Source organism: Chelmon rostratus, chromosome 9, assembly GCF_017976325.1.
Source record: "Chelmon rostratus isolate fCheRos1 chromosome 9, fCheRos1.pri, whole genome shotgun sequence".
In the NCBI taxonomy this organism is placed as follows: Eukaryota; Metazoa; Chordata; class Actinopteri; order Chaetodontiformes; family Chaetodontidae; genus Chelmon; species Chelmon rostratus.
In genome coordinates, this window is record NC_055666.1 from 14,104,696 (window position 1) to 14,348,488 (window position 243,793).

The 243,793-nt window shown below is 42.4% G+C and overlaps 37 protein-coding genes and 3 pseudogenes across 38 annotated transcripts; all 40 read left to right on the forward strand.

Moving 5' to 3' along the window:
- The first annotated feature begins 33,563 nt into the window (after window positions 1-33,563).
- Window positions 33,564-39,698, forward strand: si:ch73-233f7.1 (uncharacterized protein LOC100537710 homolog). The gene is made up of 4 exons (XM_041943717.1): window positions 33,564-36,086; window positions 38,628-38,686; window positions 38,849-38,976; window positions 39,382-39,698. Exons 1-4 carry the CDS (start codon window positions 33,564-33,566, stop codon window positions 39,696-39,698), a joined length of 3,027 nt encoding a protein of 1,008 aa, XP_041799651.1.
- Window positions 39,699-47,749: 8,051 nt separating this feature from the next.
- On the forward strand, window positions 47,750-50,321 carry pcdhb (protocadherin b). The gene is made up of 2 exons (XM_041944777.1): window positions 47,750-50,128; window positions 50,316-50,321. Exons 1-2 carry the CDS (start codon window positions 47,750-47,752, stop codon window positions 50,319-50,321), a joined length of 2,385 nt encoding a protein of 794 aa, XP_041800711.1.
- Window positions 50,322-50,638: 317 nt separating this feature from the next.
- On the forward strand, window positions 50,639-53,236 carry LOC121612032 (protocadherin alpha-C2-like). Its single transcript, XM_041944778.1, has 2 exons — window positions 50,639-53,047; window positions 53,231-53,236. The coding sequence occupies exons 1-2, from the start codon at window positions 50,639-50,641 to the stop codon at window positions 53,234-53,236; spliced, it is 2,415 nt and encodes an 804-aa protein (XP_041800712.1).
- Window positions 53,237-53,555: 319 nt separating this feature from the next.
- On the forward strand, window positions 53,556-56,070 carry LOC121612033 (protocadherin alpha-C2-like). The gene is made up of 2 exons (XM_041944779.1): window positions 53,556-55,964; window positions 56,053-56,070. Exons 1-2 carry the CDS (start codon window positions 53,556-53,558, stop codon window positions 56,068-56,070), a joined length of 2,427 nt encoding a protein of 808 aa, XP_041800713.1.
- A 516-nt stretch (window positions 56,071-56,586) lies between these two features.
- LOC121611932 (protocadherin alpha-C2-like) lies at window positions 56,587-58,977 on the forward strand. Its single transcript, XM_041944666.1, has one exon. The coding sequence runs from the start codon at window positions 56,587-56,589 to the stop codon at window positions 58,975-58,977; it is 2,391 nt and encodes a 796-aa protein (XP_041800600.1).
- A 497-nt stretch (window positions 58,978-59,474) lies between these two features.
- LOC121612034 (protocadherin alpha-C2-like) lies at window positions 59,475-62,148 on the forward strand. Its single transcript, XM_041944780.1, has 2 exons — window positions 59,475-61,862; window positions 62,125-62,148. The coding sequence occupies exons 1-2, from the start codon at window positions 59,475-59,477 to the stop codon at window positions 62,146-62,148; spliced, it is 2,412 nt and encodes an 803-aa protein (XP_041800714.1).
- Window positions 62,149-63,177: 1,029 nt separating this feature from the next.
- Window positions 63,178-71,434, forward strand: LOC121612035 (protocadherin beta-16-like). The gene is made up of 4 exons (XM_041944781.1): window positions 63,178-65,583; window positions 67,263-67,493; window positions 67,731-69,116; window positions 71,369-71,434. Exons 1-4 carry the CDS (start codon window positions 63,178-63,180, stop codon window positions 71,432-71,434), a joined length of 4,089 nt encoding a protein of 1,362 aa, XP_041800715.1.
- A 1,357-nt stretch (window positions 71,435-72,791) lies between these two features.
- Window positions 72,792-79,996, forward strand: LOC121611859 (protocadherin alpha-C2-like). 2 transcript variants are annotated; one of them, XM_041944571.1, is made up of 3 exons: window positions 72,792-75,290; window positions 76,864-76,899; window positions 78,195-79,996. In XM_041944571.1, exons 1-2 carry the CDS (start codon window positions 72,882-72,884, stop codon window positions 76,873-76,875), a joined length of 2,421 nt encoding a protein of 806 aa, XP_041800505.1. In that variant the 5' UTR covers window positions 72,792-72,881; the 3' UTR covers window positions 76,876-76,899; window positions 78,195-79,996. The 2 variants fall into 2 exon arrangements, with proteins under 2 accessions (XP_041800505.1, XP_041800504.1); XM_041944570.1 differs by lacking the exon at window positions 76,864-76,899.
- A 4,785-nt stretch (window positions 79,997-84,781) lies between these two features.
- LOC121611797 (protocadherin alpha-3-like) lies at window positions 84,782-87,169 on the forward strand. Its single transcript, XM_041944491.1, has one exon. The coding sequence runs from the start codon at window positions 84,782-84,784 to the stop codon at window positions 87,167-87,169; it is 2,388 nt and encodes a 795-aa protein (XP_041800425.1).
- A 1,629-nt stretch (window positions 87,170-88,798) lies between these two features.
- Window positions 88,799-91,423, forward strand: LOC121612036 (protocadherin gamma-C3-like). The gene is made up of 2 exons (XM_041944782.1): window positions 88,799-91,150; window positions 91,406-91,423. Exons 1-2 carry the CDS (start codon window positions 88,799-88,801, stop codon window positions 91,421-91,423), a joined length of 2,370 nt encoding a protein of 789 aa, XP_041800716.1.
- A 938-nt stretch (window positions 91,424-92,361) lies between these two features.
- On the forward strand, window positions 92,362-94,731 carry LOC121612037 (protocadherin alpha-8-like). The gene has a single exon (XM_041944783.1). The coding sequence runs from the start codon at window positions 92,362-92,364 to the stop codon at window positions 94,729-94,731; it is 2,370 nt and encodes a 789-aa protein (XP_041800717.1).
- Window positions 94,732-95,440: 709 nt separating this feature from the next.
- LOC121612039 (protocadherin alpha-3-like) lies at window positions 95,441-97,798 on the forward strand. The gene has a single exon (XM_041944784.1). The coding sequence runs from the start codon at window positions 95,441-95,443 to the stop codon at window positions 97,796-97,798; it is 2,358 nt and encodes a 785-aa protein (XP_041800718.1).
- Window positions 97,799-99,297: 1,499 nt separating this feature from the next.
- LOC121612040 (protocadherin alpha-8-like) lies at window positions 99,298-101,664 on the forward strand. Its single transcript, XM_041944785.1, has one exon. It carries the CDS (start codon window positions 99,298-99,300, stop codon window positions 101,662-101,664), a length of 2,367 nt encoding a protein of 788 aa, XP_041800719.1.
- A 1,237-nt stretch (window positions 101,665-102,901) lies between these two features.
- Window positions 102,902-108,579, forward strand: LOC121612041 (annotated as a pseudogene).
- A 925-nt stretch (window positions 108,580-109,504) lies between these two features.
- On the forward strand, window positions 109,505-111,883 carry LOC121611791 (protocadherin alpha-8-like). Its single transcript, XM_041944486.1, has one exon. It carries the CDS (start codon window positions 109,514-109,516, stop codon window positions 111,881-111,883), a length of 2,370 nt encoding a protein of 789 aa, XP_041800420.1. The 5' UTR covers window positions 109,505-109,513.
- Window positions 111,884-112,802: 919 nt separating this feature from the next.
- Window positions 112,803-115,169, forward strand: LOC121611792 (protocadherin alpha-8-like). The gene has a single exon (XM_041944487.1). The coding sequence runs from the start codon at window positions 112,803-112,805 to the stop codon at window positions 115,167-115,169; it is 2,367 nt and encodes a 788-aa protein (XP_041800421.1).
- A 909-nt stretch (window positions 115,170-116,078) lies between these two features.
- LOC121612042 (protocadherin gamma-A11-like) lies at window positions 116,079-118,685 on the forward strand. The gene is made up of 2 exons (XM_041944787.1): window positions 116,079-118,436; window positions 118,677-118,685. The coding sequence occupies exons 1-2, from the start codon at window positions 116,079-116,081 to the stop codon at window positions 118,683-118,685; spliced, it is 2,367 nt and encodes a 788-aa protein (XP_041800721.1).
- Window positions 118,686-119,515: 830 nt separating this feature from the next.
- On the forward strand, window positions 119,516-122,110 carry LOC121612043 (protocadherin alpha-3-like). The gene is made up of 2 exons (XM_041944788.1): window positions 119,516-121,861; window positions 122,102-122,110. The coding sequence occupies exons 1-2, from the start codon at window positions 119,516-119,518 to the stop codon at window positions 122,108-122,110; spliced, it is 2,355 nt and encodes a 784-aa protein (XP_041800722.1).
- Window positions 122,111-122,940: 830 nt separating this feature from the next.
- On the forward strand, window positions 122,941-125,340 carry LOC121612044 (protocadherin alpha-8-like). The gene has a single exon (XM_041944789.1). The coding sequence runs from the start codon at window positions 122,941-122,943 to the stop codon at window positions 125,338-125,340; it is 2,400 nt and encodes a 799-aa protein (XP_041800723.1).
- Window positions 125,341-126,579: 1,239 nt separating this feature from the next.
- On the forward strand, window positions 126,580-129,410 carry LOC121612045 (protocadherin alpha-7-like). The gene is made up of 3 exons (XM_041944790.1): window positions 126,580-128,949; window positions 129,089-129,114; window positions 129,404-129,410. The coding sequence occupies exons 1-3, from the start codon at window positions 126,580-126,582 to the stop codon at window positions 129,408-129,410; spliced, it is 2,403 nt and encodes an 800-aa protein (XP_041800724.1).
- Window positions 129,411-129,732: 322 nt separating this feature from the next.
- On the forward strand, window positions 129,733-132,150 carry LOC121612046 (protocadherin alpha-8-like). The gene has a single exon (XM_041944791.1). It carries the CDS (start codon window positions 129,733-129,735, stop codon window positions 132,148-132,150), a length of 2,418 nt encoding a protein of 805 aa, XP_041800725.1.
- Window positions 132,151-133,316: 1,166 nt separating this feature from the next.
- On the forward strand, window positions 133,317-135,794 carry LOC121612047 (protocadherin alpha-8-like). Its single transcript, XM_041944792.1, has one exon. It carries the CDS (start codon window positions 133,317-133,319, stop codon window positions 135,792-135,794), a length of 2,478 nt encoding a protein of 825 aa, XP_041800726.1.
- A 1,118-nt stretch (window positions 135,795-136,912) lies between these two features.
- On the forward strand, window positions 136,913-139,327 carry LOC121612055 (annotated as a pseudogene).
- Window positions 139,328-140,539: 1,212 nt separating this feature from the next.
- LOC121612048 (protocadherin alpha-3-like) lies at window positions 140,540-142,903 on the forward strand. Its single transcript, XM_041944793.1, has one exon. It carries the CDS (start codon window positions 140,540-140,542, stop codon window positions 142,901-142,903), a length of 2,364 nt encoding a protein of 787 aa, XP_041800727.1.
- Window positions 142,904-144,021: 1,118 nt separating this feature from the next.
- On the forward strand, window positions 144,022-146,418 carry LOC121612050 (protocadherin alpha-3-like). The gene has a single exon (XM_041944794.1). It carries the CDS (start codon window positions 144,022-144,024, stop codon window positions 146,416-146,418), a length of 2,397 nt encoding a protein of 798 aa, XP_041800728.1.
- A 2,293-nt stretch (window positions 146,419-148,711) lies between these two features.
- On the forward strand, window positions 148,712-151,111 carry LOC121612051 (protocadherin alpha-8-like). Its single transcript, XM_041944795.1, has one exon. It carries the CDS (start codon window positions 148,712-148,714, stop codon window positions 151,109-151,111), a length of 2,400 nt encoding a protein of 799 aa, XP_041800729.1.
- Window positions 151,112-152,152: 1,041 nt separating this feature from the next.
- On the forward strand, window positions 152,153-154,519 carry LOC121611764 (protocadherin alpha-8-like). Its single transcript, XM_041944450.1, has one exon. It carries the CDS (start codon window positions 152,153-152,155, stop codon window positions 154,517-154,519), a length of 2,367 nt encoding a protein of 788 aa, XP_041800384.1.
- Window positions 154,520-155,616: 1,097 nt separating this feature from the next.
- On the forward strand, window positions 155,617-158,445 carry LOC121612052 (protocadherin alpha-3-like). The gene is made up of 2 exons (XM_041944796.1): window positions 155,617-157,988; window positions 158,400-158,445. The coding sequence occupies exons 1-2, from the start codon at window positions 155,617-155,619 to the stop codon at window positions 158,443-158,445; spliced, it is 2,418 nt and encodes an 805-aa protein (XP_041800730.1).
- A 206-nt stretch (window positions 158,446-158,651) lies between these two features.
- LOC121612053 (protocadherin gamma-A11-like) lies at window positions 158,652-161,054 on the forward strand. Its single transcript, XM_041944798.1, has one exon. It carries the CDS (start codon window positions 158,652-158,654, stop codon window positions 161,052-161,054), a length of 2,403 nt encoding a protein of 800 aa, XP_041800732.1.
- A 17,294-nt stretch (window positions 161,055-178,348) lies between these two features.
- Window positions 178,349-180,748, forward strand: LOC121612054 (protocadherin alpha-3-like). Its single transcript, XM_041944799.1, has one exon. It carries the CDS (start codon window positions 178,349-178,351, stop codon window positions 180,746-180,748), a length of 2,400 nt encoding a protein of 799 aa, XP_041800733.1.
- A 1,222-nt stretch (window positions 180,749-181,970) lies between these two features.
- On the forward strand, window positions 181,971-184,367 carry LOC121612056 (protocadherin alpha-3-like). The gene has a single exon (XM_041944800.1). The coding sequence runs from the start codon at window positions 181,971-181,973 to the stop codon at window positions 184,365-184,367; it is 2,397 nt and encodes a 798-aa protein (XP_041800734.1).
- A 1,002-nt stretch (window positions 184,368-185,369) lies between these two features.
- LOC121612057 (protocadherin alpha-8-like) lies at window positions 185,370-188,372 on the forward strand. Its single transcript, XM_041944801.1, has 2 exons — window positions 185,370-187,748; window positions 188,322-188,372. The coding sequence occupies exons 1-2, from the start codon at window positions 185,370-185,372 to the stop codon at window positions 188,370-188,372; spliced, it is 2,430 nt and encodes an 809-aa protein (XP_041800735.1).
- A 375-nt stretch (window positions 188,373-188,747) lies between these two features.
- LOC121612058 lies at window positions 188,748-201,516 on the forward strand. The gene is made up of 5 exons (XM_041944802.1): window positions 188,748-191,129; window positions 192,499-194,877; window positions 195,493-195,499; window positions 195,730-198,161; window positions 199,102-201,516. Exons 1-5 carry the CDS (start codon window positions 188,748-188,750, stop codon window positions 201,514-201,516), a joined length of 9,615 nt encoding a protein of 3,204 aa, XP_041800736.1.
- A 1,123-nt stretch (window positions 201,517-202,639) lies between these two features.
- On the forward strand, window positions 202,640-205,296 carry LOC121612059 (protocadherin alpha-5-like). Its single transcript, XM_041944803.1, has 2 exons — window positions 202,640-205,018; window positions 205,222-205,296. Exons 1-2 carry the CDS (start codon window positions 202,640-202,642, stop codon window positions 205,294-205,296), a joined length of 2,454 nt encoding a protein of 817 aa, XP_041800737.1.
- A 1,013-nt stretch (window positions 205,297-206,309) lies between these two features.
- LOC121612060 (protocadherin alpha-3-like) lies at window positions 206,310-208,706 on the forward strand. Its single transcript, XM_041944804.1, has one exon. It carries the CDS (start codon window positions 206,310-206,312, stop codon window positions 208,704-208,706), a length of 2,397 nt encoding a protein of 798 aa, XP_041800738.1.
- Window positions 208,707-209,859: 1,153 nt separating this feature from the next.
- LOC121612061 (protocadherin alpha-6-like) lies at window positions 209,860-212,283 on the forward strand. Its single transcript, XM_041944805.1, has one exon. The coding sequence runs from the start codon at window positions 209,860-209,862 to the stop codon at window positions 212,281-212,283; it is 2,424 nt and encodes an 807-aa protein (XP_041800739.1).
- A 633-nt stretch (window positions 212,284-212,916) lies between these two features.
- On the forward strand, window positions 212,917-215,859 carry LOC121612062 (protocadherin alpha-8-like). The gene is made up of 2 exons (XM_041944806.1): window positions 212,917-215,327; window positions 215,823-215,859. The coding sequence occupies exons 1-2, from the start codon at window positions 212,917-212,919 to the stop codon at window positions 215,857-215,859; spliced, it is 2,448 nt and encodes an 815-aa protein (XP_041800740.1).
- Window positions 215,860-216,660: 801 nt separating this feature from the next.
- On the forward strand, window positions 216,661-219,044 carry LOC121612063 (annotated as a pseudogene).
- Window positions 219,045-220,412: 1,368 nt separating this feature from the next.
- LOC121612064 (protocadherin alpha-2-like) lies at window positions 220,413-230,414 on the forward strand. The gene is made up of 5 exons (XM_041944808.1): window positions 220,413-222,791; window positions 224,094-224,196; window positions 225,607-226,391; window positions 228,940-229,719; window positions 230,304-230,414. Exons 1-5 carry the CDS (start codon window positions 220,413-220,415, stop codon window positions 230,412-230,414), a joined length of 4,158 nt encoding a protein of 1,385 aa, XP_041800742.1.
- A 41-nt stretch (window positions 230,415-230,455) lies between these two features.
- Window positions 230,456-236,004, forward strand: LOC121612065 (protocadherin alpha-2-like). The gene is made up of 4 exons (XM_041944809.1): window positions 230,456-232,879; window positions 233,900-234,143; window positions 235,053-235,927; window positions 235,996-236,004. Exons 1-4 carry the CDS (start codon window positions 230,456-230,458, stop codon window positions 236,002-236,004), a joined length of 3,552 nt encoding a protein of 1,183 aa, XP_041800743.1.
- Window positions 236,005-243,793: the final 7,789 nt, after the last annotated feature.

Genomic DNA, 243,793 nt, shown 5'->3' on the forward strand with positions numbered 1-243,793 from the left:
GTCACATCACTCTTTCTCGTTCATTTTCAGTCCTCCCTATCTGCCTCTTTAATCTCCCCGGCTGTTTTTTATCTGCTCACCCTGTCCCTCCCTCTGTTTGCAGCCGGCATATTGATTGCCCATGTCTTTGCCTCTGCAGCTCCTGCCTATTGATCCTTAGCTAAGACACACACACACACACAAACTTGTGTCCACACAAATCCTCGGAAACACGGATGCCCCTTTCCCGTCCCCTCCACACTCAAAAACCATCTCACTTCCATGCAAACCAACTCTGCCACACACGTTATTCATAAATGCACATGTGCATGCACTCATATGTGCACAAACACACACAAAAAGACACACACCAGGACACCTATTTTTTGCATATACCCTCTGTTGTGTTGAATAGACTTGGCATTGATGGACGTTATGCCTTTGTGCTCCTCTCTCGACTCATTAAAGTGAATGAGACCCGTGTGTGTTTGTGTGTGTGCGTCTGGGGCCCTGTAGCTGCTGTAGGTCTGGGCCCAGTTGCTTTCTTTCTGTGCATCTCTCTCCCTCTCTTTGACTGGGCCTGCAGGCTTCTTCATCCAGGGAGCCTGGTCAATATGGCCATTCTGTCTAGCAATTAACATCGATCAGCGCTCGTCAATACCGTCAGCACCCAGACAAAGACCCAGGGTGCATTGCGTGTGCTTGCCCTTTCTCTATCACAGTCCAACAAATCCCCAAACAGCACTCTCATTATATGAGGGCATTTTGCCCTGACCCCAAGGTCATCGTGGAGGAGAGGCATGGTGTGCTGGACTCTGTGTTATGGGTGACTGGAGTGGAACCTTCAGAGCCTGAAGCGTTTTGAGCCGCGGGCCAGTTGTTGACTCATTATGACAGTGTGTGCGCGTGTATGTGTTAGTGTGTGTAAGTCGAGTTTAGATATTCCTCGGTGTGAATGCAGTCAAAGACAAGTTGGCAGACAGGCGATATCATCCCCCCGCTGTGTACTCTAAAGTGTTAGACACTGTGAAAACTTTGAACAGTATAAATGCAATCCATCATTCTAGTGACACACGGCACAGATTTGGAGTTCTTAGATGTGTCAAGTGCACTGGATTGCGTCCGATTAGCTTTATCTATAAGGTATGGGCTGTATATGTTTGGATGGGAGGAGGGATCGGGGAAGCAGGCCTGTGTATATGTGGGATCTCTGGAGAGAGAAAGGCTTGTGGCTTTGATTAATACCTGCAGACATGGACCTTAAACTTCACATCAGATGTTGAGATGTCAGCCTAACATTGGTTTCTGGGATAGATATCCCGACTCTGTTAATCATGGGCCAAGTTTAAACTGTTCCCCAATGTGTAAATGTATGAGACACTTAATAAAGGCCCTTTGATGACAGGGGGGCCCATGTGAAGTCAAGGAATGTGTACAGTGTGCCGGGCTTTGAAATGAGAACCTGTTCGCCACTTGTCCGCGTCTGCGAGATGAGAGAATCGACAGCTGCAACTAAGTAAGAGCAGGAATTAATTAGCGGAGAGCCGCTTGTGTGATAGTGAGCTGTGGTTGAGATGAAGAGAAAAGCAAAATATTGTTTTTATTAGCCGCGATGTTGGTGGTGCACAGCCTGCTCCTTTCTCTCGCTCAAGATTAATTCTGTGAATATGAACGTTCTCTCTCCTCCCTCCCAGAATCCATTGCAGCTGTTGTCTCTATACATAGCCCAGCTGAAGCACTGGAATAACTTTACTTTGACACTTTCAAGTTGGAGGGTTTGATGCTACTTTGGACTCGTGTCAGGGTAATTATTCATGCAATCTAGCTTGTCACTGTTATGCCAAAGCCTAACTTCTGCAGACTGAATCATGCCCAGGTAGTCATGTTCTTTGGGCTACACTTCTTACCAGGATAAAGGGTACAATTTTCATTATGGATGTTATTCAGTGGCTTCAGTAGTTTATTGTCATTGTTGTGGATGAGGTTTGCCAAAATATCTAATAATACAAAACACCTGCGCCTTTCAGATTAATATTATATAATACTGACCTTAGATCCAACAACATATGCAACCCAGCAGCAAGACTATATCATCTTAACCTCTGTGCCATCTGGCAACGCTGCTTGTTCACGTTTGGACACTTTGCATTGATGAAGTGGTATGTAAGAAACATAAAGACGTCAACTGTGGAAGGCATCATCTTCATGCACCTGGATCATATATCCACATCATCAGGAACTCATGACTGAACCTCATGCAGGGGCCAAGAGCTTCTGACCATCCCAATAAAATGAATCCAAACACTGAATATTTGATTTGATATCTGCATGCTACAACACTATGCAGTAAACAGTCCTGCGCGATGCAGATTTACCGCAGGACTGGCACCACATGCTGTCTGACACTGATTGGCAGTGAAGAAGAAGTTAATTGCTTTTGACCAATGAGGTTGTACATAAATATGCAACGCTCAGCGACTGGGGTAGATGTTTGTTTAATTATGGTCCCTGTGGTTGTGTGTGTTTGGTTGAGTGGGAGTGTCATGACCCTCAGCGACAGAGCGTGCACTGAGCTGAGTGTGTGGGGCTTGTGGCTATAGTGTGAATGGTTACGAGTACATGCAAAGATTGTGTCAACAAGGGTGTGCACAAAGTTGTGTAGGTGTGTGCTTCATTGCTGTAGTGTGCATATGTTTTTGTGTGTGTGTGCGAGAGAACGTTATCCTGTGCTGTCTATGCATAATGATGTGAATTGCAGCTGTGGCTTGTGTTGGACGCTGATCTGGGATGTTGCTGGGGTTTTTTTTCTCTTCCTATTTCATGTTCAGGCACTCAGAGATGGAATCCATGATCATGGTAACCTTCACTCCTGTCATCATTTCTGTTAATCTCTTCCACTCCCTTCCTTCCCCCTCCTCTCTAGTAAGTGCCCTTTACTCTTCCATCCTCTCTTACTCTCCTTTGTGCTGCTTCGGCTCCCTCTCACCGTGTCCTTTTCTTTCATTCTGTTTTTTCCTTCTCCCTGCCCCTTTAGCCTTGCCACCGGGCAGAGGAGGAACTGTAATGTTTATAAAACCCTTTAATGTGCTATGTAATTACCCTGGCAACACCTCCCATCATTACTCATGCCAATAAAGCACCTTCGAATTGACATGTCAGAGTGGTAGAGCAAGAGACAGAGAAAGAGAGAGGGGGCCATGGCGCGCACACACACTTTCCATCATTCACCCCCCATCTCCATTAATCTCTCCTCCTTTCTTTTCTTTCCTCAGACTCCATTTGTTCATCTCTGTTTTGTCGTTTCTTTCATTCTTTCCGTCCACAGCTCCTTCCTCTCCCTCTGCATCCCCTTCTCTCTGGCTCACTGTGACTTCTGCCAGATGCCCAGGTGGTGGTCAATTACAGTACAACTCCTTTTGGAATAACAAAAGCATTCTTAAACTTGCTCCACTGAGCCTATTTTAGGAAGACTTCTCTGTATGTTGGGAACTGGGTGAATGGGCTTAAAGGAGGGAGGGTGGGAGGGAAAGAGAGAGAGGAAGAAGGAGAGAGAGAGAATTAGAAAAAACAACACTTACTGAAAGAGTGAAAATGAGGAGGAGTAGCCTGAATGATGCATTCCTTAAACAAATTGTTGTGAGTAATGCAGAAATGTTTGTTTATGCTAAAAACTTCCATATGCAATTAACACATACTCCTCTTACAGCCTCTTACAGCAGTCCCTCCCTTTCCAGCACACCCACCCATGCTAGTCCTCAGGTCACTATACCTCCCACTTAGACAGCTGAGGCCCTGGCTCTTCTTGTGTTAGCACTTATGCTAAGTCCCCTAGCTTTCCTCTACCCTTACAGCGAATGCTCAAACACTGTTTGCTGCCTTAACATCAGGCTCTTACTCTAATACCCTTTGCCCACCTCTGTTCATCTGGCAGCTGTGGCCTCTCATTCTTCCTCTGTCCTGGCAAAATCCTCATTTGTAAGACAAATATTATAACAAATTAAGCAGCAAAACAATGGGTGGGTGTCTGCCTGACGTCAGCCTGCATTTCATTAGCAATCGCTAGGCTAACGCGTTCCATATGGAGGAGCCTGCAGGGTAGCCCCCTGCTGCCCAGCCCCAGCCTAGCCCAGCCCAGCATGGCCCAGCTCGACTTGGTTGCCATGGTCTGCCCCCACCCTCAGTCTCAGTCAGCCCCCAGTTTGGACCCCATCCGGGCCCCCGCCATTATGTCATCTTTAATTTGGACTTGTCACACATCACCTGACACCTACCCCCGTCATGCTGTAACCTTTTGTCCCGTTGGAGCGAAAAAGCACTCCGGAGGCTTTCTCCCTCTCCTTTTCTCTCCCACTTTGCCTGTTGTTTTATTCTCCCTTTTCTGCTTATTCGTTCTCTTTCTCTCACGCTCTTTCCCCTTCACTCGCACTCTCTCTGTTGGCTTCTATCACTTTCACCCTTCCTCTCTTCAGCCTTTCACTCCATGTAAACCCACCTGCCTTTCCCCTGTGCCCTTTGTCACTCAGGTTTAGATATGTGTGTGTGTGTGTGTGTGTGTGTGTGTGTGTGTGCGCGTGTGTGTGTGTGTGTGTGTGTGTTATAAGCAGAGGAAACAACCAAGAAAAACTCAGACAGGAATCTGATGACACCTCTGCTTAGTCACCCGTAGCCCTTTTCCCAGACCCCCGACAGATGAGCTGAGTGACAGTGATATATAGGAGGTGACAGTCAGAGGAAAAGTAAAGCATTCTGCAAAGAGCTAAATTATAGCACATGACAGGATTCTGGAGTCAGACCGGTGTGTTGGACAGGGCTTTGGACTTCTGGAGAGAGGCAGGACCGTGGGGCTGTCTCCTGTGATGGAAATATGGAATGTGACGGATCCCTGGAATTTGATAGAAGAAGTAGAAGGACAGAGATGGAAGCATGGAGAAAAAGATGAGAGGAAACATGCAGATAAGAAAGGATTTCTGATAACAAGCACAAGTTTATGTGTTCAGTGTGTTCTGAAACAAAGAGGTGCATGCATGTGCACAGCAGGTGTGTTGTTTGTGGGATGGGTGCAGGTACTCATGAGCGTGGCCTGGCATGTGTTTGTACGCCTGCTCTTTCCTGGCCTGTGTATCTATGTGTATAATCATGTGTGTTTTTTATGGCGTGTGCTCTGGTGTGTGTGGGTTGCTGTGCACACCCATGTGAGTTGCTGGGTGTCTCTGGTAGCCGTCCCTCATCACTGCTGTGTTCCCCCAGGTCTCTGCTGTTGGCTTCACTCTCCTCTCCTGTTCTGCCGTATGCTTTGTGTTCAGCTCTCTTTTACCCTATTCTATTCTACACTATTGCTCAAAGTATGACTAACTGCAGCGCTTATAAAGAGTTTTGCCATTGTACATTTTATCATACAGATAGCAATTTTTGGCTTTAGTTTGTTTGAGACTCAAAGTTGGATTAAATTCACGAGTTTTGAAAGTTCTATTTTTATATCTTGCAATTCGTAACTCCCTTTTGCTTCTGCAAGAAAAAAATGAATGAATCAAGTAATGACAGCTGGTAGACAACCATTTGGTTAAACTATTCTCTTCAGCTTAATAGCCTGTATTCAGCTTGGTTGGAGGAAAATGATTTTTATTATGAGGGACTATTTTGGACCCAAACGATCTTGCGAGAACTGTGCTGACCGAAGTGAAAGGAAACTTCAGAGGCTATAAATACCCAAACAACTCCATACTGGATAAAATGATCTTCATCTAAATTCTTTGTATTGAGCACAGCCAAAAAAATATTCCCACACATTTTCAAATGCTACACAGTAATTAAGAAGCCACTGCTTTACTCAAGCCTCATATTTCTATGAACATTCCTATAAAGCTGATAATTGACATTTTCCATACACAGATGCTGACAAGTTAAAGAAACCTGAATGGAGAAACATAACGGATGCAGATGCTTCCACAGAGGGCACGAGGGGTCACTGAATGGTTCGATGAGCATGAAAATGATGTGAGTCATATGATATGGCCATAGACGCCAGAGCAATGGAGCAAGTGGGCAAATGCATCCCTATTATTCAGTTGGGAGGGCAAATGGTTTTGCTTCCCTAATTTTTGTTGTATCGATTATTTAAAAAAATCTCACATTTTTGGGCCGCTATTTGTGTTGGTTCAGTTTAACCAGTCGTCGGCTGTTGGTGCTTTGGCTGTCAGTCACAATCTGTCAGTCCACACAGGAATCTGACTGTTTACAAAGGTCAGAAACATGACATTTAACATTGACTGCGATCACGGACTGAAAATAGAACATTGGAAAAGCCAGACTTTGAATTAGCTAAAAGCAGGATTATACTGTGGCTGAAATGGCAAACTGCTTTGTGAGTCAATGTTAGCTAACTTTGCCAGTCCGCCCACCTAACGTGAGATCGCTGATTGGACAGAATTCGGCTGAGAAGATGGGAAATTTACAAAATTTGTGAGGGTGCTGACTCAAAAAATCGGCTCGTTTAAGTGTAACATGGCTATTAATATTTTGCATTAGCCTGTTGATTTTATTACTTGGGATATTGTGGAGGGTAAACGAATAAACACAGTTCACCCATCTTTTTCAAATGCATTATAGGGTTTAGAGGATATTTACAGTTTAATTTACAGATTACCCACCTCTTACTTTAGAATAACCGGCAACCACCACCATTACCGGCTACATAGTGTGTTTATAAATGTAATCTCTAACAATCATTTCCTGTCCTGATCGACCCAATTTTGTTTGGTTCTTGATGCCTTCCTTTTTTTTTTTTTTGTTTTCTTGTTTGTCACCCATCTGTTTATTTAACATTTACCTGCCTTTGTCTTTCAGTTTCATTACAATGTTTTTTGGTCTTACTTCTGTCGATTCATGTGTCCAAATGTTCAAGACACTATTTCATTAATTTAAAGCACTGAACAAAATATTCAAACCCAAGATTACATTTTTTGATTAGAACAAGTGGAATGCTTAAAATATCTCATGCATCACTTTATACACAGTCTTGTGTCATTGGCATGACAGATCAGATGATATTATCAAGTCAGGAAGAAAGTTCTTGAGTTTGAAAAAAAAACTTAACTCAAGATCTACTTACTAGCTTTTTCCAGAGCTCTCAATCATATCTCACTGTCTTCCTCAGCAGGAGTTTGGAGTTTGAACCATACTGTATACAACAACTGAAGTTCCTGACTCAGGTTAGAACTGAGCCATCTCCATCTGTTGTGAAAGACCATGAACTGTGATTGAAACGTCAAGGAAAAAGCTAGTAAGTGGACCTTAAGTTAAGATTTTTTTTGGTAAAACCATATTTATCTGGACTGCAGCAGAATCATTTGAATTTTTAGATTATATGAGGCTGAAAAAAGGGGTTGCAGGGAGATGTTTTAACAATATATGTGTGGCACTGACTTTGGGGCTATGTAGAAACAACATTGAACAGACAGTGCAGAGCAGGCATGTGCACAGATATTTTGAGGGGGCTGCAGTTCATCCTGAAAAGTGACAGCAACTACTGCCCATACTGTATGTTAGCCAGCTACCCACCTAGCTAAGATTGGTTCATGTGATAGCATAATATAAGGCAATATTTCATGCCATGATGGAAACATGTCAAGCCTTGCACTGTTCGGAAGCTAATGTGGATGTTTTTATTCACAGGACATCCCATTGGTTAAACCATTCATCCTTAATTATTTCCACAAAAAGACTCACCTGGAGGCCTCACACAATGGCAACAACATCAGGTTTGGTGCTACAGTGTAATGTGATCTCTGTGTACCACGGAGGCATGATTATCAAAACTTAATGATGATAAAGCGATTTAATTTGGAAACTTTAACAATTATGGGCTACTCGTATTTATACGGACTCCATTGGGACAGCTCAGCCAAAGAGTGCAAATGGGCTGTTGCTCAGGCAACTTTAGCCTAGCCTTGAGCATGTCCTTGGTGCAGAGTGTCTTCTGTGATGAAGACCAGAATGTCGACATCTGCACTTCGGGTGTTCAGGTACATCACTAATACATTCATTTTTTTCACCTTTTATGTTTTCATTCTGCAATGAAACTGAGACGTAAACCATGCCGACGTAGTGGAATTGTGGCACTTGAGTTCTGCTTTCAACCAATAACTGTCACATTATGTGAGCTGTACTTTCAGCACGCAGCTAAACTCACAATGCTTGCACATTCAAAGTAGTGAGACTAGCTTATAAAATGACAGTGGTGGAGTGGTAAATACCAGAGTGACAACATCAGACATTTGTTTAGTGAGTTTGGAGTGTCTGGTTGCGCGGTATGCTCAGTAGCACTGTGTTTTCAGTGGCTGTGTCGTATGTGTGTGTGTGTTTGAAAGCATGGTTTGTTCATATGAGTGCAGTTTACAATGCGTGTGTGAGTACATGTGTAAACTAGTCAGTAGCTTGTGCGTCTAGTGGCATGGTGCGTGTGTGTATTTGTGTGCGCGTGTGTGTGTTGGCTCTCTGTGGGGTTGTTGGTTGCTCATGCTGGTTGGAAGTTTATGATCAGTATTTTCCGGCTTGCATGACTTAGCGTGTGAAAATCCATTCACACCCAACACAAATACACACGCACACACACGCACGCACGCACGCACGCACGCACACACACACACACACACACACACACACACAGAGAGAGAGAGTAATGGTGTGGATCTTGATGATATTCCATGGTGTGTCCGTTACTGTATGGTAGTCTTGGTAGCAGTGCAGTGTGGGGGGAGTCAGGGTGTGTGTGTGTGTGTGTGTGCGCACGTAACTTTGTGTGTTTGTGAGTGCAGCTGCATGTCGGTGTGTGTGGAATGAGTGTAAAAGACATCAGACACCATCGTTAATGGGCTTAATCAATGACAGATGAAATTCCTGTTGTTTTTCTCACCGCAGCACTGTCTGCTCCAATAGAAACAAGGCACAGAATGTGCAGAGAGACTGATGGGGACGACTGAGGTTGGAAATCTCACTTACGCTCTCAGCCACCATATACACACACACACACAAACACACACACACACACACACTCATGAGCACTGCAGGGAAAGGTTCTACATTGGCACAGACCTGCTTGCATTTTGCTCCGCCACAGTTTACGAATAGCATGAAATATGCATATTACAAATAAACTATGCGTATACTGGTCTTTGACTCTGTTACACACATACGTCCACAAACACACACACACACACACGCACGCACGCACGCACGCACGCGCACACACACACACACACACACACACACACACACACGCACGCACACACACACACACACACTTGCCAAAGTCCTTTCTGTGCTCCAGCTGGGGACCCAGCTGCACTGATGTCATTGCTTGCTGCCACTTTGCTGATTGTGACTCTTATTGAAAGCAGAGCACTTTGATTCAGCTTCAAGAGCGGTCACCGTGCACAGGCGAGTGCACGTGCACACACAACACACGAACACTAAAATAGATTGTGCGCATTATGCACATACGAACACATATGGTTCATACCATCAGCATATTTTTTTAACGCACACACACACGCAGACACACACATACAGTGCTTTAAGGTTGGATCATAGTGGCCACATCACGCTAACAGCACTTTTCCAAAGTAGACAAACAGCTTGAATACTCAGGAGATGAGATGGAAAGCAGGATGAGTAGGGAGGAAAGCAAAAAGGTTGTGCCCCTGACGACTTGATCCAGAAGAAGATTGAGAGAGAGAGAGAGTGAAAGAGAGAGAGAGAGAGAGAGAGAGAGAGAGATATGGGAATGCAACATTGACGGTTTGCTTTGAGAGCGGAGATAAGAGAGAAGAGAGATGAAGTTACGCAATGGGGAATGTCTCCTTTGCCTCTCCAAACTATCCCCAAATACATGCATCTCCCTCACACACGTAAGTTTATGCACACAAACACCTACCACACAGCATGCTAACAAACACACACTCATAACTGCGTACAGATTTAGGTACAGACACACAGAGACACACATACAAACAAACTAATCTTTGCCAGAACTTTTTTCAAAGTATCAAGATCTGATATAAAACATCATTCTCCTCTTAACCTCCCCAACAGACACACATGCACACGCACTGACAAAATCGGTTACAAGACTGTGAAAGTCCTGCCAGTGTAAAAAGCTGCAAACATATGAGAACAGTTCTGAACAGTTTCCCCATATTATGGTCCATCTGGAATAGTCCCAGCACCCCCCTTTTCCTTCTGCGCTGGCCTTCGCTGTGTGTCCTCACTGCCAGTGGCACGATCTCAAGTTCTCAACCCTCCATCACCTCCTCCACTGCCGACCCCCCCACCACCCCCTGAGACCTTTCTACCCATTCATGTCCCCAGACTTTATTCGTTTGCCTCTTTCTAAACCTTTTTGCCCTGTCCCTTTCAACGTCCCCCCTTTCTCTCCCATCTCCCACTCTCCCCTCCTCTCTCCTCTGTCTTGTATACACTCGTCTGTTGGCATGTCCTCTGTCTTTCCAGCCTTTGAAGGCTTTTCAGGCTGCTAATAAAAGACAGGTCCCCACCACAACAAAAGGGCTCAGCGCTGCCTTTGAATAAACAGTTTATTTCGCGTTTTTTTTTTCTCCCCATCATACACCCCCAACTCCCCCCACACCCCATCCCACCCCGTGTGTGTTTTTTTCACTCTTGGCTAAGGGGGAAATATGTGCACTTGCTATGTTTTTTTCCATGTGATCACAATGCTCTGGAACAGATTAACAGAAGACGAGGGAGGGAGAGAGAGGGATGAAAAAGAGCGGAAGAGGGAAGAGAAACAGAGAGAGCAGGTAACTGTGGCAACCTTGGCCTTCAGGGTAGACAGGCAGCCTGAGTGTGTGTGTGTGTGTGTGTGTGTGTGTGTGTGTGTGTGTGTGTGTGTGTGTGTGTGTGTGAATCTGTCATTCAGTCATTCAATCTGGTTGGCTGTATGTCTGTGCTGACTCGGACCACATTGCTCACGGGCCGTGGGACACATGCTCTTCTCCCATCTCAGCATCTTATCTTCTGAGCAGTGCAGCACACACTCCTACAAGCACCTGTAGTCTGCACTCGAAGGTAAACTCCCCAAACCACATTAGGCCTGTGTACACTGGCAACACCTGGCTTTTCCCAAGGGGATTCAAGTAAACATCTAGTTGAAGAGAGACCTGTTTTGTTGGATAAACTGGAACAACCTGGCTTTGAATCTGAGCGTAATCCACCACATCCAGGGGAATCACGTCAAAGTTAAGTTGACAATTTTTCCTGTTTACATGTGTAGAAATATTTCTCTGGCTAGAAATGACTTGTAAGGCATATTTGAAAAGGCATATTTTTCCCCCCTGAATGTAAATAAGTTCTCAGTTTGTTGGAACTGGACCCAGTGCGGCCCTGCTAGCTGGAAAGACACTCTGCTACTGAATGGAGCCCCAACGGTGATGCCAGGAGCATGCTGGGCAGGGCAGAGCGCTCCCTCCAGCAGACCTGGACAAACATAAATACAACTCAAAATATTTGAAATGTATGAGGTGAACCTGAATTCGTATCATCAGACACTTCAACAACCTCAATGTGGATGATATTCACTTGGAAGATACGCTTATTAAGCACTTACAGTGTCCTCAGAGTGAATTCAGCTACTTTCTTACCCGAGTTTGTTTCCCTGCTCCTTTCAGCCCAACCCACACAAGCCACAGCCAGACTGTAACACAACCAAACGCTGCACCGGACCAAACCACAGCTCGCTACTCCTCATCCACCAGCAAACTCTCTCCCTCTCTCTCAACCTGTGGCTCCTTCTGGCTCATTCTTTTCTTGTTCATCCACCGCTCCTCCCTCTGTCCTCTTCTGTTGTTCGCCTACCTTTTGCCTTCCTACTCCCTCCTCTGTTTCGCTCTTTGACTCTTTATTTCTTTTTTCTGGTACTGGCAGGCTGTGTTGCCGTAGACCCAGAGCTCAAAGTAAATATATGGTCATTTTTCGGCCTCTTTCTCTTGGAAGAAGAATAACAGCGAGAGGAGCATGTGTGTAAAGGTTTGTGTTAACTGTGTAAGTATGTGTGTGTGTATTCATGCGCCAGTGTGTACATATCTGTGTATACATGTGTGTTTATGTGCGCATGTGTGTATGAGGCAGCAAACCACAGGCTTATTGGAGCTATTAGAGAGCTGGCTGAGCAGCAGCGCATAGCAGCACCAGATGGGCAACTAGAAGTCGACACACTGCATGTAGACACACGCACACAAAACACACAGATACACACTTCGTACATAAAACACATACTTTGTACACAGACACATGGTGCACATTAATGTTGACAGATTGACAGAAGGAGTATTAATACATAAAATACACATGTGCATAAACAGACTTTGAAATGTATGCAAACAAATTGATTACACACACATACACTTGCACACAGCTGGCATGCACAGCTGCCACACACTCTGGAGTTCCATGATGTTCTCCATGAATGATGGACAGAGTGAGAGTGAGGATGGGTGACACCAGAGAGCATCCCTTCATCTCTGTCACTCAGCTAATCCCGCTCGCCTCTCATCCATTACGTCACTCTGCCTCTCGCCAGACACCCCCTCCAAACCCTCATCCCGCTCTGTGCGTCAGTCGCCTACTCTTTCCCCTCTCCGTTTGCCTACTTTTCTCCATGAGATCCATCTCTTTGACTCTCCATCCCCCATTCTGACTCTGCTTTGTTTGGTTCTAATAATAAAAAAAAGGATATTTGCTTTATGTTTTCAATTTTTGCTATGATATACTGTAGATCGTCTATGCTCTGTGCTACAGTGGTGTAAGAAGTACTTACATCCCACAATGTTAAGATACTCCAGTACAAGTTAAAGGCCTGCATTCAAAGTCGTACCTCAGTAAAAGCACATGAGCATTATGAGCAAACTGAACTTAAGGTATCCAAAGTAAAAGGCCTGATTATGCAGAACATGCTCTCTTCAGTTCTATTATATTTAATTTTAATTTAAATATATGCCTCTATCGGATTATTATTTCTAATTCACTATTGTGTAACCAGCATTTTAATGCTATGAGGTGGAGCTAATTTGATCTCCTTAATAAACTTTTGAGCTATCAAATCTATAACAATGCATCATGTTTTATAAGCTGGTGGTATGTTTTGAATATAAAAACTTAACATGCAATATAAAAAGTACAATATTCTCCTCCGAGGACAAATATAAAGTAACATAAAATGTCAATACCCAAGCAACTTGAGTAAATAGATACTAGTTCTTTTCCACCAGTCACATGCACCTACACTGATGAACCTGCACTTACATATCCATGGACACCTGCGGTATGTGTGCATGGAGCTCATGGTATAAAGCCTAAACTGTAACTTTAACTCCTTTCTAAATTGTCTTTAACATTCCTATGCCTTCTTCTCATTCCCTCATTTGCATCTCTCATGGCTGTATGCTTTATTGCAACCTGTTTTGTCAAATTTCTTGCCTCCAGCATTGCTGTCAAAACCACACAGAATATATTACTTATTCCCTCTACATCTGTGCTTTACTCCTAGCTTAGTATTAGGGATAACCTGTCCAAAAAATTCTCTTCATTCAATCCCAGTGTTTTGAGCCCCACAAAACATTACAGCTCACACTTATCTGCTTCCCTGAAGTCAAAGCAGCTCGTCTAGAATTTCTTATTTTCCCTGCAATGTTCTCTTTGCATCTCCCTCTTGGCCAGCAGGAATTTACTACAAGCTCCAGCGTTACCCCTAAGGTTCTTCCATTTGTCATCCATCAGGCTCGGCAAAGTTATTGGAACGTTGCAGTCGTGCTTCCCGTGGCGTGGATGCGGCCGGCGGGCACGTTCTTGGGGTTGCAGTAAAACAAGCGTCTAATGACACCCCCTGTAACCACAGCAAAGGGGGGGCACGCGTCACCAGCGCTAACCCAGGAAATGCTTTGGTTGGCCACAGGGTAATTGGGACTGTCCCATGTAATTTGGGCGGAGAGGCAGGCAAGTTTGGCCGGCACTCCTGCACTTGTCTCTCGCTGGCTGTTGGTCAACCACACAGCACCACATAAACGACAAAGGGATGGAGGGAGGGAGGAGGAGAGATGGAGGAGATAGGGTACCCAAAAGAGATAAGGCTGGAGTTGAGGAAATTGGAAGAAGGAGTGAAGCAGAATACTGAAAGGCTGCATGGAAAGACATCAGTGAATAGAAAGCAGAGGGAAACCGTAGAGATTGGCAGAGTGGATTAGCAGTGTGTGTGTGTAAAGGAGTGTCACAGCGAAAGCAGAGAAAGTGAAGCGTGGCGTGTGTATGGTGGGCATTATTTTTCCCCACACAGGTTCTCCTACGCTGAGGCAGATGGAAAATAGGAAAGGGGAGCAGGGGGAAATTCAGCTTAGTCAGGTCTTCTGCTCCAGCAGTGTACTCATCGCAGTGTGTGTGCGCGTGTGTACGTGTGTGTTTTCCCTGTCTGTCAGGTCCTCTTCAAAAGCAGCGCTCACTTTAAGTGGGACAGACAGCTCAAAGACTAAAGAGTTCTGTGTGTGCTGGCCTGAAACCACAGGTGTGTGTTCGTGTGCACACACTTGTACGTACTGTATATGAGTGTGTTTCTGTGTGTGCGTACTGTATTTCTGTTTTGGTGTGAGCAGGTTCAAATGTGGTGGTCATGCATCTGTGTGTTTATACATTTGTGTGTGTATGCGGGACTGTGTAGCATACATGTGACTGGTTATCAGGTGTTTGAGTGTGTGTGTGTTTGAGTTAAATCTTCATAAACACAAAACTGTGCACTACAGTGTGTGTAATGTCTCTCTTTGTGTTTGTAGTGGCTGCTGTGTCATACCTGTCTGTCTCTGCAGATTTTTTTCGTATTAGTGGAATTAGACGGCTTGTTCCGCATGTTGTCTGCGTGTGTGTGTTCTGTCTGCCTATCTGTCTGTGTTTTCTTGGCCCGCTCGTGTGTGTTTGTGTGCACGAACAGAAATATGTCGGCTTTCCACTTTGGTTTATATGTGTGTGAGCGTGCATATAGAATTGCGAAAGAATGTGAGTGTGTGTGTTGCAGGCTATGGGGTCACCGGCAGGTCCTCATCTCCTCAGTCCAGACCAGACGATGAGGAGGGGAGCGGCCCGGTGCAGAGTGCAGCGGTGTGCTGTGTAGCGGTCTCCAATCTGGGACATGGCCTTGGGCTGCGACTAAATGAAAAATGAAACAGCACAGCAGCGAGGCCTTAAATGTTTGTAAATCTGAGACTGACTAAACCGCGCTAAACACAAAAACACACACAGAGCAGACTCCAAACAGATCTCCTGCAGAACAGCACCCCCTGACCTGCTTTCCTGGCCTGGTTCTGGCTCGAGTCCAAACCAAGTCAGGTACACACCGAAGGTGGTTTCTCCACCAGTGGCCTGCCTTGGGTTTATTTTCCTTTAAAAGGCTGCTTTGTTTTCATGATTAATCAGAGTGAAGGGTTCTCAAGCAGGATTCATGACCGCAATTGAATGCATTTTTAACTTCAATAAACAAAATATTTAGCAAGTGTTGTTGTTCTTTGCCCCAGATTCTTGCGTAACAGTAATATGTTTAACAAAGCACAGATGCTGTATCAGCCTGGAGACACACTGTAGGTCTGCGTTAGAGGGGGAGAAAGACAGAGAGAGAGACTTTTTAAGAATGTCCTTACCTTTGGTTTAGCTACAACACACACATCCTCATCCAGCCAGGGCCAAGGGCTGGCTGAGTCCAAGGAACACTCTGACCTTTCTACGGACAATGCTGACGTATTAAGTAGGTATCATGTTTTCTTTGTGACATTTGGGCTCAGCTCTCCACACGTGGCTCGTTGGGGGGATTTGGGGTAATGTAGGAACAAGCTTAAGCAAAAACACACGGGAGGCAGGGTGGAGGAGGTGTAAAATGTGATGGAACAGGAGATGAGAGACAGAATTGGAGAGATATACAGAGTGAGAGACAAAATGGGGTGAGGTGAGGGGGAGAGGGTCCTGCCATAAACAGAGGGAGTACGAGGTACACTTTGCGCTAGGGACCAATAGAATTTTAAGCCTTTTTGTGCAGCAGTTGAGCTTATGAGTTGTTTCAATTCAGGAAGGACTCGCCAAGTCAAAACAGTTCCAGTATCCCTGCATCAGTACGGCAGACAACGCCAAACCTCTGCACAGCTGGGAAAGTCCAATCTGACTCATTTGTGGATTCCATTCAAAGTCTATGCATCTACAGATGGAGAAATACTGCTGCAGTGTAAATAAGACTGGAATAGTGAAATACAACACCATGCTGCTTGTCCTCTCCTCTCATCCATTCCAACGGTTAGCCCAATGAACAGTAGCTTCTGACCAAATGTCAGTCACGTGTGACCCCATCGCGTGACCGACATTTGAATTGGGTGTCCTCTTTTTAAAAAGTCAATTCAACGAGTGTGTAATGCACTGAGAGGGATAACACAGTGCAACAAGAAATTACTTAAAGAACAGCAGTGAATTAAGCAGAGAGATGGCGGCAATTAACTCAATTATGCTGTGAGATGTATTCAGATTTTTCCTGACAGGCTGTAGCTGTAGCATCTTCATTCCCAACAACAAGTCTCAACACATAATGTTATCCTATTGCTATTTATGTGAATGAAAAGGCATTACCATCTTTAAGCCTTACTTTCATTCATTCAGTTGTTTTTTGGGAAAGAAAAACGCAGGCTTGAGTAACAGTTACAGGAGAGAAAAAAAAGAAAGAAAGCAGCAGTAATGGCTGGGACACATTATGGCATATACACAACAGATGAAACTCGTTCACCCATGTGTGTTCCCATCCATCCATCCATCCATCTTTGAGTCTGTATATCCACACTCTTCCTTCTTCACTCCTCTCTTTGCACTCTCATCCCTCCCTCCTGCTCCCTCATTCTCTGTCCTCTTCCTCTTTCATCTCAAGCCAGACGTGCCCAACTGTAGCCAATTAGCATTTTTCTCCCTCTCCTTTTCTCTTTCACTCCCCCCCTTCTCTTCCCCTCCGTTTTTTGCCCTCTCTTCTCTCCTCTCTCTGTTTGTTGTGTAAATTAGATTTGGGGGCTCTAGACAGATTTTGTACTGTTTAAGCTCTCTCTTTTTTCTTCTCTCTTTCTCTTAACATGAATAAACCTGCTGGCAATTAAACATTTATGGAACTGGCATGCCCCCATTTATCCCATCTCACTCTGTCTTTCTCTCTCTACCACCCGCTCTTCCTATCCATTCACCTCTAACCTGCTTTTATCCCGCTCTGTCACTCCCTCTTTCTTGTCGCGCTTTCACTCTGACGCTCACATTGTCTCCTGCCTCCTCACTTTTCAACACCTGCTACACAGGTCGTCCAGTCCCTGCACTCATCCTCATCATTTAGTTGTCCACATCTCTCTCTCTCTCTCTCTCTCTCTCTCTCTCTCTCTCTCTCTCTCTGGGTGGAATAGGGGAATGATTAGTGAGAACACATTCAGATTTTCCTTCCATGTGTCATGCCAGTGAAACGCCCGTGTGCCCGCAGCATTTGGGACAGCTGTGCCAGGGAAGAAGTGGTGTTTGAGTGTGTGTGTGTGTGTATCTGTGTGTGTGCATGCATGAGAGTCTGTGCGTTAAGGATAAGAAAGGCCAGCATTAAAAAGCAACAGAGCGTGATACAATAAGCAACACTTGCATAACATAAAGAAGGAACTGCGTAGCTGGTTGTACAATGTGTGTGGTAGGTAGGTAAGTGGATGTGCACATGCTCGCCGCTTACACATCACAGATGTTGTGTACCGATCGTGGTTTATCAAGGTGTGTGCCGACACATGCGAGTGTGTCTAGGCTATGTGTTTTCAGTCGTGGGAAATCTAATTCTGCTCTCGCAGCCCAGATGTGCTGCATGGTGCTATGAAACCTGACCCCCCCTCACCAACTATAGCAGCCCCCTCTACTTCGTTGTCCTCCAAACCCGCCCAGAACTCTGCGTTAAGACACATGTGGAAACAATTCAGTCAATGCCCTGAGCAGGGTAGCCCTCACACACACAAACAGACATATACACACTTCACTCATTCACACACACACACACACACACACACACACACACAAGATACACACTCATTTCACACTCACCCCTCTCATATACTATGCGCAGACATACACACGCCCAGCATACGCTCACATGTTACTCCCATCTGTCCCCTGTTGAGGTGCTCATTGCATGGCATTTGACAGTGTGTTAACTCTACTGTGATCCTAAACTGCTATCAGGTTGTCTACACTCAATCAGTAAGTCATGTGTATCCCCGGGATAGCTCAGGGTTTATGGAGGAGGTGAGTAGGGGGCTACACTTTCAGAACAATATGTGCAGAGGGGAGAGTGTAGATTTTTGGGGAAGTTACAATGTTATAATACTAGCTAGTAATGCTATATTAGCCTGTGATGTCAGTGTGTTGTCTGCTGTGTAATCAGGATATGAAGCAGAAAGAAAAGTTACGTCTTGGATGCCCACACTGTTATTGACACGCACATAGCTCGCTGTCATTATTTAAAATACAGAAAATGTGAAAAATTCAATTCTTAACTCACTTTTAAAGAAAGATCATTCATTTTACATTTAGTTGGATAAAAATATATTCCTATATGCTGCTGTAGTTCCCTGAGTTTTAAACAATTTAGAAAGTGTTGCTTAATAATCAGTTTCATGTTTGTGTTTATTTGTTCTGTTCTTCATTTGTATGTTCTTGGCCTGTCTTGCTTGACTTGAAGATCTGTTATCTTTCTCTTTCTCAAATAAAGAGCACAACTGAAATGATCTTTTGGCTTTAGCGTAAGGACTAGGTATTTGAAATCTTACATCTGCCTTTATCTTTTAATTAGCCTCTAGCAGACATTATAAAAATCTGGCACTGCTGCTTACCTTTCAAACTGCTCTTGATCCTTCATGTTTTTGTATTGATAGTGATGTGCAGATTGATTTTGTTAAGCACACTGAGAAGTGTCAAGAATAATAAAAAAAAACAACTCCCGTAGTATAGTTTTTGTGGCTGTACTGACTGACACTGACTTGAATATATCCCTCATATAAACCATTCTCTCTGTGTGTATTTATCATAACATATCACCCTTGTGATGTCACAATGCATTCTGGGATGCCACTATGACATTTAGACCATTCTGTTCCATGCAGTCGTTCCAGTTCATAACAGTAAGTTATAAAAACAGCTATTCTCGAGCTGTGTTTCAACTTACTGTTGTGATTGTTTTTGCTACTTTTATCAGTGACATCCATCTTAGTTTCTAATTTCAGTAAGGTGGAGAAAATTAATATCTCCTACATTCTTGCTTTGATAATATTGTTTCAATTCAACTGACCTGATATCACTGGTTTTCATCCATTTTCAACAACCAAACTGTTCAACTGTGGGTGTCTCTCTGTCTGATTTTTTTTGTGAATTATGTGAGAGCATGCTAAAATGTCAGAAATGTCATTAATTCAATCTGAAATGATGTCATTATTTTTCTTATTTGCATCTCCCAATGCTGTTTGCACCCCCCACCCCTTATCTATCTATATCTATCTATAACATTTCATTGTAAACAAAACAAAATAGTTTGTGGTAATATTTTCTTACAGTGCTATATTATGTTCACAGTAACAGGATTTCTTAGGATTTTGCTAACCAGCTTACATTCACATGTTTCTTGTTCTGGGTTTACCATTGCTGCCACGTTTTTCTTCACATTATGGCAATGGTGTGGAGCCAGGTGAAGCTGAGGTAAGTGGAGCAAATGACAAAGACCACAGCTGAGTGTGGAAATCAGAGAGAATCACACAAATCAGTCAAGAAAACATGACCTCCAAAACATATGTCCCTTTAAGACCTCATATCCCCTTAATGGAAGAATAAGTTTTCTGTGACATGTCACAGTTGGAAAAGCACAGGTGTCAAATAATAAAATAAATGATGGCTGGGTTCCATTTTGATGTTTCAGTTCAGGGTTGTTCATGCTCACTGGAAGACTTCCATCATTGATGTTATTAGTGACACCTGTGCTTTTCCTACTATGACAAATGGCCGCTGTGAAATAGTCCTAAATTGACCAAGAAAAACCATAAAGACAATTTTTATACCATTTAATTGGAATTGGTGTTTGGGCACAGTTTATTTCCTATCAGCTACTGACATTAGTACGTCCTGCAACATGAAATAAACATGAAGTCTTTAACCATGTTTTTAGGCATAACTAAATGATGTGTTGACTTCAGTGGTGTAAGGGTTTTCTTGGAGCCAGCATCTAGTGGTGCTTACAGGGACTGCATCTCAGAGCACTTCTGCAAGAGCTTCAAGATCCATCTGTGGTGGTTGCTACTTGATTCTTGACGTAATGTGTATGGAGACTGTGTACTCTAAATTGATAACAAACAATAACTAAGTCTGGACACACAATCCGACCAATGAAAAGAGTACCAGTACAAAGTTCAAAGTGTGAGAAAGTGTGTGTCATGAAAGAGCAGAGGCTGGGTTGTTTTTGATATAGCCGAAGTGCAGAAACAAGACCATTTCTGTAATTTAATATTTCACTGCCTTCACATCTGGAGCTGCATGTAAAAATGGAAAATAGAGGGGTGGGATATAAGACTGACATGGAGAAAGGGAGGAAGAAAGAGGAGAGAAAAAATACACCCTCCTCTCTTCTCCACAGCACACACATTCACAGCCTTCACTCACTCACACTATGACCACATGCTTGTCTGTGCACACACACTTTTTGTGGTAACACAGGATGCATACTTGCTGCATGCACATATACTTCTTCTCTTTCGTTTTCTTTCTCCCTCTCAATCAGTCTCCTTTTTTTTTTAAGACAAACACACACATTGACTCTGGGGTGACTGGTGTTGTAAGCTGGCGTGAGTGTGTAGGTGATCTGGGTGTGATTACTGCTTGGCTCTCCGACAGCTCTGATGATGACATTCAGTGCTTTGAGCTCCTCTGGCCTGGGCCCGCTCCAAACACAACCAGGGAGTATACTCTCTCTACCTCACAACCATGCATACATGTGGCCTAGATACAATTGCAACGCACACTCTGTGTGCTGTACCTAACGTTCAGCTGCACATTCAGATTCTGGTATGAGAGTATGAAGTTCAGAGACGACAAGCTGTGTACTTTATGCAAATTGAGGTCAAATGATGTGCATCTCGTTGTGCTTAAAGATGAGATATGATTTCCAAGGTCATATCACCGTTAATATCTTATGCACAGTATATATGTTCATAGCTGTTATGTTGTTTACAAGAAGTGCAACCTGCTCTGAGTCTGCTGCTGCTCCTCAAATCACTTCTATCTGTCTGTGTTGTCACCGCCTCTGTCTGTATTCCATTTGACTCCAAGTGTCTGTTTGCCTCATTTAAATGCCAAGCTTAGGGAGCAGCTGCGTGTTGGATCGTTGCTATCAAGACAGAGTCAACATATGTACACACAAACACACACACACACACACACACACACACACACACACACACACACACACACACACACACACACACACACACTTCTCTCTGTTGTGGGGCTTCATGCCCAGATTGTGTTAATCCTCTCTGTCCTCCACATATTTCTCTACACCCATCAACGTCAACGCCGCTTTGATGAAGACACACACACACGCACACACACAAACACACACACACACACACACACACACACACACACACATACACACACATACTACTCTCCATCATTATCATTGTTTCAGCTGGAGAAGAGTCAGAGCTTTTGTTTGTAATTACAGGGGTTTGAAATGAAAGGGAAGAATTTTCAAGAAGAGAGAAGAGGATGGATGGAAAAGGGAAAAAAAGAAAGAGCAGGTCAGAAAAAAACACACCAGCATGTCTGTGACATATTAGTCACATTTTACCGTAATTGTTGTTCGACCCCATCCCACACTTGTAAAAAGAAGAAAAAAAGAAATACTTTGGGAATGCGCTTTGCAATGGATGGCTTCCAAGGTTTTGTCTGGTGTGTTCTGTACAAAGGGCAAAAGGAGCTTTGTGGCTGGCTGGTATGGCTTTAAAAACATCACAGCTATGGGTAAAGGCCTGTTCCGCTTCCTAAACCTGAGGCTTCAGTTAGGATTGACCCCATCAAAGCAGAATAGATTGTGCCATTTGTAGAGGTACTAAAGAGTCTTCAGCTGTAGTCTTTCAGGTTCCCTAAAATCAAAATGAATCCCTCAGTGCAAAACCAAAGATAAAGGAAACATGAAACTTACTTGGCTCACTTCCATCTGGACATGTGGTGATAAGACAACCTGAGGATCTGTAAGACAGAAAAACCAATTGATTTATGGACTGATTGATTTACTTTTCAACAAACCTATTGATTTAACATCAAAAACAGTAAGCCTGTCTGTCAGAAGCATAAGCCTGTTTGACTGAGGCACAGAAATGTGCAAAAACAACCCTGCTGAATGATGACAGGCACGTGGCACACAGCAACATCCACACAGCTTGCAGCGATCCCTCAGGGTTCATAAAACACAAGCCTCGTTAAAGCCTGCGCCCCCACTGTGACGAGCAAGTGAAGGTTACAGTTCAGGGATAAGGGTCGTCATGAGTAAAATCAGAGGGTGAGGGAGACTTGCTGTAGTAAACTACACTAAACTATACACATTTCAGCCTTCCAGTTTGACTTTTTGTTCCTGTGGATATTTTATCATCTCAGTTTTTGCATCTGTTGAGCTTGTTTCCCCTCTTCGATCCCTTCTTTCTTGAATTATACTCCTATGCCACCTTCTTCACACATATTTCACGCGACATCTTGGGACATGAGCACTGCTTTCACTTATTTATTTGTGCACACACACATTTCTACATTGGGGAGAGACTGGTTATGCAAAAACACTGCATCTCATGGCTGAAACATATGCACCAAAACGCAAAAACACAGTCGCACACAACCTCACATACAACTGCTTTCGAACTCGTAGCGCTTGGGGAGGTGTGTGACCCATGTACGTCCTCTCCTGACTCCCAGTGTTGCCCAACAGGGAGTGTTTGTGTGGTATCCAAGGGAAACGGCTAGAGAGGGTGGGGGAGGCTGATGCAGAGAGGCAGGGCTGCAGCCACACTTTCTACTCTGGTTTGTTTGCATGTCTGATTGCTGTATGTGTGTGTGTGCCTGCAGCGCATGCAGGTGGGCTTATGCACGATGTCATTGTGTAGCTATGTTTGTGTATGGCTGTGTGTGCGTGTGTATATGTGCATGCATGTGTTTGCCTAAGCAGTGTGTGGAAAGTGTTGTTGTCTACAGGCTAACTGTTACTGACAAGCACACACTGACTACTGGAGTCAAAAAGTTAAACGCACTCTATGCTCTTTTCTCTCCCCGGAGGCTCCCTCTTTCTGCCTCTCTAGCTTTCTCTCCTCCCATTTTTATTTTCTATATTTTTCTCTCTGTCATACTCTCCTGCTTTTTCTCTCTCCCTGACGATTTCTTTCTTTTGCTCCCTCCTCCCTCTCTCCCTCCATCTCTGATGATTTTAGCAGAGGTGTGACTCATTGGGCATCGAGCCACAATGTCAGGTAGTGAGGGGAGGGCAGGAATGAGGTGGAGAGAGAGAAAGAGGAAAAAGAGAGAATGAGAGGGGGAATGAGAGTTGTTTTAAAAATGGTGAGGTAAAGTGCAAGGGGGGGTAAGAGATATGCAAAACGGAGAGGAATGTGCAAGAGAGAAAGAGTGAGAATGAAAGAGGGAGACTAGGGAGAGGGAGGGGTGTACAGTCAGCACAAGGAAAACATAAAAAAGGAGGGAAATGAATAATTTCTGCAAACGGTTTCCGTCACGATTGAGTTTTTTCCTCCTTGCATGTTTTCTCGATTGCTGCTCATGTTTTGGCCATGCAGCACACTCTGAAAGCTGACCAATGTGTTTATGTGCAAACCTGTTCATGAGCAGGCCTCCATTCATGACTTTTTTATGCTTCAAAGTAGCTAATTACCGAGGGGGTCATTAATATACGCCTGTCTCCCAGTAAAAAGACCTGGAGGAAATAGAGAAGTGGAGGAAGGAGGGATGGTTGGGAGAAGGGTGAAGAGGGGAAGTGGAGGTTGGAATGGGTGGAGAGGAGGGATATAAGAGGAGAAGAGGTGTGATTATGAGGATTTGTTATGGAGAGGGTTACACAGGCACATTCATGTTCATGTGACATGTCAATCAACTGTCTTTGTGGCCCCTAAGGCAGGGGTTCTCCACTCTCATCTCAGCCTTGGCACTCGCCCACACAGACACACACACGCACACACAGTAAAGTTTCTATTACTTTAGAGGACATTAAATTGACTTTCATTCATTTCCTGGAGATTTAACATAACCCTAACCACAACCATACTTGCCCAACCCCAACCCTTACACTACACTTAACCTACACCTAACCTTAACCCCACTCTTCACCCTTCAGTTTAATGGTTTACGTTAAAGTGTGTCCCCACAATGTGGCTGTGTAAACAGATTCATGTCCCCACAACATGAGTAATATACGTCCTCACACACGTATGTGCACGCGTGCACACACACACACGCACACACACAGGCTTCAATGATAACATGGACATTTGGGTATTTTCTTCCTTGTGATGAGACTTACTGAATGACTTTGCTTAATATGCCCTAAGGTTCAAGTCACCCTGAGGACGCACACACACACACACACATGCGCACACACACACTTGAGCTTTGACTTCTGTCCTCAGTAGACACTGTATTTGTGCCAAAGCAATGTCTCTGTCTCCTCTCTGTCTCCCTCTTCTCTTCCTTCCTCATGTTTTTCTTTCCTCCCCCAAATCTCAGATCATCTTGTTGACAAATCAGGAAAAAATGATAAACTTTAAGTGATTAAATGTGACTGTGTTCACAACAGTGGCTGTTTTATTTCACCTATAGAGACCAAACATGATGTTATTTGTAATGTTTCAGGTGTAGCTCAAACTCAAGTCCCTGGAGCTTCTTTCAACACTGCCCCCTTCAGGTCACTTCCTCTCACTGACCTCAGCATACTAAGTAGGAGATGCCACTGTTCTTCTGTCTCTGCTTTACTTTGGACAGAACACAAGGAAGCGTGGATACACAACAAGAAAGTCAGGACCGCGTAACGTCTGATAGAGTTCAACTTATTTCCAGTGTGCACAAACAACCTGATGTGTACTCACTGCTTCAAAACTAAAATTTTATTTTGCAAGTATTTTGGCATGGTGCTGTTATTACATCTTGGCATGCGTGTGCACATCATAATTAATTGAAGACCAGCCTGATCCATGCAGGGTATTTCAGCAGTGGTGACAGAGGCATGGGGAAGATCAAAGTCATCCTGATAGATCGCTATCGCCACTCCCACCTGTTCCCTCTGGAATTTCCTCTCTTCCATGTGTGCATGCGCGTGCACGTCTGTTATGTCTATCAGACTGTTTGTGTTTCTGCATGTGTGCCTGAGTTTGCATCTGTTACCAGGTGGATGTGGACCTATGTGAGTGCGTGTGCATGTGTGTGTGAGTGTGTAGTCTGTTTCAACACGTCTGCAACTTGCGGGAATCTTATAATCTGGCGCTCATGTCTGTGTCTGTCTAGCCCTGCTCCACCTCTCTTTCTTTCCTTCCCTTTTTCTCTCACTCTTTGACAGCTCTAATAAGTTCAGTAGATCAGGTTACACCCCTTGTTACATGCCAGCTTCTCCCTGTTTTTCTGCTCTCTCTCTAATTCTGTCTTCTTGCTTCTTTCTTTTGCCCATTTCATATAAATGCTACGTCTCACCAGCAGACAGTTTCTCACGAACATGAGGATACACACACACACACACACACACACACACACACACACACACACTAAGAGGGAGTGAGACACAGTACATGCACGCACTGTCTCTGCAGGCCTCTCAGGTTGCTGACATTTTCCATTTTTGCGCATATAAAGTAATAATAATAATATTAGTGGGTGTGACAGAGCAAGGGTCCATTCACTGCAACTGCCAGCCTCCTATAAATATCCCCCTTCTTCGGGGGAATCCGAGAAGCAGCAGAGACCTTCAGTTTACACAGCTGAGGAGCATGTGGACGAAACCCTCGATTCTCTCTCTTTCCCTCTTTTTCCTCCCTTTGCTTTCCCCTATCCCTGCTCTTCATTTTCCTATCACATCACCACTTGGTCTGCTACTGTGTCTCTCTGTGTGTGTGTCTCTGACATGTTTCTGTTTTCTTTCTAAGTTGCCTCTTATCTCCTCTCACCTGCCTTCCTCCCCCATGAATTCTTGCACCTTTCTCTCTATCTTGTGTGACCTCCCACCTTTCCTCTCACCCGTAGGCCTATATCTCTATTTCTCTCCTTTTATCTCCTCTAAAAGATATTGTGGTAACACACTGGGGAGAGTTCAGCGGGTTATTATGGAAACTGCAGAGAGTGATGGGGTGAGGCTAATTGCAGGTGGAAGTCACCTCACCCTCCCTTTCATCACGTCTATGTGTCCTACTCCAACCCCACCTCACCCCACCACAAACACACACAAACACACACCTGCTGAAGTAATCAAAATAATCTCAAGGGCATGCACATGCACACACACATATGTACATAGACACACACACACACACACACACACTATATATATATATGTATATATATATACATATATACATATACATATATATATGTATATATATATATACATATATATGTATATATGTATATATATATACATATATATATATATATATATACATACACACACACACAGACGGGCCTTTCTTTATATATCCTTTATATATGTTTAACAGTATCTGAAACAGGGAAATGTACTTTGGCCTGTCGTTTATTGGTCTTTAGCGCCTCCTAGTGCATTTTCTGTGTCAACGTGACAAAACACCTATTACTTTCCTAAAATGACGTAATTCTAAATTCAATCCGGGTATGCCATGAACAGGTCTCACCTTTAGGATTGCAGAATATGTGGAGAGATATAAATAATAGATAAATTGATCAGTAGACAGTGTAAAAAAAATCATTATAAAATAAAAGGAAAGAGTGCACGGAGGCCTTAATTGTGGTTTGTTTATTATTGTGGTGGAATACATAAGATGATCCTCTACTGAACGTCACTGCTCACTCGTATTAATTTTATGTATCACCAGCCAGTAAATACAACATACCAAAGTTGTCCGTCATCAGGGCTGAGTTATCTTAAACCACGTGACCTGCGGTGTCAAGTCAAGAAGCGACGCACTTGTCCGCCCCCCTACAGCCCTACTTTTTAATATTTAACCATGAACTCGTTTCGCTCGTCTGTTTCTTCAGAAATTGCTGTGTTTATTCAGCACGTGATTCAGAAACACCTTTCTTACTTTTACGGAATTGAAACCCGGAAACAGACTACACAAACCTGTCAACAACATTCATATTGACAGCTCTGTATTTATTAATCTTATACTGATGATCTTGCATCGGCTTAGCTCAGTGGTTACTTCTAACCTCAAAGTTTCTATCCTACGGACCGCGGGCTACTGGGTGCAACTACGGGCGCTGTCCGATGTTTTCCCTCCTCATTGTCTTCATGATTCTGTAAGGTATTTTATCTCAGACCTACAAGTTAAAAAGCTTAGTATCACAACAAAAACTTATGTTAGTAGAGAAATAACCAATGGTCTTGTAATCATACTGTAACAGTGCAGTTTAAACCCACAGCATGAACATCACATGGCGTTTGTAAGGATGTGCTTCGGCCAGCATTTTAACCTCCGAATCTGACTAAGTATAAATAAACACCTTACCACTGTTCTGATTGCGATTCATCCTTCTGAGAAATGACATGTCACTCCAGTTCTCGTTATGGACGTGTTGCTTAAGGGTGAGAGCAGCTCAGACATACAGGTTTGCCACCAGTAGAAGTCGCTGTTAGATGGCTCAGAATTTTCCAATGCCTTTAACTCGGTGTCCCTTTGGTTTCAGCTGCTCTCCACCACTGGAATAAACCTCCTTTAACGTGCGGCAGCTCAGTCTGCAGTTTTTTTTATTTGTCAGAGACAATGCTAGAAAATCATCATAATGATTTAATCAAAAAATCCTCCTAAATCCTAAAAAAACTGAATAAAATCACATATCTAATAAAGTTAAAATCTACAAAGGAGGGTAATTATAAACACCATTCAAAAGTCTCTACAAAAGAAAATAGTATTTACAGTGTAAACGCTGTTGGCCACAGCAGCTGCTTTGCGGATCAATATCTGACAGATGGCGCGCTAAGATCACAGATCAAAAAGATGAACAACACTACAGACAATACATAATAGCCTCTAATGAAGACTAAGTGACACCTACAGAAATATAACTGACAAATCCTGATTGGTGTTTCTGGTATCCCAATTAATGAGCTTTCACTGCATTTTTTTTTTTTTTTTTTTTGCTGTTTTTCTACATTTTTAATATACTGTGCTTGTGACAGGCAGACTCTGGGAGGACACGCCTTCAGTGATTGTGATATAATGTTATTAATGTAGCCTACACTGTAGACTAATTGTCACATCTAGCAGCAGTAACACACCTCATCCCCACTCTCTCACTTTGTTTAAACTCGAGGAAAGGCAGCATTTAGTTGCATTGTGCAGGAGTGTTTTATGTGTTTATGACAGGTGGCATAGGAACCAGTTGGTAAAATATCTGAAACTGTGACATGAACACTGAGAAATCTTTTTTGTCTAGGGCTATTATGATATATATGTTGTGTTATGCATAGTGCATAGTGCATAGTGTATGTATATTGAGAACTATTGAGAATTATTTATGTGTCAACATATTTGGCCAATAAATTATCATTTGCCGAATATGTTATAAAGGCATTTTGTAGCCAGATAAGTGTCTTTCAGTTCTTGTTTGGGGGATTTTAAAAATAGACAACACAAGCCAGGCATCACCATTTACAGTGATTTGCTCATGTGTATAAGTTGTGCTGATTAGTGTCTTGCATTAGTCTAGCTGAATGGTTACCTCCTACCTGGAAGTTTCTATCCTAAGGACCAGGGGTCAGCTGAAGTGTTCTTATGCTTTCAGCTGCTCTCCACCACAGAAATAAAACTCCTTTAAAGTGAGGTGGCTCAGCCTGTAAAGTGGGAAAAGTCAAAATACACTGATGTAAAATCAATCAAAACTTAAGAAAATAGGCTGACTTATTTTGAGCTCATAAACCGCTAATTTGTACTGATATATTAATATCTGACAGAACTGTGTTATATTATTATGTTTATTGTAAGTATTGTAGCAACGTTTATTGTAGGCATTTCTGACCTATTGAATAAGCTGTCTGATGAATTTTCCAGTTGTTATTATTTGTTTCTTTTAGTTTTTTTTTAAATTCCATCTTGTAGGACATTCAATAAAAGGGTTCTATGTAGCCTACAATACTAGGTCTACCACTGTGTTATTACTAATGAAAATGCAAAAAACACAGCAGCATTGTTAGAGGCCAGCTACTAAGACCGCTATACCCTGACCCACACTAATAACTAATCTTTATAGAGGGTGAGATTACTAACTTTAAAATTGAATGTAGTTTAGTAGTTGTTTTTTGTGAGGACAATACTCAATACGTGATAGAAAAGAGAAAATCATCATATTGATTTCTTTAGTTGGCCACCTTGATGTTTATCCCTAAAAAAAAAAATAAAACCACATGTCTTATAAAGTTAACGTCTAGAAATGAGGATAATAATAAACGCCATTTACAAGACTCTACAATCCATATGCACGATAAATAATGCAACACAGAGCACTGACAGTACAAACATGTTAATGTAATAATAATGTTCTCACTATTTGGCCAGAGCAGCTGCTATGCCGATCAATGTCCGATAGATGGCGCACAAAGATCACAGATAAAAAAAAGACCAAAAACCCTACCCTGCTCTATTAACTTTGAGTATGTATTCCCAAATGAGCCTGATGAAGACTGCAGGCTCCACAATACACTTATTCTCTGGAAGGTCCAGATTAATGAAGTGGTGGTTGATGAGTGGGTTATTATTATGGCATGTCTTCATTTAAAAGGTCGTATATGTCTAAGACTCTTCGATGACTCGGATGACCCAAGCTATAATGGTTAAATAGGTAGGTTATTTAATTAGAAATCCTCAGTGCTTTCTGTCAGTGGACCAGGGACATCCATTGGGTCAAAACTCCAGTTTAAGAAGGGCAGCATTTTGTTCTGTATGGAATGGCAGCATGCAATTGCCATATGCAACACTTTAAAAGAATGTCACATACAATATAGCTATCTTTTCTTTAGTGGCCGAGCACAACTGGTATACAGTGATTACAATAGTTTTATTTTAAAATGTTCAAAATTATGACATCAGTATTGAAAAACGACAACATATTTTGTGTTGGGCATACGACTTGCTTGTAAAATATATTGAATGCATTAAAATGTATATTAATAATTTGCTATGTTTACTTATGTTTGCATCTTCCTGTTAATTTGTTCTCTGCATGGTGTACAAGTATAATGAGAACAACCTAGAATCTCCCTTAAATCCTATATTCATATTGTAAAAAAAATATATAGATTTTTTTATATACCCCTCAATCGCTCAACAACACCCTGTTGCTGATAGATGTAACTCGCACCTAATTTCATTTCATTTTACACTAGCGGATATCATCCAGTAGATGGCGCCACAGGATCACAAATGAAACGCTCAGCTTGCCTCGCTTGTGCATATTGTGGGTCAAATGAAACATAGCCTATACCTGCTCCACTGAATCCCCCCCGGGAGAAAAGTGAAACATGCTTCTTTATAATTAAGGGAATAAATGAAAAGTTCTCAGCCATCACTCCTCTGCCACCCTTGATCCACCCACCAACACCTTTTCATCGCGTGACACTCACTTCAGAGTGGAGTAACGGGTCACGGTCAGGTGGTTGTTGAGCGGTAGTTCAGAGAAAGTAATGGCAGTCTTTCTGTCGGACAATGGGGTGAGCGAGGCGATAGGGGCGGATGAGACCGGCTTAATGCTCCGTGTAATGCATGTTAATGTTACAGGCACCGAGGGACCGCCGGCCGGAGTGCTTTGGGATTATTTATCACAAAACATTTGTATTCTTCCGTCGGAGAACGGTTGATCCCGGATAGCTGCACACTAATCCTTCACTCCGTTAATTAAAAAGAAGGGGAAAGCAATGGAACTGGTGGTGGTGATTTTTTTTCTTTCCTTTTCCAGAAATGTAATCATTTCTGGAGAAGCTTAACCATCTGCTTGAGGTTAAGTCTGCAAGCAGATTGTGTTTTCTGCTTATTTAAACCTGGGGATTTTATTTATTTATTTATTTATTTTCCTGAAAAGGAGAGGGTGTTGTAGCCTATTTTTGGTGCCTGCTTTTTGAGAGATAGGTCGGGGACAATTTTTGTGCCCGGGAAAAAGCATAAGTGACATAATTCATATTATCTTATTTCACTATATGAGCATTTCAGCATTGCAGTTTTTATCCACACATAAGTCGTGACCTTTGTTATCCACTCCCAAGACCAGACTGGACTTGAATCATACAGACACTACATCCAACCATCCTTCCCTGATTCCTAAAGTTATTATTCTCTAAGTAAGTTTGAAACAGAAATGTCACAAACAACCGCTATCTCCAAGTTGAAGTATTCCCACCAGCCCCGTTTGATTTTCCTCAAGTGAAAAGATCACAACAACAACAACAGACATCAACGTCGCTTGGTTTCCCTGCTCATTCTCACAGAGGACCAACCATCAAACACAATTTTCGACAGCGAATGCAGTCCTCAGGTTTCGGGGGCAGTTTAACAGAAAACGCGGCGTCTTGTGTAAAAGAAAATGCTGCCCCAGGGAAATAGAAATATTTGTTTCTTGCTTCCTTCTCTCATCGCCTTCTCGCTTTTTTTCACCATTCTTAGTAGCTAACAAGCCCAGCGCTGCCTGGGGGCCAAGGCTGTGTCGTCAGTCCCAAGAAGAGACTTTCAGATTTCAAGCCACCGTTTTACATTAGGATGCCACTCGTGTCTGTCTGGAGACGAACCCGAATTCACAAAGGCATCCTTCAGTTTCCCTCTAACCCCCCCTCTCTCTGTCTGCGGTTCAGTGGTTGTCTAGCTGACCAGGATTAACAGGAAAAAGATTAGATCTGAACAAACATGTGCCGCACTCCAAAGAGGCCCGAGTTGTCCTCTTATAACAACCACAGTGCTCACTTTCATCTACTGAAGTCAAAGATTTCAGTCCTTCAAAACATCGCTCATCGTAGACGCTGGCCTTTTCCTGTCCTCTCTAAACTGTAAAAACATCACCTATGGGATATTTATCTAATCCCAAATAATACCTGATTAGAGACAAGTATGATTAAGGCTTTATGACATTGCTTTTATGTTGATTATGTTGATACATGTTCAGGCCAACTTAAGTGAATTAAAGTCGTGTAATGCGCATTTGTATGAGTGTATCACCCGCACGCGACTGTCAGTGTAATCATTTTAAGCCCCAAAATGTAGCTCTCACTCTTAAATATTGATTAAAATTGAATATCCTGACCCATCAAAGATTCTTTTTTGTAAAACCCAATTTCGTGTGTGATGATTAATGAATGGGACTGTTTTTGCAATGTGGGCATTCATCTTCAAAGGGCTCTCATTAAAAAGCATTTTAAAATCCCAGGAGCCTGCTGGCAATGGTCACTGGCCCATTTGAGGCAAAGCAAATGAGTGCTCAGGCCTTCTTTTTTTAATAGTGGAACCCCGGAAGAGTAGTTTATTCTTTTCTGAAGCTATAATGGGGGTTATAATAAATCAAACTAAAATAATGTTAGCTACCAATGCCATCATGGGCCTGTAGGGCATTGTGGTCATCATGATAAATCCTTGTCCGTCCTCATATGTTAAATGCAGCCAAGAAAACGACACCCACAACACAATTTGTTCCTTAATCCACATCTGGCTCTGATGTCTGGTGTCAAACTTGCGCCCTCTCGTCTCTTTAATGGGTCAGAGGAACAGACATGAGGATGTGAAAGGGTTAAACGTCTACAGTAATTAGAGTCGCACTTTGCGTCGGCGTCCTCCAATACGGAGCTGCGTACGTCCACCCCCACTCTTTCCCACCCCTCTCTCCCTCTCTCTCTCTCTGACACACACACACACACACACACACACACACACACACACACACACACACACACACACACACACACACACACACACACACACACACACACCCGCCTCCCCACCAGTTTCTCCGAGTGTCTAATACACTGCAAAATCAAAGCGCGAGCTTCCCCCGTTCACACACCACCGGTGTTGCTTGTGGAGCACAACAGAGAGGGAGAGAGGTGCTTTCACTCTCGTCCCCCGTCCCTCAGCTTAACTATCCAGTAAAGTTGTCTTTGCATATAGATGTCACAAACTTAGATCTGAAGATTTTTTTTTCATTGGGACTGACTCTGCTTTTGTATGTTCTTTTTAGCTGTACGGCTGAAAAGCTTTGTGAGGCGAAAGATGTCTGGGTGAGGTGACTTTACGCGCGCCGCTGAAATGGATCACAGACTCTCCAGAGGCAGTTGGGTACCAGTGACCGGGCTGGTTATATGTCTGCTTCTGTGTGCGTGCGTAGTGGACCTGGTTCTTGCGCAAATCCGGTACTCCATTCCCGAAGAGCTGGAGCATGGAGCTTTTGTGGGCAACATCGCTGAAGACCTGGGCTTGGATGTGGCCAAGCTGTCAGCCCGTCGGTTTCGTATAGTCTCCGGCGCAAAGAAGCAGTATTTAGAAGTGAACTTGGAGAATGGCATTCTCTTCGTCAACGAAAAGATCGACAGAGAGGAGCTATGTGAACGAAGCCCGAGCTGCTTTTTACACTTACAAGTGGTCATTGAAAACCCATTAGAACTGTACAGAGTGGAAGTGGAGATTCTAGATGTGAATGACAACTCCCCCAGTTTCCCATGGAGCGAGTTTAATATTGACATCACAGAGTCGGCTGCGCCCGGCTCCTGTTTCCCGTTAGAGAGCGCGCAGGACCAGGACGTGGGTACCAACTCTCTGCGCTCCTACCAGCTGAGCGCAAACGAGCACTTCGTACTGAATATCCAGACGCGCAACGATGGAAGCAAGTTTGCTGAGCTCGTGCTGGACACCCCATTGGACCGAGAACAACAGAAAAAGCACGAAATGGTTCTGACTGCGTTTGACGGGGGGTCACCAGAACGATCTGGCACGGCTCTGATAACTATTACCGTGTTAGATGCAAACGATAACGTGCCCGTGTTTGACCGCTCAGTTTACCGGGCGAGTCTGGTGGAGAACGCGCCGAGGGGAACGCTGGTGCTGAAGCTGAACGCCACAGACCTGGACGAGGGCTCGAACGGGGAGGTGACCTACGCTTTTAGCGGGCACGCACCTCTCAAGGTGCGCGAACTGTTCAACGTGGACCCGTACACGGGTGAAATCCGAGTGAAGGGCGTTGTGGACTACGAGAAAGCCAGTGTATATGAGCTGTATGTGCAGGCAAAAGACAGGGGACCCTCGGCTGTGGCAGTACACAGCAAAGTGCTGGTAGACATCCTGGATGTGAATGACAACGCGCCCGAAGTCATCCTAACATCTGTGTCCACTCCTGTACAGGAAGACGCGCCGCCGGGCACGGTGATAGCTGTTATCAGTGTGATGGACCGGGACTCGGGAGAGAACGGGAACGTTGACTGCCAAATTCCGAGCAACGTCCCCTTTCAGCTCCATTCATCATTTAAAAACTATTATACTCTGGTGACAAGCGAGTTTCTGGACAGGGAAGCGGTGTCCGAGTACAACATCACCCTCACAGCTAGAGACTTGGGCTCTCCTTCGCTCTCCACCAGGAAAACCATCCTCGTTCAAGTGTCCGACATTAATGACAACCCCCCGCGGTTCTCTCAACCTTCATACACAGTTTATGTGACCGAGAATAATGCCCCCGGCGCTTCCATTTGCTCTGTATCTGCATTCGACCCCGATTCTAACCAGAACGCCTATCTGTCTTATTCTATTCTCGAGGGTCAGATTCAGGGCATGCCCGTGTCCACTTATGTCTCAATCAACTCTGACAACGGCAATATCTACGCACTGCGTTCTTTTGATTACGAGCAACTTAGAAACTTTCAGATTCTGGTACAGGCGCAAGACGCCGGCTTCCCCCCTCTCGCCAGTAATATTACAGTCAATGTCTTTGTCTTGGACCAGAACGACAATGCACCTGTTATTGTTTCCCCGCTGCCCAAAAACGGCACCGTGGCCACAGAGGTGGTTCCGCGGTCAGTAGACGCTGGGTATCTGGTTACCAAAATAACAGCGTTAGACGCGGATGCAGGACAGAACTCCCGGCTGTCCTATCAGGTGTTGCAGGCTACAGACCCGGGGCTGTTCAGCGTGGCTCTGTACACGGGCGAAATCAGGACTATTCGCCGGCTGGTGGAAAAAGACGCGACAAGGCAAAGACTGGTGATATTAGTCAAGGACAACGGGCAGCCGCCGCTCTCTGCCACCGTCTCTATTGTCCTCACAGTGGTAGACAGCGTGCCCGAGTCGCTGTCAGATTTCGGAGACCTCACTCTCAGCCCACAGCCCCCCTCAAACCTCGCCCTCTACTTGATCGTGTCACTGAGCACAATATCTTTAATATTCCTGGTGGCAATTATCGTGCTGGCTGCGGTCAAGTGCTACAAGGACAGAGAGACCCTCAGTGGGTATAACCTCCCCCCTTTCGCCTGCTGCTGTTGCGGGGGCTTTCAGCCCGAGCCGCCCCCGGAGGTGTTCAAAAAATCTAACCTCAACCTGCAGATTTCATCCGCGGCCAAAGTGCCCACGAACTGCATGGAGGTGAATGGAAACAGCAGTCTCTCACAGTCATATTGTTATAAAGTGTGCCTGACTCCCGAATCTGCCAAAAGTGACTTTATGTTTCTGAAGCCATGCAGCCCCGGCAGCACACCGAGGAACAACGAGGCGAAGAGCGCAGAAAACTCGTGGAACGCGCAAAGCCGGAGCGCATCCGTGAACAACGGAGCAACTACTCCGAACGAGGTACAGACGCCAGAGCTTATGCTGTCCATGTAAATCCGCCTGTTTCACTCACTGCCACAACAAAACCCATCGCAGTTTCATATCTGATAAAGAATCTAGACTGTGACATTCTCCCATGAAGGTCAAATCACGCATGCCAGACAGATTTAAACTCAACTTGAGCAAAAAAATGAGCAAAGCCATGAATTTCTCCTCCTCCTCCTCCTCTCTCTCTTGTCAGTAAGTGTGTTACACCGTATGTTGCCTCGACTGCTTTTCTAATTATGGCAATAATTTATCCTAACTGCGCAGCCTATGGTAATGCTTGGCACCCGGGAAATGAAATGGGACGATGCGAGATTAGATTTTAATTGACATGTTAATGAAAGTGTAGAACCCTATCTTGCGAGGAGCATATTCTGTGCGCATAGCGTATCTTATCATCTGTATAGAATGAAGTGAGATATCAATTACTGTGTGAGAGGAAGAGGAGATGTAGTTCAACTTGACTCCTCTATTCAGTCTTGATAACATTTCCAGGTGTCTTCACGTCACGTTGTTGGGGGAAAAAAACACGCTGACAAAAAGCTTTAATAAATAATTCATGAATCTAATTGTAGTTTGTGACCTATGAGACGAATGGCTACATCATCCACTGCCGTTGCCAAATACTTTTCATGCAACGAGAGGACACACGCTTGCTTCCAGCATAGCTACCTGAGTTTGAACAAAAAGTCAAGGTTCTGTACGTGACGGACAAGGTGAATGGCAGTTGTTTGACTTCATCTGCCTCAGGTTCAGACAATTCTTCTTCGACCAGTCGGGTCGTTTGCGACACGCCTTCTTGTTCTCAAACTAACAATATAGGACAGATAACCTCACTAACTATGCCTCAAGGGCACAAGCGCGGCCGAACCATTATACTACACACAATGTGGCGTATTCGCAAGGGAGGGGGCTGCCCATTATTGATGAAAAATGGCAAATGGCCGGTTTTGGGGAGACAGGAGAGGACATCGGGAGGGGAGGGGGCAAGGAGAAGGAGGGGGTGCAAGGACATGGCTGGACTGAGACGTGGGCCGCCTGTAGATCGGCCCCAGCGCTGTCCTCTGAATGCGAGGAGAGAGAGAGACCGAGGGAGGGAGGGAGGGAGAGGGAGATGTGGCTTCATATTCGTCGAGCAAGGGTGGGGGAGAGGGGGGTTGTAATAGAAGGAGGGGGGATGAAGGAGACAAGGAGAAAGGAAATGTTCGGAGGCAGGATGTCTACACCAGTGTTTTCTAATTCTAATGGACGGCGCTGCAGACCATAAACATGTGCTTATTGGTCATTGTCGCCTTCCTGTGACTATCATCAAAACGCAGAGAGACAAAGACTCAGCCATGACACCAGACTCCACCAGGCAGACTGACAAATGGCAGTTCGGTCACCGGCACACACACCTCTGGCCACAAGAGGGATTTCGAGGTCACGGTGATTGTTCTGCCTGCAGCTACGCCCCTTCAGGAGAAAGTGTCCTTCCTGCCATTAATTGGTTCCCCCAATTCACCCGGTGGTGTCCCTCAGCGCGCCCACGTGAGTCGTCGTGAGGTCGTCGGCGACACATTAAATCTCAAAGGCAAATCACAGTGAAACTGCGCGAGCGGATACACGGGCCTGCTTAAGTTGATGAATTGAAGGTGAAGGCAGAGATTAAACACACATCCAAGCGCACAAGACACGCAGGACAGGTGCGTGCACGTGTTCCCGTGCTGCGCGTGTTGAGCTGTCTCGGGTTATATACAGCTGCAAGGACCGCAAACTTTTCAAGGCTCTCCGTGAGACTTTTAATTAAAAACCTTGCTCGAGGAGCATCAGGCAAATATTAATGTAAAATGATGCATAAAATCCACAAAACAATGACGTGTGTAATTTTCTTAATTTCCTCCCTGGCACGGTTTCCTTTGAAGATTAAAATCATGTTTCGTTTCATCCCGGTGGGGTTCTAATTGGTTTTGTGCGTTGTTGGCGAGGAGTGTATTTTGAATGCCGATTCTAATAATACGCTTACGTCGCATTCTCCTTGTTTAACAACTTTAAGTGAATTAACAGAGCGTGGAATCCATACTATGAGACTCAGATCCGGAATAAACATCACTCGGGTGCTCTCCTTCACCCCTCCCGCTGCGCCACAGAGGATAAAAGAAAAACTAAGTGACAGGCGAGCCGTGGCTGAAGGCAACAGCACCTCTGCTCTGAAAAAATTCTGTTCTGCCAAACATCCACAGGGCGGCAGCCGCGATCCACGTGAAACCAGTCATGTCTCCATTTCAGGACGAACACAAAGATAGACTGCTCATCATGTCAGCTGTCACTGACCTCTGCTGATTCCAGAGGATCGAATGCACAGACGTCGTTTGATTGGAACTTATTCTGAAAAGAGACGTTTCTCAGAATAGATCTGCACAGCGGCATTGCACAGCTGCATTGCACAGCCATGTGTCCTTACAAGAATTTTTATTTTTATGAAGTTGTAATTAAATCCTGTTTTTTCTCTGTCTTTTTTCCTGTTTTTTCCTGCAGCTGAAGCAGCCAAACACGGACTGGACTCTCACAAAGAATCAGAACTCTTCCATTAAAAGGTGCCATTTTTGACCAAATATAAAGCAACCTTAATTTCTTCTCAGTATTACATCGTGCCCATAATAAGCTGAAGTATACAGCCTGTATTATAATGAGTCTAAAATGGATATAGATATACCTACGAGTAATGTTGTCATTACAGACTGGTATCTTGTTTGCAGTTATAACTCCATCAACATGGATGGCACCCTCATGCGTAAGGCCATGCATGCAGACCCAGAAAACTATGTGACATCCATGGCACCTGGACAGTACTGGACCTGGGGCACTCACATGAGAGGCATGAAAGGTAAAATACAGTGGGTCGCAAAGAGCATTCATTATAACAACACATTTAAGTTGTTTGTCTTTACAGTGTGAAATGTACACACAAACACAAGTATTCTACACAATACAGCACACCTCTGTTTTCCTTTGTTGTACCATCAACTGGTTTGTTGTTTAGTCTTACCTCAGCTCCACTACCACTAATATAACCAGGGTTATATTCATATCCCACCATCACAGCTCTGTATTTGTATTTGTATTGTGGTGCTGACTTCTTCCTTTGTTGTATGCCAGTTTACTGTACACATTACACCAAAGTAAACAAGTGCTCTATACAAACAAAGAGAACACTACAGCAGTAAATTAATATTGTATAATTAAGTAGTTGCTTCTCCTCTCATTTCTCTGCATCTATATTACACCACAGACTATAAGATGTCTCCTACAACCAGTGGGGTCCCCTCTCGCCCCTGGACTCCTCGGTGCACACCTCCTCCCCAACAACAGCAGCCATCAATTCCCTCCCACCCTCACCCTCACCCTCACCCACACCCACCACCTGATTACCACCACAATGTGTACATCCCCGGGACGCCGTCGGGCTTTTGCACCCTGAGGCCTGCAGCACAGCGGAGCGAGCTTGACGTCCACAATTCCTTCTCCACCTTTGGCAAGAAGCGGCGTCTGCAGATGTCCCCCCAGGGAGAGGCTGCGATTATAAATAATGACCTGTACAATGACTGAGTTATCCATGACTGTCTGAACGGATGGTCAAGATGACAGATATTCTCATGAGAAAACAGAGGGAGAGATCATTCAGTGCATATATTGATGAATATATGATTTACTAGTGGTATGAAAAATACAGAGGATGTGCAGTTCACTGAGCAAGAAAAATAATGAACAATCCATTTTGTCTAAAGTGCTGAAGGAAAATGAAGTCTGATGGCTATTTATGTGACATGCCACTGTAACATGGCCAATGTATGCGTCTGCCTATTATTATTATCATTATTACTGTTATTATTATTTAGACAATCAAACTGGAGCAGCAATTACATCCAAAATGTTTTGAAAAAGCATTAGTGGACAATAATTTTGCACATCCTTATGAATTTATATTTTTGATTTAATGAAAATGTTTGTTTGCAAACAGAGCTTGTGTGAATATGACCAATAGTATGATAATGTATATGCAAGCTGCAACATGATGCAGACAACTGTAAAGACGGGGGATTTCCCCACACATGTACTGTATACATTTATGAAAATAAAGTATTTTTTTCATATGGTGTTTCTTGTGTCTCTTAAACATGCACGTGTGGCCTGCTGTAATTCAGAAAAACCCTAACCCAGGTGCACTGACAAACACACACACTTCAACACAGATTCAGTCAATCTACATGCATAAAGCATTTAGATATAAGCCTCCCAGATCTTTGTTTAATTGGCTTGAGTCAATTATTTTGGGGTGAAAAAGTTCCACAGCTACTCTTACAAGGGTGGAAAGCTTTTCGCCTTGGTAAGCTGTTTTCCACGGTGAGGAATAAACATAGTAAAATGCTAACATATGCTAATTGGAGTGCTTGCATTTCCATTTGCCCGCAGAGAATAGTGGGGTTCATTAACTGAACAAACAGAACCTTCTCTCGAAATATCACTTTAATTAAGACCACGAACACGAAAACAAGCGTCAGGGGAAGGATGGGACCTCAGCTCCAAATGCCACACCTGGATGTGAGCTAGGGGGGCTGTGACTTCTCTCTCTGTGCCCTTTTACATCTCACTTCTCAGGGAATTAGTTCCTACCATCAACAGATGAGAGCTGGCCACTGGCCAGAAATGAACAGGGTAATTAGGTCGTCGTATGGCTCAGATTGAAAATAATTCCGTTAATAAGGATACGGGTGTCCGTAGAGAGCATGGAGGGGAGCAGGCTAACCTTCTCTGCTGTAAGGCGATCCATAGGGACGGCTGAAGGGGCAGCCGTTTTTAGGTCAGCTTGGCTTACTTTCAGATGAGTGAGGAATGGAGCTCTATTCCTGCTATGGAGGTGCAGGATTGTTCTTACTCTCTGCTTCAAGAATGACTTCAAAGTTAAATATTGTAATAATAGTTCATTTGATGATGATGATGATGAAGCAGAACATATTCAGAAATATCAAATTCATGTAGCATCTACACCTTGAGATCAAACCAAATAGACTCACACAAGTTTCAGTTTCTATTAAGATCGGCCGTTGGTGAAACTGCAATTACAGTGTTGTGGTTAGTAAAATTATAATCATAGAAGCTAAAAACTCTCCAAAATCTGTTCTGTGACAGCAACATTATATTCAACACCAGGCAGATCGTGTTACTTCACATCCTTAAACAATGCTGGTCATTTGCACTGGGAGCTGTCCATGGCCGCCGTGCTGAAATTGTTTTTGACAAGTGGGTCTTATTCAGCCAGCTGCAATTTCAACAGTCGTCCACCAGAGGGCACGTCTGACACATCCTTACTGGTGCTGCATGTTGGATTTACTGTTTTAGAGGCACCGCTATTCCTCTTCACGGCACGGTGTGTGTTTGTGTGTGTGAGTGTGTTCCTCTTCACGGCATGGGGACATTACACAGATTATATTTCCTCGAGATTTACTTTAACCACTACTCACCTAATCCTAACTCTCACCTCAAACAATGACCTAAAACAGCTGTTTTCCAATTCGGGGCATGTTTGTTGTCCCCAGTTGCACCAGCTGCCCCCAGTTAACTGGGGAGTTAACTGGTCTTGAGTCTGAAACATGCGCCCGAAAGTAGCCCCCTGTGAGTGTTATACAATAATACATATTACTGGATTACTGATGCACTGATGAGCATTTGAATGTTGCAGCACGCCATGGTAAAACTCATTTTAACTACTAAAGAACAGAATAAAAACTTTTGTCATGTGGAATGCAACAAGCAACATGCTCGTGACCCATTTGCATCCCAGCAGAGGAAATTGCAGATAATTATTATAAAAAAAATTATTACATTTATTACTATTATTAATTTATCTTATATGGATAAAACATATAACACACACACACACACACAGAGCACATATATATATATATATATATATATATATATATATATATATATATATATATATATATATATATATATATATATATATACATACAGTATACTGTATATGCACCATCTTTTAACACTAGTTTGGCAACAGATTCTCCCAGCAGAGGGCATCATTGAGTAGTAACCATTGCACGTCACACAAACTGTCTTGGTCTTAAGTTAGAAGAGTTCATTCATTTTTCTTTGCAAACTCAGGGAGTGTGGGGCTGGAAGGTTATGATGTAACCCAAAACAATATCACACAAAAACAATGGAGCTTTGCTGAATGCATTTAGGGGAGAAAACAAAATTGGAGAAAGGAGGGGCAGAGGAGTCATTTTCTTTTTTTCTTTGTTGGGACATACAATTAACATCAGTGGCATTGGCTGTTAATCATCAAATCGAAGCTTTGTGTCTGATCTTACTTTTATTAATGAAAATACAATAAGACATATGTTGTGAAATATTTTGCTATAATAAACTATTTAGATAATTTAACTCTCCATGCCCATGAATATCGAGATTCTCCTGTCAATCTAATTTATTGCACATCATTTTTTTTTTCATGGTTTGAAATGTCATAGTTTCTGTAGTTTTATTAAGTAAATATCAATGTCTGGTCTCAATTTCATGTGAACGGCTGCAACGGAAATAATGTGTGTGTGTGTATGCAGAAAATGACTGTAGAGAAAATTCATTAAAAAATAAAGCTGAGTAAGAAACATGCACATTTTTGCACTAATGAGCCATTAAAAATGAAGGGTGAAGAGCAGCATATTAAAGATACATCAGGATACAAAGGATGGTCCTCGCCCTGGAGTGTAAATTCAAACAAAGGAAGTCAGGATGGATAACTTTCTTTCATGTGTAACTGCAGTACTGTACAGAATAGCAAGGAGGAGGTAAATATGAAAAAACACACATTAACAATGCAGTGAAAACTGCTTACTGTAAAAAGGTGAGCTGCTAATGCCTGTGAGGTAAATGATTTACATACAGAAGGCCCTTTGGGTTGGCAAGGCAAATACAACATTGTCCACAATAGACCAAAACTTTCAGAGTCAGGGTCTATGACCTCCAACTCCATCAGCAAATAATCACTATGTGACAAATTACAGCAATATTAACAGGACTGAGAACAATGTGTTATTATGGTGAGGCACTAGGATGTGTGTTAAACTGGTAGTATAACTGAACAACAAGGACAGTAAAATAGCAGCGTTGCAGTGCCTATCAATTAGATATATGGTATACCATAACTATATTTTTCCTGGCGCACTTCTTTTTTGACTTGAGGATTTACTTAAGTCATTTACTTTACTTTAAGTGCTGCCTTGATAACAAATAACAAATTAAGGTTGACGAGAGATGTTCAGGTGTATTGTCCAAACAGGAAAATTACAAATGTATCCTCTGTTCGACCCAGTTTGGTTGTTATTAGTTCTTGATAGTCTTTGTTTTTCCCTCTTGAACATTTCCTTTAAGGTTATTCATTTAAAACTAAATGAGTCTTCAGTTTTTTGTCTTTGAATGTTCCTCTCAAGTTGTCAGTGTCCTTGGGCCTCTTGAAGATATGAGTTTTAGTAAGTCTTGGACCCAACAAAAAAGACAAACTGAGAGAAAATAAAATTTAATCCTCATTAATTAAGTTTCCCTTGATTTGGTTCTTACCGCCTCTTGGAATGATGCCACATCCAGTGTCTGGACAAGACGAAGGCATCCACAATCAGCGATGACGATCCTGGTCAGCAGCCGAAGGAGCTTCATGTTATCAACAGGATAATCCATAAAAAACAAATAAACAAAACCTTTTTTCCAGTTTCACTGTCCAGAATTTATTTATGTCAGAATTTAATTAAAAAAGCCTTTACAATAACTATAATAAACATTTAACTAAGTTGTGTATTTTCCCCCTTTTATTATATAAATTTGAAAATAACACTGTAGTGTCTCTTAGTACGGAAGCTACTAGATGTTAGCTAGCTTCACTGCTTTTCATTTGCCAACCAAACAGAAACTACTGTGGGCCGTGGCTAACAGCATTAAAAAAAAAAAAAAAAAAAAAAAAAAAAAAACAATGTGACCTACACATTAACATTTAGCCTCAGCTTGTTCTCTTGCAGACGAACACATGCTCTTTATACTAGCAGGAACAACAACAACTGTTTTCCTAAACTTGGCCAATCACAAATCACGGTCATAAGCATATAACAAATTCACTGACCAGCATCAAACAAGTTCAGTGACACCTTGCAGGGTCTGAGGTTTCTCCAAGGCCTTGTCCTTGGCCTTGGGGCAGGAGGAAAAAGGGCTTGAGTGTGGGGTGGGACAGGGATAGGGGGCCACAAAGGGCTCTCAGCAGTGAAGTTGTTTCTGTGCAGTTTCAATCCTGCTTCCACCACCTTCTCCAGCACACGCCTCAGGGTCCTGAGAATTCACTCGAAGGACTTACACACAAGACACTCCTGGAGGGGATGTCAGCAAGTACCTCAACCGCCAGTCTCTCACATGTGGTAGGGTCATTGCAGAGGCCGAATGCCCACTGCCACAAGCCCCGCCTGGATATGAAAGTAGTTTGGGTCTGTCCTCTGAAGGGAGGGGGATGTGCCAGTATCCACAGTGCAGATCCAGAGAGGAGAACCCAGAAGACCCTGCCACCCACCACCCTGTCTCATCAGTGCGTGGGAGGGCACTTGGACACTTGATAGAGCTGATATCCATGCAGAACCGGGGAAGCACAGGAGCTGGTTGAGGGTTGTTATATCTCTCGCAGGACATTATCCACCACCTTCTGCCAATGGGTTGTGCATGTCCAGATCCAGATGTTAAGCTCGATGACAGCTGTCCAGTGCAAATCCTCCTTTTACATTTAAAAGTAGTTGTTCGACTTCAGCTTGAGCTGCCACAGCAGTCAAACAAGCAGCAAGTTCACTGGGAATCAGTCCATCACAGTCATGGTCAGGACTCCCTCCCCCCGTTGTCAGGCAGTGTAGCGGGGGCTGGTTGTGGGTGTAGACCAGCAGCAGGTGGGGAGGATAGTGGTGCAGGTGTCTTGTTGGGGAAGGTGTAGCTGGCCTGAGAACAGCGAGCTCACTCTGGAAGGCAGGGGACGTGTGAGCATAGGTGCAGTAAACTAGTCCCTCAAAGTTATTGCAGAGATCCCTCAGCAGCCTCCAGGCTGATGCTGCACAGTTCACAGCAGCAGTTACTGACCAAACTGCCTCTTGAGAGCTCCAACTAAAAGCATCAAAGTCACTCTTATCATCAGCATCACCAATCAGACACAGTGCAAGCTGGAGGGCTGTCTCTTCAGTAGACCACAAACTGGCCTAGTCTAAGAATTCAAATTTTGAACAGAAAGCTTTCCAGTTAGGGGGTTTTCACCATGGGCGGGAGGACTCTGCTGCCCTCAAGCTGCGTCTGCGCCGTAATGCCCTTGCTCATTGACATCCCCCTCCTGCTTAAACTTGTGAAAAGCCCTCAGCAACATGCTTCTTATCCATGGAAACAGTCACAGCAGCGTCAATGACTAATGAACTAAACATGAGATGCTTTTTTTAGTGCCACTACGGTGGTATGGTGGCTGCCTGTTTTACAGTGTGACCACAGTGTGTCTGTGGTTTTCAAACTAGCAGGAACAACAACAACCTTCCTGTCTGTGCCAAGCACAGGTATGTTGTCCTCAATGCAAAACACAAGTACACTAACAAGTCACACTTGGCAGTTAACATGTCACTCAGCCCGTTACAATACACACTTGTCCTTTTACATTTTTACAGCACATTCACACTGACTTCAACAACAAATACAGACAAATTTCCTTCTTTGCTTTATAATTACAGTGATACAAGTTTAAGGTTAGCTTCAGGCCGCAATTACGCCGACGGCTGTGGGTGGCTAACGCTTAACAGCCCATTACACATTATTTACTTAAAATCACACATAAAACGTTACATCATGACTGTTTTGCTTTACCATACTTCTCGAAGTAAAATAACGTTAAATTCAACTCTGCTGCAATTAAATCTTGATGCTAAGCAGCCAACCTTTGCTGACTCACCAAAACAATCCACTTAACTAGAAAGAAATGCCCAAGGGAGGTCTGCTGACGATAACATGACTCTGTCCGGCAATACTGCTAGCTCCACTCAGGTTCACTTACACAGAGGTTTAGTTTTTCACTCTTCTCAAACTTAACTGACCTGTCTGAGTTGGTGATCTCCGGCATTTGAGGCATTTAGGTAACATATGTAAACTGGAGCTACAGAAAATAACCTAGGTTACAATAGCATATGTCTACAGAAAAACGTCATTCAAACATCTTACAATAGGTGATTCAACACAATAATTAAATCTTGTTATATTCATCCATTCATATAGCATTCGTTTTGATGCAGTAAATTATAATTCTGTCAGGAACATTCACATTAAAAAGCAAATGAAGGTGGCAATATACTGTAATCCGACTTGGTTCTACTCTTGCAGATGTCCCATTGTAGCTCCCCCGAAGCATACTCAGACACAAGTGGTTTCCTTTAACTGGTTTAATGACTGGCAACCGCCGTTCATCATTCACCGTGAAAACTAAACACACAATATAATACACGATACATGAACAGCATGTGGAAAAAGTAATTTTGCAAAAGTAATATAGACAAACAAAAATTACCTCATTGGCTGCGTGCTACAGAGGAGGTTGATGTTCAGGCTTTGCAACAAGTAACTTCTTTAAATTAATCTCAAGTCCATCGTGGAGCAGGCCACACATTCATGCCCACTGCTAGCTTGTTAACATCCACTAAGGTGTCTGCTGCCGCATGAGCAGCCCAAAAAACCTCTTCAAAATAAAAGCGGCTTCAAAATAAAAGCGGCTTCAAAATAAAAGCATAAGCGATTCATCAAATAAAAGATAATTGCAACTTAAATTCTTACAAAAGAAAACAAATACGACAACAATTACACCCATGCTGCATAACAATAGCATATCAAGAAAACATAAGAACAATATAAATTAGCTGCAGGGAACATTGAAAATAGTCCCCTTAAAGAAAAAAAGGTAAGATAAATAGGCCTATGACCTGAACAAACAGAAGCCTGGGTAAATATACTGGCAATTATAGTAAAAAAAAAAAAAAGAGTGAAGAATGAGTATGAGTGTAGGGGTCTTTAAATTAGACTGCCACGTCAGTGGAATTAGATGTGAAGGATAGGTGTAGCAGGCTTTCTGTAAATTATCCAATCTGGCTAATTTATGTAAAATGCGTTAGGAAGCATGTGACATTTTGCCTGACAGGGTACAGTTCTAGCATGCCTTCAAACTGAGCCTAATTTAGGGAAACTGAAAATATTTGACAAAAATATGAGTGAATAGCATACTGCTACATGTCACTGTCCTGTGAAACTATATTGCAACCAGTTTATGGCCAACAAAGCTGATTCTTAAACAGTTACACTGTGTATCTCTGTCACATGGTGTCACTGTTGACGACTAAAGCATAATGATCTCTCCTGAATTCATGACACACCCATATACAAAGGGTGTAGGACACAGCTGTCTGAGAGATACGCTTTTTTTTTCTAAACTAAGAACACGAACCTTAGTCATGTCGTACGATATTTAGTCACATCTTATAAATCAACAAAAACAAAACATGTTTCGGGAATCTGGAGTATTGTTTCCTGCGGACGACAAGATGCATGTGTGGGGCACAGTCTTTGTCTTGTGTGCAGTATGGCCCAGCGCTTTGTCTGTGACACGGTACTCCATTGCCGAGGAGATGGAAAGGGGCTCTGTCGTGGCTAATCTCGCAGCTGATCTGGGACTCGATCTTGGAGGCCTGGCACAACGAGAGGTAAAACTTGATATTTTCCATAACAAAAAATATCTGGATGTCAATAAAAAGACGGGGGAGTTGTACATCGTGGAAAAGATGGACAGGGAATATCTTTGTCCTAAAATAACCTCCTGTTTTCTGAAGCTTGATGTTATCATAGAAAGCCCCTTACGTATCTTCAACATTGAACTCGGAATAACGGACATAAATGACAACGCTCCACATTTTCGACGAGACAGAGTTGAGCTCGACGTTTCAGAATCGGCGACACCAGGGGAGAGATTCTCCCTGCCTAATGCTGTGGATCCAGATGTTGGCGTAAATACAATCAAAACATACAGGCTCAGTGTCAGTGAACATTTCACCATCGAAATTCAGACGGGCAGTGATGGTACTCAGTATGTTGATTTGGTGTTGACCGAGTCTTTAGACCGAGAGGAGAATGCTGTTCATAATTTAATACTGACTGCTGTGGACGGCGGAGTCCCTGTGCGCTCCGGCACTGCCGACATAATTGTCAGAGTACAGGATACAAACGACAATCCTCCACGGTTTGACAAGCAGACGTACACAATAAATATGACCGAAAATTCCCCGATCGGAACCTTAGTGATGAAGCTCAACGCCACAGATCTTGACGAAGGTCTGAATTCAGAAATAGTGTACTCATTCACCCTTTACACGTCAGAAAAAACGCAAGATGTTTTTGCATTGAATCCTAACACAGGGGAGATAACTGTGAAGGGTACGATTGACTATGAAGATATGAAATTTTATGAGATGCACATTGAGGCCAGAGACAAAGGGACGCATCCGTTACTGGGGCAATGTAAAGTAGTCGTCCACGTGACAGATATGAATGACAATTATCCGGAAATTACCATACAGTCTGTTAAAAACACAGTGGATGAGAACATCCCAGTAGGAAGTGTCATTGCTCTGGTAGGCATAAGTGACAGAGACACTGGCGAGAACGGAAAAGTGGGCTTATCCATAGATCAGAACCTGCCCTTTATTCTCAACAAATCATCAGATAGACCCACGCATTACAAACTCATAGTGTCTGAACCACTGGATCGTGAATCAGTACCCGAATACGACATCACACTAATTGTGACAGACACAGGAACGCCGCCTTTATCTGATAACGAAACAATACATTTACATCTACTTGATGTTAATGACAACGCGCCACAGTTCCCTCAGTCATTTTATACTATCCGTGTGATGGAGAATAACGCACCTGGGGCCTTGCTCAGTTCCCTCACTGCGTTTGACCCTGACCTCCATGAAAACCAGTATCTGGTTTATTTCATCCTGGAGAAGGAGATAGCCAACACCTCCATGTCCATGCTGTTCTCCATCAATCCAGAGAACGGGAATCTTTACGCACTGAAAACTTTTGACTATGAGATCGAGAAGGAGTTTCTTTTCCACATCGAGGCCAGAGACTCTGGCTCTCCTCCACTCAGCAGTAACGTGACGGTCCACATCATCATTGTGGACCAGAACGACAACGCTCCGGTGATTGTCTCTCCGTGGCGCGCGCACGGCTCGGTGGTGGAGGAAAAGATCCCCAGATCCACCGACAAAGGCTCTCTGGTTGCCAAGGTGATAGCCTTAGACACCGACTCGGTGCACAACTCTCGGATTACCTACCAGTTTCTCCAGGTGACTGACGCCACCTTGTTCAGTCTGGACCAATACAACGGAGAGATCCGGACTATGAGGATGTTCAGTTACAGAGATCCGCGCCACCAGAGACTGGTTGTTGTTGCCAAGGACAACGGGGAGCCTGCTCTCTCTGCTACAGTCACCATCAAGCTGTCCACAGTGGAGACTGCCGTGAAGGCCTACTCTGACATGACGGAGGTGCCTCTAGAATACGACATCTTCTCAGACCTAAACCTGTATTTGGTCATCGGTCTGGGCTCGGTGTCATTTCTCCTGCTCATCACCATATTAGTCACCATCGTGCTCAAATGCCAGAAACCCAAAGCCAGCAAAGCGGCTCCTCCGTGCAGGAACAGTGTGATCAGTGAGAGGAACTCCACCATCGCAGATTCCACTCTGGTGTCCAACGATGCCTACTGGTACAGTCTGTTTCTAGCGGAGACCAGGAAAGGAAAGCTGGTGGTGAGACAGCCTGTGCCAAAGGGCTCCAGATACATCGTGTCCAGCATACCAAGAGGAACAGGACTGACAGACACGAGTGACTCTGCAGCTTCTACTCTGCAGGTAAGAGTTGGACAAACACATCTGTTTCCTATATTTGTCATATGATGAAGTTGTTGTTGTGTTTAAAATGTTTTAAATTGGAAAATGTAGCATCTGAAATGAACGGATAAAGTGCATTACTTGAAAGGACATCTGCAACAGCGAATAATCTTAAAGTGTTGTTGTTGTTGTTGTTGTTTTTTTGAAGGCTTAGGCGACATGGATCGGGTAGAGCAATAAAGCTCAAATGCAAGGTCTTGTAATATGCAAAGAGTGGCGCTGTTTACTCAAAAAAAGATACGAGGCCGAGACTGCGCTGACGTTGAATCTTTGTGGGGCAGAGATAAAAAAAAACGGACAGCTCCGTGGTGCTGAAAAGCGCAGCAATGACATGCGGGACCATGTCGCTCGTAACACTGACGGAACATGTTTGGGATTTAAATCGCAAAAGTGTGTTTATATCGAAGGCTTAGGATCAGTTTTACACATCAGCGGAAACAGCATTATATCGGAGTAAACAGGCAAGCAACAATGGGGTGCGCTGTAGCCATACAGTCATACAGAAGGTATGTGGGACTCATTGTTCTGTTTTCTGTCGTATATTATATATCTGCCTCAGTGACTCATTATTCCATACCTGAAGAAATGAAAGAAGGATCAGTTGTGGCAAATCTCGCCACGGACCTCAGCCTGGATGTAAAAACACTGAATCAGAGGAAGATGCGTCTTGACATCATTGCAAATAAGAAATATCTGGACGTGAACAAAGAGACTGGTGAGCTGTATATTGTTGAGAAGATTGACAGAGAATACCTTTGCCCGACAAAGTCGTCAGCGTCTTGCTACCTTAAATTGGAGGCAATACTAGAAAACCCATTACGAATTTTTAATATCGAAGTAGAAATTCTAGATATGAACGACAACGCCCCACAGTTTCGAAGAGACGTCATACATTTAGACATATCTGAAGCGACGCCGAAAGGAGAGAGATTCTCTCTCAGCAATGCAGTTGATCCTGATGTTGGAAGCAATTCAGTGAAAACTTATCATCTGAGTGAAAGTGAACATTTTAATATTGAGGTTCAGACTGGAAGAGATGGGTCGAAATTTGCCGAATTAATCTTGACAAAGACTTTAGACCGAGAGCAGCAGGCTGTTCATAATTTAATACTCACAGCTGTAGATGGAGGCACACCTGCTCGTTCTGGCACGGTGAGCCTTATTGTTCATGTTTCAGACACAAATGACAACACTCCTGCATTTGACAAGGCGAGTTACAATATTAAAATAATGGAAAACTCTCCTATTGGAAGTCTTGTTGTTCATCTGAATGCAACAGACTTAGATGAGGGGTCAAATTCTGATATAACGTACTCATACAGTTTATATACATCAGAAAAAACGCAAGAAACATTTAATCTGAATCCTTCCACTGGTGAAATTACAGTTAAAGGAATGTTAAACTATGAGGATTTCAGGATTTATGACATGGAAGTTATAGCAACTGATAAAGGAACCAATAGTTTATCAGGACAATGTACCATAAAGATTGTAGTTGAAGACATGAATGACAACCATCCAGAAATATCTATTAAATCATTTCAGAGTCCAGTGAATGAAAACATAGAATTAGACACAGTGATCGCTGTAGTTAGTGTCAGTGACAAAGACTCAGGGGACAACGGAGTGGTTGATCTTCATATTCCAGATAATATGCCTTTCAAACTGAGGGAATCCTCTGATAACTATTATGAATTAGTCGTGTCAGAGCCGCTAGACCGTGAGAAGGTTCCAGAATATGACGTGACTTTCACTGTTACAGACAGAGGTTCTCCTCCTTTATCTGACAATGAAACTATGACGTTGGAACTGCTGGATGTGAATGACAATGTTCCACAGTTCCCTCAGTCATTTTATACTATCCGTGTGATGGAGAATAACGCACCTGGAGCCTTGCTCAGTTCCCTCACTGCGTTTGACCCTGACCTCCATGAAAACCAGTATCTGGTGTATTTCATCCTGGAAAAGGAGATAGCCAACACCTCCATGTCCATGCTGTTCTCCATCAATCCAGAGAACGGGAATCTTTACGCACTGAAAACTTTTGACTATGAGATCGAGAAGGAGTTTCTTTTCCACATCGAGGCCAGAGACTCTGGCTCTCCTCCACTCAGCAGTAACGTGACGGTCCACATCATCATAGTGGACCAGAACGACAACGCTCCGGTGATTGTCTCTCCGTGGCGTGCGCACGGCTCGGTGGTGGAGGAAAAGATCCCCAGATCCACCGACAAAGGCTCTCTGGTTGCCAAGGTGATAGCCTTAGACACCGACTCGGTGCACAACTCTCGGATTACCTACCAGTTTCTCCAGGTGACTGACGCCACCTTGTTCAGTCTGGACCAATACAACGGAGAGATCCGGACTATGAGGATGTTCAGTTACAGAGATCCGCGCCACCAGAGACTGGTTGTTGTTGCCAAGGACAACGGGGAGCCTGCTCTCTCTGCTACAGTCACCATCAAGCTGTCCACAGTGGAGACTGCCGTGAAGGCCTACTCTGACATGACGGAGGTGCCTCTAGAATACGACATCTTCTCAGACCTAAACCTGTATTTGGTCATCGGTCTGGGCTCGGTGTCATTTCTCCTGCTCATCACCATATTAGTCACCATCGTGCTCAAGTGTCAGAAACCCAAGGCCAGCAAAGCGGCTCCTCCCTGCAGAAACAGTGTGATCAGTGAGAGGAACTCCACCATCGCAGATTCCACTCTGGTGTCCAACGATGCCTACTGGTACAGTCTGTTTTTAGCGGAGACCAGGAAAGGAAAGCTGGTGGTGAGACAGCCTGTGCCAAAGGGCTCCAGATACATTGTGTCCAGCATACCAAGAGGAACAGGACTGACGGACACGAGTGACTCTGCAGGTTCCACGCTGCAGGTAAGAGTTGGACAAACACATCTGTTTCCTATATTTGTCATATGATGAAGTTGTTGTTGTGTTTAAAATGTTTTAACTTGGTAAATGTAGCATCTGAAATGAACGGATAAACTGCATTAATTGAAAGGACATCTGCAACAGCGAATAATCTTAGAGTGTTGTTGTTGTTTTTTTTTTTTGAAGGCTTAGGCGACATGGATCGGGTAGAGCAATAAAGCTCAAATGCAAGGTCTTGTAATATGCAAAGAGTGGCGCTGTTTACTCAAAAAAAGATACGAGGCCGAGACTGCGCTGACGTTGAATCTTTGTGGGGCAGAGATAAAAAAACAACCGGACAGCTCCGTGGTGCTGAAAAGCGCAGCAATGACATGCGGGACCATGTCGCTCGTAACACTGACGGAACATGTTTGGAATTTAAATCGCAAAAGTGTGTTTATATCGAAGGCTTAGGATCAGTTTTACATATCAGCGGAAACAGCATTATATCGGCGTGAACAGTCAAGCAACAATGGGGTGCGCTGTAGCCATACAGTCAGACAGAAGGTATGTGGGACTCATTGTTCTGTTTTCTGTCGTTTATTATACAACTGCTTCAGTGACTCATTATTCCATACCTGAAGAAATGAAAGAAGGATCAGTTGTGGCAAATCTTGCTTCGGATCTCAGTCTGGATGTTAAAACACTGAATCAGAGGAAGATGCGTCTTGACATCATTGCAAATAAGAAATATCTGGACGTGAACAAAGAGACTGGTGAGCTGTATATTGTTGAGAAGATTGACAGAGAATATATTTGCACAACAAAGTCGTCGGCGTCTTGCTACCTTAAACTGGAAGCAATACTAGAAAACCCATTACGAATTTTTAATATCGAAGTAGAAATTCTGGATATGAACGACAACGCCCCACAGTTTCGAAGAGACGTCATACATTTAGACATATCTGAAGCGACGCCGAAAGGAGAAAGATTCTCTCTCAGCAATGCAGTTGATCCTGATGTTGGAAGCAATTCAGTGAAAACGTATCATCTGAGTGAAAGTGAACATTTTAATATTGAGGTTCAGACTGGAAGAGATGGGTCGAAATTTGCCGAATTAATCTTGACAAAGACTTTAGACCGAGAGCAGCAGGCTGTTCATAATTTAATACTCACAGCTGTAGATGGAGGCACACCTGCTCGTTCTGGCACGGTGAGCATTATTGTTCATGTTTCAGACACTAATGACAACGCTCCTGCGTTTGACAAAGAGAGTTACAATATAAAAATAATGGAAAACTCTCCTATTGGAAGTCTTGTTGTTCATCTGAATGCAACAGACTTAGATGAGGGGTCAAATTCTGATATAACGTACTCATACAGTTTATATACGTCAGAAAAAACACAAGAAACATTTAATCTGAATCCTTCCACTGGTGAAATTACAGTTAAAGGAATGTTAAACTATGAGGATTTCAGGAATTATGACATGGAAGTTATAGCAACTGATAAAGGAGCCAATAGTTTATCAGGACAATGTACTATAAAGATTGTAGTTGAAGACATGAATGACAACCATCCAGAAATATCTATTAAATCATTTCAGAGTCCAGTGAATGAAAACATAGAATTAGACACAGTGATCGCTGTAGTTAGTGTCAGTGACAAAGACTCAGGAGACAACGGAGTGGTTGATCTTCATATTCCAGATAATATGCCTTTCAAACTGAGGGAATCCTCTGATAACTATTATGAATTAGTCGTGTCAGAGCCGCTAGACCGTGAGAAGGTTCCAGAATATGACGTGACTTTCACTGTTACAGACAGAGGTTCTCCTCCTTTATCTGACAATGAAACTATGACGTTGGAACTGCTGGATGTGAATGACAATGTTCCACAGTTCCCTCAGTCATTTTATACGATCCGTGTGATGGAGAATAACGCACCTGGGGCCTTGCTCAGTTCCCTCACTGCGTTTGACCCTGACCTCCATGAAAACCAGTATCTGGTTTATTTCATCCTGGAAAAGGAGATAGCCAACACCTCCATGTCCATGCTGTTCTCCATCAATCCAGAGAACGGGAATCTTTACGCACTGAAAACTTTTGACTATGAGATCGAGAAGGAGTTTCTTTTCCACATCGAGGCCAGAGACTCTGGCTCTCCTCCACTCAGCAGTAACGTGACGGTCCACATCATCATTGTGGACCAGAACGACAACGCTCCGGTGATTGTCTCTCCGTGGCGCGCGCACGGCTCGGTGGTGGAGGAAAAGATCCCCAGATCCACCGACAAAGGCTCTCTGGTTGCCAAGGTGATAGCCTTAGACACCGACTCGGTGCACAACTCTCGGATTACCTACCAGTTTCTCCAGGTGACTGACGTCACCTTGTTCAGTCTGGACCAATACAACGGAGAGATCCGGACTATGAGGATGTTCAGTTACAGAGATCCGCGCCACCAGAGACTGGTTGTTGTTGCCAAGGACAACGGGGAGCCTGCTCTCTCTGCTACAGTCACCATCAAGCTGTCCACAGTGGAGACTGCCGTGAAGGCCTACTCTGACATGACGGAGGTGCCTCTAGAATACGACATCTTCTCAGACCTAAACCTGTATTTGGTCATCGGTCTGGGCTCGGTGTCATTTCTCCTGCTCATCACCATATTAGTCACCATCGTGCTCAAGTGTCAGAAACCCAAGGCCAGCAAAGCGGCTCCTCCCTGCAGGAACAGTGTGATCAGTGAGAGGAACTCCACCATCGCAGATTCCACTCTGGTGTCCAACGATGCCTACTGGTACAGTCTGTTTCTAGCGGAGACCAGGAAAGGAAAGCTGGTGGTGAGACAGCCTGTGCCAAAGGGCTCCAGATACATCGTGTCCAGTATACCAAGAGGAACAGGACTGACGGACACGAGTGACTCTGCAGCTTCTACTCTGCAGGTATGCGCGAAATTAAAATTGCTCAAGTCTTTTCTTTTGTTCATGATCATTTTACTTGACAATTACCTATGTGTACATGACTCTGCAGGGTCCACTCTGCAGGTGAGAGTCTAACCTAGACGTTTTTTTTAAATACTTATTATTTATCACTGTTGTTGAGCATTTTATTTTACATTGTATTTGTTTTGAGATCATAAAGCTTCACTAATCATGTCAAGAACATAATCAATGCTTGTGATTATTCTCGTCAGCTGTACTCAATTTAAAGTCAAATTAATCGTCATAGGCGATTTTTTATGTTCCATTGTGTTGAACACAAGAGAGTGATACAAAATCTTACGGGTGGCGCTGTTTTATGATTAAAATGCCAGCCCATGAACGCCATGACAGTTAACAGTGTCACCGGGACACATCGTCAAACAATCGGATTGCTCCGTGGTGCTGAAACTCCACTTCGGAAACACGCTCGCCTGTTTTTGCGCCAAAAGATACTCGGTATTAAAATTGTGTGCAAACGTGTGAGATCAAGGACATTGAAGCAGACTTCAATATTGCTGGAAGCGCACATCACATCGTTTGAACTGCGGTGAACCCGCACACAACAATAGGAGCGTTTGTAACAATGCAGTCTTGCAATAGGTACGTGCTACTTGTTTTTCTTCTGTCCTTTGTTCGCAACATATCGACCTCAGTGACTCATTATTCCATACCGGAGGAAATGAAAGAAGGATCAGTTGTGGCAAATCTTGCTTCGGATCTCAGTCTGGATGTTAAAACACTGAATCAGAGGAAGATGCGTCTCGACATCATTGCAAATAAGAAATATCTGGACGTGAACAAAGAGACTGGTGAGCTCTACATTGTCGAGAAGATTGACAGAGAATACATTTGTCCTGCAAAGTCGTCTTGCTATCTCAGACTGGAGGTAATACTAGAAAACCCTGTACGAATATTTAACATCGAAGTAGAAATTGTGGATATGAACGACAACGCCCCACAGTTTCGAAGAGACGTCATACATTTAGACATATCTGAAGCGACGCCGAAAGGAGAGAGATTCTCTCTCAGCAATGCAGTTGATCCTGATGTTGGAAGCAATTCAGTGAAAACGTATCATCTGAGTGAAAGTGAACATTTTAATATTGAGGTTCAGACTGGAAGAGAAGGGTCGAAATTTGCCGAATTAATCTTGATAAAGACTTTAGACCGAGAGCAGCAGGCTGTTCATAATTTAATACTCACAGCTGTAGATGGAGGCACACCTGCTCGTTCTGGCACTGCAAGTGTTATTGTTCGTGTTTTGGACACAAATGACAACACTCCTGCATTTGACAAAGTGAGTTATAACATAAAAATAATGGAAAACTCTCCTATTGGAAGTCTTGTTGTTCATCTGAATACAACAGACTTAGATGAGGGGTCAAATTCTGATATAACGTACTCATACAGTTTATATACATCAGAAAAAACACAAGAAACATTTAATCTGAATCCTTCCACTGGTGAAATTACAGTTAAAGGAATGTTAAACTATGAGGATTTCAGGATTTATGACATGGAAGTTATAGCAACTGATAAAGGAGCCAATAGTTTATCAGGACAATGTACTATAAAGATTGTAGTTGAAGACATGAATGACAACCATCCAGAAATATCTATTAAATCATTTCAGAGTCCAGTGAATGAAAACATAGAATTAGACACAGTGATCGCTGTAGTTAGTGTCAGTGACAAAGACTCAGGAGACAACGGAGTGGTTGATCTTCATATTCCAGATAATATGCCTTTCAAACTGAGGGAATCCTCTGATAACTATTATGAATTAGTCGTGTCAGAGCTGTTAGACCGTGAGAAGGTTCCAGAATATGACGTGACTTTCACTGTTACAGACAGAGGTTCTCCTCCTTTATCTGACAATGAAACTATGACGTTGGAACTGCTGGATGTGAATGACAATGTTCCACAGTTCCCTCAGTCATTTTATACTATCCGTGTGATGGAGAATAACGCACCTGGGGCCTTGCTCAGTTCCCTCACTGCGTTTGACCCTGACCTCCATGAAAACCAGTATCTGGTGTATTTCATCCTGGAAAAGGAGATAGCCAACACCTCCATGTCCATGCTGTTCTCCATCAATCCAGAGAACGGGAATCTTTACGCACTGAAAACTTTTGACTATGAGATCGAGAAGGAGTTTCTTTTCCACATCGAGGCCAGAGACTCTGGCTCTCCTCCACTCAGCAGTAACGTGACGGTCCACATCATCATAGTGGACCAGAACGACAACGCTCCGGTGATTGTCTCTCCGTGGCGTGCGCACGGCTCGGTGGTGGAGGAAAAGATCCCCAGATCCACCGACAAAGGCTCTCTGGTTGCCAAGGTGATAGCCTTAGACACCGACTCGGTGCACAACTCTCGGATTACCTACCAGTTTCTCCAGGTGACTGACGCCACCTTGTTCAGTCTGGACCAATACAACGGAGAGATCCGGACTATGAGGATGTTCAGTTACAGAGATCCGCGCCACCAGAGACTGGTTGTTGTTGCCAAGGACAACGGGGAGCCTGCCCTCTCTGCTACAGTCACCATCAAGCTGTCCACAGTGGAGACTGCCGTGAAGGCCTACTCTGACATGACGGAGGTGCCTCTAGAATACGACATCTTCTCAGACCTAAACCTGTATTTGGTCATCGGTCTGGGCTCGGTGTCATTTCTCCTGCTCATCACCATATTAGTCACCATCGTGCTCAAGTGTCAGAAACCCAAGGCCAGCAAAGCGGCTCCTCCCTGCAGGAACAGTGTGATCAGTGAGAGGAACTCCACCATCGCAGATTCCACTCTGGTGTCCAACGATGCCTACTGGTACAGTCTGTTTCTAGCAGAGACCAGGAAAGGAAAGCTGGTGGTGAGACAGCCTGTGCCAAAGGGCTCCAGATACATCGTGTCCAGCATACCAAGAGGAACAGGACTGACAGACACGAGTGACTCTGCAGCTTCCACTCTGCAGGTATGAGCTAAATTAAAATTGCTCATGTCTTTTGTTTTGTTCATGATCATTTTACTTGCCAATTACCTATGTGTATATGAGAATATCACGTTCAAAGGCTTGAGGAAAAGAAAAACGAATATAATTCCCTTTTGCAATATCTGCAGCCATCTTACATCTTACTCTCACGTTTAAACTTTCACACCTGGTTGCTGAGTCAGTTACCGCACTGAAAATGTATTTCATTTCTACGATGTGCACGGAGTGGCGCTGTTCTCACCAAAAAATACGAACACATGTCCGCCGTGAAAAGAAATCATTGTAAAATCTGCAGCGTTGCAAACAGCCAGACAGCACCGTGGTCCTAGAAGTCATATTTAAAAAGATATATGCGTTTTCGCTGTTTTACCCGTCAAGATATTCACGGATTCAAAATTTCATCTTTGCGCTTTGAAGGATATCTTAATAGCAAAGTTGTGCAACGAACGGTGAACAGAAGAACAAAAATGCGGTCCGCTGAAACAATGCAGTCACGGAAAGGGTATGTCGCGTTTGTTTTTCTCTGTTCTTTTATTCCTCACGTAACTGCTTCAGTGACTCATTATTCCATACCGGAGGAAATGAAAGAAGGATCAGTTGTGGCAAATCTTGCTTCGGATCTCAGTCTGGATGTTAAAACACTGAATCAGAGGAAGATGCGTCTTGACATTATTGCAAATAAGAAATATCTGGACGTGAACAAAGAGACTGGTGAGCTGTATATTGTTGAGAAGATTGACCGGGAACATCTGTGCACAAAAACACTGACATTGTGTTATTTGAAAATGGAAGTCATACTAGAAAACCCTGTGCGAATTTTTAATATCGAAGTAGAAATTCTAGATATGAACGACAACGCCCCACAGTTTCGACGGGACGTCATACATTTAGACATATCTGAAGCGACGCCGAAAGGAGAGAGGTTCTCTCTCAGCAATGCAGTTGATCCTGATGTTGGAAGCAATTCAGTGAAAACGTATCATCTGAGTGAAAGTGAACATTTTAATATTGAGGTTCAGACTGGAAGAGATGGGTCGAAATTTGCCGAATTAATCTTGACAAAGACTTTAGACCGAGAGCAGCAGGCTGTTCATAATTTAATACTCACAGCTGTAGATGGAGGCACACCTGCTCGTTCTGGCACTGCAAGTGTTATTGTTCGTGTTTTGGACACAAATGACAACACTCCTGCATTTGACAAAGTGAGTTATAACATAAAAATAATGGAAAACTCTCCCATTGGAAGCCTTGTTGTTCATCTGAATGCAACAGACTTAGATGAGGGGTCAAATTCTGATTTAACATACTCATACAGTTTATATACGTCAGAGAAAACACAAGAAACATTTAATCTGAATCCCTCTACTGGTGAAATTACTGTGAAAGGAATGTTAAACTATGAGGATTTCAGGATTTATGATATGGAAGTTATAGCAACTGATAAAGGAGCCAATAGTTTGTCAGGACAATGTACCATAAAGATTGTAGTTGAAGACATGAATGACAACCATCCAGAAATATCTATTAAATCATTTCAGAGTCCAGTGAATGAAAACATAGAATTAGACACAGTGATCGCTGTAGTTAGTGTCAGTGACAAAGACTCAGGGGACAACGGAGTGGTTGATCTTCATATTCCAGATAATATGCCTTTCAAACTGAGGGAATCCTCTGATAACTATTATGAATTAGTCGTGTCAGAGCCGTTAGACCGTGAGAAGGTTCCAGAATATGACGTGACTTTCACTGTTACAGACAGAGGTTCTCCTCCTTTATCTGACAATGAAACTATGACGTTGGAACTGCTGGATGTGAATGACAATGTTCCACAGTTCCCTCAGTCATTTTATACTATCCGTGTGATGGAGAATAACGCACCTGGGGCCTTGCTCAGTTCCCTCACTGCGTTTGACCCTGACCTCCATGAAAACCAGTATCTGGTGTATTTCATCCTGGAGAAGGAGATAGCCAACACCTCCATGTCCATGCTGTTCTCCATCAATCCAGAGAACGGGAATCTTTACGCACTGAAAACTTTTGACTATGAGATTGAGAAGGAGTTTCTTTTCCACATCGAGGCCAGAGACTCTGGCTCTCCTCCACTCAGCAGCAACGTGACGGTCCACATCATCATAGTGGACCAGAACGACAACGCTCCGGTGATTGTCTCTCCGTGGCGCGCGCACGGCTCGGTGGTGGAGGAAAAGATGCCCAGATCCACCGACAAAGGCTCTCTGGTTGCCAAGGTGATAGCCTTAGACACCGACTCGGTGCACAACTCTCGGATTACCTACCAGTTTCTCCAGGTGACTGACGCCACCTTGTTCAGTCTGGACCAATACAACGGAGAGATCCGGACTATGAGGATGTTCAGTTACAGAGATCCGCGCCACCAGAGACTGGTTGTTGTTGCCAAGGACAACGGGGAGCCTGCTCTCTCTGCTACAGTCACCATCAAGCTGTCCACAGTGGAGACTGCCGTGAAGGCCTACTCTGACATGACGGAGGTGCCTCTAGAATACGACATTTTCTCAGACCTAAACCTGTATTTGGTCATCGGTCTGGGCTCGGTGTCATTTCTCCTGCTCATCACCATATTGGTCACCATCGTGCTCAAGTGTCAGAAACCCAAGGCCAGCAAAGCGGCTCCTCCCTGCAGAAACAGCGTGATCAGTGAGAGGAACTCCACCATCGCAGATTCCACTCTGGTGTCCAACGATGCCTACTGGTACAGTCTGTTTCTAGCGGAGACCAGGAAAGGAAAGCTGGTGGTGAGACAGCCTGTGCCAAAGGGCTCCAGATACATTGTGTCCAGCATACCAAGAGGAACAGGACTGACAGACACGAGTGACTCTGCAGCTTCTACTCTGCAGGTAAATTAATTAGTCTTCATTTTAAGTAATCAGTTAACCGTCATTTTTATTCATTTCAACTTCTCTTGCCGTTTCCAGATATTGTCAGTATGTCAAAAAGAAGCGTGAATCGCGATTTGTTATTTTAGTCAACCTGGAATGATAATGATGTTCCAAATCTGCTGTCCAAAAAAGTCTCTACGGAATACACTGCATTATACACCAGTTTCAACATCGCTTTCAGATATTCTAAATGCGAGGTTCCCATCTCTTTTCTCTTTAGGACCCCTTTTCCATCACTGAGTAAACTGACAACCCCTGTCTAAGTGACACATTGTATGGATTTTTAAAATTAAATTCAGTGCATTACTGTAAAAATCGAGAACAACTGACAAACTATGCAATTAACCCAAATAGTGAATGCAATTACTGCAGAATATTTGTGTAAAATGAGCGATTGGATGAATTTTGAGATTATTTCCTCTGAATATTTATTCAGAGACGAGTTTTCATGATATTTTCACAATTTGTTGTTATGCAGATCTCTGTCTTTTTTATGTAATTCTATCAGTTTTTAGCAATCATTCATGCTTTAATAAGCTTCCTGTTTGACAAATTTGGTATTTTCTGCACCCTGATGCCTAGTTATTTTAAGTGGATACTTCTCTGGCGCAGGATGAGGCTCTGCGATATAGTAAAAGCTCTCTTAATATAGCTTGTGTTCAGGCCTTTTCCTGATTTTATTTACTTTATTTTCTTATGGTTTATATCTCAAATAAAAATCTAAATTTAAAAATAACAATTTTATTTAGTTTTCTCTACAGAAAGCAATGAAATGCTCAAATATTGGCATTCTGTATCTTAAAAAACAAAACAAAACGAAAAAGGTTTCCTTCCACCCCTTAAAATCAAGAAGTCATCAGACGCCCCTCAAAACTTTGGCAAACCCTCCTGGGGGTGACGACCCCCACTTAGGGATCCAGTGTTCTAAATTAATTAGACATTGCTATAACGTCCATTAAAACCTGCGATGATGCACAGACGTATTTTCTTGCACTCAAGCGTCGCTGTTCCCCGGTTAAACATCCTTATCTGTGGCTTCATAGGCGCCATGACAGTGTCTCAGACGCAGACATACCGGACAACGACGAAAGCAGGGTGGACAGCTCCAGGTGCTGAACTGGCTTCAATGGATTTACTTCGCGCTCATCTGTGTTAATCCATCGTTTCTTTGTTTTTTATGGTAAACATTTTCGAAGTATAGAATCCTTGCCCTGTTCTCTGCTGCAGCTGAACTGACTCACTGAAGAAGGAACGTTCATTTAGCGGTGTGACAATGCACGTGCACAACAGTGGGAATTCTTGGAGGAGGTATGTGTCCGCGCTTTTGTTCACTGGTGCGTTTGTGAACGCGGTTATTGCCGTAACTCATTATTCTGTTCCAGAAGAACTGGAGGAGGGCTCGATTGTCGCCAACTTAGCTTCCGATTTAGGTTTAGACGTGAAGACTCTGAGTAGGCGAAAGATGCGGTTAGACAATATATCCGGCAAGAGATATCTGGATGTGAACAAAGAAACAGGAGAGCTTTACATCGTTGAGAGGATTGACAGGGAGTACCTATGTGCAATTAAGACAACGACATGTTACCTCAAAATGGAGGCAACTCTGGAGAGCCCGCAGAGAATATTTTACATCGAAATTGAAATAACTGATATCAATGACAACCCTCCTCACTTTCGACGAGACACTATAAACTTGGACATCATGGAATCAACCCCAGCTGGTGAGAGATTCTCCGTTAACAACGCTGTTGACCCTGATCTTGGCTCAAATTCAGTCAAAACATACCTTCTGGGCGAAAATGAACACTTTGACATAGAAATTCAAACCGGAAGAGACGGATCAAAATTTGCTGATTTGATATTAAAAAAGGGTTTGGACCGAGAAAAGCAAGCCGTCCACAATTTGATACTAACTGCTGTGGATGGCGGAGCCCCCACTCGCACTGGCACAGCCAGCATCATTGTTCGTGTGCTCGATACGAATGACAACGCCCCAACTTTCGAAAAAGATAATTATGCGATTAATATTATGGAAAATTCTCCTGTTGGAACTCTTGTCATTAAACTGAATGCTACAGATTTAGACGACGGGACAAATGCACAGATCGAATACACATACAGCCTGTACACGTCAGAAAAAACACAAGGAACATTTAACTTAAATCCATCCACTGGTGAAATAACAGTGAAGGGAATGCTAAATTATGAAGATATTCGGAATTATGAAATGGAAATCATAGCAATGGACAAGGGAATCAACAGCTTATCAGGGCAGTGCAAAATCAAAATTTCAGTAGCAGACATGAATGACAACCACCCAGAAATATCCATTAAATCATTTCAAAGTCCGATCAAAGAAAATGAGCCAATAGACACAGTGATCGCTGTAGTTAGTGTCAGTGACAAAGACTCAGGGGACAACGGAGTGGTTGATCTTCATATTCCAGATAATATGCCTTTTAAACTGAGGGAATCGTCTGATAACTATTATGAATTAGTCGTGTCAGAGCCGTTAGACCGTGAGAAGGTTCCAGAATATGACGTGACTTTCACTGTTACAGACAGAGGTTCTCCTCCTTTATCTGACAATGAAACTATGACGTTGGAACTGCTGGATGTGAATGACAATGTTCCACAGTTCCCTCAGTCATTTTATACTATCCGTGTGATGGAGAATAACGCACCTGGGGCCTTGCTCAGTTCCCTCACTGCGTTTGACCCTGACCTCCATGAAAACCAGTATCTGGTGTATTTCATCCTGGAGAAGGAGATAGCCAACACCTCCATGTCCATGCTGTTCTCCATCAATCCAGAGAACGGGAATCTTTACGCACTGAAAACTTTTGACTATGAGATCGAGAAGGAGTTTCTTTTCCACATCGAGGCCAGAGACTCTGGCTCTCCTCCACTCAGCAGCAACGTGACGGTCCACATCATCATTGTGGACCAGAACGACAACGCTCCGGTGATTGTCTCTCCGTGGCGCGCGCACGGCTCGGTGGTGGAGGAAAAGATGCCCAGATCCACCGACAAAGGCTCTCTGGTTGCCAAGGTGATAGCCTTAGACACCGACTCGGTGCACAACTCTCGGATTACCTACCAGTTTCTCCAGGTGACTGACGCCACCTTGTTCAGTCTGGACCAATACAACGGAGAGATCCGGACTATGAGGATGTTCAGTTACAGAGATCCGCGCCACCAGAGACTGGTTGTTGTTGCCAAGGACAACGGGGAGCCTGCCCTCTCTGCTACAGTCACCATCAAGCTGTCCACAGTGGAGACTGCCGTGAAGGCCTACTCTGACATGACGGAGGTGCCTCTAGAATACGACATCTTCTCAGACCTAAACCTGTATTTGGTCATCGGTCTGGGCTCGGTGTCATTTCTCCTGCTCATCACCATATTAGTCACCATCGTGCTCAAGTGTCAGAAACCCAAGGCCAGCAAAGCGGCTCCTCCCTGCAGGAACAGTGTGATCAGTGAGAGGAACTCCACCATCGCAGATTCCACTCTGGTGTCCAACGATGCCTACTGGTACAGTCTGTTTCTAGCGGAGACCAGGAAAGGAAAGCTGGTGGTGAGACAGCCTGTGCCAAAGGGCTCCAGATACATCGTGTCCAGTATTCCAAGAGGAACAGGACTGACAGACACGAGTGACTCTGCAGCTTCAACTCTGCAGGTATGGGAAAATCTCAATTTAACGTGTGATTCGCGTATATAATCTCCGAGTATGTCCATTAAATACAGACAGAAATAAACCTGCTAATCATTACATGCTGTAACAGTTACTGTTTTGTCCTTGCACTGCTGAAGATTCCAACTTTGTTTCCTGAACATGAACTGAATATATATTTTATTTATTTATATGTATTGGTGATGCATCATTGAGTACAGAAGCACTTATGTCGTCTTTATACTGGTAGTGATCAAAGCTAACATCAAAGTATCATTTCAACGTCGACAGGATTCTTTAGTTCTTTTAATGTGTGATTTTTGACAAGATACTTGCAATCTTTGCCCCTTCCATAAATCACTTTTCTCGCACATGGCAATTCGCTCCGGCTTAAATTCGATATTGCAAGTGACAGTTGTGTGTGTTGTTTGTGGTAAAACGCCCTTAACAACAAGAAAAAAAAATCACTAAAGACATTTAGCAAATCCTTTAAAATACAGACAAAATGCGCCCTCAGACTCACTTATTTTACCATACCGGAATGGTTTTACGCACCGATTTTGGTGCGTAAAAGTCAAACCCGAAGGCAAAGACGATCATATTTGGAGTGATAGAAGATGTAGCATATGTGTATATAAAATATAACAAAATCACGACATTTAGACACTTCTAAAAACATTACAACGACAAAAGTTATTGTATTTGATGCCCCCCCCCCCAAAAAAAAAGAAAAAAACAAAAACAATACAAATCAAGACCAGAAACTAGGAAAATAAATGACAAAAGAAATATTTGATTGCACTTTTTCTATTAACCGAAATGACAAGTTCATATACATCTTATGTCTTTTTAACGAAACCTTGACACCACCGATATTCTGCGAGGTGCAGCGACTCAGGAAAGACTGTCACGTCGCTGCTCTCCACAAAAACTTATTCACTGATGAAGTCATCGTTCTCCCGGTTGTTCATTGGGGGCAGACATATTCCACGGAAAGCTCTGCTGATGCCAGCACAAAGAAACGCTTTCCTTGAACACCCTCGGTGACTTTCATCATTGAATACAAAGCACTGTTTTCCTTTCTCCATAACATCAACACATTCCGAGGCTTTAACTGCCGATTCTCTTCAATGGCTCGTCAAATTCGTCAATACTCGCGGAGAGGGTACGTTTCAATATTTATCTTTCTTTCTGCCATCATGCACACTGTGTCCACCGTCACCCATTATTCTGTTCCCGAAGAAATGGAGGAAGGATCCGTTGTTGCTAATTTAGCAACTGATTTGGGATTAGACACGAAGACTCTGAATAAAAGGAAAATGCGCGTAGACGTTGTTGGCAATAAAAAATATCTTGACATCAACAAGGACACGGGAGAGCTGTTTATTCTGGAAAGGATAGACAGAGAGTTTTTGTGCCCCTTGAAGACAACAACATCGTGCTTTCTTAGACTAGACGCTACAATTGAAAATCCAATACGAATGTTTAATATCGAGGTGGAAATCACGGATATTAATGACAACGCCCCTCATTTTCGACGAGGAACGATGCATTTGGACATCTCTGAATCCAGCCCCGTTGGAGAGAGATTCTCATTGAATAATGCAGCAGATCCAGATGTTGGAACGAATTCTGTGAAAGATTACCATCTGAGCTCAAGTGAACATTTCTCAATTGAAATTCAGACCGGGAGAGACGGGACAAAGTTTGCGGATTTGATTCTGAAAAAAGCTTTAGACAGAGAGCAGCAGGCAGTTCATAATCTGATACTGACAGCAGTGGACGGTGGAGTCCCCACGCGCACAGGTACAGCCAGCATCATTGTTCGCGTGCTTGATGTGAACGACAACGCCCCTTCATTTGACAAAGACAAATACGTCGTGGATGTGATGGAAAACTCCCCGATTGGCAGTCTGGTAATGAAAATGAATGCCACTGATTTAGATGAAGGGAGCAATTCTGATATTGTTTATTCATATAGTTTGTATACATCAGAGAGGACGCAACAGATGTTTAACTTGAATCCAGAAAACGGTGAAATCAGAGTAAAAGAGATGATAAATTATGAAGACTTTAAGATTTATGAAATGGAGGTCATTGCAAGTGATAAGGGGCCTAACTCCTTATCTGGACAGTGTAAACTGACAATCCAGGTGACAGATATGAATGACAACCACCCAGAAATATCCATCAAATCATTTCAAAGTCCGATCAAAGAAAATGAGCCAATAGACACAGTGATCGCTGTAGTTAGTGTCAGTGACAAAGACTCAGGGGACAACGGAGTGGTTGATCTTCATATTCCAGATAATATGCCTTTCAAACTGAGGGAATCCTCTGATAACTATTATGAATTAGTTGTGTCAGAGCCGTTAGACCGTGAGAAGGTTCCAGAATATGACGTGACTTTCACTGTTACAGACAGAGGTTCTCCTCCTTTATCTGACAATGAAACTATGACGTTGGAACTGCTGGATGTGAATGACAATGTTCCACAGTTCCCTCAGTCATTTTATACTATCCGTGTGATGGAGAATAACGCACCTGGGGCCTTGCTCAGTTCCCTCACTGCGTTTGACCCTGACCTCCATGAAAACCAGTATCTGGTGTATTTCATCCTGGAGAAGGAGATAGCCAACACCTCCATGTCCATGCTGTTCTCCATCAATCCAGAGAACGGGAATCTTTACGCACTGAAAACTTTTGACTATGAGATCGAGAAGGAGTTTCTTTTCCACATCGAGGCCAGAGACTCTGGCTCTCCTCCACTCAGCAGCAACGTGACGGTCCACATCATCATAGTGGACCAGAACGACAACGCTCCGGTGATTGTCTCTCCGTGGCGTGCGCACGGCTCGGTGGTGGAGGAAAAGATCCCCAGATCCACCGACAAAGGCTCTCTGGTTGCCAAGGTGATAGCCTTAGACACCGACTCGGTGCACAACTCTCGGATTACCTACCAGTTTCTCCAGGTGACTGACGCCACCTTGTTCAGTCTGGACCAATACAACGGCGAGATCCGGACTATGAGGATGTTCAGTTACAGAGATCCGCGCCACCAGAGACTGGTTGTTGTTGCCAAGGACAACGGGGAGCCTGCTCTCTCTGCTACAGTCACCATCAAGCTGTCCACAGTGGAGACTGCCGTGAAGGCCTACTCTGACATGACGGAGGTGCCTCTAGAATACGACATCTTCTCAGACCTAAACCTGTATTTGGTCATCGGTCTGGGCTCGGTGTCATTTCTCCTGCTCATCACCATATTGGTCACCATCGTGCTCAAATGTCAGAAACCCAAGGCCAGCAAAGCGACTCCTCCCTGCAGGAACAGTGTGATCAGTGAGAGGAACTCCACCATCGCAGATTCCACTCTGGTGTCCAACGATGCCTACTGGTACAGTCTGTTTCTAGCAGAGACCAGGAAAGGAAAGCTGGTGGTGAGACAGCCTGTGCCAAAGGGCTCCAGATACATCGTGTCCAGTATACCAAGAGGAACAGGACTGACAGACACGAGTGACTCTGCAGCGTCCACTCTGCAGGTATGGGGGAAAATATATATTTTTCAAGATTTACAAACAGATGTATTTACTGTGTATTCATCAAGTCCACCTCTAAGTGATCGGGGTATCCCAGCCTTCTTCTCATGCCAGCTCATGAGAATTTGTATTCTGCTTTTCACTTTAAGTGATCACCCACAAAGAGTTAGCAACTGCATAAAAAGTAACCATGCATTGAAAAAAAAAAAAATAGATCGAAAAAATTTGCTCCCAGTGGCAGTTATAGATCATACACACACCAAAAATGCTCATTTTATCATGTTTGGCATTGGTTTTGCATATTCACAACCGCGCATAAATCATATAGAAGACAAAAGATGATGCTGTGATATTTGATGAATATTTCATGTCATCATAATCACTGTACATGACTTGTGACAGACAAACAAACAAACAAAACGATTATAACGAAATGCAAAAATGTAATGCATGCAAGCTGAAAATTACATGCTGTCAGAATTCCCCTTAACAACCAGAAATAGAAGTTAAGAAATCAGAGCTGAAAATGACACCAATACCTATTTCTGCCTTCTTAAACTGTGATTAAATCCATTCAGACCCTTTCTTTGTTTTAAACAAGTGTTTTTGTTCTGTTTTAAATTTTTGCAGTGGCTCACACAAAGCAAGTTTTTAGAGTTGTGTAAAATTGGAAAGACAGATTAGAATTCACAGATTAGATGTTGCCAGATCAGTAATTTGTGAACGAAACGTTTTAGAAAACACAAACACCTCTTTCAAACTGCAGTATGGTTGACAATGAGCTACTACCTAAATTGAATCAAAACAAGCTGTCTTCAGAGCAAAACAAATCACATTGTTCTCTGTGCGCAGGGGCCGTCGAAGTGCAATTCTTATTCAATAACTTCACTGTCATACAGCTTATTGTCACCACATATCACTTCAGGGGGCATCCCAGGACAGAGCTGTCCTTCTTAACCAGTCTGTTCAGTCTCTTTTTGTCAGCAGTTGAGATGCCGCTGCTCGAGCAGACCACTCCAAAGAAGATGGCTGGTGCCATCACAGAGTCAATAAAGGTCCTCAGGAGTGTGCCCTGCAGTCCAAAAGACCTGAGTCTCCTCAGCAGATTCAGTCTGCTCTGGTCTTTTCTGATGTAGTGCACTTGTATTGTCAGTCCAGTCCAGTTTATTATTCAGGTGAACACCCAGGCAATTGTAAGATTCCCCCATCTCAGTGTCCGTTCCCTGGCTGTTAAGTGGTGTAGTAGTTGTTTCACCACCAGCTCTTTGTTTTTCCCTGCACTGATCTGGAAGTGGTGCCGCTGGCACCAATCCACAAATGCATGGGTCAGTTTGATGCACTCCCTGTCGTCCCCATATGAGATGAAGCCTTTAACAAGTTGTTTGATTAATAATCTGCGCTCCCTCTTTCCTAAATAGATTTTTCTTCTTGTCACTGATCTTATCAAACCGAATATTTCTGCATACATTAGGCGTTTGGAGGAAGCGGTACAATGACCTCATATTAAATCAAAATTAACTACTGGTAGCAGTTATTGACCATATACACACTGAAAATTTTGAAGATTGCAGAGTCATCAGAGAACTGTTGCAGGTGGCAGTTAGCTTATTTATGCGTGAAATCTGCAGAGGGTGAAAGGGTACCAGGACTGTTCCCCACAGTTTGCCATGCTGCAGATAACTGTGTCAAACACACAGTCCTGTATCCTCACATACTGTAGTGAGTTGTTGTGGTCATCCATGATCCATGTTGTGAGGTGGTGGTCCAGCCATGCGCCCCAGCTTGTCCCTCTAAAGCATGGGCTGTATGGCACTGAAGGCACTGAATAAATCAAAGCACATGATTCTCTCAGTGCTCCCAGCCTTTTCTAGGTGAGAGATGGATCTATGCAGGAGGTAGATGACAGCATCATCTCCCCCAAGGCCAGTTTGATAGGCAAACTGTTGTGGATTGATTGATGACTTCATTAAGGGGTGGAGATGGATAAGAACCAGCCTCTCCAGGGTCTTTCTCATGTGTGATGTCAGTGCCACCGGCCTATAGCTGTCAAGGACCTCAGGTTGCGAAGTATTTTGCACTAGTACCATGCAGGATGTTTTCCACAGCTCTGGCACTCTCCCCACCTTCAGGCTCAGGTCGAAGATGTGCTAAATTATCCTGCACAGCTCGTGTGCACAGGATTTGAGATGCCTTGAGCTGCGGCAATCATGACCCACACCCTTTCTCGCCTTAATCCTCCTTACTTCTCTCGTCAGTCTGTTATGGGAGACTGGTTGGCACAGGGGGCTGTGCGCTGGAGGTTGTGGGTCGGGGAGGGGTAGGACATTGGACAGGAAATGCAGTGGATGTACTGGGTGACTGTGAGTTGCATGTAGTTGGAAGAGAGGTGTGGGGTAGTACACAAACAGGCAACAGGGGTTGCACCAGGGAGGACTGGAGAGGCAGAGGGGTAGATGATTTATCAGATCTATTGATTGAAAAGGTTCAGGTCATTTGTCCGCTTTCAGTCCACTACAGACTGGAAGATGGGTTTTTGTAGCCAGAGATGGTTTTAAGGCCCCTCCAGACTCCACTGATGTTGCTGTGCTCCAGCTGCTCCTCCATCTTCATCCTGTAGCTGTTTTTTCTCTCTCTGATCCTCTGCTTCAGCTCTGTCTGCACATTCTTCAGCTCCTCTTTATTTCCTGATCTTAAAACCCTCTTTCTCTGTCCTTGAAGAGAGCCTCCCTGTCAGGCGTATTCCAGGGTTTGTTGTTGCAAAACACCTTACAGTCCTGCTGGGTAAAGCATTCTTCACACAGAAGTTGACATAGTCTGTTATAATGTGTGTAGGACTGTCAGTGTCTCACACACTGTATAATGTCAAAAATATATATGATGTATTGAGTGTGAGTCTGTAAGTCAAGTCCTGAAAGTAGCCAAAATCAATGTTCTGATTTGTGAGAAAACAAATATGACACCACAATACATGGTCTCAATAATAAAGGCATTCCGGTTTAAATTAAACAAAATTGAGCAAAGAAATAATTAAAAACTGGTGGTGCTGGATAACCATCAGGGATCTCCTGGTGTTTGAAGTGAATCGGGGGCCAATAAACTTAATTTTAAAAAACATCAAGACCATGAAAATGTAGACATTTCTTCAAAGTAAGTGTTACAGTCTGACCCCAAGGAGAGCCCTGGTGGTATAACTGACTTTGGTGCAGTGAACAGTGAAGTTATGAATTAACCCCGCCCCCGCTGATTTATTTATTTATTTTAAACGAAGTGTGAAGTGATTTCGGTGACACAACATTGTAAAACAGTAAAGTTACTGAATATTTCTGACGTGTCTGTTTTCGGTTTTGCACTTTGTAGACGGTCCCTGCGCACAATCCTCACAGCCGCCTACACATAGAGGACAACTTAATTTGTCTCGCTCGGAGAACAGCTCGTTTACATTACGCTTTGGTTGTATCTCATTGTTTACAACGTTTCGTTTCGTGATTTATTCATCTGGGAACATCGAATCTGTGAATATCTTTCCAACTTTACCGAAGTCTACTTTCGTCGCTGCTCTCCACGAAAACACACTCACTGATGAAGTCATCGTTCTCACGAGAGTTTATTGGAGGAAAGACAGTAAGATATTGTATGACATATACGTCACTCGTGGTCTGAGAGTGAAGGAATATTTTCTTGTAAGATCCGCGTCTCATTTGTTCGTTCAACAAGAGGACGGTCTGTTTGCGTTTCAGCACAGTTCAACGTTATTACTACAGAATCTGTATGATGGCGTTTGGTGTTCGACTGTTGTTCGTGAGACGATACGTTTCCGTATTTCTCTTTCTTTCTGCCACCATGAACACTGCATCCACCGTTACGCATTATTCTGTTCCCGAAGAAATGGAGGAAGGCTCTGTCGTTGCGAATTTAGCAGCTGATTTGGGATTGGACGTGAAGACACTAAAGGGAAGGAAAATGCGCATTGACGTTGTAGGTAATAAAAAGTATCTTGATATCAACAAGGACACCGGGGAGCTGTTTATTCTGGAAAGGATAGACAGAGAATTGTTGTGCCCCTTAAAAACCCAATACTGCTTTCTTAAATTAGACGCTGCAATTGAAAATCCAATACGAATGTTTAATATCGAGGTGGAAATCACGGATATTAATGACAACGCCCCTCATTTTCGACGAGGAACGATGCATTTGGACATCTCTGAATCCAGCCCCGTTGGAGAGAGATTCTCATTGAATAATGCAGCAGATCCAGATGTTGGAACGAATTCTGTGAAAGATTACCATCTGAGCTCAAGTGAACATTTCTCAATTGAAATTCAGACCGGGAGAGACGGGACAAAGTTTGCGGATTTGATTCTGAAAAAAGCTTTAGACAGAGAGCAGCAGGCAGTTCATAATCTGATACTGACAGCAGTGGACGGTGGAGTCCCCACGCGCACAGGTACAGCCAGCATCATTGTTCGCGTGCTTGATGTGAACGACAACGCCCCTTCATTTGACAAAGACAAATACGTCGTGGATGTGATGGAAAACTCCCCGATTGGCAGTCTGGTAATGAAAATGAATGCCACTGATTTAGATGAAGGGAGCAATTCTGATATTGTTTATTCATATAGTTTGTATACATCAGAGAGGACGCAACAGATGTTTAACTTGAATCCAGAAAACGGTGAAATCAGAGTAAAAGAGATGATAAATTATGAAGACTTTAAGATTTATGAAATGGAGGTCATTGCAAGTGATAAGGGGCCTAACTCCTTATCTGGACAGTGTAAACTGACAATCCAGGTGACAGATATGAATGACAACCACCCAGAAATATCCATCAAATCATTTCAAAGTCCGATCAAAGAAAATGAGCCAATAGACACAGTGATCGCTGTAGTTAGTGTCAGTGACAAAGACTCAGGAGACAACGGAGTGGTTGATCTTCATATTCCAGATAATATGCCTTTCAAACTGAGGGAATCCTCTGATAACTATTATGAGTTAGTCGTATCAGAGCCGTTAGACCGTGAGAAGGTTCCAGAATATGACGTGACTTTCACTGTTACAGACAGAGGTTCTCCTCCTTTATCTGACAATGAAACTATGACGTTGGAACTGCTGGATGTGAATGACAATGTTCCACAGTTCCCTCAGTCATTTTATACTATCCGTGTGATGGAGAATAACGCACCTGGGGCCTTGCTCAGTTCCCTCACTGCGTTTGACCCTGACCTCCATGAAAACCAGTATCTGGTGTATTTCATCCTGGAGAAGGAGATAGCCAACACCTCCATGTCCATGCTGTTCTCCATCAATCCAGAGAACGGGAATCTTTACGCACTGAAAACTTTTGACTATGAGATCGAGAAGGAGTTTCTTTTCCACATCGAGGCCAGAGACTCTGGCTCTCCTCCACTCAGCAGCAACGTGACGGTCCACATCATCATAGTGGACCAGAACGACAACGCTCCGGTGATTGTCTCTCCGTGGCGCGCGCACGGCTCGGTGGTGGAGGAAAAGATCCCCAGATCCACCGACAAAGGCTCTCTGGTTGCCAAGGTGATAGCCTTAGACACCGACTCGGTGCACAACTCTCGGATTACCTACCAGTTTCTCCAGGTGACTGACGCCACCTTGTTCAGTCTGGACCAATACAACGGAGAGATCCGGACTATGAGGATGTTCAGTTACAGAGATCCGCGCCATCAGAGACTGGTTGTTGTTGCCAAGGACAACGGGGAGCCTGCTCTCTCTGCTACAGTCACCATCAAGCTGTCCACAGTGGAGACTGCCGTGAAGGCCTACTCTGACATGACGGAGGTGCCTCTAGAATACGACATCTTCTCAGACCTAAACCTGTATTTGGTCATCGGTCTGGGCTCGGTGTCATTTCTCCTGCTCATCACCATATTGGTCACCATCGTGCTCAAATGTCAGAAACCCAAGGCCAGCAAAGCGACTCCTCCCTGCAGGAACAGTGTGATCAGTGAGAGGAACTCCACCATCGCAGATTCCACTCTGGTGTCCAACGATGCCTACTGGTACAGTCTGTTTCTAGCGGAGACCAGGAAAGGAAAGCTGGTGGTGAGACAGCCTGTGCCAAAGGGCTCCAGATACATCGTGTCCAGTATACCAAGAGGAACAGGACTGACAGACACGAGTGACTCTGCAGCGTCCACTCTGCAGGTACAAATGACCGATCACTTTACTGCAGTTTGAATACACTCTCATTTCTAACTTTAGTTTTGTGAATAAAAATATTTGGCATATTCCTAAAGCAGTTCACATAATATTTAATCTCTGTTGTACTGGAAATCTTTCCTTTTGTTTTAGATGTTGTGTGAGGCAGGTAAATTGAAAAATGATAATGAATTTTGCAGTTTAAACATTAAGAATGATCCAAAAATTTTAATTCAACAATGAATGAATGTATTTCCTGTATCAAACCAGAAACACTGAGATAAACAACAACAAAATCATTAAATCAGTTTAAAAGTTGGGTCAGTTCACAGCTTGAAACCAGTCTTGTCATTTTTGCTGTAATTATGATGTTGACTTGACTTGCCCACTGGTTTCGGTTTTCATGTGTGTCCTGTCCTCAGACACTGGATCACCGTTAAATAGCATTACAAAGCTTCATGTTACTCAATCTCTCAATATGATCTCTCTTTTCTTCTCTTGTAACAGGTCCATGCAAAAAATAACATAAAACCTAAAATATTAATATTCACCCAGTGGAAAAACCATGACATTTCTGACCATGATAAAAACATCCAACAGAAAAGGCAATTAAATATAAGACATTAAAATTATGATTTAAATAGATTGTTAAGAAGCACCAGTGAAATAACAAATACAACAGCATCAAGCAACCAACCTGAAGAAAAGATTGAAAATGACATCTCTGCTTCATAAAGTATCCTGCAGCTGTTTGCATTGAAAGTTTTTGTTGTCCTTTCACACTTTCGCACTTGCCAAAAAGGCTTTTCAGTTGTTGTGTCAGTGCTTCAGAGACACGTTTTTTCTGACTTTGCCTGATTTCATTGTTCTCGTCACTCTAAATGAAAACACAATCAAGTCTACAGCAGAACAGAATTGTTATACACAAGGAGCTCATGATTTTCAAACAATGAAGGTCTGTGAGTAAAGATTCTTTTGACTAATAATCTGATCGTTTCCTTGTCATGCATGGCCCGCTGTTTTTCTTCAAATACACATGCTTTCTGTTATTTGAACTGATGATAAAATCTATGCACTATACAGTTTTCCTCTGTTCTCAACAATGACCGCAACAACACAGGGTGGTGCATTCCAGCACACATAAGCTGTCACCTGTGTGGTGCAGGTGTCCTGTCTACTACTGTCAGTAGTTAATGCAGACTGTTGAATTTACTGTTTAACATGACCTTTTTTCCTCAGTGTTGCTTGATTGTTTAATGTAAGTTACCATGAATGTTTATCTATCTATCTATCTATCTATCTATCTATCTATCTATCTATCTATCTATGATGGTAAGTATGCTGCTGAAGGAACAAACAATTATATAGTTACTTTTAACCCTAACGTATTATAACACCCTACATTAGCTGATGTCACACTAACCATGCTTAGTTTGTGTTTTCAAAGATAACATTTCATTCATAGTGCCTCGACACCAACTCTGTGATGATAGGATGCACACACAAATAATCCTTTTTCTCTGCTTGCAATGACCTGACCATTGAATTGCTTGTTTTTTTTTTTCTCCCCACTCTAAAGTACCCTAAATGAGGGAAGTCCACTCTGCAGCTGGAGGTATGCAGGAGTCTCACTCCCCCGCCCCGGATGCCCTTTTAATGAATGATGTTTCAGAACTTAGTGTTTGAATTGTTTTTTGTGTTTGTTTTGTTCTCAGTGGATTTTTTTTATTTAATTATTTTGTCTTGTTTAATTTCTCTTGGAGAAGGAGATTTTTTTTAATTGCAACGGGTCACTCAGTTGACATCACATGCAGTTTGCCAAATCTCCTGTCTTAATCTCTTCATGCTTACATTTTGGTTACTGTTACTCATATTAAATTTACACCCTTAAAGACCAATAAAATGTGTCAGTGCAATCTAACCACAGTAATTAACACTACCTTTGTTAGTATTTTAGAATGATGTCCCCTTCCTAAAGTTTTTCTACAGTTTGACAGAACCTAAAAAATATTGCCCTAATTTTGATTGACCTTAGGGGACAAAGCCATTGGGCCATAATAATCATAACATGCCATATACTGAGTTTGATTGTGTTGATCTGTGGTCAGTTCTGCAGACAAGCAAAGGTGGTGTTCCAGATGAAGTAGTATTAAAACAGTATTCCTGTCCAAGTGTAGCCCGTCCCTGAGCCACACACCTTTCTCCTGGACTCACAGAGTAATAGTCTTAAAATACAAAATAATGACATCAACTTGCTGCTCTGCCTGAAGGTCATTGATAGTTAAAAAAAGTCCTTTACTTCCACTAACAATGTTGCCATTTGCTGGCTTTGCTGTTTTCACAATCTGGCTTTTGCTGTTATTGCACACGTCAAGCAAATATTGATGTCTTTAACTGAATCACTATGTTCTCAAAAGGGTCCTGTGCATGTGAAGATTAATTTGTGTTCATCCCCTACTGACCCATCACTAATAGAATAAGAGGATGTCCTGTTTTTTAATGTTTATAAGTGGCAATGGACGGTGCTGTTACTGTATGATTGGGTTTGTTAAAATCAGAATTCTAGTGTTACTGACTTCACACAGACACAGAATAACACTTCTGAATTTCCTGTCTGCTGTAGTGAGAATTATGACCCAATTCTTTGTGCAGGAGAGGCGCAAAGTGAAACCAGTCACCCAGTTACCTAGCAACCACTCTCCTTCACATAATCTCGGAGCATGGAATTCATTGATAGACCTCACCACTACATGTTCAAGGATCCCCTTCACCCACTCTGTCTTCTGCCTGAAGCCCCTGTCTGAGTGACAGACGTCGGCTGCATGAGATATGTCACTTTGGCCAGCCACAAGGCTGTCAATGCTGTGGTTCTTTTCCAGATGAATCTAATGCTTTTTTTCTCCTTGGCAGGCATCCACCACCAGCAGCAGCAGTTCCACATAAGGCCACACATTCAGCTGCGTACCCGATTGAGCCTGACAGGAAAGCTTCACAGAGAAAAAGGAGAAACCCCTGCCCATAAGCCCCTCTCCCATGTCCATCCAGCTCAGTCTGATCCTTGTTCCTTGCAATATGTCGTTGTCATGCTGTGACACCAAATGGACTACGGTGGCTAATCAATGACATAGCCTTGCCCTTCTCCTTGTTTAAGCACATAAAAAGCCAACCAACAATGCCTCGCTGTCCATTCAATATGCATGATAAGACTGCATGGCTTCAACCACACTCCAAGACCTTCATAATAAAAAATGAAAGAGGACATACTCAAAAAGAAACAGCGAAAAATTACACCTATGGATATTCAAAGAAGCCACAACAAGGACTGTCGGATTGGACGCAGGCATGTTGAAATGCCTTTAAGAGACTGTTTTCCCTCTCTAAAAATGAAACACATGTTGGACATTGCGTTTTAAACCTCTGTGCTTTGTCTTGCTCTATAACAGCATTGATGTATAATATACAAGTTATCCAAGAAGTGAAGCAGCACAACTAACTAAATGTCAGAAAAGCACCAACCTTGGATTTTAAAACATGAAACAAAAGGAAATCAGTATTTTATAAATGTTGTAGCTTTTAGTCGTTTTTTGTTTATACTTGACTTTGTGCTTTATATGTGAACTAGGCCTAAGTATATGAAGTAGAGTGATATGAGATTAAGATAAGTAACCAGTACATTGAACAGATAAAATTGAGGCCTTTTGCTATTACATAACTGCCTTTCAGTTGTTTTTGCATGGTTCAATCAAAGTACTTTGATAGCTTTAGATATTTTATGATATTGAACAATCCATTTTCTGTAGTTACAGTATCTCACTGTGTAGCATTGTTCAAAACCAGATGGAAGATTACATTTGAAGGGGATCACAAACAAAAGACAACAGACCTAATACTTTCATCTTAAGATCCTTAGAGAGGGTGAACAGATCTGTAATCGCATTCCTTTTTCCTAATTTCTAGGCAAGAGGGAAATGGCTGGCAGCAGTGGGACATTTCTATGGATTCATAGTTAGTGTACAGTGGGCTTGAATGTTGAACACAAGTGGACACAGTGAGTCTTTGAGAATGGATTGAATAATATATACTTTGTGACCATATCCATCACAAACATGACAATGTACTTTCACTGTTTTTTTTTTTTAAACCAATCTCTGGATGTTTAGTTTCAGTGTATTCTGAGGTTGTGTAACAAGTTGAAAACTCAGAACTGAACATGAAAACTTACTGTTTGCTTTACAATACTAAGACATACATACAGTAGTTGTGGTTGATTTCACCCAAATGAAAGCTGTGCTCACGTGTGTTAATGACTACTGTATAAGATAAGATGTATCTACATATGCAACACATAAATACTGATATAGATATGGCTGACATTTACAGTATATCATATGTCTGTATCTATAAACATGCCTTTCTTTTTCAATGCCAATGTTGAACTTTTTAAAGTGAACAAAAACAGTGGAACTCTTGTGCCATCAGATTTATGAGCCAACTAGTATGTGAAACAGTAATCAGGCATCATGTAGTCAAACTCTTTAGCACAGCTCACATTGCATTACTTGTACAAAGTTGTAATGTTTTAAAGGCAAAAATATACAGTAAGTGCTTTTGTACAGTGGTACTTTCATGGTGCAATATGTGGTATCTTGTGTAATGTGAGCTTACTGTTTGCTATGGTCTGGTGTGTGCGATCTATTAAATACAAACACAAAACAGAACAACAAACATAATGATGGATTTCTGAATCTCTTGAGTTTTGCATCAAAAGTCATCACATTCCTTTGGTACAGCTGTATTATTGTAAAAAGGAGTTTTAATTCTGGTTTATTTTAAACAGCAAGTCAACCCTCAGTGAATCTACACACAAAGAAAATTTGTGTTGATCCTAATAGATAAGAATAAGGGATCAAGTCAAACTATGTCTCCTGTCAGCTAGTTATGTGTCACCTCACAAGATGTGTCAGTTTAAAAAAAACATTTAGCTAATTTCTAAAACAAATCACACACACTTCAGTGTATTAGTATATGTTTCCTGACTGAGTCGCTGTGTGGAGCAGTAATTTGCTTGAATGCTTACACTGCAGTACAGTTTATAGAGATGGCAGTGTTGGAGATGAGTTGATTTTGCTGATTCAGGGGCTCTTCATCTCTTTGAAAATCATCTGGCCCACACGGCAAATTAATTTCAGACAGTCCTACTGCAAACTTGCATCATTAACTCAAGACTTCAAAATGGGACAGTGTACACACAAAGATTCTCCAGATATTAAGTAAATCCAATTTTATTTTAAGGTGCATCATTTTCTAAATCAAAGTATAGCTCAGAGTCAGACGCAGCACAGACACACAGGCTGATGTCATAAATATAAAAACACTAAAGTTCTAAAATATCAAATAAAAAATCCCTATACTGAAAGATGAGTTGTTGTAGGTGTATGAAGCTCAAATGTTGGACAAAATTGACAGTATTCTGATTTAAGGCCAGAAAATTATTTACTTGCAATGTTTTAGAAGGCAATGTTTTATGGACCATGAGTGTGTCAGTGGCCAATCAGAGACTGTGATATATAATGTATTGTATCATTCACACTATTGGAGTATAAAATCAGTCATCGACTGTATGTCTGATAAGATATGTCAAGAATATGGCAGGATAGATCATGACTGATGATTATTAGTAGCAGCTCTGCACTGTCGTCCACTGAGTTAATTATAGCCAACACACATACACACTGGAATCTATAGTGACAGACAATATACAGCACCACATTTATCATGTCATTTATTTTCAATTCAAGCTCAAAGATCACTGTTTAGCCATTATAGGTCACAAAAAGGTTAGGAAAAGGTGGCAGGGATTTTCTGAAAACCCAAAGCTGTATTATCATTCCAAAAAGTAAAGCTTCCTCCAGGATGCTCAGAGGTGTGGCTTCTATTGTTATCTCATCATTTCTCTCTGATACTGAGACAGTGTTAATGTGGTAACAAAACAGGTATGTGTTTCCACAAAGATCTGTCTTCTTCAGCCATACTGCTTGAAGACCATAAGTAGTCATTCTGGACATCCTAGTACTGAAACACAAGTGGTGATTGAAATGTAATAATAATCTGAAGAGTTTTGCATATTGTACATTAGTTACTGGTCTGTGCTGCATCCTACAATGTTGAATCTGAAGTGCAGCATAATAATGACAAAATATCTACAAGGCAAGTACAATAAAGAATTCTCAATAGTCACACTACTATTATATTTGCCTTCAATAATGATATTTAGTAAAATAACTGATTGGCTTTGTTTAAAAAGGCTTCCTTGCTACACATGGGCTGTAAATTCTGTCTCTGCTTCCATCTATCAGTCAAAGCAGCATGCAAAGGCATTATGGCACTGCAGCAGCCCTGCACTGCTGGTGCACAACAAGTGCACCAGAGTTTCACTTTAAAAAGTCAAACAATGCTTTTCTGCCACTACAGATTTAGTGTGGACTAATTATTACTAAAATAGATAATAATTAAGGAAAACCATTGCAAGTGGTATCCAGACAAAGTGTGACAGTGTGTTTAAAGTCATATCAAACATTCAAGTAATCACAGAAGTAGTCACAAAATCTGTCTCCAGTCAACATTTTTAGTTAAACTCTCTTGGTTATGTGCAGCCAGAGCACATCATCTGACCATTTTAGGGATGATTTTTTCTGCTTAAAAATTCAGTTTTCCAAAAATATTAATTGATGCAGTGGTACTTTCTTTCCATATTTTGACTGTTGGTAAAAAGGTTTTTGTGTCATTAAGTATCCCTTTTTTTGTATCCATCCACATTCATTTCTTGACAGACTAAGGATCACAAAGGGTTGAAGATCACTAAGAGCTTTAGTGCAGTTTAAGAGAGTAAGTTTAAATTGTGTTTAGTTGAATCATTTTAAGCAATACAAGTGCAAAAATGTGTGAGTCAAAACAAGAGGGACATTTACACAGGCAGGCATTTGAGGAAGTCCATGACAATACCTTTTTAATGTATGCAGCAACGTGCCCCTTCTGGCTGGCTGTCGTCACTGGTCACAGTCGGCACATTCACCATGTATGAGGACATCATTGACCATCTTCCTCCTTAAAAGGAACAGAACGTTAGTAACTTCCATTTGTAGTAAAAGAGCAACTACATCATGTCTCAAATGAGGTTCTAAATATAGTCCATAACATTGTGCTGAAGGCCACGACTTGAGTAGGAGAACAAGTGTTTGGTTAATGTACTGAAATCCATTTTATTATAATGTCACACAAAACCTCATCAATAGGGTTTGTTCAGTGTTGAAACTATTTTGCAGAAAATGCTGGTTTGCAGGGCTTTTTCCTGCAGGTGGAATAATGAGTGCATCAGTGTCTGCTTTTGTGTGTGCACACACATGACCTAATTTCCCCAGGGAGATGAGGTCATGTGTGAGCAGGAGAGCTTGGAATTAATTTCCATTCAATATACCCTATACCCAATTTTTGGTAGCACTTTCTAGCCCTGAAGAGGTGTGTCTGTCTTTGTAATGTCTTTAAAAAAGCAAGAATAAAGGTTTTTATAGGGTTGTGTGTGTGTGTGTGTGTGTGTGTGTGTTTAAGTAAAGTAAGACATGAAACAGCTTCTCATCCAATCCTGACCCTGAGAGGAGACTCTCACACTGCCTTTTGTCTGAGGCTCTGGTCCACTGGCAGACTAGCACACTGACACGTGACACAATAATGCATCAATGTGGAACAAAACACTAGAACAGCCACCAGCTGGCAGTAGTAGGCTAACACATGTGCACCATGCAGCAAGCTGCAATTTATTCTATATGTTTGGGGGTCTTATTTGCTATTATTTTTGTAAAACTGAAGAAATAAAAAAAATATATATATATATTTTACATGTGTTTTTTGCAAGTATTGTCTGGTCTGAAAGTACATGCCTTCCCCTTGATATCTTCATCACAAAATATTTTTTGTAAATAAACCATGAGGGTGGTACATTACAGTGAAATGGGCAAAATATATCTCATATGTTTAAGAAGATAAGTAGCATCAGGGTGCATGGATCCAGCTGACTTTCTTTGTCTGCAGCATTCACAGCTCCTGCATCCCTCCCCCTCTGCGTCTCTCCTTCCTGAGCCCTGCTTGCTTTCAGCACCATGGACAGTGACACGCCTATTGGAGCTGCGTTGTCATGGCGACGTGCTGTCTGTTCGCTGGAGCACGCGGTGTGCTCTGAAGCTTCCTGTAATTCAATATTCAGACATGCCCCCCTCCACCTCACAGTGCAGCATCCGCAGTTTGCAGACATCAGTTGAGCGCTCCCTCTAAAAATACTATGGCTGTCTCTGCCTACCGAGGGCTGATAATAATGGAAATGACATGCTTTGATACAATGTGGTAGCACTGGTGCAGCATGAGGCCAACGATGGAGGCAGAAATGGGAGGAGGCGTAGCAGAATGCGGCAGTGCTCGTGCACGCGCACGTATACATTTGATCTGCGCAATGCGCAGCCGTAGCATTTGGGAGGGGTGCGAAGATGTGGTGTTTTACTATGTAGGTCACTGTATTTTCTGATTGTTGTTAGTGCGGTCGCTATTTTCTTCTTTTCCATCATAATTCATTCATTTTCCTATGGACTGTTGGGAAGGCTTCTGTATGGGGCACGAGGCACGGTCACACATATGCAATGCAGACATACGAGTGGGTTCATCAGAGCTGCACTTGCAGGTTTATTCCATGAGATGTCGCTGCTCTCCGTCGCAACAAGAGAAAAGATTGTGGGAGTGAACTGAGTAAGCCAGCTTCAGCACACAAAATGTGAATGTCAACAGCTTTACCTCCATGATCACAAACACAAGAAAGCATCAGAAACATATGGCTCGTCATGGGACAATAAAGCATTAAATAAAGTCACTGTTGAATTGGTGCACTTTCAATTATTGAATAACAATGAATTGCTAACATAGATAGATAGAAAGATTAACTCTTTCCCGGAAACGTCATTGTTGTTGTTGTTGCACAGAAGAAAATAAAATTGCTAAAAATAAAAAATAAAAAATAATGAATAATAATAATGATAAAAATAAAACTGGTGTCTATTTATCTTAACAAATAATGGGAAGCTACGTTTCACATCAAGGTCTGTTTTGGCAACATGGATTTTGTGATTTTAATGGCATATTAGCTGTGGGCAAGTAAAATCAGACTGTGTGGTACACTGGCAGAAAACGTCTTATGAACATCGCACCATCCTCACAGTGACAATGGGTGGTGCTGTTACACTATACATCAACACAGTGGTTGTGTGTGAGGGGATCTTTTCTGCATGTACGTTCAGTAACGACCCAAAGAGACGGACTGGGCAGCCTTCATTCTTCAGTCAGAATGATGGTTCCCGCAGACATTTTTTGTTTATTATCCGTGCGGCGAAATTGAAAAATCCCTGAAAAACTTTGGTTAACGGATTTTAAACCAGCGATTAAAAGGCTTTTTCTTAACAATGGCGAGAACGGAGATGAAAGGACAATGGCTGGATGTGTGGATTTCTTTTTGTCTGGCTCTGTTGATTGTGACTCGCTTGGAAGGAATCTCTGCTCAAATACGGTATTCCATCCAGGAGGAACTAAAATTAGGCACGGCCGTTGGAAATATAGCCAAAGACCTTGGATTAGATCTTGGGGGACTGGCGGACAGGAATCTTCGCGTCGTGTCAGGGACAAAGCAGGATCTGTTCAAGGTAAATCCCAGAAATGGTGTTTTGTCGGTGAACCAGAGAGTAGACAGGGAGGAGCTGTGTGCCAAAACGGTTCCATGCATCACAAGTCTGAAAGCAGTTGTGGAAAATCCTCTAGAGATGCACCAAGTAATAGTTGAGATTCTAGATGTAAACGACAATTCGCCGAAGTTTCCTGAAGAAAACTACACATTAGAGGTGCTGGAGTCCGCCATAGTTGGCTCTCGATTTCAGATGGAAGGAGCACACGACTTGGACGTTGGATTGAATTCCTTACAATCATACAAGCTAAACCATAACCAGTATTTTCGGCTGGCAACTGAAGAATTTGGCGAGGATGGAAAGGTTCCGTTCCTAATATCACAGCAACCTTTAGATAGAGAACGCGTCGCACAACACTGGTTATTATTAACAGCCACAGATGGGGGTAAACCATCAAAATCTGGTACTGTTAATATCACTGTTATTGTATCAGACATTAATGACAACTCACCAGTGTGTGATAAACAGAAATACACCGTAACAATAAAGGAAAACGCACCTGTAGGAACATTTCTGCTGACAGTAAATGCAACTGACTCGGACGAGGGGGTGAACGGTGAGATCGAATATTCGCTACGGAGTAAAGTCAGAGGACTCTCATCTGAGCCCTTTGATTTGAACAGCAGAAGTGGCAAACTAACGGTGAAGGGGCGTCTTGATTACGAGGAAAAACAAGTCTATGAGCTGAAGGTACTGGCTGCGGATAAAGGCGCCGTGCCTCTCTCCACACACTGCAATGTTGTTGTTAGAGTGGGAGACGTGAACGACAACCCACCCGAAATAGACATCACATCCCTTTCAAGTCGCATTCCGGAGGATGCACCTCCTGGCACGGTGGTGGCGTTGATGGGCGTGACGGACCTTGACTCGGGTGTGAACGGACAAGTGGTGTGCAGTGTGTCCGGTCATTTACCTTTTGACTTAAAGCCATCCCCTGACGGACAGTCATACTCTTTGGTCACAAAAGACTACCTGGATAAAGAAACAATGCATATGTATGATATTACAATAACAGCGAAGGATTTAGGGAGCCCTGCACTTTCATCCACAAAGGTGATACAGGTAGATGTGCTAGATGTTAATGATAACAGTCCGCTATTCACTGAGCGTCCATATACCTTTTATGTGCCTGAAAACAACAAGGCTGGAATGTCAATTTTTTCAGTGAGCGCGACGGACAACGATGGAGGTGAAAATGCAGCAGTCACATATTCACTGAACCGGAAGAGTCCGGGGCACAGCGTAACCTCATTTTTAAATATAAATGAAGCCAATGGTACAATATCCGCACTGAAAAGTTTCGACTTTGAAACAGTGAAAACTTTCCAGTTCCAAGTTGTTGCCACAGATTCTGGAACTCCGTCACTGAGCAGCAACGTCACAGTGAACGTGTTCATTCTGGATCAGAACGACAACGCTCCAGTCATCCTGTATCCACTCAGCTCCAACGGCTCTGCTGAAGGGGTGGAGGAGATTCCCCGCAATGTCAACGCAGGACACTTGGTGAGCAAAGTCAGAGCCTATGACGCTGATATAGGATATAACGGCTGGCTGCTGTTCTCACTGCAGGAAGTCACTGACCACAGTCTCTTTGGTTTGGACCGCTATACAGGACAGATCAGAACACTTCGCTCATTCACAGAGACAGACGAGGCTGAGCATAAACTGCTCATACTGGTCAAAGACAATGGCAACGTTTCACTCTCAGCAACAGCTACTGTCATTGTCAAAGTCGTGGAGCCCAAAGAGGCTTTTGCAGCTTCTGATGTGAAAAGTGCAGCAAAGGATGAGGAGGGGAATGATGTGACTTTTTATCTGATGATCACTTTGGGCTCAGTTTCAGTGCTTTTTATCATCAGTATCATCGTGCTGATTGCAATGCAGTGCTCCAAATCCACAGACTATACTTCTAAATATCTACAAGAGACTAATTATGATGGGACACTGTGTCACAGCATCCAGTACAGATCAGGAGACAAACGGTACATGTTAGTTGGACCAAGGATGAGTATTGGATCTACTATAGCGCCTGTCAGCCATGCGAATACACTCGTGCTTCCTGACAGGAGACGCCCATCAGGAGAGGTAAGTCCATGGATCGACTTTAATTAAAGTTATTTTCCATGAACTCACAGAGAATTTACTGCGGGTTATATGAAGATAATTTCCCACAGACAGACATAATAACCTTTAGGAACTTTCTCAACAGCACACAACAATTCGTTATTAATACGTACAGTATTAGATTTGAAATATTTTATGCCGTTTTCATCAAGGTTTTGTGTCCCTTCATGCCTCTCTTGAAATCAGATAATGCATTCAGGTTACTAACGTCACAACATGTTTCTTGGCGCTTTCAGTTCATATCCTGGCATTGTCCAAGGCGTTATGGTATACTGGTCACATTGTGGTGATATTCAAGTTGAGATTTAATTTTGATCTCGGATATGACGTTTTAAAATAAGTAATATATTTAGGCTGGTTCACGCGGAAAGCGGAATTTTTCGTAGCGCTGTCCATGGTGCTGACAGTGATCTTTCATTTCATATTCTGGCGATTTTCCCGTCAGAATCTAAGTTTCATTTAAAACTTTTTTGTAGTTACGTCATGGATTACAATGGCAAAACTTGTGGTTTGTATTTTAGCCCATTTACTCCGAAACAAGACGTTTTCACTGATCACACGACTGTGCTTCAGAGATCTGCACGTGTTTTCTCCATCGGAAAAATCCAGTGATTTCTATTCGCTTTCATGAATAAAGTTTGCTAGCACAAGCTTGAAACTTGCTTGAGTAATTCTGTGCATTACACACCACCAACACACTATGGTCCAGACTCTGCATGAGAAGAAAAGCGCTGCCTTCATTCACTGTTTGACCCCGTTGGTTTCAAATTGTGCTGTCCGTGGTCCTGAAATTTCGCTTTTGTTGGCTGTTCTGTGTGTGTGTGTGTGTGTGTGTGTGTGTGTGTGTGTGTGTGTGTGTACGCGCGCGTGTATTGGCAAAGCAATTAATGAAAGGTAGATCTCAGTGAATTATCACTCCACCTGTTGTTATGAATAAAGATCCCCCATTCAGCCAGTGCCCTTCCGTCCAGCCACTTGTTTTGTACAAATCAAGGTGAATAGGTGAATCCACGGTGTATTGAACAAAATAGAACTGTGGAGCACATTTACAATCAGTCTCTTCTATCTTGGCTGAGGGTGGTCATTTAACAATGTAAATAATTGCAGGTGATATTGTTTGTTATCCAGTAACCACACACCGGACTCGCACGCTGATCGGGGGTTGCTGAGAAACATAGCAAACATGGAGTTGAGTTGCTGGAGGAGGCGAAACCTGAGCATCCTCCACACAGACAATCTGAAGTTTTAGCTCATCAGCTCGTCTCGTGTCGGCAGCATGGAGGCATGCAGCAGTCGATTGCGACAGAGAAGGAGGTGGTGACGAAAACCACTTGTGATGTAGTATCGCATTGCAGCCCACTGTCCACGTGGTGTCAGTGTGTCCAAACGGTTGTGTTGCCAACTCTATACAGGCCCTGCCCATCTACATCAGATGGAGGTGGAAAGCTGACGGAGTACACATCGTAGGCTTTGAATCTAGTAATATGAACAGCGATTGATGCTTATGTGTAAAAGCTTATGTTTGAGATTCGTGAAATGGATCTAATCAGACCGGTTTGATGAGCAGTTGGATTACTGTATTCGCTTTAAGGAAAACCTTCATTTTCTCGCGTCACAATGGGAGAACGAGGACAAAGGCGCCGAATGAACGGCTGGTGGATTGTCGAGATTCTGTTGCTGTGCTTTGGGGAGCGGATTTTGGCTCAGCTAAGATACTCTGTTCCAGAAGAAGCACAGGTGGGATCCTCTGTTGGAAATGTGGCCAAGGATTTAGGGCTGGACATTAGCACTTTGTCAAACAGGAGGTTTCGTATTGTTTCCGGGCCAAATCATGCGCTGTTTCATTTAAATCCAAAAAATGGTGTGTTGTACATTGGACAAAATATGGACCGGGAAGAGCTATGTGATGGAGCCAAGGTTTGCGTGATAAACCTGAAAATTGTTGTTGAAAGCCCACTGGAAATACATTACATCGGCGTTGAAATAACGGATATTAATGACCATTCACCGACTTTCCCAGAAAGCGAGCAGCGACTGGAAATAGCGGAGCATACTCCTCCAGGTACTCGTTTCCAAATCCATGCGGCGAGAGACCCAGATGTCGGTACATACTCAGTTCGATTATATAAACTGAGCCCAAATGAATTTTTTGACATTGAAGTCAGAGACAGCGAGGAGGACAAGATACCATTTCTAGTGCTGAAAAAGCTTTTGGATAGGGAGCAGAAGGCAGAACACCGTTTAGTGTTAACTGCTCTTGATGGGGGTAGTCCGTCGAAATCTGGGAGCCTTAATTTAACTGTTACTGTGCTGGATGCAAATGATAATCGTCCTGTGTTCAGCAAAGATATATACATGGTGTCATTAGATGAAAATGCCCCGATTGGAACTCTTGTAATACAATTAAACGCTACAGATTTAGATGAGGGTTTGAACAGCGAAATTGAATACACGTTTGGAAAAACACAAAAGAAAAAAGTGCATGACACATTTGAATTGGACAGCGTCACGGGGGAGATTCGAGTGAAGGGAAAAGTGGATTTTGAGGACACGGAGATTTATAGACTAGATCTGCAGGCCTCAGATAAAGGCCATCTACCTTGGACGGCCGAAAGTAGAGTTGTGATTAAAATCAAAGATGTGAACGATAATAAACCAGATATTGAAGTAACATCATTGTCTAACGTGGTCCCAGAAGATTCAAAGCCTGGCACTGTTATCTCTCTCATCAGCGTTACGGACAGAGATTCAGGCGTCAATGGAAAAGTTATTTGTAAAATCTCGGATGGTGTTCCGTTTGATTTGACGCCATCCGTTGAGGAGAACATGTATTCTCTTGTCACAAAGGGACGTTTGGACCGAGAAAATGTGTCACATTATGACATCACAATAACAGCTACTGACTGTGGTGAGCCTCCACTTTCCACAGTAAAAACTTTGAGTGTCCAGGTGTCTGATGTAAATGACAACAGACCAAAGTTCAGCCAGAATCCATTTGAACTTTATCTAGTAGAAAACAATGTCCCGGGGGCATCAATATTTTCTGTAAGTGCGGCTGATAATGATCTGAATGAAAATGCAGCAATAACATATCACATTATAAGAGGGGATGGGCTGCAGGGTGACGTGACATCGTTCCTCAATGTTAATTCCGAAAACGGACAAATATCCGCGCTGAAAGGCTTCGACTTTGAAAAGCTGAAAACTTTCCAGTTCCAAGTTGTTGCCACAGATTCTGGAACTCCGTCACTGAGCAGCAACGTCACAGTGAACGTGTTCATTCTGGATCAGAACGACAACGCTCCAGTCATCCTGTATCCACTCAGCTCCAACGGCTCTGCTGAAGGGGTGGAGGAGATTCCCCGCAATGTCAACGCAGGACACTTGGTGAGCAAAGTCAGAGCCTATGACGCCGATATAGGATATAACGGCTGGTTGCTGTTCTCACTGCAGGAAGTCACTGACCACAGTCTCTTTGGTTTGGACCGCTATACAGGACAGATCAGAACACTTCGCTCATTCACAGAGACAGACGAGGCTGAGCATAAACTGCTCATACTGGTCAAAGACAACGGCAACGTTTCACTCTCAGCAACAGCTACTGTCATTGTCAAAGTCGTGGAGCCCAAAGAGGCTTTTGCAGCTTCTGATGTGAAAAGTGCAGCAAAGGATGAGGAGGGGAATGATGTGACTTTTTATCTGATGATCACTTTGGGCTCAGTTTCAGTGCTTTTTCTCATCAGTATCATCGTGCTGATTGCAATGCAGTGCTCCAAATCCACAGACTATACTTCTAAATATCTACAAGAGACTAATTATGATGGGACACTGTGTCACAGCATCCAGTACAGATCAGGAGACAAACGGTACATGTTAGTTGGACCCAGAATGAGTATTGGATCTACTATAGTCCCTGGAAGCCATGCGAATACTCTGGTGCTTCCTGACAGGAGACGTCCATCCGGAGAGGTAAGTCCATGTTGCCTCATTGAAGTGTGCTCACAGAGAATTTACTACTGATTACATTCAGATAATTCCAAAGAACAAAAATGGCTACCTTTAGAGATGTATAACTTTTAATATACAGTAAACTCTATGAAATATTTTGTTGCCGTTCTTGTTGACGTCTTGTTCATGTCTATTTATGTTTCTCTTGAAATTTGAAGATGTGTTCACTACATTCATGGCCCTTCTCGCACGGTTTATATTCTCGCACTGTCCAAGGTGCTGGACTGTAGTTGACTGGTCACATTTTCAGCAATACTTTGAGGACAGTTCAGAGGGCAGCTAACCAACATGAAGTCATATTTGTAGCGCTTTCCATGGTGCTGTCCGTTACGTCTCGTCGTCTTGTGCTCATTTTCAAGTGGGAATATAAGTTTCATTTTAAAACTTACTTTAATGTGTGGATTTCAACGCCAAATTTCCCGTCTTGTATTTTATCTTATCCGTCACATGTCGCTCAGTTTGTTTTTTGCCCACTTCTAAATTTTAGAAATCTGGATTTATCTGGAAGGATTTTGTCCACCATTCCAGGAATGCGGTGGTTTACTAAAGGTTATTAGCACATCCTTGAAATCTCCTTCAGTAATGTTGTCCATTACAGCGCATCCTGTTTTCGAACATTGTTGTAATAGCAACCTTTTTGTTTAAATAATTCAGCTCACACTTTGCTTATACTGCACTGCCACAAAGCACTTATGTTTGCAATAATCACAGAATTTTCGCTATTTTGATCACACAACATAAGCAAGTTTCAGAAAAAAAAAAAAAAAAAAACATAGTTCAAATTCAAACCAGTTCAATGAGCATTCAGAATGGTCAGCAAAATTACAAGTTATTTGCAGTGAAGGAGCTAAAATTTGTAAACACAGTGGTGTCATGGTTTATGTCGCGGTTTGCTTTTAAAAAAACATAAGGTCACAATGTGCGAAGTCCACAAGGTGTCAGTGTCATATCAGCAAAAACTGTCGTGTTACAGCGTTGGCCCTGCCCCTGCCAGGTTTTGTTCAGGTCGACGGAGAAGAGACGGTACCCTCAACAAAAACGAATGTCTCCGTTGTTGCATTCGTTCATAGATCAGTTGAAAATATGGGATATATTTCAACCGTATATTTTGTGGCTTAGGCAAGTTCCTTTTTTGTAAAAACCTCCGAGTGGAAATAATCAAAAGTGAAACGATGGGAGCCGGAGGACAAAGAAGAGGAATACAGTCCTGGTGGTTAGCCATCCGATTTTCTGTGATACTCAGCTGTGTGGAGCAGGTTTCAGCTCAGATTAAATATTCAGTTCCAGAGGAAGTAAACGTGGGATCCGTTGTTGGAAATGTCGCCAAGGATCTCGGCTTGGACATCAGTTCGCTGAAGGAACGACGGTTTCGTATTGTTTCGGGAGCGAAAGATGCTCAGTTTGAAGTAAACCAGCACAATGGCGTCTTGTATGTGCATAAGAATATCGATCGAGAGGAGCTTTGTGAAAGCGTTTCTCCATGTTTAATGAACCTAAAGATGGTAGCTGAGAACCCCATGGAAATACATTATGTGGGAGTAGAAATCATTGATGTAAATGATAATTCACCGAGCTTTCCAGAGGAAGAAAACATATTAGAAATTTCTGAATCCACTGTTCCTGGCAAACGTTTCCAGTTACCAACTGCGCACGATCCTGATGTTGTCATCAACACTGTGCGTGTGTATCGACTAAATCAAAACGAATATTTTAATGTTCAAATTCGGGAGAGGGGAGAGGACAAGATACCATTCTTAGTTCTGCAAAAGTCTCTGGATCGGGAAAAGCACCACGAGCACAAGCTCATTCTGACAGCAGCTGACGGCGGAAATCCATCCAGATCAGGGACACTTAACGTCACTGTCATCGTTCTCGATTCAAATGATAATCATCCTACATTCAGCCAAGAAGTATATTCAGTAACAATACCTGAAAATGTAGATGCAGATACAAGCGTAATTAAGGTAAAGGCGACAGATGTGGATGAGGGCGCGAATGGAGACATTGAGTATTTTTTTGGTGGTCAACTTGACCGGAAGATATATGATATGTTTAGCTTAGATAAAGAAACTGGTGAAATTAAAGTAAAGGGAGAAATTGACTTTGAGAAGGATGATGTTTTTAAGTTAGACGTCCATGCCACTGACAAAGGGCAGCCTCCAATGAGTACTGATTGCAGAGTGATCATCAAAGTGCTCGACAAAAACGACAACAAACCTCAAATAGAAGTGACATCCCTGTCAAACACGGTATCTGAAGACTCAAAACCTGGGACTGTGGTTTCTCTGATTAGCATTACAGACCAAGACGCCGGTCTAAATGGTAAAGTAATATGCAGCCTTTCAGATAATGTGCCGTTTGATTTAAAACCATCATTTCAAGATAATATGTACTCGTTAGTTTTGAAACAGCATTTGGATCGAGAATCAGTGTCGCATTACGACATCACAATAACAGCTACAGATTGTGGTCAGCCTCCCCTGTCCACATTCAAAACTCTGAGTATTGATGTATCAGACGTGAATGATAATTTACCAGAATTTGCGCAAAATCCAGTTGAACTTTACCTGGTAGAAAATAACGTGCCAGGAAACCCAATATTTACGGTTACTGCATCGGATAAAGACTTGAATGAAAATGCGGCATTAACTTATCATATAGTTAGAGAGGAACGCAGGCAAGTAACAATTGCAGCATTTCTAAATATAAACACAGAAAACGGACAAATATCCGCGTTAAAAAGTTTCGACTTTGAAACAGTGAAAACTTTCCAGTTCCAAGTTGTTGCCACAGATTCTGGAACTCCGTCACTGAGCAGCAACGTCACAGTGAACGTGTTCATTCTGGATCAGAACGACAACGCTCCAGTCATCCTGTATCCACTCAGCTCCAACGGCTCTGCTGAAGGGGTGGAGGAGATTCCCCGCAATGTCAACGCAGGACACTTGGTGAGCAAAGTCAGAGCCTATGACGCTGATATAGGATATAACGGCTGGTTGCTGTTCTCACTGCAGGAAGTCACTGACCACAGTCTCTTTGGTTTGGACCGCTATACAGGACAGATCAGAACACTTCGCTCATTCACAGAGACAGACGAGGCTGAGCATAAACTGCTCATACTGGTCAAAGACAATGGCAACGTTTCACTCTCAGCAACAGCTACTGTCATTGTCAAAGTCGTGGAGCCCAAAGAGGCTTTTGCAGCTTCTGATGTGAAAAGTGCAGCCAAGGATGAGGAGGGGAATGGTGTGACTTTTTATCTGATGATCACTTTGGGCTCAGTTTCAGTGCTTTTTCTCATCAGCATCATCGTGCTGATTGCAATGCAGTGCTCCAAATCCACAGACTATACTTCTAAATATCTACAAGAGACTAATTATGATGGGACACTGTGTCACAGCATCCAGTACAGATCAGGAGACAAACGGTACATGTTAGTTGGACCCAGAATGAGTATTGGATCTACTATAGTCCCTGGAAGCCATGCAAATACACTGGTGCTTCCTGACAGGAGGAGGGCATCTGGAGAGGTAAGAGCTTGAAAGCAAACACCACCAATTACATCTTTTTGCCTGGTTGTGACTGCTGTCCATGGTGCTGAAGTGCTTTGGTTTTCTCATTTCAATCCAGAATCCAGAACTCTTTTTGGGAATATTTGGGCAGTTTGTTTTTGACAGCTACACTTCTAAATAATCCACGAAATTCCAGCCAATAATTGATTGCAAAGTATGAAGCTCGTGTTGTTTCTGCTGAGTTGTGTGAGGAGCTTGTGTCGGCTGAATTGTTGAAATACTGAGGGAAACTTGACTGAAAAACATTGTGACTGCTTTACAAGATTAATGCAACACATTCACTATCTGTGTTCAAACAGAGGATAATGCAGAAGTAATAATATGTTAGTGAAAAAAAAAACATTTGTTTTTGAAGTTAGTGTATACTAATTCCACGACAGCAGAGTTAACTGTGATTTGCGCAAAATGTGGATATCCTTGAATATATGTAGTCTATTACTTCCCTTTGAGGCCCTCTGGGTGTCACTGCAATATTGGGAAACGATAGAAGACGTTGTCCCTCCCCTGGAAAAGCTTTTGTTTGTCATGAGCAAGCAAGCATTTGAATCAAGAACGGCAACCGATGGATTCATGTTGTACATTTTTTAACTATGCGATACTCAACGGATTAGACATACAGGAAGTATTTCTCGTGGCAGCAGCAGCCTTCCGTGTGATTTCTCTGCGTTGTAGTACCATAATGGGGACTGATCCTACAATACGATCAATGGACTGTTTCTGTTTTGCGTTTCATTCGGCTCTACTGCTCTTTTTCGGAAGGCAGGCTTTTGCTCAGATAAGATACTCCATTCCAGAGGAGGTGAAAGAAGGAACTGTCGTTGGAAATGTTGCAAAGGATCTTGGCCTTGAGGTCACCTCTTTGTTTGACCGACGTTTCCGCGTTGTGTCTGGATCTAAGGAGACATTTTTTGAGGTAAACCAGGACAATGGGGCACTGTACGTGCAAAAGAAAATCGACAGAGAGGAGCTTTGTCACGGGAGTGGTGCGTGTCTAATGGAGCTAAAAGTCCTCGTTGAAAACCCTTTGGAAATGCACTACGTAATGGTAGAAATTACTGATGTAAATGATCACTCTCCAAGTTTTCCCCAAAAAGAACAAAGATTTGAAATAGGGGAACAAACGTTGCCAGGAAGGCGATTTCAGCTGCACACTGCTCGTGATCCAGATGCTGGCATTAACACGATTCGCACCTACACTTTAACTTCAAATGAACATTTTGAAATAGACATCCGTCAGAGCGATGAGGATAAAATACCATTTTTAGTGCTGAAGAAGTCGCTAGACAGAGAACAAAAGGACAAACACACGCTGCTGGTTACTGCAGTTGACGGAGGGAAACCTCAAAGATCAGGAAAATTAAATGTTTCTATCGTTGTTCTTGACAGTAATGACAATCGTCCAGTGTTTAGTCAGGAGATTTATCAAATTGCAGTAAAAGAAAATGTTCCAGTCGGCACTTCAGTTTTTAAAATGAACGCGACGGATCCTGATGAAGGCACTAACAGCGAAATTGAATACAGCCTTGGAGAAACACTAAAGAAAAAAGTCTATGACATTTTTGAATTGGACAAATTAACTGGAGAGATTAGAGTAAAAGGAATATTGGACTATGAAGAAAACGACGTTTATAAACTCGATGTTGAGGCGTCCGATAAAGGAACACCTCCACTGACAGGTGAGTGTAGAGTCATTATAAAGATAATAGATGTCAACGACAATCCACCAGAAATAGAAGTCACATCACTGTCAAATACAGTGTCTGAAGATTCAAAACCTGGCACAGTTATTTCACTACTTAGTGTGACAGATAAAGACTCCGGTGTGAATGGAAAAATATTATCAAGCATAACCTCAGACGTGCCTTTTGAGTTAAAACCTTCTTACAAGGAGAACATATATTCAGTTGTCACGAAGGGATTTTTGGATCGAGAGGAGGTGTCACATTATGGAATAACAATAAAAGCCACTGATTGTGGTGAACCTCCCTTATCCACTTATAAAACCCTCAGTATTCAGATATCAGATGTAAATGACAACAGTCCACATTTCCAACAGAATCCATTACAGTTTTATCTGGTAGAAAATAACGTTGCTGGAGCGTCAATATTCTCTGTCAGCGCCACGGACAATGATGTGAATGACAATGCAGCTATTTCTTATCGTATTGCGAGAGGAAATGATGTGACATCTTTCTTAAATATAAATTCTGAAACTGGACAAATATCCGCGTTAAAAAGTTTCGACTTTGAAACAGTGAAAACTTTCCAGTTCCAAGTTGTGGCCACAGATTCTGGAACTCCGTCACTGAGCAGCAACGTCACAGTGAACGTGTTCATTCTGGATCAGAACGACAACGCTCCAGTCATCCTGTATCCACTCAGCTCCAACGGCTCTGCTGAAGGGGTGGAGGAGATTCCCCGCAATGTCAACGCAGGACACCTTATTAGCAAAGTCAGAGCCTATGACGCTGATATAGGATATAACGGCTGGTTGCTGTTCTCACTGCAGGAAGTCACTGACCACAGTCTCTTTGGTTTGGACCGCTATACAGGACAGATCAGAACACTTCGCTCATTCACAGAGACAGACGAGGCTGAGCATAAACTGCTCATACTGGTCAAAGACAATGGCAACGTTTCACTCTCAGCAACAGCTACTGTCATTGTCAAAGTCGTGGAGCCCAAAGAGGCTTTTGCAGCTTCTGATGTGAAAAGTGCAGCAAAGGATGAGGAGGGGAATGATGTGACTTTTTATCTGATGATCACTTTGGGCTCAGTTTCAGTGCTTTTTCTCATCAGCATCATCGTGCTGATTGCAATGCAGTGCTCCAAATCCACAGACTATACTTCTAAATATCTACAAGAGACTAATTATGATGGGACACTGTGTCACAGCATCCAGTACAGATCAGGAGACAAACGGTACATGTTAGTTGGACCCAGGATGAGTATTGGATCTACTATAGTCCCTGGAAGCCATGCGAATACTCTGGTGCTACCTGACAGGAGACGTCCATCAGGAGAGGTAAGAGCTTGAAAACAATATGATTATGCAACATATTTGAAAGCATTCCGTTTCGTAGTTGTTTTTGGTCAATGGCACATTTTTTGTTTTTATTACTTTCTTAAATCCAAACATCTAAAATCAAATTCGATTATATTGCAAGTCTGATTACGTTATTATTTGAATCTTTGGCATTAATTTGACATAATCTACCCACCAGACTGTGTTCGCTTTTTCCGTATGTAGTCTCATCATAACCATTTAAAATAAACAGCAGGGTTATCTATGTAGTTCGACCTAAAGCCCCCAAGAGGTCGCAACGCGCCTGAAGTAAGAGTGGGTCGTCAACAGAAAGGAAATACACAAATTAATAACAGCTCGGAGTGGGCGGAGAGGGGAGAAAAACGCGCGGAGTCCAGCGTGTCCGCAGGGTGGCGTTAATGGTGTTGAGTAAAAGTTGTTTATATCTGTTGAAGTTAAGCGTTGAAGTCGTCCAGGATAGTTGATGTAAAATAGAGCAGTGGTCGTGTTTTGCTGAGCATTCTTTTGATTGACCATAAATTCTACATCTTGCTGTATTACTATTTCATGGTCATCTAACTCTTTCCATTATAACAAGAGGCTACGCACAGGAAGAAATGCAGGTCTGGAAGTCAGTGTCACAAAAGGGCTAGTGTCGCTGTTGTGTCTTCAAACAGTGACACTGCTGCATAGTGTATGTCCATACTCCACTTACGATTTGTTTATCATTTTCAAGGCTGTGTAAGCTGATGAATACGAAACATTTCAAATGGGTTAAATAGTTAATTTTCTGTCATCTCTTTTAAAGACCACAATCTTCACATGATTGTGACTGTCGTCCACGGCAGATAAGTGATTTGGCTTCACTCCTCACAAAGATAACAGCACGTAAGAATTGCAAGCTGTATTTGGGGCGAGTATCTGCGATATTTCTCTAACATACAAGTAATAGGGAAGTGTGGATTTGCTGGTGTTTCCACTTAATTGTTTGGGTGCTGAGCATGAGGCTCGACCACTTTGGCGAGGACAGAAACAGGCAAAACGTGTCGTTCAGGTGTCTGTCCATGGTGCTGAAGCGCAGTTGCCTTGTTAATACAGAACACAGTGCACAGAGAAGATTAATGACATAAAGAAATCCCAGTAACTTTGGTATTTTTGAACAAATTCAACTCATACGGCTGTTCCGCATCATTTAGAGACATTCTACGCATATTTTGCCTTAAAGCGGACAGTTTGATCAGGTGTGCAAATGCTGACATCTTCATGGGAAATAGCCTTGTACTATCCCAGTGACCTCTGGGTGTCGGTATTACATTGAGAAAGAAAACGTTGTCCCTCCCATCACAAAGCTTTTGTTCGCCCCCTGAAGAAAGCAGAGAAACGTTTGAATGGTGCTCGTCACCCTATGGACTCGTGTTGTGCTCACAGTAAATATGCGACAAACAGCGGGTTTGATGTAGACATTCGCTACAGTAACGGCTTTTTGTCCATTAATGTGTTGTTGGAAAACGATGGCCATCGAAAGACAAACTCGAAGAAGGATCTGCGCCTGCTTTGCTTTTCATTTGCTTCTACTGCTGTTTGTCGGAAAACGGGCTTTGGCAGAAATAAGATACTCCATTCCAGAGAAGGTGAAAGATGGAACTATTGTTGGAAATGTTGCGAAGGATCTTGGCCTTGACATCACCTCGTTGCTTCACCGACGGTTCCGTGTTGTTTCTGAATCAAAGGAGGCGTTTTTTGAGGTAAACCAGGATAATGGGGTCCTCTACGTCCTTAAAAAAATCGACAGAGAGGAGCTCTGTCAGGGCAGTGGTGCCTGCGTCATGGAGCTAAAAGTCATTGTCGAAAACCCTTTAGAAATACACTACGCGGTTGTAGAAATTACTGATGTAAATGATCACTCTCCTACTTTTCCGGAAAAGGAACAAAGATTTGGAATATTTGAACAAACGTTGCCAGGAAGGCGATTTCAGCTGCACACTGCTCGTGATCCCGATGCTGGCATTAACACGATTCGCACCTACACTTTAACTTCAAATGAACATTTTGAAATAGACATCCGTCAGAGCGATGAGGATAAAATACCATTTTTAGTGCTGAAGAAGTCGCTAGACAGAGAACAAAAGGACAAACACACGCTGCTGGTTACTGCAGTAGATGGAGGGAAACCTCAAAGATCAGGAACATTAAATGTTTCTATCGTTGTTCTTGACAGTAATGATAATCGTCCAGTGTTTAGTCAGGAGATTTATCAAATTGCAATCAAAGAAAATGTTCCAGTCGGCACTTCAATATTCAGAATGAATGCTACGGATCCCGATGAAGGCACGAATGGGGAAATTGAATATAGCCTTGGGAAAACTCTGAGGAAAAAAGTCTATGACATTTTTGAATTGGACAAATTAACTGGAGAGATTAGAGTAAAAGGAATAGTGGACTATGAAGAAAACGACGTTTATAAACTGGATGTTGAGGCGTCCGATAAAGGAACACCTCCACTGACAGGTGAGTGTAGAGTCATTATAAAGATAATAGATGTCAATGATAATCCACCAGAAATAGAAGTCACATCACTGTCAAATACAGTGTCTGAAGATTCAAAACCTGGCACAATGATTTCTCTCATCAGTATGAAAGATAAAGACTCCGGTGTGAATGGAAAAATATTATCAAGCGTAACCTCAGACGTGCCTTTTGAATTAAAACCTTCTTACAAGGAGAACATATATTCAGTTGTCACGAAGGGATTTTTAGATCGAGAGGAGGTGTCACATTATGAAATAACAATAAAAGCCACTGATTGTGGTGAACCTCCTTTATCCACTTATAAAACCCTCAGTATTCAGACATCAGATGTAAATGACAACAGTCCACTTTTCCAACACAATCCATTACAGTTTTATCTGGTAGAAAATAACGTTGCTGGAGCGTCAATATTCTCTGTCAGCGCAACGGACAATGATGAGAATGACAATGCAGCTATTTCTTATCATGTTGTCAGAGGAGGGAGAGAAAGTGATGTAACATCATTTCTAAATATAAATACTGATAATGGACAAATATCCGCGTTAAAAAGTTTTGACTTCGAAACAGTGAAAACTTTCCAGTTCCAAGTTGTTGCCACAGATTCTGGAACTCCGTCACTGAGCAGCAACGTCACAGTGAACGTGTTCATTCTGGATCAGAACGACAACGCTCCAGTCATCCTGTATCCACTCAGCTCCAACGGCTCTGCTGAAGGGGTGGAGGAGATTCCTCGCAATGTCAACGCAGGACACTTGGTGAGCAAAGTCAGAGCCTATGACGCTGATATAGGATATAACGGCTGGTTGCTGTTCTCACTGCAGGAAGTCACTGACCACAGTCTCTTTGGTTTGGACCGCTATACAGGACAGATCAGAACACTTCGCTCATTCACAGAGACAGACGAGGCTGAGCATAAACTGCTCATACTGGTCAAAGACAATGGCAACGTTTCACTCTCAGCAACAGCTACTGTCATTGTCAAAGTCGTGGAGCCCAAAGAGGCTTTTGCAGCTTCTGATGTGAAAAGTGCAGCAAAGGATGAGGAGGGGAATGATGTGACTTTTTATCTGATGATCACTTTGGGCTCAGTCTCAGTACTTTTTATCATCAGTATCATCGTGCTGATTGCAATGCAGTGCTCCAAATCCACAAACTATACATCTAAATATCTACAAGAGACTAATTATGATGGGACACTGTGTCACAGCATCCAGTACAGATCAGGAGACAAACGGTACATGTTAGTTGGACCCAGAATGAGTATTGGATCTACTATAGTGCCTGGCAGCCATGCGAATACTCTGGTGCTACCTGACAGGAGACGTCCATCAGGAGAGGTAAGAGCTTGAAAACAAAATGATATGCAACATATTTGAAAGCATTCCGTTTCGTAGTTGTTTTTGGTCAATGGCACATTTTCTGTTTTTATAACTTTCTGAAATCAAAACATCTAAAATCAAATTCGATTATATTGCAAGTCTGATTACGTTATTATTTGAATCTTTGGCATTAATACGACCCACCAGACTGTGTTCGCTTTTTCCGTATGTAGTCTCATCATACCCAGTCAAAATAAATGGCAGGGTTATCTATGCAGTTCGACCTAAAGCCCTCAAGAGATTGCCACGCCCCTGAAGTAAGAGTGGGTCGTCAACAGAAAGGAAATACACAAATTAATAACAGCTCGGAGTGGGCGGAGAGGGGAGAAAAACGCGCGGAGTCCAGCGTGTCCGCAGGGTGGCGTTAACGGTGTTCAGTAAAAGTTGTTTATATCTGTTGAAGTTAAGCGTTGAAGTCGTCCAGGATAGTCGATGTAAAATAGAGAAGTGGTTGTGCTTTTTCAAATGGGTTAAATAGTTAATTTTCTGTCATCTGTTTTAAAGACCACAATCTTCACATGATTGTGACTGTCGTCCATGGTAGAGAAGTGATTTGTCTTCACTCCTCACAAAGATAACAGCACGTAAGAATTGCAAGCTGTATTTGGGGCGAGTATCTGCGATATTTCTCTAACATACAAGTAATAGGAAAGTATAGATTTGCTGGTGTTTCCACTGAATTGTTTGGGTGCTGAGCATGAGGCTCGACCACTTTGGCGAGGACAGAAACAGGCAAAACGTGTCGTTCAGGTGTCTGTCCATGGTGCTGAAGCGCAGTTGCCTTGTTAATACAGAACACAGTGCACAGAGAAGATCAATGACATAAAGGAATCCCAGTAACTTTGGTATTTTTGAACAAATTCAACTCATACGGCTGTTCTGCATCATTTAGAGACATTCTACGCATATTTTGCCTTAAAGCGGACAGTTTGATCAGGTGTGCAAATGCTGACATCTTCATGGGAAATAGCCTTGTACTTTCCCAGTGACCTCTGGGTGTCGGTATTACATTGAGAAAGGAAACGTTGTCCCTCCCATCACAAAGCTTTTGTTCGCCCCCTGAAGAAAGCAGAGAAACGTTTGAATGGTGCTCGTCACCCTATGGACTCGTGTTGTGCTCACAGTAAATGTGCGACAAACAGCGGGTTTGATGTAGACATTTGCTACAGTCACGGTTTTTTGTCCATTAATGTGTTGTTGGAAAACGATGGCCATCGAAAGACAAACTCGAAGAAGGATCTGCGCCTGCTTTGCTTTTCATTTGCTTCTACTGCTGTTTGTCGGAAAACGGGCTTTGGCAGAAATAAGATACTCCATTCCAGAGGAGGTGAAAGATGGAACTATTGTTGGAAATGTTGCGAAGGATCTTGGCCTTGACATCACCTCTTTGCTTCACCGACGGTTCCGTGTTGTTTCTGAATCAAAGGAGACGTTTTTTGAGGTAAACCAGGATAATGGGGTCCTGTACGTCCTTAAAAAAATCGACAGAGAGGAGCTCTGTCAGGGCAGCGGTGCCTGCGTCATGGAGCTAAAAGTCATTGTCGAAAACCCTTTAGAAATACACTACGTGCTTGTAGAAATTACTGATGTAAATGATCACTCCCCAAGTTTCCCCGAAAAGGAACAGAGATTTGAAATAGGTGAACAAACATTGCCAGGAAAGCGATTTCAGCTGCACACTGCTCGTGATCCCGATGCTGGCATTAACACGATTCGCACCTACACTTTAACGTCAAATGAACATTTTGAAATAGATATCCGTCAGAGCGATGAGGATAAAATACCATTTTTAGTGCTGAAGAAGTCGCTAGACAGAGAACAAAAGGACAAACACACGCTGCTGGTTACTGCAGTAGATGGAGGGAAACCTCAAAGATCAGGAACATTAAATGTTTCTATTGTTGTTCTTGACAGTAATGATAATCGTCCAATGTTTAGTCAGGAGATTTATCAAATTGCAATCAAAGAAAATGTTCCAGTCGGTACTTCAATATTCAGAATGAATGCTACGGATCTCGACGACGGCACGAATGGGGAAATTGAATATAGCCTTGGAAAAACCCTGCGGAAAAAAGTCTATGACATTTTTGAATTGGACAAATTAACTGGCGAGATTAGAGTAAAAGGAATACTGGACTATGAAGAAAACGACGTTTATAAACTCGATGTTGAGGCATCAGATAAAGGAACACCTCCACTGACAGGTGAGTGTAGAGTCATTATAAAGATAATCGATGTCAATGATAATCCACCAGAAATAGAAGTCACATCACTGTCAAATACAGTGTCTGAAGATTCAAAACCTGGCACAATGATTTCTCTCATCAGTATGAAAGATAAAGACTCCGGTGTGAATGGAAAAATATTATCAAGCGTAACCTCAGACGTGCCTTTTGAATTAAAACCTTCTTACAAGGAGAACATATATTCAGTTGTCACAAAGGGATTTTTGGATCGAGAGGAGGTGTCACATTATGAAATAACAATAAAAGCCACTGATTGTGGTGAACCTCCCTTATCCACTTATAAAACCCTCAGTATTCAGATATCAGATGTAAATGACAACAGTCCACTTTTCCAACACAATCCATTACAGTTTTATCTGGTAGAAAATAACGTTGCTGGAGCGTCAATATTTTCTGTCAGCGCAACGGACAATGATGAGAATGACAATGCAGCTATTTCTTATCGTATTGCTAGAGGAAATGATATAACATCTTTCCTAAATGTTAATTCCGAAAACGGACAAATAGCCGCACTAAAAAGTTTCGACTTTGAAACAGTGAAAACTTTCCAGTTCCAAGTTGTTGCCACAGATTCTGGAACTCCGTCACTGAGCAGTAACGTCACAGTGAACGTGTTCATTCTGGATCAGAACGACAACGCTCCAGTCATCCTGTATCCACTCAGCTCCAACGGCTCTGCTGAAGGGGTGGAGGAGATTCCCCGCAATGTCAACGCAGGACACTTGGTGAGCAAAGTCAGAGCCTATGACGCTGATATAGGATATAACGGCTGGTTGCTGTTCTCACTGCAGGAAGTCACTGACCACAGTCTCTTTGGTTTGGACCGCTATACAGGACAGATCAGAACACTTCGCTCACTCACAGAGACAGACGAGGCTGAGCATAAACTGCTCATACTGGTCAAAGACAATGGCAACGTTTCACTCTCAGCAACAGCTACTGTCATTGTCAAAGTCGTGGAGCCCAAAGAGGCTTTTGCAGCTTCTGATGTGAAAAGTGCAGCAAAGGATGAGGAGGGGAATGATGTGACTTTTTATCTGATGATCACTTTGGGCTCAGTTTCAGTACTTTTTCTCATCAGCATCATCGTGCTGATTGCAATGCAGTGCTCCAAATCCACAGACTATACTTCTAAATATCTACAAGAGACTAATTATGATGGGACACTGTGTCACAGCATCCAGTACAGATCAGGAGACAAACGGTACATGTTAGTTGGACCCAGAATGAGTATTGGATCTACTATAGTCCCTGGCAGCCATGCGAATACACTCGTGCTCCCTGACAGGAGACGTCCATCTGGAGAGGTAAGACTAATGTCTGATATTAATAGCTAACGGACCACTTTTATTCAGCAACTGAACTTTTTTTGGTTTACTTACACTTCCTTTGACATTAAAAAGATGGCTCGTTTTTTTCACAAAAATGTTTGATTTTGTGAAAGAGCTGAGATGTCACGTGACTCTAGTCAAAGTCTAAGCATTGTTCAATGTTTTCGTTCTCTTGAAATTTTAAACTGTGTTCTGACTATTGAATCCAGCACTGTTCCAAGAGCAGCATATTGTGGAACGCTGTCCGTGACCCCTAAATTAGTCGTGTTGATTTTAGTTGTTGTGGTGAATTTCAAGTCATGTTTTGTTATGTAAGCTGGAGGAGAGATATTTTTTGTTATTATAACCACACTTGAAAGAGTACTCAGTTCAGCTCCCATAATAGCAACACTGTGGTGTTTGCGCTGTTGATGGTGCTGAAAGTTTGTCGCTCATCGCTTCAGGTCGCAAAACACATGCTTCAGGCGACGAGCTTCTGCCTAACCCAGTCATTACAAGCAGGTTGTTTAATTCACTGTTGGCTGTCCAGCGATGTGTTTCCTGGATATTATGGAGAGCAGCTTGAACACTCAAAGTGTAGTTGATTGGGGATTTCTTGCGATTAAACTTCAGACTGGAGAGGTTTCTGTTCAATTGAATGAGGTTTTATATTCTCTTTCGACTGTCTCCTAAATGAAAGCATTGCATGATCCACTGGGTGTCAGTATTACAGTGGGGAATTGCTAAGGCTCCAGTCAAAATAGACTCTGCCCTCTCCAAGGGTGTTTTTCAGCTCGACCACAAAGAATACCCTCGTTTCGGATTCTTATCTGCACCTTTCAAGCGCGAACGTGGTTTTCTCACATATCTCTCAGGGCAAATGGGGGTGTTTTAAGAGGAAGATACTTGTGAATGCTATTTCCAATGATTCCGCCGAAGAAGACAAAGGACAAAGAGGAAGAATAATGTCTTGGTCGCGTCCTCTGCTTTTCTCTTTGCTGCTTTGCTTTGGTGAGCTGGCTTTAGCTCAAATAAAATACTCGACTCCAGAGGAAGGTAAAGTGGGAGCCGTCGTTGGAAATGTTGCCAAGGATTTGGGCCTTGATGTCAGTACTTTGATGAACAGGCGCCTTCGTCTTGTGTCCGGAGCTCAGGACGCGCTGTTTGAGGTAAACCCGAACAATGGGGTCCTGTACGTTCATAAGAATCTCGATCGAGAACAGCTGTGCGACGGAAACGGTGCTTGTTTAATTGATCTGAAAATCGTTGTTGAAAACCCACTTGAAATCCATTATGCCACAGTGGAAATAACGGATGCGAACGACCATGTACCGACGTTTGTCGAGAAAGAAAAGATAATAGAAATAGCAGAAAGTACTTCACCAGGAGCACGATTTCAATTACCAGGCGCCCGTGATCCCGATGTTGGAATAAATTCTGTTCAGCGCTATAAACTCAGCCAAAATGAAAATTTCCATCTTGAAATTCGAGAGAGGGGAGAGGATAAAATCCCCTTCTTAGTGTTGCAGAGGCACTTGGACAGAGAGCAGAAAACAAACCACAGCCTGATTTTAACCGCTATAGATGGAGGGACACCGCAAAAATCAGCAAATCTTAATCTAACCATAAAGGTTCCAGATATCAATGATAACAGGCCTACTTTTTCGAAAGAGGTTTATTCCACGACATTACAAGAAAATGTTGCTTTAGATACAGTTGTAATAAAAGTCGAAGCAACTGATCTAGACGAGGGGACAAACGGCGGTGTGGAGTACGCCTTTGCTGGTGACATTAATTCCAAGGTGTTGGAGCTATTTAGTCTAGATAGAAATACAGGTGAAATTCGAGTAAACGGACAAATTGACTATGAGACAGCTGATGTTTTCAAGTTAGACGTCCAAGCCTCTGACAGAGGTCAACCTCCGATGACAACGGACTGTAGAGTGATAATAAAGATCGAAGATGTCAACGACAATAAACCAGAAATAGAGGTGACATCAATATCTAGCATGGTACCAGAGGATTCAAAACATGGCACTGTGATCTCTCTTATTAGTGTTACAGATATTGATTCTGGGCTGAATGGCAAAGTCATATGCAGTCTGACGGGGAATGTACCATTTGAATTAAAACCGTCGTACAAAGAAAATATGTATTCACTAGTAACGAAAGAAACACTAGACAGGGAAACTGTGACACATTATGACATTTCAATAATAGCGACGGACTGTGGGGAGCCTCCACTGTCAGTATTCAAAACTTTGAGCATTGAAGTGTCAGATGTTAATGACAATATCCCAGAGTTCTCACACAGTCCCCTGGAATTATATTTGAGGGAGAACAACGCACCTGGCGAATCAATATTTTCTGTGAGTGCATTTGATAAAGACTTACATGACAATGCTGCAGTGTCCTATCGTATAATTAGAGGACAAGGCGGTCTGAGCGACATGGCATCTTTTCTGAATATAAATTCCGAAAACGGACAAATAGCCGCACTAAAAAGTTTCGACTTTGAAACAGTGAAAACTTTCCAGTTCCAAGTTGTTGCCACAGATTCTGGAACTCCGTCACTGAGCAGCAACGTCACAGTGAACGTGTTCATTCTGGATCAGAACGACAACGCTCCAGTCATCCTGTATCCACTCAGCTCCAACGGCTCTGCTGAAGGGGTGGAGGAGATTCCCCGCAATGTCAACGCAGGACACTTGGTGAGCAAAGTCAGAGCCTATGACGCTGATATAGGATATAACGGCTGGTTGCTGTTCTCACTGCAGGAAGTCACTGACCGCAGTCTCTTTGGTTTGGACCGCTATACAGGACAGATCAGAACACTTCGCTCATTCACAGAGACAGACGAGGCTGAGCATAAACTGCTCATACTGGTCAAAGACAATGGCAACGTTTCACTCTCAGCAACAGCTACTGTCATTGTCAAAGTCGTGGAGCCCAAAGAGGCTTTTGCAGCTTCTGATGTGAAAAGTGCAGCAAAGGATGAGGAGGGGAATGATGTGACTTTTTATCTGATGATCACTTTGGGCTCAGTTTCAGTACTTTTTCTCATCAGCATCATCGTGCTGATTGCAATGCAGTGCTCCAAATCCACAGACTATACTTCTAAATATCTACAAGAGACTAATTATGATGGGACACTGTGTCACAGCATCCAGTACAGATCAGGAGACAAACGGTACATGTTAGTTGGACCCAGAATGAGTATTGGATCTACTATAGTCCCTGGAAGCCATGCGAATACTCTGGTGCTTCCCGACAGGAGGAGGGCATCAGGAGAGGTAAGACTTAAAAACAGTTTTACACAATATATTTAGAAGCATACAGTTCTTTGCTTGTGTTTCTCTCTAAAAAATCTCCTTCTCGTCTCTCTAAAGCCTTTGTGCACAGAGAACAGTACTAAATGTAACCTACAAAAACCGCAAATGCTTGTTGTTAAGTACGATACTGTCTTGTACAACAGTTTTGAGTTTCCATTGTCTCTCGTTGTCTCGTTTATCATAGAAAGTGCTTGTTTAAACAGAAAAATACGTAACACCACATTTGAAATGCACAGAAGAGCTCAGCCATTGAGAAAGGGAAAGTCAATGGCCCTTTATGTTTGTAATCACTGTCCATGGTTCTGAAATGAAAAGTTCACTGTTTTCTAGCAAAATGCTGTCTACTGGTGAATAATGACTTATGTGGGCTGTGCATTATCTTCAGAAAATACCTACTTCCAACCAATAATAATGGAAACTTTGAAGATTTGAGTATTTCTGTTGAAGGGAGCGGTACAGTTTTACTTTCTGGCTTTAATAGTGAATTGCTTGAGGTAAAGGGCGTGCCAGCGCTTAAAATTGCTGCCCATGGTGCTGAAAAGCTGGTACACGTCAAACAGTAATACAAAATTTGAATATCACAATGAATCGTCCATTTTAATGATCAATTAATAATCCTGGAATGTCCAGTCCATTGAGGAGAATGCACCGCTTCCAGAGCGAAAGAACAAGGTTAAAAAGTAGAAATTTAATTGGTGTTTGTTCTCAGTCATACCTCCGGGTGTCACTATTACATCAGGAACACCACAACGACTTTGTCCCTCCTCTCACCATCCTTTTGTTTGTCATCCGAGGAGATCGAAAACGGCACTTGAATCAAGCAGATCAGCCGATGAAATCACGTTGTTTGTTCTGTAAAGATGAGGCGCTCTGCGGGTTGGACACAATGAATAGTCTGTCGCATTAACAGCCTGTTGTGTGTTGTTGGATAATGATGGAGACGGAAACAAAATTTCGAAAAAGGGAATGCTCCTGGTTGGCTTTTCATTTGGCTGTACTGCTGCTTCTCGGACAACAAGCTTTGGCTCAGATAAGATACTCTGTTCCGGAGGAGGTGGAAGAGGGAACTGTTGTTGGAAATGTTGCGAAGGATCTCGGCCTTGACATCACCTCTTTGACTGATCGACGGTTCCGTGTTGTGTCTGGAAGTAAGGAAGCTATTTTTGAAGTTAACCAGAATAATGGGGCATTATACGTCCGCAAACACATTGACAGAGAGGAGCTCTGTCAGGGCAGTGGCGCATGTTTAATGGAGCAAAAAATCCTCGTTGAAAACCCTTTAGAAATGCACTACGTAATGATAGAAATTACTGATGTAAATGATCACTCTCCTAGTTTTCCCCAACAAGAACAGAGATTTGAAATAGGTGAACAAACATTGCCCGGGATGCGATTTCAGCTGCACACTGCTCGTGATCCCGATGCTGGAATTAACTCGATTCGTTCATACACTTTAACTTCAAATGAACATTTTGAAGTAAACATCCGCCAAAGCGATGCGGGGAAAATACCATTTTTAGTGCTGAAGAAGTCGCTAGACAGAGAACAAAAGGACAAACACACGCTGCTGGTTACTGCAGTTGACGGAGGGAAACCTCAAAGATCAGGAACATTAAATGTTTCAATCGTTGTTCTTGACAGTAATGATAACCGTCCAATGTTTAGTCAGGAGATTTATCAAATTTCTATACAAGAAAATGTTCCAGTCGGCACTTCAATATTTAGAATGAATGCTACGGATCCCGATAAAGGCACGAATGGGGAAATTGAATACAGTTTTGGAAAAACCTTGTGGAGCAAAGTCCATGATATTTTTCTATTGGACAAACTAACTGGAGAGATAAGTGTAAAGGGAATAGTGGACTATGAAGAAAACAACGTTTATGAACTCGCCGTGGAGGCATCAGATAAAGGGACACCTCCATTAGCGGGTGAGTGTAGAGTCATTATAAAGATAATAGATGTCAATGATAATCCACCAGAAATAGAAGTCACATCACTGTCAAATACAGTGTCTGAAGATTCAAAACCTGGCACAGTTATTTCACTTATTAGTGTGACAGATAAAGACTCCGGTGTGAATGGGAGAATCATTTTACACATAACAAATGATGAACCTTTTGAATTAAAACCTTCTTACAAGGAGAACATATATTCAGTTGTCACGAAGGGATTTTTGGATCGAGAGGAGGTGTCACATTATGGAATAACAATAAAAGCCACTGATTGTGGCGAACCTCCCTTATCCATTTATAAAACCCTCAGTATTCAGATATCAGATGTAAATGACAACAGTCCACTTTTCCAACAGAATCCACTACAGTTTTATCTGGTAGAAAATAACGTTGCTGGAGCGTCAATATTCTCTGTCAGCGCCACGGACAATGATGAGAATGACAATGCAGCTATTTCTTATCATGTTGTCAGAGGAGGGAGAGAAAGTGATGTAACATCATTTCTAAATATAAATCCCGAAAATGGACAAATATCCGCATTAAAAAGTTTCGACTTTGAAACAGTGAAAACTTTCCAGTTCCAAGTTGTTGCCACAGATTCTGGAACTCCGTCACTGAGCAGCAACGTCACAGTGAACGTGTTCATTCTGGATCAGAACGACAACGCTCCAGTCATCCTGTATCCACTCAGCTCCAACGGCTCTGCTGAAGGGGTGGAGGAGATTCCCCGCAATGTCAACGCAGGACACTTGGTGAGCAAAGTCAGAGCCTATGACGCTGATATAGGATATAACGGCTGGTTGCTGTTCTCACTGCAGGAAGTCACTGACCACAGTCTCTTTGGTTTGGACCGCTATACAGGACAGATCAGAACACTTCGCTCATTCACAGAGACAGACGAGGCTGAGCATAAACTGCTCATACTGGTCAAAGACAATGGCAACGTTTCACTCTCAGCAACAGCTACTGTCATTGTCAAAGTCGTGGAGCCCAAAGAGGCTTTTGCAGCTTCTGATGTGAAAAGTACAGCAAAGGATGAGGAGGGGAATGATGTGACTTTTTATCTGATGATCACTTTGGGCTCAGTTTCAGTGCTTTTTCTCATCAGCATCATCGTGCTGATTGCAATGCAGTGCTCCAAATCCACAGACTATACTTCTAAATATCTACAAGAGACTAATTATGATGGGACACTGTGTCACAGCATCCAGTACAGATCAGGAGACAAACGGTACATGCTAGTTGGACCCAGGATGAGTATTGGATCTACTATAGTCCCTGGAAGCCATGCGAATACACTTGTACTCCCTGACAGGAGGAGGGCATCAGGAGAGGTAAGAGTTTGAAAGCAGACACCGTCAAATACATCCTTTTGCCTGGTTCTGACTGCTGTCCATGGTGCTGAAGGGCTTTGATTTTCTGTTTTCAAGCAAAAAGAGCAGTTGTAAATCTAGAAACCATAACACTATTGTTATACACTTGGGCAGTTTGTTTTTGACAGTTCCATTTGTAAATAGTCTATGAAATTCTCGCCAATAACTGGTTGGAAAGCATGAAGTTGGTGGTGTTTCTGCTGAGTTGTGCAAACGGTTTATTGTTAAAATACTGAAGGATATTTGACTGAAAGACACTGCCAACATACATACACTTAGACGCCTGATTGTAACTGCTCCTTGACTACTGCAACACATTTGCAATTCGTTTTCAAAAAGAGGACAATGCACAAGTAATCATAATGTTAGTGAAATGAAATACATTCTATTTTTACTAATGTTGTGATGGAAAAAGCAAATGTGAATATAGGAATCATCTGAAAAACAAGCAAGCTCTGGAAACTTTCCACTTCACTGAGATCGATGATAGATGGATGGATGGACAGATAGCTATACAGACAGACAGAGAGTATAAATAAGAACAATGATTATATTATATTAAATTATATTATATTTAAGATATTTCAAGGACTTGTTTTTCTTTATTTTGGCGACGTTTTATGAAAAATAAAGTACATGTAACCACGTGTACCCTTGTTAAAAACCTCTGGGTGTCACTATTACACCGGGAAACCATAAACGAGTTTGTCCCTCCCCTTGCAAGGCTTTTGTTTCCACTGAATAAATCACAGACGGTATGCGGAACAGTCACACGTGCGGATGGAATCAGACTTTGCGTTTTGCAGATATGATATATTCAGCGGTTTGGCCATAAATAATTGTTTGTCGCAGTAGCCGGTTCCTCTCTGTGTGAACGTGTTGTTGGATAATGATGGGGGCCGATGCAAAAATTCGAACAATGGATTGCCGCTGGATTGCTTTTCATTTGGCTGTACTGCTGCTTCTCGGGAAACAAGCTTTGGCTCAGATAAGATACTCTGTTCCGGAGGAGGTAGAAGAGGGAACTGTTGTTGGAAATGTTGCGAAGGATCTCGGCCTTGACATCACCTCTTTGACTGATCGACGGTTCCGTGTTGTGTCTGGAAGTAAGGAAGCTATTTTTGAAGTTAACCAGAATAATGGGGCATTATACGTCCGCAAACACATTGACAGAGAGGAGCTCTGTCAGGGCAGTGGCGCATGTTTAATGGAGCTAAAAATCCTCGTTGAAAACCCTTTGGAAATACACTACGTGGTTGTAGAAATTACTGATGTAAATGATCACTCGCCTAGTTTTCCCCAACAAGAACAGCCATTTGAAATAGCTGAGCATACACTGCCAGGAAGGCGATTTCAGCTGCACACTGCTCGTGATCCAGATGCTGGAATTAACTCGATTCGGACATACACCTTAACGTCAAATGAACATTTTGAACTAGACATTCGCCAAAGCGATGAGGATAAAATACCATTTTTAGTGCTGAAGAAGTCGTTAGATAGAGAACAAAAGGACAAACACACGCTGCTGGTCACTGCAGTTGACGGAGGGAAACCTCAAAGATCAGGAACATTAAATGTTTCTATCGTTGTTCTTGACAGTAATGATAATCGTCCAATGTTTAGTCAGGAGATTTATCAAATTTCTATACAAGAAAATGTTCCAGTCGGTACTTCAATATTTCGAATGAATGCTACGGATCCCGATGAAGGCACGAATGGGGAAATTGAATATAGCCTTGGTAAAACCTTGAGGCGAAAAATCTATGAAAATTTTGAGTTAGACAAATCAACTGGAGAGATTAGAGTAAAAGGAATAGTGGACTATGAAGAAAACAACGTTTATAAACTCGATGTTGAGGCATCAGATAAAGCAACACTGCCATTAACTGGTGAGAGTAGAGTCATTATAAAAATCATAGACGTCAATGACAATCCACCAGAAATAGAAGTCACATCACTGTCAAATACAGTGTCTGAAGATTCAAAGCCTGGCACAGTTATTTCACTTATTAGTGTCACAGATAAAGACTCCGGTGTGAATGGAAAAATATTATCAAGCATAACCTCAGACGTGCCTTTTGAATTAAAACCTTCTTACAAGGAGAACATATATTCAGTTGTCACGAAGGGATTTTTGGATCGAGAGGAGGTGTCACATTATGAAATAACAATAAAAGCCACTGATTGTGGTGAACCTCCCTTATCCACTTATAAAACCCTCAGTATTCAGATATCAGATGTAAATGACAACAGTCCACATTTCAAACAAAATCCACTGCAGTTTTATCTGGTAGAAAATAACGTTGCTGGGGCGTCAATATTCTCTGTCAGCGCAACGGACAATGATGAGAATGACAATGCAGCTATTTCTTATCATGTTGTCAGAGGAGGGAGAGAAAGTGATGTAACATCTTTTCTAAATGTAAACTCTGATAATGGGCACATCACCGCGCTAAAAAGTTTCGACTTTGAAACAGTGAAAACTTTCCAGTTCCAAGTTGTTGCCACAGATTCTGGAACTCCGTCACTGAGCAGCAACGTCACAGTGAACGTGTTCATTCTGGATCAGAACGACAACGCTCCAGTCATCCTGTATCCACTCAGCTCTAACGGCTCTGCTGAAGGGGTGGAGGAGATTCCTCGCAATGTCAACGCAGGACACTTGGTGAGCAAAGTCAGAGCCTATGACGCTGATATAGGATATAACGGCTGGTTGCTGTTCTCACTGCAGGAAGTCACTGACCACAGTCTCTTTGGTTTGGACCGCTATACAGGACAGATCAGAACACTTCGCTCATTCACAGAGACAGACGAGGCTGAGCATAAACTGCTCATACTGGTCAAAGACAATGGCAACGTCTCACTCTCAGCAACAGCTACTGTCATTGTCAAAGTCGTGGAGCCCAAAGAGGCTTTTGCAGCTTCTGATGTGAAAAGTGCAGCAAAGGATGAGGAGGGGAATGATGTGACTTTTTATCTGATGATCACTTTGGGCTCAGTTTCAGTGCTTTTTATCATCAGTATCATCGTTCTGATTGCAATGCAGTGCTCCAAATCCACAGACTATACTTCTAAATATCTTCAAGAGACTAATTATGATGGGACACTGTGTCACAGCATCCAGTACAGATCAGGAGACAAGCGGTACATGCTAGTTGGACCCAGGATGAGTATTGGATCTACTATCTTCCCTGGAAGCCATGCGAATACACTCGTGCTCCCTGACAGGAGGAGGGCATCTGGAGAGGTAAGAGTTTGAAAGCAGACACGGTCAAATACATCCTTTTGCCTGGTTGTGACTGCTGTCCATGGTGCTGAAGGGCTTTGATTTTCTGTTTTCAAGTAAAAAGAGCAGTTGTAAATCTAGAAACCATAACACTATTGTTATACACTTGGGCAGTTTGTTTTTGACAGTTCCATTTGAAAATAGTCTATGAAATTCTCGCCAATAACATGTTTAGACATTATTTCTCAAGGTGCTGTGCAGAATCCCATTCATAAAACAGAAATGATTCAACATCTCAGTGACAGTGAACACTTTCTAAATTAGTAGAAATACATTAAGCCTTTTGCCATTTAACATTGCTTCAACAATAGGTGTCAATTTTAAAAACATATTACTTCCATCGTTTTATTGACAATATGTTATAGAAATATCTGTCTCTGCTAGCTATGTCACGAGGTTTAATGCTGATAGTGTTTTAGATGTGCTTTTTTTTTAATTAAATCGATTTATTTCTCTTTCAAATATAATCTGGACAACTGGAATATGCACTGTCTTGATTCATCCTTTCTTAAGTATGAGTCTAACTGACTTCATGGGAGTGGACCAGTGAATCGCCTCTTCGTGCACAGTGTTTGTTGTAAGATTATATTGTCAGTCGGAGTGAATATAAATTTGTTTCTGTGAAACAATCGCATGGTGGCACTAAACTACCAGAAATACGTATCACATCGGTTCACCGCGCATATCTGTGAGACTGCCTCTGAAGCATTCAGGAGGGCAGACCATTATCCTCCGAATGTGATTATATTTGAACGATTTTCTCGTCCATACGTACCCTGCGCATTTCAAGAGGTGGATTATTTGCTTTTATTGACGGATATGTAAACAGTCTGTAGATTCGGCTAACTTTGTGTTTTTGGATTCATCCATTGGCAGCAGACAATGGAACGAAGCGGTCAGGAGTACCGGCGACAAGAAAGAAAATGGTTCGCCTTCGTGCTGGCTCTTAGTTTGATTTTCAGCAAGGCGTCGGGACAGATAAGATATTCTATATCGGAGGAGATCAAAGAAGGCACTGCTGTTGGGAATATAGCAAAGGATCTGGGAATGGATCCACTTGTATTTAAAGAAAGGGGATTTCGTATCGTTTCTGGCTCCACTGAATCCCTTTTCCAGGTAAACGAAAACGATGGGATTTTATATGTCGATCGTAATATTGACCGAGAGGAAATATGCCAGCGGACCAGCGTGTGCTTGATAAACCTTAAAACCGTGCTCGAGAATCCACTGGAGATTCATTATATTGCAGTCGAAGTGTTAGACGTGAATGACCATTCGCCCTCTTTCCCCGAGAACAACAAAAGGCTAGAGATTTCAGAGTCCACTTTACCGGGAACCAGATTTCAGCTGCATGCTGCGTTCGATCCAGATGGTGGTTTGAATTCCGTTCAGCAGTATAAACTAAGTCCAAATAATAACTTTCGCCTAGAAGTAAAAGATCGCGGGAAAGATGGCAAGGTGCCTATTTTGCAGTTACAAAGCTCATTAGACAGAGAGGCCTCCAGCAGCCATAAACTACTGCTTACAGCCCTGGATGGGGGTAAACCTCCGAAATCAGGGACCATGGAGATATTAATCGATGTTTTAGATGTGAATGATAACGCACCAGTTTTCACAAAAGATGTGTACTCTGCAGAGATAAATGAGAATTCGCCAGTTGGAACAACGGTCATACGAGTAAACGCGACAGATATGGATGATGGTTTAAATGGAGATGTTAGCTATTCTTTTGGCAATGTAAATAGTAAGGTGCGCGAACTGTTTGATGTCGACCAGAGCACAGGTGACATAACTGTCAAAGGACAATTAGACTACGAAGTGGATGAGAGTTACGAGATAGATATCCAAGCATCAGACAGCGGTGCTGTTCCACTCAGAACGGAGAAAAGCGTTACTGTAAATATTAAAGACATAAATGACAACGCACCTGTAATTGAGGTAACGTCGCTGTCAAACACGATTTCAGAGGATTCTAGACCAGGAACGACAGTAGCACTCATCAGTATTACCGATTTGGACTCAGGGGGGAACGGAAAAGTTGTCAGCTTTGTTCAAGGCGATGCCCCTTTTGCACTAACACCTTCAATACAGGACAACATGTACGCAGTCGTGACAAAGTCAAAGCTGGACAGGGAAAAAAAAATGGTGTATGATGTAACAGTAATCGCGAAAGATGCAGGCGAACCAGCTTTGACATCTCAAAAGACATTGAGAGTTGTTGTATCTGACGTAAACGATAACAGCCCGAAGTTTTCAATGAGCCAATATAATTTTTATGTCACTGAGAATAACCCACCAGGAACGTCTGTGTTTTCTGTAATCGCATCTGATGGTGACGAGGGAGATAATGCTCTCATTTCGTATCATATCCTCAGAAATGCAGGTTACGAAAATAAGGTGACATCATTTCTTAACATGAACCCCGAAAATGGAGATATTTTAGCATTGAAAAGTTTCGACTTTGAAACAGTGAAAACTTTCCAGTTCCAAGTTGTGGCCACAGATTCTGGAACTCCGTCACTGAGCAGCAACGTCACAGTGAACGTGTTCATTCTGGATCAGAACGACAACGCTCCAGTCATCCTGTATCCACTCAGCTCCAACGGCTCTGCTGAAGGGGTGGAGGAGATTCCCCGCAATGTCAACGCAGGACACTTGGTGAGCAAAGTCAGAGCCTATGACGCTGATATAGGATATAACGGCTGGTTGCTGTTCTCACTGCAGGAAGTCACTGACCACAGTCTCTTTGGTTTGGACCGCTATACAGGACAGATCAGAACACTTCGCTCATTCACAGAGACAGACGAGGCTGAGCATAAACTGCTCATACTGGTCAAAGACAATGGCAACGTTTCACTCTCAGCAACAGCTACTGTCATTGTCAAAGTCGTGGAGCCCAAAGAGGCTTTTGCAGCTTCTGATGTGAAAAGTGCAGCAAAGGATGAGGAGGGGAATGATGTGACTTTTTATCTGATGATCACTTTGGGCTCAGTTTCAGTACTTTTTCTCATCAGCATCATCGTGCTGATTGCAATGCAGTGCTCCAAATCCACAGACTATACTTCTAAATATCTACAAGAGACTAATTATGATGGGACACTGTGTCACAGCATCCAGTACAGATCAGGAGACAAACGGTACATGTTAGTTGGACCCAGGATGAGTATTGGATCTACTATTGTCCCTGGCAGCCATGCGAATACACTTGTACTCCCTGACAGGAGGAGGGCATCTGGAGAGGTAAGATTTTAAATATACAGGCGTTCAAAACATGCTTACGAGCAAACATTTCCTATTTGCCTTTGATTGCGAAAATACCTGGACGAGTATATGTCCAAAATCTCTTCATATAATTAGCCTCAACAGCAAAATTTCCAGAAACATGAACATCACAACATGTCGCCTTCATTTGACGCTTCCTGCTGGGACCTGTGTTGCAGTATTTCAGTTTGTTTTACACTTCCCCCTCCCTTCCCGCAGAGAACTTAGTGTTCTTCAGTTGTGTGTATAAAAACTTGTCTAAAACTAGTTGTGAATTGCAAGTCTGCCAGTCATTCTAATAATGTAATGATTGTCTCCCTGGTATTGCCTACTGTTCTCCTTGCCCATATTGTTTATCTCTCCTGTAAATATTGATACACTCTGAAGACAATGATAATTACGATTCAGGTTTTAAATTTATGAAATAAATTATTGTCTCCCATTGAAAAGTAAGCATTCTATTTTCGCAATGTGTGGCCAACGACGTTTGACAGGGATTTGCCAATAAAATCTCCAACCAACCCCGACCCACACTTGCTGTGAGTGTTATGAATGCATTTGTTCCAGCATCATTGTCAACTGAGATGGGTGATCGCTGTCCATGGTACTGAACTACACAGTCTTGACTGTTTCCAGGCGAAATCTGGTGAACGGGTCGTATAATCTTGCTTAATCGTGGTAAATAGTAATATTTCATCAGCGCAATTAATTTGAAGGAGAACGTGAGTCTCACTGTCACTGGCCTCTTTTTAATCGAACGGTTTCTCCACTTTTGTCGTGATCTTTTCAGGTAGATTTCCCGACACAATATGTAAAGTTGTAGGCCTTGATAAAGCTAAAAGTGGGACAAAATGTTGTCCACTTGGTGTCAGTGTAACATCAATGAGGCCATACAAAACATCGTCCCTCCCATAACAAAGCTTTTGTTTGGTACCTCACTGCAAGATACATTGGATGTAAGAACGGGTCTTGGATGAAACCGTGTAGTGCTCGGATATAGAAAACTGATCTGCAGCAGAAATACGCTTCTGTGTACATATATCGCTTGTTGGATAACGATGGGGAGCAAAAGACGATCTCGATCAGGTGACTACTGGTGGTTTGCTTTTCATTTTTTCTTACTGCTGATTTTCGGAGATCATGCTTTGGCTGAATTGAGATACTCGATTCCAGAGGAGATGAAAGAAGGAACCCTGGTTGGAAATGTTGCTAAGGATCTTGGTCTGGACAAAACCTCTTTAGCCGACCGACGGTTCCGTGTTGTGTCTGGATCTAAGGACGCTTTGTTCGAGGTAAACCCGGACAACGGTGCCTTACAGATCCGTAAAAAAATCGACAGAGAGGAGCTGTGTCAGGGAAGTGGCGCATGCTTAATTGAGCTGAAAATCCTTGTTGAAAACCCTTTGGAAATACACTATGTTGTTGTGGAAATTGCTGATGTAAATGATCACTCTCCTAGTTTTCCTGAAAAGGGCCAGAATTTTGAAATATTTGAACATGCATCTCCGGGAACTCGATTCCAGCTGCATGCAGCACGTGATCCCGATGCTGGAATCAACTCTATTCGTACATATACACTAACGTCAAATGATCACTTCGAAATAGATGTCAGTAAAAACGATGAGGAAAAAATACCATTATTAGTTCTGAGGAAGCCCTTAGATAGAGAACAAAATGATAAACACATGCTGTTTGTTACCGCAGTTGATGGAGGTAAACCTCAAAGATCAGGGACACTAAACGTTTCAATTACTGTTCTTGATATTAATGATAATCGACCAACATTTAGTCAGGAAACATATCAAATAGAAATATATGAAAACGTTCCAGTTGGTAGTACTATTGCAAGAGTGAATGCAACTGATCTAGACGAAGGGACTAATGGAGAAATAGAGTACAGTCTGAGCAAAATATTAGTCCGTAAAGTTTACGACATCTTTGAATTGGATAGTTTAAGTGGGCAAATTAAATTGAAAGGAGCGTTGGATTTTGAGGAATCAGAGATTTATAAACTCGATGTGGAGGCGTCGGACAAAGGAACACCTCCATTAACAAGCCGATGTAGAGTCATTGTAAAGATAAAAGACGTCAATGATAATCCACCAGAAATAGAAGTCACATCACTGTCAAATACAGTGTCTGAAGATTCAAAACCAGGAACAATTATTTCACTTATTAGTGCAACAGATAAAGACTCTGGTGTCAATGGAAAAATAATTTCACACATAATAGAAGAAGTTCCTTTTGAGTTAAAACCTTCTTACAAGGAGAACACATATTCAGTTGTCACGAAGGGATTTTTGGATCGAGAGGAGGTGTCACATTATGAAATAACAATAAAAGCCACTGATTGTGGCGAACCTCCCTTATCCACTTATAAAACCCTCAGTATTCAGATATCAGATGTAAATGACAACAGTCCACATTTTCAACAAAATCCATTACAGTTTTATCTGGTAGAAAATAACGTTGCTGGAGCGTCAATATTCTCTGTCAGCGCCACGGACAATGATGAGAACGACAATGCAGCTATTTCTTATCATATTGCTAGAGGACATGATGTGACATCTTTCCTAAGTGTAAACTCTGATAATGGGCATATCACCGCGCTAAAAAGTTTCGACTTTGAAACAGTGAAAACTTTCCAGTTCCAAGTTGTGGCCACAGATTCTGGAACTCCGTCACTGAGCAGCAACGTCACAGTGAACGTGTTCATTCTGGATCAGAACGACAACGCTCCAGTCATCCTGTATCCACTCAGCTCCAACGGCTCTGCTGAAGGGGTGGAGGAGATTCCCCGCAATGTCAACGCAGGACACCTGGTGAGCAAAGTCAGAGCCTATGACGCTGATATAGGATATAACGGCTGGTTGCTGTTCTCACTGCAAGAGGTCACTGACCACAGTCTCTTTGGTTTGGACCGCTATACAGGACAGATCAGAACACTTCGCTCATTCACAGAGACAGACGAGGCTGAGCATAAACTGCTCATACTGGTCAAAGACAATGGCAACGTTTCACTCTCAGCAACAGCTACTGTCATTGTCAAAGTCGTGGAGCCCAAAGAGGCTTTTGCAGCTTCTGATGTGAAAAGTGCAGCAAAGGATGAGGAGGGGAATGATGTGACTTTTTATCTGATGATCACTTTGGGCTCAGTTTCAGTGCTTTTTATCATCAGCATCATCGTGCTGATTGCAATGCAGTGTTCCAAATCCACAGACTATACTTCTAAATATCTACAAGAGACTAATTATGACGGGACACTGTGTCACAGCATCCAGTACAGATCAGGAGACAAACGGTACATGTTAGTTGGACCCAGGATGAGTATTGGATCTACTATTGTCCCTGGCAGCCATGCGAATACACTTGTACTCCCTGACAGGAGGAGGGCATCTGGAGAGGTAAGATTTTAAATATACAGGCGTTCAAAACATGCTTACGAGCAAACATTTCCTATTTGCCTTTGATTGCGAAAATACCTGGACGAGTATATGTCCAAAATCTCTTCATATAATTAGCCTCAACAGTAAAATTTCCAGAAACATGAACATCACAACATGTCGCCTTCATTTGACGTTTCCTGCTGGGACCTGTGTTGCAGTATTTCAGTTTGTTTTACACTTCCCCCTCCCTTCCCGCAGAGAACTTAGTGTTCATCAGTTGTGTGTATAAAAACTTGTCTAAAACTAGTTGTGAATTGCAAGTCTGCCAGTCATTCTAATAATGTAATGATTGTCTCCCTGGTATTGCCTACTGTTCTCCTTGCCCATATTGTTTATCTCTCCTGTAAATATTGATACACTCTGAAGACAATGATAATTACGATTCAGGTTTTAAATTTATGAAATAAATTATTGTCTCCCATTGAAAAGAAAGCATTATATTATCGCAATGTGTGGCCAACGACGTTTGACAGGGATTTGCCAATAAAATCTCCAACCAACCCCGACCCACACTTGCTGTGAGTGTTATGAATGCATTTGTTCCAGCATCATTGTCAACTGAGATGGGTGATCGCTGTCCATGGTACTGAACTACACAGTCTTGACTGTTTCCAGGCGAAATCTGGTGAACGGGTCGTATAATCTTGCTTAATCGTGGTAAATAGTAATATTTCATCAGCGCAATTAATTTGAAGGAGAACGTGAGTCTCACTGTCACTGGCCTCTTTTTAATCGAACGGTTTCTCCACTTTTGTCGTGATCTTTTCAGGTAGATTTCCCGACACAATATGTAAAGTTGTAGGCCTTGATAAAGCTAAAAGTGGGACAAAATGTTGTCCACTTGGTGTCAGTGTAACATCAATGAGGCCATACAAAACATCGTCCCTCCCATAACAAAGCTTTTGTTTGGTACCTCACTGCAAGATACATTGGATGTAAGAACGGGTCTTGGATGAAACCGTGTAGTGCTCGGATATAGAAAACTGATCTGCAGCAGAAATACGCTTCTGTGTACATATATCGCTTGTTGGATAACGATGGGGAGCAAAAGACGATCTCGATCAGGTGACTACTGGTGGTTTGCTTTTCATTTTTTCTTACTGCTGATTTTCGGAGATCATGCTTTGGCTGAATTGAGATACTCGATTCCAGAGGAGATGAAAGAAGGAACCCTGGTTGGAAATGTTGCTAAGGATCTTGGTCTGGACAAAACCTCTTTAACTGACCGACGGTTCCGTGTTGTGTCTGGATCTAAGGACGCTTTGTTCGAGGTAAACCCGGACAACGGTGCCTTACAGATCCGTAAAAAAATCGACAGAGAGGAGCTGTGTCACGGTAGTGGTGTATGCACAATGGAGCTGAAAATCCTTGTTGAAAATCCTCTAGAAATGCATCATATTGTTGTGGAAATTACTGATGTAAACGATCACTCCCCCAGTTTTCCCGAAAAGCATCAACAATTGCAAATAGCGGAACATGCATCTCCGGGAACTCGATTCCAGCTGCATGCAGCACGTGATCCCGATGCTGGAATCAACTCTATTCGTACATATACACTAACGTCAAATAACCACTTTGATATAGATGTTAGTCAAAGCGATGAGGAGAAAATACCATTCTTAGTGCTGAAGAAGTCATTAGACAGAGAACAAAAGAATAAACACTTTCTATTTGTTACCGCAGTTGATGGAGGTAAACCTCAAAGATCAGGGACACTAAACGTTTCAATTACTGTTCTTGATATTAATGATAATCGTCCGATATTTAGTCAGGAAACTTATCAAATAGAAATATATGAAAACATTCCAGTTGGTCGTACTGTTGCAAGAGTGAATGCAACTGATCCAGACGAAGGGACGAATGGAGAAATAGAGTACAGTCTGAGCAAAACATTAGTACGTAAAGTTTACGACATCTTTGAATTGGATGGTTTAAGTGGACAAATTAAACTGAAAGGAGCGTTGGATTTTGAGGAATTAGAGATTTATAAACTGGATGTTGAGGCGTCGGACCAAGGAACACCTCCATTAACAAGCCGATGTAGAGTCATTGTAAAGATAAAAGACATCAATGATAATCCACCAGAAATAGAAGTCACATCACTGTCAAATACAGTGTCTGAAGATTCAAAGCCTGGCACAGTTATTTCACTACTTAGTGTCACAGATAAAGACTCTGGTGTGAATGGAAAAATAATATCAACCATAAACTCAGACGTCCCTTTTGAGTTAAAACCTTCTTACAAGGAGAACATATATTCAGTTGTCACGAAGGGATTTTTGGATCGAGAGGAGGTGTCACATTATGAAATAACAATAAAAGCCACTGATTGTGGTGAACCCTCTTTATCCACTTATAAAACTCTCAGTATTCAGATATCAGATGTAAATGACAACAGTCCACATTTCCAACAGAATCCATTACAGTTTTATCTGGTAGAAAATAACGTTGCTGGAGCGTCAATATTCTCTGTCAGCGCCACGGACAATGATGTGAATGACAATGCAGCTATTTCTTATCATGTTGTCAGAGGAGGGAGAGAAAGTGATGCAACATCATTTCTAAATATAAATACTGATAATGGACAAATATCCGCGCTAAAAAGTTTCGACTTTGAAGCAGTGAAAACTTTCCAGTTCCAAGTTGTTGCCACAGATTCTGGAACTCCGTCACTGAGCAGCAACGTCACAGTGAACGTGTTCATTCTGGATCAGAACGACAACGCTCCAGTCATCCTGTATCCACTCAGCTCCAACGGCTCTGCTGAAGGGGTGGAGGAGATTCCCCGCAATGTCAACGCAGGACACTTGGTGAGCAAAGTCAGAGCCTATGACGCTGATATAGGATATAACGGCTGGTTGCTGTTCTCACTGCAGGAAGTCACTGACCACAGTCTCTTTGGTTTGGACCGCTATACAGGACAGATCAGAACACTTCGCTCATTCACAGAGACAGACGAGGCTGAGCATAAACTGCTCATACTGGTCAAAGACAATGGCAACGTTTCACTCTCAGCAACAGCTACTGTCATTGTCAAAGTCGTGGAGCCCAAAGAGGCTTTTGCAGCTTCTGATGTGAAAAGTGCAGCAAAGGATGAGGAGGGGAATGATGTGACTTTTTATCTGATGATCACTTTGGGCTCAGTTTCAGTACTTTTTCTCATTAGCATCATCGTGCTGATTGCAATGCAGTGCTCCAAATCCACAGACTATACTTCTAAATATCTACAAGAGACTAATTATGATGGGACACTGTGTCACAGCATCCAGTACAGATCAGGAGACAAACGGTACATGTTAGTTGGACCCAGGATGAGTATTGGATCTACTATAGTCCCTGGAAGCCATGCAAATACTCTTATGGTCCCAGACAGGAGACGTGCGTCTGAAGAGGTAAGCTCAGTTGGACTCTCTCTCGTTGTCTTTTCTGTAAATTAGCCTAATTTCTGTGGAAATGTGGTTCGCTCGGATTTGTTAACTTAAGATCAAATGACATGCTCTCGAATTAGAAGCTTGTGCGCCTATGACTGAAATGAGGTGTTTTCTGGTTTGTACTTGTGGCGTGTAACTGATTACTGTGCATATATGACGCAAACAATTCTGACTTGCTTCGCGACGAACACACGTGTAAGACAAACAGGAAGAGAATGTTTTCATGCGATTTGCAGAGTCCTCTTCTGTAGACGACAGAAAACTTCACTTTTAGTAAAGCCAACTAGTTTTTGCTGTTTTGTTAAAATGTTGACGCTGAACTGGTAGCTTGGGCGAAATGGGCCATAGATATCGACAATTTGTGTGCACTTTCATTATCAACAAGACACGAATGCAAATCGAGTATACACATAAAAATGCAATTAAAGAGAGTTGCTGTGCCTTAATTAGTTGCATCACAGCACAACAGGTCTGGTGCGCACTTGTGTGGCAGATGGCTGACTTGTCTTCTCTCTATTCAACTTCCTGCTGAATTCAGTCATATTTGTATCCGAATACATTTTCTTTAATTATTATTATCATTATCATTATTATTATCATTATTATTATTATTTACAATTGCAATCTTATCCATCTCAGTGTGGTGGACGTCTAAAAATGTGCTGGTGGTTGAGCTGACTGAAGGCTCGCTGTCCGTGGTGCTGAAACATTATTCAGTCAGTCCCTGGTAGGGCAAAACGCGATATTCTCTTTTGAAGTATACTGGCAATTATTGATATATTGCAATGCAGGAGTTAATGTCTCCATGGACAATATTTTAGGTGAAGGTGTACGAGCATCGTTGCCTCCGCTGTGTCTTGTAAATGGGGATATGGGATGCAGTTGTGGGGAAAAAAAAGAAAAGCTTTCATTGTCTCGCAATCTTCACATTTTAATGCATTTTTGCTGTTCAACAAATACTTACTGCACTGTTATTCTTGATCACATGGTGTCAGTATATGGTTAAATAACATCACTGCATGTTGTCGTCATAATCACAAGACCCATCCCCTTCTTCTGAAACCGTCATTCACAGAGCCTTTTACGTGCTGACGGCTTGAATATACAATTTATGGGAAGAAAAAATACTCATGTTCTGCAGGACAATGGTTGGATTATGGAAACGAGTGTGACGGGGGGATTTCACGTTCGTGTACGAGTAAAGGTCTTTGGAATTCTTTTTTTGTAATGTTTCATCTTCACAACATGGAACAAAGACGACGTGAGACATTGAGAGAGCGAACAAAGTGGGTTGCCTATATGGTGGTTTTGGTTACGTTTTGGAGCAAAGCTTCCGGACAACTCCGATATTCCATCTCCGAGGAAATGAAGGAGGGAAGTGTTGTTGGAAATATTGCTAAAGATCTAGGTTTGGACAAGACCACGCTGTCACAGAGGGGGTACCGCATTGTTTATGGCTCAACAGAGCCTCCCTTTCGAGTAAATAAGGACGACGGTATCTTGTATGTGAACCGGAAAATTGACAGAGAGGAAGTCTGCGACCGAAGCAAGGTTTGTGTAATTGACTTAAAAACCGTGTTAGAAAACCCACTGGAGGTCCACTATGTAGCAGTTGAGATTGTGGATGTAAACGACCATGCACCGAGCTTCCCCGAAAATGAAAAGATATTAGAGATTTCTGAATCTGCATTACCAGGAGCACGGTTTCAGTTAAAGGGTGCGCGTGATGCTGACAGTGGTTCGTTGTCCGTTCAGCAGTACAGGCTGAGTCATAATGAACATTTTCGCTTGGAAGTAAAAGATCGGGGTGAAGATCGAAAAACCCCCAGTCTAATTCTTCAAAAGCCACTTGACAGAGAGTCGGTCAAGACCCACGTGTTACTTCTGACAGCCATTGACGGAGGCAAACCTCCGCGATCTGGTAACATGACAATAATTGTTGACGTCTCCGATGTGAATGATAACCCTCCAGTTTTCACTCAGGCTTCATACACTGTGCAGCTAAAAGAAAACTCTCCTCTTGGTACAACTGTTACTCAAGTTAATGCAACCGATTTGGATGAAGGTTTAAATGGTGAGGTTGTATATTCATTTGGCAATGACGTGGATGCACAGGCGAGCGCGCGTTTTAATTTAAATTCAGTGACCGGAGTAATTACTGTTGCAGGGCCGATAGATTTCGAAGAATGTGGGAGATATGAAATTGACATCCAGGCATCAGACAGAGGTGCGGCAACACTGGCAACAGATAAGAGCGTTATTATACATATTGTTGACGTAAACGACAACCCACCAGAGATTGAAGTGACATCGTTTTCACGTGCTCTGCCGGAAGATTCAAAACCAGGAACCACAGTGGCCTTAATTAGTGTTAAAGATTCGGACTCTGGTCTCAACGGAAAAATTACGTGCTACATAAACCGAGACCTTCCTTTTATAATAACTCCATCTTTACAAAACAACATGTATTCTCTGGTCACCAAATCGCTTTTGGATCGAGAGGAGCAATCACAATACACTGTAACAATTGCTGCTAAAGATACAGGTGAACCATCCTTAACGTCAGAAAAAACGATAAACATTGATGTGTCAGATGTGAATGATAACAGTCCAGTATTTTCACAGAACCCATATACTTTCTACATAGCTGAAAATAACAACCCGGGAGCGTCGATTTTATCAGTGACAGCCCATGATGATGACGAGGGTAGTAATGCTCTTGTGACATATTTTATTTCAAGGAATAGGGCAGGAGAAAATATGCTGGCCTCTTTTCTAAACGTGAACTCTGAAAATGGGGACATTGTTGCGTTAAAAAGTTTCGATTTCGAAACAGTGAAAACTTTCCAGTTCCAAGTTGTTGCCACAGATTCTGGAACTCCGTCACTGAGCAGCAACGTCACAGTGAACGTGTTCATTCTGGATCAGAACGACAACGCTCCAGTCATCCTGTATCCTCTCAGCTCCAACGGCTCTGCTGAAGGGGTGGAGGAGATTCCCCGCAATGTCAACGCAGGACACTTGGTGAGCAAAGTCAGAGCCTATGACGCTGATATAGGATATAACGGCTGGTTGCTGTTCTCACTGCAGGAAGTCACTGACCACAGTCTCTTTGGTTTGGACCGCTACACAGGACAGATCAGAACACTTCGCTCATTCACAGAGACAGACGAGGCTGAGCATAAACTGCTCATACTGGTCAAAGACAATGGCAACGTTTCACTCTCAGCAACAGCTACTGTCATTGTCAAAGTCGTGGAGCCCAAAGAGGCTTTTGCAGCTTCTGATGTGAAAAGTGCAGCAAAGGATGAGGAGGGGAATGATGTGACTTTTTATCTGATGATCACTTTGGGCTCAGTTTCAGTACTTTTTCTCATCAGCATCATCGTGCTGATTGCAATGCAGTGCTCCAAATCCACAGACTATACTTCTAAATATCTACAAGAGACCAATTATGATGGGACACTGTGTCACAGCATCCAGTACAGATCAGGAGACAAACGGTACATGTTAGTTGGACCCAGGATGAGTATTGGATCTACTATAGTCCCTGGCAGCCATGCGAATACACTCGTGCTTCCTGACAGAAGGAGGGCATCCGGAGAGGTAAGATCAGTTTGACTCTCTCTTTCTCTCCTGTAAGTAAGCCTAAGAAGGCTGATAAGACTAATGCTTTGGTCATTTAGATTTCCCTGCATATTTAAGACTTTGTGTGAGAAGTTTGATTATTAGTGAGAAAAAGTAATATCTGGAGGTCACATTTCTCTCTAGAAATAGCAGGTACACTACACCTTCCATTCCGAGCATTTCTCAGTTATTACAAACATTGGGATTCATAACATTTTCAATTCCAAAATATCTGAAAGCAACTTCATATATATCTTAATGGTGCTTGTAGCAAATGTTACAGTGCATGGCAGCTGTGGTTTGCAGTGTTAAGGTTGAGAGGGATGTCTGTTTTAGTTTGCCTGATATGCAGATACAAACCCAGTGTTCCAGTGAGAAGCATTTCCTCTCAGAAAGTATCTATTATGTGTTGACATCATGATGAGATGTCTTGCTTCTGAAGATTTTAAGATTGTCCATGGTTTCTTTGAAAAAAAAAAATACTATTGTAACCTGTGTATGTAACAATTTCAACGCTAGGTGTCAGTGTAGTTCAGTGATTCTGTGCTTCTGGTCGCACTTCACGTCACGAGCTTTATTTCGACCGAACCCTTGCATTTTTCTCAAACAGCACACATGATAAGATCGCGATTGACAGCAACGTGTGTGTTTAATTTAAGCAGTTTTTGTTTAAAAAGACAACGGCCTTTGGGCATCGTTTAGAAAAATGACGCATTAAGTCTCACTGATAACAGACGTAATTACTGGACTGTTCTTTATCGCCTTCAAGTCATGAAACAAAGAGGATACAAAGCATGGAGGGAGCGACGGTGTTGGTTTGTCCTTATGGCTGTTTTGGATCTTCTATGGAGCGGAGCTTCAGCACAGATCAGATATTCGATATCTGAGGAGGTTCAAGATGAAACAGTCGTCGGGAATATAGCCAAGGATTTGGGACTAGATAAGAGTGCACTCGCAGACAGAGGATATCGCATTGTAACAAGCTCAACTGAACCCCTATTTCAGGTGAATCAGAATGATGGCATCTTGTATGTGAAAAGAAGAATAGACAGGGAGGAGGTGTGCGACCGGAGCAGTCCATGTTTGATCAATCTGAAGACCGTGCTAGAAAACCCGCTGGAGATCCACTACGTGGCGGTGGAAATACTGGATATAAATGACCACTCGCCTGTTTTTCCAGAGAAAGAGAAAAGGCTTGAGATTTCTGAGTCGGCCTTACCAGGAGCGAGATTTCAACTGCAGGCTGCGCGTGACCCCGATGTAGGCCAGTTCTCCATTCAGCAATATAAACTCAGCCAGAACGATTACTTTAGGTTAGAAGTGAAGGACAGAGGCGAGGACCGGAAAGTACCATTTTTAGTTCTGCAGAAGCAGTTGGATAGAGAAACAGCCGGGAAACACAAGCTACGTCTAACAGCTGTTGATGGAGGAAAACCGGCGAAGTCTGGCGTTATAGAAATAATTGTGGATGTACTTGATATCAATGACAACTCGCCGGTGTTTACCAACGAGTTGTATTCTGCCACACTTAAAGAAAACGTTCCCGTTGGCACTGTAGTGATTCAGGTAAATGCAACAGATTTAGACCAGGGTGCAAACGGCGAGGTAATATATTCATTCGGGAAGGAAGTTGATTCAAAATTAATGGATGTCTTTAGCATAGACGCAAGCACCGGTGAGATTAAAGTAATCGGTCAGATAGATTTCGAGGAAAGTAAAAATTATGAAATTGACATTCAGGCGTCGGACAAGGGACAAGTCCCTCTAACAACTGACAAAAGTGTCACGATAACTGTCATTGACGTTAATGATAATGCACCTGAAATAGAAGTGACATCATTTTCTAGCTCAATAAAGGAGGATTCAAAAATAGGAACAACAGTGGCCCTAATAAGTGTCAATGATATAGACTCTGGAATCAATGGCAAAGTCATTTGCACAATCAACGAAGATGTTCCTTTTGCTCTATCTCCATCCTTACAAGAAAACATGTATGCTGTTATAACCAGGTCGCAGTTGGACAGGGAAACGGTTTCCCAATTTGATGTCACAATAACTGCGAAAGACGGGGGTGAGCCGTTATTTTCAACGGAAAAGACCATAAGTGTTGTAGTGTCAGATGTGAATGACAACAGTCCGGAGTTTTCATCAAGCCCCTATGCATTTTATATTACTGAGAACAACAGCCCCGGAACCTCGGTGTTTTCAGTGAAAGCCTCTGATCGTGATGAAAGTGATAATGCTCTCATATCATATCATATTATGAGAGGAGCAGGTGGAGAACATAAATTGGCGTCTTTTTTAAATATTAACTCTGAAAATGGAGATATTCTGGCCCTGAAAAGCTTCGACTTTGAAACAGTGAAAACTTTCCAGTTCCAAGTTGTTGCCACAGATTCTGGAACTCCGTCACTGAGCAGCAACGTCACAGTGAACGTGTTCATTCTGGATCAGAACGACAACGCTCCAGTCATCCTGTATCCACTCAGCTCCAACGGCTCTGCTGAAGGGGTGGAGGAGATTCCCCGCAATGTCAACGCAGGACACTTGGTGAGCAAAGTCAGAGCCTATGACGCTGATATAGGATATAACGGCTGGTTGCTGTTCTCACTGCAGGAAGTCACTGACCACAGTCTCTTTGGTTTGGACCGCTATACTGGACAGATCAGAACACTTCGCTCATTCACAGAGACAGACGAGGCTGAGCATAAACTGCTCATACTGGTCAAAGACAATGGCAATGTTTCACTCTCAGCAACAGCTACTGTCATTGTCAAAGTCGTGGAGCCCAAAGAGGCTTTTGCAGCTTCTGATGTGAAAAGTGCAGCAAAGGATGAGGAGGGGAATGATGTGACTTTTTATCTGATGATCACTTTGGGCTCAGTTTCAGTACTTTTTATCATCAGCATCATCGTGCTGATTGCAATGCAGTGCTCCAAATCCACAGACTATACTTCTAAATATCTTCAAGAGACTAATTATGATGGGACACTGTGTCACAGCATCCAGTACAGATCAGGAGACAAACGGTACATGTTAGTTGGACCCAGAATGAGTATTGGATCTACTATAGTGCCTGGCAGCCATGCGAATACACTTGTGCTTCCTGACAGGAGGAGGGCATCTGGAGAGGTAAGACATCTTCAAGTGCACACTACGAGTAGACAAACTGCATTATTTGCTAGCTAAGCGTATCAAATATGCCTCATTAGGTGGTGTTGTGCATAGCATGGCATTGGATTGTTGGCTTCCCTAGTTCCCCCTGGTAATTATGACTGATTTATTTATTTATTTTTTTTGAGAACTTGTTTGCAGAAAGTTAGAGAGGGAAGAGCAAATAATTTAGGCTGACTTGAATGGTGAACTGGCTTTTTTGGAAATTTTGGTCATCACTTACTTTGTCGATACATTCATCAGCTCCATCAGAACAATTCTGACTTAATGCCTGGTTTCACATTCTGCACATTATCTTTGGCAATTGTTTGGTGTTCTATATTGATTTCATAGCATGTCCAATTGTGCACTCTGACAACAGTCTTCCTTTTTTTAAAAAGTACCTTGAGAATTGTAGTTTTAAGACAAGCAAATGAAAGCTGACTTAAATTCGAATACCAAGTGTGCTTCATCAACACTCTTTCACTTAGCCATGAACAAGGCAGGATGAAAAAGTAAAATATACCTCCCCGTAGAACTGCACAGTATAGAAGTGTGAAAAACAAACTTAGCAAGACTCAACACAGGGGAGACAAAGCTGCAACAAGTCGAGGCTGCTGTCCTTGGTGCTGAAAGGGTTTCGCTTCATTTTCGAATACAAATACCGTCACTGCAGTGTCTTCATTCATGAGACAGGAATTATAGAATGTAAAGAATACTCACTCGTGGTATGGACGAATTCCAAAACATATTTTGCTTTCTAGCATTATTGAATGTGCTTTTATAGTCGCTTGAGTGGAGACTCAGCAGTCACTTGCCTACTTCCACGCACCAGAGTAACTTTGCTCTGAGGATCACTGTGGCTAAAACCAAAGAAACAAAACGATCACCAACTTAGTATGCAGGAGATCCTTCAGAGGTCTGCAGTGAGAAATAAAGGCGCGTGGTGTCAGTGTAACGTTAAAAGTCATATTTACACGAGCTTGCCGTCACTGCTTCTTGGCTCCACCTCCTGCCAATGTTCCCACGTCGATACTGACAGGATCGTTTCTGTGCTTATTTGGTAGACATGGTCGGTTTGCAGTCCAGTTCTGGATGTATATAACGTGAATGAATGTTTACAGGCAGTGAATTGTTGGCTTCCGTCTTTACAACTTCCCTATCGTACATATGATGGACTACTGATGACTTCGGCTTTTACCATGGAACAAAGAAGATCCGAGAGACGAAGGGTGGGAGGGTATTCGGTCGACTGCGTGTTTGCGGTGCTTTTGTGGAGTGTGGCCTCGGCGCAAATAAGATATTCGATCTCTGAGGAAGTGAAAGAAGGAACTGTGGTTGGAAATATAGCGAAAGATCTCGGATTAGATAAAAGCACCTTGAAAGACAGGAAATATCGGATTGTTTCGAGTAATGCGGATCCTCTCTTCCACGTAAATCAGAATGATGGCATGCTGTATGTGAGCCGGAAGATTGACAGAGAAGAGGTGTGCGCGCAGAGCAGTACGTGTTTAATAAATCTGAAAACAGTGCTGGAAAACCCACTGGAGATACACTACGTAGGAGTGGAGGTGCTGGATATAAATGATCATTCTCCCAGTTTCCCGGAAAAAGATAAAAGGTTGGAGATTTTTGAGTCTGTCTTGCCCGGAGCACGATTTCAGCTAAAAGCCTCTCGGGATCGAGACAGTGGTCATTTCTCCGTGCAGCAATATAAACTCAGCAACAACGATCACTTCCGTTTGGAAGTTAAGGATAAAGGAAACGATGGCAAAATACCAATATTGGTTGTTCAAAAATCATTAGATAGAGAAACTGCAGGAAGCCACTCACTGGTGCTGATCGCACTGGATGGAGGGAAACCTCCGAAATCAGGCGAAATGAATATTCTAGTAAATGTGCTGGATGTCAATGATAACGCGCCTGTTTTCACTAAAGAGAATTATTCTGTGATGCTAGATGAAAATACTCCTGTGGGCACCACTGTCTTACAAGTGAATGCAACTGATTTAGATGACAGCACGAACGGAGAAGTATTTTACTCGTTTAGCAACAGCATGAATCATGATATATTAAACCTATTTGATATAAATCAATTAACAGGTGAGATAACTGTTAAAGGTTTAATAGATTATGAGGAGAAGGACAAATATGAAATTGAAATTGAAGCATCAGATAAAGGATTCGCTCCACTTACAACAGAAAAAAGTGTCATGATTAAGATAGTTGACGTGAATGATAATGCACCTGAGATTGAAGTTACCTCATTTTCAAGCTCCATACCTGAAGACTCCAGACCTGGAACTACTGTTGCCCTGATCAGTGTAAATGACTTGGATTCTGGTCTCAATGGAAAAGTTATTTGCTCTATAGGTGAAGATGTTCCATTTGCTTTATCACCATCATTGCAAGACAAAATGTATTCATTAGTCACCAAATCCCCTCTGGATAGAGAGAAACAGTCACATTATGATCTGACAATAACTGCAAAAGACGCTGGTCAACCACCATTATCATCTGAAAAGACAATAAGTGTTGTGGTGTCAGATGTGAATGACAACAGTCCAGAGTTTTCAATGAGTCCATATACTTTCTATATCACTGAGGCTAATGAGCCAGGAGCCTCTGTGTTTTCTGTTAAAGCTTTTGATCGTGATGAGAACAACAATGCTCTCATATCATATCACATTCTCAGAGATGGGAGCCATGAAAATAAACTGGCTTCATTTCTCAACATAAACTCTGAAAACGGAGATATTCTGGCCCTGAAAAGTTTCGACTTTGAAACAGTGAAAACTTTCCAGTTCCAAGTTGTTGCCACAGATTCTGGAACTCCATCACTGAGCAGCAACGTCACAGTGAACGTGTTCATTCTGGATCAGAACGACAACGCTCCAGTCATCCTGTATCCACTCAGCTCCAACAGCTCTGCTGAAGGGGTGGAGGAGATTCCCCGCAATGTCAACGCAGGACACTTGGTGAGCAAAGTCAGAGCCTATGACGCTGATATAGGATATAACGGCTGGTTGCTGTTCTCACTGCAGGAAGTCACTGACCACAGTCTCTTTGGTTTGGACCGCTATACAGGACAGATCAGAACACTTCGCTCATTCACAGAGACAGACGAGGCTGAGCATAAACTGCTCATACTGGTCAAAGACAATGGCAACGTTTCACTCTCAGCAACAGCTACTGTCATTGTCAAAGTCGTGGAGCCCAAAGAGGCTTTTGCAGCTTCGGATGTGAAAAGTGCAGCAAAGGATGAGGAGGGGAATGATGTGACTTTTTATCTGATGATCACTTTGGGCTCAGTTTCAGTACTTTTTCTCATCAGCATCATCGTGCTGATTGCAATGCAGTGCTCCAAATCCACAGACTATACTTCTAAATATCTACAAGAGACTAATTATGATGGGACACTGTGTCACAGCATCCAGTACAGATCAGGAGACAAACGGTACATGTTAGTTGGACCCAGGATGAGTATTGGATCTACTATAGTCCCTGGCAGCCATGCAAATACACTCGTACTGCCTGACAGGAGGAGGGCATCGGGGGAGGTAAGGAATTTTGAATCAATCTTTTTTCCCCCTACAAAGTTTTTGTTATTGTTGTATTTGTTAATGGAATTTGTGGCACAGTTGCTGTGTCTATCACCCGTTTTCACTGATAATAGATGAACTGAATGAACATTTTGTATCTTAATTTTAGAAATCACTTATCACAAGTTTGAAAAGCCTGATCAATACAATTAATTTTCCCCAAAAACACTTGATTTTGTGCAATTGCTCCCTGTTGGATAAATAATTCACGCTTGTAGGTTTCGTTTATTCGGTCTTTTTTTTTTTTGTTTTTTTTTTTCCAAAGCATTTGCCTTCTCTCTCTACTGGCCTGTCCTCATGTTGCAATTTTTACACTTGTGGGATATTGTGAAAAAGTTCTTTTCACTGACGCTTGCAGTAGAGCTTGTGCGTATTTTGATAAGGTGAATTCTGCCTCAAGTAAACGCCAGCTAACGGATTTCATATGCACAACTGCACTGTGTCTGGACACCTTTACTGCATACAAGGTGTCAGTGTGTGTTGGGAAAATCATGACATTGCAAACAAATAACCTTGAAATGGAAGAATGAAACTATCCCCAAACGTGGTCAGACAGAAGAAAAGTTGGTGGTGATCCCTGTCCAGGGTGCTGAAGGGGAACGCTCTCACTGCCCAGTACGCAGTATGTTCATTCATGTAAACAATACAGCAAACCACTCACTAACGTTCTGTCTTTTTTTGTTTTGTTTTGTTTTTGCTTTTTTTTATTATTTAACTGGATCCATAGATATCATCGCGTGTTGTGTAGAATTTTCTCGACATTGTGGGAAGCTCTGCTTTGTATCTCTTTTGAAATAAGGATTTGTGAATGAGCAGCCGCAGTTTCCATTGTCTTTCAACTCACTGTCCCGACAATGATTCTAGAGAAATCAAATTACCATTCAGCAAAAGTGCTCCTGGATTTTGATTTTCTGCAGTTAGAATTTAGATCGCATGGTGTCAGTACAATAGAAAAACGAAGCATTACACTACGTTAGCAGCATGTCATTGTGGTCCCACCTCTTTAGACAGTCCTCAACTCGATATTGTCGCAGGCGTTTCGAGGCTGACGACTGCCTTTGGAAATCCTGTATTTATCTTCATGTCGGTCGTTGGAGGAAGAGGGTGAATATTTTTACAGATGGAAGAGCGAGATTGTGTCATTATAGCGCAGATATTGTTTTTGTGACGGATTATTGATGACATCGGGTTGAACCATGGAACAAAGAAGACACGAGAGACGAAGGACGAGAGGAATGTTGGTCGGCTGTGTGGTTGCGGTGCTTTTGTGGAGTGTTGCCTCGGCACAAATAAGATACTCCGTCTCTGAGGAAGTGAATGAAGGAACTGTGGTTGGAAATATAGCCAAAGATCTGGGATTAGATAAAAGCACGCTGAAAGACAGGAAGTATCGGATTGTTTCGAGTAATACGGACCCTCTTTTCCACGTAAATCAGAATGATGGCATCCTGTATGTGAGCCGGAAGATTGACAGAGAAGAGGTGTGCGCGCAGAGCAGTACGTGTTTAATAAATCTGAAAACCGTGTTGGAAAACCCACTGGAGATACACTACGTAGGAGTGGAAGTGCTGGATATAAATGACCATTCTCCCAGTTTTCCGGAAAAAGAGAAAACATTGGAGATTTCAGAATCGGTGCTACCCGGAGTGCGTATTCCGCTGCAACACGCACGAGATCCAGATGGTGGTCCTTTTTCTGTACAACACTATAAACTCAGCGGCAATGACCACTTCCGTTTGGAAGTTAAGGATAAGGGACAAGATGGTAAAATACCAATATTAGTTGTGCAGAAATCTTTGGACAGGGAGGCAGCAGGAAGCCACTCATTACTACTGACCGCACTGGATGGAGGGAAACCTCCGAAATCTGGCGACACGAATATCCAAGTAAATGTGTTGGATATTAATGATAACGCCCCTGTTTTCTCTCAAGATGTTTATTCGGTGATGCTCTCTGAAAATGCTCCAGTAGGCACCACTGTAGTTCAAGTGAATGCAACTGATTTAGATGACGGCACGAACGGAGAAGTATTTTACTCGTTTAGCAGTATTGTGAATCGTCGATTGTTAGAGCTTTTTGATATAAACCCATCGACAGGTGAAATAACTGTGAAAGGTTTAATAGATTATGAGGAGAAGGAGAAATATGAAATTGAAATTCAAGCATCAGATAAAGGATTTGCTCCTCTAACGACACAAAAAAGCGTTATAATCAAGATAGTTGACGTGAATGATAATGCACCTGAGATTGAAGCTACCTCATTTTCAAGCTCCATACCTGAAGACTCCAGACCTGGAACTACTGTTGCCCTGATCAGTGTAAATGACTTGGATTCTGGACTGAATGGAAAAGTTATTTGCTCCATAGGTGAAGATGTTCCATTTGCTTTGTCACCATCATTGCAAGACAAAATGTTTTCATTAGTCACCAAATCGCCTCTAGATAGAGAGAAACAGTCACATTATGACCTGACAATAACTGCAAAAGATGCTGGTCAACCACCATTATCATATGAAAAGACAATAAGTGTTGTGGTGTCAGATGTAAATGACAACAGTCCAGAGTTTTCAATGAGTCCATATACTTTCTATATCACTGAGGCTAATGAGCCAGGAGCCTCTGTGTTTTCTGTTAAAGCTTTTGATCATGATGAGAACAACAATGCTCTCATATCATATCACATTCTCAGAGATGCGAGTCATGAAAATAAATTGGCTGCATTTCTCAGTATAAATACTGAAAATGGAGATATTCTGGCCCTGAAAAGTTTCGACTTTGAAACAGTGAAAACTTTCCAGTTCCAAGTTGTTGCCACAGATTCTGGAACTCCGTCACTGAGCAGCAACGTCACAGTGAACGTGTTCATTCTGGATCAGAACGACAACGCTCCAGTCATCATGTATCCACTCAGCTCCAACGGCTCTGCTGAAGGGGTGGAGGAGATTCCCCGCAATGTCAACGCAGGACACTTGGTGAGCAAAGTCAGAGCCTATGACGCTGATATAGGATATAACGGCTGGTTGCTGTTCTCACTGCAGGAAGTCACTGACCACAGTCTCTTTGGTTTGGACCGCTATACAGGACAGATCAGAACACTTCGCTCATTCACAGAGACAGACGAGGCTGAGCATAAACTGCTCATACTGGTCAAAGACAATGGCAACGTTTCACTCTCAGCAACAGCTACTGTCATTGTCAAAGTCGTGGAGCCCAAAGAGGCTTTTGCAGCTTCTGATGTGAAAAGTGCAGCAAAGGATGAGGAGGGGAATGATGTGACTTTTTATCTGATGATCACTTTGGGCTCAGTTTCAGTACTTTTTATCATCAGCATCATCGTGCTAATTGCAATGCAGTGCTCCAAATCCACGGACTATACTTCTAAATATCTACAAGAGACTAATTATGATGGGACACTGTGTCACAGCATCCAGTACAGATCAGGAGACAAACGGTACATGTTAGTTGGACCCAGAATGAGTATTGGATCTACTATAGTCCCTGGCAGCCATGCAAATACTCTGGTGCTTCCTGACAGGAGGAGGGCATCTGGAGAGGTAAGACATATTTAAGTGCACACTACGAGTTGACAAACTTAATTGTTTGTCAGCTAAGCATATCAAATATGCCTCTTTAGGTGGGGTTTTGCATAGCATGGCATTGGATTGTTGGCTTCCCTAGTTCCCCCTGGCAATTATGATTGTCTGTTTTTGAGAATGTGTTTGCAGCGCGAATGAGGGGGGGTGCAGTGGGTAATTTAGGCTGATTTGGATCGTGAAATCACTCTTTTTGGAAAATTTTGGTCATCACTTACTTTGTCAACATATTTATCAGCTCCATCAGAACAGTTCAGACTTCATCCCTGGTTTGACCTTCTGCACATTATCTAATTCAATTGTTTGTTGTTCTACAATGATTTCATAGCATGTCCAATTGTGCAATCTGACGACAGTCTTCCTTTAAAAAAAAAAAAAAAATGTACCTTGATATTTGAAAATTGAGGACAAGCAAATGACAGCTAACTTCAATCCAACTATGAAGTGTGCTTCATCAATACTCTTTCACTTAGCCATGAATAAGGCAGGATGAAAAAGTAAAATATCCCTCCCCACAGAATTGCACAGTATGATCGTGTGAAAACAAACTCAGTAAAACTCAACACAATTAAATAACCAGAAAAATATTTCATAATGCATTAATCGAAGGTGGAGACTAAACTGCAATATGTTGTTGCTGCTGTCCTTGGTGCTGAAAGTGTTTGTCTTCATTTTTTGATACTAATACCGTCACTGCAGTGTCTGAATTCATAAGTCAGTACTTAAGTCTGTCAAGAATACTCAGTCGTGTTATGGACAAATTCCAAAACATATTTTGCTTTCTAGCATTATTGAATGTGCTTTAAAAGTCTAAAAGTTTGTGTGGAGACTCAGCAGCCACCTGGCCTATTTCCACACACCAGAGTAACTTTGCTCTGAGGATCACTGTGGCTAAAACCAAAGAAACAAAACGATCACCAACCTAGTATGCAGGAGATCCTTCAGAGGTCTGCAGTGAGAAATAAAGTCGCATGGTGTCAGTGGAACGTTAAAAGTCATCTTTACACGAGCTTGTCGTCACTGCTATTTGGTTCCACCTCCTGCCAATGTTCTCACCTCGGTACTGACAGGATCGTTTCTGTGCTTATTTGGTATACACGGTCGGTTTGCAGTCCAGTTCTGGATGTATGTAACGTGAATGAATATTTACAGGCAGTGAATTGTTGGATTCCGTTGTTGCAACGTCCCTGTCGTCCATATGATGGGCTACTGACGTCTTTGGGTTTAACCATGGAACAAAGACGGGGATTTTTGATCGGCTGTGTGGTTGCGGTGCTTTTGTGGACTGTCGCCTCGGCGCAGTTAAGATACTCGATCTCCGAGGAAGTTGATGAAGGAACTGTGGTTGGAAACATGGCGAAAGATTTGGGATTAGATAAAAACACGCTGAAAGACAGGAAATATCGGATCGTTTCCAGCAATGCGGATCCCCTTTTTCATTTAAATCAGAATGATGGCATCCTGTATGTGAGCAGAAAGATTGACAGAGAAGAGGTGTGCGCTCAGAGCAGTACGTGTTTCATAAATCTGAAAACCGTGCTCGAAAATCCACTGGAAGTCCATTATGTCAGAGTGGAGGTGCTGGATATAAATGATCATTCTCCCAGTTTTCCAGAGACAAAGACCACGTTGGAGATTTCTGAATCCGTACTGCCCGGAGCACGATTTCAGCTAAAAGCCTCTCGGGATCGAGACAGCGCTCATTTCTCCGTGCAGCAATATAAACTCAGCAACAACGATCACTTCCGTTTGGAAGTTAAGGATAAAGGAGACGACGGTAAAATACCGATATTAATTGTTCAAAAATCTTTAGATAGAGAGGCATCAGGAAGCCACTTATTAGTTCTGATCGCAGTGGACGGAGGAAAACCTCCCAAATCTGGCGAAATGAATATTCTGGTAAATGTGCTGGACATTAATGATAACGCGCCTGTTTTCACTAAAGATGTTTATTCTGTTATGCTCGATGAAAATGCTCCAGTCGGGACAACAGTCATACAAGTGAATGCAACTGATTTAGATGAAGGACCAAACGGAGAAGTAGTTTACTCATTTCCCAACAGTATAAATCAAAGGTTATTAAAACTATTTGATATAAATCCATCAACAGGTGAGATAACTGTGAAAGGTTTAATAGATTATGAGGAAAAGGACAAATATGAAATTGAAATTCAAGTATCAGATAAAGGATTTGCTCCTCTAACTACAGAAAAAAGCGTGATTATTAAAATAGTTGACGTGAATGATAATGCACCTGAGATTGAAGTTACCTCATTTTCAAGCTCCATACCTGAAGACTCCAGACCTGGAACTACTGTTGCCCTGATCAGTGTAAATGACTTGGACTCTGGTCTCAATGGAAAAGTTATTTGCTCTATCGGTGAAGATGTTCCATTTGCTTTATCACCATCATTACAAGACAAAATGTTTTCATTGGTCACCAAATCGCCTCTAGATAGAGAAAAACAGTCACATTATGATCTGACAATAACGGCAAAAGATGCTGGTCAACCACCATTATCATCTGAAAAGACAATAAGTGTTGTGGTATCAGATGTGAATGACAACAGTCCAGAGTTTTCAATGAGTCCATATACTTTCTATATCACTGAGGCTAATGAGCCAGGAGCCTCTGTGTTTTCTGTTAAAGCTTTTGATCGTGATGAGAACAACAATGCTCTCATATCATATCACATTCTCAGAGATGGGAGCCATGAAAATAACTTGGCTGCATTTCTCAACATAAACTCTGAAAACGGAGATATTCTGGCTCTAAAAAGTTTTGACTTTGAAACAGTGAAAACTTTCCAGTTCCAAGTTGTTGCCACAGATTCTGGAACTCCGTCACTGAGCAGCAACGTCACAGTGAACGTGTTCATTCTGGATCAGAACGACAACGCTCCAGTCATCATGTATCCACTCAGCTCCAACGGCTCTGCTGAAGGGGTGGAGGAGATTCCCCGCAATGTCAACGCAGGACACTTGGTGAGCAAAGTCAGAGCCTATGACGCTGATATAGGATATAACGGCTGGTTGCTGTTCTCACTGCAGGAAGTCACTGACCACAGTCTCTTTGGTTTGGACCGCTATACAGGACAGATCAGAACACTTCGCTCATTCACAGAGACAGACGAGGCTGAGCATAAACTGCTCATACTGGTCAAAGACAATGGCAACGTTTCACTCTCAGCAACAGCTACTGTCATTGTCAAAGTCGTGGAGCCCAAAGAGGCTTTTGCAGCTTCTGATGTGAAAAGTGCAGCAAAGGATGAGGAGGGGAATGATGTGATTTTTTATCTGATGATCACTTTGGGCTCAGTTTCAGTACTTTTTATCATCAGCATCATCGTGCTGATTGCAATGCAGTGCTCCAAATCTACAGACTATACTTCTAAATATCTACAAGAGACCAATTATGATGGGACACTGTGTCACAGCATCCAGTACAGATCAGGAGACAAACGGTACATGTTAGTTGGACCCAGAATGAGTATTGGATCTACTATAGTCCCTGGCAGCCATGCGAATACTCTGGTGCTTCCTGACAGGAGGAGGGCATCTGGGGAGGTAAGACACGTTGAAACCATCTTGTAATAATTGAGAATTCTATGTTTAAGGCATTTTCCTATTTTGAAGGCATTGTTAAATTCTGGTAAATAATACAAATTGGTTGAGACTTGTGGTCCTCCATTGGTTCTAACGCTTGTCTGTGAATGTAAACTTACATTTCATATTAGTTCATATTAGTATTATAATATTTCTTTTCCCACACATGTAGGATGTTGAAAAAAATGTGGATGTTATAAATATGGAAACGCAGTTCATTTATTGTTGGTAATGTGTTTCGATGAGGAAAGTCTTGATTTCACTGAAGGAGAGTTGAATGCAAAAACAAGAGCATGCTCCATCAGTAGCATCATTATACTCACATCATATTTATCCAGAAACAACACATCAAGTAAAGTCTCTTGTTTAAATGTGCACAACATGGCAGCATGATAAGGGAAATTATGAAGGAATTTTTGGACACAATTGGACAATAAATTTGAAATAGAATTACAAAACTTTGGTCAACTAAAAGTTGACTCATCTGCAGAAGTGGTGATCTCTATCCGTTGTGCTGAAGGCGTTTGGTCTCTATAGTAATTGTCCATAACTTACAATAACCATTAAAACCCAAAATGACATAATTTCTGTGATTAAATTTATTCAATTTTCCAAAACGAAATACGTCATATTGGCAAATCCTCTGTTGAATCCTCAAAACATTTTGAAAGGCGTTTGTATCCTTGCTGTATTTGAATGGCATATTGAGTTTGCTTATTGTTGATAAGGAGTACACCTGCTTTTGTCTTTCCAGTAACTCGACCACGGTTGGTGAGAGCCTGGCTGTACCTACGAAACAATTAACCATTTATTTAATGTGCCACAAACCCATCCATTATGTGCAGCCAGACGGTTGGTCGGATGGTGTCAGTGTAATGTAAAAAGTCAGCAGAACAGGAGCTTGTCGTCATTGCATGTTGGTTCCACCTCTTGACAACGTTTCCACCTCGATATTAGCAGAGCCGTGTCTGTGTTTATTGATGCCTTTGTAAAGACCGTGTTTTACAACATTTCTGACGATGCGGGATAGGAATTAATATTAGAGGGAAAGTCCAAAACGCAGTTATTGATCTTGTGATAGATTACTGATGACACCGGGTTTAACCATGGAACAAAGAAGATACGAGAGACGAAGGGTGCGAGGATTTTTGATCGGCTGCGTGGTTGCGGTGCTTTTGTGGAGTGTTGCCTCGGCGGAATTAAGATATTCAATCTCTGAGGAAATTAACGAAGGAACTGTGGTTGGAAATATAGCGAAAGATCTGGGATTAGATAAAAGCACGCTGAAAGACAGGAAGTATCGGATTGTTTCGAGTAATACGGATCCTCTTTTCCACGTAAATCAGAATGATGGCATCCTGTATGTGAGCCGGAAGATTGACAGAGAAGAGGTGTGCGCGCAGAGCAGTACGTGTTTAATAAATCTGAAAACAGTGCTTGAAAATCCACTGGAGGTCCATTATATTGAAGTGGAGGTCCTGGATATAAATGATCATTCTCCCAGTTTCCCAGAGGCAGAGAAACGGTTGGAGATTTCAGAGTCTGTGTTACCCGGAGCACGATTTCAGCTAAAACCTTCACGGGATCGAGACAGTGGTCATTTCTCCGTGCAGCAATATAAACTTAGCAACAACGATCACTTCCGTTTGGAAGTTAAGGATAAAGGAAACGACGGTAAAATACCAATACTGGTCGTTCAAAAATCTTTAGATAGAGAAACTGCAGGAAGCCACTCATTACTACTGACCGCACTGGATGGAGGGAAACCTCCCAAATCTGGCGAAATGAATATTCTGGTAAATGTGCTGGATATCAATGATAATGCGCCTGTTTTCTCTAAAGATGTTTATTCTGTAATGCTCGACGAAACTGCTCCAGTCGGGACAACAGTCATACAAGTGAATGCAACTGATTTAGATGAAGGACCAAACGGAGAAGTAGTTTACTCGTTTAGCAACAGTATGAATCAAAATATATTAAACCTATTTAATATCAGTCCATTAACAGGTGAGATAACTGTCAAAAGTTTCATAGATTATGAGGAGAAGGACAAATATGAAATTGAAATTGAGGCATCAGATAAAGGTCTTGCTCCCCTAACTACAGAAAAAAGTGTGATTATTAAAATAGTTGACGTGAATGATAATGCACCTGAGATTGAGATTACCTCATTTTCAAGATCCATACCTGAAGACTCCAGACCTGGAACTACTGTTGCCCTGATCAGTGTAAATGATTTGGACTCTGGTCTCAATGGAAAAGTTATTTGCTCTATAGGTGAAGATGTTCCATTTGCTTTATCACCATCATTAAAGGACAACATGTTTTCATTAGTCACCAAATCGCCTCTTGATAGAGAGAAACAGTCACATTATGATCTGACAATAACGGCAAAAGATGCTGGTCAACCACCATTATCATCTGAAAAGACAATAAGTGTTGTGGTGTCAGATGTGAATGACAACAGTCCAGAGTTTTCAATGAGTCCATATACTTTCTATATCACTGAGGCTAATGAGCCAGGAGCCTCTGTGTTTTCTGTTAAAGCTTTTGATCATGATGAGAACAACAATGCTCTTATATCATATCATATTCTCAGAGATGGTAGCCATGAAAATAAACTGGCTTCATTTCTCAACATAAACTCTGAAAACGGAGATATTCTGGCCCTGAAAAGTTTCGACTTTGAAACAGTGAAAACTTTCCAGTTCCAAGTTGTTGCCACAGATTCTGGAAATCCGTCACTGAGCAGCAACGTCACAGTGAACGTGTTCATTCTGGATCAGAACGACAACGCTCCAGTCATCATGTATCCACTCAGCTCCAACGGCTCTGCTGAAGGGGTGGAGGAGATTCCCCGCAATGTCAACGCAGGACACTTGGTGAGCAAAGTCAGAGCCTATGACGCTGATATAGGATATAACGGCTGGTTGCTGTTCTCACTGCAGGAAGTCACTGACCACAGTCTCTTTGGTTTGGACCGCTATACAGGACAGATCAGAACACTTCGCTTATTCACAGAGACAGACGAGGCTGAGCATAAACTGCTCATACTGGTCAAAGACAATGGCAACGTTTCACTCTCAGCAACAGCTACTGTCATTGTCAAAGTCGTGGAGCCCAAAGAGGCTTTTGCAGCTTCTGATGTGAAAAGTGCAGCAAAGGATGAGGAGGGGAATGATGTGACTTTTTATCTGATGATCACTTTGGGCTCAGTTTCAGTGCTTTTTATCATCAGTATCATCGTTCTGATTGCAATGCAGTGCTCCAAATCCACAGACTATACTTCTAAATATCTACAAGAGACCAATTATGATGGGACACTGTGTCACAGCATCCAGTACAGATCAGGAGACAAGCGGTACATGTTAGTTGGACCCAGAATGAGTATTGGATCTACTATCGTCCCTGGCAGCCATGCGAATACACTCGTGCTCCCTGACAGGAGGAGGGCATCTGGAGAGGTAAGGGATGTTCAAATCAGCGATTTTCCCCAAAAATAATTCCATTCAAGTCGAAACATTGGGCACGAACAAATATGTTTTGGGGAAACCTACATGTGTATCTACGGACGTAATTTTAGGGGGGGACGTAGGGGACATGTCTCCTGCACCTTTTCAAAACGCCGTTTTTGTCCCCTGCATTTTTTACCGTCCAAAACCAGTGTTACACTATATTAAACAGAGACGCGTCAGGCACTAGGGCGAAGCGGAAAACTACCGCTAGAGCTGAAGCCTGTTTAGACCGCCCACACACTCCTCGATTGGCTCTGCCGTTTCTGTGTGATTGGCCGTCCCCCCTGTCACTCAATCAGGTTGTAAACCGCCAGGATTTGTGTACCCCGGCTTGCTCGTTGCCCGAGACACTTAAACTTAACAATAGAAAACTAGAACTGCTAGAAAACACAGTGAACACAGTAAAAGAGTCTGAGTTTTATTAAAAATACTTGTATCCCCCCCACCTCTAAAATCAAAATTTCGTCCATTAGTGTATCATCAAGATGTCAAACAAAATTTTCATTTTCCCCAAACAACAACTGCTAAACGTTCACTTTTCACCTTAGCTGCCACCAGTTCACAATAAATGTATCTGAAAAGTTTTCACGAATTTATTTCCAACATTACATGAATGCAGAAAGTAATGACAAGGGAATGGGAAATTTGGTGAGACTAAATAAATAAATAAATAAATAAATTTCAGTTTAGATCGTGGAAACATTGCCAGCATGGTTCAACTTATCAAAAGCTATTAATGACTAAAAGTAAACATGACTTCATATTTCAAAGTAATTATATATATTAATCGAATTTGTATTAACATCTATAGATTAAGATGATTCAAAATATTTGAGTCAGTTTACTGAAAATGTATTTGCAATCTCTTCACCATTAACTTGTCATATATTTATGTTTACACAGTTATGAGTAACATAGGTAAATGCTTAAATATTTACATTTTTATCTTTAAAACTACTTTAACAATGTACTGAACGCTGCTCTGTGATTCCTTCAGTCGAAGACCTTCGAGCGTCTGATTGGTTACTTCTGTCACATGTGACTTCGAACCAGGATATGCTGTTGTGAAGCTGATTGAGTGTAGAGAACAGTAAAGTACTGCTTAAGACAGTTTTCAGTCTCCGTCCTGGTGTTTTTCGGGTTAAGAGTGATCCAACCACCACAAATCGAACCCTCAAGTTACATTATTTGTGAAAGCTGTGGTGTGACTGATGATCTTTTTTTTTCTTTTTAACTGCACAAACCTTATGCTGGACTATATGCTTTCCTGTGGCTTTACTACGCTTTTGAAAAAAATGAATTCAGGAGTATAGTGGCGATGAAAGACTGGCAACTCTTCAGTTTTCCTGAGCAAGTCTGATTTGATGTCGTATCATGATATATTTTCTTTTATGTGATAGACTATGTTGACAGAAACACAGAGGAAGATCCTGGAGCCCGTATTGTTTTTCTTTTCGGACTGTGTTTCCACCTGCTTCTCATTGCTTTTTCCACTTGAACAGTATATAAAAAGCGGATTTAACTGACCGCGCAACCATATTTTCTCAGGCGTCATTAAGGAGAATCATCCTTCAATTAAAGAAGAGCCGACTGATATTTGATACATGAGTGCTCCATCAGCACGCCTTTACTCTACCTAAGCCACAGACAACACGACGGAAAAAGCTAAACAAACCAACATTGCCAACATACTTGAAAAGAAATACGATCAGTAAATATCGCTGGATAGAAGACAAGTTAGCAGTAATCGCTGTCCATGGTGCTGAGTAAATTTGCTCTCATTTCCCTTCAGTCGTTCATAAGTTATATATAACCACAGTGACTTTATCTCCGTGTTTTCATTCATATACCTTGATCATGTGAATTAACGTGTTCGGAAGAAATGTGTTAATATTTTGATAAGGGTCTATTTTGAGATACTGTGTCGACACAAATAAAACACAATTGAACGCAAACACACAATGTACATTTTAGCTACAGTGCTTCTGGCGTGCGAGATTCTGCAGTGAGAATTTAAATCGCATGGTGTCAGTGCAAAGGAAAAAGTCAGCCTTAAATGCGCCTGACGTCAGTGCATTATGGTTCCACCTCTTGATCGCTGCCTCAGTTCGATGCTACACACTCGTTTCTGATCTTACTGCTGCATTGTGATATACTGATTCCCTGAATGTCTGTCGTTGTGAAAAGGGGATAAATATTATCACACGTGGGAGTGTTGTGTTCGTTCATTGCAGTGCGTTGTTGTTCTTGTGATGGATTACTGATGACTTCGGGTTTTACCATGGAACAAAGAAGATACGAGAGACGGAGGGTGCGAGGGTATTTGGTCGGCTGTGTGGTTGCGGTGCTTTTGTGGACTGTCGCCTCGGCGCAAATAAGATATTCGATCTCTGAGGAAGTGAGTGAAGGAACTGTGGTTGGAAACATAGCGAAAGATCTGGGATTAGATAAAAGCACGCTGAAAGACAGGAAGTATCGGATTGTTTCAAGTAATGCGGATCCTCTTTTCCACGTGAATCAGAATGATGGCATCCTGTATGTGAGCCGGAAGATTGACAGAGAAGAGGTGTGCGCTCAGAGCAGTACGTGTTTAATAAATCTGAAAACAGTGCTGGAAAACCCACTGGAGGTCCACTACGTAGGAGTGGAGGTGCTGGATATAAATGATCATTCTCCCAGTTTCCCAGAGGCAGAGAAACGGTTGGAGATTTCAGAGTCTGTGTTACCCGGAGCACGATTTCAGCTAAAACCTTCAAGGGATGCAGACAGTGGTCATTTCTCCGTGCAGCAATATAAACTTAGCAACAACGATCACTTCCGTTTGGAAGTTAGGGATAAAGGAGACGATGGCAAAATACCAATATTGGTGTTGCAAAAATCCTTGGATAGGGAAGCAGCGGCAAGTAACTCCTTAGTGCTGACGGCACTGGATGGAGGGAAACCTCCGAAATCTGGCGAAATGAATATCCTAGTTAAAGTCTTAGATGTAAATGATAACACGCCTGTTTTCACACAGGATGTTTACTCTGTTATGCTCTCTGAAAATGTTCCAGTTGGCACCACTGTAGTTAAAGTGAATGCAACTGATAAGGATGAAGGTCAGAATGGAGAGGTGTATTACTCATTTGGTAACAGTGTCAGTAATAAATTATTTACACTTTTTGAGATCAATTCATCAACAGGCGAGATAATTGTCAAGGGTCTAATAGACTATGAAAAAAAGGACAAGTATGAAATTGAAATTGAGGCATCAGATAAAGGTCTTGCTCCCCTAACTACAGAAAAAAGTGTGATTATAAAGATAGCTGACGTGAATGATAATGCACCTGAGATTGAGGTTACCTCATTTTCAAGCTCCATACCTGAAGACTCCAGACCTGGAACTACTGTTGCCCTGATCAGTGTAAATGATTTGGACTCTGGTCTCAATGGAAAAGTTATTTGCTCCATAGGTGAAGATGTTCCATTTGCTTTATCACCATCATTACAAGACAAAATGTTTTCATTAGTCACCAAATCGCCTCTTGATAGAGAGAAACAGTCACAATATGATCTGACAATAACTGCAAAAGATGCTGGTCAACCACCATTATCATCTGAAAAGACAATAAGTGTTGTGGTGTCAGATGTAAATGACAACAGTCCAGAGTTTTCAATGAGTCCATATACTTTCTATATCACTGAGGCTAATGAGCCAGGAGCCTCTGTGTTTTCTGTTAAAGCTTTTGATCGTGATGAGAACGACAATGCCCTTGTATCATATCACATTCTCAGAGATGGGACTCATGAAAATAAACTGGCTTCGTTTCTCAACATAAACTCTGAAAACGGAGAAATTGTGGCACTAAAAAGTTTTGACTTTGAAACAGTGAAAACTTTCCAGTTCCAAGTTGTTGCCACAGATTCTGGAACTCCGTCACTGAGCAGCAACGCCACAGTGAACGTGTTCATTCTGGATCAGAACGACAACGCTCCAGTCATCCTGTATCCTCTCAGCTCCAACGGCTCTGCTGAAGGGGTGGAGGAGATTCCCCGCAATGTCAACGCAGGGCACTTGGTGAGCAAAGTCAGAGCCTATGATGCTGATATAGGATATAACGGCTGGTTGCTGTTCTCACTGCAGGAAGTCACTGACCACAGTCTCTTTGGTTTGGACCGCTACACAGGACAGATCAGAACACTTCGCTCATTCACAGAGACAGACGAGGCTGAGCATAAACTGCTCATACTGGTCAAAGACAATGGCAACGTTTCACTCTCAGCAACAGCTACTGTCATTGTCAAAGTCGTGGAGCCCAAAGAGGCTTTTGCAGCTTCTGATGTGAAAAGTGCAGCAAAAGATGAGGAGGGGAATGATGTGACTTTTTATCTGATGATCACTTTGGGCTCAGTTTCAGTACTTTTTATCATCAGCATCATCGTGCTGATTGCAATGCAGTGCTCCAAATCCACAGACTATACTTCTAAATATCTACAAGAGACTAATTATGATGGGACACTGTGTCACAGCATCCAGTACAGATCAGGAGACAAACGGTACATGTTAGTTGGACCCAGAATGAGTATTGGATCTACTATAGTCCCTGGAAGCCATGCGAATACTCTGGTGCTTCCTGACAGGAGGAGGGCATCTGGAGAGGTAAGGATTTTTCTTGGGACAATCCTGGCTTGTTTCCAGTAGAAGTTTCATTGATTTGTTCATTAACTAATTAGTTCAGTCAAGAATCTCCTGAATATACTGCATGTGTATACTGTTTCCTTATCATAATGATATAGTTTTGTGAGGTCGGACACTTGACTGGGTCGGTTTTCAGTTGCAATTTTCATCACACTGAATGTCATTTCAAGCATAGTTGTAACTATAACAGTTGCTCATGTCGGCTGACGTATATACTTACTCATCCATTTGTTATTTCATAGTCTCACTCAGCTATGAAAAACACATGCCAGTATTCCAACACATATTGATTTATTAAAGAGTTGTTTGCACAAAGTCAAATATTTTGCCCTTTCATTTAGATCATAATGTTCTTTGAGCTTGATGGGCTTCTGTATTATTAGATAACGTCACAAATTTGGCTGGGCTAAGTGCAAGCTGGCCCTTGTTCGCTGTCCATGGTGCTGTTTTGCTCTTGTGCCTTAATATCTGTTCATACATTGTAAGAAATGTCAAACCACCAATTTCTTAAATGCAAGTACCTTTTACAGTTTTATTCACATATATCAAACAAATGGAATTCAAAGTTATTATAAGGAAGCGTCACTATTTTGGGACTATTTGATTTCTCCATTTTCATTCAACGGAATTTAAGTTGTTTAATTGCATGTAAAATGAGATCTTGAAGGCACCTCTTCATCTGATGTACTGTCACTCCACAATGTCTACGCACACGGTCATAGTTAATTAAAATAAAACTTTGCAAATCTGTAGTACTCTAGTTCCAGAAACATTCCTTGGAGTGAGCATTTAGATCGCATGGTGTCAGTGTGTTCGGAAAATAGCGGTTTTGCTTTGTCGTCACTGCAATTTGGTTCCACCTCTTCCTCTCAGTTCGATACGGGCAGAATCGCTTGGCAGCTTGCTGCTGCCTTTATCAATCGTACCCCGTGTTTTTAACATTTTTTAACCAGAGTGAATCTTTGCATAACCAGATGAGTTGGACTAATTTCGTACAAAACAATTACTAATCCAGTGATATATCGTTTCATTTTTGTTTTCATCATGGGACAAAGAGGATACGAGGTAAGAAGGGCGAAAAGACGGTGGATCGGCTGCGTGGTTGCGGTGCTTTTGTGGACTGCGGCTTCGGCGCAAATAAGATATTCCGTCTCTGAGGAAGTGAATGAAGGAACTGTGGTCGGGAATATAGCGAAGGATTTGGGATTAGATAAAAGCACGCTGAAAGACAGGAAATATCGGATTGTGTCTAGTGCTATGGAACCTCTTTTCCACGTAGATCAGAATGACGGCATCCTGTACGTAAGACGGAAGATTGACAGGGAAGAGGTATGCGAACGAAGCAGTACCTGTTTGATAAATGTGAAAACAGTGCTGGAAAACCCACTGGAGGTGCATTATGTTGGAGTGGAAGTTCTGGATATAAATGATCACTCTCCCAGTTTTCCAGAGGTAGAGAAAACACTGGAAATTTCCGAGTCCGTGTTACCTGGGGTACGTGTTCCGCTAAAAGCTTCACGCGATCCAGATGGTGGACCCTTCTCTGTTCAGCAGTATAGACTCAGTTCAAATGATCACTTCCGTTTGGAAGTTAAAGACAAAGGAGAAGATGGTAAAGTACCTGTATTAATTGTGCAGAAATCTTTGGACAGGGAGGCAGCAGGAAGCCACTCATTAGTGCTGACCGCACTCGATGGAGGGAAACCTCCGAAATCCGGTGAAATGAAGATTCTCGTAAATGTTTTAGATGTTAATGATAACGTTCCCGTTTTCTCCAAAGACGTTTATTCGGTGATGCTCTCTGAAAATGCTCCAGTCGGCACCACTGTCATACAAGTGAATGCAACTGATTTAGATGACGGCCCGAACGGAGAAATTGTTTATTCATTCAGCAATAGTGTGAGCCATAGGTTATTAAACCTTTTTGATATCGATCCTACCACAGGTGAGATTATTGTAAAAGGTGTAATAGATTATGAGGAGAAGGACAAGTATGAAATTGAAATCCAAGCATCAGATAAAGGTCTAGCTCCTCTGGCTACGCAAAAAAACGTAATTGTCAAGATAGTTGACGTGAATGATAATGCACCTGAGATTGAAGTTACCTCATTTTCAAGCTCCATACCTGAAGACTCCAGACCTGGAACTACTGTTGCCCTGATCAGTGTAAATGACTTGGATTCTGGTCTCAATGGAAAAGTTATTTGCGCTGTAAACAAGGATGTACCTTTTACTTTATCGCCATCTTTACAAGACAAAATGTATTCATTAGTCACCAAATCGCCTCTTGATCGAGAGAAACAATCACATTATGTTCTGACAATAACTGCAAAAGATGCTGGTCAACCACCATTATCATCTGAGAAGACAATAAGTGTTGTGGTGTCAGATGTGAATGACAACAGTCCAGAGTTTTCAATGAGTCCATATACTTTCTATATCACTGAGGCTAATGAGCCAGGAGCCTCTGTGTTTTCTGTTAAAGCTTTTGATCATGATGAGAACAACAATGCTCTCATATCATATCACATTCTCAGAGATGGGAGCCATGAAAATAAACTGGCTTCATTTCTCAACATAAACTCTGAAAACGGAGATATTCTGGCTCTAAAAAGTTTCGACTTTGAAGCAGTGAAAACTTTCCAGTTCCAAGTGGTTGCCACAGATTCTGGAACTCCGTCACTGAGCAGCAACGTCACAGTGAACGTGTTCATTCTGGATCAGAACGACAACGCTCCAGTCATCCTGTATCCACTCAGCTCCAACGGCTCTGCTGAAGGGGTGGAGGAGATTCCCCGCAATGTCAACGCAGGACACTTGGTGAGCAAAGTCAGAGCCTATGACGCTGATATAGGATATAACGGCTGGTTGCTGTTCTCACTGCAGGAAGTCACTGACCACAGTCTCTTTGGTTTGGACCGCTACACAGGACAGATCAGAACACTTCGCTCATTCACAGAGACAGACGAGGCTGAGCATAAACTGCTCATACTGGTCAAAGACAATGGCAACGTTTCACTCTCAGCAACAGCTACTGTCATTGTCAAAGTCGTGGAGCCCAAAGAGGCTTTTGCAGCTTCTGATGTGAAAAGTGCAGCAAAGGATGAGGAGGGGAATGATGTGACTTTTTATCTGATGATCACTTTGGGCTCAGTTTCAGTGCTTTTTATCATCAGCATCATCGTGCTGATTGCAATGCAGTGCTCCAAATCCACAGACTATACTTCTAAATATCTACCAGAGACTAATTATGATGGGACACTGTGTCACAGCATCCAGTACAGATCAGGAGACAAACGGTACATGTTAGTTGGACCCAGAATGAGTATTGGATCTACTATAGTCCCTGGAAGCCATGCAAATACACTCGTACTGCCAGACAGAAGGAGGGCATCTGGAGAGGTAAGATAAATACTAACAATGTTAGAACTTTTTGTTTTTAAGTTTGAAAAGGTATGCAGTAATTTTATGGCAATCCAAATACATAAAAGTACACAGGTTTATGTTAAATAACTTTTGATTATTTATTATATTAGTTCTTAGATAGTATTGAGAGAAACGGACTTGAGACTTCCACTGCATGAAATGCAGCAGATGTCAGGTGACAGTATTTTAATTCTGTGTTGCTTAAGCTCAGAGGCTACCTGCATCAGAGAATTCCTTGTCTATGAATCTAATTCATGACTAATCCAGTGGTGATTGTATAGAACTACGGAAGAGCTCAAGTCAGATCTTTTTTTTTTTTTTTTTTTTTTTTTCTGGAATTTTTCTTTGGTGTCTTTTGTTATCATTTCTGATGTTCAACAGGCAGCATCACCTGACACCATATTCATCTGTTTTTGCATATACTGTAGATCACGCCGTCTGCTTGTTGTTGGATCGTTGGAGATACACTGCACATGTTTTTGCAGTTTTCCAGAACTGTTCCGTAATCTTTGCCGATGAGTTTGAGGACAGTCTGAGTTTCACTGTCCGTGGTGCTGAAAGTTGTTTTCGTTTTTTAATGCTGACATTTCCCTTCAAATGCCAGATAAATAATGACTTCATAGTAGTTTAGATTATCAGAAATACTACCCTTTTGAAGAGGGAACTGAGTGTGTCCATTTCTTAAGAAAAACGCAACGCAAATGTTTCTTAATATCTTGCAGGCTGTTTGTCCCTTCTGCCCAGTGTTGTCTTTGTGCTGTAAACTTTTAATTTTACTGCACTTTTCTTCGCATAGTGCTGCAATAACCTACTGGCTCGCATGGTGTCGGTATAATGGCAGACACTGTCTCTGGAACTTGTCGTCATCACCAGTATGTTCAACCCTGTATTTTGGCATTGCGCATAACGGGCAAACACTAGCTCTGTACAACTCCCAGGGCTGTCTATGCGATGGAGCGCAGTTTGCAAAGGAACGAGGGAGATTATTATTTCTTGTCCACACACTCATAGATCACGGAGATACGATTTAAATATCATTATTATTATTATTATTATTTATTTTTTTTTTTTTGCTGTGCATAATGGAACAAAGCGGACGCCAGGCGTGGATCGAGCGGTGGCGATGTGTCGCCTACATTGTGGCTTTGGTAACGTTTTGGAGCGAAGCCAACGCTCAGATCAGATATTCCGTCTCCGAAGAGGTGAAAGAAGGAAGTGTTGTTGGAAATATTGCGAAAGACTTGGGAATTGATAAGGCTACACTGAAAGTCAGAGAATATCGTATTGTTGGTAGTTCAGCGGAACCCCTTTTTCGTTTGGACGACGGTGTCCTGTACGTCAGCAGGAAAGTAGACAGGGAAGAGATCTGCGAGAAGAGCAACGCGTGTGTAATCAACCTTAAAACGGTCCTGGAAAATCCTCTGGAAATCCATTATGTTGCCATCGAGGTCCTGGATGTAAACGACCACTCCCCCGTCTTCCCGGAGAAAGAGAAAAGACTGGAGATATTTGAATCGACATTAGCGGGAGCAAGGTTCCAGCTCCAACCTGCACGCGATCCCGATGGTGGTCAGTTCGCTGTTCAGCAGTATAGATTAAGCAACAATGACCACTTTCGTTTGGAAGTGAAGGAGAGAGGCGAGGACCGTAAGATGCCCTTTCTGATTTTACAAAAGCAGTTAGACAGAGAGGCTGCGAGAGAGCACAAGCTAACGGTTACAGCTGTTGATGGTGGGAGGCCGGCGAGGTCCGGAACGACAGAAATACGAATTGAGGTGCTTGATGTTAATGACAATTCACCAGTCTTTACTAAAGATGTATATTCTGCTATTTTAAAGGAAAACTCACCCCCTGGCACGTTAGTTGTTCAGGTCAATGCGACTGATTTGGATGAAGGTGCTAACAGCGAAATTGTTTACTCATTTGGTAAAGAAGCGGATGCACATTTGCAAAAACTATTTACTATAGACCCAAGGACAGGCGAAATTAAAGTGACCGGGGTAATTGATTTTGAGGAAAATGAAAGTTTTGAAATTGACATACAAGCTTCAGATAAGGGCACTGTCCGTTTTTCCACAGACAAAACTGTGCTAATAAAGGTAATAGACCTTAACGATAATCCTCCAGAGATTGAAGTTACATCATTTTCCAAATCAGTTCCGGAGGATTCCAGGATTGGAACAACAGTAGCTTTGATCAGCGTGAATGATTTGGATTCAGGCCTCAATGGTAAGGTTTCCTGTTTTATTCGTGAGGACGTTCCTTTCACTTTATCTCCGTCCTTGCAGGATAATATGTATGCTATAGTGACCAAATCACAACTGGACAGGGAGGAAAAGTTTTCTTATGAACTGACAGTTGTTGCTAAGGACACTGGTGAGCCATCACTGTCATCTGAAAAGACAATAACCGTGGTTGTATCAGACGTGAACGATAACAAACCACAGTTTTCACTGAGCCCATATACATTTTATATCACTGAAAATAATGACCTGGCATCACCTGTATTTTCAGTTCGGGCATCTGACCTAGATGACAGTGACAATGCGCACATTTCATATCACATTCCGAGGGACGGCAGTGGAGATGGCATAAGTCTGTTTTTAAATATCAACTCTGAAAATGGAGATATTCTGGCCCTGAAAAGTTTTGACTTTGAAACAGTGAAAACTTTCCAGTTCCAAGTTGTTGCCACAGATTCTGGAACTCCGTCACTGAGCAGCAACGTCACAGTGAACGTGTTCATTCTGGATCAGAACGACAACGCTCCAGTCATCTTGTATCCACTCAGCTCCAACGGCTCTGCTGAAGGGGTGGAGGAGATTCCCCGCAATGTCAACGCAGGACACTTGGTGAGCAAAGTCAGAGCCTATGACGCTGATATAGGATATAACGGCTGGTTGCTGTTCTCACTGCAGGAAGTCACTGACCACAGTCTCTTTGGTTTGGACCGCTATACAGGACAGATCAGAACACTTCGCTCATTCACAGAGACAGACGAGGCTGAGCATAAACTGCTCATACTGGTCAAAGACAATGGCAACGTTTCACTCTCAGCAACAGCTACTGTCATTGTCAAAGTCGTGGAGCCCAAAGAGGCTTTTGCAGCTTCTGATGTGAAAAGTGCAGCAAAGGATGAGGAGGGGAATGATGTGACTTTTTATCTGATGATCACTTTGGGCTCAGTTTCAGTACTTTTTCTCATCAGCATCATCGTGCTGATTGCAATGCAGTGCTCCAAATCCACAGACTATACTTCTAAATATCTACAAGAGACTAATTATGATGGGACACTGTGTCACAGCATCCAGTACAGATCAGGAGACAAACGGTACATGTTAGTTGGACCCAGGATGAGTATTGGATCTACTATAGTCCCTGGCAGCCATGCAAATACACTCGTGCTCCCTGACAGGAGGAGGGCATCCGGAGAGGTAAGAGTTTTTTGTGAAAGGTCTGGCTTGGTTCCACTTCCAGTGTTATCCATTTGCTCGTTGATTTATTAGTTCGGTTGACAATCTCCTTCATATACTGCATGTTTACTATTTGCCTCGCATAATGTGGTTTTGTGAAGCAGCACACTTGGCTGGTTCGGTTCTCAGCTGCAATTAATCTTTTTGTGTCTCATTTTAAAAATAGTTGGAACAATAACAGTTGCTAAAATAGGTTGACGTATGTGCATGTTAGTCAAAAGTAATTCTGGCGCATTGTCTGACCATTCTGTTAATTCTTCAATGGCATGGAGCTCACGTTTTTCCCTTTTACGCGTCCATCTTCAGCAGGCAATGGAAACGCGTCACCGCTTTGGACGTCGCATAAAAAAGAATATGTTGTCATTGATAGTGTATCTGCATTGTGTCGGCAGCTCGCTTGGTGTCACTGCTTGTGAAACTGAACGACTTCTCGGTTGAACATCCTCTACGTCAGTCTATTCGCGTCAGGGTGCGCTTGTGCTTTCGGGCGATGGCTTCAAATATTTGACTCGTTCAACACTTCGTTCAGCATTTTTCTAGCATCGGGTAATTGTGCATTTTCTTCAAAATGCCGGTTCCTGTGTAGACTCACATTTGAATGTCTAGCCTTCATATTCTCATTTTTTCGTTTTATTTAATCCGACATGGCACGGCGAGGATGCAGGGCATGGCTGGAGCGCCTAGTTGTTCTCATTGTTTCTTTGGACCTTACTTTGAATTTTGCTTCGGCACAGCTACGATATTCTATTCCTGAAGAGCTTGCAGCGGGGGCTGTTGTTGGGAATATCGCTAAAGATTTAGGGCTGGATACCAGTGCTCTGAATTCCAGAGGATTTCGCATCGTTTCTGGATCCACCGAACCCCTGTTTCAACTAAACAATGGCATCTTACATGTTGACCGAAAGATAGACAGAGAAGAGGTGTGCGAACGGATCAGTACCTGCGTTATCAACATAAAGACCGTGCTGGAGAACCCGTTAGAGGTGCATTACGTCGCCATTGAGGTTTTGGATGTGAACGATCACTCTCCCACCTTCTCCGAGAATGAGACGAATTTAGAGATATCTGAATCTGCTTTACCTGGTGCACGATTTCAACTCCAAGGCGCCCGTGATCCAGACAGCGACATGTATTCTATTCAGTTGTATAGGCTCAGTCAAAATGACCATTTTCGTCTGGAGGTTAAAGATAGAGGAGAGGATGGGAAAATTCCTGTTTTATATTTGCACAAAGCGCTGGACAAAGAAACTGCGAGAAGTCATAGATTACTGCTGACGGCCGTTGATGGAGGGAAGCCTGCTCGGTCAGGAACCATGGGCATCCTCGTTAATGTTTTGGATGTAAATGATAATATGCCAGTTTTTGCCAAAGACTCGTATGCTGCGGTGCTTAATGAAAATTCACCGATTGGCACAACTATCATGCAAGTAAATGCCACAGATTTAGATGATGGTTTAAATGGGGAGGTGATTTACTCGTTCGGCAATAATGTAAATAATAAATTACGGAAACTTTTTGAAGTTGACGCAAATACTGGTGAAATTATTGTTAAAGGATTAATAGATTTTGAAGCAAAAGACAGGTATGAACTTGACATCAAAGCTTCTGATAGAGGACCAGTCCCCCTAGCAACAGAAAAAAGTGTTATAATAACTATTGTGGACTTGAATGACAACACACCTGAGATTGAGGTGACCTCCTTTTCAAGGGCAATTCCTGAGGATTCCAAACCTGGAACAACGGTTGCCTTGATAAGTGTGAATGATAACGACTCAGGTGTAAATGGAAAGGTAATCTGTTATATCAGTGAGGACGTACCTTTTACATTAACACCGTCTTTACAAGACAACATGTACTCTATAGTTACCAAATCTCTGCTGGATAGGGAGCAACAGTCCCACTATGATGTGACAATAATTGCTAAAGATGCTGGTGAAAAAGCTTTATCATCTCATAGGACAATAAGTGTGACTGTCTCAGATGTGAATGATAACAGTCCAGAGTTTTCAACAAGTCCATATACTTTTTATATTACTGAGAACAATGCTGCTGGATCCTCTTTATTTTCAGTGAGTGCTCACGATTGTGATGAGGGAGATAATGCTCTCATATCATACAACATTGTGAGAAATGGGGATCAACATAAAAAGATTACATCATTTCTCAACATAAACTCTGAAAATGGAGTAATTGTGGCACTAAAAAGTTTCGACTTTGAAACAGTGAAAACTTTCCAGTTCCAAGTTGTTGCCACAGATTCTGGAACTCCGTCACTGAGCAGCAACGTCACAGTGAACGTGTTCATTCTGGATCAGAACGACAACGCTCCAGTCATCCTGTATCCACTCAGCTCCAACGGCTCTGCTGAAGGGGTGGAGGAGATTCCCCGCAATGTCAACGCAGGACACTTGGTGAGCAAAGTCAGAGCCTATGATGCTGATATAGGATATAACGGCTGGTTGCTGTTCTCACTGCAGGAAGTCACTGACCACAGTCTCTTTGGTTTGGACCGCTATACAGGACAGATCAGAACACTTCGCTCATTCACAGAGACAGACGAGGCTGAGCATAAACTGCTCATACTGGTCAAAGACAATGGCAACATTTCACTCTCAGCAACAGCTACTGTCATTGTCAAAGTCGTGGAGCCCAAAGAGGCTTTTGCAGCTTCGGATGTGAAAAGTGCAGCAAAGGATGAGGAGGGGAATGATGTGACTTTTTATCTGATGATCACTTTGGGCTCAGTTTCAGTACTTTTTCTCATCAGCATCATCGTGCTGATTGCAATGCAGTGCTCCAAATCCACAGACTATACTTCTAAATATCTACAAGAGACTAATTATGATGGGACACTGTGTCACAGCATCCAGTACAGATCAGGAGACAAACGGTACATGTTAGTTGGACCCAGAATGAGTATTGGATCTACTATAGTCCCTGGCAGCCATGCAAATACACTTGTGCTCCCTGACAGGAGACGCCCATCTGAGGAGGTAAGAAAGATCACATTGTCTCAAGGCAGTTCTGGTATGAATGCTCATGATTGATGAGATGCACATTCTAATGATTAAATTGTGCCAAAAGAACTGAATCATTCCACCTTTTCAGAATAGCTGGATAGAACTGAACCACAGACATAACACTCATCACTGGGGGAAATGAGGAGGTTGTGTGTTGTTATGAGAGTGCTGAATTGGTGGTTTACAGGTGGTTGCATGGTTGGCTCTCACACAGCTCAGGGTGTTAAGTGATTCATAAGTAACACATTGGACTGCCATTGGTATGCTGTGTTTGTATTACCTTAATGCCGTCTCGATGTACTTTAAAATGCAATTCTTACAAACAAATGATGCAACCTTACTAAATATGTTGATTTTGTGCTTTTGTGAGAAAGCGTGTTGTGAAATGTTGGTCAAAGTAGTTTTTTTTAGAATAAAAGTTTCTGTAAGAAATATCTGCTGTTTCTTGTGACAACAAAGATACAATTTCTCTGCAGAGCAAGAGAAAATCTCCAAAGAAACTCTGTCCTTAAAAAAATTAATGCCTCTGAACTGTTATGTTATAGTATTTTTTATTACATGTTTGGTTCATTCCAGTAACTGCTGGCCCTTTGTGTCAGCTTCTCATTTAAACTTCATATATGTCTCATATCTCATATCTTATATAACGCCCTTTCAGAACCTAAATATTTAGATAGTCATTTGAAAAAGAAATGTTACAACACGTTGTGGACTGTGTATCTTACATGCATGTCCACATGTGTTTTTTTTTTTTTTTTCTCTATGTGCCTATCTATAGGGTTGTTGCATGTTTGTCAAGAGAGTAAGTGACCAACGGAGAGAGTTACTTGAGGTTTGTGCTTGTTGATGTAGTTGAGGTGATTCAGTGGGCCATGAATGACTGCAGCCACGACAGAGAGAGTGGGTGAGAGAGCCTGCGGGTAGTGTGCAGTGAATCACAATGTACAGCCAGTCAGGTGGGGTTGGGGCACTTTGCTTTAACAGGGATCTTCATAGATTACAAGACTGCAAAGCAGCGAGCAGTATATTTTTAGCTATTTTTCATTTGATTAGCTTTTTGTGTTTTGGAATTGAAATATTCTAAGCAGTGATGTAAAAGAGTGTATACAGTTTGCCTATATAAACACTGTACACATTAGCTTCGGAGCAGATGATTCCTTTTGACTAAATGAAAAATAGGTCATATTTTCCTCTCATGTGTGAAGGTCTGCATGCTCGGCTTCTGGGCTGATTCTCTGTCGAACACTGTGTGTTGCCCATAGCAACACATGAGGAGATCCACCTCTACGAGTCTACTGGATTCACAGACTAGCATGCGCTCAGTGGTCTTAGCAACAGCAGCGGAAGAGGATGGAGCAGGGAGGGAGGGAGAGAGCAGTAGAGGAGGGGGGAGGGGAAGTAGCTTTTGTATTGCTCATCTATAGACACCTCACAATATTTAATGGAAATGGGTTTATTTAGATACACATGGATTATGTAAGTAAAATGTCCATAGTAAATCAGGCAACAGATGGTGCAGATATTAAAGCAATAGTGAAGGCGGGAGTAGTTGAGCTTCTAATTAGATATTTTATAGGGTGGAGATAATCTTCTCTCTCAAACAACTGGGTCAACATTAGATTTCCAACCCAGAAGATGACTGTCAGAAAAATCACGCATTAAATTGTCATTAAATTTGTCTTTGTTGAAAAACTGTTGGCATTATTTTGACCCACAGAGGAGCGTGTGGAATAAAGGAGTTAGCCAGTGTGGGGTATGAATGCAGGAATGAAAAGTATCAGTTCAGATTCACAGTAAGGCAGCAGCTGAGCTTCACGAACGGGAGATGCTGAACACACTTTCAACTACATAGCAATGACTGCCTCTGTGTGTGCACATGTTTGTGTGTGAGAGAAATATGTGTGAGGCATCATGTGTTTTGCAGTACAGCAGCAGTGCTAAGCTGTGCCTGGACAGCAGATGCCCAGAAAAGATTTGTTGATGTAATTAAAAATGAGTGCATCTCAGTAAACCTAAAAAGTGCAGGGTGGTGTCAGTGGATCACACTGGTTGTCTCTCGTTTCACTGTGAGTTGCCTCTTACTGAATTGTACATCACTGCATTTTTGTGACATTGCCATGGCATTTTTGGGAGAAACAAAACGGATGAGAGACGAATACCAGATGAATTTTAAGAAGGGTCATGAGCTGCATTCAGAACACAAGCACATGGGTTGTGGCCTGATCCACCGATGAATCGTCAGATTCTGTTTGAAGTTAGCAACTCAATTTTAAAATGTATTTCTACTGTTTGTAACTCACTGATTTTAAGTGAAAACATTACTGTACAGCAAGACGCTGTACACTGAATACAGCATATCTGTCGTGGTATAATTTCATTCTGGATGCTCTCTTTGGTGGGGGTGTGGCTGCTTGCTCCAGTGGCTTTGTTTGTCTGCTTGGCTGGCTCAGCAGATCAGTGCAATTGTGTTTGCATGCAGAGTGTCTGCGCTGAAACCCATTCACAGTGCAATGAACCTTGTGTTTTGTGTGTCTGAGTATGTTGTCTTTGTGAAGTGTGTGAGAGCATTTTCCTCATTAAAGTGTATTCAGTGTCATAGGGAGAGAGGGTATGAGGACCAGCTAAATGTCAGAGAGAGGAGACACAGCTGTTGCAGCACGACTGTATCTACTGTCTGCTCTGTTATTTCAGCAGCTTGAGCCCCATGGCTTTTTTTGTAAGATACTGCAATATGGATGTTACTCTATGAGATACCATTCCTCGTAGTACGCCATGTTCTACTCTGCCTCTAATCTGTTTTGTTTCATGCACCGACCTGCTTTTCCTTGCTCTGTTTTTGCAGCTTCTCTCTCTTTACTCCACACTATTTCTCTCCTCCTTCTTTACCCTCCATGTTGATATCACTCTCAGTTCCCCCCTCCCCCATCCCACTCTTGGCCTCCTTTTCCCGCTTTTATGTCTCTGCCCTTCGTTTCCTCTTTCATATGCCACCCTTTTCTGTCTCGCTGTCATTTTCTGTCTTTTTTTCTGTAGTCTATCTCCTCTCTCATTCTGCCACATGCTCTTTAGCTCTGGGTTGCTGTGCTTCATGCCTGTAGGGTTGCGGCTGTGGATGCTGCATGTGCTGTTGTGTGTCAGTAGGGCACATTGTCTTTTATTGCTCCAGCTTTGCTGGAGGATGGCGCCACTCACATTGAGGTCAGCAGCAGTGATGGTAATCTAATTTACACACACAGTCGGGTACAACGAAAACAGCTACGATCTTTATGTTCACACTTCACACACGCTTGTGGTCAGACACACACACATGCAGCCACACACCACACATACTTCCATATGGTTAATCCGCCTTATTGAAAGACACTTTCACAGTAGAAAGGGGGCTGCATGGACAGAGGGAGAGACAGGCAGAGAACAAGAAAACAGAGCATAAGATCATTCTCCCTTGGTGATATAGTGACTCGCAGAGAGAAAAAAAAAAGACACAGCCACTGTGAGACAATTACATCAAAGCCCCTGCCAAAAATCAGATGTCCTGCATTGGCTGAAAATAGACTATCATAAGGACATGTCTTTTTTTCATGGTTTCAGAGTAACCTGTTTTATGCCACTGGCTTTATAAACAGCTTCCTCCTCAAAACATTTCAGCTTCCATCCCAGACAAAACTTTCACCACTGAGATGAGACTGGGACAGACATCAGCTCTCAATCTGCTCTGTGCACTCACTGGGTGTGTATTTACACAGATAGTACTACTGTAAAGATGGGGGACTAACAATAGCTTCTGTATGCTCATTCTCTCTTGCTCAGTACACTGCACTACATAAAATTAATGCATGGTTATTCTAGCCAATATAGTTAAAACTACATATCTCTGCCCTTCTCTCCACTGTGTGCTTTTCAAAATGTAAGTGTCCATATACGCCTTTGTCCGCTCTCTGTGTGATACATTTATATTAATTCATATTGTAAACATTGCCTTTATCTGTTCCATCAGGTCAATAAGGAGACACACTCTTTTCCTTTCTCCTCTTTTCCCATCTTTGCTGCAGTTTGAAATCAGTAAAAACTCCCACTGTAATAGTAATTGGTTTAAGAAGCAACCCTGGTGCTTTTGATTCACCAGACCTTTCTCCTGCACTGGCACAGCACAAAAACAGTGTTTAGTTTGGCAGTGCAGCGGTACTCACAGCATAACACTTCAACAATGGCAATTCGATCTGTATTTCCAGATAATTTTTTTTTCTATTTCCTCATTATTGTGACGTCTATTTACACATAACCCTACTGGCTTAATTCAGAGCAGTGGTAAGCTTTTCTTCTGTTTTGAGTTATTATCACCAGTACAGTACCTTACAGTTGGCCAGGTTGACTGGAGAGTTATTTTTCACTAATTAAGCTGATGCGTCTCAGTGAAAGGAGGAAGGGAGGTGCTATATCACTGTTGGTTGTTGTTGATTAGTTAAATAATAACTTGCCGTTTTAGGTTCTGTTATGTTGTGTCACATCAACTGTATGGTGTCCAGATGCTTCTGAGCACTTACTTATGTGGCTGATACTAGATGCACTCTGTGTGTGTGTGTGTGTGTGTGAGAGAGAGAGAAAGAGAGAGAGTGTGTGTTAGCGTTTTGTCTTTGCAGACCATTCCAGCGGCTTGGTGTTGGTGAATCAGGATGTGGTTATTGTGAATGTCAGCAAGCACGGGCCCTGCTGCAGTGGAGCTTAGAGTATTTGGTCAATAAGCTGTTTGTACATCTCTGTGTGGTGCTTTACTTTGAACACAGAGTGGCAGAGAAGGCTGTGACAAAGATATGACTTTACCCCTTATTATTTCACCATGCTCATACAGTACATAAAACATTTTTTCCTAATGGCGACTATTTGACATTGACATGAAATAAACTAGTCACAACACAGCATTCGGATGTGCTACATCTTTTTGCCTCTGGGTTAACAGGGCAAAATCAGAGTAAGTGGGCCAAAAATTTCATTGTGGGCTGCATTCACAACCGTGGGCCAAGACTCCTTGGCACAGCTCCTTTCGCTCTTGTCATTTATACTAGAACATGATGAGACTGGTTCAGAGCCATGTGTGGCTTTGATGTCAGTTGGCTCAGGCTAGTCACTATACTCTTAAGTATATGGGTCAAACCTGGTTCCTCAATGTTGATAAAGGGGCACGCCAGTTATATTTGCTAGCTTGTCCAGTAGGTCTGATCTGGTTGTTTTGGTTTGATGGCAAATAGTAAAGAATGTTTTTGGTCTCACTCTTCTCACTCTTTCATGCCTGGTTTTGTGTCAGCGGGTCTGACCCTTTCTCCTCGCCACCACTTGGTTATATAAGCCCTCGGTTTCATTACGTCTTAGTCCATTGACTCATGGCTGTGTGGATGAGTCCTATAGGTTGGACCTTGCCACTCATTTTAGAATCACTCAACTGTAGCAGAATCAAGGCACGGAGGCCTTTCTCCAGGGTGCTGACTGGGTATACTTATATGAGCATTAACAGCATTTCACTGATGAAAAACATTTGTGTGCACTATCTTCATGCGTCATTTAAAATCCATGCTGGATGATGTAAGTTAGGGTGCTTCATTATGTGAATGTGTTCCCTTGCTTTATCAAAAAAATAAAAATAAAAGAGTTCAACTATTTGTGAGCGTACATTTGTCTGTCTGATGAAATAACCAGTGCTTGATAGCTTTGTTAAATGCAGCTAGTGCTGTGCTTTGTCTAATTATTTCTTCTTTTTCTTTTTTTCCTGAATCAACAGCGACCAGAACAGATGTAGGTCTGCACTGCTCTTGTTTGGCATCAGTGCTCATACAGCCACAACATCTGCTGCATGCCCGGGGGATTGAACTGACTGAGGGGTCAGACAGCCACCTATTAAGTGAAAAACTAGTGAAGACACAGTTGGTTGAAAATCCACTTTAAGTTCATCCTGTTGCTAGCCTAGAAGTTTCCTGTCCTGAGATCTAGACTTATGGGATGGGTTGTGATCTCTAATTGAAAGAATATATAAATGGTTGAGGGAAATCCACAGTCAGCTGTTTCAGATTTTGAATGCAGCCTTTGGTAAGAGGATTGCCTTCTTACAGCAGTATCCTTGCACTCCTCGCTGTGGGGTAGATCGGGTATACAGCCACAACTGCCATAGACTTGTCTGATTAATACCATGTGTTGTATTTATTTCTGGCCACACATGGATGGGATCAGATGTTGGCTGTTAGAGAGATCCAGTCTCTAGCTGCAGGGTTCCTCTTCCTCCCATGGGTATTTGCCTCTTCTAAATGCCCCCACTAAACATCTTGGGTAATTACTTAGCCTTGTTTTTAGCAAGTGCAATCTTACTACGTTTCCCTGTAAGCTGATTGTTTGGATATTCACTACAATAAAGTTGTATACTGATTCTTACATGTGCTAATGACTTATTTAATGTAGCAACAACACAATATTGTTGCCTTTTTCTTGTGATATTTCTTATATGGTTAGCCAGGTTTACAGGCAACAGTTACAGGCTTTTATCTGGGATTTGCATATAGAGACTGACAATTAACAGTCACTTACTCTGTATGTTCAGTTATATGACTTAAACTAGAACATAATTGCCTGATAAGTCACACAGAAAAAAAAAAAAACAAAACTTGGACATGGTTTCCATTCATGAGTTGTGTATTAGGTTTATTGAAAAGTCTGCTCAAGCTGGGCAGAATTGCCTTTGTTAGCTCTCGGTGATATTCCCGTCATGCAGAGAGCATATAACTCCAAATACAGTGGTTTTCATGTTTTAACTTCAGTTCAAGAATTGCATGATCCCTGAAGAAGATTCTGTAGGTATTTTCAAAAAAGCAATGAGATCCACTCTGAGAGGTCTGATGAACAAACTGTAAATTAGTTGTTGCTTTTATTTTTAGCCTTATAAATTAAAATGTTGTGGAAGTTTTTACCTCAGTGATATTGTATTATAAAATAGCATTTTCTATTACAAGAAACAGGAAAATTTGGTCAGTATATACAGAAATATAATTCATTGATCTGCAGTCTTTCAGGACTGCACAGGGAGTCACTGTGCTGATATCACATGTCTGTGATCACAGGACATAGATATAGCTATGTAGATACAGAGAGAAAGCCTGTTTTTGACACTGATTAAAGCTACAACCTGAAATGTCTTGACAGTTTTCTTCTTATCTTTATAATGGTCAGAACGTCATTTGGCTCCTTCTGGTCATCTTTTTGAGTGTGAACCAGCGAGCTGTTCGGTACAGTGGGTGAGTCATCTCATCCCACATGTAGCTTTTCATTTTGTGAAGTTGGTCGGCTGTGTTTATTTTTAGGTGAACCATCTGTCATAAAAAAATGAAATCAGGAACTTCCACATTCAGGGTTAGTGGTTAGTATTATTCTATCGTTATATTAGGGGGATTTGATGATGTGATACCCTATAGCCACACACACGTGAGTTGTGTATGTGTGTGTTTACATGTGTGTAAATTGCTTAATGCTCCTACACGTTTCCCGCCATCTTATCTAGTGGGTGTAGTGTATGAATAAAACAATGAGACATGGGTGTGGAAGACGAGTGTTAATGCTGTAAGCCTGACTCATATCCCACTCTCTCCTCCCACTGACTGGCTCTCTCTCTCCCCCTCTTCCCCTGCCTTTGTTCGTGCTACCACCACCCCACTTTTCTTCAGCCTTGCATGCTTTCCTTCTCGTCTTCACCTTTTCATGGTTTCTTTTCTTTTGCGAGCTTATTTCTTCAGACCATTTATCTGCTTTCATATCTCTTCATTCTCATCCTTTCACAAAGAGTCATTTTCTCTGATTTTCTTCCTCCCTCTCCTTCTCCTACGCATCCTGATTTCCTCTGGCTGGTACGCTCTCTCTTATGCCCCCTCCTGTCTCTTTATGTAACTGCAAGCTGATAGAAAATGGCTGACACCTTTTGGAGGCTGTGTTACTCTCTCTGTCGTTCTTTCTTGCTTCTCTTTTCTATCTAAGTCCGTTATTCTAGGTTGAGTTGAGAATTGCTATTGGAAAACATAACTTTATCCACTAGTCTTAATTGCACGGTGCACCCTCCTTTCTGTTTCTGACCACAGAGTCTCCTCTCCACAGTACCTCCTCTTTCTCTAGGAACTAGCACTGTGAGTAGAGCTGAATATGTCAGAGCACCTTCCTCTTTCTCTCACCCTTGTGACTGCAGCAAAAGTAGGGAGGTGGGATGTATTACCAAACCTTAGAGTGGCTCTTCACAGCCTCTGGCCTGGAGCCAAAGGCAAAAGAATCTGAACCTATCCTCTGTTACTGTGTGTGTGTCCCACAGATGAACCCAGAGTGACTATTTGTGCTATTTGTTGCTGAGCTGACATGGCTTTATGAATTCCAAATGGCTACTTCATAAGCAGCATGAGAACAGTCAGACATACTGATAAGGCATGGTTTTATGTTAAATAATGTTTTCAAAACAGGCTTTTCAGTCGACACTTTCACCCCCCACCCCCATTTGCCTTAGAAATGTGTCCGCATATTTCACACACAATTTTCTGTATATTGAACATATATTACTGAATATAAGAAAAGCAATGTGAAGTTTGTTTGTTTGGGTTTGTGTCGCTGTGTGTGTCAAACGTTCGATGACAAGTGACCTACTTTCTGTAATATTACTGCACTTTTTTTTCTCATCAAAATGACACCGCAAGTTCTTGTTGAGTTTTCTTAGGGTTCAGATTAGGAAAATTATTGTTTCAGGGACTGGTAGTTTTTTAATACATATATTAAAAGTGGGATTTCTGTGAGATAGGGATGGCTTTGTTTCAGTACTATGCTACAATATTGCCTCTAACCTCTGTGCTCTCAGCAATTAGGATCAACTTATGCCATATGCACTGTATGGCAGATGTTCTGTATTGCTAAATGATTCTTAATTGACTGTGCTTACGTATCTTATATAATATCTCTTTAAAAGGTGAGGCTCTGCTGGTGCCTGGAGTAGCCTACAGCGTTGGGCCTTTTATGATGGCTTCTGTTTGTGTGTGTATGTGGGGGCTGCAGTATTCGTGATCGTGATTACTAGTGACAATAACACATTGGTTTCAAGAAAACAGTGCAGTATTGCAGTGCATAAACATTGATAAATTATTTCTTTTTACTTTTTTTCTTGCTGAATTTTACATTCTTGGCCTGCTTTCGTCTCATGGTTTTCCAAAATGATTTGTGTGAGGTTGCTTACTTTCAGATGCTGGCTTTCCCTGCATTTTAATATTATAATTGGTTATGTAAGTGTATTGGTCACGTCCAAAGATTGTGATAAGGCATTCAAAGTGTTCAGTATCTCACATGTCCACTGTCAGGACAATGGCAAGTATAGCAAATGCATAATTCAATGCTTTATTGCCACATGATATTATGATGTGCTCTTAGTTGCTTATAATTATAAGGCCCTTGTGCATCTTTCTGACTCTGTGTCTCTCACCTTATGCAGCTTTCGACCTACAGTCTAGATCTCAGTGCATCATTGTTTGTGTGTCCCATCATATTTTTCTGTGATTAGGCCGATGGTTTCGAGATCAGCAGGCTTTAATCACATAAATCAAAATCAGGGTTCACATGATACATCAAACAGGGAAACAATCTTTCATGCACACCAAAGCTAAATTGCAGATACAGGGCTAGATAATCTATGCATCACATTACAGATAATGAAGTGAGAATCTGCTTAACATGAGTAGAGGAGCAAAACTGAGCAGAGACAACAAAGGTGTTAAGAAACATGATTAACAAGCAGGGTTTGGTCTGCATGTTTAAAGACTACTATAAATGCGGTCTTTGCGATAAGACTGGAATATAATTGTTCCCTAAGCCCTTGTTTACTCCCTAATGTGTGTCTTAATCCTAACTCACTTTGGTTTGTCCTCTAACAGAGAACTGCAGTAGCAAGTTGTGCTGTTGGTGCTTCTTGTAGAGCAAAGATACCCTATGTTTGTATGAGTAAAAAAAATTACTCAGTCACAAGTAAAATAGAAATACCTGTACAATGTAATGCAACCCTGACCTAAATTCTGCCTATGTGAAAACAATATATTGGATCTACGGGATGAAGAGTATTTATTTGTTATACTGCTTTAAAATCACAAAACATTATCACTGTTCTTTCAGGTGTTTTATAAATGAAATTTCTGTCAAAGCATTATTTCCATTCTGACACTGCTGTCAAGATTCCCAGTTGTCCTGGATTAAGGCTTCTGTAAAGGGTGTAAAGTAATAATTCCACTATGTTGCTCCTCTAATGCGATTAGGTGGAATCATCTTAACGATGCCATGAAGAGCAGCTTTGAAAGGGCAACAGCACAGACAGAAAGCTGGGATGCCACTCACCCTTAAATTCCAGGCTAATGTCCAGGCTGCTTTTTATTTTAGTCCTATTATGTTGGTGTGCATTTGCTTTGGCCTCACCTTTGTTAATGTTGCAAAAATCTAATGTGATTAGGAACAATACTTCTCTACACGTCTGTCTTTGCATTTGCAGTCAGATTTATTATATGTGGTAATATATATTCCGATCAGTGTCAGCACAAGTGAAACACCGTTCTAAAATAGTTTCCACAAAAACTGAACATTATAACCATCATGAACCAGAATTTTTGCAGGCCTGTCGCATCAGTGTGCATTAGTTTTAGCCAGGTGTACCTAATAAACTGGCAACTCCACCTCTCTCTAAACACACATGCACACACCCCAACCAACATACAAACTAAAATGCACAATCATGTTGCACCTATATCCTTAGCAACCTCACCATGTTATAGAGACTTTTGTTGCTACATATTGCTAGGCTGATGTCCATGTAGCTGTTTAAGTTTTGATGCTGATGAGAGTGGAAGATGGTGTTGGCTATTCTGGGAGAGCAGCAGGCTTAAATGATTTGAAGCTAAGTCATTATTTTATAAATAGTTTTCTTCATTTTCTGTAGAAAGTGGAGCAACCTCACAAAACCATTTAATCCGTTTCCAACATCAGATTCTCTGCAGGCCAGCACTCTCCTCTATTATTCAGACCTATATATGTTTTTTTTTTTTTTTTTTTTAAGAAATGGGCCAAGCCCGAGTGCAGCAGACCTGCACCTGCAATGCACTTCCCATGCAGCACTGCCTGCTGCATATTCAGCACTGCATGATTAAATAAGAAAGTAAAAATAGACATTACACAATCCTACACTGATACATACCAGTACAATTTGCTGATGTGTGGAAAACTTAAAGGCAACACAAAAGTGTGAATAAAATAATATGTACATATATAGTCTACTTTTTATTTTGTTTTTTGTTTTTTTTTCGAATGTTCTTTACCTCTGCTGCTATTTGTTTTTCTTCCCACTGCTTTCACATGCTGCTGTAATGCCCAGATTTCCCCGGCTGGGGATAAATAAAGTTTTATCTTATCTTATCTTATGCGATGCTTGACAGTTTCTGTTTGCTTTTACAGTTCGTCCTCATAATTTAGCAGCTGCAAAGGATACTGCCTGATGGAATTACCTCTCCATCTTTCCCTCTTTGTTTTGATATGTATCAGGCTGGATGAGAATGTGCAGGTATTGTTAGATACATACACATCTCCTTTCTCATCTGGGAGAGTTGACATTTTAATTTCCGCAGGCAGAGGAAATGCGTGGCAGACACCGAGGCTGCTAGTGTAGCTGTACCACTGATAAACTCTTTGGAGTGGGGTGGACGTGCTAATCAAACATAGTGCTTCATAGGATTGCCTGCCTCTGACACCAGTGTGTGTCTGTGCATGTGCACACTGCAGGAATAACAAAGGAAAGGGTAAAAAGGCTCCCCCTTGTGGCAAAAAGCAGAAATGACTTGCCACCTCTTTTGTTGTGTATGTGTGGCTGTGTGTCAATACGTTCAATTATTTAGCATGTTGCCACTCTGTATGTGGTACTGCATTGACTGGTTTTATTATTGAGTTTCTGTGTCAGTATTGACTTGCAGATAGTGGGTCCTGTCCCATTTCACATACTGATTAAAGCAAAACACAGTCCACGCCCTCTTCCCCAGTGAACTGTTTGATTGACAAATCTAGGTTACCCATGCCTGACTATAAAGCTAGATTTATTCTTAATCCCACAAAAATGGTTTTTATTTAGGCTGTTTCTGTGTGTGAGTGAGAGACAGAGAAAGAGAATAAGGGAGATAGATAGCGGGGTGTGGGAGGAAGGGGGTGCAGGGAGGGGCACTGACAGGGGCTGCATCTGCATCACCATGGATACAGGAGGGGGGGTAGTGAATCAATTACGGGTGCTTGCTGTGAAAGCAGAGATCTGTCGGACCCTGCCTTTGTCTCCAGGCGCAAGGCTGAGCCAATCAGAATGTCCAGTACAGTCACATTGATTTTGGCTAACCAATCACATCCCTGTGCTACCTTTGCTGTTACTAAAGCTTGCTGAACCTCCTGTTCTATTGACAGTTTTGACTAATGGTCTGTCGTTGCACAGTAAACCACACCTGTGCCTCTGCTGTCACAATCTGTTTGCTGAAATATATTTTCATCATGAAAGACACACCTGACATTCTCAGTGAGCTACCATGAACTATATATGAATGAAATCCATGCACTGACTTTCTGTTTCTCTCTCTTACCATCTGTTTCTCACTCTCACACCACACTTACACACAAAGAAACATTCAAATCACACAAACCGGATCATTCCTTCCTGCAGTTAAACTCCACACAGAGACACTGCAATTCATACTGTATAGTACTTACTACTGATTACAGTATTTAATTAATGAGTGATTGTGATAGCATATCTGCATTATGATGATGGTATGTTAACTTTTATGAAGAGAGGGCCCTGTACAGTATTGATCATCTGTAAGCTGACACAAAAGTGTCCCAGCAATAGCTAGTCTGGGTGCATTACCAGAGAGGCCAAACCATCAAATAAAGTGTAAAAGTGTCTGTAAAATTGTAAAGAAACAAGCTAATTACTGTATAGAAACTTCACTGTGCATGAAGAGTGACTACACATACTGAAAAAAAAATCTAAATTCTACTGTTCTGTCTCCCCAGTTGGGTAATGACAACTTGTGACAACATTAAAGAGAACAATCACTTTGGCAACAATAGCACGCTGTTTCTTCTGCCTGTTGTTTTACAGTAGAGTAACTAATTATGGGATTTTTGGGCATTGTGCCATTACTTTCCAAATGAGTGAACATTGTGTTGGTGTGCCTCTAGTTTTATCTCAGGGGTATGTGCATGCGTGTGTTTGGGCATGCTCCATATTGCTGTGTCCTGGTTTTCATCTTGTTCCGGCTCATGTTTCCCTGGACCCGCCCCTGTCCTACTTACTCCAGAAACCAGTGGAGGCGAGCACAGATTTGGAAATGAATGATTAAGTGGTAGTTGGATTAAATACTAGGAGCGGTTCATCTTCCCCCACTCCTGTCTATCTATCTATCTATCTATCTATCTATCTATCTATCTATCTATCTATCTATCTATCTATCTATCTATCTATCTATCTATCTATCTATGGTGATGTTACGGATTATATCTTTGTGTAACTGTGCATGTGTAGATGTTTGTGAGCATATGAGTCTAGCCGTGTAAATTTGTCTGTGCATGGTTAGGGGTCCTGATTTAAGACACAAAAATATACAAAAAAAAGAAAAATCTCTGCCAGACGGTGACTAAAGACTCCCCCTCTATTTTTAGACTTCTTTATCTTTCAAGTACAATTTCCCCTCCTTCCTCATATTGTACTTCATTTCTGCTCTATTTCTGCAATACACTCTCCGATTGTATGTTTCTATCTCATTATGCCTGTCTTATTACCTTCTTTTCTTCATTCGTCCATTATGCTTTATCAGACAATCTAATTTATCAGTGCAATGCTGCAAGCGGGTGTGGTTAGTCACTCTGTCTCTAAAACCAAGTGTTATATCGCAGAAGAATCACCAGAGAATTTGGACCTATGAATTGGGTTGAACACCTCAGCACACAAATAAAAAGCAACAAGAATAGTTGTAAGATAGATGTGAACAATAAGCATGATATAGTGCCTAGATAGAAGACTGCTAGAAGACTGAGTTTAGGGGGAAACATGCACAAGGAGTAGGTTGCCCCCTTGTGCCGTGATGAGCTCTACTCCACACAAAAACTGCACAATGACATCAGTATCTCGTCACACGAAGCAGGATGTAGTGTGCAGACTGCAAGAGTGGTTGTCTCCAGAGACCTAGCCCAGAGAGGGTATAGTGGGTTGGGCATGGCTGAATGCAAAGGTCAGGCTTTCTGTGGGGCTGTGGGGGTGGAAAAAGAAGCAGGCGCTGCTGCTAAAGTGGATCTGTCAAAGTGAATATGCTGCTGCAGTGCTACATTACCAATGCATGAACAGCCCAACTGCAACTGTGGGAAGCCTGGTATAGTATGCATAGGAGTGTGGTTTGAGTTCACTAGTTTGTATGCTTGCTTGCGTCTGTCAGAATAATGTGTTCTGATTCATTCAGTGACATGAAAGGGCAACCTTAAAGTGAACACGAGCAGATAAAATGTGAAATTTGGTAAGAAATTCAGTGTATTACTTTGCACATGGTGCCTTTTCAATGATAATCCCATAGGTTTCTACAATAGGAAGGGTGTGTGTGTTTGTGCACACATGCATCATGTCTGTCCCTGAGATGGTGTTGCTATGGAGACAAGTGCGCTGTGCGGAAGGAGAGAGGAAGGGGGGGACTCGCCTTGGAGCATGTTCAGATAGCACCCTTCCCCCACCCACTCACACACAGATGAACAGTACAGGACACACCCTTGTAACACACTTATTCACAAGCACACACACAACCAATAGCTCTGCAAAAGGCTATCATGAAATTTCATGAATATGAAGGTGATAAATAAGCTAATTTGGTGACTATATGTTGTGGTAGCCCTTTAAGAATGCAGTTAATATGCCTAAAATACTGCTGTTGACTGCTTCCATCCATACTACCACCCTCCCCTCACCTACCACTGCTCCTTCTGCCCCTTTGATCACACTGTTTTTGGTGCTTCCCTGCTGTTTCCCCTTTAAATTTATCACGTGATTCGGAAACCTCAAACACATAATCAGGTTAAAAGGCACACATGTATTTAACCACAAGATTTATTATGCACAGCTCCCTGTGTTCAGGGAGCTTGTGTATTTTCCTTAACCACTATTTATTCACTATTAATTATTCAGCAAATTCAATTATCATACCCTCAAGAACTGTGACTTTCATCAATTTATACAGGGTTAAGACATAAATAAAAACTGAAATAGTGTCTACAAGGGGACTAATTTAATCAACAAAATTTTAAATTAAAGAAGCAAACATGCACCTGTGTGTGTGCGTGTGTGTGGGTGTGTGTGTCTGTGTTTGAAAATTATGATTTCTTGTTTCTGCATACACAGTTATTAACGATTGATTGACCCCTCTGCAAATGCTTCCCAGAGGATCTGTATCTAGCATTGGAGGAGGTGATGTGTGTTCAGCATGTTTGATATCTCCATGACACAATCAGTGTTACCTTGCTCTGAGTTTGGATTCAGTACTACAGCCTCTGATATCATTCATATACTGTAGGTAGGTTTACTTGTGGATTGTAAATTAAGACACTGTTAGACATTTGTTTATCATTTCTTGGAAAGGTGTGACTAGTAGTACAGGTGTTTATTAGACATTTAAATGGCTTGTTTCATTTAGCCTACAAACTAAGGTCACAGTGTCAGCAGGCCACAAAGCAGAATGCCTCCTAAGATTTATGCTTTTGAAAAGATTAATTCTGTTTACAGTGCTGAGTAAACTGTAGCATCATGTGTGTCATGATGATTTTATGACAAAGATAATCCAGACTGCCCTGTAAGGTCATTGCACTATAGCGAGTGAACTATAAATAAACTATGAATCATTTAATTTCATCACGGGCTGTCTGGGTCTGATGGTCCAGGTGGTGTGTGTGTGTGTGTGTGTGTGTGTGTGTGTGTGTGTGTGTGTGTGTGTGTGTGTGTGTGTGTGTGTGTGTGTGTGTTTCGACATTGAAGAGAATGCACTGGTAGTTCATTGACAGGGTCCTTGTGTGCAGCACATACCATTTTCTATTTCCATACATTAGGAAAATTGAGCACACAGGTCATCCTTTGTGAGCTATTATTAATATTGCATTTTGGGGTGAACAGATGACTATGGCTCTGTGTTTGATGGTTTTAATATTTTCAAATCAAATCATGTTTCCTACAGAATGGAAATAGGACAGGACTTTCAGAATCGAGGGCTTAATCCTGGGATTACAAACGAGGGAATGTTCATAAGCTCATGACTACCGTCTCTGTGGAAATGTTGGGAAATACTAAAATACACTGAAGGTCACAACAGCACACCAATGTCCCCTCCTTGTTCATGTGCAGTAGAACAATAGTGTCTAATTAACTTTATTCATTGCCCATAAGGCTGACAAAAAAAATATTATTTATTTCTCCAATCTGTGGCCAGCAAATATACATCTTATTATGAATTAAATAATTTAGATTTTTTTTTTTATATATTAGACAAAGACCAGCTGACAGCTTATTTTAGAGAACCATATTGCAGTTTCTGGTAGCCATGGAAGCCCAGTGTCACCACTTCACCAAACCGACTTGACTGACATAGTCCACATAACACAAATTACTGACTAAATTAAATAAATGGGAAAGGAGTGGGGTAGAGAAGTGGAAGGAAGTAGCACAAGATGACGATGACGATGAGAGAGAGAGAGAGAGAGAGTGTGTGTGTGTGTGTGTGTGTGTGTGTATGAGTGTGTGTGTGTGTGTGTGTGTGTGTGTGTGTTTGGGGTGGCTGCACCATGTTACTGATACGGTAACTACAGATTAGTACAAGCTTTCCACCCAGTGTGCTGTCCATGGTGCTGAAATGTAATTTCCAGCGCTCTTAGTCGAGTTGGCTGTTCAGCAGCAAATAGCTGTCAATATTTATGGCGTGACGCAATGGCTGCTTAAGAGGAGACAGCATTACATTTCCACAGCTGTCTTCTATTCGCCTATTTTCCCACGTGGCGCCGCTGTTGATCCATCAGAGGCAGGCCTGCTCTTTGATACAACTAGGCCCCTCCCGTTTTCAGGCGACTGGGACATTTCCTCAGTCTTTGTTATAAAGAGAAGACGGTGGAACAGCATTTTCTAATCATATTCGAGGCTCAACTCGGCTGATATCTTACATACTCTCCGAAATAGCTGACCGTATTTGGAAATCATATTTATGCTTTATTCATATTGGACGGAAAATATGTCTTCGCCTTGTAGATGGAGCAATTTCGGGATTTATCTAGGGCTTTTTTTACTGGATTGTTACTGGGACGCGGTGTCTGGGCAGCTCTCATATTCCGTCTCAGAGGAGGTAAACCCGGGGACGCCTGTTGGAAATATCGCTAAGGACCTAAATCTTAATTCACAGGAGTTGGAACACCGTATGTTTCAAATTGTTACTGGATCAAAGAGAAAATTCTTCGAGGTAAACCTGAAGACTGGTGTTCTGTATGTCAGTGAGAGGATAGACAGAGAGGAGCTTTGCGCAGAAGAACTTAAATGCTCAGTAAGCGTAGAAGCCGTGATAAATAACCCTTTGAAGCTTTACCGTATTGATATAGACATTTTAGATGTCAATGACAATGCCCCATTGTTTACCACCAAATTACAACATTTGTATATCGCAGAGAGTACTTTGCCAGGAGTGAAATTCGCATTATCTGAAGCAGCTGATGCAGATGTGGGGAGAAACGGAGTCAGTACTTACAGATTAAGCCAAAATGAACATTTCTCTTTGGCAGTGCACAAAGCAGGCGACAGTGTGTCAGCTGAGTTAGTGCTGCAGAAAGCTTTGGACCGAGAGAAGCAGCCTGTGATCACCATGACACTGACCGCTGTAGATGGCGGCAGCCCTCCGAAATCAGGCACCTCACAGCTCGTTGTTAATGTTTTAGACAATAATGACAACATTCCGGTATTCAGCGAAACGTTGTACAAGACAAAAATTCCGGAAAACTCGCCCCTGGGGACAATAGTAATCACCGTGAACGCCAGTGATGCAGACGAGGACCTGAACAGTGAGATTGTGTATTCATTGAGAAGCAAAGATCAAGATCGCGTACTGGATATCTTTGAAATTGAAAGTCAATCGGGTGTCATCAGGGTAAAAGGCAATATAGACTTTGAAGACAAAAAAGCTTTTGAGATACGTGTAGAGGCCAGTGATAAAGGTCAGCCTCCGATGTCTGCTCATTGTAAAGTGCTCGTAGAGGTGGTGGACCTAAATGACAACGCTCCTGAGATCACTGTGACGTCACTACACACCACAGTGAAAGAGGACGCGGGTGGAGGCACCGCGGTTGCTTTAGTGTCAGTCCTCGATAAGGATGGTGGGAAAAACGGTGACGTGAAAATTCTGATTAAAAATGAGGTTCCATTCAAACTCGAAACAAACTACAAAAATTATTATTCTTTGTTAGTTGACGGTCCACTGGACAGAGAGAGCGTCTCGAACTACAACGTAACCATCGTCGCCACTGATAAAGGAAGCCCGTCACTCTCCAGCACGAGTGTACTTTCTATACACATATCTGATATCAATGATAACGCACCTCTGTTCCCAGAACCCTTGATCAATGTCTACGTGACTGAGAACAGTCCGGTGGGAGCAATTATTAAAACAGTGACTGCAACTGATGCTGATGTTGACCAGAACCGCCAGGTGAGCTATTCATTTTTACAAAGTAAAACGAACCCAGTCCCGCTGTCCACAATGCTGAACATTAACCCGGAAACTGGAGATATAATCAGCCTGCAGTCTTTTAACTATGAGGAGTTAAAAACCTTTCAGTTCAAAGTTCAGGCCACAGACTCTGGTGTTCCTCCGCTCAGCAGCAACGTCACTGTCAACGTTTTAATCCTGGATGAAAATGACAATAATCCAACGATTCTCGCGCCATATTCTGAGCACGGCTCCGTCAACAGTGAGAGCATCCCATATTCTGCTGAAGCGGGATACTTTGTGGCGAAGATCAGGGCTGTAGACGCAGACTCGGGATACAATGCGCTGCTCTCTTATCACCTGTCTGAGCCCAAAGGAAACAACCTTTTCCGGATCGGAACCAGCACCGGAGAAATCAGGACTAAGAGGAGAATGAGTGACAATGACCTGAAAACTCACCCCTTGCTGGTCTTGGTTTCTGATAACGGAGAACCCTCCCTGTCAGCTACTGTGTCTATTGACGTGGTGGTGGTCGAAAGCACAGCTGACATCCACACTCAGTTCAGACATGTGCCCATAAAGGAGGACAGCTTCTCTGATTTAAACCTGTACCTGCTGATCGCCATTGTGTCGGTCTCACTCATCTTTCTGCTCAGCCTCATCAGTTTAATGGCTGTCAAATGCCACAGGACAGACGGCACCTTCAGCAGGTACAGTGCCCCAATGATCACCACCCACCCTGACGGGAGCTGGTCTTACTCCAAATCTACTCAGCAGTATGACGTGTGTTTCAGCTCAGACACGCTGAAGAGTGACGTAGTGGTTTTCCCCGCACCGTTTCCGCCTGTAGATGCTGAACTGATCAGCATTAATGGAGGAGACACTTTTACCAGAACTCAGACTTTACCCAACAAAGAGAAGGTAGGCCATTTTAGCTGACTGCTTTTAAAACTTAACAGTGCTATCACACGGATGTCATTTCCTGACTGCTTACTACTGTCAATATTTCCAGTATTTTGATATATAAACAGGTACATTGCCCAACAAAGAGAAGGTAAGCAAAGTACAAAAAAGCAATGTGTCCCAGTTAAAGTGACTGTGCTCTGGAGGGCTGAGGCTGAAAGTATGTCCCTCGGTACTATTATTATTGTTATTATTATTTTACAAGGAGTTAAATTAACGTGTGATAACGTCACACATTGTATTCCTAAATATGTTTTTTTTCCCCGACATACGTTGAAATGTACATTTGTACACGCCACAGTCATGACTGTCTTTGAAGTTCACAGGCCTCACACGACACAGAAAGTGTATGTCGTTGTCCGTGGTGCTGAAATAAGCACCACAGTGTGTTGTGTTGGGGCTGCGGAGTGAAAATGGGGAAAATTAATAATGCAAAAAGAGAAGTGTAATTTCTTGCCACATATATTTGGACTTTATAAAAAAAAAATACTTTTAGTGACTGAAGAATGATGTGAAGCTCGTTTCATCCCCTTTCAATAGCTTATTTCATGGCCTTAATTTCCTTCTTAATTTCCTTTGCTTTTTTGCTTTCGGAAAATAGCGAACGACAACTTTTTTAAATTAATTAATTTATTTATTTATTTTGCCAGTTTCATGTTTCTCTGCATCTGTGGCACACATTCATGTTATACTCAAAATATACATATTTTTTCTCTGTTTGTTTGTGTAGCTTTCCAGCCAATATGTCAGGAACAATTGAGGGTCTGACGATATGAATTAAAAAAAGAAACAAGTTAGAGAGAGGGAAGGAAAATGAAAGAATGAATTGCTTGGAGTTGCGTTCGGTTGACATAGTTGAACACAGGTGTGTTATTGTGAAACTATTCGGTTTCCACAACAGCTGAGACACTCCACTGTTGTAGTGAGAGGTTGAATGCAGTTATTTTATATCACCACGTGGAGACACTGTAGACCATGACATCTAGACGTTATTTCAGTGGGCACAAGGCTCCTCCCAGAAACAGAGGATGATGATGCTTGGTTGGGCTTTGTTACAAAGAGACGCAGGACGAGAGAGGAAAGGGCGAAAAACATTTCCGAATGGCTGCTAAAAAAAATCCAAGAAACTGGAATAGTGCATTGACTGTTTGACGGGAGTGGTCTGACTGGGATTAATGCCCTTTTCCCGTTGGATATAATGATGTATTTCTCAAGCCGAAAGAGCCTTTGTCGGATATATCTTGTGACGGTGCTGCTGAATTATTGCTGGGAAGCGGTGTGTGGACAGCTCTCGTATTCCGTCTCAGAAGAGGTAACCCCGGGGACGTCTGTTAGAAATATCGCCAAAGATTTAAATCTCAGTGTCCAGGAGTTAGAGTCTCGTTTGTTTCAGATTGTTAGTGGTTCAAGCAAAAAATATTTCGATGTAAATCTGAAGACGGGTGTTCTTTATGTCAATGAAAGGATAGACCGGGAAGAGCTTTGTGCGAAGGCTACAAAATGTGCTTTAAATGTCGAAGCCGTAATCAACGACCCACTGAGGCTTTACCGCATAGAGATCACTATAATAGATATAAATGACAATGCACCCGTTTTCTCTGAGCAATTGCAGTCACTGGATATTGCAGAAAACACCTTACCAGGAGTGAAATTTGGACTGATAGAGGCATCGGATTTGGATGTTGGTAAGAACAGGGTTAATACATACAAGCTTAGTAATAATGACTATTTTTCTTTAGAAATACACAAGGGGGGAGATAGTGTGTCTGCCGAGTTAGTACTGAAAAAATCTTTAGACCGCGAGCATGACTCTCTTATAAAACTCACTTTGATTGCAGTAGATGGAGGAAATCCATCGAAATCGGGAACTTCACAAGTTATTATCAACGTTTTGGATACAAACGACAACCATCCAGTTTTCAGTAGCTCTTTATATAAAACTCAGATTTTTGAAAACTCGCCACTAGGTTCTACAGTGACCATTCTGAATGCAACAGACGCAGATGACGGTATAAACAGTGACATAGAATATTCATTAAGAAAAAAAGGTCAGGATCGTGTATTAGAGTTATTTGAAATTGATTCTAAAACAGGTGCAATTTTAGTCAAAGGAAAGATCGATTACGAAGAAAATCCTGCGTTTGAGATTCATGCACAGGCCAGCGACAAAGGCCAGCCTCCGATGTCTGCTCACTGCAAGGTGCTGGTAGAAGTGGTGGATCTCAACGACAACGCTCCTGAGATCACTGTGACGTCACTACTGAACACAGTGAAGGAGGACGCTGAAGTAGGTGCTGCCATTGCGCTCGTTTCAGTGCTGGACAAAGATGGTGGGAAAAACGGGATAGTAAAGGCTGTAATCGCAAATGATGCTCCCTTCAAATTAGACACAAATTACAAAAACTATTATTCGTTAGTCGTTAATGGTCCGCTTGACAGAGAAACGATGGCCCAGTATAATGTCACTATCGTGGCAACAGATGAAGGGACTCCACCTCTGTCCAGCACCAGCATCGTGACTGTTGACGTTTCCGATGTCAATGATAACCTGCCTCGCTTCTCAGAGCCGCTGATTAATGTTTATGTGAAAGAGAACAGTCCAGTAGGAGCAGTTATAAAGACAGTGTCTGCAGCTGATGCCGATATCAGTCGAAATGGTGAGGTGAGCTATTCATTTTTTAAAAGTAACAGTGACTCAGTGCCACTCTCGACTATGGTGAACATCAACTCAGAGACTGGAGATATAATCAGCCTGCAGTCTTTTAACTATGAGGAGTTAAAAGCCTTTCAGTTCAAAGTTCAGGCCACAGACTCTGGTGTTCCTCCGCTCAGCAGCAACGTGACTGTAAACGTTTTAATTCTGGATGAAAATGACAATAATCCAACGATTCTCGCGCCATATTCTGAGCACGGCTCCGTCAACAGTGAGAGCATCCCATATTCTGCTGAAGCGGGATACTTTGTGGCAAAGATCAGGGCTGTAGACGCAGACTCGGGATACAATGCGCTGCTCTCTTATCACCTGTCTGAGCCCAAAGGAAACAACCTCTTCCGGATCGGAACCAGCACCGGAGAAATCAGGACTAAGAGGAGAATGAGTGACAATGACCTGAAAACTCACCCCTTGCTGGTCTTGGTTTCTGATAACGGAGAACCCTCCCTGTCAGCTACTGTGTCTATTGACGTGGTGGTGGTCGAAAGCACAGCTGACATCCACACTCAGTTCAGACATGTGCCCATAAAGGAGGACAGCTTCTCTGATTTAAACCTGTATCTGCTGATCGCCATTGTGTCGGTCTCACTCATCTTTCTGCTCAGCCTCATCAGTTTAATAGCTGTCAAATGCCACAGGACAGACGGCACCTTCAGCAGGTACAGCGCCCCAATGATCACCACCCACCCTGACGGGAGCTGGTCTTACTCCAAATCTACTCAGCAGTATGACGTGTGTTTCAGCTCAGACACGCTGAAGAGTGACGTAGTGGTTTTCCCCGCACCGTTTCCACCTGTAGATGCTGAACTGATCAGCATTAATGGAGGAGACACTTTTACCAGAACTCAGACTTTACCAAATAAAGAAAAGGTAAGAACATGATTGCCTTCTATACTTAAAATGCTATTACACTCTAATTTGGAAAAGATACAGTTCGAGTGGCTACAAACTAGAGATACAGACTTTCGAGTTAAAGTTGACTTCGACTTAAAAAACCAAATGTTTAAAATTATTCGGGAATGATGCTGTAAGCTTGTTGTAAATGTGTGAATGGATTTCTGAAACTGGTTGCTGCAGAATTGGTTTTCGCTCTATCCATGGTGCTGAAGGTACATTTCTGATGTTGTTTTGAAAAGACAGGACAGAAAGAAAACTTTACTCAAATATAAGACAAATGAACTTTGTGCAATTCAACAATATTTCCAACCTTGTCTCTTAGAAGTTATGTGTATATATGAGTCCATATCTTTGGCAATAATTATTATACAATATATAATAGATGTCATCATTTGGCTGTGAAGAGTCTTGTAGTTATTTGTTGTGTCTGTCTTACGGTCTTACTATCTCACTGGAATGTAGATATCCTCAGTAACTTCTGCAAACACAGGAACTTACTTGTCAATATTTGACACAGTGCCAAAAACAGGTCATACTATTAAAAGCAAAACGTGGTATAAATATTGATTTAAAGGATCAGTACGATGGCATAGACAGTTATCCTGGCTCGTCTTTCAGATGGAATTGCTCGGGTCAATGCTCAAGGAAAAATGAAGCATGTCAGGCTCTTGCTGATACTGTGATGCGTTGACGTTGACTGTAGTTCTTCAAACTGTCCACATGAGGACATTGTAGACCATCGCATTTGAATTTCCTCATTGGTGGCTCGGGGCTCCTCCCAGGTCCAACTGAAGCTGATGCTTCTCAAACGGCTCAAACAAAGAGACGTGAAGGCGGAAAGCGAATGGTGCGATGATCATTTTCGTCTTGCGGTGTAAATATGTGGGAAAACGAATTTCATGGACGTCGTTATTTTGTGTAATTGCCTGATTTGAGTGACGTTATTAAACGAATCGGTCTGTAAGATTTCTCTCGATGTGTGGAATTATGCATTTACCGAGCAGAACGAGCTCTGTGTGGATTTATCTCTTGGTTGTGCTGCTGGATTGTTACTGGGAAGCGGTGTCTGGGCAGCTCTCTTACTCCGTCTCAGAGGAGGTAAATGTGGGGACTGTTGTCGGAAATATCGCTAAAGATCTGAACATCAATGTCCAGGATTTGGAGTCCCGCGTGTTTCAGATCGTTGCTGGATCAAAGAGAAAATATTTCGAGGTAAACCTAAAGACTGGTGTCCTGTATGTTAACGAGAGAATAGATCGAGAGGAACTCTGCGGAGACGAGTCCAAATGTTCATTGAGTGTAGAAGCAGTAATTAACAACCCGTTAAAACTGTACCGGGTTGAAATTGTAATCTTCGATGTGAATGATAATTCCCCGTCATTTCTAAGACCGTCACAGTTGATGAACATTACTGAGAACACAGCAGCAGGGGCGAAATTTCCCCTGCACGCTGCTCACGATGACGATGTCGGGAAAAATGCTGTAAATACCTACAAACTTAGCCAAAATGAATACTTCTCTCTTGATACATATAAAGGGGAGAGTGTAACTGTCGAATTACTGCTTCAGAAAGCTTTGGACAGGGAAAAACAGCCTGTAATTCGTCTAACACTGACTGCCATTGATGGAGGAACACCTGCTAAATCAGGCACTATGACCATTATAATCAATGTATTGGATAGCAATGATAACGCTCCTACATTCAGTCAAAGTCTGTACAAAGCCAGTGTGTATGAGAATGTTAAGATTGGCACATCAATAATAACATTAAATGCCACTGATCTGGATGCAGGACTAAATGGACAAGTGTCATATTCATTCATTGAAGTCGGCCGAGGGAAACAAACTGATCTGTTTGCTATAGATGAAAAAACTGGGACTGTAACAAACACAAAGAACATCGACTTTGAAGAAAATAATGCTTTTGAGATTCGAGTACAAGCCAGTGACAGAGCTTCTTCTCCTCTCACCTCACATGCCAAATTATTGATTGAAGTTTTAGACGTCAATGACAATGCGCCTGAAATTTCAGTGACATCACTGTTAAACACTGTGAAAGAGGACGCGTCCATTGGTACCGCCATTGCACTAGTTTCTGTATTTGATAAAGACGCAGGTAAAAATGGGATGGTGAACTGCAAAATTTCTAATACGGTTCCTTTTAAATTAGAGTCAAATTATAAGAATTACTATTCGTTGGTGGTGGACGGTCCTCTTGACAGAGAAAGCGCAGCTCAATACAATATCAGCATCACTGCTGCTGATGAGGGCAGCCCCTCACTATCCAGCACGAGTGTTATTAATGCACAAGTATCAGATGTGAATGACAACAAACCTCAATTCACAGAAAACATAATCAATGTCTATGTGAAAGAAAACAGTCCAGTGGGGGCAGTCATAAAAACAGTTTCAGCTATTGATGCCGACATTGATCAGAATGGTCAGGTGAGATATTCATTTCTACACAACAACAGCAACTCACTGCCACTCTCGACAATGGTGAACATCAACTCAGAGACTGGAGATATAATCAGCCTGCAGTCTTTTAACTATGAGGAGTTAAAAACCTTTCAGTTCAAAGTTCAGGCCACAGACTCTGGTGTTCCTCCGCTCAGCAGCAACGTGACTGTCAACGTTTTAATCCTGGATGAAAATGACAATAATCCAACGATTCTCGCGCCATATTCTGAGCACGGCTCCGTCAACAGTGAGAGCATCCCATATTCTGCTGAAGCTGGATACTTTGTGGCAAAGATCAGGGCTGTAGACGGAGACTCTGGATACAATGCGCTGCTCTCTTATCACCTGTCTGAGCCCAAAGGAAACAACCTCTTCCGGATCGGAACCAGCACCGGAGAAATCAGGACTAAGAGGAGAATGAGTGACAATGACCTGAAAACTCACCCCTTGCTGGTCTTGGTTTCTGATAACGGAGAACCCTCCCTGTCAGCTACTGTGTCTATTGACGTGGTGGTGGTCGAAAGCACAGCTGACATCCACACTCAGTTCAGACATGTGCCCATAAAGGAGGACAGCTTCTCTGATTTAAACCTGTATCTGCTGATCGCCATTGTGTCGGTCTCACTCATCTTTCTGCTCAGCCTCATCAGTTTAATAGCTGTCAAATGCCACAGGACTGACGGCACCTTCAGCAGGTACAGCGCCCCAATGATCACCACCCACCCTGACGGGAGCTGGTCTTACTCCAAATCTACTCAGCAGTATGACGTGTGTTTCAGCTCAGACACGCTCAAGAGTGACGTAGTGGTTTTCCCCGCACCGTTTCCACCTGTAGATGCTGAGCTGATCAGCATTAATGGAGGAGACACTTTTACCAGAACTCAGACTTTACCGAATAAAGAAAAGGTAAGATTCGTTTATCTTAAATCGTGTAAGGAAGTGAATCTCTTCTTTCTTTGAGTGAACATGTTGTGCTTAGTTTTGTAAAATACAGACATACCAATAAGTTCGGGGGGGTGGGGGTGGGGGGGTTATAGCCACACCACTGATTGCACTGATTGCACATGATCTTAGTGTACCCAATAAGAAGAGGTAAGTCGAACAAAGGCTCTACATATCCCATCAATAATAATACATCGCTCTTGTCAGTAAACAGCTCTGAGAGTTTCGATCAATACTAGAAACGTGTTTGAGGTTCTTATTTACGCAACATAATATTTAGCATGGAACATTTTTACCCATCCACTACCCGTTTTGACGCTGAATAATGCCCTTTATTTTTGAATGCCTGATCTCGAGAAATATCGGCGATAGCTTTTAAAAAGTAAATGTTCTGAAACCACGAACAGTTATTAGTTTGGAAACAGATCACGATCTTCTCTGATATTTTCTTTCAACCCTACATACTTCCAATATTTCCACTGGGGTGCAGTTTATTTGATATTATTCTCTTAAGATGTTTGGCTTCAACCTCAATAGAAAGGTGTGCGTTACTCTCCGTCGTCCTGCAATAAAAATACCAGGAAGTGACCCTGTAATACACTTCATCATTTGATTCGCTTTTTCATGAGATTTAAAGACAGTTCCAAGACAGTTTGTTTGCGGGGAGAGAGAAGTATCATTCAAACTGTTTCGTAGGGCCTGTCAATGTAGGTTGTTGAAATAACCACAAGGCGACAGTGTAGACCATAACTCGACAACTTGTCTTCTCGTATTTAACGCCCCTCCCAGAGAACAGAGCTTTGTAACAAAGAGACAGAAGAGGAGAGGGCACAGTGCGACAGCCGTCTTTACAGTCCGACTGACAAGAAAGAAGATAGATGATTAATAATACTGTTCTCATCTGGACTGTTTTATACGAACTGTCAGATTTGAGTATACGGTGTGTTTACGGCGGAAGGAAGTATGCCTTTAACGAGTAGAAAGTGGTCTGTCTGGATATATTTTGTGCTCCTGATACTGGATTATTGCTGGGATGCAGCGTCTGGGCAGCTCTCTTACTCCGTCTCAGAGGAGGTGAACTCGGGGACATTTGTTGGAAATATTGCGAAGGATTTACACTTAAACGTACAGGATTTGGAGTCCCGTATGTTCAGGATTGTTGCTGTATCAAAGAAAAAGTATTTCGAGGTAAATACGAAGACTGGCATCCTCTACGTTAGTGAGAGAATAGACAGAGAGGAGCTCTGCGCGAAAGCAGGAAGATGCACTGTTAATGTCGAGGCAGTCATAAACGAGCCTCTAAAGCTGTACCGTATAGAAATTCATATTCTTGATGTCAACGATAATTTTCCGTATTTCATTGCAAAGTCGCAGAACATAGACGTTGCAGAAAGTACGCTACCTGGTATAAGGTTTCCTCTTCTACAAGCCTACGATGCAGATGTCGGAAAGAATGGCATTCACACATACAAGCTCAGCTCTAATGAACACTTTTCATTAGCAATAAGCAAAGCGGGAGACAGTATTTCCACTGAGTTAGTGTTACAGAAAGCGTTAGACAGAGAAAAAGAGCCTCTGATCGCGCTTACTTTAACAGCGCTAGATGATGGAAGTCCGCCAAAGTCTGGAACGTCAGATATTGTAATTAATGTTTTAGATAATAATGATAACACGCCAGTGTTTGCAAAGTCTTTGTACAAAACTCGTGTATTTGAAAATGTGCCTATTGGTACCACTCTGCTTACTTTAAATGCCACAGATGCAGACGAAGGAACAAACAAAGAGATCATATACACACTTAGCACAAAGGAGCAGGACCACATACTGCAGATTTTTAAAATTGACCCGAACACAGGCACAGTGACAGTTGAAGGAAATGTGGATTTTGAAGAACACCCTGCGTTTGAGATTCGTGCGCAGGCCAGTGACAAAGGCCAGCCTCCGATGTCTGCTCACTGCAAGGTGCTGGTAGAAGTGGTGGATCTAAATGACAACGCTCCTGAGATCACTGTGACGTCACTACTGAACACAGTGAAGGAGGACGCTGAAGTCGGTACTGTTGTTGCGCTTGTCTCTGTCTTGGACAAAGACGGAGGCAAGAATGGTGAAGTGCAATGTACAATAGATGACAAGACCCCGTTTAAACTGGAAACAAACTATAAAAACTATTACTCGTTAGTGGTTGATGGGCCGCTAGACCGAGAGAGCATCTCTCACTATAACGTCACCATAACAGCAAGTGATGGAGGCAACCCGTCTCTCTCCAGCAACCGTATTATTACTGTTCACGTTTCTGATGTCAATGATAACGCGCCTCGATTCTCATCACCAAACATTAATATTTATGTAAAGGAGAACAGCGCAGTGGGAGCAGTGCTTCAAAGAGTATCCGCACTAGATGATGACATGAATGAAAATGGCCAGGTGAGTTACTATTTTTTAGAAAGTAACACTAACTCAGTCCCGCTGTCCACAATGGTGAACATTAACTCAGAGACTGGAGATATAATCAGCCTGCAGTCTTTCAACTATGAGGAGTTAAAAACCTTTCAGTTCAAAGTTCAGGCCACAGACTCTGGTGTTCCTCCGCTCAGCAGCAACGTGACTGTCAACGTTTTAATCCTGGACGAAAATGACAATAATCCAACGATTCTCGCGCCATATTCTGAGCACGGCTCCGTCAACAGTGAGAGCATCCCATATTCTGCTGAAGCGGGATACTTTGTGGCAAAGATCAGGGCTGTAGACGGAGACTCTGGATACAATGCGCTGCTCTCTTATCACCTGTCTGAGCCCAAAGGAAACAACCTCTTCCGGATCGGAACCAGCACCGGAGAAATCAGGACTAAGAGGAGAATGAGTGACAATGACCTGAAAACTCACCCCTTGCTGGTCTTGGTTTCTGATAACGGAGAACCCTCCCTGTCAGCTACTGTGTCTATTGACGTGGTGGTGGTGGAAAGCACAGCTGACATCCACACTCAGTTCAGACATGTGCCCATAAAGGAGGACAGCTTCTCTGATTTAAACCTGTACCTGCTGATCGCCATTGTGTCGGTCTCACTCATCTTTCTGCTCAGCCTCATCAGTTTAACAGCTGTCAAATGCCACAGGACAGACGGCACCTTCAGCAGGTACAGCGCCCCAATGATCACCACCCACCCTGACGGGAGCTGGTCTTACTCCAAATCTACTCAGCAGTATGACGTGTGTTTCAGCTCAGACACGCTGAAGAGTGACGTAGTGGTTTTCCCCGCACCGTTTCCACCTGTAGATGCTGAGCTGATCAGTATTAATGGAGGAGACACTTTTACCAGAACTCAGACTTTACCTAATAAAGAAAAGGTAAGAACATACTTGTATAGAATACTTATTGCTTCACTGTTTCCATGTTGACAATTGGAGGCAAAATGCTGGTCGGTGTAGGAGGTAAACTGCAATCGACTGTGAATTTGTTGATCGTTTTCTCCTCATTTTGCGCTTAACCGCAAGACGTGTGGTGCTGAACGCAAGTGCCTAAATTGGTGTAACATGCAATCCTGGAGATGAAAGTTAAAGGAGGATCCCAAAGCACCACAATTCTGAGTATATTTACACATATCTTATGCAATGATTAACACTGCAGTATATCACAGATCTATCAATCGTTGCAAAAGTATCTGTGTAACTGAAAATTTGCCGTCAATTAGCTCTGTACTTTAAAAAAAAAGATGATATTTACCGGGACTGAGATTTTAATGAAGGTAGGATTAAAGCGTTTAGTACTCTGGCATATTATCACACTGTATCGGGGAGGGGTTTTTATTCGTGGCATTTTCAAAGGTCTTGTTGCCTCGAAGGTGACGGTAAAATTGACAATTTAATTGACTTGAAGCTAGAACAGACGTAAGATTGTTGGAATAAACTGATGCAGATCTGCTTTGGGTTGACGGATTTTTAATTCAGAGAATTGTTGCTGCACATTGACATTTTCAAAGGGAATATCGCTATCCATGGTGCTGAACGCAATTTTGCTTTTCTCTGTCTCATGCACTCTTCCACAAGGCAAAGGGAGAAACTAATTTGGTTATGCTATCAGAATTCATTAGTGCTCCGGAGGGTATCTGTCTCCACTGTCATATTTTGCTTCTCTGTACTGAAAGTGTTTTATGTGTGTGTCCGAGAGGATATCATTTGTTTACTGGGTGTGCTTTATTTTTGTGGATTGTGTATTTTCATTAAGGGTTTCTTTCATTGTCCAAAACAGCTGAATCATGGAAGAAAAAACTTAAACAGTTTCCGCTAATAAGGGATGATATTGGAAAGGAATCTAAGAAGGTGAAAAACAACAAATACTGGACTAAAAGTCGGAGTTGTATTGACATTATATTTCCTGGAAATTTTGCGAAATGGTTGAGGAGACATTAATGTGAGGATCGTTGTAATGTTACTTTGTGTTTGATGGTGAATGCAGTTCTAACAAATGTCCACTTGAGGACATTGTAGACCATTACATATGAACTTCCTCTCTGGAGGCTCGGGGCTCCTCCCAGATTCAGAGGATAATAACGTTTCTCAGACGATTGAAACAAAGAGACGGAGAGGGTGAAATGAAACGGAGGGTTTTCATGTGGCCATTTAAATTCCTTTGTTGTATTAGCATACTAAGCTTCAATTCTGTCTTCTTGTGACGTTATTGAAGGAATCGGTATGATTTCTCTCGATGTGTGGAATTATGCATTTACCAAGCAGAACGAGCTCTGTGTGGATTTATCTCTTGGTCGTGCTGCTGGATTGTTACTGGGAAGCGGTGTCTGGGCAGCTCTCTTACTCCGTCTCAGAGGAGGTAAATGTGGGGACTGTTGTCGGAAATATCGCTAAAGATCTGAACATCAATGTCCAGGATTTGGAGTCTCGCATGTTTCAGATCGTTGCTGGATCAAAGAGAAAATATTTCGAGGTAAACCTAAAGACTGGTGTCCTGTATGTTAACGAGAGAATAGATCGAGAGGAACTCTGCGGAGACGAGTCCAAATGTTCACTGAGTGTAGAAGCAGTAATTAATAATCCATTGAAACTGTACCGGATTGAAATTATAATCGTAGATGTCAATGATAATTCGCCGTCATTTCACAGCAAGTCACAGGTACTGAACATTACTGAGAACACAGCGGCAGGAGCAAAATTTCCCCTGCACGCTGCCCACGATGCCGACGTCGGGAAAAATGCTGTAAATACCTACAAACTTAGCCAAAATGAATACTTCTCTCTTGATACACATAAAGGGGAGAGTGTAACTGTCGAATTACTGCTTCAGAAAGCTTTAGACAGAGAAAAACAGCCTGTGATTCGTCTCACACTGACTGCGATTGATGGAGGAACACCTGCTAAATCAGGCACTATGACCATTATAATCAATGTGTTGGACATTAATGATAATCCTCCTGTTTTCAGTCAAAGTCTGTACAAAGCCAGTGTGTATGAGAATGTTAAGATTGGCACATCAATAATAACATTAAATGCCATTGATCTGGATGCAGGACTAAATGGACAAGTGTTATATTCATTCAGTGAAGTCGGCCGAGGGAAACAAACTGATCTGTTTACTGTAGATGAAAAAACTGGGACTGTAGCAAACACAAAGAACATCGACTTTGAAGAAAAGAGTGCTTTTGAGATTCGAGTACAAGCCAGTGATAGGGCAATTTTTCCGATGACTTCAAATGCAAAATTATTGATTGAAGTTTTAGACGTCAATGACAATGCACCTGAAATTTCAGTGACATCACTGTTAAACACTGTGAAAGAGGACGCCTCCATTGGCACCGCCATTGCACTAGTTTCAGTATTTGATAAAGACGCAGGTAAAAACGGGATGGTGAACAGTAAAATTTCCAATAACGTCCCGTTTAAATTAGAGTCAAATTATAAGAATTACTATTCGTTGGTGGTGGACGGTCCTCTTGACAGAGAAAGCGCAGCTCAATACAATATCAGCATCACTGCTGCTGATGAGGGCAGCCCCTCACTATCCAGCACCAGTGTTATTAATGTACAAGTATCAGATGTGAATGATAACAAACCTCAATTCACAGAAAACATAATAAATGTCTATGTGAAAGAAAACAGTCCAGTGGGGGCAGTTATAAAAACAGTTTCAGCTATTGATGCAGACATTGATCAGAATGGTCAGGTGAGATATTCATTTCTACACAACAACAGCAACTCACTGCCACTCTCGACAATGGTGAACATCAACTCAGAGACTGGAGATATAATCGGCCTGCAGTCTTTTAACTATGAGGAGTTAAAAACCTTTCAGTTCAAAGTTCAGGCCACAGACTCTGGTGTTCCTCCGCTCAGCAGCAACGTGACTGTCAACGTTTTAATCCTGGATGAAAATGACAATAATCCTACGATTCTCGCGCCATATTCTGAGCACGGCTCCGTCAACAGCGAGAGCATCCCATATTCTGCTGAAGCTGGATACTTTGTGGCAAAGATCAGGGCTGTAGACGCAGACTCTGGATACAATGCGCTGCTCTCTTATCACCTGTCTGAGCCCAAAGGAAACAACCTCTTCCGAATCGGAACCAGCACCGGAGAAATCAGGACTAAGAGGAGAATGAGTGACAATGACCTGAAAACTCACCCCTTGCTGGTCTTGGTTTCTGATAACGGAGAACCCTCCCTGTCAGCTACTGTGTCTATTGACGTGGTGGTGGTGGAAAGCACAGCTGACATCCACACTCAGTTCAGACATGTGCCCATAAAGGAGGACAGCTTCTCTGATTTAAACCTGTACCTGCTGATCGCCATTGTGTCGGTCTCACTCATCTTTCTGCTCAGCCTCATCAGTTTAATAGCTGTCAAATGCCACAGGACAGACGGCACCTTCAGCAGGTACAGCGCCCCAATGATCACCACCCACCCTGACGGGAGCTGGTCTTACTCCAAATCTACTCAGCAGTATGACGTGTGTTTCAGCTCAGACACGCTGAAGAGTGACGTAGTGGTTTTCCCCGCACCGTTTCCACCTGTAGATGCTGAACTGATCAGTATTAACGGAGGAGACACTTTTACCAGAACTCAGACTTTACCAAATAAAGAAAAGGTAAGATACAAGTTTTATCAAGTAGTCGAAAATTAGTAACAGCGTGGTGACAAAAGGACTCTCCTTTCCAGAATTAATCTCAAATCGAAGTAATGAAGTTTATTGATTTTGGATTTTTATATTGTTACTGAAACTTGCTGTTCATTTGTGGATGTCTTTTACATTTCAGTCATTTCTTGCTCCTGATTCACCGTCTCTGAGTGTGTCACTATCCATGGTGCTGAACAAGACGTTTTAAGATCGCTGGCAAATCCCAACAAATGATGTAAAAAACACGTTGTTAAGTGCAGATATATGGAATAACTTCAGTCATGTATTTGGCAATAAGTGTTTAAAAATATATTCCAGATTTCAAAATTTATTTTCAAAGAAACTATTTTGGTTAAATCTTTGCAGTCACTTTGCTCTTCACATTTAAACAGCCACTGTGTGTTCCTGTGGCTACCACAGCAAATAACTCACTGCCAGTGCTGCAGGGTTTTGTTTGGAATGTACGTTAACGTGTAAAAAATGCTGAATTGTAAAGTACAATTCAGTCAGATTATGTGAACTTTCGGAATCAGTGGACTGAATGAGAATGTTTACCACGTTCTAATGTTAAAATGTTTGACGTAGCATGCAGGTATGACTTTTGTCCACATGGGGACACTGTAGACCATCACATTTGAACGTTGTCTGAAGTGACTCGGCGCTCCTCCCAGATAGAGCGGAGGGTGTATTTGTGGGCTTTGTTACAAGGAGAGGGGACGACAAAGGACGGCTGTCTTGTTTGGTCGTGAAAATGAACAAATATTTGCTTGGAAAATTTATTTCTTCATCTTGATATCGTGGCTATTGAAACATATTACCCAGGTTTGCCTGCATGCTCCATCCTGATGTATGGGATAATGCATTTACCGAGCAGAACGAGCTCTGTGTGGATTTATCTCTTGGCCGTGCTGCTGGATTGTTACTGGGAAGCGGTGTCTGGGCAGCTCTCTTACTCCGTCTCAGAGGAGGTAAATGTGGGGACTGTTGTCGGAAATATCGCTAAAGATCTGAACATCAATGTCCAGGATTTGGAGTCTCGCATGTTTCAGATCGTTGCTGGATCAAAGAGAAAATATTTCGAGGTAAACCTAAAGACTGGTGTCCTGTATGTTAACGAGAGAATAGATCGAGAGGAACTCTGTGGCAATGAACCAAAATGTCCCCTCATCGTAGAAGCAGTTGTTAATAATCCTTTAAAATTGTACCGGATTGAAATTGTAATTTTGGATGTAAATGACAATTCGCCGTCATTTCGAAGCACGACACAGACAATCAACATCACTGAAAATACAGCAGCAGGGGCCAGATTTCCCTTGAAACGAGCTCACGATGCCGACGTCGGGAAAAATGCTGTAAATACATACAAGCTGAGTCAAAATGAACACTTTTCCCTCGCTACGCATAAAGGGGGGAGTGTAACTGTTGAATTACTGCTTCAGAAAGTTTTAGACAGAGAAAAACAGTCTGTGATTCATCTCACACTGACTGCCATTGATGGAGGAACACCTGCTAAATCAGGCACTATGACCATTATAATAAATGTGTTGGACATTAATGACAATCCTCCTATATTCAGTCAAAGTCTGTACAAAGCCAGTGTGTATGAGAATGTTAAGATTGGCACATCAATAATAACATTAAATGCCACTGATCTGGATGCAGGTCACAATGGACAAATATCATATTCCTTTATTGAAATAGACCAAGAGAAACAAACTGATCTGTTTGCTATAGATGAAAAAACTGGGACTGTAACAAACACAAAGAACATCGACTTTGAAGAAAATAATGCTTTTGAGATTCGAGTACAAGCCAGTGACAGAGCTTCTTCTCCTCTCACCTCACATGCCAAATTATTGATTGAAATTTTAGACGTCAATGACAATGCGCCTGAAATTTCAGTGACATCACTGTTAAACACTGTGAAAGAGGACGCGTCCATTGGTACCGCCATTGCACTTGTTTCAGTATTTGATAAAGACGCAGGTAAAAATGGGATGGTGAACTGCAAAATTTCAAATATTGTTCCTTTTAAATTAGAGTCAAATTATAAGAATTACTATTCGTTGGTGGTGGACGGTCCTCTTGACAGAGAAAGCGCAGCTCAATACAATATCAGCATCACTGCTGCTGATGAGGGCAGCCCCTCACTATCCAGTACCAGTGTTATTAATGTACAAGTATCAGATGTGAATGATAACAAACCTCAATTCACAGAAAACATAATAAATGTCTATGTGAAAGAAAACAGTCCAGTGGGGGCAGTTATAAAAACAGTTTCAGCTATTGATGCCGACATTGATCAGAATGGTCAGGTGAGATATTCATTTCTACACAACAGCAACTCACTTACACTCTCGACAATGGTGAACATCAACTCAGAGACTGGAGATATAATCGGCCTGCAGTCTTTCAACTATGAGGAGTTAAAAACATTTCAATTCAAAGTTCAGGCCACAGACTCTGGTGTTCCTCCGCTCAGCAGCAACGTGACTGTCAACATTTTAATTATGGATGAAAATGACAATAATCCAACGATTCTCGCGCCATATTCTGAGCACGGCTCCGTCAACAGTGAGAGCATCCCATATTCTGCTGAAGCGGGATACTTTGTGGCAAAGATCAGGGCTGTAGACGCAGACTCGGGATACAATGCGCTGCTCTCTTATCACCTGTCTGAGCCCAAAGGAAACAACCTCTTCCGGATCGGAACCAGCACCGGAGAAATCAGGACTAAGAGGAGAATGAGTGACAATGACCTGAAAACTCACCCCTTGCTGGTCTTGGTTTCTGATAACGGAGAACCCTCCCTGTCAGCTACTGTGTCTATTGACGTGGTGGTGGTGGAAAGCACAGCTGACATCCACACTCAGTTCAGACATGTGCCCATAAAGGAGGACAGCTTCTCTGATTTAAACCTGTATCTGCTGATCGCCATTGTGTCGGTCTCACTCATCTTTCTGCTCAGCCTCATCAGTTTAATAGCTGTCAAATGCCACAGGACAGACGGCACCTTCAGCAGGTACAGCGCCCCAATGATCACCACCCACCCTGACGGGAGCTGGTCTTACTCCAAATCTACTCAGCAGTATGACGTGTGTTTCAGCTCAGACACGCTGAAGAGTGACGTAGTGGTTTTCCCCGCACCGTTTCCGCCTGTAGATGCTGACCTGATCAGTATTAACGGAGGAGACACTTTTACCAGAACCCAGACTTTACCTAATAAAGAAAAGGTAAGACAAAAGTTGTACCAAGTATTTGTTGAATTGTTTTGTCAAGTAGAGAATTAGTTGCGACATAGTGACATTTAGAAGAATTCGTTTTTCAGTTAAGACGAAATGAATCCCAAAAGTAATTGAGGTTATTGAGTTTGTATTTTTGATTTTGTGTACCGTAGCTTGCTGGTCATTTGTTGTTTTTTTGAAATTCCATCCAGTTTTCCAACTGATTCACAGTCGCTGTGGGGTCGCTGTCCGTGGTCCTGAATCAGACTTAAGCTTGCTTGCGATTCCCAAAACAAGATGCAAAACAAGATGTTGTTGAAGCCCAGTTATTGACTAATTTTATACAAATCTTTGGTAATAACTGGTTAGAAATATATTAGAGATTTTATAATGTATCTACAAAAATATATTTTGATTCAATCTTTGCAGTCACGTTGCTCTTTACATTCAAACAGTCAATGTGTGTTCCTGTGGTTACCACAGCAAATAACTCACTGCCAAAGCTGCAGGCTTTTGTTTAGCATTTAAGTGAACATCTAAAGAATGCTGAATTCTGAAGAACAACTCAGTCAAATAATGTGAATTTTAGAAATCAGTGGACTGAATGTTCTCGTCAATGATTTGATCTTTTGATTCTTGCAATTGCTTAAATGTTGAGAAGAATTTAGAATGTTTTCTACGTTCCAATGTAATAATATTTGACGTAGCATGCAAGTATGACTTTTGTCCACATGGGGACACTGTAGACCATCACATTTGAACTTGGGCTTAAATGGCTCGGCGCTCCTCCCAGATCGAGCGGAGGGTGTATTTGTGGGCTTTGTTGCAAGGAGAGCAGACGACAAAGGACGGCTGTCTAGTTTGGTCGTGAAAATGCAGAAATATTTGCTTAGGATATTTCTTTCTTGATTTTGATATCGTGGCAGTTAAAATATATAACACAGATTTGCCTACATGCTCCATCTTGAAGTGTGTGATGATGTATTTTCCGGGGAGAACGAGCTCTGTGTGGATTTATCTCTCGGTCGCGCTACTGGATTGTTACTGGGAAACGGTGTCTGGGCAGCTCTCTTACTCCGTCTCAGAGGAGGTAAATCTGGGAACTGTTGTCGGAAATGTTGCTAAAGATCTAAACATCAATGTCCAGGATTTGGAGTCTCGCATGTTTCAGATCATTGCTGGATCAAAGAGAAAATATTTCGAGGTAAACCTAAAGACTGGTGTCCTGTATGTTAACGAGAGAATAGATCGGGAAGCACTCTGCGGCGACGAGCCCAAATGCCCACTTAGTATAGAAGCAGTAATTAATAATCCTTTGAAACTCTACCGGATCGAAGTGATAATCTTAGATGTAAATGACAATTCCCCGTCATTTCCCAGCATGTCCCAGATAATTAACATAAGTGAGAGTACAGCAGCAGGGGCTAAATTCCCTTTGCAACGAGCTCACGATGCCGATGTCGGGAAAAATGCTGTAAATACCTACAAACTTAGCCAAAATGAATACTTCTCTCTTGATACATATAAAGGGGAGAGTGTAACTGTTGAATTACTGCTTCAGAAAGTTTTAGACAGGGAAAAACAGCCTGTGATTCGCCTCACGCTGACTGCCATTGATGGAGGAACACCTGCTAAATCAGGGACTATGATCATTGTAATCAATGTATTGGACATTAATGATAATCCTCCTGTATTCAGTCAAAAGCTGTATAAAGCCAGTGTGTATGAGAACGCTAAGACTGGAACATCGATAATAACGCTCAATGCTACTGACATGGATGCTGGGGCAAATGGAGAAATATTGTACTCTTTTAGTAAAATAGACAGTGTGAGAAAAACGGATCTGTTTGCCATAGATGAAAAAACTGGGACTGTAACAAACACAAAGAACATCGACTTTGAAGAAAATAATGCTTTTGAGATTCGAGTACAGGCCAGTGACAGAGCTTCTTCACCGATGACATCACATGCCAAATTATTGATTGAAGTTTTGGACGTCAATGACAATGCGCCTGAAATTTCAGTGACATCACTGTTAAACACTGTGAAGGAGGACGCGTCCATTGGCACCGCCATTGCACTAGTTTCAGTATTTGACAAGGACGCAGGTAAAAATGGGATGGTGAACTGCAAAATTTATAATACGGCTCCTTTTAAATTAGAGTCAAATTATAGGAATTATTATTCGTTGGTGGTGGACGGTCCTCTTGACAGAGAAAGCGCAGCTCAGTACAATATCATCATCACTGCTGCTGATGAGGGCAGTCCCTCACTATCCAGCACCAGTGTTATTAATGTACAAGTATCAGACGTGAATGATAACAAACCTCAATTCACAGAAAACATAATAAATGTCTATGTGAAAGAAAACAGTCCAGTGGGGGCAGTTATAAAAACAGTTTCAGCTATTGATGCCGACATTGATCAGAATGGTCAGGTGAGATATTCATTTCTACACAACAACAGCAACTCACTGTCACTCTCGACAATGGTGAACATCAACTCAGAGACTGGAGATATAATCAGCCTGCAGTCTTTTAACTATGAGGAGTTAAAAACCTTTCAGTTCAAAGTTCAGGCCACAGACTCTGGTGTTCCTCCGCTCAGCAGCAACGTCACTGTCAACGTTTTAATCCTGGATGAAAATGACAATAATCCAACAATTCTCGCGCCATATTCTGAGCACGGCTCCGTCAACAGTGAGAGCATCCCATATTCTGCTGAAGCAGGATACTTTGTGGCAAAGATCAGGGCTGTAGACGCAGACTCGGGATACAATGCGCTGCTCTCTTATCACCTGTCTGAGCCCAAAGGAAACAACCTCTTCCGGATCGGAACCAGCACCGGAGAAATCAGGACTAAGAGGAGAATGAGTGACAATGACCTGAAAACTCACCCCTTGCTGGTCTTGGTTTCTGATAACGGAGAACCCTCCCTGTCAGCTACTGTGTCTATTGACGTGGTGGTGGTCGAAAGCACAGCTGACATCCACACTCAGTTCAGACATGTGCCCATAAAGGAGGACAGCTTCTCTGATTTAAACCTGTATCTGCTGATCGCCATTGTGTCGGTCTCGCTCATCTTTCTGCTCAGCCTCATCAGTTTAATGGCTGTCAAATGCCACAGGACAGACGGCACCTTCAGCAGGTACAGCGCCCCAATGATCACCACCCACCCTGACGGGAGCTGGTCTTACTCCAAATCTACTCAGCAGTATGACGTGTGTTTCAGCTCAGACACGCTGAAGAGTGACGTAGTGGTTTTCCCCGCACCGTTTCCGCCTGTAGATGCTGAACTGATCAGTATTAACGGAGGAGACACTTTTACCAGAACTCAGACGTTGCCAAATAAAGAAAAGGTAAGATGTAAGATTATACAAACGTAATGTTCTTCTTTAGTTGAGGTGTAATGCCAGCTCTTAGATTTGAACATAATAGGAGGATTTACAGTTGTGTTTGTTTTTATTGCAGGGCATGAGTCTGCTTCTGTGCACTTATAGAATGCATTCAAACGTCTTGTTTTTGTTGTTATTTTTGTCAGAGGTGTGCTGCAATACGCCATTATATTCACTTGTTAATCGTACCTCCAAAAAACATCACATCAACTTTCTTATACTGTCTTAAGACTTCACATTCAAGATCAAATTCACATGTGCATTAAAAATGCAATCAATTGTTTTTCTTTCTTTCTTTTTAACAATGTGCGTCAGCCACAGTATTTATATTATATATATATATATATATATATATATATATATATATATATATATATATATATATATATATATATATATATATACAATGTATTTTTTTCAAGAGTCGTAGGGTTATGCACAGCTTTGCTCTATGATGCACAAACTATCGCTGTCATGGTGCTGACATCAAGTTTTGGATGCAAGTTCAAGACATAAAAAGTATATTAAAAAGCTAAAATTAATATGGCTGAGAGAGAGAGAGAGAGAGAGAGAGAGAGAGAGAGAGAGAGAGAGAGAGAGAGAGTACACCTAGGAAAAAAAAAACACAACTTTGGATCAACCATTATGCTTGTGTAGCCCATGCATCAGCATCATGATGCTCTATCCATGGTTCTGAAATATGTAGCGATTACACTCCGTTACGTTACAATAACATGGCAGTACACTCCGATGAAAAATATGTCCTTTTTGTACTTAATCACTGACTAGAATAATTTAAATTATGTTGATTTCTTGCACAAAAAGCAATGTTTCACTGTGTGTATTTGAAAGGATTGTAGTTATTTCAAACGGCCATGAGGCGACACTATAGACCGTAACACCGCCAGCGTGTCGCTGATGTGTCGAGGCCCCTCCTACATTAAAAGCATCATCATTTTGTCAGTGCTTTGTTAGAATGAGACTCAGGGCGAAGAGGTACGGATAAAGGAAATACACGGACATACAATTTGGTCTTCAAAGCGATCTTTTGGCATTATTAAGCAAGATACACGTCGATATAAGGATACATGTTTAATTCTCGTTGTTTGGAATTATGCATCAGCCGGGAAGAAAGACCTCCATTGGGATATATCTCGTGCTTGTTGTGTTGGAGTATAACTGGGGAGCGGTATCCGGGCAGCTCTCCTATTCCGTCTCAGAGGAGGTAAACCTGGGGACTTCAGTTGGAAATCTCGCCAAGGATCTAAATCTTAATGCACAGGATTTAGAGTCACGTATGTTTCAGATTGTTACTGGCTCGAAGAGAAAGCATTTCGATATAAATTTAAAGTCAGGTTTTCTCTACGTCAGTGAACGAATAGACAGAGAGGAGCTCTGTGCGAAAGCTGCAAAATGCACAATAAACGTAGAGGCTGTGATTAATAATCCACTGAAACTTTACCGTATTGAAGTTAATATTCTTGACGTAAACGATAACCCTCCCTCTTTCAGTGCCAAATCACAAACTATCGACATAGCAGAGAGTGTCTTGCCGGGAGCTACATTCCCAGTGCTGTCAGCCTACGATGCCGATGTAGGGAAAAATGGTATTAACACATACAAGCTAAATCCCAGCGAATATTTCTCTTTAGCGGTGCACAAAGGAGAGAGCGTGTCAGCCGAGTTAGTACTGCAGAAATCATTAGACCGAGAAAAACAGGCTTTAATTAAGCTCACTTTGACCGCTGTAGATGGAGGAACACCTCTAAAATCAGGCACGTCAGAAATCATCATTAATGTTCTGGATAACAACGATAATATCCCTGCTTTTACAAAAACATTGTACAAAGCAAGTATTACAGAAAATGCACCACTTGGCAGCACAGTGGCAACAGTAACTGCAACTGACGCTGATGAGGGGACAAACAAAGACATTGTATATTTTCTAAATTCCAAAGATCAGGACAATGTCTTGAACATTTTTGACATTGATTCAGAAACAGGAATTATAACTGTTAGAGGAAAAATCGACTTCGAAACAAATCCTGCCTTCGAAATTCGTGTGCAGGCTGCCGACAAAGGCCAGCCTCCATTAACAGCACAGTGTAAAGTGCTCGTGGAGGTGGTGGACGTGAATGATAATGCGCCTGACATCACGGTGACGTCACTGCTCAGAACCGTGAAGGAGGACGCTGAAATCGGTACTGCCATTGCACTTGTTTCAGTTCTTGACAGAGATGGGGGCAAAAATGGTAAAGTCAAATGTGAGATATTGAATTCGGTTCCTTTTAAATTAGAGACAAATTATAAAAATTACTACTCTTTAGTTATTGGTGGAGCTCTGGACAGGGAAATCATTTCCCATTACAATATCACTATCAAAGCTACGGATGAAGGTAGGCCCCCTCTCTCTAATACCAGCGTGGTTATTATTCAGGTTTCTGATGTCAATGACAACAAACCTCAATTCACAGAAAACATAATCAATGTCTATGTGAAAGAAAACAGTCCAGTGGGGGCAGTTATAAAAACAGTTTCAGCTATTGATGCCGACATTGATCAGAATGGTCAGGTGAGATATTCATTTCTACACAACAACAGTAACTCACTGCCACTCTCAACAATGGTGAACATCAACTCAGAGACTGGAGATATAATCAGCCTGCAGTCTTTTAACTATGAGGAGTTAAAAACCTTTCAGTTCAAAGTTCAGGCCACAGACTCTGGTGTTCCTCCGCTCAGCAGCAACGTGACTGTCAACGTTTTAATCCTGGATGAAAATGACAATAATCCAACGATTCTCGCGCCATATTCTGAGCACGGCTCCGTCAACAGTGAGAGCATCCCATATTCTGCTGAAGCGGGATACTTTGTGGCAAAGATCAGGGCTGTAGATGCAGACTCTGGATACAATGCGCTGCTCTCTTATCACCTGTCTGAACCCAAAGGAAACAACCTCTTCCGGATCGGAACCAGCACCGGAGAAATCAGGACTAAGAGGAGAATGAGTGACAATGACTTGAAAACTCACCCCTTGCTGGTCTTGGTTTCTGATAACGGAGAACCCTCCCTGTCAGCTACTGTGTCTATTGACGTGGTGGTGGTGGAAAGCACAGCTGACATCCACACTCAGTTCAGACATGTGCCCATAAAGGAGGACAGCTTCTCTGATTTAAACCTGTATCTGCTGATCGCCATTGTGTCGGTCTCGGTCATCTTTCTGCTCAGCCTCATCAGTTTAATAGCTGTCAAATGCCACAGGACAGACGGCACCTTCAGCAGGTACAGCGCCCCAATGATCACCACCCACCCTGACGGGAGCTGGTCTTACTCCAAATCTACTCAGCAGTATGACGTGTGTTTCAGCTCAGACACGCTGAAGAGTGACGTAGTGGTTTTCCCCGCACCGTTTCCGCCTGTAGATGCTGAGCTGATCAGTATTAATGGAGGAGACACTTTTACCAGAACTCAGACTTTACCTAATAAAGAAAAGGTAAGAACATTGGCATCAAGTACATCTTAGGATTGCCCTCAATTTATGTTGATACTTGAGAGTGGAATTGTACTTGCTTCTTTGGTAAAGGGCTTTCTGGTACTTAAGCTACAACAAGCTTCTTTAAATTCTGGTTTAAGTGAAAACTCATTGGGGTTGTTGTCGCATGTTGATGTAGGCATTCTCTACATGTGTTGTTGCAGTCTTCTCGTTTTGACTGCAAACTCCACACTGGTATTTGTATGTTGCTGTCCGTGGTGCTGAAAGCAAGTTTCTAAACGTTTTCCTCCTGCGTTCCACATGGCTTATGAAAAACATTGCATCTTGCATTCTAAGAAGAAAGGTTTTTACATTTAGAAGGGAAAAATATTTCTGTATCCCTTTAACAGAGTTTGAAAAGAAATTACAATGGCAGAAAAATCATGATTTTGTCATATCTGGATTTTTACAATAGCTTTTTTCCAATTCCGGTGTGCTGTAAAAATGTCACCCTATGTGTGTGTGTGTGTGTGTGTGTGTGTGTGTGTGTGTGTCTGTACCTAAGAATTTGTAACCCAGTGACCATCAATTTAATTTTAATAGACTACCTAACCCGCCACCTATAACTTTTTAAGCTATAGCACATACAGTGTGAGAGATTAATGTTTTGTTTTTGTTTTTTTTGTTTTGTTTTGTTTTTTTCTGGTAGGTCTTAAAAACATCATGCTCCATCATTATAAGTTCAAAGATACAGTGTTTCACCATGGTCAGAGGCGCAGCCTGAATGTCGATGCCAAGTAACCGTTAACATTAATCGTCACAGCAGATTCTTTACCACTGTGACTTTGAATCCGCATCCGGTGCTGTAAAAACTCTGAGACCATACATTTATTTTGAAATATATTTTGTGATGTATTATTATTATTATTATTATTATTATTATTATTATTATTATTATTATTATTTGAATCCAAATCCTTGCAATAACGTCTGGTGCTCTTTATAATGAAATGGTCGTCAGCGTTTCTCGTTGAGGAGGGTGACTTCATAGTTGTGTGCAGTTGATGAAGATTACCACGCAGTGACGCTATAGACCGTAACACAGAAATGCTGAGGCTCCTCCCAGACTAAAATCAGACTGACTGTGGTTTTCTTCACAAAGAGACACGAGAGAGAAGAGAAGGCACAATGGATTATTCATCTACAGGAATAAGAGACTCGAAATAGTGTTGGCTAAAATTTTGTCGCAGCTCTTACTTCCTCGGTTGAAACCGCATTGTGGATGAATGCTTTGTCGTTTTTCGGCGAAATTATGCATTTACCGACGAGCAGCAGGTCTATTGTTTCATATCTGGTGCTGGTGCTGTTCGAGTGTTACTGGGAAGCGGCGTCAGGGCAGCTCTCCTACTCCGTCTCAGAGGAGGTAAACCCGGGAACTAATGTCGGAAATATCGCTAAGGATCTAAACCTCAACTTGCAGGAGTTGGAGTCCCGTTTGTTTCAGGTTGTTACAGGATCTAAGAGGAAATACTTCGAGGTTAACCTAAAGACTGGATTTCTGTATGTGAATGAGAGGATAGACCGAGAGGAGCTTTGTGCGGAGGAACTTAAATGCACCGTCAGTGTAGAGGCTGTGATAAACAACCCGTTGAAGCTTTACCGACTGGAGATAGAAATTAAAGATGTAAACGACCATTCCCCATCTTTTACCACAAAATCACAAATGCTGGACATAGCAGAGAACACCTCGCCTGGATTTCGATTCGCGTTGTCGGAGGCAAGCGATGCTGATGTGGGTAAAAATGGTGTTAGTGCGTATAAGCTCAGTCCAAACGAATACTTCACTCTCGCGACACACAAAAGAGGGGAGAGTGTATCTCCAGAGCTCGTGCTGCAGAAAGCCCTGGACCGTGAGAAAAAGCCACATATGCGGCTCATGTTAACTGCGGTGGACGGGGGAACTCCACCAAATTCAGGCACATCAGAAATTGAAATAAACGTACTAGATAATAACGATAACGCACCGATGTTCAGCAGCAGTCTTTACAAAGTTCAGACGTTTGAAAATATCCCGATTGGTACGGTAGTCTTCACCTTAAATGCGACCGACGCTGATGAAGGCACAAACAGTGAAATAATATATTCTCTTCGCAATAAGGATCAGGACCATATTCTGGATATTTTCAAAATCGATCCTAGCACGGGAATCATCTCAGTGAAAGGTAAAATCGACTACGAGGAAAGAAAAGCTTTTGAGATTCGAGCAGAGGCTCGGGATAAAGGCCAGCCTCCTATGTCTGCTCATAGTAAAGTGCTGGTAGAAGTCATTGATGTAAACGACAACGCTCCCGAAATCACTGTGACGTCACTGCTCAACACAGTGAACGAGGACGCTGCTGTCGGGTCTGCGATTGCACTTGTGTCCGTTCTAGACAGAGACAGTGGTAAAAATGGAGAGGTAAGATGCGAGATCATAAATACGGTTCCGTTCAAATTGGAGACAAATTACAAAAACTATTACTCGCTAGTCATTGATGGACATCTGGACAGAGAGGCAACTCCTCAGTACAATATAACAATTTCAGCTACAGATGAAGGGAGTCCGTCTCTTTCGAACACCAGTGTTATTACTGTTCATGTTTCTGATGTTAATGACAACGCGCCATATTTCCCAGAACCTTTAGTAAACGTCTATGTAAAAGAAAACAGCAAAGTGGGCACAGTTATAAAAACAGTGACTGCAATTGATGCTGACATCAGCAACAACGGTCAAGTGAGCTACTCATTTTTAGACAGGAACAGTAAATATCTGTCCCTTCTCACAATGGTGAACATCAACTCAGAGACTGGAGATATAATCAGCTTGCAGTCTTTCAACTATGAGGAGTTAAAAAACTTTCAGTTCAAAGTTCAGGCCACAGACTCTGGTGTTCCTCCGCTCAGCAGCAACGTGACTGTAAACGTTTTTATTTTGGATGAGAATGACAATAATCCAACGATTCTCGCGCCATATTCTGAGCACGGCTCTGTTAACAGTGAGAGCATCCCATATTCTGCTGAAGCGGGATACTTTGTGGCAAAGATCAGGGCTGTAGACGCAGACTCGGGATACAATGCGCTGCTCTCTTATCACCTGTCTGAGCCCAAAGGAAACAACCTCTTCCGGATCGGAACCAGCACCGGAGAAATCAGGACTAAGAGGAGAATGAGTGACAATGACCTGAAAACTCACCCCTTGCTGGTCTTGGTTTCTGATAACGGAGAACCCTCCCTGTCAGCTACTGTGTCTATTGACGTGGTGGTGGTCGAAAGCACAGCTGACATCCACACTCAGTTCAGACATGTGCCCATAAAGGAGGACAGCTTCTCTGATTTAAACCTGTATCTGCTGATCGCCATTGTGTCGGTCTCGGTCATCTTTCTGCTCAGCCTCATCAGTTTAATAGCTGTCAAATGCCACAGGACAGACGGCACCTTCAGCAGGTACAGCGCCCCAATGATCACCACCCACCCTGACGGGAGCTGGTCTTACTCCAAATCTACTCAGCAGTATGACGTGTGTTTCAGCTCAGACACGCTGAAGAGTGACGTAATGGTTTTCCCCGCACCGTTTCCACCTGTAGATGCTGAACTGATCAGCATTAATGGAGGAGACACTTTTACCAGAACTCAGACTTTACCTAATAAAGAAAAGGTAAGCCATGTCTAATTTTATTAATTCAAAGGAACAAATCTTTTCTGTCTTTGAATGGACATAATGTGGTGTCGATGATGGTAATACGCAGAGAAAGATAAAAGTTGTCATGCCCCTGGACTGCACATGATCTAAGTGTTCACTCTAAAGTAATTAAATCATTCACATTTATTGCTCATGCTTTTTCGACTTCACCTACGAATAGTTATGACAGTATTATATACCATCGTTTTCAACTTGTAAAGGGTGGTAACTCTGGCATTTGTTTGTAGTGTCTCTGCCACGGAAAATGTAAATAGTTTGAAGGCGCTGGCCAGTAATGTAACGAGTGTGAACTATGTAGACGATGGTTTCATGATTTAAGAACAATTTCAGTTCCACAAGGTTGAAATCTCTTCACTGAGTTTTACGGCATCTTGGACACAGCACGCTGCAGTCACTTGAGAAAGCCCACTTCAAGCATTCAAACTGCATGTAGGCGCTGACCATGGTTCTGAAAACATCTTCCCTTTCTTCTGCGCTTTGTTGAGATTTGGGTGCTGTCAGTGGTGCTGATATTGTGAAGCACCAATATTACACATTATATTCCGCGTCTTTGCGTTCAGTAACTGGAAACAGACGGCAGGTAAAATAACTAAACACACACACACACACACACACACACACACACACACACACACACACACACACACACACATTTAATTTTAATCAATAACAAGACGAATTCCTTAAACTGTCTATTTCAAAGACACAGTGCTCTGTGAACAGTCAACCTGTTCAGCTGAAATAGTCGACAATCAGCCCATTAATTGTAGTAATTTATTTAGCATCGAGTTTTCTCATTTCTCTAACAATGTTCATTGTACATTATAATAAACATAATTATCCTCTTCTTTTTTTAGCTGTCTTTCTGACTAAAAAGTGTCACAAGATGTCGCTAGAGACCACACTAAAATCGTTGTAGACCGTTTAAAAACTCCTCCTCTGTTCATGATAAAAAAAAAAGCAATCGTCATCATCTGGTAGTGCTTTGTGAAAATAGCGAACAGACGAGTGAAGCCGCAAAGAGAGAGATCTCCAAGCGAGAATGGATACATAAAAACGCTCTTATTTTCGTGGACGGGCTAAAAGGCAGGAACCAGGTTTCGTCGCTTTTGTCGAAACAGCAATGGCTGCTCGGGAACAATGGGATAACGCTGTGTGTCTGTTTTTCACTCTGCTTTGTCTGTGCGACTGGTCCGTGGCTCAGATATCCTACTCCGTTTCAGAGGAGGTGGACAAAGGGACAGCGGTGGGGAATCTCGCGAAGGATTTAAATCTCAGTGTGCAGCAACTCCATTCCTCGGGTCTTCAGATTACCTCCGGGTATAAAAAACAGTATTTTGACATAAATCGTGAATCTGGAGTACTTTTTGTGAGCGAGAGAATAGATCGGGAGGAGCTTTGTCCTAATACGGTAAAGTGCTCTTTGAATATAGAGGCCATTCTGAGTAACCCACGCAGCCTCCATCGAATTGAGGTTGTGATTACTGACATTAATGACAATAGTCCGTCTTTTCTGGAAGAAATAACCACAATTGATATGTATGAATCTTCTTATGTTGGAGAAAGACATCCACTGCCCATAGCTCATGACGCAGATGTAGGTACTAATTCAGTGAGGACTTACAAATTAAACCCGAATGATCATTTCTCTTTGGATATACAGAGCACTGGTGACCAGAGCGTATCTGCAGAGTTAGTGCTGCAGAAAGCATTAGATCGAGAAAAACAGGCTGCTATTGAACTCACACTGACAGCAATAGATGGAGGAAAACCTCCCAAAACGGGGACTTTACAGATAAAAGTTAATGTATTGGATGTAAATGACAATTCACCCTCGTTCAGTAAATCTCTTTACAAGGTCCAAGTTGTTGAGAATGTGAATATTGGCGCAGCGTTATTAACACTGACAGCCACTGATTTAGACGACGGTGTCAACGGTGAACTTATATACTCTTTTACAGAAAGGGGACGCTTAAACCCTGATGACAAATTCGCCCTGAATGGTAACACCGGAGAGATTACCGTTAAAAGCAATATTGATTATGAGGAAAATCAAGCATATGAGATTCGTGTTCAAGCACGAGATAAAGGCACTCCTCCTCGCATTGCACACAGCAAGGTTTTAGTCGAAGTTATTGATATCAACGACAATGCTCCAGAAATCTCGGTATCATCACTCATGAGCCCAGTAAAGGAGGACGCTGAAATAGGCACAGCTGTAGCTATGGTGACTATCACTGATAAAGATGGAGGCAAAAATGGTCTGACAAACTGCAAAATTACGGGTTCCGTGCCGTTTAAAATAAAATCTAACTATAAAAACTACTACTCTTTGTTAGTTGATGGGCCTCTTGACAGAGAGAATGTTTCCCAGTACAACGTATCAATTACAGCTATAGATGAAGGAACTCCCTCTCTGTCGAGTACAACCGTCATTACTGTTCAAATTGCTGATGTTAATGATAATCCTCCTCGATTCCTGGAACCTATGATTAATATTTATGTGAAAGAGAATAGCCCGATTGGAACTACTATTCATACACTGGCGACGTTAGATTCAGATTTGAATGAAAACGCAAAAGCGACGTACAGAATAATCGACAGATCTTCAAAGACCACACAGGTAGCTTCAATGGTAACTGTCAACTCAGAGACTGGAGATATAATCAGCCTGCAGTCTTTCAACTATGAGGAGTTAAAAACCTTTCAGTTCAAAGTCCAGGCCACAGACTCTGGTGTTCCTCCGCTCAGCAGCAACGTGACTGTAAACGTTTTAATCCTGGATGAAAATGACAATAATCCAACGATTCTCGCGCCATATTCTGAGCACGGCTCAGTCAACAGTGAGAACATCCCATATTCTGCTGAAGCGGGATACTTTGTGGCAAAGATCAGGGCTGTAGACGCAGACTCGGGATACAATGCGCTGCTCTCTTATCACCTGTCTGAGCCCAAAGGAAACAACCTCTTCCGGATCGGAACCAGCACCGGAGAAATCAGGACTAAGAGGAGAATGAGTGACAATGACCTGAAAACTCACCCCTTGCTGGTCTTGGTTTCTGATAACGGAGAACCCTCCCTGTCAGCTACTGTGTCTATTGACGTGGTGGTGGTGGTGGAAAGCACAGCTGACATCCACACTCAGTTCAGACATGTGCCCATAAAGGAGGACAGCTTCTCTGATTTAAACCTGTATCTGCTGATCGCCATTGTGTCGGTCTCACTCATCTTTCTGCTCAGCCTCATCAGTTTAATAGCTGTCAAATGCCACAGGACAGACGGCACCTTCAGCAGGTACAGCGCCCCAATGATCACCACCCACCCTGACGGGAGCTGGTCTTACTCCAAATCTACTCAGCAGTATGACGTGTGTTTCAGCTCAGACACGCTGAAGAGTGACGTAGTGGTTTTCCCCGCACCGTTTCCATCTGTAGATGCTGAGCTGATCAGTATAAACGGAGGAGACACTTTTACCCGAACTCAGACTTTACCAAATAAAGAAAAGGTAAGAAATGCACCCGATTTCATCTCGACTTCTTCCTCGTAGAATTGATTACTTCCCTTTCTCACTCGTTATCAGATATTTATGTCAGTGTGAAACAATGACTTTTAGACGTTTGTGGCTTTCTTCTCGTTTCTTTGAATTCTGAAACACTGCTTTTAAAACAATCCCTGAGATCGGGGAATATGCTGGATCCAGTAATGTGCCTGACCGTAGAATGCTTTCATGGACTTTTGCAGTTTTCGCTCATTGTCTGTTGATAGCGAAAGAAAGTTATGTTTGTAAAGTTCAATTTTATTTTTTTTCAGCATTTTACTTATATCTTTAGAAACAGAAGAAAGAGGGTGAACACATTTAGCCTCGCGCAGAAATGTATCACCTGCATCTCTCCACAAATTATTTTTATGTAGTTGTGGCAGTTCTCCACGTGGCGACAGTATAGACCGCAACACTGAGAGTTTATGTGTAGTAGTTTCACGCTCCTCCCAGTTGTAGATGACGATGTGGCTTCTCCAGGCTTTGTCTCAAAGAGAGAACGAAAAGACAGAAGGAAAATCCGTTTTGTCCGTGTGTACAATATCTATTTGAGGCAGTCTGAAATTTTATCTTTTCATACCTGTAAAATTCGTGATGAGGTCTCCTTGTACTGGATGTGTATTTAAATCGCCGTATGGAATTATGCACGTACCAATGAGGACGTCTATTGTTTCCTATTTGGTGTTTGTGCTACTGGAGTGCTGCTGGAAAGCGGAGTCTGGGCAGCTCTCCTACTCCGTGTTAGAGGAAGTGGATCCGGGGACTTCTGTAGGAATTATCGCAAAGGATCTAAACCTCAACCTTCAAGATCTGGAATCCCGTATGTTTAAGATTGTTTCTGGATCAAAACGAAAATATTTTGAGGTAAATGTAAAGACTGGTGCTCTCTACGTTAATGAGCGAATAGACAGAGAGGAGCTCTGTGCGAAGTCGCCAAAATGCACAGTCAGTGTAGAAGCAGTGATAAATAATCCACTGAAGCTCTACCGCATCGAAATAAATATACTAGACGTTAATGATAACGACCCGTTATTCACGGAAAAATCTCAGATTGTGGACATTGCAGAGAATACTTTGCCTGGAATGAAATTCGCTTTGTCAGAGGCCATCGATGCAGATGTAGGTAAGAATACGGTTAATGCGTTTAAATTAACACCAAATGACTATTTTTCTCTCGCTACAGTAAAAGGAGGAGAAAGCGTGTCTGCCGAGTTAGTTTTACAGAAAACGTTGGATCGAGAGAAGCAGCCTGTGATACATCTCACTGTGACTGCTGTAGATGGAGGGACTCCACCGAGATCTGGCACGTCACAGGTCATCATTCACGTTTTAGACATAAACGACAACCCTCCCGTGTTTAGCAGTCCCTTGTACAAAACTCGTATCCATGAAAATACACCAATTGGGGCAACAGTGACAACATTGAATGCAACCGACGCAGACGAGGGGATAAATGGTGAGATATTGTATTCCTTAAGAAGTAAAGGACAGGATCGCATATTAGAGATTTTTCATATTGATCCCATAACGGGTGCAATAATGGTTAAAGCTAATGTTGATTATGAAGAATATACAGCGTTCGAAATACGCGCAGAAGCGAACGATAAAGCTCAGCCACCGATGTCAGCTCACTGTAAAGTGTTGGTAGAAGTTATTGATGTAAATGACAATGCTCCTGAAATCACTGTGACATCACTGTTCAATACTGTAAAGGAGGACGCTGAGGCAGGCACTGCAATTGCGCTTGTATCCGTTCTAGACAGTGATGGCGGTAGAAATGGTGACGTGAAATGCAAAATCTTAAATCAGGTTCCCTTTAAACTGGAGACAAACTATAGAAATTACTATTCTTTAGTTGTTGACGGGGCTCTAGACAGAGAACTTACCTCCAACTACAACGTTACAATCTCAGCTAGTGATGATGGGACTCCTCCCCTCTCGAACACTACTGTTGTTACCATTCACGTTTCTGATGTAAATGATAACCCGCCTCGTTTCTCTGAACCTGTGGTTAATGTTTACGTGAAAGAAAACAGTAAAGTTGGGGAAATAATTAAAACGGTATCTGCATCTGATGCTGACATTGACTTGAATGGCCAGGTGAGATATGCATTTTTACACAACAGCAACTTAGTGTCAGTTTCCACGATGGTAAACATCAACTCAGAAACTGGAGATATAATCAGCCTGCAGTCTTTCAACTATGAGGAGTTAAAAACCTTTCAGTTCAAAGTTCAGGCCACAGACTCTGGTGTTCCTCCGCTCAGCAGCAACGTGACTGTCAACGTTTTAATCCTGGATGAAAATGACAATAATCCAACGATTCTCGCGCCATATTCTGAGCACGGCTCCGTCAACAGTGAGAGCATCCCATATTCTGCTGAAGCAGGATACTTTGTGGCAAAGATCAGGGCTGTAGACGCAGACTCTGGATACAATGCGCTGCTCTCTTATCACCTGTCTGAGCCCAAAGGAAACAACCTCTTCCGGATCGGAACCAGCACCGGAGAAATCAGGACTAAGAGGAGAATGAGTGACAATGACCTGAAAACTCACCCCTTGCTGGTCTTGGTTTCTGATAACGGAGAACCCTCCCTCTCAGCTACTGTGTCTATTGACGTGGTGGTGGTCGAAAGCACAGCTGACATCCACACTCAGTTCAGACATGTGCCCATAAAGGAGGACAGCTTCTCTGATTTAAACCTGTATCTGCTGATCGCCATTGTGTCGGTCTCACTCATCTTTCTGCTCAGCCTCATCAGTTTAATAGCTGTCAAATGCCACAGGACAGACGGCACCTTCAGCAGGTACAGCGCCCCAATGATCACCACCCACCCTGACGGGAGCTGGTCTTACTCCAAATCTACTCAGCAGTATGACGTGTGTTTCAGCTCAGACACGCTGAAGAGTGACGTAGTGGTTTTCCCCGCACCGTTTCCGCCTGTAGACGCAGAGCTGATCAGTATAAATGGAGGAGACACTTTTACCAGAACTCAGACTCTGCCTAATAAAGAAAAGGTAAGATCCATAAAGAATGAACACTATCAATCAGTGTATATTTTATTTTTCGTCGCTTTAGCGCAGCCATGTCCAAACTATTCCATAAAGGGCCGTGTGGCTGCAGGTTTTCATGTCAACCAAGGAGGAGCGCACCAGGCTGGACTCATTTAATCAGCTGATCTCACTTTTCAGCTGATAACTAAGGGATCCCTTGATGTTGATTGGTTGGCCTGGTGTGCTCCTCCTTGGTTGGAACGAAAACCTGCAGCCACACGGCCCTTTATGGAATAGTTTGGACATGCCTGCTTTAGCGGCTTTAAGCGAAGGAAAAAAGTGCAAAATACACTCTAATTATCCCTTTGTGTTTTTTATACACGACTTAAGAAAAAATGAAGATGGTGCAAATATGGTTCCTTTTGTCATGCACAGTAGCGAATTATCTTGAACTCACAACATAAAAAGTCCGACAGATAGCTTGCAGCCACAACCTGACGCTGTCCAATGGGGAAATGCGCTCTCCATGGTTCTGATATATCTGCGTTCCTCAGTTTTTGGCACATGCGTGGCTTCATGTATCTCTGGTGACTCGTATTACACGTCCCATGGTTTGTCGGTGGGTCTTGCACATGTTTTCTATTTTTTTTCTTTTTTTGGCGTGGTGTGAAGTAAACTGCAGAACGTTGTAAAATCATACACACTTGGACGTTTGGCATGATAGATATCCACACAACAATACAAGATGGTATCATAATGAGAAATGGAATGAAGGGTTCTGTCCGACATGGTCATCTGATTGTGTTTATTTTTGGTGGTGGAAGCATATTACTACATGTGTTCAGCAGCAAAAGGTTGGAACAGTCAAACAATATGATTGATTCATTAACTTACTTCATTTTTTTTTTCTTACTGCAATCAATATTTCATTGTCGCTCTCTTCAGTTTTCTGTTTACTCTGCAATGACTTGGCTTCTTTCACTGTTTTACTGTTTTGCTTTTGCAACAAACATAAAGCATGACGGAATCCGATGAACAATCTTACAATTCCGGCGTTTTGTTTAAGAAAATACCTTAACTCAAGAGATATTAGTTGTGGTGGGAGAAAAATCCACTGCTCCAGTGGTCTATCAGAGAAACGCAAGATGTCGCTCGAGACCACACGTCCAACAGAATTAATTCATGACGTAAAACTCCTCCTCCACGGTCGGTGAAATGAGAAACAGCCTGTGCATTTCGGAGGGGCTGGGTTCGTAAACGACTTCATATGAAAGATGGTTCCTATATGAAGAGATCTTGGCTCCCTTCTTGGATATTTGTCTGTTGTTTTGGACGAATGACGTTTGTTTGCCCGAACTCTTTATCGAAACAAAAGGATGAGTCGTCAGTGGTATGGACAGGCCGAGTGGATGCTGTGCGCCATTCTTCTTTGTTTATCTGGCTGGTCTGCAGCTCAGATTTCCTACTCCGTTTCCGAGGAGGTTGACAAAGGCACAGTGGTGGGAAATCTCGCTAAGGATTTAAACATTAATTCACAGCAACTGGAGGAGCGGGGATTTCGGATTGTATCGGCATACAGTAAGAAATATTTCGAGGCAAATTTAAAAACGGGAGCTTTGTTTGTTAACGAAAGGATAGACCGTGAAGAGCTTTGTCCGAATTTACCCAAATGCTCCTTAAATATAGAGGGACTATTGAGCCATCCTATGAATATTTATCGCATTGAGGTCATAATTGTTGACATCAATGACAATGCACCATCATTCCTGGAGCAAACCCATGTGTTTAATATCTCCGAGTCTTCTTCATCGGGAGAGAGATACCCGCTCCCAATAGCTCAAGATGCAGACACTGGCAGTAATTCAGTGAAAAACTACAAGCTGAGTCCCAACGAGCATTTCTCCATCGACGTGAGTAGCGGAGGAGACAGTGCGTCCGCTGAGTTAGTGCTGCAGAAAGCTTTAGACCGAGAGAAACAACCTATCGTGAAACTAACATTAACCGCTTTAGACGGAGAGAAACCGGCAAGATCTGGCACGATGCAGATTCTTGTGAATGTGATAGATGTTAATGATAACACGCCGTCGTTTAGCAAATCGCTTTATAAAGTCAGAGTGAGTGAAAATGCATCCGTAAGTACTACAATACTGAAACTAAATGCAAACGATTTAGACGAAGGGTCAAATGCGGACATCAGATATTCTTTAATGAAAAGAGGAAATGTGAACTCTGCCGAAAAATTCATTGTAGTTCCTGAGAGCGGTGAAATCATTGTAAAGGCAAACTTGGATTACGAGGAAAGCAATGCATATGAATTAAGAGTCCAAGCAACAGACCAAGGCGCATCCCCTCGCAGTGGTTATTCGAAAGTGCTGGTCGAGGTTCTGGATGTCAATGACAACGCACCAGAGATCTCTGTAACTTCACTAATGAGTCCGGTCAAGGAAAACGCTGAAATTGGAACCGTTGTTGCATTGGTGACTGTGACTGATAAAGATGGAGGGCAAAATAGCCTCATCACTTGTAAAATTCAAGACTCGGTCCCTTTTACATTAACGTCAAATTATAAAAACTATTACTCTTTAGTAGTTGACGGCCTCCTTGACAGAGAAATTGTGTCCAAGTACAACGTTACCATTACTGCTACGGATGAAGGAAGTCCGCCTCTTAAAAGCACAGCTGTAATCAGTGTTCAGATATCTGATATTAATGACAACGCGCCTCGATTCCAAGATGCCAATATAAATGTTTACGTGAAGGAGAACAGTAAAGTAGGAGAAATTATCACAAGGACAACTGCAGAGGATGCAGATGCAAATGAAAATGCTAAATTGACTTATACTTTAATGGATAACTATCCGAGAGGTTTTCCCATTTCAACAGTTGTCAACATCAACTCAGAGACTGGAGATATAATCAGCCTGCAGTCTTTTAACTATGAGGAGTTAAAAACCTTTCAATTCAAAGTTCAGGCCACAGACTCTGGTGTTCCTCCGCTCAGCAGCAACGTGACTGTCAACGTTTTAATCCTGGATGAAAATGACAATAATCCAACGATTCTCGCGCCATATTCTGAGCACGGCTCCGTCAACAGTGAGAGCATCCCATATTCTGCTGAAGCGGGATACTTTGTGGCAAAGATCAGGGCTGTAGACGCAGACTCGGGATACAATGCGCTGCTCTCTTATCACCTGTCTGAACCCAAAGGAAACAACCTTTTCCGGATCGGAACCAGCACCGGAGAAATCAGGACTAAGAGGAGAATGAGTGACAATGACCTGAAAACTCACCCCTTGCTGGTCTTGGTTTCTGATAACGGAGAACCCTCCCTGTCAGCTACTGTGTCTATTGACGTGGTGGTGGTGGTGGAAAGCACAGCTGACATCCACACTCAGTTCAGACATGTGCCCATGAAGGAGGACAGCTTCTCTGATTTAAACCTGTATCTGCTGATCGCCATTGTGTCGGTCTCACTCATCTTTCTGCTCAGCCTCATCAGTTTAATAGCTGTCAAATGCCACAGGACAGACGGCACCTTCAGCAGGTACAGCGCCCCAATGATCACTACCCACCCTGACGGGAGCTGGTCTTACTCCAAATCTACTCAGCAGTATGACGTGTGTTTCAGCTCAGACACGCTGAAGAGTGACGTAGTGGTTTTCCCCGCACCGTTTCCACCTGTAGATGCGGAGCTGATCAGTATTAACGGGGGAGACACTTTTACCCGGACTCAGACTTTACCAAATAAAGAAAAGGTAGGCTATACTTCGCAATAAATGCTCAAATAATTGATTAAGGATCAAAACAACTGTATTGCAAGTGTATTATTCACACGTTATTCATAGAGATTAATGAAAGTGTCACCAAGCGACAATATTGAAGTCCCATTTGTCACTTGTTCATTAGCAACTTTTATAACTTTTTATGAACGCACGACCCCACTTCATGGAAGCTGCTGTGTTTCATGGAAATTAACAGCGCTCATGGAGAGAAGTTCCTTCACTACAACCGACAGTGGCAGCACATCTTTGCTTGCTCTCGTCTTTAAACTGCATGTCTCCTTTAAAACACCACACAAACTTAGGATAGTATTTCACAGAACATCTGCGTCTCACACACACTCAAGCACCTAAGCTGTTTGTTTCTGTCTGCGTACTAAGCAATGTGGCAAAGTAAAGACAAAATCGTTTGAAATCTCCAGAAGGGATATTGAACTCATCACAATTTTGTCTGAGTTTAAACAGCGCTGACCATGGTGCTGAACTACATTTTCACAACATTTGGCTTCAGTGCCACGATCCAGCCAACCCCATCCCCCTCTTTCAGGCCCTCTGGAAAAATCTCAACAGTATATGGCAACGTGTCCTCAGCAGGTCATTGTATTGAGAGAGAGAGAGAGCTATTGTACTGAACTTAACGACCCTTAGGTTCACTGCCGACTGAAAATAGCTCTTCCGAAAGTAACATGTTTCTGAAATGGCGACCTCCATGGTGCGGAAGTCAGGCTTGTAAGTCGTTTCTGCATCTTATACAATGAAACAAGCAGTAATTTATGCAACATTGCTGTTATTATGATAAGCATTGTTCACTAAACGGACTATAGTGTTTTAGAGTTACATGAGTAACTCTTGCTGTCTTTTTTCTGGATACATTACAGTATTTGAACTTTGAAATTGCCAGTCTGGCATTTGACATGTCCATCAATGGATGGTTGTTGCACTCTGAATATTTAAATGTTTAAATGATCAGAATTGGTATTAGTAAGTACATAAGTGATGGACTTTTAGCGATTTGTTGGTGATTTGACGTGAATCATGGTGCGATTTTGGACTCTTTTTAGACACATTAATATTCCTTGTGTAGAACTGTATTGCAAAATATGTGACGAAGCAAAAGCCGAATCTAGCTATCATTCACCACAAGATGCCGCAGTAGACCACAGATCAGAGTGGTGCTGGAAAAAGAAAACTCCTCCTCCATGGATGGCAAAAATGAAATCGTCATCGGCCCTTATAATCTCCTCGGCACTCGATGGGGTTGTGACGAGAAACGCTGGATCAGAAAGAGAGCAATTTGGTTTTGAAGGAATCAGTCATAGAGTGGATTAATGATCGACTTGCTTCAGCTTCTTTATTGGACCAAGGATGTACGTGCGACGACAAAAGGAACACGCCTGGATTCATATGGTTACGCTGCTTTGTCTTTGTGCCTGCTCTGCCTCTCAGATATCCTACTCCATCTCCGAGGAGGTGAACAAAGGCACCGTAGTTGGGAATATCGCAAAGGATTTGAACCTCAATGTACAGGACTTACAAAACAGAGATATCCAAATCGTATCGGGCTACAAGAAGAAATATTTTGATGTGAATTTGCGGACCGGGAACATATTTGTTGACGAAAGAATAGACCGAGAAGAGTTTTGTCCAAATACGGTAAAATGCTCCTTGAAATTACAGGCTGTTCTTAACAATCCTATGACTGCACATCGTATTGAAGTGAATGTTTTAGATATAAATGATAACTCTCCTGTTTTCATTGAGCAATCGCATCTATTTAATATCACCGAATCATTATCACCAGGAGAGCGATATCTTCTACCAATAGCAGAAGATGCGGACATAGGAAGCAATTCAGTCAAGACTTACAAGCTGAGCCAAAACGAACATTTCTCGCTTGATGTGCAGAGCGGAGGAGACCACGGTGTGTCTGCTGAGTTAGTGCTGCAGAAAGCTTTAGACCGAGAGAAACAGCCAGTTATTACCCTCGTCCTGACAGCTGTAGACGGAGGTAAACCTCCCAGATCAGGAACATTGCTGTTAACTATTAATGTACTAGATGTAAATGACAACACACCAACATTTAGTAAATCGCTTTACAAGGTGCGTGTCAAAGAAAATGCCACTCCCGGTACACTCGTAATAAAGTTGAATGCAACAGATTTAGACGAAGGCATGAACAGTCATATTTTGTACTCTTTGATCAAAAGAGGAAATACTGATCCGTCAAATATCTTTGATCTAAATTCAGAAACGGGAGAAATCACTGTGAAGGGTAATCTAGATTATGAAGAGACGTCTGCTTATGAAGTTAGAGTTCAAGCAACAGATCAAGGTACCTCTCCTCGGAGTGCACATGCTAAACTGCTGATAGAGATAATTGATGTGAACGACAATGCCCCAGAAATATCTGTGACGTCACTCATGACCCCGGTAAAAGAAGACGCAGAACTGGGGACAATCGTTGCTTTGGTTACAGTCAGTGATAAAGACGGAGGAAACAATGGTGTGACTAACTGTAAGGTAGTTGGGTCTGTGCCGTTTAAACTGAAGTCCAACTACAAAAATGACTATTCATTAGTAGTAGACGGACCACTGGACAGAGAAAACAATTCTATTTACAATGTCACCATAACAGCCACAGATGAAGGAAGTCCACCTCTGTCCAGTATCAGGGTCATTACAGTTCACGTCTCTGATGTCAATGATAATTCACCTCAATTCATGGAGTCAGTGATTAATGTTTATGTCAAAGAAAATAGTCTAGTAGGCTCCGTTATTTGTACAATCCACGCCTTTGATCCTGATTTGGGCAGAAATGCAAAACTAATTTACACACTGTTAGACAGTTCTGCAAAAAATATTCCGATATCATCAATGGTGAACATCAACTCAGAGACTGGAGATATAATCAGCCTGCAGTCTTTTAACTATGAGGAGTTAAAAACCTTTCAGTTCAAAGTTCAGGCCACAGACTCTGGTGTTCCTCCGCTCAGCAGCAACGTGACTGTCAACGTTTTAATTCTGGATGAAAATGACAATAATCCAACGATTCTCGCGCCATATTCTGAGCACGGCTCCGTCAACAGTGAGAGCATCCCATATTCTGCTGAAGCGGGATACTTTGTGGCAAAGATCAGGGCTGTAGACGCAGACTCTGGATACAATGCGCTGCTCTCTTATCACCTGTCTGAGCCCAAAGGAAACAACCTCTTCAGGATCGGAACCAGCACCGGAGAAATCAGGACTAAGAGGAGAATGAGTGACAATGACCTGAAAACTCACCCCTTGCTGGTCTTGGTTTCTGATAACGGAGAACCCTCCCTGTCAGCTACTGTGTCTATTGACGTGGTGGTGGTGGAAAGCACAGCTGACATCCACACTCAGTTCAGACATGTGCCCATAAAGGAGGACAGCTTCTCTGATTTAAACCTGTATCTGCTGATCGCCATTGTGTCGGTCTCACTCATCTTTCTGCTCAGCCTCATCAGTTTAATAGCTGTCAAATGCCACAGGACAGACGGCACCTTCAGCAGGTACAGCGCCCCAATGATCACCACCCACCCTGACGGGAGCTGGTCTTACTCCAAATCTACTCAGCAGTATGACGTGTGTTTCAGCTCAGACACGCTGAAGAGTGACGTAGTGGTTTTCCCCGCACCGTTTCCACCTGTAGATGCTGAACTGATCAGTATTAACGGAGGAGACACTTTTACCAGAACTCAGACTTTACCCAACAAAGAGAAGGTAGGCCATTTTAGCTGACTGCTTTTAAAACTTAACAGTGCTATCACACGGATGTCATTTCCTGACTGCTTACTACTGTCAATGTCCAGTATTTTGATTTAACAACAGGTACATTTGTAGAATGTCAAACACACAACATAAATGAGACAACAGAATACAATAACTCCCATTTTGTGACGCTTGCAGAAAAAGTACCTAAAATAACTTTTTACGATAATCCCACTGCAGTCTGAAGATAGGATATCTTGAAAGTCACCTGCTAAACCACAAATTGGAAAATAACGTCTGGCTCTTTCAGAATTTGTCACACATGTTGTAACCTAAAGTGGTCTGTGCCGAAATACCAAGCTTCAATCATTTCGAAGCAAACTGGTCCTATGTCACAGAAGGACAGTTGAACTTGTTTATTGCCAGTATCTAGACGGAACTCTCCATAGTGCTGAACCGAATTTAAATGCATTGAGCTGCAGACCTCACTGCATTCATGGCTGTTCAAAACCTTCATTCATCATTAAAGTCATCTAAACTGTTCTTTACCCGAATTGAAACAGCAGTTGCCACGGTGCTGAGTGTCATAATTTGGTTGTATAGCTGGTGTCATTCTGCTGCAATCTAAGATTTGCAATGCCTCCTGATATTGAATGTGGTGAAAAGGCGGTGTCCGTGGTGCTTGACATTGCAATGACAGTGCTGGTTTCTGTATCATCTTGTGATGAATTAAACTTATTGAATTTATGTATGATTTATTCTAAATATGGGACTTTCGAAATATGGCAATTGCACTCTGGAATTCAGATTCAAAGTAATTTTCTTTCTGGATATATTGTAGCATTTGTCCTTCACAATCGCTCGTTCAGTCACTGAAATATTTTGCTTATCCATCCATGATGGTCGTTGCACTCTCAGTGTTAAATATCGTTTTACATAGTAAACGTGATCGTTTATGTTTTTCATAATATTTTGAATGGTTTGACTATGTACTTGCTGACCCATCATTCACCACATGATGTCGCAGTAGACCATAGACATGAATTTGTTTCAATACCCAAAACTCCTCCCTGCATGGGAAGAAAAATGAAATCGTCACCGGCCATCACTACACCCGCGGAAGGGGCTGTGACGAGAAGGACAGGAGCTTTCCCACAGCAATATTTCTCTGGAGGGGAATTTTGTACTGAGGATAAATGATCGTTTGGATTGAGTTCTTCAGTTGCCTCAACAATGTATATTCGACGACAAAAGGAATACGTCTAGATTCACACTGTTGTGTTTCTTTGTCTTTGTGACTGGTCTGCGTCGCAGTTATCCTACTCGATTTCCGAGGAGGTGAACAAAGGCACCGTTGTGGGGAACATTGCAAAGGATTTAAACCTCAATGTCCAGGAACTAGAGCCCAGGGATCTACGTATTGTTTCGAGTCACAGGAAGAAATATTTTGACGTGAATTTGCGGACCGGGAACATCTTTGTTGACGAAAGGATAGACAGAGAAGAGCTTTGTCCGCAAGTGGTAAAATGCTCGTTAAAAATACAAGCTGTTCTTAACAACCCGATGACTGCACACCGCGTAGAGGTTAATATACTAGACATAAACGATAATTCGCCTGCTTTTGTTGAAAAAATGTATTCTTTAAATATTTCCGAATCATCTCTAACGGGGGAGCGATATCTTCTCCCAATAGCAGTCGACACAGACATAGGCAGCAACTCAGTAAAGAGCTACAAGCTGAGCCAAAATGAACATTTCTCACTTGATGTGCAGAGCGGAGGAGATCACGGTCTGTCTGCCGAACTAGTGCTACAAAAAGCTTTAGACCGAGAGAAACAGCCAGTTATTAACCTGATTCTGACAGCTATGGATGGAGGAAAACCAGCTAGATCTGGGTCACTACAAATTTATGTTAATATAATTGATGCCAATGATAATATCCCCACTTTTAGCAAATCGCTGTATAAAGTGCGTGTGTTTGAAAATACTTCAGAAGGAAGATTGGTAATTAAGTTGAATGCAACGGATTTAGACGAGGGCATCAACAGTAAGATAATTTATTCGTTTATCAAACGAGGAAATGTTGATCCTTCGAATATCTTTGATCTAAATTCAGAAACGGGAGAAATCACTGTGAAGGGTAATTTAGATTATGAAGAGACGTCTGCTTATGAAGTTAGAGTTCAAGCAACAGATCAAGGTACCTCTCCTCGGAGTGCACATGCTAAACTGCTGATAGAGATAATTGATGTGAATGACAATGCCCCAGCAATATCTGTGACGTCACTCATGACCCCAGTAAAAGAAGACGCAGAACTGGGGACAATCGTTGCTTTGGTTACAGTCAGTGATAAAGACGGAGGAAACAATGGTGCGACTAACTGTAAGATAGTTGGGTCTGTGCCGTTTAAACTGAAGTCCAACTACAAAAATGACTATTCATTAGTAGTAGACGGACCACTGGACAGAGAAAACAATTCTATTTACAATGTCACCATAACAGCCACAGATGAAGGAAGTCCACCTCTGTCCAGTATCAGGGTCATTACTGTTCACGTCTCTGATGTCAATGATAATGCACCTCAATTCATGGAGTCTGTGATTCATGTTTATGTCAAAGAAAATAGTCTAGTAGGCTCCGTTATTTGTACAATCCATGCCTTTGATCCTGATTTGGACAGTAATGCAAAACTGATTTATACGCTGTTAGACAATTCTGCAAAAAATATTCCGATTTCATCAATGGTGAACATCAACTCAGAGACTGGAGATATAATCAGCCTGCAGTCTTTTAACTATGAGGAGTTAAAAACCTTTCAATTCAAAGTTCAGGCCACAGACTCTGGTGTTCCTCCGCTCAGCGGCAACGTGACTGTCAACGTTTTAATCCTGGATGAAAATGACAATAATCCAACGATTCTCGCGCCATATTCTGAGCACGGCTCCGTCAAAAGTGAGAGCATCCCATATTCTGCTGAAGCGGGATACTTTGTGGCAAAGATCAGGGCTGTAGACGCAGACTCGGGATACAATGCGCTGCTCTCTTATCACCTGTCTGAGCCCAAAGGAAACAACCTCTTCCGGATCGGAACCAGCACCGGAGAAATCAGGACTAAAAGGAGAATGAGTGACAATGACCTGAAAACTCACCCCTTGCTGGTCTTGGTTTCTGATAACGGAGAACCCTCCCTGTCAGCTACTGTGTCTATTGAAGTGGTGGTGGTGGAAAGCACAGCTGACATCCACACTCAGTTCAGACATGTGCCCATAAAGGAGGACAGCTTCTCTGATTTAAACCTGTATCTGCTGATCGCCATTGTGTCGGTCTCACTCATCTTTCTGCTCAGCCTCATCAGTTTAATAGCTGTCAAATGCCACAGGACAGACGGCACCTTCAGCAGGTACAGCGCCCCAATGATCACCACCCACCCTGACGGGAGCTGGTCTTACTCCAAATCTACTCAGCAGTATGACGTGTGTTTCAGCTCAGACACGCTGAAGAGTGACGTAGTGGTTTTCCCCGCACCGTTTCCACCTGTAGATGCTGAACTGATCAGTATTAATGGAGGAGACACTTTTACCAGAACTCAGACTTTACCAAATAAAGAAAAGGTGAGTTGTTTGCAGTCTTTCGCTCCATTTAAAGGCGTGAGAAGTCAGTGAAAGAGCTACCTGTCCTGTTCTGAATGTCTGAATTTATGACTTCCAGACTGTCGCCAAACAGTCTCTCCCTGCTTTCACTTACATGCCTTACAAACATTACAGAAATAATCATAATGAAGACAACCCAATACATGTCCATACCCTTGCACTGACACAGATAATAGACTCGTCTTAAGTTGCAAACTGGAGAACCGACCCTACCAGCGAGTTTGTATGGCGCTTTCCGTGGTGCTGAAAATATACTGGTGTCTTCTTGGTCCTCTTGGGGTCACAACCCAAAAAGATTGCAAAGTTGCCATCACTGTCACTTCGGCTGTGAGTGAGTTCTTCATGCATCTTTGTTTTTGAGGTGACACTATTGGAAATCAGCTTGTTTATTACATGCAAAACAGTCTAAAAGTGTAGTACTGTTGTCAATGCAATTCAATTCATACGTATTGAACATGTTATTATGTTTTCCATGTGTTACATTAATTGCTTATTGTTGGTCGAGATCACGTTCATTATTTCTTGAGGAATTTGTGACCATTTATTGTCATCTTTTTCTCTCTGCACAACTACTTGAAGGAAACTTAAGCTGCGTTCTTAGCACATTTAAAATGTAAAGACATACAGGTTTAGATGTGTTGTAATATTAGACCTGGACTGTGCTCTTTTTTCACGTATGTATTTTCATATCTAAATTGTAACGCGTGGGGTCGCTGATGACCACGTCTTTTTCTGAGCTCGGCGTTTTCAGTCTCCTCCTTTCCGTGTGAATCGTCAGCAGACTGCGAGTGCTTTGTGAGTGGAGCACGAATGTCGAAGAGAAGGAGATGACTTGAGTGGATGGGATTTAAAATGCTGGCCGATCGCGTGGCGTTTTATGGATGAATATATTCTATGTCTCGTCAGTGTGTTTTGAAGCATGGGCAGTGGAAGGAATAACGAAACTCTCTGCTGGCTGTTTATCCTGTTTTTATCTGACTGGGCTGCAGCTCAGATATCCTATTCTGTTTCCGAGGAGGTGGACAAAGGGACTGTGGTTGGGAATCTCGCAAAGAATTTAAATGTCAACGTTCGAGACCTGCAAACGAGGAATCTGAATATCGTGTCTGGGTACAGTAAGAAATATTTCGGAGCAAATTTGAAAACGGGCGATCTTTATGTTAATGAGCGAATAGACCGAGAGGAGCTTTGTCCAAACACGATAATATGCACGTTAAACTTAGAGGCCATACTGAGTGATCCTATGGTACTCCACCGCATTGAGGTGGTGATTGTTGATATAAATGACAATACACCTGCATTCGTGGAGAAGTCATATTCACTCAACATATCAGAAATGTCACCGACAGGCGAACACTTCTTGCTTCCCCTGGCCATTGACGCAGATACGGGGAGCAATTCAGTGAAGACTTACAGGCTGAGTCCAAATGAATACTTCTCCCTAGATGTGCAGAGCGGTGGAGAACACAGTGTATCTGCTGAATTAGTGCTACTGAAAGCTTTGGACCGTGAAAAACAGGCAGTTATAAAGATAACGCTGACCGCGGTAGATGGAGGAAAGCCTCCTAAAACCGGAAGCTTACACATAAATGTAAATGTTCTGGATGCCAACGATAACACGCCGTTATTCAGTAAAACACTATACAAAGCACGGGTAAATGAAAATGCGCCAGCTGGATCTTTAGTAATTCAAATGAACGCCACAGATTTGGACGAAGGGGACAACGGGAGGGTTTCTTACTCTTTTGTCAAGCGTGGAAACTTCAATCCCGCGGACGTGTTTTTTATTAATGCAGAAAGCGGAGAGATCACAGTAAAGGGTCATTTGGATTACGAAACACAGTCGGCGTATGAAATTCATGTTCAAGTAACAGACCGAGGATTTTTGCCTCGCAGTGCAAATGGGAAGCTGCTGGTCGAGGTAGTTGATGTGAACGACAATGCTCCAGAAATAGTGGTGACGTCACTCATGAACCCCGTTAAAGAAGACGCTGCCATAGGAAGCGTTGTCGCTTTAGTGACAGTGACGGATAAAGATGGAGGGAAAAACGGCCAGACTCGCTCCAAACTTGTTGGTTCTGCGCCTTTTAAGCTAAATTCCAATTATAAAAATTATTACTCTTTAGTTGTAGACGGTCCTCTTGATAGAGAAGCACGTTCTTATTACAATGTCACGATTGCAGCTGCTGATGAAGGGACCCCGCCCCTCTCCAGCACCAGCGTTATTACTGTTCAGGTGTCTGATGTCAATGATAACGCGCCTGGTTTCCTTGAACCCGTGATTAATATTTATGTGAAAGAAAACAGTCCTGTTGGAGCTAGTATCTATACGATAACTGCAGTTGATCCTGATATAAATGAAAACGCTAGAGTGACATACTCATTAGATGGTGATTCAAAAAGTATTCCAGTAACATCTGTTGTAAACATCAACTCAGAGACTGGAGATATAATCAGCCTGCAGTCTTTTAACTATGAGGAGTTGAAAACCTTTCAATTCAAAGTTCAGGCCACAGACTCTGGTGTTCCTCCGCTCAGCAGCAACGTGACTGTCAACGTTTTAATCCTGGATGAAAATGACAATAATCCAACGATTCTCGCGCCATATTCTGAGCACGGCTCCGTCAACAGTGAGAGCATCCCATATTCTGCTGAAGCGGGATACTTTGTGGCAAAGATCAGGGCTGTAGACGCAGACTCGGGATACAATGCGCTGCTCTCTTATCACCTGTCTGAGCCCAAAGGAAACAACCTCTTCCGGATCGGAACCAGCACCGGAGAAATCAGGACTAAGAGGAGAATGAGTGACAATGACCTGAAAACTCACCCCTTGCTGGTCTTGGTTTCTGATAACGGAGAACCCTCCCTGTCAGCTACTGTGTCTATTGAAGTGGTGGTGGTCGAAAGCACAGCTGACATCCACACTCAGTTCAGACATGTGCCCATAAAGGAGGACAGCTTCTCTGATTTAAACCTGTATCTGCTGATCGCCATTGTGTCGGTCTCACTCATCTTTCTGCTCAGCCTCATCAGTTTAATAGCTGTCAAATGCCACAGGACTGACGGCACCTTCAGCAGGTACAGCGCCCCAATGATCACCACCCACCCTGACGGGAGCTGGTCTTACTCCAAATCTACTCAGCAGTATGACGTGTGTTTCAGCTCAGACACGCTGAAGAGTGACGTAGTGGTTTTCCCCGCACCGTTTCCACCTGTAGATGCTGAGCTGATCAGCATTAACGGAGGAGACACTTTTACCAGAACTCAGACTTTACCTAATAAAGAAAAGGTAAGTTGTTTATAAATTAAGAGTAGATTTGGGGTCATGGTGTATGTGAAGCAGCTTCTGAAAGACGAGTTAGGTCATCCGATAATCAGGTTTTGGACATTTTAAAACTCGCTGACTGTTCGTGTTTGCAATTTTGTGTATGGTTGTGAAAGCAACGAGATACAAAGTGTTACTTTGAGTGGTCAATGGCATCAATTACCTGACTTCTTTTCACTAGTATGATGCTCGTTATTGTAGATTTTGTGTGCGGTATGATCTGAAACAGTTGCTAAATGATCGTATTTTAAGCAAAGTGTCTGTGGTCAAATCTCTGTTGCTGCTGACGAGCGAGGACGCTGTCCATGGTTCTGAACGCGAGATGGTGTTTAAAACTTTAATAACAGTATCAGTTCCTTAATGTGTTTTGTCCTGGTAACACACAACTAGCATAGCTTTTACTAACGCTCCAGCAACTGCGTTTTGGAATCAGCCAGGTCTTTAAATATTTTCCATTAAAATGTAGTTCTGCACTGATTTGACCGTCTGCACAAATATGGGCTACACTTAAACGTTGACGTCTTTATACATCAGCACCAAAATAACAGTTGGTGTCGCTGGAGACCGCAATATTCGTGTGGCTCCGTTTCTCCACACCAGACTCCTCCTCTCCGTACGGAGCATCGGTGCTTTGTCAGAAAATACACAAATGGTTATGAGACAGAGAGCGCTTCGTCTGCTAACCGCCGAAACTGTGGACATGTTCGAAAATGTTTATTTCTTTCATTCGGTGGCAGCGATGGGACGTGCAGGACTGACAGTCACGATCTGGATACAAATAACAGCTTTGCTTTGTTTGTTTGACGGGTCCGCAGCGCAGCTCTCGTTCTCCGTTTCCGAGGAGGTTGACAAAGGAACGGTCGTGGGAAATCTCGCTAAGGATTTGCAAATTAATGTTGACGAACTGGAAAAACGGGATTTACGAGTTGTGTCTGTGAATTCTAAGACATATTTCGACGTGGATTTAAAAACAGGTGCTCTCTATGTTTGCGACAGGATTGATCGTGAAGAGCTCTGTCCAAACACGGCGAAATGTTCCCTGAATATAGAAGCCATTCTGAGTCATCCAATGCATCTGCATCGCATAGAGGTACAAATTGTTGATATTAACGACAACGCACCATCTTTTCGCGAAAGGGAGAAGACTTTCAATATTTCGGAATCGTCTTTTACCGGGGAGAGGTATCTGCTCCCGATGGCAAATGACGCGGACACGGGCAGTAACTCGGTGAAAAGCTACAAGCTGAGTCCGAATGATTATTTCTCATTGGATGTACAGAGCGGCGGACAGCACAGTGAGTCTGCTGAGTTAGTGCTCCAGAAATCTTTAGATCGGGAGAAACAGTCTGTTATCCACCTTACTTTAACTGCTCTGGACGGAGGAAAACCTGCCAGGTCAGGAACATTAAAAATAGTTGTACATGTTATGGATATAAACGACAATGCTCCGGTATTTAGTCAACCTCTGTATAAGGCCCAGGTCACTGAAAACGCTCCATTTCAGACATCCATATTGACTGTAACTGCTACAGACTTAGATGAGGGAATAAATAGTGAGATTGTGTATTCATTTATTGAGAGGGGAAATTTCAATCCCGAAGCCATGTTCTCCATAAACCCAGACACAGGGGAGATAACTGTGACGGGAAGAATAGACTATGAAGAGAATACAGCATATGATATTCGTGTACAGGCAAAAGACAAAGGCACGCCCTCTCGAAGTGTGCATGGCAAAGTGCTAGTGGAAGTAACTGATGTTAATGACAATGTACCAGAAATCATTATTTCCTCTCTCATGAGCCCAGTTAAAGAGGACTCTGAAATAGGTACAGTGGTCGCTTTGGTGACTGTGACTGACAAAGATGGGGGTAATAATGGACTCACCACTGCTAAAATTCTCGGAATGGTGCCTTTTAAACTCAAGCTAAACTACAAAAATTATTATTCATTAACAGTCGATGGATCGCTTGACAGAGAGAGTGTTTCTCAGTATAATGCTACCATCATAGCCAGTGATGGAGGCAGTCCACCTCTGTCCAGCACCAGTATTATTCCTGTTCACATATCTGATGTGAATGACAACGCCCCTCAATTCTCAGAGCCTGTGATTAATGTATATGTCAAAGAGAATAGTGCAGTGGGAGCAACTGTCTTTACTATAACTGCAGTTGATCCTGATATGGAAGAAAATGCAAAATTAACATATGCATCATTAGATGGCATTTCAAAAAGTATTCCAATAACATCTGTTGTAAACATCAACTCAGAGACTGGAGATATAATCAGCCTGCAGTCTTTTAACTATGAGGAGTTAAAAACCTTTCAGTTCAAAGTTCAGGCCACAGACTCTGGTGTTCCTCCGCTCAGCAGCAACGTGACTGTGAACGTTTTTATTTTGGATGAGAATGACAATAATCCAACGATTCTCGCACCATATTCTGAGCACGGCTCCGTCAACAGTGAGAGCATCCCATATTCTGCTGAAGCGGGATACTTTGTGGCAAAGATCAGGGCTGTAGACGCAGACTCGGGATACAATGCGCTGCTCTCTTATCACCTGTCTGAGCCCAAAGGAAACAACCTCTTCCGGATCGGAACCAGCACCGGAGAAATCAGGACTAAGAGGAGAATGAGTGACAATGACCTGAAAACTCACCCCTTGCTGGTCTTGGTTTCTGATAACGGAGAACCCTCCCTGTCAGCTACTGTGTCTATTGACGTGGTGGTGGTCGAAAGCACAGCTGACATTCACACTCAGTTCAGACATGTGCCCATAAAGGAGGACAGCTTCTCTGATTTAAACCTGTATCTGCTGATCGCCATTGTGTCGGTCTCACTCATCTTTCTGCTCAGCCTCATCAGTTTAATAGCTGTCAAATGCCACAGGACAGACGGCACCTTCAGCAGGTACAGCGCCCCAATGATCACCACCCACCCTGACGGGAGCTGGTCTTACTCCAAATCTACTCAGCAGTATGATGTGTGTTTCAGCTCAGACACGCTGAAGAGTGACGTAGTGGTTTTCCCCGCACCGTTTCCGCCTGTAGATGCTGAACTGATCAGTATTAACGGAGGAGACACTTTTACCAGAACTCAGACTTTACCTAATAAAGAAAAGGTAAGGGTGATCGTGCATAAAACACGGGGCTGCCAATAATCAACCACAAAGGACATAGGTCTTATAAGTCATTGTGTTGTTCTTGGCAATACTTGTGGTTGTGTTTGATCTATTGCACTTCTTCCCATGATGCTAATTTAAGATTACGCATCTGTTCCATTGTTGTAAAGGGAGTCATTTTAAAACACTTCATTTGTTCCTTTTTGACATGTTGGTCAATCACTTGGGCCTTTGTTGGTGGCTTGCAACATTATTGGACTTTCCAACAGTTTATTGATGTTTATCCTGTTGGTCATTCCTCTCTAAATATTTGCGTTAGAATGGCAGGTGATTATGTTTTATTTCTTCTCAATCAACGTAAACAAAGGGTGAATGTTGAGTTCCTTAATTTAACCAAAATGACTCAATTTGATTATTTCGTGTGCTTTCATCTTTTCTTGCATCTGACTTCAACAAAACCACAAGATGTCGCTCTCAGCTCACACAGTTGAAATACCTTGTTTTCTGTTCGACGCTCCTCCCTGTTGGTCCAAGAGAGAGGTTTGTAATTCTTTGTTCGTCGTCCACCAGAATATCCTGGCAGATTTAAGGGGCTCTGAAATGGATGTATCATTACTGAGCAATGTTACTGCTGGAGTGATTTTTTCGAACTGACTTGTTTCGGTGGCTGTGGGCAGAATGCAACGAGGGAGTATTTTCGGGCACTGGATTTATTTTTTGTTCCATGTATCTAACATATGGAGCATCGCAGCAGCACAGATTGTGTATTCTGTTACGGAGGAATCGAGCCCGGGCACCACTGTGGGGAATTTAGCGAAGGACTTACATCTAGATGTGCAAGAACTGGGAAATCGAGGTTTTCAGATTTCAGGACCAAATACGAGGTATTTTGAAGTCAATGTTAAGACTGGGATACTTTTAGTTAAAGACAGAATAGACCGAGAGGGGCTCTGCTCTCGTAATGTGAAGTGTTCTCTGGAGGTGGAAGCCATTGTGAACTCTCCACTGAATCTCTATCGTTTTGAGGTTACAATTTTGGACATAAACGACAACGCACCCTCTTTTCGGATACCGGGGATTGTTTTAAACGTGTCCGAGTCAGCTTTTCCTGGTGAAAGATTTACACTAGCAAAGGCATTCGATGCAGATGTCGGCAGTTATTCAGTAAAAGGCTACAAGCTGAGTCAAAATGAACATTTCACCCTGGATGTGCAGAATGGTGGAGAGCCGACTATGTCCGCTGAAATGATGCTGCAGAAAGCCTTGGACCGTGAGAAACAAGCTATTATCAAACTAACACTGACAGCTGTAGATGGAGGAAAACCGCCTAAATCCGGAACGTTACATATCACCGTTAATGTACAAGATGTAAATGATAATATTCCAACATTTGACAAGTCGCTGTACAAAGCCACAGTGCCCGAGAATACCCCGCACGGTGCAACCGTAATTTCTGTGCATGCTCGAGATTTAGATGAGGGTCTAAATGGAGAAATACTGTATTCCTTTATCAGTCACGACAGCGATAATGATGTTGACAAATTTGCCATTAATCCACTAACCGGGGAGGTTACGGTAAATGGTGAATTGGATCACGAAAAAAGCAATGCAGTTGAAATCCGGGTCCAAGCGAAAGACAAAGGGTCAAGTCCAAGAGCATCTCACTGTAAATTACTCGTTGAAATCACGGATGTTAATGACAATCCACCAGAAATATCAGTAACATCTTTAGTCAACGTTGTCAGGGAAGACGCACCCCTCGACACAATGGTTGGTCTTATAACTGTGAGAGATGACGACGCAGATAAAAATGGCGTTGTTCAGGTTAGAATACTCGATTCAGTGCCGTTTATAATTAAAAACACATATAAGAATCATTATTCTTTGGTCGTAGACGGAACCCTAGACAGAGAGCGAGCTTCTCAGTATAACGTAACAATAGCAGCGACTGATGAAGGAGTCCCGCCTCTTTCCGGTACAAGCGTTATTACAGTCCACGTTTCTGATGTGAATGACAACGCACCTCGTTTTCAAGAGCCTGTGATAAACATTTACGTCAAAGAGAACAGTCCCGTAGGCGCTGTAATCTATACTATGACTGCAGATGATCCGGATGTAGACGAAAATGCAAAAGTAACGTTTTCAGTAATTAATAATAATCATAAAAACAATTTAATAGGGTCAGTTATAAATGTCAACTCAGAGACTGGAGATATAATCAGCCTGCAGTCTTTCAACTATGAGGAGTTAAAAACCTTTCAGTTCAAAGTTCAGGCCAAAGACTCTGGGGTTCCTCCGCTCAGCAGCAACGTGACTGTGAACGTTTTAATTCTGGATGAAAATGACAATAATCCAACGATTCTCGCACCATATTCTGAGCACGGCTCCGTCAACAGTGAGAGCATCCCATATTCTGCTGAAGCAGGATACTTTGTGGCAAAGATCAGGGCTGTAGACGCAGACTCGGGATACAATGCGCTGCTCTCTTATCACCTGTCTGAGCCCAAAGGAAACAACCTCTTCCGGATCGGAACCAGCACCGGAGAAATCAGGACTAAGAGGAGAATGAGTGACAATGACCTGAAAACTCACCCCTTGCTGGTCTTGGTTTCTGATAACGGAGAACCCTCCCTGTCAGCTACTGTGTCTATTGACGTGGTGGTGGTCGAAAGCACAGCTGACATCCACACTCAGTTCAGACATGTGCCCATAAAGGAGGACAGCTTCTCTGATTTAAACCTGTATCTGCTGATCGCCATTGTGTCGGTCTCACTCGTCTTTCTGCTCAGCCTCATCAGTTTAATAGCTGTCAAATGCCACAGGACTGACGGCACCTTCAGCAGGTACAGCGCCCCAATGATCACCACCCACCCTGACGGGAGCTGGTCTTACTCCAAATCTACTCAGCAGTATGACGTGTGTTTCAGCTCAGACACGCTGAAGAGTGACGTCGTGGTTTTCCCCGCACCGTTTCCACCTGTAGATGCTGAACTGATCAGTATTAATGGAGGAGACACTTTTACCAGAACTCAGACTTTACCTAATAAAGAAAAGGTAAGATGCAACCCGTCACCAACGAATGCAGAGATTAGTGTAACTTTTGCATACACTGTCTCCTCCAGTCGTGGTAGTCTGCTGAGCTGTGGAGTGAAGTGTGGTTTTTGACCTACTTTTCCTTCCTTCTCTGCCTGCTTTCGGCGCTATCCAAGGTACTGAAACCACAGAGGTCTGTTCGAGCCTCTTTGTCACAATAGCACATCACAAAACTGGTTTCGGGGCCCGGGCTGCAGTGCTGCCAAAAACCATCATCCAAAATATACATTTGTGAAAATAAAGTAAAAGTACCCATGAAAAAAATTAATAAAGTAGGCATATCTTATGGAAACGCAAGTTGTGAGTAACATCGTGAAAAGCAACACTTAAGCATTTGACAGCGAAAGTGTTAAATAACGCTTCACAACCTAAGAATTATACCTTTTGTATGTGGCGATCGAAAACCAGAATAACTGAACATATTTGTTTTTTGTATATTTATACAGCGCTATCATTGAGGGGTTAAGGCACAGCACAATCAGACATCATTGCTCTCGACCAGCACGGTGCTCTGATGCGCTGACCTCAAAGCGACGTTTACAAAGGGTGCTCGTTGTAGTCTGACAACCATGTTTGAACCACCCTTTCTTCACTATTCAGTGACTGATGGAGTTTGTCGCTCTAAAGCGGATGGTCTAATTCATACAATCATTTATATTAAGCAGCATATTTTGAAGAAAAATAGAAAAAAGAAAGAGAGGGAGGGAGACCGGCAGGAGACTGATGGGGGAGGCCCTCCCACCCTACATGGGGTCTGTATCAGGAAATGTCAGTTTAGTGAACCAGCTAACGTTACGCTCAGAGGAACTCACAAAAAGGTGAACTATTAGCTGTCGCTCGTAGAGTAGTAATACTCACTGTTGGCAGGCTTGAAATGCGGTGATAAGCGGAGTGGAGTTGGTCAGCTTGGAATTTAAAGGAGTTAGAACGAATTCAAATGGCGACTCAATTTGAAAAAAAAAAATATCCTGGTGTATTAAAACAAACAGCAACCGCTCATGTATATGGTAATATAGGCCGCATAGAGCACGAGCTCAGCCGCTGGTATCTTATTTAGAGAGTACTTTAGCTGCTAGCAAAGAGGAGATTATTCGGAACAGATGTACATTACAATGGAATGAAAAAACGATTTTGTTGGAGGGGTGGCAATATGTCCAAGACATTCCTGGCAGCGTCCAGCACAATCTTAATTCTTTCTGACTCTCTTCAACAGCACATGCTCTTATCACCATCGCAAAAAATACCAAAACCGCTTGCACAGCTCCCATTTCGTCATTTAGAAAAGAGTCGGCCTCTGCTGACAGTGACATGACACTTACCAGTCGCTTCTTCCTTCCTCTTGATCCGGATGGGAAACACCATTATATCCAAAAGTACGAATCTTCGGGTTTCTGTCTCTCTCGTTGAAACACATTCTCGAAGATGACAAACCCACTTTTTATATTTTTGACCATGAACGTCTCGAAGTATCCCTCCAAACAAACTTTCCGAAGTGAATCCTTTAAAATGTGGTCAGTTATTGTTACTGCTATCATCTCCTCCAGAAAAACTTCTAAATCTACTTGTTGACCGACTTGAATCAGTGGCTCATTCTTCCTTTTCTTTCATTTTTTAAATTTTCAAATCCTCTCTTCTCTTCGTTTTCAAATTCGTGATTCCCTCTCAAACGCCATTTCCGCCATCTGGCCGCCATTTCTTCTTCGCTTATCAATTGTTGTTCTGAGGCACTGCGCTTAGTGCTGCCATTGATGGCTCGAAGCTGTATTGCAAGCATAACGAAGCTAACGTTAGCTTGCGGCCAGTGATGGCGTTTTGAACTTCACATGAGTTGTATTGTCTCACAAGAAGATCGCCACAGTCCATCTGAGTGAGTCTGGATTTTGTTATGTTATAAGCCCCATACATCGTCTTTCCATCAGCACTTTGATTTTATTTCAAAGAAATAGTCTGCACTTAGTCATTGACATTACCTGTGATTAAGATTTGGCTATTTACAAACCCTTCTTTCATGTCTACCAACACATGGCAAAGTTGCCATCAGTATACAGAGCTAGTGACCATCTTTTACATGATGTATGTTGACTAGTTTCATTCTGTGTTTTGTGAAACCAGATCAGTAGATCAGAGCCTGAAGTTGACATGTTTTGAGATGGATAGTAATCACCTTCAGTGGCATTAGGCTCCACATGATAAGGAATTATTGACAGCATTTATATTTCTCAGATGTTGTTATGATTCGCTGTCATTCAGATGTTTGGCCTACACATTTAGTCTATTGTCTGGTTTCTGTAGTCAGTACAATTTTGTCCCAGGTCTGCATTCAAACTACAGGCTTCATCAGCCAACTAATTCCTCTAATTGGCTGGATATAATCACACGGCAAATCTGATAAGAAAAAATATCATTTCTAGTCCACATTGCTTTCTCTGTGTGCATACAGTTATTTAGCTTTTCACTGTATTTTGCTCAGATTTTAGTGTATTTGGCCCTAAGCCTCTACGCAGGTGTTTTCTTCAGTCACTCTGGTTTATTAGCAGGTTGAAGTACGGAGCAGTTAATCTGGGAATTAATCTGTCCTTTTTCACAGCAGACATTTTGACTCGTCATAGTAGGAAAAACATTAATAATGGTTCTCTTCTGTTCGAGTGTCTCTGTAATCTGTGACAGTGAGCCGGTCCACGATGATGATCCAGAAACTGATGTATATGGAATTCAGCTGATGTCTTATTTATACCCTCTCCCCCTCCTGTGTTCATATCAAAATGTCTTCTGTGAAAATGCCTTTCAGAATTAAAAAGGTGCAATCTGTCGAACATGAAAGTGATTCAGATGTCAAGCACAATTTGTGCATGCTGATGCTGTCTTGAGAGGTTGACTAATTAAGCAAAATAAGCCATGTGTGTGGACCATTGGTGTGTAGAGCCTTTAATTCTCCAAGGTGTGGAACTGTAGCTCTTTCGCCTTATTCTCGAATCTGGATTTATCTGTTTTTTTTTTCTTTGACACTGCCCTGCTAATATTTGCTCTAGTCTTGTAACTGAATGTGTTTCTCCTGAGAGATTTCCATCAGCTTCTCTAGAGTCACACATGATCCCTCCTGTTAATCACCATCAGAGCTTTTTATTCTCCACTGTTTGTGCAGCTTGTTTGTACTCATCTCTGAATTCTACCCAGAAAAAACTACTTAGTTTTTTGTTTTGTTTTTTAAATCCATTGGTCTGTTATGCATGCTTATGTTTTAAACTTGTTACGCCATACCCCTTATCTTAATAGTACAGCTGTTAGGAACTGCACTTCAAGACCCTGGTGTATTGTGATCATGTATTTCTAAAAATAGATTAAACACCCTGAGAAGGGGTTGCTTTTTGCCGAGCCATCCTTTTACTTTGAATATAAAAGATTAGTGAGCCTATATGGAATTGCTTGTCTTCCTTTGCTGTTTATTCTCTTCTCCAAAAATTGAACTGTTGAATACATATATTTAGATGTTATTTATCAAAATAACGTCCTCCAAATTCTGTATTGTGCAATTAGGGCTATTAATTCTACTGAAAATTCCTTCTTCCTTCTTGTTATTTTTATTATGTTGTTCTTATGCCTGCTTGCTCCATGTCTCCATTTCTTTTGCTTTACAAAATCAAGACATCCATATTATTCACTTCATGCCTGTTCCTTTTTCTCTTTCTCCTCCTCCACCATGCTGCCAGACCAATTTCCCCTCCCCCTCTCCTTCACCAGCACTCCCTGAGAAGGGGAGCAGCTGAGAGAACTACCAGGGAATTAGCGTTCATCTCTGCAGACATGTGTGCTATCAGCGTTAGAGTACTGTAAACACGATCTAATATATTTTCATTACCATCCCTAATGTGTATACAGTGTAGAGGCAACCCTGATCCGCTAATGTCATGCAGAAGGGGATGCGCCTCATGTGTTCTGTTTTGATTGAATTTGCAAGGTTAATTCTAGCGTTTTTCTGTACATTGACGTGGCATTTATGCTGTCATTGCTCTTAACTGGTGGAATGTGTTCAGATAACCCCGGTGAAGCTCACTGTACATTGTGTTGTGCAGGATCTGTGATGCTTTGAGTCACTCAGACGAAGTGACCTCATTTCAGGGAGTGGTACAGCACAATCAAGCATGGCCATATCTGTCACAACTGCGTTTGTTTGGTTGGTTCAGCGTGAGGGAGACTGAAGCAGGGCTTTCTGCGCTCTCAAACAGACCTCACATATTGCAGGCGATGCGTATGAGCTATGTGAAGCTTATAAGTGGGTCAGCGTGTGATTTAAAGATGGCAGCGCGCTACGTGCGCCATCGGAATGAACCTGCGTTTGGTAGTTGCCTCGCTCCTTTTCCGATACAGCCTCTGCTGCATGCACAAACTATCCATACTGTGGTTCGTGAAACAATGCCTGGAGCTGTCTCTGCGTAAAAGTGGTTCAGTATGTGTTTTGTGTACTGCAGCTCTCTGTGGATGTGTGAGGGAGAGAGGGGGGAGGGGCAGGTAATTTTCCGCTACTCGCTGCAGCAATAGCAGCAGCAGGGAGCTTCAGTACCGATCGAGGTATCAGCTCCGCTCGGCTCAACTCGGCTCAGCTCTCCCTCCTGCTCTGCTCTGCGGCTGGGCGGGGGCCGACAACACCTCGTGTCAATCACAGCCAAACCGATTGGGCGGGGCAAAGGACCAGGGCGGATGAATAGGAGAGGCTTTTACACATGCAGTCGTCAGAACATCGTGTGTCTGTGTCGGCGTGTCGTGTCACAGGGTGTTTTTATGTAGCTGCGAGAGTGTGCTTGTTCGCGCACAGCAGAAATTGTCTGTTGTGGATGTTTTCTAAAAACACGATAATAATCTATACAATCTAAAGAACTGTTGAGAGAGCAATAGCTGTTTGACAGTATGCTAAGTATAAGATGATGACTTGGAATTTAGAATGTGCATCTGATAATAGCTTCTGACTCTGTCTTCCCCCTGTGCTGCAAAATACATTAAATTATTGATTCTATGGTACATTGTCCTGGTTGAGGCAGAGAGCTAAGTGGTTCACAACTCATAGATGCAGTCTTACTGCCGAGGCATTCACCTAAGTCATTTTTGTGGATTACACAGATGGGTCCAACAGATGGACCAAAAGCATGACGTAGACATGTCTTTACCTCACTAGATTTAGTGCAAGTGGACAGACCAGCAGAGTGGTCAATAAAGAAATAAGGAAAATGCATTGTACTTTATTTGCCTGTCTGTCAGACACACGTATTATGTAGCACTTCCTGTTTTTCTCCTTCACAAGGGTGTGTCCTTTGTGTGAGAGAGGTTAGCTGCTATCTCTGGTTACCATGGAGACTGTTCTGAGCTGTAATGAAATGATGAACTAGTCTGTTTCCAGGGAGCTGCCAGTATGTACCCGCCCCCACCCAGACATCCATCCCAGCATGTGTTGTGTAGACGCAAGCAGGAAGGAAACAGGGTGGACACAATGGGATGCAGGAGAGATGGAGAGAGAGACAAAGAGAGAGATGCAAGACAAAGAGAAGGATGCCAACCAAAGATGTGCAGCATCTCAAACAGAAATGCCAGCTCAGACAAGGGTAAAGGAAGTGAGGGAAAAGTGTGTGAGATTAGAGAATCATTTCTATAAAGGGAGAGGGTTTTAGAGGAAGTCACAAATACAGCAGCACAGACTCAAACTTGAGCGTGAGATAGTGAGAAACCAGAGCTTGTGGGGATGAGATGGACAAAAAACACATTAAATACGTGCCCTGCAGCTGAGTGAGAACATCACAGGCTTACAATTGGTCACAGATAAAAGGAAGAACTTATCACCCCCCCTTCCCCCACTTCCACCAAACCGTCCTCCATCCGTGCTCCCTCTTAGTGGCATCGGGATGTTGTTGCACTCATTAGATTAGCTTTGTCATGCTCAGAACCACGGGTTCCATCCTTTCCCATCCGGCAAGGATACAAAGCCAGGGCATCCTAAGAGGGAAGTATCCAAAGCCTGCCTGCGTTTCCTGATAGCTTTGTTCAGTGCCACAACAAGAATCTGTTTGATTTATGCACAGGCTGAACCAGGACAACCAAGGAACTGTTTAACCCTTGCAGGGCCCCAGAAGGAGGGATTTGTGCTGCTTTTAGTTCTCTCATGCCCTTTGTTTTTGAAAGCAAGGTACACAAGGGATCAGCACAAACAAACAAAGAATGCCTCCTCCACCCGCTTACTGTGTCCACCTGAGTAAAAGGATTGTGGTTACCATGGGACTTTTGTTTCAGAGATTTAAAAATGGGAAAGTTCTTGGGCGTAGAGAAAAGCATGATGCGATGAAGGTATGAGAAACACAGCTCTGTCATCGTGTCATAAACCAATTTACTAAATAATGCTTGTCACCAGTCTGTATTTTGCGTTTGGGGAGGGGCGTTTTTCATTTCATGTGAAAGTGATGCTGATGAAATGAGTGAGCAAAACTAGAGAGGGTTTTTGATACGCTGTCTGTGAGAGAAGGCTGTTTATTTCCTTTTTTATTATATAGTAGCCTTTGAGACAAAATGTTTGACGTCAACTGGCTTAGTTCTATGCACGCATTGTTTTGCACTAGAATCCTCCTGTCAGGTGTGTATGTGATGTGTAGCTAATGAATTTAAATTTAAATTTACCGGTTTGATTAATACATATATGACTGCCCCTCGTACCAATGATAGGCAGCTGTACTATAGATTCTACCATCAGTGTGCTTTTAACTGCTCTTTCCCATCTCACCTCTGGAGGGTGCCTTGCCTTATATCTTGCTTTATCCATTGCGGTCACTGTATTGGAAATGAGAGAGAAAATGACTGCCACTGCAGTCTGACGTCTGTGCCCTCCTTCTCTCTGTCTGTCTCTCTCTCTTATCCCCCCCTCTCTCTCGCTCTCTCTTTCAAACACACATACACACTCATAGATGGGATTATGTTTTAGTGCTTTGGCTTAATGAGAAAGCCTGTATGGATGGGCAGTGGGGTGATGATCACGTGTCCAACCCTTGTACTACCGATTTAATCCAACAGAGGGACCAATTTCACTGTCTCTCTCACCTCCGTTCCCTCTTGCTCAGCCTGCCTCTCCCACACACACATTAGGGTTAAATTTGCAGTGCTATTGGCATTGACTTTTAACCTTACTTTCTTTCTTTCTTTCTCTAAGGAGGCATAATTAATATATAGTGATTGTGAGAGTTATGCAAAAGAGGCTGTTTTCTTGTCAGACATAGTTTATATTTTGGTTTCAACAGAAGAATCAAGGACAACATGGATAGACTCTAATGCACATTTGATTGATTGTTAATATGCTTTGTGATTTTAAAATATTGGCTCAGCTGTATTTTTAATGCATCCCATGACCACACCCTCCTAGGACAGCCTTTATTTGTAAAACATTTTTTCAGGATACTGTTTCTGTCTCTAAGAAAACGGCTGTTTTGTGAGCATTTTAATTTCAGTGCATCTTTTTTTGATTCGCTAAATCTGAGATCACATTTCCTGACACCACAGATGCTGCTGCCACAATAGCCTGCAGACATTTTCTTTATTTTTCTCTCTCAATTTGTCTTTATTAGCATGAAAAAAGATGAGAATAGTATTTGTGCATTTAGCAGTTTAACAGTAACAACATATTCCATAACACAATATGACTGCTGCCCCATGCAGTGGCACTAAACAATGCTTTATGATATGAGGTTCTGATGGGAAAACATGGATTTGAAAACTTGGGTCAGTTTCTTAGATTACGGATGTGAATGATAATCTACTCCCTCCATATCGGAATGCTTTAAAGTGAAGTACATAATGAAC

Excerpts from the sequence above, each read along its gene's own strand:
- si:ch73-233f7.1 (XM_041943717.1), top strand. The coding sequence starts at position 33,564 with ATGGATCACAGACTCTCCAGAGGCAGTTGGGTACCAGTGACCGGGCTG. Across the intron at positions 36,087-38,627 it reads GAGCAACTACTCCGAACGAG|CTGAAGCAGCCAAACACGGA; the intron begins GTACAGACGCCA and ends TTTTTCCTGCAG. Across the intron at positions 38,977-39,381 it reads TCACATGAGAGGCATGAAAG|ACTATAAGATGTCTCCTACA; the intron begins GTAAAATACAGT and ends ATTACACCACAG.
- pcdhb (XM_041944777.1), top strand. The coding sequence starts at position 47,750 with ATGCATGTGTGGGGCACAGTCTTTGTCTTGTGTGCAGTATGGCCCAGC.
- LOC121612032 (XM_041944778.1), top strand. The coding sequence starts at position 50,639 with ATGGGGTGCGCTGTAGCCATACAGTCATACAGAAGGTATGTGGGACTC.
- LOC121612033 (XM_041944779.1), top strand. The coding sequence starts at position 53,556 with ATGGGGTGCGCTGTAGCCATACAGTCAGACAGAAGGTATGTGGGACTC.
- LOC121611932 (XM_041944666.1), top strand. The coding sequence starts at position 56,587 with ATGCAGTCTTGCAATAGGTACGTGCTACTTGTTTTTCTTCTGTCCTTT.
- LOC121612034 (XM_041944780.1), top strand. The coding sequence starts at position 59,475 with ATGCAGTCACGGAAAGGGTATGTCGCGTTTGTTTTTCTCTGTTCTTTT. Across the intron at positions 61,863-62,124 it reads CTGCAGCTTCTACTCTGCAG|GACCCCTTTTCCATCACTGA; the intron begins GTAAATTAATTA and ends TTTTCTCTTTAG.
- LOC121612035 (XM_041944781.1), top strand. The coding sequence starts at position 63,178 with ATGCACGTGCACAACAGTGGGAATTCTTGGAGGAGGTATGTGTCCGCG. Across the intron at positions 65,584-67,262 it reads CTGCAGCTTCAACTCTGCAG|ACCGGGAGAGACGGGACAAA; the intron begins GTATGGGAAAAT and ends ATTGAAATTCAG. Across the intron at positions 69,117-71,368 it reads CTGCAGCGTCCACTCTGCAG|TCTGTTATGGGAGACTGGTT; the intron begins GTATGGGGGAAA and ends TTCTCTCGTCAG.
- LOC121611859 (XM_041944570.1), top strand. The coding sequence starts at position 72,882 with ATGATGGCGTTTGGTGTTCGACTGTTGTTCGTGAGACGATACGTTTCC. Across the intron at positions 75,291-78,194 it reads CTGCAGCGTCCACTCTGCAG|GCATCCACCACCAGCAGCAG; the intron begins GTACAAATGACC and ends TCTCCTTGGCAG.
- LOC121611797 (XM_041944491.1), top strand. The coding sequence starts at position 84,782 with ATGGCGAGAACGGAGATGAAAGGACAATGGCTGGATGTGTGGATTTCT.
- LOC121612036 (XM_041944782.1), top strand. The coding sequence starts at position 88,799 with ATGGGAGAACGAGGACAAAGGCGCCGAATGAACGGCTGGTGGATTGTC.
- LOC121612037 (XM_041944783.1), top strand. The coding sequence starts at position 92,362 with ATGGGAGCCGGAGGACAAAGAAGAGGAATACAGTCCTGGTGGTTAGCC.
- LOC121612039 (XM_041944784.1), top strand. The coding sequence starts at position 95,441 with ATGGGGACTGATCCTACAATACGATCAATGGACTGTTTCTGTTTTGCG.
- LOC121612040 (XM_041944785.1), top strand. The coding sequence starts at position 99,298 with ATGGCCATCGAAAGACAAACTCGAAGAAGGATCTGCGCCTGCTTTGCT.
- LOC121611791 (XM_041944486.1), top strand. The coding sequence starts at position 109,514 with ATGATGGAGACGGAAACAAAATTTCGAAAAAGGGAATGCTCCTGGTTG.
- LOC121611792 (XM_041944487.1), top strand. The coding sequence starts at position 112,803 with ATGGGGGCCGATGCAAAAATTCGAACAATGGATTGCCGCTGGATTGCT.
- LOC121612042 (XM_041944787.1), top strand. The coding sequence starts at position 116,079 with ATGGAACGAAGCGGTCAGGAGTACCGGCGACAAGAAAGAAAATGGTTC.
- LOC121612043 (XM_041944788.1), top strand. The coding sequence starts at position 119,516 with ATGGGGAGCAAAAGACGATCTCGATCAGGTGACTACTGGTGGTTTGCT.
- LOC121612044 (XM_041944789.1), top strand. The coding sequence starts at position 122,941 with ATGGGGAGCAAAAGACGATCTCGATCAGGTGACTACTGGTGGTTTGCT.
- LOC121612045 (XM_041944790.1), top strand. The coding sequence starts at position 126,580 with ATGGAACAAAGACGACGTGAGACATTGAGAGAGCGAACAAAGTGGGTT. Across the intron at positions 128,950-129,088 it reads CATCCGGAGAGGTAAGATCA|GTCACATTTCTCTCTAGAAA; the intron begins GTTTGACTCTCT and ends TAATATCTGGAG.
- LOC121612046 (XM_041944791.1), top strand. The coding sequence starts at position 129,733 with ATGAAACAAAGAGGATACAAAGCATGGAGGGAGCGACGGTGTTGGTTT.
- LOC121612047 (XM_041944792.1), top strand. The coding sequence starts at position 133,317 with ATGGAACAAAGAAGATCCGAGAGACGAAGGGTGGGAGGGTATTCGGTC.
- LOC121612048 (XM_041944793.1), top strand. The coding sequence starts at position 140,540 with ATGGAACAAAGACGGGGATTTTTGATCGGCTGTGTGGTTGCGGTGCTT.
- LOC121612050 (XM_041944794.1), top strand. The coding sequence starts at position 144,022 with ATGGAACAAAGAAGATACGAGAGACGAAGGGTGCGAGGATTTTTGATC.
- LOC121612051 (XM_041944795.1), top strand. The coding sequence starts at position 148,712 with ATGGAACAAAGAAGATACGAGAGACGGAGGGTGCGAGGGTATTTGGTC.
- LOC121611764 (XM_041944450.1), top strand. The coding sequence starts at position 152,153 with ATGGGACAAAGAGGATACGAGGTAAGAAGGGCGAAAAGACGGTGGATC.
- LOC121612052 (XM_041944796.1), top strand. The coding sequence starts at position 155,617 with ATGGAACAAAGCGGACGCCAGGCGTGGATCGAGCGGTGGCGATGTGTC. Across the intron at positions 157,989-158,399 it reads GTAAGAGTTTTTTGTGAAAG|CTCGCTTGGTGTCACTGCTT; the intron begins GTCTGGCTTGGT and ends TTGTGTCGGCAG.
- LOC121612053 (XM_041944798.1), top strand. The coding sequence starts at position 158,652 with ATGGCACGGCGAGGATGCAGGGCATGGCTGGAGCGCCTAGTTGTTCTC.
- LOC121612054 (XM_041944799.1), top strand. The coding sequence starts at position 178,349 with ATGTCTTCGCCTTGTAGATGGAGCAATTTCGGGATTTATCTAGGGCTT.
- LOC121612056 (XM_041944800.1), top strand. The coding sequence starts at position 181,971 with ATGATGTATTTCTCAAGCCGAAAGAGCCTTTGTCGGATATATCTTGTG.
- LOC121612057 (XM_041944801.1), top strand. The coding sequence starts at position 185,370 with ATGCATTTACCGAGCAGAACGAGCTCTGTGTGGATTTATCTCTTGGTT. Across the intron at positions 187,749-188,321 it reads CTTTACCGAATAAAGAAAAG|AAAGGTGTGCGTTACTCTCC; the intron begins GTAAGATTCGTT and ends CAACCTCAATAG.
- LOC121612058 (XM_041944802.1), top strand. The coding sequence starts at position 188,748 with ATGCCTTTAACGAGTAGAAAGTGGTCTGTCTGGATATATTTTGTGCTC. Across the intron at positions 191,130-192,498 it reads CTTTACCTAATAAAGAAAAG|ATGCATTTACCAAGCAGAAC; the intron begins GTAAGAACATAC and ends ATGTGTGGAATT. Across the intron at positions 198,162-199,101 it reads TAAGACAAAAGTTGTACCAA|TGTGTGATGATGTATTTTCC; the intron begins GTATTTGTTGAA and ends TCCATCTTGAAG.
- LOC121612059 (XM_041944803.1), top strand. The coding sequence starts at position 202,640 with ATGCATCAGCCGGGAAGAAAGACCTCCATTGGGATATATCTCGTGCTT. Across the intron at positions 205,019-205,221 it reads CTTTACCTAATAAAGAAAAG|TCTTCTCGTTTTGACTGCAA; the intron begins GTAAGAACATTG and ends GTGTTGTTGCAG.
- LOC121612060 (XM_041944804.1), top strand. The coding sequence starts at position 206,310 with ATGCATTTACCGACGAGCAGCAGGTCTATTGTTTCATATCTGGTGCTG.
- LOC121612061 (XM_041944805.1), top strand. The coding sequence starts at position 209,860 with ATGGCTGCTCGGGAACAATGGGATAACGCTGTGTGTCTGTTTTTCACT.
- LOC121612062 (XM_041944806.1), top strand. The coding sequence starts at position 212,917 with ATGCACGTACCAATGAGGACGTCTATTGTTTCCTATTTGGTGTTTGTG. Across the intron at positions 215,328-215,822 it reads AATGAACACTATCAATCAGT|TTTTTGGCACATGCGTGGCT; the intron begins GTATATTTTATT and ends TGCGTTCCTCAG.
- LOC121612064 (XM_041944808.1), top strand. The coding sequence starts at position 220,413 with ATGTACGTGCGACGACAAAAGGAACACGCCTGGATTCATATGGTTACG. Across the intron at positions 222,792-224,093 it reads CTTTACCCAACAAAGAGAAG|TTATCCTACTCGATTTCCGA; the intron begins GTAGGCCATTTT and ends TCTGCGTCGCAG. Across the intron at positions 229,720-230,303 it reads CTTTACCTAATAAAGAAAAG|TTGGTGTCGCTGGAGACCGC; the intron begins GTAAGTTGTTTA and ends CCAAAATAACAG.
- LOC121612065 (XM_041944809.1), top strand. The coding sequence starts at position 230,456 with ATGTTCGAAAATGTTTATTTCTTTCATTCGGTGGCAGCGATGGGACGT. Across the intron at positions 232,880-233,899 it reads CTAATAAAGAAAAGGTAAGG|GTTACAATTTTGGACATAAA; the intron begins GTGATCGTGCAT and ends TATCGTTTTGAG. Across the intron at positions 234,144-235,052 it reads GCTGCAGAAAGCCTTGGACC|GGTCAGTTATAAATGTCAAC; the intron begins GTGAGAAACAAG and ends ACAATTTAATAG.